General features: G+C 43.9%; 1 protein-coding gene across 12 annotated transcripts; it reads right to left on the bottom strand.

Annotated features, from left to right (window-relative positions):
• Window positions 1-65,994: 65,994 nt before the first annotated feature.
• On the bottom strand, window positions 65,995-165,402 carry prdm1a (PR domain containing 1a, with ZNF domain). Of its 12 annotated transcripts, none has more exons than XM_068026986.1 (12): window positions 165,128-165,402; window positions 163,428-163,517; window positions 162,274-162,327; window positions 127,540-127,681; window positions 126,571-126,659; window positions 98,322-98,583; window positions 91,851-91,970; window positions 81,143-81,395; window positions 79,422-79,493; window positions 70,061-71,169; window positions 69,164-69,292; window positions 65,995-68,011 (listed from the first exon to the last, which is right to left on the bottom strand). In XM_068026986.1, the coding sequence occupies exons 4-12, from the start codon at window positions 127,546-127,548 to the stop codon at window positions 67,430-67,432; spliced, it is 2,625 nt and encodes an 874-aa protein (XP_067883087.1). In that variant the 5' UTR covers window positions 127,549-127,681; window positions 162,274-162,327; window positions 163,428-163,517; window positions 165,128-165,402; the 3' UTR covers window positions 65,995-67,429. The 12 variants fall into 12 exon arrangements, with proteins under 12 accessions (XP_067883087.1, XP_067883097.1, XP_067883088.1 ...); XM_068026996.1 differs by having other exon boundaries at window positions 81,167-81,395; XM_068026987.1 differs by having other exon boundaries at window positions 165,310-165,385.
• Window positions 165,403-258,660: the final 93,258 nt, after the last annotated feature.

Raw genomic sequence — 258,660 nt, 5'->3', positions numbered from 1 at the left:
ACTGTGTAGTAAGCAACCGCATCAGATGAAGCAATCACTGTACAGGCATGTGACTGACAGTGTGAATGAATGTGGCTCGACTTGCATTGCTTTCTAACCACATGATTTGCATATTATTACCTTTTTGGCTTTCAAACAATTGATTTCCTACCAGTCCCAGAGATGAACATCTTAAAGGAAGTATTAAAAATTGAGAATTACTTTTCATTTCTTCTATCAGACTTTTACTCAATTTTCCCCTTTCCAATTCTGAGAGACAAAACCCTGCCTTTTGACCATTCTGTTGCCAGATCCCACAGTCGAACTTTCCTTATAGATCATCTTCAACGTTAGGCCGATGATGGTGTTCATTACACTCGGATTTGACACACCTATAAAATAAGAATGGCTTGTAAGATTTGATAAGATAGGGGTGTTTTATACCCCCTTCTAAGGTGGGAACAGACTTGACAGCACAACAGCTTGTTGTGAATTGACTTTATTGAGATAAAGGTAAGGACAAGTTTGTTAAGTTTGCAGATAAACCAGTCACAAACTCAGGCAGTAATTAACAGTCTAACACAGATACTACCCATATTAGAGACTGGATGGCAGAGCGCATGACTCTTTCTTTTGCAGCTTTTGGGCTTCAAGTTTCCCTGGTCGGTCTTTCTCTCTTGTCTCTTGTTAGTTGTTGTTCTCTGCCGTACAGTGTCAAAGGACTCCAAAACAGGACTCCTTTTATCCTGGCAGTTTTCCAGTTAACCCTCCCCTCTCCCAATCAATGATTAGTCTTGTATTAAAGGATGCCTTTCTTAACCAAGGATCATTTTGTGATGGTTGCTGTGGAATCAGTTCTCATGTGGCCCTGGAAATTATTGTCACCTGTTTTAAAAAAAACACAAATAATCCATTGTGGCTTTGCCCCAAAGCCCAATGGGTTAATTTGTCCAATTTTATCTGTCATATTAGAAATTTAATAATGTACAATATATAAATTTTACTCTTAGCATTGCAAAAATTGTGTGGTGGATTAAATGAAAAAACAACAGCTGCAGCGGGGTTAATTTCTTTGCTTGTCTCCAAGGGGGCGGAGCAAAACATTCTCAGATGCATCACTTTAGGTAACTTTTTTTTTAAATTCCCGATCGAAAAAGAACTAAACTCCACTTTAAACTGGTTTTTTTCCCAATTCTTTTTGGTATCCTTAGGGTTTGAAAATAACAAAATCATTAGTAACTTTATCAATTTCAAAGGAAATCATCTCCATCAGGGAAGACAGCATTTTAGATTAAACTCCAATTGTTTCCAAACTTTTAACATCTTTTGTAAGAGGTTTCTAACTCAAGGATTTTTAATACAACAAAGATGATTCCAAAATCCAATTCACAGCAATAAACATTTAAAATTCAAAATTTCAATGTTATCCTAAATAATTTAAACTTAATTCAGACTTATTAACTTATAATACTTATTAACTACACATAGAACAGAATAGCACGTGCTTTTTTTAAAGAAAAGGTAAATTATGTCATTTTTCTTGTTCTTTCTTCAGGTGCCTTTTCAAATGACTGTAATAAAACCAAAAACTAAAGGAAAAAGTTATTTAACATTCTTACAACAAAAGAGTTAACACCAACTTCTTAAACAAATTATAGAATCTTTCCCATATCTCCTTTGTTTATCCATTCTCTCCCTTAAACCAATATCCAATTCCTGACGTTTGCTGTTTAAAAACAGTCAATAAGACATGTCTTTAATTTAAGCTGCAAAAAATAGCAAGAGCAGATTTTAAACTTTGGTCCAATTAAAACAGTGTTTTAAACTTCAAATTAGATTTCTGCCAGACATCTTCAGGCATTCAAGGCTGAAACTTATCTCTTACAAAATTGTTCATTGCCTTTTCACAGTTGCACAATGAACTTTTCAAATAAAAAATAAAATGTAATTCAGTTTTTATATCCTATTTCTGGGTGCACAATCTTAAATTGAAATGAACACACTCAACAATCACTTTCACACTTACTCAATTTCAAACAACTTAGAAAAATTGATTCCTGTAATGGGTTATGAATTCAAAGTATCAAAAATTGTTAAATTACCTGTCCCAATCCCAAGGAACACACAGGTTCAACTAGTTCACAACCAAAACATGACTCAAGGTTCCCACAAAATATACATGTGTAAAAATAGAATAAGTAACAGACTCATGCTTTCAACATTAAAGGGTTAATGACTGTTAGCTGTACAGAACACAAGCTACACAGATAAGGATATTCATTTGTGGAAGCTTCCAACATTCACACATTCGAACAAAAGACACAGTAACTTTCTTTTACTCACTTTAAATTTCACTAAAAACATCTTAAGTTGTCCCTCTTTCCTCAATCTGATAACTCTCACATTCCCACTCCAGCTCTCCCCAATCTACGTTCTAAACACTGTCCGCGTGGAAGGCCGGGACAGTGCCTCCCACGATAACTGCAGACACATTTGCCCGTTGTCTCCCCAATCTTCCCTGCCGTTCCAAATCTCCTTTGAAACAATCATTCTCTTCCTCCTGTTGTTTCAACGGACTTTTATTTTCCTGAGGGTCAATCATGGCTGCGCCAGTGTTCCAGTTAGTGACATGCTGCTGCTGTAACAAAGCGGTCATACGCTTGTGGTACAGCTCCAAATCCCGAACCTGCTGGTTCAGTCGCTCAACCTCTGTATCTTGCTTAGTTGCGGTCTCTTGGATTTGCTGAGTGCTGTAAGCCAGAAGGTTTTTTGCCTCTCTATCTTTAACTTCTTCTGGCCTATCTTATCTTGAATGAACTCTATAACTTCCTTGTATTTCTGCTCAAAGACCCGTTTAACATCTTTAGACAACATGACTTTATTATTCTCTTTATATATTCTTGTATAAGTGCCATTGGATCACTGGTGGTTCCTTTAAGGTCTCCACACTCCCCAAAAGGATTTTCCTTCCCAAGATGCGTATTGGCCAGTCTCGCGAACTTGAGATCCTTCCTTACTCTCAAAATGCGTTCACAACACGCCGTCCCATCTGGGGTGCCAGATGTAAGATTTGATAAAATGGTGTTTTATACCCCCTTCTAAGGTGGGAACAGACTTGGCAGGACAAGTTTGTTAAGTTTTCAGTTCAACCATAGTCATAAACTCAGGCAGTAATTAACAGTCTAATACAGATACTACCCATATTAGAGACTGGATGGCAGAGTGCACGACTAGTTTCTTTGCAGCTTTTAGTCTTCAAGTTTCCCTGGTCAGTCTCTCTCTCTCTCTCTCTCTCTCTTGTCTCTTCTTGTTGTTGTTCCCTGCCATACAGTGTCAAAGACAGGACTCCTTTTATCCTGCGAGCTTTCCAGTTAACCCTCCCCTCTCCCAATCAGTCTTGTATTAAAGGATGCCTTTCTTAACCAACCAAGGATCGTTTTGTGATGGTTGCTAACCTTTCAGATTTGTGCAAATAGTACCCCGTTGTGTTGACTACTTTGTCTCAATGCTTTTACATTTTGAGGTTCCTTATCTCATTACAAGGCAAATCTATGCAGAAGCTGTTTTCACTGTCTGCTCTCAAGATCTCACACTTTTGCTACAAGTAAGCATTTTAAAACTTGACATAATCTCCCAGAATCCCTCTGCCTTGACATCTTGTCTATACTGTGCCCTATTTCCTAAGTTTTTCCACTTTACCATGTTACAAAGAAGCGTCCAATAAAGCTAAATATTAGTTTATGATAATAAGTTAGTGGTTAGTTCATAATAGCCGGATTTTAACAATTAGTATGCTGGTTAGTAACTTTTAGTCACCTAATAATCTTACAAGCTTATAAGGTGACCTGAATAAATGTAAATTGCTAATGCTTCCCTCGAAGCTGAGATTACTATTACACCAGCTTCCAACATCCAACTTCTTTCCTTATAATCTTACATTAGTTTGTTTCTTTGTACATTTCTGTTTCAATAAACAGCAGTTTGATTGCTTTGAGGTTCCCTTATTCACAATGGTATCATCCCTCCTGCAGAGAATCAAATGGCTGCATCAGCAAGGCCTGACTCTGGCTCTTGGGAGGTGACCATCCACCAGAGTTCCACAGGTGAGGTCATCATTGACAGTTAACTGAGATATAAAAAAAGTATTAAAAATATTTGCCAGTTCTGATGAAGGGTCACTGACCTGAGACATTAACTCTGCTTCTCTCTCCACAGATGCTGCCAGACCTGCTGAGTATTTCCAGCATTTCTTGTTTTTATTTCAGATTTCCAGCATCTCCAGTATTTTGCTTTTGTAAAAAAAAGTGAGGACTAGATCAGACTCACCTGTGGTATGTTATTCACTGCCTAAGGTAGGCAGTGGCGTAGTGGGTTAGTTTAGTTTTTAGTTTTTAGAGATACAGCACTGAAACAGGCCCTTCGGCCCACCGAGTCTGTGCCGACCATCAACCACCCATTTATACTAATCCTACACTAATTCCATATTCCTACCACATCCCCACCTGTCCCTACGTTTCCCTACCACCTACCTATACTAAGGGCAATTGCTAATGGCCAATTTACCTATCAACCTGCAAGTCTTTGGCATGTGGGAGGAAACCGGAGCACCCGGAGGAAACCCACGCAGACACAGGGAGAACTTGCAAACTCCACACAGGCAGTACCCAGAATTGAACCCAGGTCACTGGAGCTGTGAGGCTACGGTGCTAACCACTGCGCCACTGAGCCGTCCAGTGGTATTATCACTGAACTAGTAACCCAGAGACCCAGGATATTTCTCTGGGGGCATGGGTTCGAATCCCACCACAGCAGAAGGTGGAATTTGAATTTAATTAATCTGGAATTAAAATTAAAAGCTAGTCGAATAATGGCCATGAAACCATTGTCGATTGTTGTAAAAACCCATCTGGTTCACTAATGTCCTTTAGGGAAGGAAATCTGCTGTCCTTACCTGGTCTGGCCTACATGTGACTCCAGACCCATAGCAATGTGGTTAACTCTTACATGCCCTCTGAAATGGCCTAGCAAGCCACTCAGTTGCACCTAACTGCTACGAAGTCAATAAAAAGGAATGAAACCGGACGGACCACCCGGCATCGACCTAGGCACCGGAAACGACAACGGCAAACCCAGCCCTGTCGACCTTGCAAAGTCCATCTTACTAACATCTGGGGGCTTGTGCCAAAGTTGGGAGAGCTGTCCCACAGACTAGTCAAGCAACAGCCTGACAGAGTCATACTCATGGAATCATACCTTACAGACAATGTCCCAGACACTGCCATCACTATCCCTGGGTATGTCCTGTGCCACCGGCAGGACAGACCCACCAGAGGTGGTGGCACAGTAGTACACAGTAGGGAGGGAGTTGCCCTGGGAGTCCTCAAAATCAACTCCGGACCCCATGAAATCTCATGGCATCAGGTCAAACATGGGCAAGGTAACCTCCTACTGATTACCACCTACCGCCCTCCCTCAGCTGATGAGTCAGTACTCCTCCATATTGAACACCACTTGGAGGAAGCACTGAGGGTGGCAAGAGCACAAAATGTACTCTGGGTGGGGAACTTCAATGTCCATCACCAAGAGTGGCTCGGTAGCACCACTACTGACCGAGCTGGCCGAGTACTAAAGGACACAGCTGCCAGACTGGGTCTGCGGCAGGAGGTAAGGGAACCAACACAAGGAAAAAACATACTTGACCTCGTCCTCACCAATCTGCCTGCCGCAGATGCTTCTGTCCATGACTGTATTGGTAGGAGTGACCACCGCACAGTCCTTGAGGAGACGAAGTCCCACCTTCACATTGAGGATACCGTCCATCGTGTTGTGTGGCACTACCACCATGCTAAATGGTATAGATTTTGAACAGATCTAGCAATGCAAAACTGGGCATCCATGAGGCGCTGTGGGCCATCAGCAGCAGCAGAATTGTACTCAACCACAATCTGTAACCTCATGGCCTGGCATATCCCCCACTCTACCATTACCAACCAGGAGACCAACCCTGGTTCAATGAAGAGTGCAGGTGGGCATGCCAGGAGCAGCACCAGGCATACGTCAAAATGAGGTGACAACCTGGTGAAGTTAAAACACAAGACTATTTGCGTGCCAAACTGCGTAAGCAGCATGCAATAGACAGAACTAAGCGATCCCAAAACCAACGGATCAGATCTAAGCTCTGCAGTCTTGCCACATCCAGCCGTGAATGGTGGTGGACAATTAAACAACTAACTGGAGGAGGTGGCTCCACAAATATCCCCATCCTCAATGATGGGGGAGCCCAGCACATCAGTGCAAAAGATAAGGCTGAAGCATTTGTAACAATCTTCAGCCAGAAGTGCCGAGTTGATGATCCATCTCGGCCTCCTCCTGAGGTCCCCAGCATCACAGATGCCAGACTTCAGCCAATTTGATTCACTCCGCATGATATCAAGAAACGACTGAAGGCACTGGATACTGCAAAAGCTATGGGCCCTGACAATATTCCGGCAATACTACTGAAGACCTGTGCTCCAGAACTTGCCACGCCCCTAGCCAAGCTGTTCCAGTACAGCTACAACACTGGCATCTGCCCTGCAATGTGGAAAATTGCCCAGGTATGTCCTGTACACAAAAAGCAGGACAAGTCCAACCCGCCCCGTCAGCCTACTGTCAATCATCAGTAAAGTGCTGGAAGGTGTCATCAACAATGCCATCAAGTGGCACTTGCTTAGCAATAACCTGCTCAGTGACACTCAGTTTGGATTCCGCCAGGGTCACTCAGCTCCTGACCTCATTACAGCCTTGGTTCAAACATGGACAAAAGAGCTGAACTCAAGAGGTGAGGTGAGAGTGACTGCCCTTGACCGAGTATGGCATCAAGGAGCCCTAGCAAAACTGAGGTCGATGGGAATCAGGAAGATTGTTGCAACCTCCGCTGGCTGGAGTCATACCTAGCGCAAAGGAAGATGGTTGTGGTTGTTGGAGGTCAATCATCTCAGCACCAGGACATCACTGCAGGAGTTCCTCAGGGTAGTGTCCAGGCCCAACCATCTTAGCTGCTTCTTCAATAACCTTCCTTCAATCATAAGGACAGAAGTGGGGATGTTCGCTGATGTTTGCACAATGTTCAGCACCATTTGTGACTCCTCAGATACTGAAGTAGTCCGTGTAGAAATGCAGCAAGACCTGGACAATATCCAGGCTTAGGCTGATAAGTGGCAAGTAATATTCACGCCGCACAAGTGCCAGGCAATGACCATCTCCAACAAAAGAGAATCTAACCATCTCCCCTTGACATTCAACGGCATTACCATCGCTGAATCCCCCACTATCAACATCCTAGGGGCTACCATTGACCAGAAACTGAACTGGAGTAGCCATATAAATACCATGGCTACAAGAGCAGGTCAGAGGCTAGGAATTCTGAGGCGAGTAACTCACCCCCTGACTCCCCAAAGCCTGTCCACCATCTATAAGGCACAAGTCAGGAGTGTGATGGAATACTCTCCACTTGCCTGGATGGATGCAGCTCCAACAACACTCAAGAAGCTCGACACCATCCAGGACAAAGCAGCCCGCTTGATTGGCACCCCATCTACAAACATTCACTCCCTCCACCACCGACGCACAGTGGCAGCAGTGTGTACCATCTACAAGATGCACTGCAGCAATGCACCAAGGCTCCTTAGACAGCACCTTCCAAGCCCGCGACCTCTACCAACTAGAAGGACAAGGGCAGCAAATGCATGGGAACACCACCACCTGCAAGTTCCCCTCCAAGTCACACACCATCCTGATTTGGAACTATATCGCCGTTCCTTCACTGTCGCTGGGTCAAAATCCTGGAACTCCCTTCCTAACAGCACTGAGGGTATACCTACCCCAAATGGACTGCAGCAGTTCAAGAAGGCAGCTCACCACCACCTTCTCAAGGGCAATTAGGGATGGGCAATAAATGCTGGCCTGGCCAGCAATGCCCACATCCCTGAATAAATATTTAAAAAAAGTCTAAAGCCCAAGTAGCATTTGAACTGAATAGGTTTTGTATTTTATATGCTTCACTTCTTGTGATCAATCTTACAGTCATTTTGTGCTGTAAATACTTTAAATACTTGGAGTTGGTTAATCCTTGATGAAGATCAACCTTCATGAGAGTTGATAATATAATAGGTAGAGTGTTAGAGCAAAGCTGCAAATACATTAATAACATAGCACAATACAGAGTAAATATATATATTTCGATCTTTCTTTTATTTGTACATATGTTTAATAGGATCATAGCACTTTATAGCACTGAAGGAGGCCATTAGACCAACACTTGACTCTTTAAAAGCCCTACCCACTTATTCCCATCCCTCTGTTCTTTTGCCATGCACATTGATTTACAACTTTTTCTGAGTTTCAAAGGCACATATTTAATTGTGCCTTGTCTGTGTTGTTTCTTTCTTTGAAATGTACTTTCCAGCCTGTCTTACTCAAACTGGGAGGACATCTGAATCCATTATAGAGAAATTAGTCAGAGAGAGGAAGATAGACTACAGGCACAGTCAGCAAAATACCACCATGTAAAGGTTAACATGCAGCAACCTTACGTTCGGGCCTACTGTGCATTTCAGTTTAGCACATCAGGCGCAACTGTTCGTTATTTTCCTATCTTCCAAGGAGAGGTAGTTAACCCCATGGCTACTACAATACAGTAAATCTACAGTATCTCACTAGTTAAGCTCTCTTATCCATTTACTGCTTAATAAATATTATTTGGCAGTTTATAGGATGAGCTCCAGTCTATTGGGTTAACTATTCGACTGCTTTTCAAAGCTGAGGAAGATCACATGCTATAAATTGTAACTGAAATACAGAGGTTGTCAGTTCAATCCTCAGCTCACTACAAAATATCCAGACAGTGGACAAGGAAAGATAATAGGGAGTGAGAGCTCCGAGAAACATATTGGGACATTAAATTGTAAATATAGGATGTCTTAGTAACCCTGAAGGTAACCGAACAATAACTCTAAAATTTCTCATAAATTGCAAATTGCATTATTCGATGTTGACTGGTTGCATTCCACTGATGGTGTTCTTGTGGTTCCAAAAGAGCTGGAGGCGTAGGACTTAATTAGTCAGAATTAGAGTGTAAGAAATCATCTTCTTAATTGGAACTGGCATTTTTCTTATGTGCCTCAGATGAACTCAGATGCCACATCTGACCATTTTGGATAAAAATGGTAATTAGGCTACTGGAAACATCACTACAAAGCTGACTTATATGTAAATGGCAGCCAGCCAGATATGTATCTACAGATATGCTACCAGTTCTTCTCCAGTCAGGAGTCCCACAACAGTGTATCTCAATGGGTGGCTTTTAAACTGGTCTCAGAAACAACTTCCAGGAGGAAGAAACTTAATGTATTTGAACATTCATTATTTTTTGAGGGGTGGAGCTCTTAATGATGAAAATACTTGCACTGAGAAAATATTTGACTTTAATCAACCTTAAGCTGGTGATTCAGCCTTATATATCAATAATCACATAGTTCTTAATAAACAAGTTTTCCCACCCCATTCTGTAGCAAGGTTTCTCACTCTGAAATTTGCCTAAAATAAAACCCAGGCTTCCACCAGTCATGAGCCAGCCACAAAGATGTACATGACAACAATTCCAAGAGTGCCTCAACATCACTCAACATCTGCTCAAAATATTAGAAATGTACTGTGCATGGAATCATGGGGGGTGGGGGGAGAATCTCGATCAATGAGAGCCTGGGTGATTGTAAACTAAAATGCACATAAACACTCTATATAACCATAGACCATTCTCATGTTTTCTTCTTCTCTCGTTCCAATGTAATTTTACCTGGACACACCTACAGTCTCATCATGACATACCATGCAAACCTGTACATTTAGTTTTGCAATTGAAAGTGATGTAACTTTCCCAATGATCTGTGATATAACAGCCTGGTGTACTAAAACAATAAAGTATTAAACAAAAGAAATGGAATCTTAAAATTGTCGTGAACTTCACAGAAGCTTGGTTTTGGGCACCAAATACTAATTTTTATCTTCCTGTACCCTCGGTTTTTTATTTACTTCCCTTTTTTTCTGTTTCTCTGGACAATTCTCCAAACCAGAATTCTGAAAGCCACCCTGCTGCCTGTCAGATCCCGGCTGATGCCAGTTATGGGTCAGCTAATTGTAAGTGCAGGAGTATGGTATGGAGGTGACTCTTCCTCCCTCCTTGTAAGGAGAGATACAATATGGGGAATTGCTTTATTATGTGCTCTCTGCTTCCTTGTATGACGTTGTGCCATGCCATACAAGCTACATCAGACTATGCCTCTGTGTGTCAAGAAGATGTTGCATGACAAACTCCTTTTATCTTCAGGATTAATAACACTTGTTTACGTTATAATTTATTTTCTCCTGAATAGTGATGTGGCCAAACAACCATTCAAAAAGCACTCTGGGATTCTAACAATGTCAAGGGTGGAATTCCACAGGACGAGAATACAAATCTTAGACAATAAACTGACTCATTCCACATGCCAAGATAGTGAGTGCAAAGAAACTCGTGATCATTCAATTTGTCACTCTTGGTTTTTCCAACATCTGGTAATATATCCCAATATACCTGTACATGTGCATGTGAGTAAAGATGTGTTCACTGCCTATTGCAATTGTAGTATCGTGCTTGACTCAAAAGAATAATTCTTTGTTATACCAATACTGTGGAATAATATCTGTGAGAGGCAGAAGAGAAGAAAGGAACACAAGTGAGAAAATTGATTACAACCAATGAAGAGATAGGATATTATGCTGTTCAGGAAAATGATAAAAATGAAAATCATCCAATCATAGAATTTTACTGCGCAGAAGGGACTGTATTTTACCAGCCCTCTAGGGATGGGCTGAGAGGCGGTGGGGAGGGGCAGTAACATGGTGAAGGAATAAAAACAGAAAGTTCTGGAAGTACTCAGCAGGTCTGGCAGCATCTGCGGAGAGAGAAATAGAGTTAATGTTTCAGGTCACGTTTCGATGACCTTTCATCAGAACTAGCAAAGGTTAGAAATGTAATAGGTTTTAAGCAAGTGAAACCGGGGGTGAGGGGGAAGAGAACAAAAGGGAAGATTTGTGATAGAGCAGAGGGCAGGAGACTAACTGACAATGAGGTCATGGGGCAAAAGCAAAGTGAGTGTGCAAATGGTGTGGTGAAAGACAAAGCATTAGTGCAGAGAGTGCTTTAATGGCGGAATAATGAACAGCTCAGTCCAAAAGCACAAACATGAAAAACCAAGTTTAAGGCAGGCACATGGTAAAAAAAATTATAAAACAAAATAAAATGAAATAAAATAATAATAGAAAAGGGCCAGTCATGCTCCGAAATAATTGAACTCAATGTTTTGTCCGGAAGGCTAGAGAGTGCCCAATCGGAAAATAAGGTGCCGTTCCTCGAGCTTGCATTGATGTTCACTGGAACATGACAGCAGGCCAAGGACAGAAATATGGGCATGAGAGCAGGGGTGTGTGTTGAAATGACAAGCAACTGGAAGCTTGGGGTCATGCTTGCAGACTGAGCAGAGGTGTTCTGCAAAGTGGTCACCCAATCTGCGTTTGGTCTCCCCAACATAGAGGAGACTGCACTGTGAGCAGCGAATACAGTATACTAAATTGAAAGAAGTAAGTAAATTGCTGCTTCACCTGAAAGGAGTGTTTGGGGCCTTGGATAGTGAGGGGAGAGGAGGTAAAAGGGCAGGTATTACACCTCCTGTGATTGCATGGGAAGGTGCCGTGGGAAGGGGACGAGGTGTTGGCGATAATGGAGGAATGGACCAGGTTGTCGCGAAGGGAACGATCCCTTCGGAATGCTGACGGGAGGGGAGGGGAAGGTGTGTTTGGTGGTGGCATCAAGCTGGAGGTGGCGGAAGTGGCGCAGGATGATTTTTTGGATGTGTATACTGGTGGGGTGAAAAGTGAGGGCAAGGGGAACCCTGTCGTGGTTCTGGGAGGGAGGGGAAGGGGTGAGGGCAGAAGTGCGGGAAATGGGTTGGACACGGTTGCGGATCCTGTCAACAGTGGGGGGGAGTTATCGGTTGAGGAAAAAGGAAGACCTATCAGAAGCGCTGTTGTGGAAAGTTGCATCATCAGAACAGATGCATCTCAAATGGAGAAACTGGGAGAATGGAATGGAGTCCTTACAGGGCGCAAAGTGTGAGGGAGTGTAGTCGAGATAGCTGTGGGTGACAGTGGGCTTATAATGAATATTAGTGGACAGTCTATCCCCAGAACTGGAGACAGAGAAGTCGAGGAAGGGAAGGGAAGTGTCGGAGATGGACCATCTAAAGGTGAGAGAAGGGTGGAAACTGAAAGCAATGTTGATGAGTTTTCTAGTTTTGGGCGGGAGCAGGTCCTAGTTATGTCTGTCTTTTTGTGGGGTACGTCAAACATTTCTTGTTCCAGTCCTACTCAGGCCCCCTCCCCCAATTTCTTATCCGGTACATTGATGACTGTATCGGTGCCGTTTCGTGCTCCCGCCCCGAACTGCTTCCTACTATAGCACATGATGTAGGGTACTAGGATAGATCCACATCACATTTTAGGATCCTAACAAAACTGGTTTACAGAATCAAGGTAGGTGAACACTGGATTTCTAGTGATCTTTCTATAGTTTAACTTAATATCAGAGCAAAAGCAAATAATAAGTTGAATAAGTCTTTGTATGAGCAAACTTTGGAATGGTGATGAGAGTTCTTGGGAGAATTAATTGAAAGACAGATCTAAAAATAACACAGGAGGAAATGGAAAGGTGGAAAGGAAGTCTCTGAGAAGGAGAAACAAAACCAAGACCACACCAGCTGAACTGAGATCAAAGCTAACCTTTAGGTGAAGCAGACATATTATAGAAGATACAAAGAAACTAGTTGTAATTAAGATTATGAGTCATATAAAAGCCAGTCGAGGATAACTAGAATATTGGAAGCAGTAAGATGGGATATAAAATTGGGCTGTAGATTGCAGCAAGAAAGATCCCAAAACATTTTGTGTAGTAGGTGGGGAGAGAAAGGCCAGGTAGATTCTTTAAGCGATAACCTTTAAGCTGGGTAGAGATATTCGCAATTGTCAGAAAACAGCAACAACTGGCATTTATATTTATAATGCCAGAAATGACTCAAATCATTTATCAGGAGGAGAATCATAGAATCATGGAGTCATGTTCAGCACAGAAGGAGGCCATTCAGCCCATTGAGTCCATGCCAGCTCTCTTCGGAGCTATGCTGTCAGTCTCACTCCCTGGCTCGATCCCCGTAGCCCTGCAAGTCTATTTCTCTCAAGCGACCATCCAACTTCCTCTTGAAGTCTCCACTTCCACCAATCTTGTGGGCAGCAAGTTCCAGGTCATTACCACCCACTGCGTAAAAAGTGCTTCCTCATAATCCCCCTGCACCTTTTGCCCAAACTTTCAATCTGTGTCCTCTAGTCCTTGTACCATTTGTTAATGGGAACAATTTTTCCTTGTCTAACTTTCTAAGCCTGCCATAATCTTGTACACCTCTATTAAATATTCCCTCCATCTCCTTTGTTCCAGGAAGAATAAACCCAGCTTTTCCAACCTAACCTTGTAACTAAAATCCTCCATCCCTGGAACCATTCTGGTAAATGTCCTCTACGCCTTCTCAAGGACCTTCACATCCTTCCTGAAGTGTGGTGATCAGAACTGGATGCAATACTCCAGTTGGGGCCTAACCAGAGCTTTATAAAGGTTCAGCATAACTTCCCTGCTTTTGTACTCAATACCTCTATTTATTAAGCCCAAGATCCCATATGCTTTGCTAACTACTCTCTCAATATGTCCTGCTACCTTCAAAGATCGATGCACAAGCATCCCCAGGTCCCTCTATTCCTGCACACTCTTTAGAATTGTGCCAGTAAGTATATACTGCCTCTCCCTATTCCTTCCGCCAAAATGTATCACCTCATACTTGTCAGTATTAAATTCTATCTGTCACCTCTCTGCCCATTCTGCCAGCCTATCCATATCCTGTTGCAGGCAGTTCATATCATCCTCACTGTTTGCCAGAAAGAAGGAGAAAAATGAAACAAAATAATATTGAAGCTGACCTTTCATGGGAGAGTTAGGAGAGGTGACTGAAAGCTTGGTCTATAAGATGGTTTATCAGAAAGTTTTTTAAAAAAAAGAAGTGGAGACAGACAGATTTGTGAATGGAGTTCCATAAATTAGGCCAGCAGCAGCTGAAAGCCCTTCCACCAGTTATGTAACCGAAGGAAGGAAGGAAGGGATGAATTAAAAGGCTGGAACCAGTTGATCATAGTGTGTGAGAAAAATATAAAACTGGAGGAGGTTGCAGAGATAGGGTGGAGAGAGGGAATTAAAGACAAGATTATGAATTTAAATTAAATATAGTTGGATAACAGGGAACCAAAAATCCAGGTCAATGAGGATTTTAAAAAACTTGCATTTTTATAGCACCTTTCATGACCACCAGACGTCTCAAAATGCTTTAGAGTCAATGAAGTACTTCTGAAGTGTAATCACTGTTGTAATGTAGGAAACATGGCAGCCAATTTTGCACACAGCAAGCTCCCACAAACAGTAATGTGATAATGACCATATAATCTGTTTTTGTGATGTTGATTGAAGGATAAATATTGACCAGGACACCAGGGGTAACTCCCCTGCTCTTCTTTGAAATAGTGCAATGGGATCTTTTACATCCTAAGCAGGCAGATGGGGGCCTCAGTTTAATATCTTATTCAAAAGACGGTACCTCCAACAGTGCAACACTCCTGCAATGGAGTGTGAACATAGATTTCTCTGCTCAAGCCCTGGAGTGGGACATAAACCTGGAACCTTGTGAGCAGCAAATACATGTGAGAAAGTTCCACATGTGAGGCTTACTAAGAACACCGAGTATTATGGGATTTGTACCAAATTAATAATTGAATTGGAAACTGGGTTAATAATACCAAACACAATAAAAACACCAACAATTTGCCTTTATATAGCACCTTTAGTGCAGAATCACACCCCAAGTTGCTTCACTCAGCTTGACAGTTTGGGGGCAGTAAACAGTTAGGATTTAAAAGGCAAGGCAAGAGGCGTAGAAAAAGGTGATGTGTGCAAAGGAGGAAAAGATACCATTGAAGTAGGAAGAAAGACAATTGAGTGAAAGTGATCAGGGACAATCTTGTGAAGTAAACAAAATGATGCCAGTTTTGTCAGAGTCAACAATGCTACCTTCAGACATTTTTTAATGTTAGAAAACGTTCTGTAAATGCTAATAGTTGTTGATTTTGGGAGGATTTTTCCTGGTGCCTCTGATTGCCAGCAGCAGCAATCATGAACAGCTACTGGTAGTGGCAGTTAGGCAGGCCCTGCCACTTTAGGTCTAACCATGACCAAGCTGACTTCTCAACCCATCCATACCAGCCAGCAGTTCACTTTCTGTCTGTGTAAAAGATCTGAAGAGGAGCAAGGGAGTTCTTCCAATGTCCTGGCCAACATTCATCCCTAAACCAACAATACTAAAACAGATAGTCAAATCATTTATCTCACTTACTAACACAATTACCTGTGTAAACAACAGTGATTACACGTCGGCACAGGCGGCACAGTGGCGCAGTGGTCGGGGCGGCACAGTGGTGCAGTGGTTAGCACCGCAGCCTCACAGCTCCAGGGACCCGGGTTCAATTCTGGGTACTGCCTGTGTGGAGTTTGCAAGTTCTCCCTGTGTCTGCGTGGGTTCCCTCCGGGTCCTCCGGTTTCCTCCCACATCCAAAGACTTGCAGGTGATAGGTAAATTGGCCATTATAAATTGCCCCTATTGTAGGTAGGGAATATGGGATTACTGTAGGGTTAGTATAAATGGGTGGTTGTTGGTTGGCACAGACTCGGTGGGCCGAAGGGCCTGTTTCAGTGCTGTATCTCTAAATAAAATAATAAAATAAAATAACTGCTTCATTAGCTGTGAAGCACTTTGGGACTTCCTGAGGTTGTAAAAGGCACTGTATAAATATAAATGTTTCACTGGTGGTTTGGAAAATCTACTTCAATTATCTTTAACTCAGATCCACCCATGCTTCGAGGCAGTACGGAAAAGGCCTCAGGGAAACAAATGCATTTATTAAAGTAAAAGCAAAATACTGCAGATGCTGGAAATCTGAAATAAAAACAGAAATACTGGAAATACCCAGCAGGTCTGGCAGCATCTGTGGAGAGAGAAACAGAATTAATGTTTTGGGTCTGTGACCGTTCATCAGACTGCATTTATTTTTTTACATTCATTCATGGGATGCAGGTGTCGCTGGCTAGACCAGTATTTCTTGCCCATCCCTAATTGCCCTTGAGAAGGTGGTGCTGAGCTGCCTTCTTGAACCGCTGCAGTCCATGTGAGGTAGGTACACCCACAGTGCTGTTAGGAAGGGATCCAGGATTTTGACCCAGTGACAGTGAAGGAATGGCGATATAGTTCCAAGTCAGGATGGTGTGTGGCTTGGAGGGGATCTTGCAGGTGGTGGTGTTTCCATGCATTTGCTGCCCTTGTCCTTCTAGTTGGTAGAGGTCACAGGTTTGGAAGGTGCTGTCTAAGGTGACTTGGTGCATTGCTGCAGTGTATCTTGTAGATGGTACACACTGCTGCCACTGTGCGTCGGTGGTGGAGGGAGTGAATGTTTGTGGATGGGGTGCCAATCAAGTAGGTTGCTTTGTCCTGGATGGTGTTGAGCTTCTTGAGTGTTGGAGCTGCACCCATCCAGGCAAGTGGAGAGTATTCCATCACACTCCTGACTTGTGCCTTGTAGATGGTGGGCAAGCTTTGGGGAGTCAGGAGGTGAGTTACTTGCCACAGGATACCTAGCCTTTGACCTGCTATTGTAGCCATGGTGTTTATATGGCAACTCCAGTTCAATTTCTGGTCAATAGTAACCCTCAGGATGTTGATAGTGGGGGATTCAGCGATGGTAATGCCGTTGAATGTCAAGGGGAGATGGTTAGATTCTCTCTTGTTGGAGATGGTTATTGTCTGGCACTTTTGTGGTGCAAATGTTACTTGCCATTTATCAGCTCAAGCCTGGATATTGTCCAGGTCTTATTGCATTTCTGAACAGACTGCTTCAGCATCTGAGGAGTCGCGAATGGTGCTGAACATTGTGCAATCATCAGCGAACATCCCCACTTCTAACCTTATGATTGAAGGAAGATGATCGATGAAGCAGTTGAAGATGGTTGGGCCGAGGACACCACCCTGAGGACCTCCTGCAGTGACGTCCTGGAGCTGAGATGATTGACCTCCAACAACTACAACCATCCTCCTTTGCGCTAGGTATGACTCCAACCAGCAGAGAGTTTTCCCCCTGATTTTCATTGACTCCAGTTTTGCGAGGGCTCCTTGATGCAATACTCGGTCAAATGCTGCCTTGATGTCAAGGGCAGTCTCGCCTCACTCTTGAGTTTAGCACTTTTGTCCATGTTGGAGCCAAGGCTGTAATGAGGTCAGGAGAGGTCAGCCTTGATGGAGCCCAAACTGAGCGTCACTGAGCAGGTTATTGCTGAGCAAGTGGTGCTTGATAACACCGTCGACGACACCTTCCATCACTTTACTGATGATCGAGAGTAGACTGATGGTGCGGAAATTGGCTGGGTTGGACTTGTCCTGCTTTTTTGTGCACAGGACATACCTGGGCAATTTTCCACATTGTCAGGTAGATGCCAGTGTTGTAGCTGTACTGGAACAGCTTGGCTAGGGGCGCGGCAAGTTCTGGAGCACTGGTCTTCAGTACTGAAGTCAGGGACGGCGGCAGCGGACCTGGAAGGAGTCGGGAGTGGAATCAGACCTATAAAAGAAAGAGCGGGGCTCGAGGCCCTTCACTAACCTGAAGTCGGGGACGGTGGCAGCGGACTCTCTGACTGTTTCTGCACGCGCTCTATTTGGATTTAGTGTAAAAAAACTAACAGTGACATCACTGAAACCCTGTACACTGATTGGTCGGTGGACAGCAGCTGTTATTGTCTGGGAATAACTGAGATTGATTGGAGTTTAAAAAAAGGTTCCTTTTAAAAAAAATCCCTAGGACAGCTACCTGTAAATTTTTAGTATTTAACTGGCTATACTAGTGTTGTTTGCATGGAGTGAGGCTGTAAGTTAAATGTGGGTATTTTCTTTGGCTGGGTGGTGGAAGGTGCTCTTTGGGCTTTTTCTTTCTCAGCCTCAAAGGTACAGGGGATAAAAGTTGATTGTAAATAGCTGGTAGGTTATTACACTTGCATGTTTTTTTTTCATTATAAAAGTAAGTAATGGCGGGGCAGCTTGGCCAAGTGGAATGTACCTCCTGTGCATTGTGGGAAGTCGTGGATGTGCCATGTGACCTTGGCGAACATGTCTGCAGAAAATGTCTCCGGTTGCAGAAGCTTGAGCTTCGGGTTTTGGAGCTCGAGCGGTGGCTGGAGTCACTGTGGCGCATCCGTGAGGTGGAGGAATACGTGGATGGCAGGAGGTAGTCAAGCCACTGCCTAGGCGAGCACAGTCGGGGGTGACTGGGTGGCTGCTGGTCGGACAAAGAAGTCAGGGCAGGTAGTGCAGGAGTCCCCAGAGGACATCCCACTTTCTATCCAATATTCAGTTCTGAGTACCGATGAGAGAGAGGGTTCCTCCGGAGAATGCACCGAGTCATGACCGGACTGTCATGGCTGACTCGGCTGTGCTGGGTTGGAGAAAAAGGAACAAGAGGGCAATAGTGGTAGGGGATTCTATGGTTAGAGGAACAGATAGGCATTTCTGTGGTTGCAGACGTGATTCCAGGATGGTATGTTGCCTCCCTGGTGCAAGGGTCTTGGATATCACTGAGCGGCTACAAAGTATTCTGGTGGGTGAGGGTGCACAGCCAGAGGTTGTGGTCCACATTGGTACCAATGACATCGGTGGAAAGAGGGATGAGGTCCTGCAAAAAGAATTTAAGGAGCTAGGCAGCAGATTAAAAAGTAGGACCTCAGAGGTTGAAATCTCTGGGTTTCTTCCGGTGCCACAGGCTAGTGAGTATATGAATAGGAGGTTAGAGCAGATGAATGCTTGGTTGGGGCGATGGTGCAGGAGGGAGGGCTTTAGATTCTTGGATCACTGGGCCTATTTCTGGCAAAGGTGAGATCTGTATAAGATGGACAGGTTGCAACTGAACCAGAACGGGACTAGCATCCTTGCTGGGAGGTTTGCTAGTGCTGTTGGGAGGGTGGGGGGTGGGTTAAAACTAATTTGGCAGGGGGGTGGGATACAGAGGGGAAGCACAGTAGGGGGTGTTGTACAATCAAATATAAATGTGAAGCCAAGTCAGTCCAGAGGACAGAGTAAATATAGACCTGTTAAGGCTCAGGCAAATAATGCAAGGCTGGATTGTATCTATTTTAATGCAAGGAGTCTTACTAGTAAGGCAGATGAATTGAGGGTGTTGATTAGCACATGGGAATATCATATTATTGCTATCACTGAGACATGTTTGAGGGAAGGGCAGGACTGGCAGCTTAATATCCCAGGGTATAGAATCTTCAGACGTGATAGGGGAGGGGGTAAAAGAGGAGATGGCATTGCACTGTTGATTAAGGAGTCAATTACTGCAGTAAGGAGGGATGATATCTCAGAAGGTTCTTCTAATGAGGCCTTATGGGTAGAACTTAAAAACAAAAATGGGGCAATCACTTGGCTGGGGGTGTACTACAGGCCTCCAAACAGTCAGACAGTAGTAGAGGAGCAGATATGTAGGCAAATCTCAGAGATGTGCAAAAATAATAGGGTAATAATAGTAGGGGATTTCAACTTCCCCTATATTGGAGGGGATAGTATTAGTGCAAAAAGCTTAAAGGGGGCAGAATTCTTCAAGTGCGTTCAGGAGAGCTTTTTGAGCCAGCACGTAGAGAGTCCTACAAGAGGAGGGGCGGTACTGGACTTAATCCTAGGGAATGAAGCCGGACAAGTGGTCGAAGTGGCAGTGGGGGAGCGTTTTGGGGAGAGTGACCATAACTCTGTAAGATTTAAAATAAAAGCAAAATACTGCAGTTGCTGGAAAGTATTTCCAGCATTTCTTGTTTTTATTTCTGTAAGATTTAAGGTTGTTATGGAAAAGGATATAGAGGGACCAGAAATAAGAGTACTGAATTGGGGGAAGTCCTATTTCAATATGATAAAACAGGATCTGGCCAAAGTGAACTGGGAGCAGCTTCTTATAAGAAAGATTACATCAGACCAGTGGGAGTCATTTAGAAGGGAAATTGTGAGGGTTCAGGTGCAGCATGTTCCTGTAAAGGTGAAGAGTAGAAACCAACAGGTCAAGGGAACCCTGGATGTGGGGCCCATTAGGGATCATAGAGACAATCTGTGTGTGGAGCCAGAGGACAGAGGGGAGGTTTTGAATGATTACTTTTCATCTGTGTTCACTATGGAGAGGGATGATGTAGGTGTAGAGATCAGGGAGGGGGATTGTGATATACTTGATCAAATTCGCATTGTAAAGGAAGAAGTATTGGCTGTATTAGTGGCCGTAAAGGTGGATAAATCCCCAGGTCCAGATGAGATGTATCCCAGGCTGCTATGTGAGTCAAGGGAAGAGATAGCGGGGGTTCTGACACAAATTTTCAGATCCTCTTTGACCACAGGAGAGGTACCAGAGGATTGGAGGACAGCGAATATGGTACCATTATTCAAGAAGGGCAGCAGGGATAAACCAGGTAATTACAGGCCGGTGAATCTAACATCAGTGGTTGGGAAACTATTGGAAAAAATTCTGAGAGACAGGATTAATCTCCATTTGGAGAGGCAGGGATTAATCAGGGATAGTCAGCATGGGTTTGTCAGGGGGAGATCGTGTCTAACAAATTTGATTGAATTTTTCGAGGCGGTAACTAGATGTGTAGATGAGGGTAAAGCAGTTGATGTAGTCTACATGGACTTCAGTAAGGCTTTTGATAAGGTCCCGCAAGGCAGATTGGTTAAGAAGGTAAGAGCCCATGGGATCCAGGGCAATTTGGCAAATTGGATCCAAAATAGGCTTAGTGGAAGGAGGCAGAGGGTGATGGTCGAGGGTTGTTTTTGTGAATGGAGGCTTGTGACCAGTGGGATTCTGCAGGGATCGGTGCTGGGACCCTTGCTGTTTGTAGTGTACATTAATAATTTGGACGTAAATATAGGAGGTATGATCAGTAAGTTTGCAAACGACACTAAAATTGGTGGTGCCGTAAATAGTGAGGAGGAAAGCTTTAGACTACAGGACGATATAGATGGGCTGGTAAGATGGGCGGAACAGTGGTAAATGAAGTTTAATCCTGAGAAGTGAGAGGTGATGCATTTTGGGAGGTCTAACAAGGCAATGGAATATACAATGAATGGTAGGACTCTAGGGAGTACAGAGAGTCAGGGGGACCTTGGGATGCTTGTCCACAGATCACTGAAGGCAGCAGTACAGGGAGATAAGGTGGTTAGGAAGGGATAAGGGATACTTGCCTTTATTAGCCGACGCATAGAATATAAGAGCAGGGAGGTTATGATGGAGCTGTATAAAACGTTGGTTAGGACACAGCTGGAGTACTGTGTACAGTTCTGGTCACCACACTATAGGAAGGATGTGATTGCACTGGAGAGGGTGCAGAGGAGATTCACCAGGATGTTGCCTGGGCTGGAGCATTTCAGCTATGAAGACAGATTGGATAGGCTGGGGTTGTTTTCCTTACAGCGGAGAAGGCTGAGGGGGGACCTGATTGAGGTATACAAAATTATGAGGGGCATTGGTAGGATAGATAGGAAGAAACTTTTTCCCTTAGCGGAGAGGTCATTAACTAGGGGGCATAGATTTAAGGTAAGGGGCAGGAGGTTTAGAGGGGAGCTGAGGAGAAATTTTTTCACCCAGAGGGTGGTTGGAATCTGGAACACACTGCCTGAAGGGATGGTAGAGGCAGGAACACTCACGATATTCAAGAAGTATTTAGATGAACACTTGAAACGCCATAACATACAAGGCTATGGACCAAGTGCGGGGAAATGGGATTAGTTAGGACGGGTGCTTGATGGTCGGCGCAGGCGCGTTGGGCTGTAAAACTCTATGACTCCATGTCTCTATTGTCGGAATATTGTCAGGGCCCATAGCCTTTGCGGCATCCAGTGCCTTCAGTCGTTTTTTGGTATCTCACGGAGTGAATCGGATTGGCTGAAGTTTGGCATCTGTGATGCTGGGGACTTTAGGAGGAGGCCAAGATGGGTCATCCATTTATTGTTGGTTTTACAATGCTTATCAGACAATCAGAGTGCTTCTGTATCCATATCTGAAGTGTAATGAACTATTCCAGATAATCATATGTTAACATTTATGATATAAATAAACAGATATAAAAGGTTGGCACTTATCCAATTGAATGCAATCACTCAGAAGTTGCCAAACAACACTTGACGTCAAGTGCAAATCTTTTTTCTTTATTCATTCACTGGTTGTGGGTGTCGCATTGCCCATCCCTAATTGCCCTTGAAGGTGATGGTGAGCCACCTTCTTGAACCGCTGCACTCTGTGTGGTGAAGGTACTCCCACAATGGATATCAGAAAGAATGTCAATCCAACACTGAGATGCAAAATACCTATCAGAAAAAAAGTGAAATTGCATATTTTATCTCTCCAAGGTGACATGAATGTGATTGCATTCTTCACAAAAGAAATCTCTTCCAGCGACAAAGTGTAATTGGCTCATAAGTAAATACAACTGAGGAAAATAAATGGGAATTATATCATCGTGTATATTGTATGATATTCTCAAAATGTGAGCCACTTGGAACACAGGTTTAGGCACAAGGTTTTACTTTTTATGTCCCCATCTGGTGTAAATGGGTGGAAGCGGCCTCAAAATGGTATTGGGTAACTTAAGATGGTTAACAATCAATGCCATCTTGAATAGGGTCCTGAGGTGGGTGGCTGGAGCTTGTGCCTGTTTCAGATAGGACACTGCATGTAAGATGTCAATTGAGCGCCTATGACGGACAAATAGGCAGAGCGTGTCCCATGAATGCCCAATGAGCATCCTAACTAGAGACCCTTAAAGGGACCGCTGCAGCCTGCTCAGAAAACAGACAAAATGTCTTTTTTAAACTTTTTTTATGAAGCCTGAAGAAGCGAGGCTTGCAAAATAACTCTGGCCTGCTGCCAGACTGTGTGAAGCCTCCTTGGGATCACCTACCTGTTCCAGGCTCTGCACAATGGCATATGAGTCAGCTGATTTCCTGCCCTCCCTAACTAGAGCTGTAGCTCACCACCTGCATATAAATGAGGCCTGGTTCTGACCCATCATCCACAAATGGACTTGCTGCAGGAGTCACTGGTTAGTGACAGTGTGGGAGCCCCCACTGAGGGCTGAATTTTCACTTTGGGTATGAGAAACAGGAGCCAGAACTGTTTCTGGGTCCCAAACCCACCCCTGAGGGTGAAACAGTCACTGACCTGGGACTCACACAGAAATGCCCCCTTAATAGGCATAGCGACAGGTTCCTGTCCAATTAAGGGCGGCAGGCTGGCTCTCATAGATGGAGGGACAATCAGAGGCCTTCCAGCTTGAGAGGAGCAGCAGGCTGCAGTAAAGGGTAATTAACTGAGAGGGCACATCAATATGAAGGCTCCCTCTCATCAACTTTAAAAAAAATGTTATTTAAAAAACAGAAAAAGCAGCTAGGACTTTACTGTGGTGGGGGAGGGGGGTGGATGATTGGGAATTCCCTCTAGGGAGTGGTCTTTGGCTACACCTGCAGCCAGCAGACAGGGAGGACCTGTAGGCCTGCCTGGAGCACTGGCACGCCAGCCTGCCGCTGGTTGTCTGCCTCCAGACAGTTAAACTGCCCCCCGTCACATCAGGATACTGGAAGCCGACTGCAAAGATGGTCGGTGCTGGTAACGGGGTCAGGAAATTGGCACGCCGGCCGGAACCAGTATTTTCGAGCCCCTTCCATCTCCGTTCCTGATATCGGTGGGGCCAGAACATTCTGCCCTGATTCTTTCCCAATCCACACCCCAGGAATTCTAGGGCAATTGCAGCACCTCATGTACTACCCCAGCTAGGATTAACTAATCCAGCACAGCCAGAATCAAACAAACAAAAACAAAATACTGACGATTCTGGAAATCTGAAATAAAACAGAAAAAAATCTGGGAGCACTCAGCAGGTCAGGCAGTGTCTCTGGAGAGCAAGACAGAAGTTGATGAAAGATCGTCAACCTGAAACATTAACTCTGCTTTTCTCTCCACAGATGCTGCCAGACCTGCTGGGTATTTCCGGCATTTTCTGTTTTTTATTTCAGATTTCCAGCATCTGCAGGATTTTGTTTCTGACATTTCCCTAGTTCTGTTCTTTTTAAATGGTGTTCGTCTGTAATATTTTACCCATGTGTGTTTCTTTTTCTTCTTGCTATTCCTTGTTCTGCTCCATTTTTAAACGATGTTCATTTGTAATATCCTGAGGAAAGGTCCAAGACCTGAAATGCCAACTCCTTTTTCTCCTCAGATACTGCCTGACCAGCCTAGTATTTGCAGCTTTTCTCTTGTTTTGTTTACAGGCAGAATAGAACCCGGAATTTTCCTGTTTGCCCTCATTTACCCTCAGCAAAGCTGAGACGTCTGCCTCAAAATGGAATATCCCCTGACGCCCCCTCCCACCCCCCCCCCCCCCCCCCCCCACCATGAAGTCTTTTGGAGAGATCCCCAAGTGTGCCTTCTCCTTAACTGAAGATTACCTTCCTACAGGTCTGACGGCAGCCTGCCCTGAGGAGAGGCAAGAGCCAGCATTGACATGCTGCTGCTGAAAAGGCATCGACTTGAAACTTTAAATCTTTTTTCTCTCTCCACAGACTCTGTATGACCCACTGAGTGTTTCCAGCATTTTCTGTTTTTATCTCAGATTTCCTGCATCTGCAGTATTTTAGGAACATAGGAACAGGAGTAGGCCATTCTGTCCCTTGAGCCTGTTCTGCCGTTCAATTAGATCAAAGCTGATCTGTATTATAACTCCATCTATCTGTCTTGATTCTGTAACTCTTAATACCCTTACCTTACAAATATCTACCAATCTCAGTTTTGAAATTTGCAATTGACCTAGCCTCTACTAGGGGGAGCGCATTCCAGATTTTCACAACCCTGTGTGTGAAGATGTGCTTCCTGACATCACCCCGGAATGGACTCGCTCTAATTTAAAGATTATGCCCGCTTATACTGGAGTTTCCCACCAGAGGGAAATAGTTTATCTCTGTCTACCCTATCAAATCCTTTAATCATCTTCAATGAGATTGATACTCTTCTGATGAAAGGTCATCGACCTTTAGCTTTTAATATTCGTCCTGATCCTGGTGCTGAAATGTGTGTTCAAAGGTTTTGACACCAATTATGAGACTGTTTCCAGAGCTCTAACAATGTCAGGGGATTGGGGGAAGACACACTCCACAAGCCTTGTGACAAGCTTTACAGGGGGTACATTACACTGAAAGTGCTCCTTGACTCACTCCTCCAAAGTGACATTCCCTTTAAGTATGTTTTCTGGTTCACAGCACTTCCCGGACAGCAGCCAGCCACATGCAAGGATGAGTTAATCCAACCAGAATGGCTTGACAAGAAATATTTTTGTTGTTGAGTGTAGCCATTAAACAGCCCTTATTGTGCTCCCCACCACACCCACCCTCCCCTTGAGAAAAGCACACTCCAATGAAACGTTGTTAGAAGAAATTCATCTGTTTTGAGCAATGAGTAAATCTATTAAAGATTGCGGTAGCATGTAATGTCGTAACAAACCAAAAATGCATAGACTGATTGTAGAAACGTCCTTTTCGAGTTCTTTATGCCATAGGAAGTACATAGTTAAAGTGAAGTTTAATTTTCTTTTATCACCCTCTGCACTATTGCCAAAGTCAATTTGTGAAAATAGCTGGAGTGATAGCTTCCCATTAGCTGCCTGTGGATTAGATCTCACTGCGTGTCTTTTTCTCAAGGTCTGGCCAGTTACTACAAGTTATGGCAGTCTTCAGTCCAACTGATAAATGGAGCAGGACCATAAACCTCACCTGAGGAGGTCAGAGGAAGGCTCGTTGTACATTACAGCAGTGAAAAATAATTCACTGTTAGTGAAAACAGAGTCAGAGAGAAAAAGGAAACACAAAGAAAGAAAAAGACGTGAGGAGGCCACATGGAATGTGAGATATGTAAAAAAAAATCAGAAAGGAGACTAAGAGAGCATGAAAAATTGAAAGGCTTGTGTGAAACCTGTTTCACTCTCTGCCTATGGGAATAGACACAGGCAGGAAGTGAGAGAGGAGACACATAAGACTATGGATAAAAGAGAAATACTGATATATAGAAATGAAAGAAAGGAGAGAGAGAAAAAAGAGGAACATAGTATAGAATAGGAAAAGAAGAAGCAAAAACACAATTTTTTTTTTAAATGCTCCATTGAAAGAGAGTGGCGCAGTGTGCTTGTGTTGGAGAGTGGGGTAGGACATGGGCTCCACACTAAAGACCTGCTTGGATATGGAATTGAAACCCGACCTGGGCCCGGCCCAACCACATCCAACCCAAACCCGACCCGGGCCCGACTCCTTTGATTTTTTTCACGCACCCAACCCGACTACCGTAATAAAGTTAATTATATCAAACATACCTTATCCAAATGTTGTGATCCTCCGTTCTGGCAGCAGGCTATCCCTGCAGAATTGTCCAGGAGTTCCCTCCCTGAGCAAGGCAGCACTGTGGCCGCATCCAGCCCGACCCAACCCGAGCCCGAATGCCAGACCCGGAAGAGAGACCCGACCCGACCCAAACCCGACCCATGTCGTCGGGTCTGGTCGGGTTTGGGTCCGGTAGCCATGCTTTACTCCACACTATAGTTAACAAACAAGTAGATTCCTGTGATAACAGAACATGTTGGAAATACTCAGCAGATCTGGCTGTATCGGTGGAGAATGAAACAGAGTTAACGTTTCAAGTTCTGTGACCTTTCATCAGAACTGGTTCACTGAATAGGTCAGAGACCCAAAACGTTAAATCTGCTTCTCTCTCCATAGATGCTGCCAGACCTGCTGAGTATTTTTTAGCACTTTCTTAAATCTGTTTTTATTTCAGATTTCCAGCATTCGCAGTATTTTGCGTTTAGGATCTTGGCCATTCCAGCACACTGAGACAGTAAACATTTAGACACCCCATGGCAAGGGAGGGTAGATCTGCATGCAATGCTGTCATTGATCTCTCAATATCATTTGTTTAACCCACAGTATATGGAGAATGCATTCCAGCCTTCGAGGTTCTACAAGCTTTACTCCTCTGCTCTAGCCTAAAGCACCTGTGCTTGTCATCACGAACTCTAATTTCACAGAAAGACACACCTTGATTTATTTTATATAATTTTCCGAAACATGAATGTCCCTGTCATTATAAAGCACTCAGCAATTCACACATCAATGCATGAGTGGCCTTGACCTTTAAATTAATTCTTTCACACCCATTTTGCAATATTTCTACGAATTATTTGCCTCAGTGTTCCTCCATCCCAATCCTTTATTTCATTCTTTTTTGATATTACTTAGTTCCATTTTAGTTCATTTTTGTGGTAAATTCCCTCAATACCATTCATTTGACTGGTACTTTCATTACAACAACAATTAGGCTGGACTGTAAATTGCAGGGCGTTTCACAACACATTTAACTTCTGCCTCTGTTAAACTGGGATTTTCCATGCTATAGGTGCAACTGCAATGTAAGTTGCTGCCTTCTCTAAACATACTTCATGTCAAAAATACACAGAGATTTACCCAAGGGTTGGCTAAAGAGTTATTTGCAATTTTAACACCAACCGGATATATAACAGCACACTTTTGACTGTGCACAGTGGTGTACAAGCTTTGGATGAATCACAAGCATCCAACGTACGTGCAGCCAGTGTATTTGGTACATCTCACTCATTCCAGCAAAAGAAGGGCGTGTGACAGTAATTATTTATTGCATATGTCAACACCACCATAGTGTATTCCTAGGCTACTCACTAACTTGTTGGCATTCAGCTATGAAGAGAGACTGAAAAGGCCAGGGTTGTTTTCCTTGGAGCAGAGAATGCTGAGGGGGGGGACATGATTGAGGTGGACAAGATTATGAGGGGCATTGATAGGTTAGATAGGAGGAAACTTTTTCCCTTAGCGGAGGGGTCAAGAATCAGGGGGCATAGATTTAGGGTAAGGGGCAGGAGGTTTAGGGGAGATTTGAGGAAACATTTTTTCACCCAGAGGGTGGTTGGAATCTGGAACCCACTGAACATAGAACTTAGAACATAGAACATAGAACATAGAACAGTACAGCACAGTACAGGCGCTTCGGCCCACGATGTTGTGTCGAACCTTTAACCTACTCTAAGATCAAACTAACTACCTACCCTTCATTCTACTATCATCCATGTACCTATCCAAGAGTCGCTTAAATGCCCCTAATGTATCTGCTTCTACTACCACCGCTGGCAGCGCATTCCACGCACCCACCACTCTCTGTGTAAAGAACCTACCTCTGACATCTCCCCGAAACCTTCCTCCAATCACCTTAAAATTATGTCCCCTGGTGATAGCCCTTTCCACCCTGGGAAAAGGCCTCTGGCTATCCACTCTATCTATGCCTCTCATCATCTTGTACCCCTCTATCAAGTCACCTCTCATCCTTCTTCGCTCCAATGAGAAAAGCCCTAGTTCCCTCAATCTTTCTTCGTAGGACATGCCCTCCAGTCCAGGCAGCATCCTGGTAAATCTCCTCTGCACCCTCTCTAAAGCTTCCACATCCTTCCTATAATGTGGCGACCAGAACTGAACACAATATTCCAAGTGTGGTCGAACCAGGGCCTTATAGAGCTGCAGCATAACCTCGCGGCTCTTAAACTCAATCCCCCTGTTAATGAAAGCCAACACACCATACGCCTTCTTAACAACCCTATCAACTTGGGTGGCAACTTTGAGCGATCTATGGACATGGACCCCAAGATCCCTCTGTTCCTCCACACTACCAAGAATCCTGTCTTTAAGCCTGTATTCCGCATTCAAATTCGACCTTCCAAAATGAATCACTTCACACTTTTCCAGGTTGAACTCCATCTGCCACTTCTCAGCCCAGCTCTGCATCCTGTCAATGTCCCGTTGCAACCTACAACAGCCTTCCACACTATCCACAACTCCAGCAACTTTCGTGTCATCGGCAAACTTGCTAACCCAGCCTTCCACTTCCTCATCCAAGTCATTTATAAAAATCACAAAGAGCAGAGGTCCCAGAACAGATCCTTGTGGAACATCACTGGTCACCGAGCTCCATGCTGAATACTTTCCATCTACTACCACTGCGTGAAGAGGTGGTGGAGACAGGAACCCTCACAACATTTAAGAAGCATTTAGATGAGCACTTGAAACGCCATAGCATACGAGGCTACGGGCCAAGTGCTGGAAAATGGGATTAGAATAGTTAGGTGCTTGATGGCCGGCACAGACACGATGGGCCGAAGGGCCTGTTTCTGTGCTGTAGAACTCTATGACTGTCTATGACTCTAAAGGCCATAACTCTCAGCCCAATTTCTTTTAAAGGTCCCGTAATGCACTTTGGTATCAGGAAGAAGCCAAAAGAAATAACACATATTACTATCCACTTATGAAAGAAATAAGGTGAACAATTGATAGAGTATGTACAGAAAAGTTATCTTAATTTAAGATGAAAAATTGGACTGCCTGAACATAAAAGAGAGATAAAGGGAAAACAGATAAACAAGCAAAGGCAGAGAGGGACTGGGTGGCTGCCAGACAGACTAGAAGGACAAGGCAGGTAGTGCAGGAGCCCCCAAAGGGGCATCCCACTTTCTAACCGGTATTCAGTACTGAAAGGAGAGAGGGTTCCTCTGGAGAGTGCAGCGAGAGTCATGACCAGAGCACTGTACAGCTTTATAGGGAGGAAGGAGAAAAGACAGGAGAGCAATAGTGGTAGGGGATTCTATAGTTAGGAGAACAGACAGGTGTTTCTGTGGTTGCAGATGTGATTCCAGGATGGTATTTTGCCCCCCTGATACAAGGGTCATGGATATCACCGAGCAGCTACAGAGCATTCTGAAGGGTGAGGGTACACAACCAGAGGTCGTGGTCCACATTGGTACCAACAATATAGGTAGAAAAAGGGATGAGGTCCTGCAGGCTGAGTTTAGGGAGTTAGGAACAGAGATTAGCAAGCAGGACTTCAACTGAATCTCTGGATTACTCCTATGGAAATGTGCTAGTGAGTATAGAAATAGGAAAATACACCAAATGAATGCATGGGTGGAGAGATGGTGCAGGAAGGAGGGCTTCAGATTTCAAGGCATTGGAACCAGTTCTGGGGAAGGTGGGACCTGTACAAGCCAGACACCTGGACAGGACCAGGATGAATATCCTTACAGGAAGGTTTGCTACTGCTGTTGGGGCTGGTTTAAACTAGATTGGCAGGGGATGGGAACCTGAGGGCAGTTTCAGAGAGGACAAATTCAGGGCAGGGAACAGGAGGCAGAACATTAGCGAGTGACTCTGAAAGACAAAAGAAGCAAAGGTTAAAAAGTGTGCAGCACAGGAATTTGACAGTGTTAAAGGGTATTTATTTAAATGCCAGGAGTATAGCAAATAAAGCCGATGAGCTGAGGGCACAGACACCTGGCAACATGATATCATTACTATAATGGAAACTAGGCTTAAAGAGGGGCAAAAATGGCAGCTCAACATCCCTGGATATAGAGTTTTCAGGCAGGATAGAGAGGGGGATAAAAAAGGGCTGTAGCATTATTGGTTAAAGAATCAATTACAGCTGTGAGGAGGGATGATATGCTAAATGAATCATCAAATGTGACCATATGGGTTGAGCTCAGAAATAAAAAAGAGGCAGCCACACTACTAGGAGTGTACTATAGACCCCAAATAGTGAGAAGGAAATAGAAGAACAAATATGTAGCCAAATTTCTGAGTGCAAAAACAATAGGACAATAATAGTTGGGGATTTCAACGACCCTAATATCAACTGGGATACAAACAGTGTGAAGGGCACAGAGGGGACAAAATTCTTGAACTGCATTCAAGAGAAATTTTTCAGTCAGCACGTAAGAAGCCCAATGAGAGGGGGCACAATTCTAGATTTAGTCTTCGGTAATGAAGCTGGGCAAGTGGATGAAGTAACAGTGGGTGACTATTTTGGAGATAGTGACCACAATATAGTTAGATTTAGCATTATTATGGAAAAGGACAAAGATATAATAGGAGTAAAAGTTCTAAATTGGGGAAGGCAAATTTTACAAAACTGAGAGGTGATCTAGTGAAAGTGGACCGGATACAGCTACTTGAAGGAAAATCAGTGACAAACCAGTGGGATGCATTCAAAAGCGAGATCCTACGGGCACAGTGTAGACATGGCCCCACAATGATAAAGGGTGGTACAGTCAAATCTGGAGCCCCCTGCCGATCTAGAAGCATACAGGGTAAGATAAAGCAGAAAAAGAAAGCTTATGACAGTCATAATTCTTCAGCAAGCCTTGAGGAGTATAAAAAGTACAGGGGTGAAGTAAAAAGGAAATTAGCAAAGCAAAGCAAAAAGAGGACATGAAAAAATATTGACAGGTAAAATCAAGGAAAACCCAAAGATGTTTTATCAGTACATTAAGAGTAAGAGGATAACTAAGGAAAGGGCCTCTGAGATGAGGCCTATCAGAGATGTACAAGGTAACTTATGCATGGAGGTAAAAGATGTGGGCAGGGTTCTTAATGAGTACTTTGTCTCTGTCTTCACAAAGGAGAAGGGTGATACAGACATTCTAGTTAAAGAGGAGTGTGAAATATTAGATACAATAAGCATAATGAGAGAAGACGTACTAGAGGGTCTGACATCCTTGAAAGTGGATAAATCGCCAGGGCCGGATGGATTGTATCCCAGGCTGTTAAAGGAAGCCGGGAGGAAATAGTGGATGTTCTGAGGATCATTTTGAAATCTTCACTAGATACAGGCATGGTACCAGACGATTGGAGGTCTGCGAAAGTTGTACCATTGTTTTAAAAAGGGTACGAAGGATAGGCCAAATAATTATAAGCTGGTCAGTTTGACCTTGGTGGTGGACAAATTATTAGAATCAATTCTGAGAGATAGGAAAAACTGTCACTTAGAAAGGCGCAGATTAATCAGAGATACTAGCATGGATTTGTTAAGGGAAGGTCATGTCTTACTAACTTGGTTGAATTTTTTGAAGAAGTAACACAGAGGATTGATGAGGGTAGTGTAGTGGATGTTCTCTATATAGATTTTAGCAAGGCATTTGACAAGGTACCACATGGCAGACTGGTCAGAAAAGTAAAAGCCCATGGGATTCAAGGGAATGTGGTAAATTGGATCCAAAATTGGCTCAGTGACAGGAAACAATGGGTAATGGTTGACAGATGTTTTTGTGAATGGAAAGCTGTTTCCAGTGGCATTCCACAGGGCTCAGTGTTGGGCCCCTTGCTGTTTGTGGTATATGTTAATGATTTGGACGTAAATGTGGGAGGCATGATTGGGAAATTTGCAGATGACACAAAAATTGGCCGTGTAGTTGATAGTGAAGAGGATAGCTGTAGACTCCAGAATGATATCAATGGTTTGGTTGAGTGGGTGGAAAAGTGGCAAATGGAATTCAATCCGGAGAAGTGTGAGGTAATGCATTTGGGGAGGGCAAACAAAGCAAGGGAATACACAGTAAACGGGAGGAAATTGAGAGGGGTAAAGGAAGTGAGAGACTTTGGAGTGCATGTCCACAGGTCCCTGAAGGTGGCAGGACAGGTAGATAAAGTGGTGAAGAAGGCATTTGGACTGCTTTCCTTAATGGGCTGAGGTATAGAATACAAAAGCAGGGATGTAATGCTGGAACTGTATAAAATGCTGGTTGGGCCACAGCTGGAGTATTGGCTACAGTTCTGATCACCACATTAGAGGAAGGACATAATTGCTCCAGAGAGAGTACAGAGGAGATTTACAAGAATGTTGCCAGGGCTTGATAATTGCAGCTATGAGGAAAGATTGGATAGGCTAGGGTTATTTTCCTTAGAACAGAGGAGGCTGAGGGGTGACTTAATTGAGGTGTACAAAATTATGAGGAGACGAGATAGACAGGAAGGACCTGTTTCCTGTTTCCGCTAACAGAGATGCCAATTACCGGGGGCACAGATTTAAGGTGATTGGTAGAAGGATTGGAGGGGATGTGAGGAAAAACTTTTTCACCCAGAGGGTGGTGGGTGTCTGGAATTCGCTGCCTGGATGGGTGGTGGAGGCAGAAACCTTCAACTCATTTAAAAGGTACCTAGACCTGCACCTGAAGTGCTGTAACCTGCAAGGCTATGGACCAGGTGCTGGAAGGTGGATTAGAATGGGTGGCTAGTTTATTTTTTAGCCGACGCAGACGTGATGGGCTGAATGGCCTCGTTCGGTGCTGTAACTTTTCTATGGTTCTAAGTGTTTAAATGCCTATGTGTTTCGGAACGTTATTTTTAGGGCTATTATTACGTAATAAAGCTTTGTTTCAATAATTTCATTACTACACTGTCAGTGTTTCTATCTGTGACGCTGTGTCGGAGCTGAAAATGTACAAACCATCAAGCTCAGGGAAACAGTCATTTCCTGGACCTCATATTCTGATGGTTAATGATGGTAATGTCATTATACAATTATATTGACAAATACATGCTTCATAGTCTGGAAACTATTTGTCCTATGTGTATTTCACAAAACAACAAATTTCTATGGGAGTATACCGAAACATGAAATTTGAGTGATTTTTATTTGTCCTCTGAAGTCTTGAACTTATTCCGGCATACCCAATATTTTTACAGTACTGTAGGCCTCACATGATGTTACCCATGGTAAGATGAATAAGTTATATAATGACATGAGTGTTGTACCACATAAAGCAGGCTGTAGTATTCTGCTGATAAGTTGGTATTCTGTTTAAACTAGTTTGTTTCTTTAGGGGTAAGTAGAGAGTTAGCTTTGGCTCTGTGGGTTGCACTCTTATTCCTAGTTTGACGGTTGTGGATTCAAGTCCCAATCCTGAGTGTATAATCCAGCCTGATGTTTCATTGCAGTATTCAGGGGTGGCTGCTTTGTTGTTGCTACCCTGCTTTGGTGTGACCATAAGGTTAAAACTGAACCCATGTCTGCACTCTCAGATGGATGGATGATTTTGCAAAAGAACAAGGACATTCTCCCAATTATATTTATCCCTCAAACAACATCACTAAAAAAATAGATTATCTGGTCATTATCTTATTACTGCTTGTGTGAGCTTGTTGTTTGCAATTTAGCTGCCATGTTCCCTACATTACAACAGTGACTACACTTCAGAAGTACATCATCAGCTTCGGGATATTCTGAAGTTATGAAATATTCTATATAAATACAAATTCTTACTTTCTAAAATCAACTGAGAAAAACAAGATAGAACTTGCAATTATAAAGTGCCTTATCACTTGTAAAAAATCAAAAGTGCTTCACAGTTAGTGGATTCATTCAACAAACTAAGGCTGTCTAAAGATTAGTTCTTGGCAGTGAAGGAAATTGTCAGATTGCAAAGGACTTGCAAATTCCTGGCTTCAGGTCAGAAAAAAAAGTACAAAATGACATTTTTTTAAACACTTTTGACACTTCAAAGTGTGATGTTCAATTGTTTTGTTGTCAATGAAAGAAAGAGAAACTTTTATTTATAAACAGCACCTTATCACGCTCAAAACCTTATCATCTTAAAACATTTCAAATGCATCCCACACCAAGATCCATTAGCCAACACTCCTGTCCTTGCAGACCTATCCTGACTTCCTATTACCCAGTGCCTCAGATTTAACATTCTCATCCCTTCAGCACCTTACCCTTCCCTATTTTGGTAACATCTTGCCAACATACAACACCCCTCTCCCACCAAACTTTCCATTCCTCTGACTGGCCTCTTGAGCACCCCTCCCTTCTTTTGTCCTACTATTGTCTTATGAAAAGGATAGTACACCTTCTGTATTGCATTAGTCATCCTATATTGTGTGCTCAAGTCCTAAAGTAGGGCTTGAACCTACAACCTTTGACTCATTTCAAAGAGTGGCAAGTGTTTTTTTAAAAATTCTTTCATGGGATGTGACTGTCGCTGGCCAGGCCAACATTTATTTCACATCCCTAACTGCCCTTGAGCAGGTGGTGGTGAGCTGCCTTCTTGAACCGCTGCAGTCCATGTGGGGTAGGTACACCTACGGTGCTGTTAAGGAAGAAGTTCCAGGATTTTGATCCAGTGACAGTGAAGGAACGATGATATAGTTCAAAGTCCAGATGGTGTGTGGCTTGGAGGGGAACTTGCAGGTGGAGGTGTTCCCATGCATCTGCTGCACTTGTTGTTCTTGGTGGTGTACTTTGTGAGGTTAATGTTTGGAGACATCTACCGTGAAAGATTAATAAAATAGAAACAGAAAATCCTGGAAAAACACAGCAGGTCCATCAGCTTCTGAAAATAAAAAGACAGTCCGTGCTTTGGACTGAGATCCTTCATCAGAACTGAAAAGGGATTACAGGAAAACCCCCTGTGTAGGGCAGCCAAAACAAAGAGAGGAGAGGCAACAAGTAAAGTTGCTGATCAGATATGCTAGGTATCAATAGTAAATGGTTTAAAAGCCTGAGAACAGATTGCTTTTACAACCATGGAAATATGAAAACTACAGAGCAATATAGAATGAAAATCTCAGCCAGGCTGTAAGAAAGTGAATAAAATAGTTCCAAAATAGAAGGGAGCAGAGTGGAATGTGAGTAGGAGAAACGAGCAGGAAAATGGATGTGTGGATTGAGTTCTGGATGATTAACAATTGTGAAAGTCACCACACAGTTATGAATGATAATCGATATTACATAAGAATAAGATAAATGCACAGAATGAGGAAAGATCATTAAGTCCCTTCAACTCTACTTCCTCTGACCGTATATAACCTATCATGGACTCCAACCCCTTGCCTCCAGTTTATCTCGTAAGGAAATGCTCTTCATAAACATTCACTGATTCCTAAAAATAATCACACAAAACTCCAGCATATTCATCCATCCCTACTTTGAATCAGAAATTACAACACAGAATGAGGCCACTCTGCCATTGTATCTATGCCAATGCATGCTCTTCAACTGGTGCTCACTATTCCAGGCCCTTTCCCCTGCCTTTTCCCTAGATCCTTTTATTTTATTATAGGGACAGGGAATTGGACAAGTATTTGAAATGGAACTGCAAAGTTTAGCGCTCCAGGTGTGTATCTCAGGAATTTGGGTATTTGCCAAATTCACCCGCCAAACTTTTCTGTGTGTTTATTTTAATAAGTCCTCCAAACTTGTTCCAGCACCCAGTTAGATCATGGTTGATCTTTACCTCCGCTTCCATTTACATGCCTTTGCTCTGAGGATTGTCAGAGGATACAGCAGAATATAGATCGGTTGGAGACTTGGGCGGAGAAATGGCAGATGGAGTTTAATCCGGACAAATGTGAGGTAATGCATTTTGGAAGATCTAATGCAGGTGGGAAGTATACAGTAAATGGCAGAACCCTTAGGAGTATTGACAGGCAGAGCGATCTGGGCGTACAGGTCCACAGGTCACTGAAAGTGGCAACGCAGGTGGATAAGGTAGTCAAGAAGGCATACGGCATGCTTGCCTTCATCAGTCGGGGCATAGAGTACAAAAATTGGCAAGTCATGCTGCAGCTGTACAGAACTTTAGTTAGGCCACACTTAGAATATTACAAAGAACAAAGAACAAAGAAAATTACAGCACAGGAACAGGCCCTTCGGCCCTCCAAGCCTGCGCCGATCCAGATCCTCTCTCTAAACATGTCGCCTATTTTCTAAGGTTCTGTATCTCTTTTCTTCCTGCCCATTCATGTATCTGTCTAGATACATCTTAAAAGACTCCATCGTGCCCGCATCTACCACCTCCGCTGGCAATGCGTTCCAGGTGCCCACCACCCTCTGCGTAAAGAACTTTCCACGCATATCCCCCCTAAACTTTTCCCCTTTCACTTTGAACTCGTGTCCTCTAGTAATTGAAACCCCCACTCTGGGAAAAAGCCTCTTGCTATCCACCCTGTCTATACCTCTCATGATTTTGTACACCTCAATCAGGTCCCCCCTCAACCTCCGTCTTTCTAATGAAAATAATCCTAATCTGCTCAACCTCTCTTCATAGCTAGCGCCCTCCATACCAGGCAACATCCTGGTGAACCTCCTCTGCACCCTCTCCAAAGCATCCACATCCTTTTGATAATGTGGCGACCAGAACTGTACGCAGTATTCCAAATGTGGCCGAACCAAAGTCCTATACAACTGTAACATGACCTGCCAACTCTTGTACTCAATGCCCCGTCCGATGAAGGAAAGCATGCCGTATGCCTTCTTGACCACTCTATTTACCTGCGTTGCCACCTTCAGGGAACAGTGGACCTGAACACCCAAATCTCTCTGGACATCAATTTTCCCCAGGACTTTTCCATTTACTGTATAGTTCACTCTTGAATTGGATCTTCCAAAATGCATCACCTCGCATTTGCCCTGATTGAACTCCATCTGCCATTTCTCTGCCCAACTCTCCAATCTATCTATATTCTGCTGTATTCTCTGACAGTCCCCTTCACTATCTGCTACTCCACCAATCTTAGTGTCGTCTGCAAATTTGCTAATCAGTCCACCTATACTTTCCTCCAAATCATTAATGTATATCACAAACAACAGTGGTCCCAGCACGGATCCCTGTGGAACACCACTGGTCACACGTCTCCATTTTGAGAAACTCCCTTCTACTGCTACTCTCTGTCTCCTGTTGCCCAGCCAGTTCTTTATCCATCTAGCTAGTACACCTTGGACCCCAAGCGCCTTCACTTTCTCCATCAGCCATTGCGTGCAATTCTGGTCGCCACGCTACCAGAAGGATGTGGAGGCTTTGGAGAGGGTACAGAAGAGGTTTACCAGGATGTTGCCTGATCTGGAGGGCATTAACTATGAGGAGAGGTTGGATAAACTCGGATTGTTTTCACTGGAACGACGGAGGTGGAGGGGCGACATGAGTTTACAAAGTTATGAGCGGCATGGACAGAGTGGATAGTCAGAAGCTTTTTCCCAGGGTGGAAGAGTCAGTTACTAGGGGACATAGGTTTAAGGTGAGAGGGGCAAAGTTTAGAGGGGATGTGCGAGGCAAGTTCTTTACACAGAGGGTGGTGAGTGCCTGGAACTTGCTGCCGGGGGAGGTGGTGGAAGCAGGTACGATAGCGACGTTTAAGAGGCATCTTGACAAATACATGAATAGGATGGGAATAGAGGGATACGGTCCCCGGAAGTGCAGAAGGTATTAGTTTAGGCAGGCATCCAGGTCGGCGCAGGCTTGGAGGGCCAAATGGCCTGTTCCTGTGCTGTACTGTTCTTTGTTCTTTGTTCCATATCCTTCAATATGCTTGCCCAGCAAAAATCTATCGACATCAGTCTTGAAAATTTCTGTTGAGCCAGCATCCACGGTCATTTTGGTAGTGGAAGTTCCAAATTCGTACTAGATTTTGTGTAAATTTCCACTGGTCTGTAGACAACCCTTCCCCTTCACCCTACATCCCTGCCCAATCCTGTGAAGTCACCATTCCGAGTTGCTTTGGGTCCCCTGAATGTTATTCTGGTGAGATTAAGGAAACCATCTCAAATGCTATTGTGACTGATGTTTGAAACTGACCCTGTGGAGATCCCTTCCACTAATTCTGATTCACATAATTAAACATGCATTATGGTTTAGACTGTTATTTGCAAATATAAATTAGTAGTGATGGAAGCTACTAATTTAATGGGTTTTAAACTATGTTAGGAAAGAACTACATTATATTCCATTTTATTGAAGACTTGCGAAATAAAGTATTTTTAGTTTGGTATTTAATCCTTTATTCTGGATGCTGCGAGTCAATTACCATTTTATATATAACTTAAATAAAAGATACTCAAAAATGGACCCATTGGTCTTGGCTTCCTTTTTGTTTTTATGTTAGGGTTGACTTGACTTGCACCAGTTGCTTGGTTTAAAAATATAGCATGTAGTGAAATCTTAAATTATATTATTATTAGTTCTTTTTAAATCAAGTGTATCCCATAATATAATAATTTTGGTCATTTTCAGCAATCTCACATGGGTTAGACTAACTACATTGCATCAGTTATTAGATCATAGTGGAGAATAATGAAGCCTTTTAGTTGGGTGACTCATCGCAGATTCCTATTTAGTCATAAAATGATGGGGAATTTGCAAATAATTATCAATGGGAGGTGGTAAACCTACTTCAGACATGACTTAGCAGAGTCTTGATAAAACCAGTCCAGCTCATTTGACTAAGATTCGTTCTTATAATAATTGCTTTAATCAGTGTTTAATTCAATTCAGTTGATGTATTTGCTGGAAAAGGGCGAATGTATGGATTTGCCTAAATGTTGGATTAGTGCTGATGGTAACTGAATTCTTTAAACTGTGGTAAGAAACAAAATAACCCCAATATTTGAAGTAATCTGGAAGAGCAGCAGGCCCTTCTTAAAAATACTGTATTTTCTTTTCATCTTTTGCCACTACATTGAAAACATTAATGTCTTGGCCTTTCCTTGCTTATCTATAGGGACAGCAGAGATACGTTGATTACTTTAACCACTTTGAATACCAGGAATACCAGTGACAGCATAGCCTTTAAAACCAAAGCCAGCAAGTATGAAATTCTTGCAACCATAGCTGGCAATGTAAGCTGTGATTTTCCTGCCATTCTCGGCTGCCTTCTTTCAGCAGAAGTGGTTGCCTAGCCTCAATACCAATGTTTTCCAGGATAATTCCTCCGGCATGGGGAACACTGCCAAACAGCTTGGCCTTCAAGGCAGTCTCCAAATAGTCCTACTTGTACAGCTTATTGTGCCATTTTTGAGCGCAACAAAAATTATGCAACTTTGAGGATGGCCAAGGAGCCCACAATATACCCAGAAAAACAGACTCAATCTATTGATGAAGAAGGAACTTAAGCAAACACAGTATAAAGAGGCACTATAAAAAGGGACATATTAAACAAAAAAACTGGGTGAGATGGGGGATTTTGACTGAATGTGGAAAGCTGATATGACCATGGAAGGCACCAGACATCCAACAGAGCCACTGGATGGTAATTAGCTTCATCCCCACTGCCACATCGACTGAGATCATCTCATTCGACTAAATTGGGAATTAGACCTGGGGTTTTATTGCACTTATTACTGATATTCAAAAAAAATTATGCAAATTATTGATCATCAATGTCCTGCCACTTGGATGTGTAATAATATTAAATGTATTTCAACCGCAAAAAAACATGATGACTGGTAAATGTTAAAGTAGACAGACAGTGTTCAGTAACAAGTTAACTTCTACATATCTGTTATTTTGTAAAATGCTATGAATGGTATCTGAACATTTTTGACTGCAAAGTAAACCTCACATTCAAGCTGAGTGATGCATAACTGAACAGAAGACTGATAACATCTGAAATTCTCAGATGATTTATGTCAAGTCAAAAGTGCTCATGCTACATCAATTAAAAGAAGATAGGCAAAATCTAACTTCTTTCAGTTTGCAACTTTTAACTGTCAGAAGGAATGAGTATCAATAATTACATGCGCAACCAGGACAAATGCTTCTATGCAAACTGCAATAATTATATCAAACACAAGATGCAAAGTGTTCATCTGAACCAGGAGAACTTTGATCTCCTGTGATCTGGCTGCAGTCAGTATTATTGTTTCACTCCTGTGTATTCACTCATTCACATCTTATTAGAATTTGGGGTATCAGAATCAATTAACCCTTTAACTCCTTATTCTCAGGTTTTGAAATGATTGGAAGTGATAATCTTTATTGGTGACAATGGTTATATTTTATTCGGTATTAGCAAGGCTTGATACATGGTAATGGCTGAGCAGCAGTATCAAAGCACAACAGCATTACCATTATGCCCTGGGTAGAAGCACAATCTCTATGTAACTGCTCCATGGTCATGCTCCAGGAACTGTCACATCAGTCAATGCAATACATAATACCTCTACCATTTCTGTGCTTAGGGAATCTCTTCTTATGCTTTCTTTACACAGCAAAGCCTATGGAGACTGTTTTAACCCAATCATTACCTTGCTATTATTTGAACGGCATAATTACAAAGGATGTCATTGAATCATCTGTCAGCCCAAGCCAGGTCAAGCACTCAAGATCTCTGGCTTCCCATGCTCACAGTCTTATCAGCACGTTGATGTTTCAATGCTAGTGCCTGGTCAAAGCAAGAAAACGTGGTGCCCTTGACACCCACATATCTTGTCTGGGATTCAAGGCACAATTGTTTTCTCTGCCCTTTATCTGGGCCTCTGGAATTCCACTAAGGTGTTTATATTGTCACGGACTTGTATTTATTTTCTCCTCGGAATAAAAACAGTGTGTGTCTTTAACACTCTGTTTGAAAACTGTGCCTTTAAGACTGAGCACAGGATGCCAGATGCACCTGTCCATAGGCCGCAGCAGGAGAGAGCGGTCACTAGGTGTAATGTTTCAATTTGACTGTGTGTAAATACTAGCAAAACCCAATCTGAACCAATTTTGAGAGACACCAGCGAAGCATGCTACTGAAGCAAAAATTCTACATGGAGCTACAGGCCAAGTTAATTGCCTAAAGAGGAAATAACCTTTTGAAGAGACCATTTGTATTGCTGAAGTAAAGTTTCGACTGAGAGACTGTCGGTTTTAAAATTCAAGTTGATCTAGTGCTGTGCTCATCGTTGAAAGAACTGTTTGATGCCTGCTGCAGCTGAAATGTTTTGAATGCCTATCTACTAAGAGACTATTTCATCAAATCCGCATGGAGACTTGGAGTGGCAATTGATTATTTTCACATTAGAATTCCTCACCCATCAGGAATGTACCCAAAAAGACTTATATGCCAGTTATTTATTTATTATCGAGAAACAGCTAATTTTTAAAACATCATGTTTTTTAAAAAACAGTTAATCATGATTTTTGAGTGTATGTGTGTGAATGGGGGAGTTATGTTAAAATAAGAAGTTATAAGATCTTAGGTTTATCTTAACAGTGTTTAAGATTTAGTGTTTAATAAATAATTTGTTGTTGACTAAAGATACTTTGCTTGGTGTGTTTTATTCTGGGGTTTACTAGAGTGTTTAATTTGGCTGTTTTTTGGTTGGGTGGGATAACTTTATTAATAAAAACCTGTGGAGTGATGGGACTGAATTGACCATGCATTGCTCCAGCCTCGGTCGTAACAATATTTTAGTATTCCTGGAGCAGCCTGTCTTTCTTCATACTCTAAAGTTTACCTGTTTACCATTTGGTTAATGAAGACCCAAACCACAATCCCCAACATATCACCTCTCAGCCACTTTTACCCAGGGCGTATCACAAGCAGGAATAAAATAGTTCAGTACAAGATTAAATGTAACTATGAAATTAAAGAAATGCACAGCCAGTCATAGTATTTGTTAGCTCTCGTTAACTAGCAGGAAAAGTCGATATAGGGATTTCCCAGGATTCTTACACAGGGAGGTGGTGGTGTAGTGGTATTGTCACTGGACTAGTAACCCAGAGACCAAGGGTATTCCCCTGGGGACATGGATTTGAATCCCACCATGGTGGCAGAAGGTGGAATTTGAATTCAATTAATGCAACAAAAAAAATTGGAATTTAAAAGCTAGTCTAATGATGGCCATGAAACCATTGCCGATTGCCCTTTAGGGAAGGAAATCTGCTGTCCTTACCTGGTCTGGCCTACATGTGACTCCAGACCCACAGCAATATGGTTGACTCATAAAATGTCCTCTGCAGTGACCTAACAAACCACTCAGTTGTACCTAACCACTAAAAAGCCGATAAGGAATGAAATTGACCGGGCCACCTGGACACCTAAACAATGGCAAGCCCAGCCCTGTCGACCCTGCAAAATTGCCCAGGTATGTCCTGTACATAAAAAGCAGGACAAATGTAATCTGGCCAATTACCGTCCCATCCGTCTACTCTCGATCATTAGTAAAATGATGGAAGTTGTCATTGACAGTGTTATCAAGTGGCCTTGGTTCAACATGGACAAAAGAGCTGAACTCCAGAGGTGAGGTCAGAGTGACTGTCCTTGACATCAAGGCAGCATTTGACTGAGTACGGCATCAAGGAGCCCTAGCAAAATGGGAATCAGGGGAAAACTCTCTGCTGGTTCAAATCATACTGAGTGCAAAAGAAGATGGTTGTGATTGTTGGAGGTCAATCATCTGAGCCCCAGGACATCACTACAAAAGTTCATCAGGGTCGTGTTCTAGGCCCAACCATCTTCAGCTGCTTCGTGAATGACCTTCCTTCAGTCAGAAGTGGGGATGTTCGCTGATGATTGCACAATGTTCAGCACCATTCGCGACTCCTCAGATACTGAAGCAGTCCATGTAGAAATGCAGCAAGACCTGGACAATATCCAGGCTTGGGCTTATAAGTGACAAGTAGCATTTGTGCCAGACGATGACCATCTCCAACAAGAGAGAATCGAACCATCTCCCCATGGCATTCAACGGCATTACCATCGCTGAATCCCCCATTATCAACATCCTGGAGATGATTGACCAGAACCTGAACTGGAGTAGCCATACAAATACCGTGGCTACACGAGCAGGTCAGAGGCTGGGAATCCTGTGGCGAGTAACCTATCTCCTGATTCCCCAAAGCCTGTCCACCATCTACAAGGAATAAGTCAGGTGTGTGATGGAATGTTCTCCATTTGCCTGGATGGGTGCTGCTCCAACAACACGCAAGAAGCTCAACATGATCCAGGACAAAGCAGCCCACTTGATTGGCACTGCGTTCACAAACATTCACTCCCTCCACCCAACGCACAGTGGCAGCAGTGTGTACCATCTACAAGATGCACTGCAGCAACTTACCAAGGTTCCTTCGACAGCACCTTCCAAACCTGCAACCTCTACCACCTAGAAGGGCAAGGGCAGCAGATGCGTGGGAATACCACCACCTGCAAGTTCCCCTCCAAGTCACACACCATCCTGCTGTTCCTTCGCTGTCACTTGGTCAAAATCCTGGAACTCCCTTCCTAACAGCACTGTGGGTGTACCTACCCCAAATGGACTGCAGTGGTTCGAGAAGGCAGCTCACCACCACCTTCTCAACGGCAATTAGGGATCGGCAATAAATGCTGGCTTAGCCAGTGACACCCACATCCCATGAAACAAAAAGAAACAACTTACTTCTGCTGAAAGCCCTGTGTACCTAATGCCTTGAACTTTCCAACAATGCTTCATTTCATATTCTTTATGCTGGGCCCCATTTCTCTCTCTACTTCAGCTGATATTTTGCATCCAATCCTCTAATCACACATATGCCTCTCTCTCTCCTAACTCTCTTTTCTTCTTTTGTTTTATTCTTTATGAAGTTATACATTTTGGGAGAATAAAACAAGGAATGGGAGTAAACGCTCACTTTTGGAGACACTGAAGGGTGTGGGTGATCATAAAGACACAAAAAAAATGACAACAACAGCAATCTACCTTTACCTGGTGCCTTTAATGTAGAAAAAGCACCTCAAGGTTATTCATTGAAATGTAATCAGACAGCAACCAAAAAATCAAAGGAGGAGATACTAGGAGGGGTGACACAAAGGTTGAGGGATGATTTTTGTCTGTTCTCCCTATTTCCTGGCAAGGACAGGGTGGAAGTGGCACATAAATTGTTGAGGTTCTCATCCTGCTGATATCTCATGAAAGGCCTGCCCGATGAGATCTTCCATCAGGTCTCAAAATAGGCATTCAGTGGACCCGCCCAAAACAGGCAGGAACCTTATTTAAATACTTAAATTACAATCTTTTACCTGTTGTAGAACCCCAACTGGATTTTCATGGATCAATCATTGGATACTCAGCTGAGACACAAAGGGTGTGAACAGTCTGTGAACCAGTGACAATGGCCAGAGAGCGGGGTGGAATCAGTGGGGAGGGTATAGAGTTTTTGGCGGAAGCCGAAGGCTCTGGCTTCCATCTTCCCTATGTTTAACTGGAGGAATTTATTGCTCATCCAGGACTGGATATTGGTCAAGCAGTCTGACAACACCCATTTAATGGTAGGATCAAGAGAAGAAGTGGAGAGGCAGAGCTGGGTATTGGCAGTGCAAATGTGGAACCTGACCCAAGTCTTTGGAAGATGTCACTAATGGCAACATATAGATGAGGAGGAGGTGGACAGGGCCACAAATAGATCCAGGTACTGTAAGCTAGTGGAGGAGCCAGGGGTGGCATTTGCTTTGTGGGGACCCCTTGCAAAGGTTCGATTTGGGGATTGGATCTACTTGGGGGCCCCTGGCTGCGCATTTGCAAGGGTTATACGGCCCTGATTTCACCATTGATGGGGAAGATTCATATGGACCATTTGGGCAGTAATGGGGTACATTAGGCTGAGAGCTCAGCCTGCCTCGATGAAGCAAAGCTGCCAGCAGTGGCCTGTTACAGGGACTGGATCCACTCAGGACCCCTGATTGTGTCGGGGCCCCATGGCCTTAATGCTGCCCCTAAAAGGGGCAATGGGACTGAAACTGAGCAGTGAAGCCCAAGAGTCAGGGGACAGTGAATGGTCAATCCACAGAATCAATGCAAAGGAGGGATATGGTCCAACGAACAGCTGTAGGCAGATACGAAGCACAGATGGAGCTGGAAGAGATGATCCAACCTAGTCTAGCAAAGAGTCATGGAGAGGTCAGCAGCCACTGGAAGCAAAAAAAAGCAGTAAAGCAAAGGTCAGTCAGCAGCAATGGGGCAGAGTCCAGAGCAGGATGGGAACTGGCAGGAAAGATCAAGGATACCTTAATGTAAGTGAAATATTCCCACAGAGGAACAGAAAATCAAGGTTCATGAGGACACCAGGTATGAGGATAGAGACAGCCCAGAAGAGAATACAGTCTCTGTCAAAAGTAGCAACAGTAGTGGAAGGCATTCCAAAGATCAGAGACCGGGCAAAAATGGTCTTCAGTCCAAGAGAAAGTGGATTTCTGTCCAAGATCCAACCACCGAGGTGAAGCCTGTCCTCACCTGATAACCATACAATTACGCACTTCCTACAAGAAGTCACTGAATTACCTCAGTGATTGGGAAAATTATTGGAAAAAATTCTGAGGGACAGAATACTGTTTAAGCAAAAACAGTCAGAATGGATTTGTTGAGGGAAGGTCATGTCTGACTAACATTATTGAATTTTTTGAGAAGGTAACAAGGAGAGCCGATGAGGGTAATGCATTTGATGTAGTCTATATGGATTTTAGCAAGGCTTTTGATAAGGTCCCACATGTCAGACTGGTCATGAAAGTAAAAGCCCAATGAAATCCAAGGCAAAGTGGCAAGTTAGATCCAAAATTGGCTCACAGGCATAAGAACATAAGAACTAGGAGCAGGAGTAGGCAATTCAGCCCCTCGAACCTGCTCCGCCATTCAATACAATCACGGCTGATCTCATCTTGGCCTCAACTCCACTTTCCTGCCCATTCTCCATAACCCTTCAACCCATTTCTAATTAAAAATCTGACTATCTCCTCCTTAAATTTACTCAATGTCCCAGCATCCACCTCACTCTGAGGTAGTGAATTCCACAGACTCACGACCCTTTGAGAGAAGTAATTTCTCCTCATCTCTGTTTTAAATCTGCTACCCCTTATCCTAAAGCTATGACCTCTCGTTCTAGATTGCCCCACAAGAGGAAATATCCTCTCTATGTCTACTTTGTCAATCCCCTTATTCATCTCATATACCTCAATTAGATCTTCTCTCATTCTTCTAAACTCCAGAGAGTAAAGGCCTAAACTGCTCAATCTCTCTTCATAACACAAGCCCCCCATCTCTGGAATCAATCTAGTGAACCTCCTCTGAACTGCCTCGAGTGCAACCACATCCTTTCTCAAGTAAGGGGACCAAAACTGTACGCAATACTCCAGGTGCGGTTTCACCAATGCCTTGTACAGTTGCAGCAACACTTCCCTACTTTTATACTCTATTCCTTTAGCAATAAATGCCAAAATTCTATTTGCTTTCCTTATCACCTGCTGTACCTGCAAACTAGTTTTCTGCAATTCATGCACGAGGACACCCAGATCCCTCTGCACCGAAGCACTCTGAAGTTTCTCTCCATTTAGATAATAATTTGCCTTTCTATTCTTCTGACCAAAATGGATAACCTCACACTTATCCACATTAAAATCCATCTGCCAAATTTTGGCCCATTTATCTAATCTATCCATATCCATTTGTAGCTTTCTTATTTCTTTATTGCAACTTATTGTCCCACCTATTTTAGTGTCATCTGCAAATTTGGCTATAGTACCTTCTATCCCTGCATCTAAGTCATTTATATAGTTTGTAAATAGTTGGGGCCCGAGGACCGAACCCTGTGGCACCCCACTAGTTACATCTTGCCAACCAGAAAAAGACCCATTTATCCCAACTCTCTGTTTTCTGTTGGTTAGTCAATCCTCTATCCAAGCCAATAAATTGCCCCTAACCCCATGTGATCTTACCTTGTGTATTAACCTTTTGTGCAGCACCTTATCAAACGCCTTCTGAAAGTCCAGATAAACTACATCTACAGGATCCCCATTACCCACTTTGCTTGTTACAGCTTTGAAGACCTCTAGCAAATTAGTCAAACACGATTTACCCTTCATAAAGCCATGCTGACTCTGATGGATTGTGTTTTGACTTTCTAAATGTCCTGTTATTACTTCCTTAATAATGGATTCTAACAATTTCCCAATGACAGATGGTAAACTAACTGGTCTTTGGTTTCCTACTTTCTGCCTCCCTCCCTTTTTGAATAAGGGCGTTACATTAGCTTTTTTCCAATCCACTGGAACCTTTCCCGTATCCAGAGAATTTTGGAATATTATAACCAATGGATCCACTATCTCCACTGCCACTTCCTTTAAGACCCGAGGATGTAGGCCATCAGGCCCTGGGGACTTGTCTGCCTTCAATTCCAATAGTTTGCTCAGTACTTTTCCTCTAGTGAGGATGATTGTCAGGCAGAAAGGTAATGTTCGTTGGGTGGTTTTGTGACTGGAAGGTTGTTTCCAGTGGGGTTCTACAGGGCTTAGTACTAGGTCCCTTGCTTATTGTGGTATATATCAATGATTTGGACTTGAATGTAGGGGGTATGATTAAAAAGTTTTCAAATGATACAAAAATTTGCTGTGTGGTTGAAAATGAAGAGTGAAATGAAAATGTAGACTGCAAAAAGATATTTAGTCAGGCAGGCGGAACAGTGGCAAATGGAGTTCAATCTAGAGAAGTGTGGGGCAATGCATTTGGGAAAGGCTAACAAGGCAAAGGAATACAGAATAAATGGTAAGATACCGAGAAGCGTAGAGGAACAGAGGGACTTTAGAGAGCATGTCCACAGATCCCTAAAGGTGGCTTGACAGGTAGATAAGGTGGTCAAGAAGACATATGGAATACTTGCCTTTATTAATTTAGAATTTAGAACATTACAGCGCAGTACAGGCCCTTCGGCCCTCGATGTTGCGCCGCCCTGTGAAACCATCTGACCTACACTATTCCATTTTCATCCATGTGTCTATCCAATGTCCACTTAAATGCCCTTAAAGTTGGCGAATCTACTACTGCTTCAGGCAGGGCGTTCCACGCCCCTACTACTCTCTGAGTAAAGAAACTACCTCTCACATCTGTCCGATATCTATCACCCCTCAACTTGAAGCTATGTCCCCTCGTGTTTGCCATCACCATCCGAGGAAAAAGACGCTCACTATCCACCCTATCTAACCCTCTGATTATCTTATATGTCTCTATTAAGTCACCTCTCCTCCTCCTTCTCTCCAACGAAAACAACCTCAAGTCCCTCAGCCTTTCTTCGTAAGACCTTCCCTCCATACCAGGCAACATCCTAGCAAATCTCCTCTGCACCCTTTCCATAGCTTCCACATCCTTCCTATAATGCGGTGACCAGAACTGCACGCAATACTCCAGGTGCGGTCTCACCAGAGTTTTGTACAGCTGCAGCATGACCTCGTGGCTCCGAAACTCGACCCCCCTACTAATAAAAGCTAACACACCATATGCCTTCTTAACAGCCCTATTAACCTGGTTAGCAACCTTCAGGGATTTATGCACCTGGACACCAAGATCTCTCTGTTCATCTACAGTACCAAGAATCCTCCCATTAGCCCAGTACTCTGCATTCCTGTTACTCCTTCCAAAGTGAATCACCTCACACTTTTCCGCATTAAACTCCATTTGCCATCTCTCAGCCCAGCTCTGCAGCCTATCTATGTCTCTCTGTACCCGACAACATCCTTCGGCACTATCCACAACTCCACCGACCTTAGTGTCATCTGCAAATTTACTAACCCACCCTTCTACACCCTCTTCCAGGTCATTTATAAAAATGACAAACAGCAGTGGCCCCAAAACAGATCCTTGCGGTACACCACTAGTAACTAAACTCCAGGATGAACATTTGCCATCAACCACCACCCTCTGTCTTCTTTCAGCTAGCCAATTTCTGATCCAAAGCTCTAAATCACCTTCAACCCCATACTTGCGTATTTTCTGCAATAGCCTACCGTGGGGAACCTTATCAAACGCCTTACTGAAATCCATATACACCACATCCACTGCTTTACCCTCATCCACCTGTTTGGTCACCTTCTCGAAAAACTCAATAAGGTTTGTGAGGCACGACCTACCCGTCACAAAACCGTGCTGACTATCTCTAATGTACTTATTCTTTTCAAGATGATTAATAGAATTAATTGATAGAATATAAAAGTTGGGAGGTTGTGCTGGAACTGTATAAAACACTAGTCAGGCCACAGCTGGAGAACTGTGTGGCATTCTGGTCACTGCACTGTAGGAAAGATGTGATTGCACTAGAGAACACAGAGGAGATTTGCAAGGATGTTCTCTGGACTGGAGAATTTTAGCTTTGAAGAAAGATTGGATAGGCTAGGGTTGTTTTCTTTGGAACAGAGAAGGTTGAGTGGAGACCTAGTTGAAGTGTATAAAATGATGAGGTGGCCAGATAGAATGTATAGGAAGGCCCTATTCCCTTGGGTTGAGGGTCCCAAATCCAGGGGGTACAGATTTAGGATAAGAGGCAGGAACATTTTCAACCAGAGGGTGGTGGGAATCTGGAACTCACTGCCTGAAAGGATGGTAGAGGCAGAAACCCTCATCACATTTTTAAAAACACTTGGATATGCACTTGCAATGCCATCACCTACAAGGCTATGAACCAACAGCTGGAAAGTGGGATTAGGCAGGATGGCTACTTGTCGGCTGATGAGGACATGATGGGCTGAATGACCTTCTTCTGTGCTGTTAATTTTTATGATTCTATGAAAATCTCCAACAATGATTTAAATCTGAAATTTGTCAAATTAAATTTTCAGGGCTAGAGAGGTTGTTTGGCAGCAATTACAACTTATCATGCAGATAAAAAATACAGCAGAATGCACCAGCCCTAAGCTTTTCTGCTATGTTTAGTGGATATCTAGTAGGTAAGTACGCAACTTCACGTCCTTCATGTATTTCAATGCTGAGTCTATCGGCGATGTACTGTTATAGCGAAGCTTGTGGAGGAGCAGGGTAACTTAGACAGAAACTTCCTGATTTCTGCTTTTAACTGCACATGTGTGGTCACCAGAAGTTACTGTCCCAGAATCTTCCCAGCTCCTTAGAGATGGCTTTGGATGCGGGGTGGTGTGGAAATTTAGATCGTAGCGCTTTGGGTCAGTTCCCCATGCATTCCCGCCTCTGTACGCTTTTGCCAGGGCTGGGCTCCCAGCAGCAGTGGCTACTTGCCTGGCAGTGGTGGCTAGCCAATTGATGTGATTAGAAGGGCAATTAGTGCTGATATTTCTGTTGCAATAAGATTTTATGAACAGTACACAGGCCCCACACTGTGCCAGCATCTCGGCAATTCAGCTGCGACATCTGCACAGTGGAAAGTCATTGTCTACAGAAAATGACATCCAGTCAGCAGTATAAAGGGGGAAGGCAGCAGGGATGATTCCTTGCATAGCCAGACACCTGGTATTGAGGAACCATTCTTCTTAGACGAGAGATAAAACAAGTGTTGTGGGTGCTCATTTTAGTTGGCACTGCACCAGCAGAAGCTGCCAGGGCAGCTGGGCTGCAGAGACCAGTTTAATGAAGGGGGAATCTGGACATGGGGTCCATTTATTCAGTGGTTTAGTGGGCCAGGAAGAGGAGCTGCATGGCGTGCAGAACATCCGGCTGCTGACAGGAGTGTGCCGCAGAAGGATTAGCCAAGGGCAGGAGGCAGAAGAAGGAGCCACCCTCACCAGAGCGTGCATCGGCAAAGGGGCAGCTTTCTTGACATCTCAGAGTAGCTGTGCTGCAGAAGGAGCTAAGTTCATGGGACCATGGGTTGCTCCGCTGCACAGGAAGGGAGGAAGAAGAGTGGCAGGGCTATAGTGATAGGGGATTCAATCGTAAGGGGAACAGACAGGTGTTTCTGCAGCCGCAAAAGAGACTCCAGGATGGTATGGTGCCTCCCTGGTGCTAGGGTCAAGGATGTTTCTGAGCAGCTGCAGGGCATTCTGAGGAGGGAGGGCGAGCAGCCAGTTGTTGTGGTACATATCAGTACCAACGACATAGGTTAAAAAAAGGGATAAGGTCCTACAAGCTAAATATAGGGAGTTAGGAGATAAATTTAAAATAAGACCTCAAAGGTAATAATCTCAGGATTATTACTAACGCCACGTGCTAGCGAGAGCAGAAATAGCAGGATAAATCAGATGAATACGTGGCTGGAGAAATGGTGTATCGGGGAGGGATTCAGATTCCTGGGACATTGGGACCCGTTCTGGAGAAGGTGGGACCAGTACAAGCTGGACTGGTTTCATCTGGGCAGGACTGGGACCAATTTCCTCGGGGTGTGGAGGTTTAAACTAGAATGGCAGGGAGATGGGAATCTGAGCAGGGACACAGAGGAGGGGGAAACAAGGATAGAAATGAAAGACAGGAAGGTAAGAAGCAAAAGTGGAAGGCAGAGAAAACAAGAGTGAGAAACAAATGGAGCCATAGTGCAAAATAAAGCTAAGATGATTAACATGTTAAAAAGATAAGTCTAAAGACATTGTGTCTTAATGCACGAAGCATTCACAATAAGGTAGATGAATTAACAGCGCAAATAGATATAAACGATTATGATATAGTTGCGATTACAGAGACATGGCTGCAGGGTGACCAAGGATGGGAACTGAACATCCAGGGGTATTCAATATTTAGGAAGGACAGGCAAAAAGGGAAAGGAGCTGGGGTAGCGTTGTTAGTAAAGGAGGAAATCAATGCAATAGTGAGGAAGGATATTGGCTCGGAAAATCATGATGTGGAATCTGTATGGGTGGAGCTAAGAAACACCAAGGGGCAGAAAAGGTTGGTGGGGGTTGTCTATAAACCCCCAAATAGCAGTGGAGATGTAAGAGATGGCATTAAACAGGAAATTAGAGATGCATGCAATAAGGGTGCAACTGTAATCATGGGTGATTTTAATCTACATATAGATTGATCAAACCAAATTAGCAATAATACTGTGGAGGAGAATTTCCTGGAGTGTGTATGTGATGGTTTTTAGACCAATACGTCGAGGAACCAACTAGAGAACAGGCTATCCTAGACTGGGTATTGTGCAATGAGAAAGGATTAATTAACAATCTTGTTGTGCGGGGTCCTTTGGGGAGGAGCAACCATAACGTGATAGAAATCTTCATTCAGATGGAGAGTGAAGTTGTTGAATCCGAAATAAGGGTCCTGAATCTAAATAAAGGAAACTACGAAGGTATGAGGCACGAGTTAGCTATGGTAGACTGGAATACTTTACTGAAAGGGTTGGCAGTGGATAGGCAATAGATAGTATTTAAAGAACGTGTGCATGAATTACAATAATTATTAATTCCTGTCTGGTGCAAAAATAACACTGGAAAGGTGACTCAACCGTGGCTTACAAAAGAAATTAGAGATAGTATTAGATCCAAAGAGGAGGCATATAAAATTGCCAGAAAAAGCAGCAAGTCTGAGGATTGGAAGCAGTTCAGAATTCAGCAAAGGAGGACAGGGGAAAATAGAGTATGAGAGTAAACTTGCAGGGAACATAAAAACTGACTGTAAAAGCCTCTATAAATATATGAAGAGAAAAAGATTAATGAAGACAAATGTAGGTCCTTTACAGTCAGAAACGGGGCAAATTATAATGGGGAACAAAGAAATGGCAGAACAATTAAACACATACTTTTGTTCTGTCTTCACAAAGGAGGACACAAATAACCTCCCAGAAATGTTAGGGAACCAAGGATCTAATGAGAGGGAGGAACTGAAGGAAATCAGTATTAGTAAAAAAGAATTGTGCTAGGGAAATTAATGGGGTTAAAGGCTAACAAATCCCCAGAGCCTGATAATCTACATCCCAGAGTACTAAAGGAATTGGCCCTGGAAATAGTGGATGCATTGGTGGTCATCTTCCAAAATTCTATAGACCCTGGAGCAGTTCCTACAAATTGGAGGGTGGCAAATGTAACCCCACTATTTAAAAAAGGAGGGAGAGAAAAAACAGGGAATTACAGACCAGTGAGCATTACATCAGCAGTGGGGAAAATGCTAGAGTCTATTATACAGGATGTTATAGCAGAACACCTGGAGAGCATAAATGGGATTGGACAAAGTCAGCATGGGTTTACTAAAGGGAAATCATGCTTAACAAATCTACTGGAGTTTTTTTGAGGATGTAACTAGTAGAATAGATAAAAGGGAGAACCAGTGGATGTGGTGTATTTGGATTTTCAGAAGGCTTTTGATAAGATCCAATAAGGTCTCACACAAGAGGTTAGTGTGCAAAATTAAAGCACATGGGATTGGGGGTAATATACTGGCATGGATTGAGAAGTGATTGACAGACAGGAAACAGAGTGTAGGAATAAACAGATCTTTTTCCAGGTGGCAGGCAGTGACTAGTGGGGTACCGCAGGGATCAGTGCTTGGGCCCCAGCTATTCACCATATATATTAATGACTTGGGTGAGGGAACTAAATGTAACATTTCCAAGTTTGCAGATGATCCAAAGCTTGGGGGGAATGTGAGCTGTGAGGAGGATGCAAAGCGGCTCCAATGTGATTTGGACAAGTTGGGTGAGTGGGTAAATGCGTGGCAGATGCAGTTTAATGTGGATAAATAGAGTTATGCAGCACTGATACAGGCTCATTGGCCCACCGAGTCTGTGCTGACCAACAACCACCCATTTATACTAAACCGGCATTAATCCCATATTCCCTACCACATCCCCATTCATTCTCCTCCCTACACTAGGAGCAATTTACAATGGTCAATTTACCTATCAACCTGCAAGTCTTTGGCTCTGGGAGGAAATTGGAGCACCCGGCATAAACCCACACAGTCACAGGGAGAACTTGCAAATGCTGCACAGGCAGTACCCAGAACCAAACCTGGGTTGCTGGAGCTGTGAGATTGCGGTGCTAACCACTACGCCACTGTGCCAGCCCCTTTTTGAAGTAGCTTGGTTATGTGAGGTTATCCACTTTGGTTGTAAAAACAGAAAGGCAGATTATTATCTGAATGGTGATAGATTAGGAAAGGGGGAGGTGCAACAAGACCTGGGCATCCTTGTACACCGGTCACTGAAAGCAAGCATTCAGGTGCAGCAAGCAGTTAGGAAGGCGAATGGTATGTTGGCCTTCATTGCAAGAGGATTTGAGTACAGGAGCAAGGATGTCTTACTGCAGTTATACAGGGCCTTGGTGAGACCACATCTGCAGTATTATGTGCAGTTTGTTCTCCTTATCTGAGGAAGAATGTCCTTGCCAAGAAGATTTACTAGGCTTATTCCTGGGATGGCAAGATTGACATATGAGGAGAGATAGGGTCGACTAGGCCTATATTCACTAGAGTTTAGAAGAATGAGAGGGGATCTCATAGAAATCTATAAAATTCTAACAGGACGAGACAGGCTAGATGCAGGGAGGATGTTCCTGATGGCTGGGGAGTCCAGAACCAGGGGTCACAGTCTCAGGATACGGGGTATGCCATTTAGAACCGAGATGAGGATAAATTTCTTCACTCAGAGGGTGGTGAACCTGTGGAATTCTCTACCGCAGAAGGCAGTGGAGGTCAAGTCATTAAATATATTCAAGAAGGTGATAGATATATTTCTTAATGCCAAAGGGATCAAGGGATATGGGGAGAAAGCGGGAACAGGGTACTGAAATGAGATGATCAGCCATGATCTTTTTCGAATGGCGGAGCAGCCCAAAGGGCCAAATGGCCTACTTCTGCTCCTATTTTTTTTTCTATATAAGGCTGCACCTCTTGCAACAGGTGGTTGCAAACATATGTACACTTTTGGATGAGGACCTCAGGCCTCAAGGAGTGGGTGGACATCCAGTGTCCGTAGCAGTGAAGATCAACATCATCCTGAATTTCTATGTTTCCAACTTCTTTGCGACCTCGGTTATCGACATATGTCAACTTTCACAATCGGCCGCTCATAATTGCATAATGCAGGTGACAGTTTCCCCATAGGCGACCACATCAGGTTTTCCTTAAATGTGGCCATGCAGGCACAGAGGGCTGTAGGTTTTATCTCTATGGCAGAATTCCCTCAGTTGCAGGGAATGGTAGGCTGCACCCACGTGGCCAAAAAGACAGTCAGAGCAGCCAGGCACATTCGTGAATCGGAAGGGCTTTCACTCCCTGAATGTGCATCTCATTGGCGACAACCGCAACAGATTGATCCAAGTGTGCGCAAGGTTCCTTGGCAGTTGCCACGATACATCCTGATGCAGTCTCATGTGCCTCAACTGTTCACGGAGCATCCATGGGTGGCTCATGGGTGACAAGGGATATCCTCTAAAGGTATGTGTCACGTTCACGCAAGGAGAAATTATGAAGTATACAGTGAACTTATGAAACAAAACCCAAAATTGACACTTTTCCTGCAAAATAAAATGGAGTTGAGAGGTTAGGTGGCCTAACCCTATACTGTTAATACACATGGGAACTGCAAGAACCCTGAGCCAATCTTCATGTCTGGGCAAGCCTTGCAGAAGGCATTAAAATGTAAATGACTCATTCTGTGTTCATGACTACTTCTCCCCAACGAATTGTGTTAACGATGGCATTGTAGACTTGGTGACTCCAAATTCAAACGCAAGAGAATAGTTGTGAAATATTTCACTTTATCAAGATGGAGTGAAGATTAGTGACACCCAGACCCCATTGGCTAACAATGGCATCACCATCAGACACCATTTGTAAGAACTATGCGGGAGAAACCCTGGTCACATGGCAGAAACCAGGTTTCTGATAAGGATTTTTAATAAGAGTCATTCTGTGCAGGCAAAGCAAGAAGAAGAGGGAAAGATATATCAATGCCATCGAAGACACAGGACCCTGCCTAAGATTACCAACTTTGAACTACATGTCAGCAGTGACTGGAGTTTGGCCTTGAACTCCCTACTTGAGAAATCACACCAGGACTTTGCCAGTAACCTTTGGCTGGGTTATGACAAAAGCAGTCTGCAGCTGCGCATCAAGGGTAAAGAATACAGACCTGCATTGTTCCAAGTCTTCACCCCAGGGAAACACAAGTTAAACTGAGGACACTTTTGAACCATCAGACCTAAATGCATGTTTTCTTTTAATCTCTATCTTTTCTTGTGTGTGTGTGTATCTGTATGTGTGTGAGAGTGGGTAAAGTTAAATACATTTTCGGGTGTTGATTAATAAACAGTTATCTTTTTTTAAACTTATCAGAAGACCTATCATTTGTCTGTTTGTTGACCATTAAAACGCTCAAGGGATAAAAAACATTTTTTTAGCAAAACGCTGTCATCAGTCAGTTGAGAGGTGAAAAAGGGGCAACCATCCCTATTATCTCCCACCTACCGTAAGACATGGCTCATGACATCAGTAAGGAACTCCACAACAGAGGCACAAGAATGATACAACCGCTGCCATGTGTCCACCAGGGCAACCATTGAGCAGGCCATTGGTTTCTGGAAGATGCTTTCCAGTGCCTTGATAGGTCTGGTGGAGCCTTCCAATACAGCCCTTCAAGAGTATCGCACATTGTGGTGGTGTGCTGCACATTGCATAATGTGACGATGCAGAGAGGACAGGAACTGAAGCTGCATGATGGGCATGAGCACTCTGCACCCTCAGAGTAGGAGGAAGAGGACGATCAGCCAGAGCAGCCTGCCCATGCTGAGATACTGCTGAGGCATCAGCAGATAGACCTGTATGGCAGGAACACCTGGGATGCCCTTCTCCATGCAAGATTCATCTGAGATTCACTGTCTTCTTAAACCCCTCTCCCCTGCCTCCCCACCCTCACCTTGAACAATAAGTGCAGGAGCTCATGGACTTCTTTGTCACTAAGATCGAGATCATCCAATCAGCTGTCTATGCCACGTCCCTCTCTTCCACTAGCCCACTGGACCAAACTTCCTCTAAAGATTCCCCCTGCCCCCCCACCGCCACTGCCCGGAACTCACATCTTTCTCTAGTTTCTCTTCTATCTCACCTCATGTCCTCTCTGCGCTCATCTTGTTCACAGACCCATCTCCTGCTCCCTCAGTTCTAGTCTGCTGACCACCCAACTTCCCCTCCTGGCCCGTATGTTAGCTGATAGTGTTAAAGGTTCTCTCTCTTCAGGTGTTGTCCTTATCTCTCCTTTAAATCTGCCTTCATCAGCCCTCTCAAAAACCAAGTCTTGGCGCCACCATCCTTACAAACTACCACCCAATCTCCACCTCCCTTTCCTCTCCAAAGTCCTTGAACGTCACCTCCCAAATCTGTGCCCATCTTTTCCCAGACCTCCAATTTTGAATTCCTCAAATAGGTTTCCACACTGCCACAGTACCGAGACAGCTCTTATCAAAGTCACAAATGACAACCTATGTGACTGTGACAAAGGTAAACTTTCCTTCCTCACCCTTCTCAGCCTGTCTGCAGCCTTTGAGATGGTTGACCACACCATCCTCCTCCAACACCTCTCCACTGTCGCCCAGCTGGGTGGGATTGCTGTCATCTGGTTCCATTTTTATTGATCTGACTGCAAGCAGAGAATCATTTGCAATGGCTTCTCTTCCTACACTGTTATCTCTGGTGTCCCCCAAGGATCCATCCTTGCCCTCCTCCTATTCTTCATCGACAAGTTTGCCCTTGGCAATATCATCTAAAAGCATAGCATTTGTTTCCACACATATGCTGACGACACACAGCTCTACCTCACCACCACCTCTCTCGACTCCTGCACTGTTGCTAAATTTTCAGACAGCTTATCTGACACCCAGTACTGGATGAGCAGAAATTTCCTTCAATTAAATATTGGGAAGACTGAAGCCATTATTTTTGGTGCCCACTTCAAACTCTGTTCCCTAGCTACCAACACCAGCCCTCTCCCTGGCAACAGTCGGAGACTAAACCAGGCTGTTTGCAGCCTTAGGGTCATATTTGACCCCAAGATGAGCTTCCAATCATATATTGTACTGTCGCTAAGACAGCCTATGACCACCTTTGTAACAGCACCCAACTTTGCCCCTGTCTCAACCCATCTGCTGCTGAAACCCTCATTCATGCCTTCGTTACCTCTAGACTTAACTATTCCAACAAACTCCTGGCTGCTCTCCTACATTACACCCTCCATAAACTTGAGGTCATCCAAAATTCCGTTGCCTATTTCTTAACCTGTCCCAAGTCCCGTTACCTTATCACCTTTGTGCTCGCTCTCTTACATTGGCCCCCGGTTAAGCAACACCTTGATTTTAAAATTCTCATCCTTGTTTTCAAATTCCTCCATGGCCTCACCCCTCCCTCTCTCTGTAATATTTTCCAGCCCCATTACCCTCCAAGATATCTGTGCTCCTCTATTTCTGGCCTCTTGTGTATCCGTGATTTTAATTGCTCCGCCATTGGTAGCTGTGCCTTCAGCTGCCTAGGCAATAAGCTGTGGAATAGGCTCCCTAAACCTCTCCATCTCTGTACCTCTCTTTCCTCCTTTAAGACATTCCTTAAAAACTACCTCTTTGACCAAGCTTTTGGTCATCTGGCCTAATATTTACTTATGTGTCTCGCTGTCATATTTTGTTTTAAAATGCCTTTGGACATTTTATTACATTAAAGGTGCTATACAAAAATAAGTTGTTGTTGCTGTTATTGTTGAGAAGGGTCCACCCTGTACTGCAGAGGTGTCATCCAGGCCCGTGTGAGACCAGAAGTGGGTGCTTTCATCAATCCTTCAAACATGCATTTCTCCTCAGCATACATTTCACATCATCATCACTCCTCCCACGCCAAGACTTTGTCCCACCACAGTAGCTTCCATGCCATTCAGACCACTCCTAACAATGCGTTTGCAATGGACCACAATGAACCACAGGTTGCCAACATACAGGCCTTCATTCAAATAAAGCTTAGAAATTTTACAGAGCCATAAATAAATTCACCCAAATGCTCCCCATAGAGATGCTAATGCAATTTCTGTGTTCTGTTCCGCAAGCATCTATGCGGTTCTCCCACAGTGGACAAGGCTGCCGTGTCCTGCCTTGGCAAAGGAGACTCCCATGGCTGCCATTCTCTGGGTCGCAGTGCTCTTAGAATCAGAATCATAGAAAGTTTAAGGCACAGAAAGAGGCCACTTGGCCCATCGTGTCTGTGCCGGCCGAAAAACGATCCACCTATTCTAATCCCACTTTCCAGCATGAGGGTGCTGCCACTGACTGCCCCACCTGCATGTGTGCAGAGGCAGCCACGGTCATGGGGCATGAAGCAGCACATGTGTCTCTGTCAGAGGGGCCAGGGGTACCTTGATGATGTGCCCCGTTACCTGCAGGCCTACCTACCTCAGTTCTGTCAGGCTTACCTGCATATGGCTGCTATCCAGGAGCAGGAGAGAATCCAGCTGTGCTTTATGTCTCTCTGCCATAATTGCAACGGGACTGTCAATGTTCATTAGCATTACAGTCACATCATTGAGGCTACTTCACTGCTCCTGCGTCCAATCATTAGGCTAGCGTATATGAATCTCCATGAGGATGGCCTCCTTTCAATGGAAGCGCTCATGCACTCAATCGAGTTGAGAGATGGTGGCACTCCATGGCTTGAATGAACTCCTCTATCTTCTGCCCAAGGGCACGAACTACCTCAGGGAACTCTGCCAGATGAACACACATCTCCCATTGTTGCTCCATAAGATCCCACTTTGTGAATGACCCCTGAGACTGCATCTCCGGCGAGCTGAACATAGCTGCTACAGTCCTCTGCCATCTGAGGACGTTTGCCCACAGCTTCCATTGCCTCCATCACCTGCTCACATGTGATGTGCTCCTTGATCTTGTGCCAAACATTCTACATGCGACCGAAAACCCACCAATGTGCCAGGATCTGCATTGGTGGAGGGTGCGCTGGACTCCAGTGATAGTGCATCCTCAGAATGCTGCTTGATCTCTGAGGCCTGTGCTGCCTCATCCCCTGCATTCTGCTCTTCTTCTGGCATTAGCCCTGCAGTTTGGAGAATACACCAGTTAGTGGAGTGCACATCTCTCCATGGCTGCTTCTGTTCAGTTCTAGCTACTTTTCGAATCAGAGTGTATGGATACAAAATCAAAGATGAGCTAACTGCTCCAAGTCAGTGGCATGGTTCAGACTTGAGACTTTCACCCTGTCTCTGGCACACCCTATCTCAACCTCAGTGACTGCATGCCCTGCTGAGATCCTACCAATCTCCAGGGCCTCTTCTTTTGGCGTTAGGACTGGGATGGTGGCAACTCCACCCCTGGAGAACAGGCTTGTGTGCTGTCTTCCCCTGCAAGGTGAAGAACAGGAGTGTCAATATTAAAAGGGTTGCATTCTGCACATGAGCAGGCATTGTGCCACGTAATACTTTTCAGACCATTAATGCCATGGTGCCATGCTCACATCTTCCATGTGTGGCTGTGGTATGTTTCAATTGGTTACGGAGTGGACCAGGGCACACAAGTTTCAGTATTGGTAGGACTTGTTATCACTGAAGCATTGCAGAAGTCAACTATACCTTCCAAACCTGCAAGTGTGTCATATGTAGATTTCATGCCACTTACCTTCTTGGACCTTAGCAGGCCATTGAATCACTTCTGGCACTGAATCCATGTCCTCCTTACTACACTCTGGCTGGACAGCCCTGCGCCACATCCAGCCGTGCATGCTTTGTCATTGCAGCTGGCCTCCTCCTCCTGCTTTCCAGGAACAATATATACCTACGGGCCCTCACGGCCTCCATCATGATCCCAAGGGTGGTGTCATTAAATCTTTGGGCTGCCCTTCCACACTGGCCCTCCACCCTGTTCCTCTTTCTCACATTCCACAGTCCAGAGAGGCACTCTGCAGCCACAGACTACTAGGCACCCTTTAAATAGGCCACCCGACTTCTAATTTTGCCTCCCAAACCCGCCCATCATCTTTCATTGGACAGCCATCGCGGAGATGGCCTGTTAATTGGCCACCTCCTGTAAGATCACACTGGGGTGGGGGGTTTGTGGGCAGTGGCCGACGTCAGACACCAGCCGAAATGGTGCCAACGCCCAAGAGTTTTATGTCCAGAAGCTTCTGGCCAATGTGAGCATGTCAATTCAGTGCAGCTCCAATACACAGCAGCATGGTGCGGTAGAATGTTAACTTGTGCTTGCTATTTCCTGATTGTGAACATCACCAAGTGATAGCCAGGTGTTTCCGGAACAGGAAAAGTAAACAGGAGGAAAGTCATCCCAAGCTGCTTGCCTGTCTGTCCCAGCTGCAAGTTACAGCCTGGCAGAAATGCGGAACACAGTGTGAAACTGAGTCACACACATTGAGAAGGTTCCAGGTTCCGCCTCTGTTTTACTAGTGTCTCTCTGCCGGTGTCAGGGATGTCAATGTACGAAATCAGTGAGACAGCCCCTCCCCCACTCACTGGGGCCTCCTGGGGGAGGCGGTGCAGGGTGGGGAGTCTGTCAGCAGACTCTTGCTGTGTCCGAGGGACACGCAAGCCTTTCAGAGGCAGATGAATGGCTTCTCTTGTGAGATAATGCTGTTTATTGGGATATACTTCCCAGAACAATTTTTAAAGCAGCAATACTTGGTTGCAATTCTGCATAAAAGTTATGATGTTGCTTTATATGGCTCGCAACTTGTACCTGCTCCTATCCTTACATCATCACTTGCTTTCACCCTCTGTTGATTTATTTTGCTATGAGAAGGCCCTTTGAGGGTTCAAACTTATATACAGTTTATTTGGGTGGGGCCATTATCAGTGTAAAATGGGCCATCAATTCGCTGTCCCCATTTTACACTGTCGCACAAAGTTGAGATCTACCCCATTGTTTGTGATTGTCAGCTCAGACATCGTCAACTGCTATCTAGGATCACGCACAAATTACGTCTTGGCCAAACTAAAGGGAGAGCTATGAAGACTTGTGGACCGATATCCCCATAAGGGCCACCACCTACAGGAGAGGACAGCTATCAAGAGGAGGAGCAATAAAAAAGCAGCAGTTATTTATTACGGTACTTTTGCTTGGAGGTGAGCTGTGACCTTGCACCATAATGTGTGCTCGGCTCCCTTTACATAATATGGCAATGCTCGCTGGCATGCAGTGTGTGAAGAAAAGGGGTAGTGGCATCCAGTACTTAAAGGGGGCTGGCAAACAAAGAACGTATACCCAGATGGCATTAAAAAGGTACAGCACAAATCCCCTGTCATTTCTGGTGTAGAAAGCAAGACTTGCATTTATATAGCACCTTTCATGACCACAAGACATCTCAAAGTGCTTTACAGCCGATGATGTACTTTTGACGTGTAATCACTGTTGTAATGCAGGAAAGACATCAGCCAATTTGCACAAAGCAAGCTCCCACAAACAACAATGAAATGATCATAGAAAGATAAAATTTGTACCGCACAGGAGGAGGCCAATCAGCTCATTGAGTTTGTACTGACTCTTTCCAAGAGCAGTCCAGTTCATCCCATTCCCCTGCTCTTTCCCCACATCCCTGCGATTATTCCTTCTTCAAGTATTTATCCAATTTCCTTTTGAAAACCACTATTAAATCTGTATCCACCACCCTATCAGGCAGTGCATTCCAAACCCTAACCCTTGCGATAAACAGGTTTTCCTCATGTGACCTCTGGGTCTTTTGCCAATCACTTTAAATTTGTGCCCTCTGGTTATCAGCCATTGGAAACAGTTTCTCTTTATTTATTCTATCTAAACACCTTACAATTTTAAACCTCTTTATCAAATCTCCTCTTAGCCTTCACTGCTCTATGAATAACCCCAGCTCCTCCTGTTTACCCAATGTAATCCCTCATCCCTGGAACGATTCGAGTAAATCTCTTCTGTACCCTCTCCAAAGCCTTCAAGTCCTTCCTAAACCATGGTCCCCAGAATTGGACACAGTACTCCAGCTCAGGCCAAATTGGTGTTTTAGACAGGTTTATCTGAAACCCCCACTAACATCCTGGAGGTTACCATTGAACTGGAGTAGCTATGTAAGTACTGTACAAGAGTAAGTACAAGAGCAGGTCAGAGGCTGGGAATCCTGAGGCAAGTAACTCACCTCTTGACTCCCCAAAGCCTGTCCACCATCTACAAGGCACAAGTCAGGAGTGTGATGGAATACTCTCCACTTACCTGGAGGGGAGCAGCTCCAACAACACTCAAGAAGCTTGACACCATCCAGGACAAAGCAGCCTGCTTGATTGGCACCCCATCTACAAACATTCACTCCCTCCACCACAGATGCACAGTGGCAGCAGTGTGTACCATCTACAAGATGCACTGCAGCAACACACCAAAGTTCCGTAAACAGCACCTTCCAAACCTGCAACCTCTACCACCTAGAAGGGCAGCAGATGCATAGGAACACCACCACCTACAAGTTCCCCTCCAAGCCACACACCATCCTGACTTGGAACTCTATCAACATTCCTTCACTGTTGCTGGATCAAAATCCTGGAACTATCTTCCTAACAGCACTGTGGGTCTACCTACCCCACATGGACTGCAGCGGTTCAAGAAGGCAGCTCACCACCACCTTCTCAAGGGCAATTAGGGATGGACAATAAATGCTGGCCAGCCAGCGATGCCCACATCCCATGAGTGAATAAAAAAAATCATTACTTCCTGGCTTTTGTACGCTGTGCCTTTATTTATAAAGCCCAGGATCCCGTACGCTTTAATAACGGCTTTGTTAACCAGTCTGCCACCTTCAGAGATTTCTACACAAACACCCCCGGGTCTCTCTTCTTGTACCCTCCTTTCAAATTGTATCATGTAGTGTATATGATCTCTCCTCACACTTCCTACTAAAATGTATCACTTCACACTTTCTGCATTAAATTTTATCTGCCACATGTCCACCCATTCCACCAGCTTGTCTATGCCCTTGTGAAGTCCATCACTATCCTCCTCACTGTTAACTACACTTCCAAGTTTCAAATCATTTGCAAAGTTCAGAATTATGCCCTGTTTCCTGAGGTCCAGGTCATGACCAAGTGATGTTGGTTGACGGATAAACATTGGCTAGGACGCCAGGGACAGTTCCTCTGCTCTTCTTCAAATAGTGCCATGGGATCTTTTACATCCACCTCAGAGTGGGAAGTTAACAGCAGAATCATATAGCGAGGCCATGTGTTTGAAATGAATGCCTCACCTGCAGAGGCGCTCATAAAATAGGAGATCTTGTGAGAGGGTGATCTGAACTCCAATGGAACAACTGAAGCAGTGAATCAGAATATAAAGGGTGGGATTTCTATAAATCCCAGGAGTAGAGGTGGAAGCCGAACCCCAGGTCACACTGGAATTTATCTCATGCAATATACAGCTGTCAGCAATTACCCACGGATAGCTTCCACCCATTCATTATGGTTTAATGGACACATTATTGCTAAATAAAGAGGATTTAAACTCCCCCAATGGCTTAGTGGGTGAAGGCATCGCCCAATGTGTTACTGAAGCATAAGAACGAGGAAGATTCCAGGCTTAATTGGACAGCTCATTCAAAGAGAGGGTACAGGCATGATGGGCCGAACGGTCTCCTCATTTGCTGTTCGATTCAATGTTTGATTCCTATGCTTGGCTAAGTTAGTTGATCTCAGCCAGTAGAATTCCCAGGAACGGAAAAGTTGTGGGGGTCGGGGGTTGCACAAAAGATCCAGTCAAGGTTCCTACATGCATGTGGCCTTTGGGCTTGGTCAGGGTGCCCAAACCTCGCCCACTCCCCGTGCTTGCATTCATTAACCAGTTCAAGGTATGAAGAATTCATACGGACAAACTACCCGAGGGCAACTCATGAAGAAGGAGCTGTAGAATCAGAATCATACAGCACAAAATGAGGCCATAATGGGAAGGAAATGGAGGCGTGTGATAAAGGTCAGGTTCAAAATACAGTAGAGAATGAAGCAGAATACAGAAAGTGCAGAGGAGGGCCAAGAAAGAAAATGGGAGGCAAAAAGAGTAGTAAAGATTAGCAGGTAACAAAAAAGGGACTGACTAAGGTCTTCTGTGAACATGTAAACAGTAAAAGGATAGTCAAAGGAAGAGTGGGACTGATTTGGGACTGAATAGGAGATCTTCTTGTGGAGACAGAGTGCAGGATTATACCCATGCACAAGCCAGCATCGTCAGGAAAAGAGACCTCAATCTATAGAGCAACTAATTTTTACTCTCAGAGTCTTTTACAGATAATGATTTGCAATGTAGTTCAATGACTTACGATGGGCAGAATGGGCATTATAAATCTGAGGAGTTAACCAGAAACCTCCAACACAAATTACCTCAGAATCTCCCACCCACATCGTAGATATATATACGGAGATTTGTTTTAAAAGCAAGATAGAAACATCACTGAAGTGAGCATTTATATTTTAATTTACACTTTGACATGTTGCACATAAATAACATTGTAAACTAGAATGTAAACATAAGATGAAGTTTTTCTAATAGAAATAAGCAAAAGCCCAAAGGCTCCAAAACACCTGGTTGTTTTGGTCAAAGAGGAAATTTAAATTAATATAAAATAAAGACAAAATTTAAAAAAAATTAATCCCACTGTCAGCAAAGTTTCCCGACAGGTTTCTGCTACATTCACTGGAACTGAGTCCACAGCAGAGTCTAGTCGACACGAGTTACCGTGCAGCTGTTGCACAGTGTCCTCGGTTAAAAAATCAAAACCAAACACAACACAGAAGCATTACAGTTAAAAAGGAATAAAGTGTATCCAGTGATAAGAGTAGTGATGCTTCGGTTTGTATTAAACCAGTCAACAAAAAAATTTCAGCTCAGTCCAGCTCCTTAAACCTTGCTCAAACTGCATTGGTTAGAGCTGCAGGGACTCTCTGACTAGAACCTCCTGTTTAAAAAAAGACAAGTTTGCCTTTGATTTTTACTCGGTGTCCATAATTTAGAGTTTTTTTTGAATTTTTAAAAAAATACACAAATATTGCTGCTACATTACCAGTAAGCAAGAAATAACAAATCTATCCAGTTTACTTTCTTTTTGCTCCCTGCACCACTGGACACACAATGAGGTAGCTGTTGTTCAGCTTTACAATCTCATTCACAATTCAGTGAAAACAGAAATACTGAGGTATGGGACAGAGAAAATGAGAGACAGGGAGAGGTGAGAGAGAGAGGGGAAGGAAGGGGAGGCAGAGAGAGAGAGAGAAAGAAAGAATAGATGATGCGAGTGAAGGGACAGAAAGAAGGTGAGGGCAAGTGAGATAAAAGATTACAATAGGACAAATGACTTAATTTATAAAACTTCCTGCTTTGGCAATACACCATATTGCAACGCTATTTTGCAAAACCATTTTTGAATGTTCCAATTTAAATGACAGGTCTTTTTTCTTTACCCTTTAGGACCTTGTTAACTTTTTAAAAACAAAAATGCAGTTTAAATTATCTACAAAGAATGGCAACAGAGAAGATAAAAATAAAACATTTCAATATTTGATTACAATGATTAAGTTGGTCATTGTAAACATCATTTTTAGATATTGCTTAACAAAAGTAAATTGCGTAATAAATTATTGACTATTCCTGAAAAAATAATTCCACTTAAAATGATTGTCTTTAAGCTTTTTTTTAGGCTTGTCATAGTTCTGCCAAATACTTTTCTTCAAGATGCCCTGAGTTGAATGGAGAGATGCCCTGCCATGGGGGGGTGGGGGGCAGCTCTGATGGGAAATCAGTCAATCCATCCTGCAGCACTGCAGAAACCTATGTACATTCGAATGCTACAGGCACCACGGCTCTCTAAGTCAGAAACATATCGCATCTGTCTAGTCTCGAGGGTCAATGAGTTCCATTGTTTCTTGCTTGACCTTTATGGGAACTAGAGGTAGTGGGCTACCATGAGATATTTTCAGGACTGGAGTCTCCAAATTCTCATACAGGTTGCACCCAGAAGAGAGGAGGTTGTTCGCCAGGTTCCTTTGAAAAGGGTTCTTTAAACTGGCCTCTTCCACCTCCCTCCTCAGCATGCTGAAGATCTGCTTCTCGATGGCCGACTCCACCTCGTCGCTGTGCCCCATGTCATCCAGCTTGTCTGCACTGTCACTGATGTCAAACTTATTGATTTCTTCGTTGAAGCGATTCAGGTCCTCCAGGGACCGCCCAGTGCCAGGGGCAACGGGGCAGTTTCCCTTGAGGTGCGCCTTCAGGCTGCAATGGTGAATGTAGGTCTTGTGGCACTGGAAGCATTTGTGAGGGCGCTCCCTGGTGTGCAGGCGCTTGTGCAGCTTGAGATGGACAAACTGGGTGAACTTTGCCGGGCACAACTTGCACTGGTAAGGTTTCTCACCCGAGTGTAACCGTAGGTGGGTCTTCAGGTTGCTGGTGCTGCTGAATCGTTTGTGGCAAACCTGCGCAGGGAAAAGAGGCAGAAAAAAAAAAGACTACTTAGGAGGCAAGTCAGACTCATTTCCAAATAAAACTCAGATTTATTATTAAACATGATTATCTGCCTTCTTTCAGTCTATGGACTGTCATTTTACAGATTAAAACAATCATCCCGGTGCAGTGAGTTTATCATACACAGACATAAATAATTATGACGCAAGTTGTTCCCCGATTTGCTCAGCTGTGTGTGTGCGCGTGTGCGCCTGTGGTTATCTCCCACGATCAAGCAGCTTGCTGAGTCTCTCTCCTTATAAATGGGCATTGGGTGAGGTAGCAGGGGACTGCTCCCCCTGTGAAGCTGTACCTGCCCCCACTCCAAAACAGTATATGGTTAAAACAAAACAAATTTCATATTCACATAGAAGGCTCATTTCTCCCATGGCTGCTGAATTCTGATAGGTCGCCCCATTATATCAGAATATTGGCTTAATTGAAAAACTACTGCTCTTATTCATCATGATGCTTCCCCAGAGGCATAACATACTGCTACTTACCATGTGTTCATTATTGCTTAATCACATCTTGGTCAGGGGCAAGATGAGACACAAGGTGGATCAGAAATAAAAACCATTGAGTATAATGATTCAATCCTGTACTGTTACAAGCCTTCAGTTTTATTCACTGTTCACCGGTTAGCTGCTGAAGCCTATAGCTATTCTCATGAAATGACCTTCTGTGGGTGACTTCCACTCTAATTATTACTAAGAACAGGAGCGCAATCAACAGAGAGTGGGATGACCCTTTAGTGCCCTTAAAGAGTCACAGACCTTATTGGCAGGAACAATACGAATCGCAACAACCTCAGTGCATTATGAAAGTGACTGAAAGTGCAAGGCAACAGATTAAACATTACAGGATTTCAAAAAGTGTGAATTGCAACTAAGACACCATTGCATCTGGCACGTCAACGATCCACCCGAGGTGTGAACTAAAAGTAAACTTTAGCAACTTCCCAATGTTGCATTTTTACGCTATGTGCACTGCATCAAATTAGTGGAGGTCTAGAAAGATGGGCATCGATTTACTGCGCAATAATCCTAAATATTCCAGCAAAATTAATGTTTTAGACTTTAAGTTTTTTTTTAAAAAGTACATTAATAAAACCCTTTCCTTACCTGACATTCATGTGGCTTTTCCCCAGTATGAACTAGATAGTGCTTCTGTAGGTGCGCCAGCTGTGTGAAGCCTTTATTGCAGGTCTGACACTTAAAGGGTCTTTCCCCACTGTGTACTCTTAAGTGGACCTGGAAATAAAGAACAAGTCCTCTATTTACAACTCCCTTCGCCATTTGATATCACAAAGTACCTTTGGCACTTTAGCATTCCCATATTTAGGAAAAAAGATCATTAGCAAGAGTGTAGTCTGGTAGAATATATTCAAGAAAACATTAAGGGGCTGAAACTGGTCTACGCCAGAGTGTGAAATGGGCTCAAAGCAAATCAGCAGCTGATTTTTCACAGAGCCCCATGTTCTTTCGACTGAAGTTCAAAGAACAATAACTGAAACTAGTTTTGGAGACTTGTTTCGTAGTCTCACTGTCACTTACACTTGGTTTGTAATTAAAAATCTTGGCAATATCTTCCAAGTCAACAGCAAATAAAAACTGGTGTGGTGAAAAATTGGCTGCTGATTCTCTACCAGCCTGTTTTGTGCTGCTAACATAGTCTAATGTCACTGCCTAAAATTATATTTGTAGTACCATTGTTCTATGCCTTAAAATAACTATTACAAAGTGAAAGAAAGTAAAGTGAGAAAAAAGCTGAATTTATAAAGCACTTTTCATAACCTCAGGACATCCTAAAGCACTTCACAGCCAATGGTGTTCTTTTGAAGTCACTGTTGTAATGTAGGAAATGCAGCAACCAATTTGTGCATAGCAAGCTCACACAAACAGCAATCAGGTAGTCTCCAAATAGTTTTTCAAGTGATTGGCCAGGACACTACTATACTATTTTACTTTTGAGATAGAAATTGACTTAATATTCTCTACTCAGGCTTTAAAAAAAAATACCTTAAGATTTGATAACTGTCCAAAGGTCTTGTAGCAGATATTGCACTCATACTTGATCTTCCCATTCTGCTTCTTTAGAGGATACGGGAGCGTTTTGTAACCGGTGAGGTTTCGCTTTGGTTTAATAAGATTCATGGCTTCTTCGCTGCTGCTGCTGCTGACCAGGCCGGCTGAGGTAGGTTTGGGTTGCATTAAATGTTCAGAATAGGAGGCAGCTGTGCCGGCTGTTGGGGAACCATTGCCGGGGCTTGAAGGCCTGTCTTTAAGACTGGCGGCGGAGCCTGCAATTGAAAAGGCACTGTTCCGTGCTGGAATGAGAAAGTCTTTCTGCTGCTCGGGGAGCAAAAGCCTTCGGGTTCCTTCGGGAGGCAATGCATTGGGTAGAACCGTCTGGTTGAACATGTGTTGGGAGAGGCCACTGTTTCCTAAAAGGCTGCTGTAAAACGGGTACATTTTGGGAAGAAGGCTGAAGCTGTTCATGCCGTTTATGCCACTGAGGCCAGTGAAGTTATTCAAGCCATTGCAGCCAACTGAATAATGAGGTAACAAGAATCTGGAATACTGAGTGTTAACTGGATTGTAGGAATGCAAGAAGGCTGGAGGCAGGTGATTAGGAGCAGGGTAGGCTGTGAGGGAGCTCAATCCTTCTCGGTTGTAGGGTCCACTCAAGTAAGGAAAGGCTTGTTTGTGTTCCTGAGTTGAAGGTGTCATAGGGGAAATATGGGATTCCGGGCTGCTGTGTGGCGTTGAACTTTTCAAGCTTTGGTCTGGGCTGCTTCTCGAAGACGGACTGGAGGCGACTGAAGACTGGATCGGAGAGTGTTTGACATAACTGTGCCTCTCGAAAACAGAGCTGGGCTTAAGGTAGTCGTCTGGAATGTGAGGTCTGACTGGGTACACAACACGAGGGTAGAAGGTCCGTTCTGGGCTGTGCTTTTTGCTGATATCCTCCATTTCTTTTCCTGGAGCCATCAATGATTGGATTGTTTGTACTTGGTTCTTTCCCTTCAAAGTATTTACCTCATTGCCGTGATTTGTGTGCGTCAGATTGTCATTTTGCACTTTGCCATCCAGTTCGCTCACATATCTTTTCCCCTTAAGTCTTTGTTCTGTAGAAGGAGGCAGGCAAGGGAAAAAAAAATTAGGAAATGAATCGTTACAAAAACAACATTGCTCAGCAATTCACATTTGTTTCACTGTGCTTACATAAAAGGGAAGATCGTAAAGTATCTATTTAAGGAATTGGGAGTTGAGCAGCACTCTGACTTGGCAAACTGCAATATCAGGAAGTGGTGGTGTTTTTTCCTGATCTTGTGCAATATCATCACCACCACACTTTCACTGTCCTAGATGCCTGGGACAAATGCAAAGTGCTGCCCTCAAGCTTTAAAGGCAGCAAATGATGGGCCAACCATAGGCGTCAGCTCACTTTTTTTTGGAATAAAAACAAAAAATGCTGGAAATACTCAGCAGGTCTGGCAACATCTGTGGAGAGAGAAGCAAAGTTAACGTCTCAGGTCAGTGACCTTTCATCAGAACTGGCAAATGTTACAATTGGAATAGGTTTTAAGCAAGTAAAGCAGGGGTGGGGCAAGAGATAACAAAAGGGAAGGTGTTGATAGGACAAGGTCACAGAGAATAATTGACCAGAAGGTCATGGAGCAAAGGCAAAGAGTACGTTAATAGTGTGGTGAAAGACTACGTTAATAGTGTGGTGAAAGACAAAGCATTAGTGCAGGGAGGGTGTTAAATGACAGAATAATGAACAGGCCTGGCCAAAAGCACAAACATGAAAAAAAAAACAGTAGGCAGGCACATGGTAAAAAAAAATGAATGATGAAACCAAATAAAATAAAAAGAAAAAGAAAAATAAAAAAGGGGGGCCAGTCATGATCTGAAATTATTGAACTCAATGTTCAGTCCGGTAGGCTGTAGCATGCCTAATTGGGAAATGAGGTGCTGTTCCTCGAGCTGGTGTTGATGTTCACTGGAACACTGCATCAAGCAGTGACAGAGATGTGGGCATGAGAGCAGGGGTGGGGGGGTTGATATGGCAACTGGCAGGAAGCTCGGGGTCATGCTTTTGGACTGAGCGGAGGTGTTCTGCAAAGCGGTCACCCACTTTGCGTTTGGTCTCCCCACTGTAGAGGAGACCACATTGTGAGCAGCGAATACAGACCCTTCTGATGAAGGGTCACTGATCTGAAGCATTAACTCTGCTTCTCTCTCCACAGATGCTGCCAGACCTGCTGAGTTTTTCCAGCATTTCTTGTTTTTATTTCAGATTTCCAGCATCTGCAGTATTTTGCTTTTATATTAGAATGGAATGGAGTCCTTACAAGAGGCAGAGTGTGAAGAAGTGTAGTTGAGGTAGCTGTGGGAGTCGGTGGGTTTATAATGAATATTAATAGACAGCCTATCCCCAGAGATGGAGACAGAGATGTCGAGGAAGGGAAGGGAAGTGTCGGAGATGGACCATGTAAAGGTGAGAGAAGGGTGGAAATTGGAAGCAAAGTTGATAAAGTTTTCCAGTTTGGGGCGGGAGCAGGAAACGGCACCGATACAGTCATCAATATACCGGAAAAAAGAGTTGGGGGAGGGGGCCTGAGTAGGACTGGAACAAGGAATGTTCGACATTTCCCACAAAAAGACAGGCATAACTAGGACCCATGCGGGTACCCATAGCAACACCTTTTATTTGAAGGAGATGAGTGGAGTTGAAGGAGAAGTTGTTCCATGTGAGAACAAGTTCAGCCAGGCACAGGAGGGTGGTGGTGGATGGGGACTGGTTGGGCCTCTGTTCAAGGAAGAAGCGGAGAGCCCTCAAACCGTCCTGATGGGGGATGGAGGTGTAGGTAGTTTTGGCCAACTTTTTTTGGAATGAGCCACTTTCTGAAGATTGACGACTGTTCGAGTGGTATAATCTTCCTTGCCGTGAAGTGAAGAGGACAGATCCCTAGCAGTAAACTAAATCAATGGGTTCAGATAACACCAAACTGAAAGGGCAGAGCTCAGTTAGTCTACAACCATCCACTGAGCCCTGCAGCCTTCATATTACCCTAGGGTCTTTTTAATAAAAATACTGTCCAGTTTAAATTTTTTTTTGTATTTCCCAGAACCAGATCAATAGCCAGAATTTTGACCCTGTTGATATGCAATGAGTTGTATACTGAAGACCTCATAATTGCAATGACTTTACTGCAATAAGTTCATTTTAAAGGTCATCAGTGAGGAGAAGTTTAAGGTTTATAACAGAGGCCATTAACAGAATTTAGCATTTTATTCTCTCCCACTCCTCCTCCCTTAACTAAGTGGACTTTTTGCTACATTAGCTAACATGGAAAATTGTCTGCCAAAACATAAAGCCAGATATAACCATACACTGATGAACTGACACTATGTAGATGAGTATAGGAGAAAAAAGAAAAAGACGTGCATTTATATCCCCCAGAGCATTTCTAATACTCTAAATGGTAAGTTTGTTAACAGAGTGGGGGAACAAAGAGATCAAAGGATGCAGATATAAAGATCTTTCAAATGGAAGGGTGGGTTGAAAAGCCTGTAGAATTCTAGGTTTTATACATAGTGGCATTGAATTTAAAAACAGGAAGTAATATTGAAATAAAAACAGAAAATGCTGGAAATACTCAGCAGGTCAGGCAGCATCTGTGGAGAGAGAAACAGAGTTAACGTTTCAGGTAGATGACCTTTCATCAGAATTGGAAAAGGTTAGAAATGTAACAGGTTTTCAAAAACTAGAGGCAGAGAAAAAGGGGAGGGGAAGAAAAGATCAAAAGGTAAGGTTTGTATCGGCTGGAAGGCAGGAGAGATATGATCAAAATGGTGATGGTGCAAGGGAAAAAGTGGATGGTAATGGGACAAGTAAAGAAACAAAAGATTAGTCTAGAGGTGTAAATAGCAATAGCAGAATCATCATCAACAGCTGCTGTCCAAAAAAATGGGAAGGGTGGTTATAATCCGAAACTGTTGAACTCAATATTGAGTCCAAAGGACTGTAAAATGCCTAATCGAAAGACGTGGTGCTGTTCCTCGGGCTTCCATTGAGCTTCATTGGAACCATGTGGGAGGCAGAGGGCAGAGACTTAAAATGACAGGCATCCAGACTTCAGGGTCTTGGTTATGAGTTGATCAAAGCAATCACCCAATCTGCATTTGATCTCCCCGATGTAGGCGAGACCACATTGGGAGGGAGCAGCAAAGATCCACAAAAATGATACCACAAACAACAGCTTATGCATTAAGAAAGTCTTTTAAAAACTGCCTCTTTTCACTGGAACTGAGAAGGCTAAGGGAGACCTATCAGAGACTTGAAAATTCGGAAAGGTTTTGATGGGGTTAACAGTGAAGGGTTGTTTCCACTAGTTGACAAATTGATAATATGAGGATACAGAGTGACGATTATCACCAGAAGGATGAAGGAGGAAACTAAAAGTTTTTTTTTTTGCACAGAGGGTTATTAGAATATACACCATGTGGCTATTGAGTCCGACTATAGGACCAATTTAAAAACAACTTGGATAGGTTGGGCGGCACAGTAGTTAGCACCACAGCCTCACAGCTCCAGCGACCCAGGTTCGGTTCTGGGTATTGCCTGTGGGAGTTTGCAAATTCTCGCTGTGACTGCGTGGGTTTTCTCCGGGTGCTCCAGTTTCCTCCCATAGACAAAGACTTGCAGGTTGATAGGTAAATTGGCCATTATAAATTACCCCTAGTGTAGGTAGGTGGTAGGAGAATTGTGGGGATGTGGTAGGGAATATGGGATTAATGTAGGATCAGTATAAATGGGTGGTTGATGGTCAGCACAGACTCAGTGGACCAAAGGGCCCGTTTCAGTGCTGTATCTCTCTATGACTCTATAAGTATATGAACAGGGGTAATATAAAATGATATGAGGAAATAGGGTGGCACAGTGGCGCAGAGGTTAGCACCGCAGCCTCACAGCTCCAGCGACCCGGGTTCAATTCTGGGTACTGCCTGTGTGGAGTTTGCAAGTTCTCCCTGTGTCTGCGTGGGTTTTCTCCGGGTGCTCCGGTTTCCTCCCACAAGCCAGAAGACTTACAGGTTGGTAGGTAAATTGGCCATTATAAATTGCCCCTAGTATAGGTAGGTGGTAGGGAAATATAGGGACTGGTGGGGATGTGGTAGGAATATGGGATTAGTGTAGGATTAGTATAAATGGGTGGTTGATGGTCGGCACAGACTCGGTGGGCCGAAGGGCCTCTTTCAGTGCTGTATCTCTAAACTAAACAGTATCAGAGCCAGCACTCTAATAAGAGCAGTAAGATGAGCTGAATTTCCATCCTTGTTTTCGTGAACCAAGCAATGTGTGCTTAAATAACAAGGGTGAAAGCAACAGAAGACCGATCATTCAAATAGCACTGAGGCGAATGTTGCATTAATCGGTTTTTAGTGGCCTTGGTAAGGAGAGAATTCCCTGCCTTTCCTTAAATATTGTCATCGGGATTTTTAATGTCAAGCTAACCCACCCGAAGAGACAGGTGGGGCCTTGTCCAAAAGATGGCACTTCTAACAATGCAGCGCTCCCTCAGAACTTCACTGAAGTGATCAACCTAGGTGATGCGCTTAACCCTTGAGTGGGGATTTGTGAAACCACATCCTTCTAGCTCAGAGAGGGAGTGCTACCACTGAGCCAAGCTGAGAGGAAAAGATCATTAGGGCCAAGAAGTCTGTCTCTTTTTATAGGTCAAAAACTGATCAGGGCTGTTCCAGTGTCTGATAAAGCCAGTACCCCTGGTGGAGCATAGGGGAAGAAAAGCTTTCCTGATAACTCAGCGCATTTATGCAATGAGCAGTCCAGTCATCCAGAAAAAGGAAGAAATGATGAAAATATTCATTTACTGCCTCGCTACATCTTCAAGACAGCTCAGTGCTCTACAATCAATAGATATGAGGAAAGTGCAGGGGAGTGGGAGTAGCTGGGTTTCTCTTGCAGAGAGCCAGCACAAACACGACAGGCTGAATGGCCTCCTCCTGTGCTGTAACGATTCTAAGACTCTATAATTCAATGATTCGTGTTTTTAAGTGCAGTCACTGTTATGTAGGCAACTGCAGCAACCAAGACATGCACTCCAAGCAAGAGGCCTTAAATACTGCTGGACAGGTCCCATTACCACAGTTAACATGCCTTCACCAAACATTGTGACCAGATTAGCCTTACACAATCATTTTTTTTTATGTTGGATAAATTCCTACACCGGGATGGAAAACAAGCAGCTCATTCCCTTGGTGTTTTCTTTCTGTATGGTGTTTACAGTCCTGGCAGTCCATTTTCATCAATACCAAACCTGTCACAATCACCTGTTTAAGTAAGGACATATGTCCCAGCTGCCATTTAACTTGACATCCCGGAGCTGTCAGACAAAGTGCTTTTGGAAGCCAGGGATGAATGTGCTTAAATTTCAGGCATAATGATGGACGACTGCTGTGCTATAGCAATCAATGCCTCTCTGCACTGCCAGTGCTAAACAAACAGCAGTGAGTGGACACTATAGGCAAGGTGCTGATAGTAAGCACAGATAGCACGATCTGGCTTCCTTGGGCCACTAGACAAAAATAAACAGAAGGTTATCAGGGAGATACCTATCTCTCAAATAGGGCTTGGCAGGCAGGAAGTTCAAGTAGTCAGTGAACTTTTCTCAGTCACTGCACCGGAAAATAAACTGTCAGTGAACCCCACAGTGGGCCAGCTGAGTACGGCAGGGAAAGAGCATTGATAAAAATGATCCCTCTGTGGCAAGATGGACTAAGAGGGTGACAGGGTCACGGTATGCTTTTCTGTCAGCTCCTTCACCTAAAATACCACACCAGCAAGATGGAGTCGCTCTGCAAATGTCTTTAAAGGTACAACTTTTTTGCGATATCAGGTGTAAAATAAAGCATCACCACAATATTTGGTGCGGAAAGTTAAGCTATGCAGCTGTTCCTTTTCAAACAGCAGCTTCCATTCTTTAAAGAGGCAGAGAACCACACCAAATTGGAGAATAATAATAGTTCCTGGAGTCTCTGGGCCATCAGTTTTGGGAGCAGCCTACAAGTCACCCAGAAGAGGTTGGGAATATTCTTAACAGATCGCCCCCCCCCCCCCCCCACCCCACCCCCCACTCCACATTCCCTGTGAAACAGACATTTCTAATGGTCAATGTAGCCTTTTTGAGTGCTCCTCATTTCAAACGCAGCATCTGTTCCAGATGATTGCTGTGCTTTGATACCAAGATTGGCTCATTTCCCCCAATCCCCCCTACGACCACACTCGCTCTCTCCAGAAATTAGATAATTATCCTTTCGGTGCGCTTCAGGGGAAGTAAAAGGCTGCAGTACGCAAAGGGTTAAAATTACAATTATAGAAAGTATCATTTGGTCTCAAAGACACTGGGTCTGTGGGCGGGGAATGCCTCTGACACGAAAGTATGACTGCTGCACACATTGCACCATGTCTCTTAATTCTGCTGATTCACATTTGATACTAAATTAAGGAATGCTGGGGTAGGCCCCACATTCAGTTCTGAACAGCAAAATAAAAAGGCAAATATTCAGAACTAGAACAGCCACAGGAGATTAGATGCCAGCCTAGCAGTTTGCTCCAGCTTGTTTGACAAATGAGCACTGAATGGAACAGTAATAAAAGTGCAAGTAAATAGTAAATAAGACTGCTGCAATCCTGTTATCTGCAGTTAAACACTGGCTTTCTCAAGGGTTTTACACCCCAGGTAGATGTCCCCCATTCAGCTACTCTTAAAGTTGCAGAGTGCAATTATGATACATTTGGTACTTTTATTCTCCCAAAGAGGCAGCAAATAATGTTTCCAATGTTTTATTTACAGAAGAAACAAAGACATATCACTGTCATTTAGATTCAGGTTAACATATCTTGATCAATCCCTTACATTGTCTGGTGATGGTGGGTGTGTGTGTGGGGGGGGGGGGGGGGTTAAATCAGATGGTGTGGAAAGCAAACATTATTAGTTTCTCAACTGTCATCTGCAAAAATCTGAAATTAATCGCAAAAGGACATCTTAAAACAATGCATCAATAAGCAGACGTTTAGTTGAAAAATCTCCTGATTGTTTTTCAGAACTTTATTGATAAACCCCTGATGGACAAACTGCAATTCAGCCACATACTGCCAGTGCAGTGCATCATTCAATAAAATCCAGCAATGCTCTTAAAACACAGATTCCAACTCCTGTTCAGTGTTATAACTAAATGTACACAAATTATATTACTTAGAGATCTAGAGGAGATAGGAAGGGTGCTGCTGGATTAAAATAATGAAATAAACAATCCCGTTTCATGTATTGGCTACAATAGGATAATTTACACCTCCTTAAAGAGCCCTGCACATGATACATTTGCTGATTAAAGAGGAACCCGCTGGTGCATATTATAATAGCAAAAATTGAGTTATTGAACAGTTAAAGATGATTGAACAGAACAGGTCTCCATACAAACTTATAAAACTAAGGGTTGATTAAAATTACACTCATTCCCCGTTAGAACTCAGATAGCTAGGCAGTGAAGGATAGAACAGTTCTGGTCACCGCATTATAGGAAGGATGTGGAAGCTATGGAAAGGGTGCAGAGGAGATTTACTAGGATGTTGCCTGGTATGGAGGGAAGGTCTTACGAGGAACGGCTGAGGGACTTGAGGTTGTTTTCGTTGGAGAGAAGGAGGAGGAGAGGTGACTTAATAGAGACATACAAGATAATCAGAGGGTTAGATAGGGTGGATAGTGAGAGTCTTTTTCCTCGGATGGCGATGGCAAACACGAGGGGACATAGCTTTAAGTTGAGGGGTGATAGATATAGGACAGATGTGAGAGGTAGTTTCTTTACTCAGAGAGTAGTAGGGGCGTGGAACACCTTGCCTGCAACAGTAGTAGACTCGCCAACTTTAAGGGCATTTAAGTGGTCATTGGATAGACATATGGATGAAAATGGAATAGTGTAGGTCAGATGGTTTCACAGGTCGGCGCAACATCGAGGGCTGAAGGGCCTGTACTGCGCTGTAATGTTCTAACACTGGAGACTAGTCTTTGTATGCCGTAAAGCTTTGATTTACAGAGACACACACAGTGCATATCATACACCCCCAACTAACAATCCCTTTTTTAGTCTGTTCCCATATGTGAGCACAGGTGAGTCCCCTGTTATTACCCACCACCCAAATACAATTAACACACAACTGATATGCAATTAACAGTCCCCTCCAAAATAGTGTACCCATTAATGGGATACCGGAAGAGAAGGTTCTTCACTAAACTTATCCCAACTAATTTAAATATTTTTACCTTCCTCGAAACCATTTATAACTTTTCCTTACCATCAGGTTGGCCTCCTGATCTGTACTGCCATTTTCCCTGCAGTTCCTCACTTCTAGGCAGGCTGACAGACTCTGGAGATTTGCAATACAAAAGATTTGAAATAAATCTTAAGAAAAATAAATATTTTCTGCAACATATTGTAATCCAGTCCTTATAGAAATTAAAGCTTAGTTCCCTTTCATACATTAGTAATCGATAAATTTAGGCTGATACCACTCCACCACCATGTGGGCGGTATGTTGCTGTAGAAACCAGATCGAGTCATAGAGTCGTTAACATCACGAAGGAGGCCATTTGGCCCATCAAGTCTATGCCGGCTCTCCACAGAGCAATCCAGTCAGTCCCACTCCCCAGCTTGGGCCCCGTGGCCCTGCAAGTTTATTTCCTTCAAATGACCATACAGTTTCTAGAGCAACAGATACTGCTTTAAAAGAGAAATGAGAAACCTGGGATTTTTTTTAAACCAAAAAAAAATCCAACCACAACAACATATTCCACCAGCCACAAGCCGTGCCAGCACTTTTAAGGCTCTCTCTCTCTTCAGAGTACACATGCACGCACAGCTATTAACACTTTATAACAAAATGCAATCCTACACTTTCCAAGTATGTGCTGGCAGCCCAACTACCAGTGCAGATTCAACAGTTTGTTTTATGGAAGTTGGTGAAATCAGCAAGACAGCATTTAAGACCCATCCCAGTTGCCCCGAGGACATTAAGGGTCAGCCATGCAATGTGGAACTGGAATCAAACATCGTTTCCCTTCCCTGAGGGACATTAGTAACAATCTGGCTGCTTTCATGATCTTTTTTTCCTGGTGTTAGTCCACCAATTACTAGATTTTAAAAAAGATTCACAGCTTACCCTGGTGGGATGTGAACTCACAACCTTTGGGTTGTTACTGTAGGCTGCTGGGCCTGCATAATTATTGCACATCACTGACATTTTTCAATAAGATGGACAAGGTTCCTCGCATTCAGTTGGACCCTGACAATGTACCTCATAATATCCTTTTAAAAAAGTAATTAATTAAAAGCTTGCTGCGTTAATTTAAAAAAGAAATCTATCCTCCTTATATAAGCTCCCCAGCGTTATGGCAATAAAACCATTAGACCCCTAGTCTAAACTCATCCGTGCATTTGTTACCTCCAAATCGACTACTCCAATACTCTCCGTGCCAGCCTCCCATCTTCTACCCTCTGCAAACCGGAGCTGATCCAAAACTCTGTTGCCTGTTTCCTAACTCGCACCAAGTCCCATTCACCCATCACCCCTGCGCTTGCTGACTTGCTTTGGCTCCCAGTCTGGCAACGTCTCGATTATAAAATCCTCATCCTCGTTTTCACGTCCCTCTATGATCTCAACTCTCACTATCTCTGTAACCTCCTCCAGTCCTACAATCCCCCGAGATATCTGTGTTCCTTTAACTCTGCCTCTTATGCCGCTTCATTTGATGCTTTCTGCAATAAAGCAAACCTTGTGCTACCATTGCTCACTGCCTGGCTTCCGCAGAAACTGCCGTAAGCCTTGCTTGTAATGGCCTGTGCTGCTGGCTTAATAACAACATTTTGAACTCTATCCCATTCGGACAAAAGGAAATTCCATTCAAAGTATTCAGCAAGTGTTTCATGCAAATGTATCCATGATGCTTTTTTTTTTAATAAGTGGGCATGCTAGGGATGAAATGATCATCAATGCAGCATTCAAATTGGTGCACTTACTTAGCTTAATCATCATAAGATCACCTGAGGCCGGGTAGTGGAGGCGTTCTGCAAACTCGCTGCTGTACCACACTAGTAGCTCCTCGTTAGCAGGAATGGGCTTCACGGTGTAGAAGTAGAGATCCATTCCATTCTGACAAGCTGCCAGGCACTGCTCCTGCTTCGAACGGGCTGGGTTCACATATCGCATCCAGTTACTTTTGCTCTCATCGAATCCATCAATAAAGTGATGTAAATCACCATTTGAGTACACCTATGGTGAATATAGAGAAAAGAGAGATATCAGAATTAAATATACAACTTCAAAACATTCCAATCCCGTCCCCTTTGGAAATGTGGACACATTTAACCAGTAAAAATGGAACAAGTGATCGATAATCTTTCAAGCTGTCTATATAAAATTTAAAAATTACAAATGGATTTTAATCCAGCTGTCATAATAGACAGGAATACTTTAACTGTTATCTTCTCCATTTGTTTGCACAATGTTTTTTTTTTAAACAAATAAATTTATTTATATCACGTGCTGGAAGTGTGTCCAGCTGCAGCTCTTGTTAGACCGCATGACGGCTCTGGAGCTGCGGATGGAATCACTTTGGAGCATCCGCGATGCTGAGGAGGTCGTGGATAGCACGTTTAGCGAATTGGTCACACCGCAGATTAGGATTGCTGAGGGAGAAAGGGAATGGGTGACCAAAAGGCAGAGAAAGAGCAGGAAGGCAGCGCAGGTGTCCCCTGCGGTCATCTCCCTCCATAACAGGTATACCGTTTTGGATACTGTTGAGGGAGATGGCTCACCAGGGGAAGGCAGCAGTAGCCAGGTTCATGGCACCGTGGCTGACTCTGCTGTTCGGAAGGGTGGGAAAAAGAGTGGAAGGGCTATAGTCATCGGGGATTCGATTGTAAGGGGAGTAGATAGGCGGTTCTGTGGTTGAAAACGAGACTCCCGAATGGTATGTTGCCTCCCAGGTGCACGGGTCAGGGATGTCTCAGATCGGCTGCAGAACATTCTGAAAGGGGAGGGTGAACAGCCAGTTGTTGTTGTGCACATAGGCACCAATAATATAGGTAAAAAACGGGATGAGGCCCTACAAGCAGAATTTAGGGAGTTAGGAGCCAAGTTAAAAAGTAGGACCTCAGAGGTAGTAATCTCAGGATTGCTACCAGTGCCACGTGATAGTCAGAGTAGAAATGAAAGAATAGTCAGGATGAATGCGTGGCTTGAGAGATGGTGCAGGAGGGAGGGGTTCAGATTTTTGGGACATTGGGACCGGTTCTGGGGGAGGTGGGACTATTACAAATTGGACGGTCTACACCTGGGCCGGACTGGAACCAATGTCCTTGGGGGTGCTTTTGCGAATGCTGCTGGGGAGGGTTTAAACTAATGTGGCAGGGGGATGGGAACCAAATGAGGAGGTCAGTGGACGGTAAGGAGGTAGTAACTAAAGCCTGTAAGGAACTAGATAATGAAGTCAGCGTGACAAAGGGGAAGATTAGGCAGGGAGCAGATGATGAACGCAAAGGGACTGGTGGTCTGAGGTGCATTTGTTTTAATGCAAGAAGTGTAGTAGGTAAGGCAGATGAACTTAGGGCCTGGATTAGTACCTGGGAGTATGATGTTATTGCTATTACTGAGACTTGGTTGAGGGAAGGGCATGATTGGCAACTAAACATCCCAGGATATCGATGCTTCAGGCGGGATAGAGAGGGAGGTAAAAGGGGTGGAGGAGTTGCATTACTGGTAAAAGAGGATATCACAGCTGTGCTGAAGGAGGGCACTATGGAGGACTCGAGCAGTGAGGCAATATGGGCAGAACTCAGAAATAGGAAGGGTGCGGTAACAATGTTGGGGCTGTACTACAGGCCTCCCAACAGCAAGCGTGAGATAGAGGTACAAATATGTAAACAGATTATGGAAAGATGTAGGAGCAACAGGGTGGTGGTGATAGGAGATTTTAATTTTCCCAACATTGACTGGGATTCACTTAGTGTTAGAGGTCTAGATGGAGCAGAATTTGTAAGGAGCATCCAGGAGGGTTTTCTAGAGCAGTATGTAAATAGTCCAACTCGGGAAGGGGGCATACTGGACCTGGTGTTGGGGAATGAGCCCGGCCAGGTGGTTGAAGTTTCAGTAGGGGACTACTTTGGGAATAGTGATCAAAATTCCGTAAGTTTTAGAATACTCATGGACAAAGACGTGAGTGGTCCTAAAGGAAGAGTGCTAAATTGGGGGAAGGCCAACTATACCAAAATTCGGCAGGAGCTGGGGAATGTAGATTGGGAGCAGCTGTTTGAAGGTAAATCCACATTTGATATGTGGGAGGCTTTTAAAGAGAGGTTGATTAGCGTGTAGGAGAGACATGTTCCTGTGAAAATGAGGGATAGAAATGGCAAGATTAGGGAACCGTGGATGACAGGTGAAATTGTGAGACTAGCTAAGAGGAAAAAGGAAGCATACATAAGGTCTAGGAGGCTGAAGAAAGACGAAGCTTTGAAAGAATATCGGGAATGCAGGACCAATCTGAAACGAGGAATTAAGAGGGCTAAAAGGGGTCATGAAATATCTTTAGCAAACAGGGTTAAGGAAAATCCCAAAGCCTTTTATTCATATATAAGGAGCAAGAGGGTAACTAGAAAAAGGATTGGCCCACTCAAGGACAAAGGAGGAAAGTTATGCGTGGAGTCAGAGAAAATGGGTGAGATTCTAAACGAGTACTTTGCATCGGTATTCACCGAGGAGAGGGACATGACGGATGTTGAGGTTAGGAACAGATGTTTGATTACTCTAGGTCAAGTCGGCATAAGGAGGGAGGGAGTGTTGGGTATTCTAAAAGGCATTAAGGTGGACAAGTCCCCAGATCCGGATGGGATCTATCCCAGGTTACTGAGGGAAGCAAGAGGGGAAATAGCTGGGGCCTTAACAGATATCTTTGCAGCATCCTTAAACACGGGTGAGGTCCCGGAGGACTGGAGAATTGCTAATGTTGTCCCCTTGTTTAAGGGTAGCAGGGTAGCAGGGATAATCCAGGTAATTATAGACCGGTGAGCCTGACGTCAGTGGTAGGGAAGCTGCTGGAGAAGATACTGAGGGATAGGATCTATTCCCATTTGGAGGTAAATGGGCTTATCAGTGATAGGCAACATGGTTTTGTGTAGGGAAGGTCATGTCTTACCAACTTAATAGAATTCTTTGAGGAAGTGACAAAGTTGATTGATGAGGGAAGGGCTGTAGATGTCATATACATGGACTTCAGTAAGGCGTTTGATAAGGTTCCCCATGGTAGGCTGATGGAGAAAGTGAAGTCGCATGGGGTCCAGGGTGTACTAGCTAGATGGATAAAGAACTGGCTGGGCAACAGGAGACAGAGAATAGCAGTGGAAGGGAGTTTCTCAAAATGGAGACGTGTGACCAGTGGTGTTCCACAGGGATCCGTGCTGGGACCACCGTTGTTTGTGATATACATAAATGATTTGGAGGAAAGTATAGGTGGTCTGATTAGCAAGTTTGCAGACGACACTAAGATTGGTGGAGTAGCAGATAGTGAAGGGGACTGTCAGAGAATACAGCAGAATATAGATAGATTGGAGAGTTGGGCAGAGAAATGGCAGATGGAGTTCAATCAGGGCAAATGCGAGGTGATGCATTTTGGAAGATCCAATTCAAGAGTGAACTATACAGTAAATGGAAAAGTCCTGGGGAAAATTGATGTACAGAGAGATTTGGGTGTTCAGGTCCATTGTTCCCTGAAGGTGGCAACGCAGGTCAATAGAGTGGTCAAGAAGGCATACGGCATGCTTTCCTTCATCGGTCGGGGTATTGAGTACAAGGGTTGGCAGGTCATGTTACAGTTGTATAAGACTTTGGTTCGGCCACATTTGGAATACTGCGTGCAGTTCTAGTCGCCACATTACCAAAAGGATGTAGATGCTTTGGAGAGGGTGCAGAGGAGGTTCACCAGGATGTTGCCTGGTATGGAGGGCGCTAGCTATGAAGAGAGGTTGAGTAGATTAGGATTATTTTCATTAGAAAGACGGAGGTTGAGGGGGGACCTGATTGAGGTGTACAAAATCATGAGAGGTATAGACAGGGTGGATAGCAAGAAGCTTTTTCCCAGAGTGGGGGATTCAATTACTAGGGGTCACGAGTTCAAAGTGAGAGGGGAAAAGTTTAGGGGGGATATGCGTGGAAAGTTCTTTACGCAGAGGGTGGTGGGTGCCTGGAACGCGTTGCCAGCGGAGGTGGTAGACGCGGGCACGATAGCGTCTTTTAAGATGGATCTAGACAGATACATGAATGGGCAGGAAGCAAAGAGATACAGACCCTTGGAAAATAGGTGACAGGTTTAGTTAGAGGATCTGGATCGGCGCAGGCTTGGAGGGCCGAAGGGCCTGTTCCTGTGCTGTAATTTTCTTTGTTCTTTGTTCTTATTTTAATTTTTTGGAAGATACACTCTGCTGTCAGTCAGACGACAAACCCTGTGCTGCTGCATGATCCAGCGCAGGGTCTCATGCAAACAGCTTGAACAAACAGGTGGACGTTATCACCACTGCTCCCATTCTGACTGGGCTTATATGTACACACACAGTGTTGAGTCACCTGAAGCCCTGACGTCAAAGGCTACTCAAACTGAATCTGTAGCCTCCATTTTCCTGCCGCCCCCTCTCTGAGTGATACGGCTATGCAAATCTCTTTCAGTTTCATTGCAAGACGTTTGCTTCTGATGCTGAGCTCCTGCTGATAATGACTGCAGGGAAAATGGCAGCACAGAGATCACCTGCCACAACAGGATCGGCAGCTGTTTGGAAGCATATCAAAGTCCTGACCTTAAAGGCATGTTCTTTCCCACTTCAATTACCCTGCATTTTGCTGCTGCAGATTTTGCTTTCCATCTTTTGAAATAGCATTTTTTCATATTTATCTTGTTTATATGTAAACATATGGTACTTCCTGTAAAATAGGCAGGTTTCAGGGGTTGGGGGGCGGGGATGCGGTGGGCAGTTGAACCACTCATGGGTTCTTTAAAGTGACCTGCTTTTACATTTTGTGGTGTGTTTGTTGTGAGAAATTGGAACAGCAGAAGGAGTATGGTGTGCTGTGTGAACAAGTAGGTTTTCAGGTTTTTGTTTGGTGTCAAGAACTGTCTCAAACTTCCAGGAATGAATGACTCTGCTGCTTCCATTACGAGGCACTTTATGTGTGTTTGAAATCTTGATCAACTTCCGAATGATTTTCCATCGTATCAGTTACTGTACAGTTTTCAGAAGTAACTGAGACATAGGCTCCGATGTCATCAGTGCAGCCCTATTTTAAATCTTATTTCCATAGAGTGATGACACAGGAAGAAGAAAGAAAAAAATAAAGTAACATTTACATCTTTTGGCTAAACCTATTTCTGGTAATTAGTAATGTATTTTGCAATCTTGGCCAATCTGCAGTTAAGCATATCAGAATTTTGGAATTAAGGCCAAAACCCAAGACCCAAATGACTAAATATAAAAAATATAGCTGAACATGGTCTATAAAAGGCTTGAATGAAGTTCAATTATATTTTGGTGGTTTCATTTAGAGAGTACTACAAACTTCATAAATGACCGCATCTTGTTTCTTCAAAAAGAATAACAGCTAAGCTCTGCGATGTATCTTCTGCTTTCTCGTCCTAAATCTCTTACATTTAACTTGATATTTACAACCCTTGTCCTAGACCCTTCAAACACTGGAAACTGTTTCTATCTACCCTGTTTCACCCCTTCTTAGTTTTAAACACCTCGATCAAATCGCCCATTATCTCCAACGTTCTAATAAAAATAGTCCAACTTTTTCAAGTCTTGATATTTGTATTTTCTCATACTGCATCCCAGTGCTTCTATATTGGATCCTCTCTATTACTTAAATATCCTTCAAATAGCTTGAAGCCCAAAACTGCTCACAGTACTCTGCCTGTGGTCTTATTTAGGTTTTTAGATAGATTCGGCATTATATTTTGACTTTTATATTCAATACCTAGGGCCCTAGCAAATACGCGGCCGTGAAAAATGCATCATGGACAGTAAATTCTCGGGTCCTCCGTGAAATCAGCCATTTTGCAAATTTTGGGCGTTTAATTAATTGACACAAGGCTGACCTCACTGATTGCTGGGCTTGTTGCGAGCATCGCACTTTTCAGTGATTGACACAAGGCTCAACTTGCTGATTGGTAGATGAGGGAGGGCTTCCGGTGCAGCTTTGAGTGAAGCATTCTCAAGTATTAGCAGACTAGTGAGAATGCCAGAATGAGCAAATCAAAAATGGCCACAACCATTTCTTCAGCACATCAAGTGAAAGACTTTGGAAGTCAAATTTTGCCTGTTGATGGTGGAATACTGTTTTGTACAAGCTGCAATGTTTTGTTGGATCATACTTGGCAAGCAATGGTTCTGCGCCACTTAAAGCCCAAATGCCATCGCAGCAGAAAGAGAGCATCTGACACTGCACTGCTGGAAAACAAACACACACACAAAAAAGCAACGACTTCATCTCTTTTTAAGAAGTCGACAAAGAGCTCAGAAAATCATCAATTGGTTACAATGGAACTTGTGGATGTTTTTGCAAGTGCCAATATACCATTGGAAAAGCTTGACCACCCAAGTTATTCATTCAATGTAATGTGCAAAATGGTGGTTGCTTGCCAATTGCAAATAAACTAAAACATGACTACCTACCAAAGGGTTTTGCTACACATTGTGAGGAAATGAAGTCTCAGATGAGTCCACCAATGAGCAAGACAACTATGCGCAGCATATTTTGTTTGATTTCATGTCTGGTAAAGCCGAAGATGTAAAGTCAGGAAAGCTAACAACAGTGCTTGCAGACTGCGTTCACTCAGAAGTTGTTAATTACACCACAGTTTCACAAACAATAATCAAAACCATTACAAAATCTGGTGCAGATTGCTGTAAAGTGTCTGCTTTCATTAGTGACAATGCAATTTATATGACAAAATCTTTCAAATCTGTGCTCCAAGGTGTAATGCCTAATTCTGTCTAATATACATGCAATGCACATATAATTTCACTTATCACTGAGTTGTGGAAAAGTGAGTTTGATAAATTTGACAAACTAATCAGCTTCATTAAAAAGATTGTCAAACACTGTCCTAGCTGCAAGCTTCGGCACAAGCAGGACACTGAAAATGCGGCTGAAATTGGGAATAAAACATCGCCTTTCCTCCACAGCCAGTAAATACACATTGGAATTCTTGGTTTTGGACAGTACAATATCATACAGCGCACTTGAAATACTACTCAAGACTTTGTCTCAGAAGAGTTCACACTGACACCGAAAACACAGATTTTAACAGACATTGTAACCCTTCTAAAAGGTGCTCAGTTTAATGAGTTTTGTGTCAGTTTGTTGCCAAGAATGCTACACGACTGATGGATTTAATCACTTGGTTTGAATCACGACAGGTCACAACCCGCAAAGCCTACAATGAAGTAATGGATGTACTGTTCTGTACAGTCAAACAAACAACATTCTGATGACGCTGAATCAAATGCCTGTTCTCAACAGGTGTTTTCTTGCATGGTAAAGAAGCTCAAACAATATTACTGCTATGGGGAAGAGTCAAGCGGGGAAGTAAAAGCGGTGAGGTTTCAACAACCTTCTGCGGCATTCCTGAAAGCTGTGGGTATCTTTGACCCTGCACAAATGCACCTGTTGATGGTGGATTTAAACTCATTTGTTGCAATTCCTGACTTTGACAGGAACTGTAGACTGGAGATTCCTGCTTATAAAAGCATTGCAAAAGAAGCAGATTGTATTTTGCCAGTGCTACAGTTTTGGAACTCTGTGGAATGCAGTATCCCCCACCTTGCATTGCTAGCATGGCGCTGTCTGACAATTCCAACAAACTCTGTGGATGCAGAGAGAGCTGTGTCTAAACACACACAGGTGTTCACAGCACAGAGACAGAGAATGAAGAAAGAGACAGTTGTAGGTTGCTCCATACTCACATTCAACCACTGACTTCAGTGAGTAAAGAATGTGATCTGTTTATAGTCAGCTTTTTACAATAGCTTTTGAGTATAAAATAAATGCCATTTGAAACCAGAAACCTCCCTTGTCTTTTTTGTTTGTTTTAAATAGATCAATTTCATCATTGAAACTTACAAAATTCTTACAGGGCATGACAGGATGGATGTAGATAAGATGTTTCCTCAGGCTGGTGAGTCTAGAACGAGGGGACACAGTCTCAGAATAAGGGGCGGGCCATTTAAGACTGAGATGAGGAGGAATTTCTTGACTCAGAGTGATGAATCTTTGGAATTCTCTACTCCAGAGGGCTGTGGAAGCTCAAATCATTGAGCATGTTCAAGACAGAAATTGATAGATTTCTGAATACCAACATCATCAAGGGATATGGGGATAGTGGGGAAAAATGGCTTAAAGGTAGATGATCAGCCATGATCTGTTTGAATGATTGAGCAGGTTGGATGGGCTGAATGGCCAAGCCCTGCTCCTATTTCCTATGATCCTACGGTTTGTCGTCAAATTTGAAAATTTACAATTTAAATACGTGAAATTGTGAAATTCACAATTCTTAAAATGCTGGGCTGTGAAATTTGTAAAATTTGAGTGTAAATTTGGTAGGACCCTATCTATACCTCTTGCTGTAGAACCTAGTATTCCATTCTATCTTGTGTCTGGGATATACTGAACATATTAAAAAGGATTGCTATCATTAAGTTGCAGTACTTACTGCTGGCTTAAGATTCTGCTTTATCTTATAGAACATGTGAAGATTTTTATAACAGATTGTGGGTGTTTGGTGGTGACAGAAAGTAAACAAAAACCTGGAAGTTTTTGGGTAGAAACTGCCTTTTCCTTTAGTCAGTAGTGGTTCCCAAAACAATGAGCGATGTGAGTTGTAGCAGGGGTGGTCCCAGTCCTACCATTAAACCATATAAACCGACTTCAACCGTGACAATTTGCAAACACTGAAAAAGGACAGAGGAAGAATTCCGTTTGTTGTCCTGTTGGGTTTACCGATCTTTAAGAACATAAGAAATAGGAGTAGCCATTCGGTCTTTTGATCCTGCTCCACCATTCAATATGATCACGGCTGATCTCCTACCTCAACTTCACCTTCCTGCATGATCTCCATATCCCTTAATATCCAAAATTCTATTAACCTCTGTCTTGAATATACTCGACAACAGAGCATCCTCAGCTCTCTGGGGTAGAGAAGTCCAAAGATCCATAACCCTTTGAGTGAAGACATTTCTCCCCATCTCATTACTGCTGTGGTGCTCACAATATTTCACACCAATAGGAAAAAAAATTTGTAGTACACCAGTTTACAATAACATCACTATATTAATCTTAGGTTTGTAACTGCAATGATGGTTATCCCAGGCAGTGACCTGAGGGCTGAAGTCCAGGCTAACATAAGAGGGGGTGCGGCGGGGTGGGGCAAATGCAACAGAGACCATATATTTATGGGTTTTTTGTTGAGATTTCCACTACATGGTATATATGCAAGAAAATTGTGTTAAACCTTATTTCTAACTACCAACAGGTAGAAAATGGACAATAACAGATGCATTAATCAGGGCATTAATGAAATAACAGGGCCATTCGAGGTAAGGTGAGGAGAGTGGAAGAGGACAGTAACTGAAATCGCCTAGGTTTCTAATGACACCTTTATGTTACAGAAGGACTTTAACAAACAAAATGGTGTTGAAGTAGAAGATCAACCATGATCTCATTGAATGGCAGAGCAGGCCCGAAGGGCCAAATGGCCTACTCCTGCTCCTATTTCTTATGTTCTAATTTTGAAATTCAGGCCTTAGACACTGTAGAGATTACCCCGCATGTAGTGCGGGCCGGCTTCCATGGCAGTTGGATGACAACACTAGCAGTACAGGTTTTTTTTTCTATGTCCGGACTTGTTGCTATATAACTGGTCACCGTACTTTCCCCATTGTTGGCAGGGGTGGTGGTGGGCAGGGCAGGTGGTGGGCAGGGTGGGGGGGGGGGGGGGGGGGGGGGAGGGTGGCAGAGGTCTATACAGGTGCACCTGTGGCCTGTGCAGCTGCCTCTAGAGGCGCCCATGGCACCTCAACCCAGAGGAGCTGCGTAGACCACCGCCAGCAGGATGGTAAAATCACTGCGCTAGAAATATTCTCTCCAGTCTCACAGTGAAAATGATGCTTCTATATATAAAGGATCACACACAGAAATGAATGAAGAGGAGCTGAACACACTTCACTTTCTCATTGACCTTTTTAAGTTACCCTGTGCTTACTGATGGTTGAGAGGGAGTGAAGAGTAAGTAGAAGGGGAAAAAAAAGGATTTTTTGCATCAACTGGTTCTAATTAGTTCTCGGTCAAAATGCAAACTTGATTTGCCTCCAAGCAAGAGCTGAATTGTTTCCTTTTCCATAAGAAATGCTGTGTTCCAACGCCAGGACCAAGAATAGTTGAAATCAGTTCATCACTAACAAGATTTCACCCTCAGCATTCCTAACCTCTGAGACACAGACATTTACTCAGCTAATTTACTGTGTTAACTCCTACTGAGTACATATATGGTGTTTCACAGGAACTTCATGGCTGCATTCACACACATACAGGCACCGATGTAAAACAGGAAGTGACAAACTTTTTCAGCAGTATTCATTTAGTGAACTTACAATTGCATCAGCAAAATTTTTTTTTCCAACTTACCCTCCAAAAGTATTTTCTGTTTGCATTTTTTGGGACGGTGTCATTGGTGTAGATTTCACCCACAAGTGGTCCGAAACGTGTTCCTTTGGGGATATACTCTGCGCTCATAACTCCAAGCACCTGTGGACACCGTGCCAGAAATCAATGAGTGAGAAGAGTCTGGCTCAAACATTTCATCTCTTGGTTAAAATATACAAAGCTTTGGTTTATTTGATGCTGATTTTTTTCTTAAAGACTATATCTGAAGTACTCCCAGTAACACCACATCTTCAACAAGTTCAGAATCAGCTTACTGGCAAAAATGATACAAAACCACAGTAACTCGAGCAAATTGGCAAGGTCCACTCCAGTCCATCTGGAGTTTGCAGCATTACTGGAGGGGGAACAAACACAGAGAAGTAGAAAACATTTAACAGACAGAATTTGATCAAAAAAATTGGTTTCTTCTTTTACTCATTGCATATTTTATCGTAATTCATACATCAGGAAGCCAGCTATTTATCTAAACTTTTAAAGGGATGCTATTATGACCTCAAGCACTGCTTGCTTACACTGTGCAATGTTAGTAAGAGTAAGATACTGGGATAAATTTTCCTGTCCCTGCATCTGGTTGTATTGGTTCATCTGGGGCCAGGGCATGGGAGGAAAGCTGGATACATAGCAGTGCACACTCATGAGGATCCCACCCAATTTTTCATCTATTAATTTAAATGCATGCAAAGATTGGAATGGTTCCCTTAATCATGAGGTCCTCTGCAACCTGTTTTCATAAGTGATCGGATATGCCCAGAGTCATGAAAAAAACACACACACACAGATGTAGGTAGCGTTTTTCATTGTGTTCAAGAATAAGGCTCAATACCACCTTCTCTGGGCTCAATACCACTTTTGCTGGGCAACTAGGGAAGGGCAATAAATGGTATCCTTGTCAGAGGTGCCCACATCCCAAGAAGGAATTTCAAGAAGTGTCTTTGACTGCAATGTGAGTTTTTGCTGTACCAATCCTGCTACAGTATTTCTAGACCAGTATGAAAAACACTGCAGTCAGATCAGCAAACTGGATGTGTGTTGTTCTGTGGAGCTTTGAGCCCAATGTGGAACTGAGCGTTAGCACACCCATTTTCATAAGATCCAAATTCCCCGCTGGCGATCGCTGCCTTAAGTTCCCGCAAGAGAAATGGCCACTTGAGTGGGCACCAGGGGACCGTACTCCAGCATTAGTTAGATCTTTCAGGAGAAGTAGGAAGGAAAACTGCACACTCTCATGCTGAATACACGTGCACCTGTTTTTAGAGTGTGCGCATTTTACCACAAGTAACTGGCCCCGACCTTTGCGCTCTCCTGGCGGCTACTCAGTAAAAGCCACAAAATTGTGCTACCTGCAAAAAGTGTGACACTTACTTGAAGGGCTGGAGGAGCTGGAAGAGGAGGTGGGGGGAGGCGGGTTTATTCATTCATGGGATGTGGGCGTCACTGGCCAGGCCAGAATTTATTGCCCATCCCTAATGGGGTGAGGGGGGTGAGGGGGGGGTGGGGGGGGGGGTGGAGAGTGATCTGCTCCAGGCACAGATTTTGTTGCATTTTACATTTACCGATTAGATTTAAGCAGACACTGGGCCACTGTGATCTCCAGTTGCCAGTATAAACAAGGGCACTTGCTCAGGGTCATGATGCCAGGAGGACTGCGTGCAGAGGACACACACCTGCAATACTGCTACTTGCCTCTACTCACCGAGAGTTTTTACATTATTGTTGTACACTTTCGTTTCAAACATAAAAAGCTTGTGACACATTCCAGCCCATTTCTTAGTGTTAAGTGTTACTGAAATTAGCCAACCAGCTGAAGTTTTACTTCCACATTGTGGGTTCTCGCCTCTACATCTGTGCATCATCATCACAACTCATCCTGACACAAATTCTTGCCTAAATTCTGGCCAAAATGCTTAGTCAACCTTCCTTCTTTGTAAAAACACACAGATTGGTAATGTCATGAAAACAGATGAAACAACAACTTATATTTTTTCACCTTTAGAAAGGTCATGTGAAAAGTAATAATTAAAAAAAAATGTTTTAGAAATCATCCCATTTTACTTCTTGCCACGTTATTTATGGGTCTTTTTTGGTAGTTGACACCTGTACATGCATGCAATAGTTGTGAGAAAGACAGATTCTAAAAATCACTTCAGAAACAGAGCCTGAAACCAACTGCTTGGAGCGAGTCACGTAGAGATAAACTCAAATTAGACTGACCATGGTCATTATTTTGCACAGCACACTTATGTCATCTTGGTTACTAAGGAAAAGAAAAAGAAGCTTTCTTGTCACATCAGTACCAAACATTGCCAGACTCTGTCTGCCGCACTGGCAACCTGTTTTACAATAAGTCTCTCTCTCTCTCTCTCTCTCTCTCTGTGTAACAGTACCTGGGCAGGAAAAAGAAATTGAAAAGCTCTTGCTTCTACTCGTTTCCTAACTTCCTCCCACCGTCCCTCCTCATGGAGGAATGTACTACCTCATGTTGAGCCACTCTGACACATCACCCAGATTTTTGCTTTTCATGAATGAATCTAGATGGTGAAGAGTCAGCTGGCTATTTGAGCATGAGGGCATGACAGCTGAAGTTGACCATCTCCTTTCCAACACGAAACAGCAATCATGAGAAGTGGGGAGTCTCATTTACTTCTTCCCTGTTCTAGCTGGGGATGGGATACGGGTGAGGATCACTAAGGGCTAATTGTAGCAACCTGTTGCCCCCTAGCTGAAATCAACCATAAAACAGCATCATACCGGGGACCTTGCTGACTCTTATGATTCGGCGACATACCAGGCTGCCCATTTAAATGGTGAGGCAGCAGGGCTGCTCAAATTCCTTTACCAATATAAAATTGTCTAAACTCATCCCCATTAACCACTGAAGCTGGTCAATCAATAGATACGCCAATTGAACCCAGGACATGTTACCCAGCCGCACCCCACCCCCAACTCGGACTGCAGATTTTCTATGCCTCTTTTTCGAATCATCAGTACTGAAGAACGGTTTGACGGCCAACACTAAAAGGTAGCTGTTTAAAATCAACTGAACAAAGCTTTCAGCTCCACATTAGACCTGTCCTAACAGCGGTCCCAGAAAAATCCAGTACCACTGACCATGGTCTCAATGAATCAACGCGGGACAGGACTGGTGTCTGCCAAGTATAAACATGCCATGGATAACAGGTAGAAAGCTTCGACACTTTCATGCTTCATATCTCCCCCTGCAGAAGCCATTCCTCTCAGTGGTTTATGGTAACCCTGACCCCTCTACCAGTGTGGAGTATCTATCTATGTCAGCAGGGTAGGTCAGTGAAGACATCCTGCCTATGTCTGCCTCCCAGACAAGAAACAGCTCCGCCAAGTCTTCATTAAATCAATTTACTTTAATTATTTACATAGGGAACAACTTCCAAGTTATTAATTAAATGTCTGCAAAGTAAATGGTGATTACAGTGTACAAGTTAGTGATATGTAGGTATATTTTCTTAAAAATTGCAGGCTGTTTAAAAGGGCTCTTTTGAATTACACTGGTGTTATTTGGAGATCAGAAACCTCAATGCTTTTTTATTCTTTTTTTTTTAAAAAGAGCAAAAACTCCACCCACGCTTTTGAGAGCTGAGGGGTGGGAGGAAAGAGAAAGGAAGGAGTAGAAATTCTCCCTATGACTTGCTAGAAAATGTCAGTTATAATGCCCATTTGTGTAACTGTAACATCATATGAAAGGATAGGCCTGGCATAAACAGCCCTTTGCTGGTTTTCCTTCCCCATTAAATCAACAGGGGAACCACCTTCACCCTACCTTCCCCTAGCCCTGTAAAACAGCTTCTTCTCTCCATCCCCTCTCCCCATCCTAGATAACGCCACACCTCACATCTCTTTTAAAAAGACCAGACCATGCCAGTTAAAAGAGTAGAGCGTATTTTACTGATTGGCTCCATAAAGTGTTAGATGAAAGCCTTGCAGCGGCAAGTCTACCTCACGCCACTTACTTTACTTCAGGTGTGCTAGTTAGAGGCAGCAGGTATTCTACGTGGAACTCACTATTCACTACACAGGACGACTTCATTATGCCCTTGGGTGGAGGGTCAAAGAAAAGAAAAGGCATTTCCTTTACAAAAATTGCACCTGAAAGTTTGCAGAAACTGCTTGATTCATGTCAACTTTCACCCAGGTGTCCCTTTTGCTTTCTCTCAAATTTTCAGTGTGGATTGAGGGACGGAGAGACACACAAGGGTGTAAAATCCTCACATTGCGGGCGATGGATTCTCCTCTCCAGTTGCACATATCTTACTGGTAAGATGCCAAAATGTTTGCAGTGTATAAACATGGGCACAGAATAAAGCTGGAGCTTGCACTAAATCCACAAGGTCTATCTGAAGAGGGTAGCTTCATCGTTCTCATTTTGCCAATTCTCAAACTGATGATGTGGCAGTGTGCTAAAGTTCGGTCAGTCCTGTTACAAACAGCAATGTCCTTTAAAGCACAGTAACTGCTTAAGTTATTCCGTTAAAAAAGGACCAACACTAAGGTCTCCTTAATCAAACCAGAAACAATGCCAAAAGGTAAATCTGTAACTCTAAGCAACAGTCAAATATAAAATAGATGGTAAGTTAAATCAACTAAATCCCATTTCAAATGAACCGGGTTGCATGTAGTATCAAAAAAATAGCAAAAATAGTCAAATGAGTTTGAGTCATACCCGCAACACCCACTTCAACAGTGATCCCTGGCTGTTTTGAGTGTAAACTTATGAACCTGATAAAAAGCTGGTCAGAGAGCACACTGCAGCTCTGACCTGTTGCTTTCTCTGATAAATCACTACAGTTAAATGTCTTGGCTGTCTTTAAGCTTCCTGCAAGTGCTGAAAGAGCTGAACAGCACTTCAAGTAAACTGTGGGAATCCAGGATGTTGTTCAGCCTTCTATGACCAACTGGGAAACATGCCATTAATAGTAGGGATGATTTCTCCCTGTCCTCTTGATACACACAGAATGTTACCTACTGTTACACACACGCTTTACTTACTGCTCAGACCATAGAAGCTTATCAGAACAGAAGCTGGCAATTCAGCCCATTGTGCCTGCGCCAGCCCTTTACTAGAGCAATCTTAACTAATCTCACTGCCCTGTTCTCTTCCCATAACCCTGCATTTTCCTCCACTTCAAACATCATCTACTTTTTCTTTAAAGGTCTTTGTCTCAAAGAAAGCAGAGTATTCAATGCTCCAATAACTCTCTGCCTTTCTCCTAACCGTGCCCCCTCACTCTCCGTTACTATTTTAAACTGATGGTCCCTGGCCACCCTTACACCCCAACCAGAGGAAATAACCTTTTCCTTTCACCCCATCAAAGCTCTTTGCAATTTTAAAAAACTCTATTAAATCCCCTCAGCCTTCCCTGTTTCAACAGATATTGACTGTATCTCTGATTTCTCCTCATAACTATAGTGTCTCATCCCCTCATCCCTGCTTTTATCAGAGTTTTATGTTCCGTTATGGATGGAAACAGATACATTATCTGTTACTCATACTTTGCTCACTGTTAAACATACATACAGCTTTATCTCCTATTTCACACACACACATACTGTTCTACATATAAATATATACACAGCTTTATTTACTGTTTTAACCCACAGACAATACATACACAGCGTTATCCAATGCTACAACTGCTGAGCATAATCCATTGTTACACATACAAGCATACACAAACACACACATACAGAACTACCCACTGTTTGATAGCATTATGTGCTGTTTTACACACATACGCACACAGACTTTATCGGCTGGAAAATGCTACACTCTATACATCGAGGTTTATAACAAAATCTACAATAATCTACCTACAGCCATCGGACCAGTTTCCTTCTATGTAGTGGAATACAAACATTTCTAATCTTGCTCAATTAATTATATATATAAAAAATGTATATATGTATATAAAAACACATTAGCTGCTTGTCATAGATTAATGAGACAAAGCACTTACTGACCACCCACAACTACTGGAGACCACTGTTTAAAAAATGCACTGTGTTAACATATCAATGAATTAACACAGTGACGCTTAAAATTAATGAGATACTCTAGTCGAAGGGAGCTGGTACATTTTAAAAATAATTTAGGAACCTCTCGAGTATATTTTGGTATTTCACTGTAAGCTGAGGAAACAAGTATTTTGCTACATGTACTCATGAATATATGTGAATTTCCTGCAATTTCGAACAATGCTTTCCACTAGAATACTGAGGACTATTTTCTTCATCTTTGATTCCAGGCTAATAACTTTAAAGGTGGAAGATTATGCAGGCAATTGAGTATGAAAATCAACAAATGCTTTACATAGGGATTAGAAACACGGCAGCATTTAACAATTGCCTGCAGCCGCTGTTAGGGAATGGTTTGAAACATTTGAAGAGAAACATCACTCTTACCTCATTTGAGTCATGTGTATACTTGAACTTCAGGTTTCGGGGCAGGGATGCTTGAGCGTGTGTTAGGTCACTGTCGCTATTAGGTTCCCATGACTGGTCATTTACAATGTATGTACAATTCTCTTCAAACTCAGCCTCTGTCCACTGGGTCATGTCCACATCCTCCACGTCCATTTTCATCCCCCCAACACACACGTGCACTGTCTCTCTCTTCTTTTCTGAGGCTTCAGAGGTGACGACCCAAACTACTTTTTGTGGAAGCCTAGATTGGGGGTGGGGGGGGGAAGGTGGGGAAGAGAAAAAAAAACTCTCTTATAATTTCAATTGTCCACATTCTGTGGTTTCCTCTGAGACAGTGTGTGACTAATAGACCAGACTGGGGCACTTTTGCCATCGGTCTAGTTGTTGGAAGTACTTGAGTAATCATCAAAGCAGTCTATAACTAACATGTTTGGTAGTCTCACATACTGCAATCTAGTCTGGAACAAAGCGACTAAAGCAATATTGATGGTAAAGTAGGGAGGGTGGGAAAACTTCAAATATAAAATATCTCCCTGCCTCATCACCTCAACTCCTCTCTCCCCCTATACCACCCCCACCCCCAACCCCAACACATACACTTTAAAAAAAAAAATTGTAGCCTGTATCACTGTATCACAGGAAATCTTTCTCAGTGATTCCAAGTGGACTTTAGGTCATGGCCAAGCGGCTGTGGAGGGGGAGGGGGGGGGGGGGGGGGGGTGGTAGGGGGGGTTGCAGTGTGCTATGGAAAAGCTGCTTCAGACAGTGTCACAAACAAGCAGAGGAAGAGGAAAGAGCTGTTGTCTGCGTTGGAGAGTTAAATATGGAACAGTGTGCAGCAGGAACGGAACCTGCTACTCTTTCCAAATGGGGAAGCTCGAACTTTCCCAGCACAATCAAGAGGAGCAAACAATACCCCTAAAACAACCCGCCATGACGTCTCCTCATCCTCTAGGTAGACAGGAGTGCTGGGTCTTGGCAGCATCAGCACAGCAGCTAAACTTGCCTCGATAGCCATAACAACCAAACGTTGGGAAATGCTGACATCCCGGATTTTAAACAAAAGTTTACTAAAAAGTTAACAAAAATCAACACGTTATGATCTTTAAGAAAGGTGAATAAGGCTACTGCTTCGAAATGTCAAGGAGTAACCGATGAACTCAAATGATCAGATTTAAAAAACCTTTCCATTTACTAAGTTAAGTTTTAAATATTTTAGCGAGTGCTACAATATCCTGAGGTAAAATTCTACAATGTTATTAATGTACCACCAAGGGGAAATCAAATTATGAACTTTGGAGAAAAGCAGCAAAATAAATATTTCAAATAAACAAGGGGCAGAGAGTGAAACAAAGGACAGAAAGAGATACAGGTGTATATTCACACAGAGAGATAGACTGATGCAGAAATAGAGAGAGAGAGAGAGAGAGAGATACAAATAATAGAGAAAAGGGAAAAAGAAAGGATAAAAAAAGAACACAAAGAACATACTGCAGTTAAAGACACAATGTTGTCAGCAGTTGTTTACCATTAGTACTCACTGGTACTGTCAGCTTTGTGCTGGAAGACAAACACACTTGCAGATAACAGACTGCACTGCTCCTCTAACAGGTGCCGGGCTCATGCCTCTTGCGAATACTGAAGGGTTGATTGTTGCAGTGAAACTTTCAGTAAGTACAAACCAAAGAGACTCTTCCTTTCTCCTCCCTCTTTCAAGTTTCCTATTAATAACTTAATCTGATGATTCACTCGCCAAAATCTCACTGTCGAGACCTGCCGGCTGTGGGGCGGGATCTATACCTGGACATCAACAGCACAGCAGCCAATAGCAAGTTAACCTAAAAAGCAACACTTGAGGTGTGTTTGAAAAGACAAATTGAGCAATTCAAACTGAACAGGCTGCTTTTCCAGATGCAATACTCTGTTGACATAAACAAATCGGCACGCCAACCAGGTACGTGATAAGTTCCTTCAATTGGATAATTTCTTTCCTGATCAAGCAGCATACAAAACAGCCAAAGTAAACTCCCGCAACTCCTTTTCCTACTAATCCATTTCCTGGTCTTAACTCTGTCAGTGCCAGCACATACTGAACAGATGTGTCTTGTAAGAATTACCAGAAATGATTTGGAAATAGGAAGAAAGCTACAAGCTTTTGAAATCGGTCCACACACAAATTAGCCTTGTAAACAGCCCTGGGTCACCTATAAATTAAACACACACACACACATAGCCCCAGCTTAGGCTGGCCTCCTGACTAAAAAGGGTTAACTGTAACAAGAAGCTATTGCAACACAAGAAACAGAATGCACACTATTTAAGGAAATGTAATTATAAAGTACTTGTTCCCAGGAAGGGAAAACAAAAAAAGAAAGCTCTGGGGGTGGGAGGGGGTGCTGTGGATAAGAAATGGTAAGAGTGCTAACCTGATCAGATAAACAGTTCACTGCAGAGATGCCCCTGTGGGACTTGAAGAGTTCGAAGTGATTTTACTCACTGTGGTTAAGCCCCATGTCAGCCTCTTTCGCCTATCTGCCTCTATCATTGGGCTGTAGGAAGGACATCCTGTGATGAAGGGACACAATGCCCCATTTGTTTACTATTGGGAATGTGGACCTGCATTCCTGCTTCTCCTTACAAAACAAACCAGACACTTCACTTCCTTCACCATCCCTGTCCTCCCAACAGCAGCACTGATAACACACTCCCATATGTGACCATAAAGATCCAGTCTGTCAGCCAGTGTTAAAACAGACTCTCTCTCTCTCCACCCAAGCCTCTCCACATTTTGAATGAAAACCTCAATTAGCTTCAACAATCCGCAGTTCTCAAGGCATTACTATCATTTGAGTTATACCGAGTCTGCAGTACTTTATGAATCGCTGCATGGCCACAGTTATCTGGAGAGATCCCCCAGTAGGTCCTTTGATGGCTATCAGTGCCGTTCACCAACTGACAGATTTCACACAGGCTTCAGCTGCCGAAGCGCACGCTAGCTTTCAGCTCTCTCTAAGAGAGATCATGTGTGCAGGAAAGAGTATTTAAAAGGACAGGGAGGTGAGGGGGGCAATGGGCAGGGACTCCCTTTCTCTGCTTGCATTTCTCACACATGTACACACACAGCTCTGCGACATCATTCACAACATCTCCACTAGTCACTTCCTGGAAATCGGGCCGGCTCTACAGTAAATGATGACTGAACATTGCCAACGTTTGCTGGTATGTTCTTTTTTGTTGTTGCTGGCAGCCTGGCTGTGATAGAGCAAGATTCTGCTTAAAAACCACATGTGGTTTCAACACGGCTCAGATGTGTTTTTTTGAACCCATCAAACAGTGAGAGAAATTCTTTCTCAAATACAACCAAGTTTAATGAGAAAACTTTTTTTTTAAAAAGCACAAAACACACACAAACTGTGACGACAACAGGTTTGGTTATTTTTATATATTATATATTTATAAAAAGAAAGGGATGGGTAAAGATTAGTTCTGCCTTAGCCTCAATTCTCAAAAGCCAACTCTTTCAAAACACTTAGAGAGGTTAACACTTGTGATGAAACTTTATTAGAAATCTTTCATATGCGTCAAGGATTTGAAAAAAACTAAAAGTAGTTCAGCTCGGCACCTCTGAAAATTAAAGTACTCAAGTTGTTCCTTTAGTACCTAGGGAACTTCTGACAGGCTCATCCTTTATATTCCACAACAACTGAAAAGGCTAAGCTGGTGCTTCATACTAAGGTTCAGTTTCACAGGTGCCAACCATTATTTGGGTACCTCGCCCAACTGGCTATTCTTTATCTATGAGCCTGAACCGTGAGAACAGGCAATGTGTTTCACCACTGGGCATGGTAAAGGTGGTGAATGGCTGCCCAGCCCAATCCTGTCCTCAACTGATATCTGCACTCATGAACTTTCCAGCAGAGGTCATAACATTAGGCAACAAGAGGCAGGAACCCAGGCTGATTTTCATCTATCCCTTGTATCTGCATCCAAAAAACTCAGCAAAGACTGAGGATCAAATCCAGGGAGCTGCCAGTGGATTTACTCCCTGAGCCACTGGGGGAGCCAGAGGTCACATTTTTAAAAACAGGTTAAAAAAACAATTTCAAACTTTTGGGTGGGGGAGCATTCTGAGGCAATGAGAAAGAGGTGGAACAAAAAGCGTCCGAAGGCAGAGGAGGAGGTTAAAGATTTTATGATTTTATTTGTGTCAACAGAAGGATAATGTAAGGAAATTTTGGCTGTTGATGCTCCTGTGAAATATCTCGGGACGTTTTACCATGCTAAAGGCATTATATGTCAAAAGAAAGAACTTACATTACTATAGCACCTTTCACATCAGGACATCCCAAAGTGCTTCATTGTCAATGAAATCCTTTGGAAGTGTAATATAGCTGTTGTAATATAGCTGAATAAGGTCCTCCACAAATCCAATAGCTGGAAGCTATGAAAGTAATCAGGGTTACAGGAGCAGTTCTGGCTTAATTACCTGACATACATCTGCAATGGACATTGTGTTGAATTTACCATGCAACTTACTGAATGGCTCAATTGGTCAATGTACTGCCGATTGTACAGCAAAACCATACAGACCAGGTTGACCAGATGAGACCAGCTAGTCTCAATAAGGGCAACAGCAAACCCTGCTCTCCTCCCTCACCACCAACCCCTCCTCCCCCGCACTCCCCCCCCCCCCACCCCCCCTCCACCCAGCTTGGAGGAAGAAGGGTTGGGAAAGACGAGGAACGTACCCTTAAACACAATTGAGCGACTTCTGCTTGCACTGCATCCCAGTGCCACTCAGCATCTTCATTTGATGAGAAGGAAAGTGTTGTCATGCAGAGAAGAACGTAACAACATTCCAGCAGATACAATTGGAGCAAGTGCCTCTGTTTCTGATTCTGAATGATTGCATGCCGGAGACATGCTCCTTGAAAGCATCATTCCTGCAGAACAGGGATGAGTCTTGCCACTAATCTCCCACTTTTCATGACCTACTTCCTAGTAAATCTTTGGCTGAGTTTTAATGCCATCTGTACAATTACAAGAGACAGGAATGATTCAGATCAATATACTCCGCAGACAGGACCCTAATCTGCAATAAGGGCTAATCGTGCCTAGTTTAGCTTACTGGTGATTAAACTGCGTTTTTCACTAAGAAACAAGTATAACAGGCCAAGGCCACTAAATCAATCGCCTACGAATAGCAGCTCACAGCTCCTGGGGAAGGAAAGGTGCTGGGAGATGGGACTTGTGTTAAAGAGAAGAAACTTGAGCAGCCATTATCTACTTGAATCGTGGAACCGGCATGAGGGATTGAATGGCTTAATCCTATATTACTAACAATTTTCCCCCTCATAGAGGGGAACAGTAGATATCATATCGGAGTGAGGAGAAGCACAATTAGCATAACAGAGCACTGCATGGGACTGATTGTCAGGCTTTAATCATAGAGTCAACCTGCTCAGGAATTTGAAAATATCTTCATATCTTTAATTTACAGACATGAAATTTAAATTTATATTCTTCATTGCCCTTCGTCCTGATTTTGACTTACATTTTTTTCTCCTGCATATTTCAGTGCCAAACACAAGACATAGGATAGAGTTTGCAAGTGCGAGTGTGGAGCCTCGCACAATGCGAGTGCATATTGGAAACTAAAATTTATTTTAAAATTTTAAGATGGTCCTTTTTAAGTATTAGTGATTAGCAAGACTGTTCCGTGTATATTGGAAGCTTTGTTTGTGAGTGGATCCATGTCACAAGCCCCTAACTCCTTTCCCAAAAACCTTCATTAGGCAAACCTTTGACATTGTAAGTGTGTTATAAACTGTATCATTCCTTGTCAATCAACATTTCTTTTCTGTTAAATACTCACATCCTTCATAAAATGTTCAAAAGGAATTTGAAGTGAACTACTCAAAATTAAAACCAAAGAATATCTCTGTGTGGTTGATCATTTTAACTCACAGCCCAAAAGGAAGGAAATCGACACGATCCACTTTAATCTTCGCTTAATCCCTACCGCATCAAAATAAATCAATGTTAAATGTCCATTTTCTTGATCATTTGTGATGTATTATTATCGAGAGAAGGAGCTGGAGGCAGCTCCAGAGCAGATGCTAAAGATGCTAAACTTACTGACACCTTCTTTCCTCTTTCCATCTCATCAACATTAGTGCTTAATTCCAACTGGAAGAAACTAACAAATGAAACACTTCTGAGCCCTTTCTTAAATCTAACAGCTGACTTAGTCATAACTCTTTTCCATGGTTAGTCCTTGCAGCCCGATAAATGATAACTTTGCAATTACAGGAGACATCTTTTTCTCACAGGAGTTGTGAGTATTGCAGCTACTGCAAAAAATGTAGGACCACAGGCCCACTGATGGCTCAGTCTTCAAATACCCTCCTGAGTGTGTAATGGAGCCATACAGACCAGAAAGGCCTCCAGTTTGATCCATCAATCTGTGCTTAGTTAGCTCTCAGTACGGGCAGTATTAGTTACTACAATTAGCCTCAGTGCTCTTGCTTTGAAGGGGTTGGGGAGTGAGCACAAAACAAAAATCATGCAGACTTGATTGCTATCCAGTGAAAATTGTGCATGGATGGCTGTTGAAAAGATTTACATATAATGTAGAGCGTGTAATAGTTAAATAAACTGCCAACACTCAGTGCCTGGGAGTCTAGATTCTCACAAAGAACACCCATTTGGTTGAAGTACTGGAGTACTTGCTGTCAGTGGAACTGTATTCCAGCATGAGACAGTAAATTCAGGAGATGAGAGAGGAAAACGTAAAACATGTGAAATTGTGCATCTTTAGAAGTGAGCAGAAATTCAAACCTCATGGTTTATCCTGCTCCCCAGCACCCCACCCCCTCAATCCGAATTGGACCAGCTCAATGGAAAACATCTCTACTGATCAAAGGATGAGGTTGGGTTTCAGCTGACAAAATGCAACCAATTATCCTCACTGGCACTCGGGGAGAAGAGAGCAGTAACTCAGATGATCAAAGTAGAAAATAGCATTTCTCCACCCTGTTTTCAATCTGCAAGATTATAATGTGTCCATCTTCTCCCCTCCCCACCACCAACCTACCCCCATCTGACCCAATTCAGAATTCAGGGAATGATAGCTCAAAGAGCTCTCCAAAACTAACTGTTACAATGACTAGACACTTCCTGAATCATGCCCCCGCCCCCCAAACCAAACGCACTATCAGGAGTTCCATGAACCGGTGAAATTTGACGAACAAGGCGTGTGGGGTTTTGCTGCAGTAGACGCCCTGCAGTATAACTGGAGGGAGAAGGGAACAACAGCTGGACAATAGTGCAAGAATGATAAGGCCACTCTGTAAGACTGCACTTGATGAGAGGTTGTTCTCTCACCCTCAATTCAGATTTTTCACGATAAACAAACAAACACACACACACACACATATGTACGCTATTCTTTTGTGACTCTGTCAAAAGATTTGGCACCCAACGATCCTTTCACCGTTACTTAATTAAATGGGTAAATACATTGTGGCATGGTCGGGTTCAAAACCTCACAGGTTTGATCTTTGGTCTATGCTGGCTCAGATGTTCTCAGCCCAGGTAGAATGTGGGGAAAACAATTAGCCTCGGCTGTATCCAAAGGGAATCAGCTGGGGTTCCTGCTCCGTATTATTCAGTCACCTTTGCTGGGAGGACCATATGTGAGAGTATCATCCTATTCAGATACCCGCAGCACACACTGTCTGCACTCCTATGTAAAGAATGCCACTCAATGGAACACCTGTTGAACTGTATCCCTGTGAGTCACAGGCTTATTGAGATTGGAAGAAAATTGGAGGGGATAAAATTATTTTATATCTGTAATTTCTGACTCATTTGATACAGTGTATTTACAGGGCAGCAGCATTCTGCTGTATTAAGCTCCTCCTGCTGGCTGCATTCACACCAGAAGATGTGCAAAGATCATCGCTAGACTGTCACTGGAAACCTCCACTTCCTACCGGGTCAAAATTGCAATGAAATCACCAATATTCTCTGGGGTCAGGATTGTCTTAGACCTGCAAAGTTCCCTTTCTTTTATTTCTGGGTCACTAAATTGCTGTACTTGAGGTCAGTAAAAGTTTGACTTCCTTTTTTTCTGAAAATGACATCCTTACATTTCTCAGCAATGGGAAGGAAAGGTGGAAAGACGAAAGAGAGGAAGAAGGCAGGCAGAAAACTTGCTGGGGTTAGATCTTGACTTTGTGTGATAGCATAAAATGGGCCATAGCAGGCTGAAGGTTGGCAATAAGAATCAGGAGAAGTTTAAGACGGGTATAAAACAAGCCAAGATCTACGCTGCTCTCTCTAGCGATGGAGCACAGTGACTGGCCACTAGATGGTGCATGTGAGTGGCACCAAATGAGTTGACCTCCATTTAGGTCTCAACACAATGGCATGACAGGGGGCACAAACTCACCTTGCTGGTTATGCTAGCTGTGAGCCCGGCCCTCACCAGTTCAAGTTGCATTGCACTGCAATCCTGTTCTTTTTAAAACAGTTCATTTTAATGTTGAGAACCAGTGTCCTTGGAGGCAAATAAACTGCGTCAATGGAAAACACTTCCTCCTGATTTCACCTAGGTTCACATTTAGGATGTTATAGTGGTTAGCCAGTTTAAGAAGGGAACTAAATAAATCACCAGGACGTTTGTTCCTGGCTGTTATCCAGTAACCCCTCCTGGAAGTGCACATGTAGACATTGAGCGACAAGAGGATCAAGCTCCACTGTGATGCCCCCAACAGTTGAATAACCTTGCCAAAGCTCACTGTCTGGGCTCATCCATGAAGAATGGTCACTCTGGTGAGGCACAGAAGGGCACCTGGACAGACCCCTGTGGAACTGTATTCCAGCAAGATATTAGTCAACGCTTTCATGATAACGAGGAGACCAAACCGGAATGAGAGCAGTTTTAAAAAGCAAAAATTTTAAAAACCTTTTTGTACCTACTGTCAGCATCAGGTGCTCCTGGATCAGGTATAGTATAGGCCAGATGCAGAACAAAGCTCTCTCTGCTCCCAATAATATATCACACCCCAACCTCAACAGAGCACAAGCTTCCTCCACCCACTGTGAATCTTTCATTTCTCATGTCGGTCAGTCATTCTTGAGGCTGTCAGAGGGAGGCTTGTCAATTTGCTGTAAATTAGCACCAAAACTAGGGGCTTTCCTGCACTGCTACTGACTAGGAACTGGCTTGAAACTACTCTAAAGTGATCGCATGTAGAACCCTTCCAGTTTATAGAATGGAGACTTTTTTTTACCAGTCTGAGCTGGATTTGATGTCATGTTCCAGAAGTGAAAGGATTCAGTACTAATTCACCACAGAGAGTGAGAACTGAAAACAGCATCTTCTCTCTGCCTCCCCCCAACCACCACACCCACTCCATCCAGCACCTCCCCCACCCTGACCTCCACTCACAAATAGAGTGATGACCACTTAAAAGTACTTGGAAGTTTTCAGTCTGCGCAGAGATATTTGGATAAGGGGGACTGGGTCAGTACAACGAAAGGCAAAGTCTATTGCACTCGATGTCTGCTTGAGATGTGTTTCTGGTTAAAATCATAGAATGGTTACAGCACAGAAGGAGGCCATTCGGCCCATCGTGTCCATGCCAGTTATAACTTCCCAGCAGAAAAACCAATCCACGAGCATCTTGCACCAGTGCCTGCAGCCCCTTAATCTACACAAGCAATTTTGTTCTGCTGTGACTGCCAAAGGTTCAACCTCAGAATGAAGCTTACAACTTAAAATGACTTGGTGAAAATTAGTGAAAGGAGGCCCAAGCTTTTTTGCGCATTAAAGGTCAATTCAAAGAAACCAGTGCAGAGTTACACAGGGGAAGGAGATACAAGAATGAAGAGGAAGTTCTGATCTGTCACTCAGAAACTGATCTTAGTTAAATAAGTATTTCAAAATCTTAAATGCATATTCTGCATATTTCAAATGCAGAAGCAAACAGCACAGAGGAGCTTTGGCCTCGTAGTGTAGGTGCAGTTCAGCGTCTATTGTTGGGTAACAGGAATAAGAAGAGTGGGGGAGAATTACATGAGGTGGGCTGGGAGCACAAGCAGTGGATCTACTGCAACAGATTCAACTTTAGGGCATGCAGCCATTAGTGTGCCTCGCAATTCTTTTCTTTTTTTTCTTAAAAAAAAGAAAAGAATTGCGAGGCACACTAATGGCTGCATGCCCTAAAGTTGAATCTGTTGCAGTAGATCCACTGCTTGTGCTCCCAGCCCACCTCATGTAACAGATTCAACTTTAGGGCATGCAGCCATTAGTGTGCCTCGCAATAATGCTATAGCATACCAAACTGCAAAGGCCATTGAGTAGAGAAGGTTAAGAGATTTGATAGAGGTGTTCAAAAACATGAATGATTTTGCTAAGAGTAACTAAGGAGAAACTTTTTCCAGTGGCAGAGGGGTTGGCAACCAGAGGACACAGATTTAAGCTGATAGGCAAAGGAACCAGAGGTGAGATGTTGTGATCTGGAATGCATTGCTTGAAAGGGCAGTGGAAGAAGATCCAATAGTAACTTCAAAAGGGAATTGGATAAATACTTGAAGGCTAGGGAGAAAGAGCTGAAGAGTGGGACGAATTGGATAGCTCTTTCAGAAATCAGCCGAATGGACTCCATCTGTGCTACATCATTCTATGATAATTCGACAAACTCTATGGGACTCGAACCAGAAAATAGTCCATGTCCCATGTATGCTCCCAGAAGAAGATGCAGAATGCGTCTATTCTTAGACAAACATCACACAGCAATAGGAAGGAAGGGAGGGAGGGAGAGAGGAAAGAGGGAAAGAAGGGTTGGCTTCTTGGAGAGAAGAACTCCTTAATGCGACTGTGGCTGATAACACATTACACTCCCCAAAGGCACAACAGGGAAATTGAGCTGCGCCTGAACAGATATTCAGGGTGCTAAAATGGTTTATTTTTACTCCACCCAAATGATGGTCAAGAATGTGGCGGAGGTGGGGGTGGGGATTGGGGGTGGTGGAGCAGAGTTGTTACTTACCTGTTCGTTATATGATCCTTTCCAAACTTTGCTATGTTAATACGTTAATGAGAGCCTGAGTGCATTTTAATGGTGAACTGAGGGGAAACTACAACTGCTCTGCAGATAGAAGGGGAGTGCAAAACTTTTCTGTGTGTTCCCAGACATGCCCTCTACCGCCCCTCCCCCTCTGGCGGGACACTCCCAAAGCCCTCTTCTGCAACTTAGCCGAGTGCTGGCGAGCTGTTGCTTAGTGCCAAATAGAGGGCAGCATGTAGATGAGGCCTGGGCTGGGCCTTAAATTTAGGCCAGGGAGTGCATTTTTGTACTTGTCCTGCCTCACATCTCCTTGAGGTTAAAATCAGCCACAGTGTTTCAGATGCTTGGACCAAGGCAGTAGGAGGAGCTCCGTACAATATACTGCCATAGAAGGTGAGCAATATTGAAACAGTAACTTGCATGTTACACAGTATGACCAGGGCTAGAAGCCTCATTGTGCACTTTAATGAGCAGCTGCACATCATGGAAGATGATAATGTGCAGTGAGCAGCCACTGTGGCTAGATAAATCGGTGTCAGACCGTTTCTTTCTCTAGTTATAGTCAACTGTGCAATTGGCCACTATAATTTTCTTTTGCACAAATTGGGCTGAATTTTACTAGCCCTCTGGGGATGGGTTGGGAGGCAGGGGAGGCTGTAGAATGGCAAGGGAAGGGGGGTTTGTGGGGGGATGGAGTGAATGTCGCCTTCCCAATGCATTGGAATTTTATCAGCGGCGGGAAAGGTTTTTGATAACCTGCCTGCCCAGAGGCCAATTGAGGCCCTAAGTGGCGAATTATGGCCTCTTCCTGCTGCCGCTGGCATTTTACCAGCGGCTGGAGGGACCTCCACCACATAGGGAGGCTGCCCAGTAAAACCTGTGAACTTGGGGGTGGGGTTGGGAGGGCCCTCCTGATTGGGCCCTCTATGGCCTATAGAGAGGCCCCCCAGTGACAAGGGCCACCCCGCAGTAACAACCCCTCTTTACCCTTACCACCACACCACCACCCCCCCACCCCCAACCCCCTGCCTGAACTGCCTGATTGGTCTTGATGACCCTTGACTCCACTTACCTTGTGGGGAGGCCGGCGTCCATTTTTGATAGCTGCAGTCCCAGCAGTGGCCACCAGTCCTGGTGGCGCTGCTGAGACTGAAGAGCTGCTGGCTGTCCGATTGGCTAGTAGCTGTTCGAGGCCGGTTCTTGTCTTTTAAAGAACCAGATTGTTAATTGCCTGAGCACTGAAAAATGCAGTCAGGGGTTCCCCAGATGGCTGAAGAGGGGTTGCCCCCAGCTTTTCGGCCGGTGTCGGGACTGCCACCGCATCAACAAAATTCAGCCCATCTACATACAAGGAATGGATAGTTGCTTTGCCCGTTTAATTTTTGCTTTACTTTAGACAAGTGACACACTCCTTTCTGCACTATATACAAATGACAGATTGTGATGCATAGTAAACATGGAATCATTTTATTGCATTTCAGTGACCTGAAATGTGAACTCTACTTGGCTCTCAACACAAATGCTGCCTGACTTCCTGAGTGGTCCCAGCTTTTTTTTGTTTTTATCCTCAGTATTCCATTGGTGCATTTCTAAAAACCCTGAACCCAATCATGTACACACCTGCCATCCACATACATGCATTTTACAGCATGGGTGACTAGATAGTAATTGGGAGCAGAAACTCCTTTTCAGTCATTAAATACTGAGCTTCAACTCTTAGTAAGGTGTCAGCCTGGGCTCAATGATAGCACACTCACCTACTCAGCCAGAAGATTGTGGGTTCAAGTCCCACTCCAGAGACGTGAGCAAAAAATCTATGCTGACACTTGAGTACACTACCAAGGGAGTGCTGCACTATTGGAGGTACTGTCTTGTGAATAAAATGTTAATCTGAGCCCAGGTCTGGCTTCTCAGGTAGATACAAAAGATCCCATGGCACTATTTTGCTGAGAAGTTATCCGTGGTGTCCTGGCCAACAGTCACCCCTTAACCAACATCGAAAAAACAAATGATCTGGTCTTTGCTGTTTGTGGGACCTTGCTGTGCACTAATTAGCTGCTGCATTTTCTAGGTTACACGACTACACTTTAAAAGTTAAAAAAACGTAATTGCCTATAAAGTGATTGGGATATACTGAGGTTGTGAAAGGTGCAATATAAATACAAGTCCTTTCTTTTATTATTAAACTGCTTTATACCAAACACATCAACTAACTCAGTGAATTGATTCGAACTTCATAGGCTGTGCTTGTTTCTTGGGGACCAGAGTACACACATGCCGACTCCCCATTCTCACCCTACAAATCTGTCTCCTTTATGCTGGCAATAGAATCACAGACCCAAGTTTCCATGGGTTTATAATTCTGCTGCTAGTTTAAAAGGAGTCAGTTTTGTAGGGCAAACACAAGGAGTGGGCACATGGGTACTGTCTCCCAAAATCCAATCACCAGCGTAAAAGCAGCTCAAAAGTATTAACTGGTGCATTTTGTAAACAGGTGCTTTGAACTTTACATAATAAAGCAATAGCAAATGGAACAAAGGATTATTATTATCCAACAATTTCTTTTGTTTTTAAACCCATATTTTTAGTCGCCAGTGTTGTACATTCTAGCATCTGCAGTATTTTGCTTATATTTTATTGTACATTCTAGTTAGTGGCAGGATGGGGGAGGGGGAGGAGAGAGAAATACAGTGGGGCAGGGGAGCAAGGAAGTGAGGACAAGCAGAAGAGACACAGAAAAGGGGTGAAAGGGAACAGACAGGCAGGTGACAGAGGCAGTGAGAGAGATGAGTGCGTGAGAGACAAACTGCAAGAGAAGGTAGATAGATAAATGAGAAGTTCACACAAATGGCAATAAAACAGCAATATTTTCCAGTATTCCTTGTCCATTCTTATTTCAACACATAAATAAACACACTCAAGCACATCAATTTACATACTTTACTAGCCCTACAGTAGAAATCTAGTTTATATGTGTCAATGTGAGGTTAGCTTTTGCTCTCGGAGCACTTATAGCTTCTCGATATCAAACAGCGACAGAGACATGAGATTGAATTGGACATGGCATTGTTCTGATCAAGCTTCAACACCCTTATGTTCAGCCTTCCACTGCTGGGTCTCTGCTCCAGTTACCAAAATATTAAAACCTTTATAATTGGTTTATCCGAGAGCAGCCAATAGACAGAACCTGGCAAGCAGCCAAGAATTCCAAGAAAGGGATTTCCAAAAGTGACATGAGCGACTTTCTTCCTCCAAGGTTCACTGAACCGTTTGAATCACAATAAAGTATAACTTTGAATGTTCTGCTGCCAGGACTGCAAGGGCAGTTTCAGCTCGCTGCTGAGGAAGAGCCTGTGTACGAAGAGGTTTCCAAATGGCCGACAGGTGAAGTGGAGTGAAGCACTTGTTGGTTTTATCCAGTAGAAATATTTAGTTTGGCTGCTGGCCAGGGAATGCTGGAAGAATAGATTGAATTAGGGGTTTTACCTGACACGTGCTTGGCATGCTTCACTGCTAACTCTAAGAAGCCAGCTCCCTCCCTCGTCAGGCTGGGCAGAACAAGCACAAAACAGCGAGAAATACACCCTTAACTATTGTGCCCCTGCGACCACCCCCCACAAACCACCCCCCCTCCCCCAACCCTACACCCGCAACCCACCCTTGCGTATGATATAAAGAAAATCCTGGCTCTCTTTCAACTTTGAGGGCTGTATCAATGCAATCTGCCAGATGGATATCCCCTTTTGGTGTAAGGATAGAATCAAACTCACATAGATCCTGCTTTCAGAGTGCCTTGGTTTTAGCCCAATTTAAAATGCAACAAGTGTAAAAATAATCACATTGAAACAATGTAAACACGTATGAATCAGTTGTGCCCAGGTTTGGTGGCAATAGTTTGGATATGAGAAACTTGCTACTTATGTACTTATGCTGCGTGTGAATTCCCCCCGTTCTCTCTGTGCAGTGACTGGCTACCTGTGTTGGTGCAGATTTCTTCTCTGGGCTGTTCCAAGAGAAATCAAACACATTCTGAAAGGTCAAGTTCATAATTTTTCTAGCAATGCCAAAGAATGGAAACCTTAATGGCCACAGTTTGCAACGTTGCTACATAGACTTTCGTGACCAGGGAGAATTCTTGCTGAAGTGTTGCGGGGTTGGGTGGGGGGGGAGGTGTGGTGGTGCTGGCGAATGACACCACTCTTTACAGTCAGATGAACTGTGGCACCGTGTTCTGTCAGCATAAGCGATTCAAATGAAGTCCCACGTTCTGCTTTCTCTTCCTACTCCAGTCAGGGGCAGAGTTAGGATCTTGACAAGAGCTAGGCAGAGGCCCAAGCTGATCCAGAAAAAGGCCATCTCACCAATGCATCAACTATATATTACCTAATCGGAGTATGCTTTTTCGCCATTGTATGTTGGTGGATTTGACATCAGATTAAGAGGGTATTATTCAGTATAACTGCTGTAGGACCCCAAACCGAACCTTCGTACAGAGCTCCTGAATGGTAAACACCGCTCCAATGTTCTGCTCCCAAAGGTAGTAATTCACAATAGTATGGTTCCACAACAGGTGAAGTTGATGCTCCCTTGTTCAAATGGTTATTTTTTGATGTGGGAACCTGCAGGGTGAGTGTCAGTTGACTATTCAGTCATGGGAGGCATCAGAACTAAGCACGGACCCATTCTCGCCCAACCCCACATAAAGGCACTTTCTTGCTGGAATGATTGGCTATAGATCAGGATTCCAACCCAGGCTGATTTCTCCCCCTTCCCATTCTGGAGAAACGGAGGCTAATAGTGGTGCCCTGCCCCTCCCCCGAGGTGAGCTGAGTCACACTCAGTGATTGAATGATTATCCTTCAGGCCTGTCTGGCTTAGTACCACAATGGACAGTGCATGTACCTTAACTGAGGCAGCTAGTCTACTTTTTATCACCACAAATTCTCCAAGTAAAAGCCTCCTGTTCAGTACCCTAGATATTATAGATTTAAAATCATTGGTAAAAGAACTAGAGGGGAAGTGAGGAGAATTTCCTTCATACAGAGGGCTGTTAAGATTTGGAACGCTCTACCTGAAAGGATGATGGAATCATCGTCAGCTGTCCCTAGATTCGAGGATAACATCTATTCAAGGTTGTGAGTTTCTGCCATGGGTCTTCAGATGACTGAACAGGACGATTCTCAACCCGCAGATCTTTGGGCACATGGGGCAGGACGTCCCACGAGGTAGGGGTATCCAGAGTGCAGGATTTGCTTCCTTTTCTCTCCTTTTCTGCCACCGCTCTGCCTCATCATTAAGCTTGATGGACAAGTTGTTACTATTTTGAACGATTGGTAGCAAGTTCCTCTAAGTCATCAATGTCAATGCTGCTGCACTTCAAAGAGAGCTTCAGAGTGTCTTTAAAGCATTTTCTTTGTCCTCCCCTGGAATGCTGGCCATTTGTGAGTTGAGAAAATAGGACCAGGCGGAGGAGACAGTTTTTCGCCATCCAGACACAGTTGGTTTTGCAGGAGTTTTGCATGAATGCTTGTGGAGCTGGCTTCAAGAAGGACACTAGCGTTTGTTCAACAGTCCTCCCATTGCATTCATCAACCTCACCAAAGCATCTGACTCAGTAGATTGCAAGCCTCTGTGGATTGTGCTCCAAAGATCTGGATGTCCCAGAAACTTCATCACAATCCTCCATGATGATCTGACTACAACTGTCTTGAGTGGGAGATCTGAAACAGACACCTTCAAAATCCAGACCTGGGTCAAGCAAGGCTGTGTGATAGCCCCCATACTATTTACAATCTATCTGACAGTGACTATTCACCTCGTGAAAGATCAACTGCCCTCTGGTCTGAGTATTAAATACCACCTGGATGGAAAACTCTAACCTCAGTCGCCACCATACCAAAACTAAACTACCATAGACATACATGATCTACAGTTTGTGGATGACTACAGTGTCATTGTCCACTCTGCACCAGATTTGCAAGCTGCTCTCTATCGCTTCAATTCTGCATACAAGAGACTTGGCCTGTCCTTGAATGTTGCCAAAACAAAACTTGTATCAACCCACACTGGTCAGCCAAATATTTCACTTCCCATACATGTTGAAGGACAGACTTTGGAATATGCTGAGTACTTCCCATACCTTGGCAGCCATTTCTCTCAAAAGGCCACCATTGATGGGGAGATCCAACACTGGATCAGCTGCGCCAGCTCAGCCTTCTACAAACTACGGCAGCGAGTGTTTGACAACAAAATCTTTTGCAAGTCAACAAAAGTCCTAGTGTACAGAGCAGTTGTTGTCACGGTACTCCTGTACTGCAGTGAGACCTGGACTGTGTATCAGGGTTGTGGGCGGCACAGTGGCGCAGTGGTTAGCACCGCAACCTTACAGCTCCAGCGACCCGGGTTCAATTCTGGGTACTGCCTGTGTGGAGTTTACAAGTTCTCCCTGTGTCTGCGTGGGTTTCCTCCTGGTGCTCCGGATTCCTCCCACAAGCCAAAAGACTTGCAGGTTGGTAGGTAAATTGGCCATTATAAATTGTCACTAGTATAGGTAGGTGGTAGGGAAATATAGGGACAGGTGGGGATGTGGTAGGAATATGGGATTAGTGTAGGATTAGTATAAATGGGTGGTTGATGGTCGGCACAGACTCAGTGGGCCGAAGGGCCTGTTTCAGTGCTGTATCTCTAAAAAAAAATAAGAGCACTAGAGAAAATCCATCAGCAATGCCTCTGCCATATTCTCCGGATTCAATGATGGAATCACATTCCATAGGAACTTACAAAAGGAAACTGGATATCTATTCGAAGAGGACTAATTTGGAGGGTTATGGTGAATAAGTTGTGGCGTGGAACTAAATTGGACAGCTCCCTTAACAAGAAACACAACAGGCTAAACAGCCTCCTTCTGTGCTGTAAGATTTTTTGGGCTGAATTTTCACTTTGGGGGCAGGAAACAGAAGTGGGACTGTTTCTGGGTCCCAAACCCATCCACGGGGTGGGGGAAGAACAGTCATTTGTTGGAATATTGTTCGGTGCGCCCCCTTTATTGGCATCGAGACAGGGTTCCAATTAAAGGTGACAGGTGCGTCCTCAAAGTTGAAAGGCCAATCAGAGACCCTGCAGCTTCAGAGCAGCACCCGGCTGCAGTAAAGGATAAGTAACTTAGAGAGTGCTTCAACAGGAAGGTGCCCTCTCAGTTACTTTTTTAGAAACTCAGTTAAAAAAAAGGAAAGCAGCCAGACTACCGCTGTCAGGAGGAAATCCCTCTACACGGCTGCCTTTGGTTTTGGCTGCACCCGCACCCAGGCAGGCAGGGAGGGCCTGTAGGCTTGTCTGGAGCATTGGTACCCCAAGCCTACTGCTGGGTACCTGCCTCCAGGCAGTTGACCTGCTCCCCGTCACGTCAAGAAACTGGAGGCTGACTGGAAAATCCCAGTTGGCCTCCATTAAGTGCCATTAACAAGGCTCTTATTGAGCCTAATTACAAGGCAGGCGGCCTTGTTGAGCCCTGACCCTGTCTCTCCCAAAATGGCCAGCGCTGGAAACAGGCATGCCAGCCAATGCTGATATTTTCAGGTCCTGTTCACCTCCCAGCCTGACCTTGGTGGGGCGTGAAAATTCCGCTCTATGATGTTTTTTTCATTCGTTCATGGGATGTGGGCATCACTGGCTAGGACAGCATTTATTGCCCATCCCTAATTGCTCGAGAAGGTAGTGGTGAGCCCTATACCCCTAAAAAGTGTTTTTTATCATTGTATTATAGAAGTGGGCTCCTTCCATTAGCTGCACTCTGTCATAAACACTCAAACACTCAGGGAACAAACAGCATTGCAGACCCTCAAATGTGTGTGGTCTAGAAATGTGCTGCTGCATGAATGTTTCAATGAAGTTCATGCAGGGAGAGCAGGTCCTCTATATTTTTACTACATTGGTCCCTGGGATGAGGGGGCTGAGTAAATTTGGTCAATACTGTCTGGAGTTTAGAAGAATGAGAGGTGATCTAATTAAGACATACAAGTTTCTGAAAGGGCTTGATAGGACAGAAGCTGAGAGATTGTTCCCACTGGTAAAGGAATCTAGAACGCAGAGGCACACTCTCAAGATAAGGGGCCGATCATTCAAGAGTGAGATGAGGAGAAATTACTACACTCAAAGGGTTGTGAATCTTTGGAATTCTCTACCCCAGAAGATTGTGGATGCTCCATCATTGAATACATTTAAGGCTGGGATAGATAGATTTTTGGTCTCGCAGGGAATCAAGGGATATAGGGAGCAGGCAGGAAAGTGGAATTGAAGCCCAAGATCAGCCGTGATCACATTGAAAGGCGGAGCAGGCTCGATGGGCCGTATGGTCTAGGTGTGCACCCATTTCTTGTGTTCTTGTGTATTTCCACTGATATTGTAAACAGGTGTCTGGCATTCCGCAGTGGAGTCCAAACAACCAGCACCCACATCAACAACTTGCATTTATACAAGCACTTTAGCGTCCTTTTAAAAGTAAAAAGGGCACTCTGCAATACACACTGCCTGGACAGAATGGAAAAAACAAAAACACCTAAAGGAGTTGCTCAACGAATAGCAAACTTTAGATTTGAACCCATGGGCAACCAGTCAGCAATTGGGAGCAAAAATGAGGCTGCTGATCATTTCCTATCTTCTTTCTTTTACTTAATTTAACCCACAAGCTCCTTTGATCACTAATCTTATAAGAGGGATTCCCCGATACCATCAACATAGCTTTTGAGCAGCAGCCATGATGAATTAAACCTATGACAGATATGACAGGTGAGCGCTACTTGAAGACGGCTTACGCAGCATGGCTGAAACAAAGCTTCTATTTAAGATTAGAGAATGGACAGGCTCCTTAACCACCAGTTACAAAACTGAGCTTTATTCAGGCTGCCCTAGGAACTGCAAGACGATACCACAGACCTGGCTTTGTTAGGCCTTGATTTCCTATGCGGTTATTGGTGTGTAACAGCACAAATTAGCCAGTGCCTCTCCTGCTTGGAACTGCATTTTACATTTAGCACTGAGGCTTACAGAGGCTAACAACAGAGTTCACAATTTTGCTTTCAACTCTTGTCCACCATAATTTATTACACTAGCTTTCTTCGAAGTACAAATCTTTTTACCACTGCAAACTTATCCTCCGCCACCATGTACAGATCTCTCCCCTCATTGTCCTCTATCTCAGTGTACATATCTATCTCCTCATTCTCCTCCTCCTCCCTGTACAGATCTATCTCTCACACACACACACATGAGCTCCATTCCACACACCAATTTAGGCTCATCCTTTCCCCCACCCCCAAAGGCAATCTGCAGTTAAAACTCAACATCAGGCTCTCCAAAGCACTATAAACGCAAAGATCACACCACAAACTACCTACAGGACTGTCAATCATCCAGTAGAGTCATGATGGCACAGAAAAAGACCATTTGGCCCATCCAGTCCATGCTGGCTCTCTGTAGACCAATCCAATCAGTTCCATTCCACTACTCTATCCTCATAGCCCTATGAGTTTATTTCCCTCAAATGTCCATCCAGTTTCTTTTTGATATCATTGATGGTCTCTGCTTCCACCATCCACATCGGCAGCAAGTTCCAGGTTATTACCACTTGCTGCGTATAATGTTCTTCATCACATCATCCCTGCATCTCTTGTGCAAAACCTTAAATCTGTGTCTCCTCGTCCTTGTACCATCAGCTAATGGGAACAGCTTTTCGCTATTTAAACCTGTCATAATCCTGTACACCTCTATCAAATCTCCCCTCAATCTCCAAAGAGAACAACCCCAGCTTTTCCAACCTTTTAGCTAAAAATCCCTCATCCCTGGAACAATTCTGTTTAATCTCCTCTGCACCCTCTTAAGGATCCTCACATCCTTCCTGCTGATTCTTTCCGTGCAGTAGGATTCTTCACTCACCATTAATTGGCACAGGAAGAGTTAAGGGATGCATTTTATTAATGTACAAGGCTGCTTAACTGGGAACAGTCTGGCTCCAGGCCGCCTGTTCATGTTCAGGATATTTTAGAAACCCACTTCCTTCAGTGGCTTGAATTCAAAGCAGTTTCTGCTGGAGTGCACAGCTGGGCATTTTACTGATTCCGAACACTGGGGCATCTTCCAGTTCTCTGCCACATTCCCAATCAACTCGCTGTGTTGCAGAGTTCAGCCACAAGGTCTAGCGGCTAGTTTACTTTGAGTAATAAGAGACACTGAATAGACATAGCTGTTATCTCGCATGGTTAGTATGGTGTGAAGCCTGCACAGTGTCTATCCGCAGCTTTGTAACAGAAAGAAGAGTGTAGAAAGACAGGATGGAAGTCTAAGCAAAATTGTTTACAGGACATTATCTGAATGACACGACACTTAACTTTCACCACCTGGGCCTGACACTTGAGGGGAAGCAGCTACATTTAATTACATAGTCTTCCTATTACGATGGCAATTGCTAGTTAATCAGAATTTCAGTTAATATAAGTGAATGTAGCTTGCAAGCACAAATGTTATGAAGGGGCAAACTACATAAATAGTTTAGTTTATTTTTAAAAAAGGCACCTGGATCAGGTGATAAACATAAAATCAGAGAATCTTAGAACATAGAAGGCGGCCATTCTGCCTATCATGTCTATGCCAGCTCATTGAAAGTGTTATCCAATTAATCCCATTTTTTTCCATAGCCCTGCTTTCCTTTTCATCTATATATTAAATTCCCTTTTGAAATAATTCAAAAAGATCGCTTATGGTTGATAACACACATTTATAAAAAAAAAAGGTAATTCAACCTCAACTTGTGAAACAAATCAGTAATCTTTCAGAAAACTACTTCAACCAATTAAATTTGCCTGATTGCTTGTGCCACCTTGAATATGAACCTGCAATTTTGTGTAGGTGCACAATCAGCAGGCTATTTGACTGTATGAGGCATCACTGCTAATTTGCTCCTCACCCAGAGGGCACCATATAAGTTTGTGGCACTCAGTAGTGGGGACCACAGCTGATGTTCTGCTCTGTCCTCTCTGCTTCCCTGCCCCTGTTCATTAGTTTGGATGTTGAGATCAATTTCCATTACCAATGAGTTCAACATGATATCCAGCCACTGGGCCTGTCATTCCTTTCTGTTCAGTTCCTTTGGTGTTGTGCCATGTTTCCAGAGAGAGCAGACACAGGCTTTCAGGAATATACTCTGCAACTGAGTGCTAGAAAACTGTGTGACAGCAATCTGAAGTTAACCTGCTTTGTGTTGTTGCCACCTGTAATGGTGCCCCAGCTCCTGACTGCTCAGATGAGAATCTAACCATCGCCCCTTGACATTCAACGGCATTACCGTCACTGAATCCCCCATCATGAGCACCCGGGGGTTACCATTGACCAGAAACTGATCTGCAGCAGCCACATAAATACTGTGGCTACAAGAGCAGGTCAGAGGCTGGGAATTCTGCACTGAATAAATTACCACCTGTCTCCCCAAAGCCTGTCCACCATCTACAAGGCACAAGTCAGGAGTGTGATGGAATACTCTCCACTTGCCTGAATGAGTGCAGTTCCAACAACATGTTCAGCAGCCTATTCACCAGCTTAAACATTCACTCCCTCCACCACCAGCAGTGTGTACCGTCTCCAAGATGCACTGCAGTAACTCACCAAGCCTGTTTTGACAGCACCTTCCAAACCCGCGACCTCTACCACCTAGAAGGACGCTTGAGAATACCACCACCTGCAAGTACCCCTCCAAGCCACACACCATCCTGACTTAAGGAACTCCCTTCCGAACAGCACTGTGGGTGTACCTACCCAACATGGACTGCAGCGGTTCAAGAAGGCAGCTCATCACCACCTTCTCAAGGGCAATTAGGGATGGGCAATAAGTGCTGGCATAGCCAGTGACGCACACATCCCATGAATGAATAAAAAATAATTTCTTGACCATCTGGGACATAAATCAAATTGCACCATAGAGAGAAAAAATATCAAATTACTTCAGTAGAATTACCAGAAAGGTGTTGCTCGCCTACAAACTGGGAAAACCCACAAATTTCATACTAACATTTCCAGGTTTCTTTTTCCAGATCGCCAACTTTCATCTGTTCCCAACCCCCAAAGCCCTCATTCCCCTTTCTGAAACTGATGACTCCTCCACAGCTGCACTTGTGCCCTCCAGTATTTCATCCACAGCTGATGTGCCAGCCTTGACAAGACAGTGTGAGCAAGTTATTTGACGGTGGGGAGTACAACAGCCGAGCCCAATGTCTGTTATGGCTCAGCAGCAACCAGCAGGATCACCAGATAGTGATCAGGAGCAGGAACGGAGACTCACTGAGGTAGACCTTAACTTTGTGTGACAGTGTGAAATGGATGATAGCGATTTGGTAGTTTGTCTTACATCTCTTTCAATTAACGTTTACAAATGGATAGTTATGGAAATAAAAACCAGGAGGAATGTAAAACCTGCTGCCAACTCGATGTAGCCAGTATTACACTATCATACAAAGTCAAGACCTACCCAATGAAACACACTTTGGCTAAATTCAGCTGACGTAGCACAGACTGAGAATTGAACCGTGGACTTTTCCGATCTGTGGAAGCTCAGCCACTCACTAGAAAAGCTCTCTAAACTTATCAGGTGAGCTTCCACAAGGCCTTCCATTGAATCCAGTTTCCTTCCATCCTGAGCGATTTTTTTTTCAACGCAAGTTGCTTTGAATAAAGTGTTGACTTAGCTACCAATGGCCTCACACTGACCTGAAGCTGTACGACAGCCATAATCAGGAAGTCCTCTCATGTAACCGGTCTTTGAAACACTGCAGTCCTTTAAGAAAGCGACAGCTTGAGGGTTGCCAGGAGTCTGCCCATCCCATCCTCACTGCTCCTTCCTGCATCCCTCCTTCCTTTAGGGGACTATCAATCTTCATTTGCTCTCAGCAGCTGCTACTTCCTTCCCCACAGTTTTACTGACCTAACAGTGATCTCCACTTTTCCACTGCCCATCGATGGCACAGTCCACACTGCCCAGGTTTGGAGACAAGATTATACCAATAAATCTTCTCTGCCAGCTTGCTGTCCACAAGCTTCTTGTGTATTGTTTCGCTCCCCCACAGCCCAAATAAATCGTCCAATGTTTATGCCATTTCTTGCTGAAATGAAAGGTGTTGCTCAACTGAAGATCAGTTTTATTACTCCTGTGAAGAGTTCACCCCTTCCCCCCATAAACCCATCAGAGTGCAGAGTTCACCTCTTCGCACCCCCCCCCATACCCATCAGAGTGCAGAGTCCACCCTTTCTCTCCCCATACCATCAGAGTGCAGAGTTCACCCCTTCCCCCCCCCATACTCATCAGAGTGCAGAGTTCACCCCTTCTCCCGCCTTACCCAACAGATTTCAGAGTTCACCCCTTCCCCCCCATACCCGAGTGCAGAGTTCACCCCTTCGCCCCCCCCGCATACCCATCAGAGTGCAGAGTTCACCTCTTCGCACCCCCCCCCCACACCCATCAGAGTGCAGAGTCCACCCTTTCTCTCCCCATACCATCATAGTGCAGAGTTCACCCCTTCCCCCGCCTTACCCAACAGATTTCAGAGTTCACCCCTTCCCCCCCCCCATACCCGAGTGCAGAGTTCACCCCTTCCCCCGCCTTACCCAACAGATTTCAGAGTTCACCCCTTCCCCCCCATACCCATCAGAGTGCAGAGTTCACCCCTTCCCCCCCATACCCATCAGAGTGCAGAGTTCACCCCTTCCCCCCCATACCCATCAGAGTGCAGAGTTCACCCCTTCCCCCCCATGCCCATCAGAGTGCAGAGTTCACCCCTTCCCCCCCATACCCATCAGAGTGCAGAGTTCACCCCTTCCCCCCCATACCTATCAGAGTGCAGAGTCCACTACTTCCCCACCTCAGTGGCGCCAGCTATCCCTGGACAGGAAAGTGAAAGCGCATGAGTGCTGCACGTTGCGCTGAGGAGCGGGAACTGAAGGTAAGATCACTGTGGTTTACATTTTAATTCATGCATATATGGAATTTAAATATGCTAACTCGGGTCCTGTCGCAGAGCAGCAGAAGGGCCGCCACAGAGCTTCCCTGCCATCGGTAGGTTCAGGCTTGACAAACCCAGCATCGGGTTCGGCGGTGGCCGCTGCCACTTCGATTCTCCGGCCACAGAACCCAATGTCAGGCTGGGAAGAAAATCCAGCCTGCTATTTCTGTGTGAGCTTGGATAGTGGTGGTGTGTGCTTGTTCACATGTACTCGAGGGTTGGGAGTGGGGGGTGGTGGGGGAGCAGTGGACAAGACATCACTGCTCAGTTTGATCTGGTCTTCATTTACAAATGTGCAGCTGCCACCTGACAGTCATCAGGGACAGGAATATTGCCAATATTTTCATTTTCCTTTCTTAACTTGGGCCACCCTAGCTGAAAGCAGAACATACCAGGGATCAAACCAGTGATCTTCAGCTCTTATTGCTACACTAGCCACTGCCTCTATTCGTTCATCATCACAATATTAATAACCCACACATATGGGCGGATGCCTAAAACAGGCATTAGGCCCCATGAACATGCCAGATGGGGCTAATGCCTGTAGAAGGATCTCTCTTCAAAATAAGTGGATCAGACATTGGGTCTGCTCATGTGTCTTCAGCAGCTAAGTCTTTAAAACATGTTTTTTCAGAATCCTTTTCTGTAGAGCCAACCCACACAGCCCGACTCCATAGCGCTGGCGATTGCAACTCCTCCCCCATCGCACCTCTCCCCATTGCCTAAGCCAACCCTTCTCTCGGAACAATCCTAAGGGCTGCTGCTGACGGCCCAGCAAGCTGCCGCTAGAACCAGTACTGGAAGCTCGCCCCATGGATATAGCTAAGAATATAACCCCAAGGAGGTCTGAGGCTGCCCTGAAATTGGGCCTCAGGCCTTATTCTTGGGGGCTTGTGCAGCACCAAGTCCGGGCCCAAGAACAGTGCAAGGTGTTTTGTATGTGCAGACTTCCTGCTGCAGTTGGCGGCATGGTATTTATATGGTCAGAAATATGGCAGCTGTCTACATTGAGGATTAATTTGGGGCTAATTGGAATGTTTCAAAGTCGTTGGTAGAGATCTTGATAGCAAAAGAGATAGAACAGGAAATCTAGAACTATTCCGTCTTACACCTCACCAATCGCGGTCTTGTGCAATTTGGGTTTCATAACCTCTCTCATTGAGCAACAGAAACCAATAATTTCAAAGCCCAAGATTCATGTCATCATTTAGAGGAATGTGGGGTGAGTCCATCGTCACTTTAGGTCAGCAGGTATTCTTTACCAAAATTGAAAGTGATAATGTATCTAGAATTGTTCCGCACCCAAGGGTGCTTATTAAAATTCAACTGAATCATCTGATGGGCAGATGAATCATAGAGCCAGAAGCTGATTGCTGATATATATCCAAGACATACAGATAGACTGCACTCTCTTATATCCAATGTATATGGGAGACTTTACTTACATGCTCATACCCACAAAATACAGGCTTCAAATTCACACATTAATTCTCCCTGATCACTTGAAGTTTGCAAACATTTATATTATGTGGACTGAAAACTAAAAAAGATTAATAAAAAAAAACTCCATTCCAATCCTGACCACCGAATACTGTTTTTCCTTTTTTTTTAAGCTTAAGGCATGTCAGCAGGTTCTGTTCACGTGAACACTTTTACAGATAGGAAGATTATTCACCAACTTGAGGTCTCTCAGCTTTACAGCCAGGCTTGCCTATTGAATGGCCTTTGAACTGGAGCTTTATTTTACTGCTCTCCTGCAGAAAGGGAGACAGACTGATTTGCTTTAAATAGCAGCATGACCAGCCTCGTTCTATCAGCCAATGATAAAAGTGTCATATAATGGTCTCTGCCAGCCTGTGTTAAATCAATGCTGGGCCTTTTATCTATGCCATTAAATTCTTGCTTTGGATGCAACCTTTTTCACAATGTTGCAACAACTCAAATATTCTGCCAAACTCCCATTGCTGATTCTCTGACTTTTGTATACTTCAAACTGATTTCTGTTACTGTTCTTTCTCTCCTGTTAAACTGGAAAGAGCAGCTATTTTGCAGAAACGTCTGTGCAATGGGTCAAGCAACCCAGAAACACCCATATACATCATTTCCATAGTGACGCCAGCCTTGTGGCATCATCCACAGTGTGGGCAGACTAATAGAGCAGCCTTGTGGCGAGATAGATTTTTTTTTAAATGCAGGTGCGTTGGCAAAGGAGGGTGATAAACACATAAGACATCATCATACTGGGAGGTTTGAAACGTACATTTCTTGGCTCGCAAGATAGAAAACGGTACAAGAGAGGCATGCCATAGAGTGAAAGGAACACTGTGACCTTTTGTTCACATTTTTACAAATAAGACCCCCTCCTTCATTCACACACCCACCCCCCCCCCTCCCACCCCATCATATCCCCGGCTCACAAAATCTATTTTTGCTATCTTTTTTTCCAACGGCGAGAAAGGAACGTCATGCTAAATATTTGAGCAGTTCCTGGTATTTCAAGCACCTGTTAGGACAACGGGCAGGAAAATAAAAGAAACAACAGCTGACTGGGTCAGGTCACCTCCCTGAAAGCCAGGGAGCCACCACCTACCACTATTTAGGTAACACAAGTCCTTACTTTCTTGCTCCAGCAGCCAGTGAAAGCCTTTTTATTTTCGCTGTGCATCTGCATTGTTTATTTCCACTCTCCAGTTAAGAGTAGTCGTGGCTTCACAGCCTGGCTCAGTGGTGGCCAAGGCTGATTCTGAGTCAATATCTAGCATGTTGGGGCACAGGTACCTCTTAAGTGATGTTAACCATTAACTGACACCATGGTGATCGGATTACATTTATCTTGTACACATCTGATGCATTCCCAATTTTTCATAGACTTGCCTTGCACAATTTGTTTTCCAGGGATAGGCAACTGGGGAGGGGTTGGGGTGGGTGGAGGGAGCAAGAAGAGGAGAGTTAAAAAGCCTTGTCAGGTACATAAGCTCATTTTCGAAATACTGAAACACTATGAAGCAAAATCAGATTTCCGCAGGACAAGTGAATTCCTACATTGCCTGCACAGACAGCATTAAATCAGGCACAAAGCCCTACAATCTATCACCAAGCAGATCAACTTACATTGGTCTCTGCTCCGAACTATCACAAGTCCAACAAACAGCTCCGATTTTCACAAGGTATTTGCCAAAGGTGAGGCTTTGAAGATCTTGCTGCGGAGGACAGAGAGTTGGAATAATGCCTACTTTATTGCTGCTGCTATCAGCTGAACCAATATTGGTTATTTAAATGATTTACAAATTGACAACAGCTATGAAAGCCAAATAAAAGCTAACTTCAGAAAGTGCCAAAGTTTAATCGGCAGTTTTGCAACTTTCAAAATTGTAAGTAAAGTCTACTGCTTCGGAATGGTAAACAGTCCAAAAATACTGAAAACATAGGTCAGCACCACAATAGATGTAGATTACTGATGTCAATGATTCACTTTTTGGAAAAAACCTTTTATCTCAATTTTAAAATTGCCACTCTCTCTAAAAATGAAGTTAATTCCACACAGAATACTCAACATTTCAAAAAACCTTCAAAGAATTTTTAGCACAAGAGGAGGACCTTCAACCCATTGTATCCATGCCACAATGCAGTCACCTGTATATCTAGCATTTTACAGAATTTCTGAACAGGTACAGCCGTTTGCTGCTGGTCACTAGGAAACATGGGAGTGGGGGGGGGGGGGGGGCGGGTGGGGGCGGTGGGTGGCAATTGTAACATAACACACCCTTGGGAAAACTGATGAGATTGTGTGCAATGCTGGTTTGATACCTCACCCAATTTTACGCCCCACTGAGATCAATGGAGATTAGTATTGGGCAGGGTTCCACCCGATCCTGTGGGTTGCTAACATTACCCACCCCCAACGCTTTATTTTTACCGTACATTTAGGCACACATATCACTCTGGCATGTGGAATTTTCAAAAGCTTCCTGTTGGCTATCGAATAGTTAATTCAGCCTTACTTATTCTTATATGGAGAATTTGATGGCTTTAAGCCTGAATTTCTCCAGATTATACAATAGCCTTTGCACTTTTACTGACCTTCAGCATCCAATCTTCACTGATGTACTTGGCTACTTCGTACTTGCCCAATTTAGTCTGCAGCTGCACTTGAAAGCTTCGGGGTGCCTTTTTTTCTCCTCAAAAGGATAGCCAGCACAGTGGTCACTCACAGTTTTGCTACCTAGATGTTGACACAAAGATCTTTGCAGTCAACAGCATCATCCGGCAGGTCACATGGTTAAGCCCCTTTGTCTCATTCTCTCTCTGGCCCCCTCCCCACCGCAGCCCCTCCCACCCCAAACAAAAAGAATCTGATTGTGGTCATTGCTGAGGGGACTATGGCTCATCATGGAGATGAGAAATATTTAATCTGTATCCCACTTGTCAAACCTGTCAAAGGGCCATAGGGTCAGTATGCTCCCTCCTCCCTGACTAATCACACTCCACCACTGGCTCCCACCTAAGTTGCAAGGTAGATTGGGACCAGAGGATACATCCATTGCAAAGAGGGAAAAAACAATACTGTGTTAGGAAATAGATCCCCTTTTTTTCCAAAACAAAAGGAAAACTATGTCCCGTCAGTAATGAAAGACAGATAAGAAAATGCTTTGATCACCTTGGTGACCATCCTACTTTCAGCTGAAAGCGAATGCACAGTCCTCAGTAGCTCCCAGTCCCAGGCCTGCATGTCAAAGCTAATCCGTTTGATCTGACAGATTCTAATTAATTTAATAAGCCTGTCTCTGAATTGGTTTGATTAGCATCCGAGAGGTCTAGCTGATAAACAAAACTGACCACGGAGGAGAAGCTCGGCACAGTGACGGTTTGATAGCAGCTGACCTTCAGGCTCACGTTAGACCCTTCATTATCCGCCCACTGAGGAGTCCCCAGTGCACGAGCGGGCAGTACAAGGCCTGTCAAAGAATTACAAGACGAATTACGTATAGTGCCACAAATGTGTTCTGTACAAGGACTTTCTTGATTAAATTCTCTGGACATGGAAGTCATTTTGACAGCAATTTTGAGTTTTCAGATTAGTTGGGGTGGGTGAGGGGAGAGAAAGAGAAATGGCAAGTGCATCTCTTCCAAATACAGACGTTTTAAGATAACCATGTGATCCACTGCTGCTACCTCATCAGGAGTGGGAAAAGTGTTTAAATTGTACATTCCACCCTCAGAGAATACCGATTGCTGCCAATGCAGTGAAACACATACGGAATGCATTGTACAAGATTTATTAATTCCTCAATGCTTTTTTTTAATTAAAAGAAAGAGGCACTAGGTTGGATTCTGGTTGACTACTATCTTGGATCCGGCTCCCCATGTTTGCATGACTAAATCCAGCTCCCTTATCCTGGTGGCAGAATCGTAGATCCAGTTTTAACAACAACAGGAACAAAACTAAATATGATTTGACACCAAGCCAGAAAATGAGATACTACCACAGGTGATCAAAAGCTTGGTCAAAGAGTTAGGTTTTAAGGAACATCTTAAAAGGAGGAGTGATAGAGAGGCAGAGAGGTTGAGGGAGGGAATTCCACAGCTTAGGGCCGAGGCAGTTGAAGGCACAGCTGCCAATGGCGGAGCAATGAAAATCAGGGATGCACAAGAGGCCAGAATTGGAGGAGCATAGCGATCCCAGAGGTTTGTGTTGTCGGGTGACCTTAAGAAGAGACCACCTTAAGAGCTGTAAGTGAAGATCCCCAGAGGAAATGATGTTGCGTCACACATGACCAGTTAGTTGTGGCGTAGTTGACAGAGCGAGCTGTGTTGAGATGTGCTCGTGCAGTAACTGTATATATATGTTCTAGTTAAGTTATAATAAAACCCACGTTTTCTTTGGATATGACTTGCAGTCCTGTGAATCTTACAATTGTTCACATACCAAAGGGAGAAGTAATATTAGGGCTGGAGAAAGTTACAGAGATAGGGAAGAGCGAGACCATAGAGGGATTTGAAAATAAGGATGTAAATTTTAAAATTGAGACTGTTTCTGAATTGGAAGTCAGTGTAGTTCAGCGAGTACAGTGATCACGGGTGTACGGGACTTGGTGCGAGCTAGGATGCAGGCAGCAGAGATTCGATGAGCTAAAATTTATGAATATAGAGGTTGAATTTAGTGTAAACACTGGAAGCAGGCCAATAGACACCAGTTTCCCCGACCCCCACCTAAGCAAACTCCAATATGAAAACAGTTCCTGTATGGCCACAGAAATGTATTTGAAAGTTCATGCCCTAAATGTCAATACTTGGTCCCGATGTTCTTTCTCCAATAGGAGGATTAAAAGATTAAAACTAAAAATAATTTCCCCACTCTCCTGGAAATGTGACCTCAAACAGTTTTATGGGATCTTGCCATGCTGTGCCACCTCAGTAAAGCGACCACCCTTCATGTGAACGTAGACGACAAGTGTCAGCAGGCATTTGAATTTTAGAGGCATGTTCTGTCCTCACTACCTCAAAGCAGCAGCAAATGGCAATAAATGACTTATGATCACTATCTTTTGTTCTCCCTCTTTTACATTTTAGATGTAGTGAGCCACAAATATCCACCCAAGTGTTGAATTTTTAAGCCATTTTAGAGAAATTTCATCATTACTGCTATCTCTCCTGCTGCCATTCGCAGCAAAGCAAATGCATTAATTAACAAGCCAGCTGAACCAAGAGTTAGTGATGTGCACTCAATGAAAAGACAATTTGCATACCACTGTTTCTAGTAGATCTGTTGATGCCGTCACAACCCTTTCATAGAATCATGCAGCAGAGAAGGAGGCCATTCGGCCCATTATGCCTTTGCAAGCTCATTGGGAGAGCTATCCAATTAGTCTCATTTCCCTGTTCTTTCTGCATGGTCCTTCAATTTTTTTCTTTTCAAGTATATATCCAATTACCTTTTGAAAGCTACTATTGAATCTGGTTCCACCGCGCATTTGAGGCAGTGCATTCCAGATCACAAACAACTCACTGCATAAAAAAAATTTCTCCTCAATTCCCCTCTGGTTCTTTTGCCAATTACCTTAAATCTGCATCCTCTGGTTACTGAACCACGTGCCAGGGGGAACAGTTTCTTTCTATTTACACTATCAGTCTAACTGGACATTTCAGTCAAGTCATCCTCATGTGCAAGTCATATAATGCGAGCCAAACAAGCATGGATTCCACTTGGCTTCCTAACTGTGCAGTGGCTTCTTTATAAAGTTTGCTCCTTTCCCCTTTATCTGTTATTGGTGATGTTAAGTATTCAGAATCTAGGAAGAGGTTGGTTTCACAGCTACCTAGGTAAAAACAATTAAAGTACTAAGAAGATTTCTCTTTACCGCTGGCTGAAAGACAAGGAACATCAACACAGAACAGAAAAACTTTTTGAAAAGTGCAGTCGGCTTCAGTGCTCCCGAACACATTCAACTTCTATGGTTGCCCAAAAAAAGCACACACTTTGTTATTTGAATAATTGCTAATTAAGGTGCTAACAGACATCGAGCAATTCTGCTTTGACCTACCTGTCAGCACCTTCTGTCCTCTTTATCAAGCAAAATTAGAAGGCAATCTACCAGGCCATCTTTAAGCAGGATACTTTCAAGCTTCTACAATGCTTTTCATTAGACATTTAAATAGCAGCCTCACTCCAGCACCTTCCATTTTTAAATTCTATGCCTACTTTGTGAATAGCTGCCAAAGAGTTGAGGAGAGGTGGGAATAGTGTGGGGTCACTTTCTGCCCATCAGACCCAATAGCCTGATTCACTTCAAATTAATACCTCCAGGCTGAATACAATGGGTTGCCTTTAAGCCTAACGGTCAGAGATAAGGAAGCTTTGCTAGATAATAATCTGCGTATTTAGCTGGATTTTAAACATTTAGCTTCTTATTCGTTTCTTCCTCACCACTCTTGAACCAATCAATTATTCATTTCTGAAAGACTCAGGTAATGCCTTCAGCATACAGACCATTCAGGGAGAGGATTTCATCACCAATCCTCTCTTTGGAAATGAAAATGTTTGCTAATGACCATTAGAGAGAAATAGGTTAAACACAGACTCAGTTAAGTAGCTAAACAGCAACAGTCATGAGTCACAGCTATAGCATGAAAGTATTCTATTTGCAGGACAGGTAAACATGAATCAAGCACAATCACCCTCACGCACATTTTCGGATGACACACGGGCAGCCACACGGATAGGGTTTTGCCAGCACAGAGTTTGACCAAGGTACCCACTCCAATACTCTGTAAAGGCAGGATGCAACTGAAGAGGGCATATACACATCTACTTAAATCACTTCTATGTAGAATTACATAGAATTTACAGTACATTTGGCCCAACTAGTCCATGCTCCACACTAGCCTTCTCCCTCCCTGCTTCATTTAACCCTGTCAGCATATCAGCTGGACTGAAATTTGAGAGTGGGGTGGTGGGGGTGGAGGGGGGGAAAGACACTTAAAACAAGCTCCCTTCCCTTCCCTCCCTCCCATGGGGCAGACAGGGGTTTCTGCTCCTGAGCTATTCAGTGACCCCAGCTGGAAAGTGCATGAGGTCTCAATGTTGAGTTAAGACATGCTTGACTGTGGTGCCCAGTGGTTGAATAGTCACCTATACTCACTCTCTCAGTTCATCTGTGAAGGACGCTCATTTGGGTGTGATTGTAGAGGGCTGTCAGCACCCATGAAAATATATCTCACCAATCTACCTGTCGCAGATGCCTCTGTCCATGATAGTATTGGTAGGAATGACCACCCCACAGTCATTGAGGATACCCACCATCGTTTCGTGAGGCACGACCACCGTGCTAAATGGGATACAAAGCGAACAGATCCAGCAACTCAAAACTGGGAATCCATGAGGTGCTGCAGGGCATCAGTAGCAGCAGAATTGTATTCAAACACAATTTATAACCTCATGGCCCAGCATATCCCCCACTCTACCATTACCATAATGCCAGGGGACCAACCCTGGTTCAAGTAAGAGTGCAGGAGGGCATGCCAGGAACAGCACCAGGCATAACTAAAAATGAGGTGTCAGCCTGGTGAAGCTACAACGCAGGACTATTTGCATGCCAAACAGCAGAAACAGCATGCAATAGACAGAGCTAAGCGATCCCACAACCAACGGATCAGCTCGAAGCTCTGTTGTCCTGCCACATCCAGTCGTGAATGATGGTGTACAATTAAACAATTGACAGGATGAGGAGGCTCCACTAACATCCCCATCCTCAATGATGGGGGAGCCCAGCACATCAGTGCGAAAGAAAAGGCTGAAGCATTTGCATCCATCTTCAGCCAGAAGTGCCGAGTGGATGATCCATCGCAGCCTCCTCCTGAGGTCCCCAGCATCAAAGATGCCAGTCTTCAGCCAATCCGATTCACTCCAAGCGATATCAAGAAATGGCAGAATGCACTGGATACTGCAAAGGCTATAGACCCTGAAAACATTCCGGCAATAGTACTGAAGACCTGTGGTCCAGAAATGGCTGCGCCCCTAGCCAAGCTGTACAGTTACAACACTGGCATCTACCCAGCAATGTGGAAAATTGCTCAGGTATGCCCTGTGCACAAAAAGCAGGACAAATCCAACCCAGCCAATTACCGCCCTATCAGTCCACTCTAGATCATCAGCAAAGTGATGGAAGGTGTCGTTGACAGTGTTATCAAGCGGCACTTGTTCAGCAATAACCAGCTCACTGATGCTCAGTTTGGGTTCTGCCAGGGCCACTCAGCTCTTTACCCCATTACAGCCTTGATGCAAACATGGACAAAAGAGCTGAACGCTAAAGGTGAGGTGAGAGTGACTGCCCTTGACATCAAGGCAGCATTTGACCGAGTATGGCATCAAGGAGCCCTAGCAAAACTGGAGTCAGTGGGAATCAGGGGGACAGCTCTCCGCTGGTTGGAGCCATACCTAGCACAAAGGAGGTTGGTTGTAGTTGTTGGAGGTCAATCATCTCATTCCCATGACATCGCTGCAGGAGTTCCTCAGGGTAGTGTCCTAGGCCCAACCATCTTCAGCTTCTTCATCAATGACTTTCCCTCCATCATAAGGTCAGAAGTGGAGATGTTTGCTGATGATTGTACGATGTTCAGCACCATTTGCGACTCCTCAGATACTGAAGCAGCCTGTGTTCATATGCAGTAAGAACTGGACAACATCCAGGCTTGGCTTGATAAGTGGCAAGTAACATTCGCACCATACAAGTGCCAGGCAATGACCATCTCAAAAAAGAGAGAATCTAACCATCTCTCCTTGACATTCAATGGCATTACCATCACTGATTCCCCACTATCAACATCCTGGTGGTCACCATTGACCAGAAACTGAACTGGAGCAGCCACATAAATGCTGTCGCTACAAGAGCAGGTCAGAGGCTGGGAATTTTGCAACTCACCCCCTGTCTCCCCAATGCTTTCCAACATCTACAAGGCACAAGTCAGGAGTGTGATGGAATACTTTCCACTTCCCTGGATGGGTGCAGCTACAAAAACCCTCAAGAAGCTTGACACCATTGGCACCCCATCCACCACCTTCAGCATTCACTCCCTCCAGCACCGACACATAGCAGCAGCGGTGTGTACCATCTACAAGATGCACTGCAGCAAGTCACCAAGGCTCCTTCGACAGCACCTTCCAAACCCGCGACCGCTACCACCTAGAAGGACAAGAGCAGCAGTTCTATGGAAACACCACTAACTGTAAGTTCCACTCCAAGCCACACACCATCCGGACGTGGAACTATATTGCCTTTCCTTCACTGTCGCTGGGTCAAAATCCTGGAACTCCCTTCCTAACAGAACTGTGGGTGTACCTACACCCCAAGAACTGCAGTGGTTCAAAGCGGCTGCTCACCACCACCTTCTCAAGGGCAATTATGGATGGGCAATAAATGCTGGCCTTGCCAGTGATGACCACATCCCCCAAATGAATAAATTTTTTAAAATCCAAGCATGAGTCAGTGCCTTCAGGACAGGCGCGGTGGTTAGCACCGCAGCCTCACAGCTCCAGGGACCCAGGTTCAATTCTGGGTACTGCCTGTGTGGAGTTTGCAAGTTTTCCCTGTGACTGCGTGGGTTTTCCCCGGGTGCTCCGGTTTCCTCCCACCACCAAAGACTTGCAGGTGATAGGTAAATTGGCCATTGTAAATTGCTCCTAGTGTAGGTAGGGAATATGGGATTACTGTAGGGTTAGTATAAATGGGTGGTTCTTGGTCGGCACAGACTTGGTGGGCCGAAGGGCCTGTTTCAGTGCTGTATCTCTAAATAAAAGTATTTTTAAAAAAAATCACGGCTAATATATTGTGCTTGTCAGCTTGACATATGAAAAGAAAAAATTCTATTTTTTTAGGAATTTTGGGGTGTAGGTTCATGCTGCAGATAGCTACAAACTGAACACAATACATTAGAAGACTGTTGTTATATCTTATAATATTAAATGAAATTCCCTCTCCCAAAAAGGAGCAGAAACATTGTGTGGATTCATGCTTCAACTGCAATATAACATTCAGCACCTGCGAGCAAACTGCAGGACTCCTGTAATTCAAATTGAGCTGAAGTGCGGGTAAAATTACTGTTAAACATTGGACAGATGGTAGCCATCGTCCTTGGGGTCCACCACAAACCCTGTACCCTTGCCACTGATTCCATCACCCCCTCCCTGCCTACTGTCTCAAGCCAAACCTGGTGTCCTATCCAAACCTGAGCTAGTTTCTGATCTCATAGCCACTCCACCACTGAGATTGCCTACACAACAATGCCCCTCTCCATCTCTGCTGTAGCCTGTTTGCTGACTGAAACCCTCATCTGGGACTTTGTCACCTCAAGACTCACCTATTCCAATGCTCTCCTGACCTCCCAGCGTTCAGTCTGTAAACTTCAGTTCATCCAAAACTCTGCTGCTTGTATCCTATCCTCTACCACGTCCTGCTCACCCATCACTCCTCTTCTTACTTTTCTACATTGGCTCCTGGTCCCCCAACCCTTCCAATTTAAAGTTCCAATCCTTGTGTTTAAATCCCATAATGGCCTTGTTCCTCCCTATTTCTGTAGCTTAGTTTTAGTTTTAGAGATACAGCACTGAAACAGGCCCTTCGGTCCACCGAGTCTGTGCCGACCATCAGCCACCCATTTATACTAATCCTACACTAACCCCATATACCTACCACATCCCCACCTATCCCTATATTTCCCTACCACCTACCTATACTAGGGGCAATTTATAATGGCCAATTTACCTATCAATCTGCAAGTCTTTTTGGCTTGTGGGAGGAAACCGGAGCACCCGGAGAAAACCCACGCAGACACAGGGAGAACTTGCAAACTCCACACAGGCAGTACCCAGAATTGAACCCGGGTCCCTGGAGCTGTGAGGCTGCGGTGCTAACCACTGTGCCGCCCCCTCCTCCAATCCTACAACTCCCTCATAACTTTCCATTCCTCCAACTTTGACCTCTTTGCAACCTCTCACCCCACTATTGGCAGCCTTGCCTTCAGCCTCTGAAATTCCCTCCCTAAACCCCTCCACCTCTCCATCCTTTAAGACTGTCTCCTCCAAATCCATCTCTGGCTTGGTCTTCATTGCTGTCTGATTTCACATCTGTGTGGCGCCTAGGAACATTTTTCACCTTAAAAGTGCAAAATGTTATTGGTGATGTTAAGCAGTTTGAATCTATTTTAGCTGTTCTCATTCCAGAATCTTACTCTTTTTATATTATTCCTGATTTCCTAGTTCTTACAGTTGGAAGGCATGCTCAAGTTTTACTTTGATTCTTTTATTTGTCATCTTCAATCAGTTTCTACAGTATTCCTTTCTAAAATTTGTCCAATCACTTCATTTATTCAGATTGTGTTTGCACTCATCTCTTTTTGGCAAGTCATTAGAGATTACAATACTGCCATAATGCCCCCTATCTGAGAGGTCCATTATTGCAGCAATGTAAATTGGGACCATGCTTTTGATTTTGCAGACTATGCTATTTAAATTTATTTTATTTTTGGTTTTTCAGAGGAAAAAAGAGTGGAGAAACTGAGCAGAGGACACTGATCTCATAAACAGCATTTTAAAAATTAGTTGAACTGTCCTAGTTATGCTGGCTATGGAAGTTCAGAGAGAACAAATGCAAGTTTCAACAAAGCTGCTTAAATTATAGTGGGTGAATGACATAAGCCCATAAAACTCAAAGTAAACAGGTTATTAGAGAAAAAGCAAAAGACACATGATGACATTTTAGTAGGATGCAATAAGCTAGTAGTATCATGGCAGCATCAATTAATGAGTTTTTATATACAACATTGGGCAGTGTGAAATTAAATTCATTTAACTGTTTCATATTTATCAGACTTATCTTTGAAACCTTTTGAAAATGGAAGGGAAATGTAAAGATGCTGAGAGGTATAGATGTGCACCTATGTTTATCAATCATGCAGCCTGGCTGGAAAGTTAGCAATGTGGTAAAACTTCTGGAAGGAATTATCTATGCTTTACAACTTGTTAATAGTTCTCTATCCAGAATAGCCAAACTCTCAACCCTGAGAGTGCAGTTTTAATTTGGGTTTGAAATTATTAAAACTACCCATGGACTTTTCCCGACGTACAATCAGAATGAAACAAACCTAAGAACCACCTGAAGTAAACCAGTTTAAACTGGTACATAAATGAATCAATTCCCCATTTCCTTTTGTTAATGTCTATTTTATTTGTATAATCCCAATCATTTCTATGTTATTTTTCCTTTCTGTAAACAAAGACGTGGTGTGTTACAGGGAAACCCAGGACTGGTGCTTCATGGCATTTCAGTGACAAATAGCAATCGTTTTAATGTGGGCTTAGTTCCTATAAAGAACCACAGCAGGAAGGAATTTTGCTGATGTTAAATCTGACGCACATTTGGTAATTGGTACATTGATAGACTTCACATTCGCTGGAAGCCAGCCACTGTATTGACTACTTGTTTAGGCTGGGCCAGTGCATTTCCTGTTTGAGGTTCTTCTGAATGTTTTCCCACACTCCAATATGTTTATTGTGTTTATCAGCTCATCTCTTCACCACTTCGCTTTTGTTTCCTTGAACCTTGATACCTCTCCTCCCCTCCCCCCACAACCACCCCTTCTTCTTCGGCCTCCCTGACCCAACCCAAAGAAAAAGCTGTGAGTAATCTTACTTTGGAGTTGTACAAAGCTTCTACTAAATGTATCATTAATTGGTTCTGATGAAAGGCTATTGACCTGAAGCGTTAACTCTGTTTGTCTCACCACAGATGCTGTCTGACCTGCTGAGTATTTCCAGTACTTTGTTTTTATTCCAGAATTCCAGTGTCTGCAGTATTTTGTTTTTATATAATTGATTGGTCTCATTTTCTGAACAGTTGTATGTGTATATGGATCTTTGGGGGTTCCAAGAGGAGTGACCACAGCTATTGGTGAGGAGAACCAACTGAAAACCATTTTTGCATAGCCTAGGTGGGTTTCCAACTTCAAAGTAGAGTGGCACACCAACAGAGACCCATTTCCTCTGATGTCATTCCATTTACATTACCATTGATAAGAAATAGGGAATCCATTCCTCCGACTATACCTACAAGCAAAGACCTGGGCAATGATCTTTATATTGTACAGGTCCATGCACGTCTCATCCAGCCAGCATCAACCTGAAAGGAAACTTGTCAGCATTGCCGCTGGTAAGACATGATTTTAAATAGAATAGCCTTTGTAGCTGCTAGCTTTAATGAGTGGAGTAGATTTACTTTAGGGTTGCTGTGAGACCCATGTTGGGAGCTGTCGGCATTAACTCAGCACCCAATGCAATATGAAAGCACCATCTCAGCAGAGTTCCCTGGCTTTATATTAAGGGTACGGTCAACTGTGCCTGCACCGTGGGTTTGCAGTAGAATGCACTCCTCCAACACAAGAGTGCTGTAAAATTAGTAAAGTCACAGTTTCAAAAGTGAGTGATGAGGTATAGGCCTCTGAAGCCCGTTTTCCTTGAGTAATTAAAACCATCACTTGACAGAACACTCACACGGTAGAAAAATCAGACACAAGCCTGTAACAAAACAAAATCACACGAGGTGACCACCCCACCCCACAAAAAAAACCTGTGATATTTTTTTAAAGTCCTTGGAGAAAATAACTCTCACTCTTTTTGTTAGGACAAGATCCAATTTTAGACCAAACTGCAAACATTCAGTAATAGCATTTACTGAGGGCAGCGAGCCAAACAAAACAAGCTGGATAACTGGATCAAAGAGGAAATGCTGCATTGCTATCAACGACTCAACAAAAAGGATGGTACCCGTGGCTTGCTCCCTGAAGAAGATACAGAAGAAGTTGTTAAATTAAAGACAAGTCAGGTACATGCTGAGAGGGAGCATGGGGTATGGTGCTACACATGTTGCGAGCCCTACTCCAGTCCCATGCTTCCTTCAAGCGTGGCTCACCCTCTGGGAGTGCAGGAGTGTGTGAATTTTCCCGATGGAGTTCTTCCCAGGAATAAAAAATGTGGAAGATGAATAGCATAATTACAAGCTAGTATAAGTGAGCAGCAAGGAGAAGATGCAGGTTGAAATAATTTACACCCCTGCGCCCCTGCCCACCTTTTGTTTGTAATATCTGGGGCTGCGGGGGTGGGGGAAAGAAACCACACATTAACTTTCCCAATATGAAATTTCGCACCCCTTTTCACGTAAAAAAATGTTTTACTATCGTTTACTACCTGGGCACCAAATTGAGCAGAACGAAGTGTTTGACCTTTACAAATTATGCAGGACTTCTGTTCATCTGATTTCAATAGCATGTAGATCAGACAAGCTATACAATGAGAATTCAAAAAGGATAAGAACTCCGTGTTCTTCCAATTCTAGCCTCTTACACATTCCCATTCCCTTTCCCTCACAATTTGCACCGTGCCTTCAGCCGTCTCAGCCTTAAGCTAAGGAATTCCTTCCACGAATCTCCACCTTCCTCGCCTCCTTTAAGGCACTCTTTGAGACCTACATCTTTGACCAAGCTTTAGTGGTGGAGTTTAGCAGGAGTTGGTTAATCTTCCCTCCTTCCCATGGCTTTTATATTTGTACTCTAATGCCATTCATTTCTCAATCTCTCCCCGTATTGGATGGCTCCAAACTATCCCACCAAGTTCAGGAGCCTTCAGCCACCGTAGCATATGTGTGTTGACTCATGATGCTTTATCGGGCAACCTCCAAGTAACACAGGTAGTTTAAGTCCCATACTAGGTTTTCAACAGATTTTTTGGAAATAATTTTCACTGTTACCACCTGGGAGCTAATAACGGTGTCAGCTGTGTCTCAGTTAGTTGCCCTCTTACCTCTGAGTCACAAGGCTGTGGATTCAAGTCCCAGTCGAGGGGAATGAGGCTTGAGCATTAAAATCCAGGCTGGCACTCGAGTGCTGCACTGTGAGAGGTGATTTCTTTGGATGAGACATTGAACAGTGCCTGTGTGCTTTCTAAGGTGAAGTGAAAAGTATTCCATCACACTCCTGACTTGTGCCTTGCAGATGGTGGAAAGGCTTTGGGGATTTAGTTTGGTGGGGGAGGTTAGAATATTATAGGCAAATCTGACACCCACACATGCACACTTTACAGTAGGGTCACGATAGGTGACCAGTCACAGAGAAAACAAAAGTTTACAACACATGGGACTTCATGAGATTGCAGTGTGATTAACTCATTCAGAGACTACTCCAGCGCCAGAGCTGCATAGCTGACCTGACCCCCATTTGCTAACTTGTTTGTTCCATTAATGATCCAGAATTATATTTACCATTGATAAATGGAAGCCGTGCTACACTGTGTCATTCCTACGTGTTTCAGAGAGAAGATCTGCATTATTTGATCAAAAACAAAGAACAAAGAACAGTACAGCACAGGAACAGGCCATTCGGCCCTCCAAGCCTGCGCCGATCTTGATGCCTGCCTAAACTAACACCTTCTGCACTTCCGGGGCCCATATCCATCTATTCCCTTCCTATTCATGTATTTGTCAAGATGTCTCTTAAACATCGCTATCGTATCTGCTTCCACCACCTCCCCTGGCAGCAAGTTCCAAGCACTCACCACCCTCTGTGTAAAGAACTTGCCTCGCACATCCCCTCTAAACTTTGCCCCTCTCACCTTAAACCTATGTCCCCCTAGTAACTGACTCTTCCACCCTGTGAAAAAGCTTCTGACTATCCACTCTGTCCATACCGCTCATAACTTTGTAAACCTCTATCATGTCACCCCTCCACCTCCGTCGTTCCAGTGAAAACAATCCGAGTTTTTCCAACCTCTCCTCATAGCTAATGCCCTCCAGACCAGGCAACAACCTGGTAAACCTCCTCTGCACCCTCTCCAAAGCCTCCACGTCCTTCTGGTAGTGTGGCGACCAGAATTGCATGCAATATTCTAAGTGTGGCCTAACTAAGGTTCTGTACAGCTGCAACATGACTTGCCAATTTTTATACTCTATGCCCTGAACGATGAAGGCAAGCATGCCGTATGCCTTCTTGACTACCTTATCCACCTGTGTTGCCACTTTCAGTGACCTGTGGACCTGTACACCCAGATCTCTCTGCCTGTCAATACTCCTAAGGGTTCTGCCATTTACTGTATACTTCCCACCTGCATTAGACCTTCCAAAATGCATTACCTCACATTTGTCCGGATTAAACTCCATCTGCCATTTCTCCGCCCAAGTCTCCAACCGATCTATATCCTGCTGTATCCTCTGACAATCCTCATCATTATCCGCAACTCCACCAACCTTTGTGTTGTCCGCAAACTTACTAATCAGACCAGCTACATTTTCCTCCAAATCATTTATATATACTACAAACAGCAAAGGTCCCAGCACTGATCCCTGCGGAACACCACTAGTCACATCCCTCCATTCAGAAAAACACCCATCCACTGATACCCTCTGTCTTCTATGACTGAGCCAGTTCTGTATCCATCTTGCCAGCTCACCTCTGATCCCATGTGACTTCACCTTTTGTACCAGTCTGCCATGCGGGACCTTGTCAAAGGCTTTACTAAAGTCCATATAGATAACATCCACTGCCCTTCCTTCATCAATCATCTTCGTCACTTCCTCAAAAAACTCAATCAAATTAGTAAGACACGACCTCCCCTTCACAAAACCATGCTGTCTCTCGCCAATAAGTTCGTTTGTTTCCAAATGGGAGTAAATCCTGTCCCGAAGAATCCTCTCTAATAGTTTCCCTACCACTGACGTAAGGCTCACCGGCCTATAATTTCCTGGATTATCCTTGCCACCTTTCTTAAACAATGGAACAACATTGGCTATTCTCCAGTCCTCTGGGACCTCACCTGTAGCCAATGAGGATAAATAAATTACTTTCAAAAATCAGTTCAGAATAGTTATATTGGCAAACTTCAGGCTCACATAAACTAACCAATTTATCAAACTGAACCTTTGTATCACTCTGTACCTTTGTAGTTTATTTTTCAATCTGCGGCTGTTCAAAATTCAAACTTTGCATTGTGAAGTGGATTTAAGACATCAGAAAGAGTTCAAAGGTCACACAGGTAAATTTATTCTGCAGCTCAGCTTCTCCCCAAAACTATATACTGTTCCTAAATCACTGAAAAGACAGAATAGATTGAGTTATAAGTTTGAAATGACCAAATCTCATCACATTTATCTCTTTTTTTAGGTAAAGAAAAGGGAAACACTGTGCTCGGACCGGAGCAAAACCTGGAAAATTTGATGTACCACTCTCAGAATGCACGCAGATTGAATCACACCACAATTCTGCAAAAGATACCTCTTAGCTTGCTGCTCATGCTTGCTCAGTGCGTTTTATCCTGCATGTAGCTGTACAAGCTAAGAGCAGCTGAGATTTGACAATGCTTTATGCACAGTTAGATGATCTCAGCAGTAGTAAGGGCAGTACAATTGGCTTGAGCGCCCCTTAAGGAAGCGAGAAAAGAAAATCAGCTGCTGCCACTTCTGATCCCTGCCCAACGATCGCTGCTGGATTTGTAAACTGTGTGGACGTCAGGATTGGGCTCAACTCTGCTCCTCCCCATGGCCAAATATCCTGATCCACACTCCAGGCTTGCACATATCCAACAACCACCCAGATAAGATAACAGCGAGAGTGACACTCGTCAAACCATATGACGGCAAGGGGACAAAGTACTCAGGAGGGGTGGGTAATTGGGAGGGGAGAATAATGACAAAGAACTTTTTCTAGAAAAGAATGCTGTTTTGGGGAAGAGAAGAAAGAGTGCCGGGATATTGGTGCAAATTTCTGTCATGACATTGCTCATTTATAAAGCTATTTAAAATGAAATCTCCTATTAAGGCCTTAATTCAGTGGACATGTTTAAGGGGGCAAAACAACTGAGGATATTGGGGCCATCTAGTATTCTCTGAATGTTATAATCTGAGGGGCTTCTATAGGAACTGCTAATGCTACTGGATCTTCATATGTCGGGTTATTGAAATATTAACGGTTTCTATTCAAAATCCTGAACGTACCAAGAAGTGGCAGTCCTTGTTCCAGACCCCAGCTTGCTTTAAGGGGTTCTCAGCGGTCAATCCTCTGCAGATGACCTGAGAATTAACTTCCCTGAAGGGTTTCCCAAAAAAAAAGGCTTCCGCAGCTGACCTTCAGTCCTCAGAGACGAACAACACTCTGCCACATAATCCATCATGGCCAAGAGGGGACAGTTGTGTGGGTCATGATAGCAGGGCAGGCAGGAGCTCCTGCAGCAATGCTAAAAATAAAAGCCCATTACAAACAGTTCCCAAAAAAAGGGCCACACGAATATGTAATGCTAGGTTCAGTTGGGGTACCAGCAGGTCAAACAGACACACAGCTTTAAATATACCATTTATGCACTAGGAATGCTACTTCCATTAAATTGAAACATGCCTCGGACGGTCGTGTGCTCACTTGCATTCAATTAAGTCCTAAGGTCATTAAAAACAGAATGAAACTAAACTCACAAAATAGAGATGAAGAAAGCTATTTTAGTCCCATTTTAGTTCATCGTACATGTTGCCCCCATCATGCTATTTGGCTATTTCAGGGTTTTTGCCTCCATTACTCTACCCAAAAATCCATTCTTGCCTTCATTTCTAAACTTACCTTGCATTAATTTGAATGAAGCCTCCCTAGCCCTGTCAGTTTCATGTGCAGTAATGTTCCAGACTTAGTTTTACTATACCACTTACTACCTTAAATATCTTCTCAATCACCTTTCAAGTTAAGCTCCTTTCACCGATTGGAAGCCCAAGTTTCTCCAGTGATACTTCTGGACCGAGGTCTCTGACGCTAGCAATCAGTCTCCTCAATTCTGAATAGCAAGAATGCACCAACTTCTATAGTGTTTCACTAGGGAACTGTTTTGGGCTATAATATTACCAACACTGGCTAAGGTGCATGCAACACATTCACTTCCTTCCAATGCTTTCCAACCAGGTTCTAATAGGTAATGCAGTCCTGCCAAAACTAAAATTAACCTGAATAATTCAGTCAGCATTCTTTTATCTTTATGCCACAAGTGAGTTGCCAAAGGTGCAGAATTCCAGTTTACCAGTTCCAGTTCCCTCACTAAATATTCAGTTCATGGAAACAAATGATCAGGATAGTGAAAGTGAAACCATTCTTTTTTGAACAAAAATGGATAATGTAAGGCTCCTCCTCATTTGGCCATTTGTGCCACTTCTTTCTAGAAATGGACAAACATCTTCTTTAACAGGAGTTAAGAACTGAATTTGCATGGCCAAGCATGGAGTTAAGAAGCAGATCAACCATGTTTTATCTGAATGGTGGAACACACTCGAAGGGCTGAATGGCCTACTCCTGTTCCTATGATTTTGTTATAGCAGTCGGCCAAAAGCAAGATCGCTTTGAAAACAAACAGAAAGGGAAAACTTGAAGTTATATAGCATCTTTTACATCTCAGGATATCCCACAGCCAATGTCGTACTTTCGAATAGAAGCCACTGTTGTAATGTAGGGAAATGTAGCAGCAAATTTGCTCACAGCAAGCTCCCACAAACAGCAATGAAATAATTGACCAGATACTGTATTTCAGCCTAATGCAGGCTGTTGGTTGAGTCATTCCATGAATTTTAATTTTGGTTGATCATGGCTCCTATGAGAACCTGGATAGCACTGGAAGGAAGTGAATGTGTTGCATGCACCTTGACCAGCTTTACTAATACTATATCCTGAAACAGTTCCCTAGTGAATAACTACTGAGGTTAGTGCACTCTTGCTAGTCAGTGCAGGTGATGCAGAGAGGACTCTAGACTGATCAAAAGCATCAGAGACCTCGGTCAAAAACATAACACTGGAGCAACTTGGGATTCCAAACCTTGAAAGAAGGTAACCTGAGAGGGCTAAATGTTGTGTGTTCCACCATTCAGTTAAAACATGGTTGATCTGCATCTTAAGCAAGGTGTTAACCAGTTGCTAAGTGCAACAGCCAGATGGAATTAATGAAATAGCCACACATGCAAATTTGTGTTTCATATATAAAGAAACATGCCAAAATTCAGATTAAAAATCCTACTCTACATTTTCCTGAAACTCTGGACATAGATAGGCCTCTCCTTGGAAAACATCAGGCTTTATTGGAAAGGGCGATTTTAAGCGAGAATATATGCATGGGTCAGCGCAGTGGCAAAGGAGATAACCATCCCAGCCCACTGTCACAGGATATTAATAGCAGCAGGAAAGCCAAGAGAGAAATAACATGCAGGTGAGTTTAGAGTTACAGCTCATTGAGTGAGACTCACTCATTTTGATTTAAATGGATTTTGCAAGTGATGTCACCATGATTATAAATCTTACTCCCAATATGTCGCTTTCATTCAATGCACAGAAGTAGTCCTGGTTACAAATTTCTTACAACTGCAGGTAGCCACTTGAGTTTCTAGGTTATGTAACACATGTGGACCCATTACTGCATTGCTTTACAGAAATGCTGTTAACATAATCACTTATCACATTCTTTCACATAGGTGTTTATAGGACAGGAGAGGCATTCGGCCCATTATATATGTGCTGGCTCTTTACTAAAATAAAATAATTCACCTCACCTCGCTCCTCATTTCGTTATTGACAGTTTTAAATTCATGAGGCAGCAGCCACCGTCACTGCTGGTATTGTATTTAGATGTGCAGGATTCAGGAGTGGAGCAAGAGCCTGTTTACTTTCCAGGAATCTGATCTGGTCGAGGTCTCTGAGGTCGATGCCGATTGGCCAAGAGTTCTTGAAATATACAGTGTTATAAAATGGACATTGGATTTAGCAGCAGTTTTCATGCAAATCTGACATCCCTCCCGAATACTAAATGAGGTAACGAGGTAATGATGGAAGCCAACAACCTGTCATCCATCCAAAAGAGAAAGAGAACACCAGAGATTGAGCTTGCACCAAACAGCAGGTTTGATAGTTCTGTTAATTACAGGACAGAGGGTGCTCCTGCTGGGTGGCTGAAGCCGGAAACCTGCTGGCTGAGACAGATTAACTGCTACTACCATTCAGACCACCACTTGAGTGTAGACAGAACCATGCAGGGACAGACAAGGCACAAAAAGTCACCGCATAATCAAACAGTCATCAAGAGTGAAAAGAACCTCCTCAATTCAAATTCATTAACACATGAAAATAGAATAATTGAGCCCCATTCTCCACCCTAGCCTCAAGAGAAAGCTATTTCAGCAGATGACTGCCATTATACCACACTTTTGGAATGAATGCGATGTATTTGTTTCAACCAGAACTGGGTGCTGCCCTGACCCCTGAGTGGGCACTAACAAGGCCACCTCCAATTGTTGGTCTTAAGGTACTTTTGCATTGCAGTTTGGTACAATCGTGGCCCCAGAAAACCAATGACAGTCAGATTTCAATGCATCATTCTCTGCTTTTTTATATGTAAGGTCTGCCATTTGTCTCTCACAGATGAATATATTCAGAAGGAGGCAGCTCTGATGGTAAATCAGGGAGCCATGCAAAAGTTCACACATTTGTGGAGATAATTCAAGGCACAATTCAAGGCTGATTGGGCTCAGCTGAATTGGCCCTTCATGGTTTAAGCTCTCATATGAAGGGGGAACACTCAGGCAAGGCAATGGATGAGAGGCATCTCCTGCCTGAATAATTGTACCTCAGCATAAATCTACATTAGACAAATGAGTGATGATCAAAACACTTCAATAGAAATAGAATCATGGAGACAATTTTTGTTCTTTCTAAATACTATACTTCGCAGCAGCTATTCAATAGTTAGCTGTAGAACGTCAAATATTTCAGGTACTGTTTCAGACCATGACCAAGGGGAAGGAGGAGAAAGAGAGGAATCCTCTTTTGGGCCTCCTTATCTCTAGAGACAATGGATACGCGCTTGGAGGTGGTCAGTGGTTTGTGAAGCAGCGCCTGGAGTGGCTATAAAGGCCAATTCTAGAGTGACAGGCTCTTCCATAGGTGCTGCAGAGAAATTTGTTTGTCGGGGCTGTTGCACAGTTGGCACTCCCCTTACGCCTCTGCCTTTTTTCCTGCCAACTACTAAGTCTCTTCGACTCGCCACATTTTAGCCCTGTCTTTGTGGCTGCCCGCCAGCTCTGGCGAACGCTGGCAACTGACTCCCACGACTTGTGATCAATGTCACAGGATTTCATGTCGCGTTTGCAGACGTCTTTAAAGCGGAGACATGGACGGCCGGTGGGTCTGATACCAGTGGCGAGCTCGCTGTACAATGTGTCTTTGGGGATCCTGCCATCTTCCACGCGGCTCACATGGCCAAGCCATCTCAAGCGCCGCTGACTCAGTAGTGTGTACAAGCTGGGGATGTTGGCCGCCTCGAGGACTTCTGTGTTGGAGATACGGTCCTGCCACCTGATGCCAAGTATTCTCCGGAGGCAGCGAAGATGGAATGAATTGAGACGTCGCTCTTGGCTGACATAGGTTGTCCAGGCCTCGCTGCCATAGAGCAAGGTACTGAGGACAACGTCAAATATTTCAGGTACTGTTTCAGACCATGACCAAGGGGAAGGAGGAGAAAGAGACGAATCCTAGGCAGTACAATATCCAAACTCAAGAAATTACAGTTAATCGTCTTATAGCTTCAAATAGATATGAAGCAAAGGATGCGGAAATTTGCTGCTAAAGTAAAAACTGAAAAAGGGTTAACAGGTGTCACATTCTCTCATCATCTGCTACCACCGCTGTCACCAAACAAAAGCTAAACAAAGCTGTTTTAAGGAAAAGGAGAGGGTGTTTGATTAATGAAGTAATTTATACAACTTTGTCCTGTTTTTCTCCATTTTTATTGTACACGCTGACTGCTCAAAAAGAAATTGATACTATTTTGTGTTCACACAAACTGTTCAAAAGCAGTTAAAAGTTGTGAATTAAAAGATATGTTGACTGTTTTCTCACATTCTATTCTCCCTCCCTCACCGCAACACCCACCCCCCCCCCCCCAAAAAAAAACCTACAAAAGCCAAATAAATATTTGTCAACCTTTAAAGGAGGGTTACTCTGGTTACAGTCCCTGCCAGTCACCTCTGCATTGGTGAACCTCATCTTTTAACAACTCCAATCTGCTAGAAACAAATGTCACCTCTGAACAATGGGCCTGTAAGCCCTAAACAATAAATCAGAGCTGGCATGATGAAAGATTAGCAGCCAGTATCAATATTTACCAGTTATTGTGTTTGTTACTTGTTTAGAGTTAATCTACCAGTACATAAAACTAGCAAGTTCTGAGCATGTGCATGCATGCTTTCTGCAGGCTTAAGCAGTATCTTGGGATGCTCAACTACAGTGAACTATTGAGACAGTGTTTCCAGTGAAAACCTGCTGACATTAAAAGAGTGGAAAGGTCAGTGTGGGTAAACTACTCAGGCTCCTTTCCCTTTTTCACTGCTTGGCAATTCACTTTAGAAACACCCAGTAAACCTTTGATCTGAAATTCAGACGAATGCACAGAAGAGGAGTACGCCACCAATACTTTCAATTGCAAGGAACAGCAATTCACACCGATAACTGTATAAATACACAATTAGTTTTGGAATGGTATAATATGAGATACCTGGTCGGTACCCATCTCCAATTTCCAATCTCACCCATGGCACCAAGGAGCAGATACTGTTCTGAGTTGAGGTTCTTTTACAAAAGGGAGGAAAACTAACAGGAATGAATTATCTTTGGCCACTATTGCTACTACCTGGCTTTGGGAAGGCCTAGAGTGTAATTGTGTGTCAGCTCAGTAAGATTCTTACCCAGGAGTCAGAAGATTGTGGGTTCAGGACTTGAGCATGTAATCTAGGCTGACACTTCAGTGCAATGAAGAGGGAGTACTGCATTATTGGCCTTTTGAATTAGACTCTAAACAGAATCCACCTACTTTTTCAGGTGGATGTAAAAGATCTCATAGCAGTCTTAAAACAAGACCAGGGAGTTCTCCTCGTCTCCTAGCTAACATTCCTCCCTCAACCAACACGACTGAAAGCAAATCTTTTTATTCATTCGAGATGTAGGCATCGTTCGGAGGGCCAGCATTTATTGCCCATCCTTAATTGCCCTTGAGAAGGTGGTGGTGAGCCATTGTCTTGAATACAACTGAATGGCTTGCTAAGCTGTTTCAGAGGGCAGTTATGAGTCAACCGCATTGCTCATTCATTTACTCTCAGTTACTCTGGCATTCTCTGTATTCCCGTTCCCTCCAGTCCATCTTCAGTGATGGAGCCTTAAACTGCCTCTGCCCAGCTCTTTGCAATTCCTTCTGCAAACTCCTCTGCCTGTCTATGTCCCTCACCCACTTCTATCCCCACACACCTTTAAAAGCCTTCTCAGAACAGATCTTTGACCAAGCCTTTGGTTATCTCTGCTAATCCTGCTGCAAAAGCTTAGGACCTGCTCCTTCTCTACTCTGCGGAGCATCTTTAGGCCAAATTTCAAAGATTAAAGGTGTTGTATAAAAGTTGCTGTGCCAATGTAAGTTGTATTTGCCATATGTGGGATCTTGCTGTGCACAAATTGACTGCTGAGTTTATCTACATAACAAACAGTGACTACATTTCTAAAGTAATCTATTGAATGTGAAGCACTTTGGGAAATTCTGAGGATGTGATAAAGTACCAGCTAAATGCAAATTCATTCCTTACTGCCCAATCAAGGGAGAAAGATACCGTCAAAATTGATGCACCAGGTGATTTGACGTTGTAGGAATGTAACTTACTGCAGATATATAGATTATTGCACTCCATAGTTTAAACAACCCTTGGCTCTAGGGACTGATAGCATTGTAGGCCCATGAAAAAATGGCTGTAATATTGTCTTGTGCAGACAAGGTAGCCAGATTCAGTGATCGAAAGACAGTGAACCAGGTATCTATGCTCTGTGAGTCTCTGGATGGAAGTGGAGGCCTTAACATCTATGGAAATCATTTTGCTGTCTGAGTGTATGAGAATGGAGGGCAGTGGCAATGCTTAGTCTCCTGAAACAGGATGAGGGCAGCTATGAAACCATCCATTCTTAGGACTATCTCTCTTTTTAAAAAGGATTGCATTGTTGCAAGTCAATGATTAAGTATTCCAAAGATATTTCTAATGGATTTTAATAAAGTTATAATAATCCAACTATATTGAGGTATCATTGCAGAGATGTGCAGGATAGGTGCTGTGTCTGGTAGACTCTTGGATACACTGATTAATCATTTCAAGCACTTCAAAAATAAACCACCTTATTTAAGGAAAAAAGTTTCAGGAATATTAGCATATGCATTCTAACTCAGCAAAGCTAAATAAGGCACTTAAAAATATTCCTTTACATGCCCATGCCTATGAAAATTTTTTTTCACTTTCAAGTGGTCAACACAAAAGATTTCAGCCTCTTTTCAAACAAAAATGGTCATTATTTTACAGAAGCCAAGTTAGGGCGACTGATCTAGGAGGGTGATTTTGAAAATTAATTGTAGGTGGTGCGTGTTACTCCAGTGCATAGACTCCTTCCCACTCCTTTAGTGATGTGTGCTCTCTCAGCGCACATGTTTCTTCCCACTCCCTTGGTGGTGAGTTCTTACCCCACCGCTCTCTTACTCTCCCAAGAAACAAAATGCCACTTTTAACATTTACTGGCCTGCAGGCATGTTGGAATCAGCAAAGGTTAGAAGGTCACCTATGTAAACCAAACAGCACCTATTGTTCCATTTTGCTTTGCATAAGAAAAGATGCTACCTGTACTTACCTCAGGAGATTCTGAATTTAAATGCTATTTACAGCAGCTCATTCGGCTGCTAGTGCTTTTTCTAAGCAAAGTGAAACTAGCTAAAAATAATTGAAAACTGATAATGACATCTATTGGCCTAACTCCTAAAGGCATTTACTCCTTCCTAGAGTACAGTTCCACAAGCACCAAGAAACTTCTAGTACCTTGTTAAGTGACTTTTATTTTCTGAGACTTGGCAGTGAGTGACAGCAAACTAGATGACCACAGAACATCACAACCAAGCCCAATCGGGCCCTCACCTACCGTTCACACAAGTACACTTATAACAGAAGTCAAAGGGATAATGATCATAGAATTTTACAGCACAGAAACAGCCCCTTCGGCCCAACATGCCTATGCCAGTTTTAATGCTCCACGTGAGCCTCCTTCCACCTTACTTCTTCTCACTCTATCAACACACCCAGACAAGGAACTCTGACCAATGCTCCCCTACTTAAGCCAGGGGCAAAGCCAAATGTAACACTCCTATTGCCACCCCCACAGAGATCATCCACCTCAGTAAAGGACCTTTATTACTTTACAAGTCAGATACATACTGAATAAACACACAGGGCCTGAAGGAGGCCCTGTGTTTATGTTTTTAAAAAGCCATCTATGCAGCAGTAGAATTAAGTCTGCAATCCAATTGTGAACTATGTTGTCAGCCTATATTAGGAGCCACCCACCGGTATCCAAATCAGGAACCATCAGAAGAGCTGTCTCTGAGGTGGATCTCATTTACATTCATGCTGATTTGGAACCAGTTTATACAGTGTGAAGAGGTGGCCATGTTTCGTTCCTGTATCTGACCTCTATTTCGCATTATAAATGAGGTAACCAAGGTGCTGAGACAACGTAGTGCTTTTTAAACATAAATAAACACATCTCCCTTTCTATCTCCCTAGCCAGATAAGTAAAGCGACATTTTTCTTCACTGATCATTTACTGTTTCCTTGAAAAGATCAGTGAGCAGCAGAGACATACAGTCGAAAGGTACAGGGTTAATCCCAGGTGAACTGACTTGTCTCATTTGTGATGGTGGTAGAACCACTGGGTTAGGGAGGGGGTGTTAAATCAGAATTTCTGCTCTTGATCGCAGCCCAGTAATCATGACAAAGGCCAGGATAGGATTGAATTTAGGTGTGATGCTTCCTAAGGTAGAATAGCCTCCTGATGCTCATTGACAAGCCTCGCATGTAAATATTGGCAAAGATCAGGAGGGAAATTTGCAAATAGTCAATTGAGTAGGAACAAAAGAGAGAAATTGAGTAGGAACAAAATAACCAACTCAAGATTTACCCTCACATACCTGAAAGGAGCCAATGGGTATTGAGGCAGGAAAATGGGGTACAGATCAGCCATGATCGGATTGAATAGCGGAGTAGGCCTTGGGGGTGCTAAGTGGCCTACTCCTGTTCCTAATGTTACTACGACCCATGAGTTTGCAATGTTCACCAAAGACCCTTTATTTTCTTGCAAAAGAAATGAAAAAGAGCACAGACTAAATTCTCATTTCCTCTATTTGAACAAGACAATAAATTTCTGGGAAACAATTTACTAAAATCTGGAGCAACAATTTAAAAAGTCATCAGATTTCAATGATTACTGCAGTTCCAGTAAAACTGAAGCTACTACATAGCAACTACTTTGATTAAATTAATAAAAAAACACACAAAACACTGGCAAACCCAGTCAACATGTTGTCAGTTTACTCAGGGGGAGGACATTGACTGGAATGCTTTGCATTATGTTATTTGCAGTGACCTAAAGCTCTTATGATTTTTCTCACCTTTCCATCCCCACCCAACAAAGAACTATGAAGTACTTCTCCCAGCGAAGCAAGGGCAATCACATATTATACAAAAAAAAGGCTGTTGACTACAGTTTGAATGAAGGGGGAAGGAACTGCAACAATCTGTGGGTCACAGGTAGCTCACTCTTTCCTATCTCATTGGGAGACATTATTCTGGATGCAAACACTTAGTATTGGAGCAACTCCAGCTGCATATAGTTTCTGCAATGATCCTTAAGCAAACCAAAACATTAACAGTTCATTACAGCTGGTGCTGGAGTTCAGCTCATGTTTGGTTAACCACACTTGAAAAGTAAGAGGGCATACTGTGTAGTCAAACAAGTTGAAAAAAATAAATGAAGCACCTACCGTTCTTGTCTCGCGGAACCTCTCATTCATCGACTCCCAGAAATTGCTACAATAAGTGACTTGAATATGGATGTCAGACTAAGAATGGAAACCCCTCAGAATGAAGCAAAATGTCTTGAGATCTTATCAATAGAATCATGCAGGACAGAATGAGGCCATTCCGCCCATTGTGCCTGTGCTGGCTCTTTGGAAAGAGCTCTCCAATTAGTCCCACTCCCCTCCCTTTCCACATAACCCTGCAAATGTTTCCTTTTCAAGTACAACAGTTATCCAAATCCTTTACACCGCTCAGCTGATGACTCAATTGAGAAAGCACTGCCCAGCATGTAACTGAGCCATAGGGTTGAGGAAAGCTCTAGGTTTAATTTCTAATCTTTGATGAGTTAGTTGATCTCAGCCATGGCAGATCCATGAGTGGCCTTTTAAGTGTCTTGTGACCAGAGGGTGGAAAGAAGAAAAGGCAGCAGGGGTTCCTTCTCCCAATCGCTATCCAGTGACTTCTGCTGGAGAATGCAGGTGTCAGGCAAGGACGAGCCAGGATTTCCACAGATACCATAGAAAAATTACGGCACAGAAAGAGGCAATTCAGCCCATCGTGTCTGCGCTGGCTGAAAAAACTAGCCGCCCATTCTAATCCCACTTCCAGCACCGGGTCCATAGCCTTGCGGGTTACAGCATTTCAGGTGCATGTCCAGGTACCTTTGAAATGAGTTGAGGGTTTTTGCCTCCACCACCGATCTGGGCAGTGAATTCCAGACACCCACCACCCTTTGGGTGAAAAGGTTCATCCTCATGTCCCCTCTAAACCTTCTACCAATCACCTTAAATCTATGCTCCCTGTTAATTGACCTCTCCGCTAGGGGAAACAGGTCATTCCTGTCTACTCTATCTAGGCCCTTCATAATTCTGTACACCTCAATTAAGTCACCCCTCTATTCTAAGAAAAACAACCCTAGTCAATCCAATCTTTCCTCATAGCTGCAATTTTAAAGCCCTGGCAACATTCTCGTAAATCTCCTCTGCACTCTCTCCAGAGCAATTATGTCATTCCTGTAATGTGGTGACCAGAACTGTACGCAATACTCCAGCTGTGGCCTAACCAGCGTTTTATACAGTTCCAGCATTACATCCCTGCTTTTGTATTCTATACCTCGGCCAATAAAGGAACGCATTCCATATGCCTTCTTCATCACTTTATCTACCTGTCCTGCCACCTTCAAGGACCTGTGGACATGCACTCCAAGGTCTCTCACTTCCTCTACCCCTCTCAATATCCTCCCATTTTATTGTGTATTCCTTTGCTTTGTTTGCCGTCCCCAAATGCATTACTTCATACTTTTCCGGATTGAACTCCATTTGGCACTTTTCCACCCACTCAACCAAACCACTGAATCATTCTGGAGTCTACAGCTATCCTCTTCGCTATCAACTACACGGCCAATTTTTGTGTCATCTGCAAATTTCCCAATCATGCCTCCCACATTGAAGTCCAAATCATTAATATATATCACAAACAGCAAGGGACCCAACACTGAACCCTGTGGAATGCTACTGGAAACCGCTTTCAAGTCGCAAAAACATCTGTCAACCATTACCCTTTGTTTCCTGTCACTGAGCCAATTTTGGATCCAACTCGCCACATTCCCCTGTATCCCATTCTGACCATTTTTCCATGTGTCAAATGCCTAACTAAAATTCATGTAGACAACATCCACTGCACTATCCTCATCAATCCTCCTTGTTACTTCCTCAAAAAATTCAATTAAGTTAGTAAGACACGACCTTCCTTTAACAAATCCATGCTGACTATCCCTGATTAATCTGTGCTTTTCTAAGTGACAGTTTATCCTGTCTCTCAGAATTGATTCTAATAATTTGCCCAACACCAAGGTCAGCTTGACCGGCCTATAATTATTTGGCCTATCCTTCGTACCCTTTTTAAACAGTGATACAATGTTCACAGACCTCCAATCCTCTGGTGCCTCGCCTGTATCTAGTGAGGATTTGAAGATGATCCTCAAAACATCCGTTATTTCCTCCCTGGCTTCCTTTAACAGCCTGGGATACAATCCATCTGGCCCTGGTGATTTATCCACTTTCAAGGATGTCAGACCCTCTAGTACTTCCTCTCACTATGCTTATCTTACCTAATATTTCACACTCCTCCTCTTGAACTACAGTATCTGCATCATCCTTCTCCTTTGTGAAGACAGAAACAAAGTACACATTAAGAACCCTGCCCACATCTTCTACATCCATGCATAAGTTACCTTGTACATCTCTGAAAGGCCCTACCCTTTCCTTAGTTATCCTCTTGCTCTTAAATGTACTAATAAAACATCTTTGGGCTTTCCTTGATCTTACCTGCCAATAATTTTTCATGTCCTCTCTTTGCTTTCCTGATTTCCTTTTTTATTTCACCCCTGCACTTTCTATACTCCTCCAGGCTTTCTAAAGTATTAAGGTTTTTTGTGACTGTCATAAGCTTTCTTTTTCTGCTTTATCTTACCCTGTATGCTTCTAGGTAACCAGGATGCTCTAGATTTGGCAGTGCCACCCTTTTTCTTTGTGGGGTCATGTCTACACTGTGCCCATAGAATCTCGCTTTTGAATGCAACCACTTTGCCACTGATTTTCTGTCAAGTAGCTGTATCCAGTCCACTTTCACCAGATTACATTTCAGCTTCATAAAATTTGCTTTCCCCAATTTAGAACTTATACTCCTGTTCTATCTTTGTCCTTTTCCATAATAATGCTAAATCTAACTATATTATGGTCACTATCTCCAAAATGGTCACCCACTGCTTCTTCATCCACTTGCCCAGCTTCATTTCCCAAGATTAAATCTAGAATTGCGCCCCTTCTCATTAGGCTTATTATGTGCTGGCTATAAATGTTCTCTTGAATGCAGTTCAAGAATTTTGTGCACTCTGTGCCCTTCGCATTGTTTGTATCCCAGTTGATACTCGGGTAGTTGAAATCCCCAACTATTACTGCCCTATTGTTTTTGCACTTGGAAATTTGCCTACATATTTGTTCTTCTATCTCCCTCCCAGTAATTGGGGTTCTATAGTACAGTCCTAGTAGTGTGACTGCGCCTTTTTTTATTTCTGAGCTCAACCCATATGGCCTCATTTGATGATTCATTTAGCAGATCATCCCTCCTCACAGCTGTAATTGATTCTTTAACCAATAATGCTACAGCCCTCCTTTTTTACCCCCCTCTCTATCCTGCTCGAAAACTCTATATCCAGGGATGTTGAGCTGCCATTTTTGCCACTCTTTAAACCAAGTTTCCATTATGGCAATAATATCATGCTATCATGTGTCTATCTGTGCCCTCAGCTCATCAGCTTCATTTGCTATACTCCTTGAATTTAAATAAATACTTTTTAACAAGGCCAAATTCCTGTGCTGTACACTTTATAACATTTGCTTCAGTTAAATCATAGGAAGGTAGTTTACTGTCTCAACAAAAGCCCTATTTACTTGCCACTCACTCCCCCTACTCCTGGTTGCTCACTCAGACTATACGAACTCTAAGCTTTCTGTTCTTCAAGTGGAATTACAAATCCAATGCCAAAAGCTGCTTACTTTCCCCATTTACAATGCAGCCCACTTTCAGGCTAGCTCAAACCTACTACCTCCAAAACCCTTATCCAGATTCAGGTTCTTCAATATCCTTCTGTCAATGGCCTCAGAAATACACAAATTCCAGCTAATCTAAAATACACATCAATGAACATCCTGTTCCCGCATGAATTGAATTTAAAATCCTCATTTTCAATCTGTCCAGGCCTTGCCCCTATTGTATATCAGTGATCTTCTCCAGCCTTCTGTACCCTGCTGCATCCTTCAATCCTCTGGAGGCATCCCACCATCTTTTCCCCACTGTTAATGGCAAAACTTTTATTTGTCTTAGCACGCTGAAGAAAATCCTATACCTCCACATGTCTTTTTACTTTAAGATGAGCTAGCAACACTTCAGTCAATCCCACCTCATCTTCCTGTCATTTCTCATTCACCCACAAAGCCTTATGGTCCATTCCTCATTTCCTCCACTTGGGAATATTTTCCATGTTAAAAATGCTATATGAATGCACTGAGAAATCGCCACTGACATTCACCAGCTCAGGTCACGCACACATAATTAGACTTCTTTGAGAAAATAATATTTAGAGATGCAGTATATGCGTAATTTGAGACATGGTCAGTGTAGCATGCCTGGGAGGAACAGGTGACTTTGGACCTGTGGTTACAAAGGTTTTCCACCACTGGAAGTTTTCCTCACCTGGTCTTTTGAGTCTGTTGTGGACTTAATTGATATAGATTGCTTGCTATGATTAGTCAACAGTTCCATTACTGTGGTGTTATGCAGCTACCAAGATGGTAGAAGGTGAACTAAATGGACCTTGGTCTTCTATTAACCTAGCAATTCCTATATTCGTTCCTACATTGAGTGAGGACCTATAATCACAGAGCCTGATATCATGTAGCAACCCACCTATTATATAAAGAAATGTTGAAATCTAACACTTAGTTACTCACATATCAATTACTTTAGGAGAGGCAGTAACAACATAACAACACATTTCTAAGATTATGATTAGATGGAAAACCCGAACAGGACAAGAAAGACTCCTGCAGCCCCCGCATCAAATTTCTCTATTCATCTTCGAAGATGCAGACTCACACTGGATTGCAATTCAGCCCTTCGTACTTCACCTGAAATGATTATTCTACGTATATGACCCTTGATGATGAGTTACTGGCAGGCTATTAGATCAAGGAGGTCTTCAGAACTGAATCCAATGCTCACCTCACACAAGCACCTTCCCTCCGGGGTCACTGGATAGTATCAGGAATGGAAACTGTAGCTGACTTATCCCCTCACTAACCCAGATATATATTGAGAAGAATTATAACACCCCAATCTAAAACCAGATTAGGCAGTACAGACAGGAACTCAAAACTGACACCTTCTGGTCTGTATAACAGTGCCTTTACCCACAGGTCATTGAGGGACTTGGAGGAGAAGAATGCTTAGCTTAAATTTTATATCAAAGAAAAGCTTCAAATAGGAAGAAAGTACTATCTTTACCAGTCAGTGAAACTAGAGCCTCTTATGTCATTCATAAGCCGCCAGGTTACAATTCACTCTCTATTGCTCCATACACCTAAAAAGTCCTAGAAGTAATTAATTCGATGTGAAACACCTTGGGACATCCTGAGAGCTGTGATAAGTGCATTGAGCAGCTTATACTGTAATACTGTGCGAGTGATGTTTGACTGAGAAACAATCGCAAAGGAAAATTCAGAGCCTTATAAAATATTACATTCACTCAAGATTACAACACAAGAGCCTTTGAAACAATGAGAGGAAAGCCCTAAAAACTCACAGAACCAATAGGTCAGAGCTTTCTACAGATCACCACCAGTTAAATTCCTCGCATATTTGAAGCACGGCCACAGCAGCTCTGTAAAAAGTTGAGTCTCTCTGATCCCCTTACAACCACCTGGATGACTAGGGAAGAGGCTGTTTTTTTTTGTTCGCCGTATACAGACATGTAAATGGATTCACCCAAAATAACCCTGGGTGACCCTGCCCGCTGCATCTGAGCGCTCCCCTTGCCCTCCAGTCAGCAGAAGAAGCTGCAGGCTTTCCCCACTGTGCGCGGCAAACAGGCAGGCACAGCATGTATGGTAATCCATGGACGGCTGCACAGAGAATGGCAAGGAGGGGTTGCCTTAGCCGTAATTACTGAGAAGCAAATGTTTATCTAACTTAACACAGCAGAAAGGGCAACCGGCAGGGGTGAGAGAGAGAGAGGTGAACATGCCAGTTCAGGAACAGTTGCCAGCAACTGTATCTGTTTCTTTACAATGGGGAAAGGTATCAGTAACTCAAAAGGTCATAAATATTTAACATTGTGTTTGGCTTGGCAAGCCTAGAGAGCTGAAAATAAAACGATCTATATAATTCATGCACTTTCGTACCCCCCACCCCACACACACCGCCCGCATTAAAAAAAAACCATAGCACTAATGAATGAAGAAAAATATCTTCCACTGAGAAAAAAATTCCAACAGTTGTCAAGGGCCTGTCAAAACATGTCGCACACAACCTCCAACAAAGCCCAATAGGATTATGACTTCATTAGCTAGAAGCAATTAGCACGATGAACGGTACCTTAATTAATTTATTGCGTACAACTGGAATGTGATAAGGGTGGACCGATGCCAAACCGCACTGCTCAATACAACCTTGCAGCAATTATGTTGATCCTGTGATGAAAAACTACCTCTGCTGTTTAATAAGTGAAAAAGTGTCAGAATTTCACTGTTTCCTCTCCAACTTGCTCGAGGACGGATGCTTTGGCGCAAGTGATTTTCTGCGTTCTATCAATTTAATAAATTAGATAACCCAGGTCTCCAACTCAAAGAAACTAATGGCAACGACTTTTGACGTGTCTAAAATTACAGCAAAATGTTTTTATGGTCACTGACAGTTTCATGGTGCTTCAACGTAAATGGTCAGCATAGCAATGGAAATAAATGTGTAAATTTGCCAATAATTTCCCTGCATCAGACAGATGAGAATGAAGCTGCCAAACCTGAATTGCCTGTGGAATAAATGGATCAGAATGATGGAGTGGCATTTTGGGTGAGGCAATTGTCTCTTCCTGTAAGACCTGAGTTCAAATCCAGTCTTAACTGGATTAAAGCTCTGCCTCCATGAGAGTAGCAGTTATGATTCTCAAGTGTCAGGGATGATGTTCAGTGTTACATCAAGCCCCCAAGTGACAGGAGATCACAAAAAAAAGAAACTGCTCAGAACTTGTGACTAGCTGTTGCTCACTGATCACTCTCACTCCAAGAGGCCATAAGCATGGGATTGGAAGTGTTATACTGGCAGCAAGGAGCACTCCAGTGACTGAGGTAAAGATGTGATCACAGCAGCAATGAGGTGGTTCTGGATTAAATCAAGCAGCACTCCTGTTGACTTAGTTGTTAGGGCAGGTGGTTGGGGGTTGGGGGATGAAAATCAGCCAGGGTTACTCTTCCTGATGGCAAATTCTGTGAACCTGCTGGAAGTACATGTATTGGCATGTGAAGCCAGGAGAAAGAGAGAGTCTGTTGGTGCTGAGAGGAGAACAGCCAAGATGAATGGATACAGGTGGATCACAAATGCTGTGGAATAAATTCATCTTTAGTAATATCAGGTTTTCCTACAACAAGTAAAGCTCCTACATGAAAATCAGAGCTACATCCAACCCAAGAATGCTTGACGCCTGCATCGGGTGTTGGTAAGAATCCTTTTATTTCCTACCACTCAATAATGTAAACTTTCTCCCCCATTATTTCATTGGTGAGAAAGGGACTGCCATTTCTGAAAGCTATTGTTCTGCACATTGCTGGGATAAAGGTTAAGTTACTTGAGAGGGCAGAGTACATAAATAAACCTGAAGTGATAATTTGAGTTGCAGCACGGTAGGCAGGACAAGGCAATAGAGGTTCTGGGTGGTGAAAGGAAAGTTTAGGAAATGTAAGGGAGTATTACTCTACCTAAAGGGTGATCGCTAATTTGAATGGGTTGCTAGGAAGAATGCTTGAGGCCAGGGACCTACATTCATTTAAGAAAATGGAATATTCAGTAATGGGTGGCGCAGTGGTTAGCCTCACAGCTCCAGTGACCCGGGTTCAGTTCTGGGTACTGCCTGTGTGGAGTTTGCAAGTTCTCCCTGTGACCACGTGGGTTTCCGCCGGGTGCTCCGGTTTCCTCCCACAGCCAAAGACTTACAGGTTGATAGGTAAATTGGCCATTGTAAATTGCCCCTAGTGTAAGTAAGTTGGTGGGGATGTGGTAGGGAATATGGGGTCAATGTAGGATTAGTATAAATGGGTGGTTGTTGGTCAGCACAGACTCAGTGGGCCGAAGGGCCTGTTTCAGTGCTGTATCTCTAAATAAATTGAAATAAATAAATAGGGTTGTTGGTCGGGAAAGGCCTGCTTCATCTGAACCAGTCATGTAATGTATTGGCCTGTAAGCCTCTTGCTATAATTCAATGCAGACCAGAACTCTGCACAAAACTTGGTGGAGAGTAATGTCAGAACTATTAAAAAGTGAGTAGGAGATGAAACTAAAGCAGAAAGCTACTAGGCCATCTTTAGGAGGCATACAAAAAAGTATACGAGATGTGCACATCTAGTCGTAACGTTTCTCTGCGATTAACAATTAACAATGCAATCTTGAAGTGACGTCATAGTATATCAGTATTATAAATGATTGTATCTGCCTGTAGAAATAAATCCTCAATGTGAAAATAAAATATTTTCTTTCATAATCTGTAAATAATTCTCCAAATAAAGAAATTCATATCGATTTAGTCTTTCTGCCAATCCCATTTTTATCAATGTTTAGTGTTAAACAATGTTTAATTATCTGCACTTAGGACTCATACGGTGACATGCAGAGGGCACCTCCATACTGCCATAGGTTCTTTAAACAGACATTTCTGTCAAATGCAAAATAGTGCATTGTAGTAGGAACAGGGGAATGGTGAAATAACAGGATTTGTCACGGTGAAATATCAGAAGGCACTGTTTTCATTCTGCACAAAAAAGGAAGCCATCTCTCCCCTTACTGCTGCACGATATCGCAAGCTCTACCAAGAAAAAAACAAATCAACTCAAATTTTATCTACAAATTAGCAAACGGGGGGAGGGGGGGGGGGGGGGGGAGGTGAATCATCGGGTTTAAATGCTCAATGCATTTAACCAACAGGTACTAAGCCATGCAGACCAGGGATCGCTGGTATGTACTAAGTGGCCACGTCACTAGGGCTCTTACAGTTGGCCTCAGCACCCAGCTTCAGAAGGAGTAAAATCGATCAGGTTTCCTTCCTCCTGACCCTTGCTGGAAGTGCCTGCCTGCGGGCAATGGCCGAAGGTGAGATTGGGTTCAGCAATATTGGTCTCGGTAGAGGAATTATTTGCTGGTACAATCGAGGCTCAGATGCAAGCAAAGTCACTCAGATCAGGTAGTGCAGGGCCCTTTGTGCTGGTGGAGAACCCGAGCTCAGTGGAGAGTCATCGCCTTGGAGAAAACGAGCTGGAAAGCGGGAGAAAACCACACATGAAAAGTTGGGTCGCCTGGACAGGCTTTGTCACACAGGTGGAGAGGGACATTGGAACCTAAGGGCCAGTCTCTCTCTCTCGACTGACTGACCGCCTGACCTCCATAAAGAGCAAAAAAACAAACCTAGATTCGTCCCCAACCTCCAAAAGGTTAACCGAATGATTCAACGTTGAAGCGATGCAGCTCAGAGAGGCAAACACAACCAAAAAGAAACGTTGTCCCGGACAGCCTCTTCACTTACCAGTGCCTGGCCGACGTCTCCCACCTCGGTCTTGACAAGGATCCGCGTGTGCCTCTGAAAATTTAAAAGAAATAACTGTTCAAGTACTTCACGTCAAAGAAACTTGGGCTGGCTGGGTTATACTTCCCAAGACGTGTGCTGCTCCGAATGATTATTGCTCGGCCCCCGCGTTGGCCTTTATCAAAAGGGACCGGGTCATTTTTCCTGTCTGTTGTTAGCTGAAGTTTTCTCAAGTTAACAGATCTCCAAATAAGAGGTTCAACACTCCCTCCCCACCCGCTCTACCAATTCAAACCACACTCCGATAAATAAATGTCTTTATATTCCTTATTTTGATGTTACAAAGCCTATTGGAAAATTGTAGATTTCAAATAGAACGCAAATGAGAAATAAAAACAGGGAATGTTGGAATTGCACTGAGTTAATGGAAGAGAAGGGACAGATAACCTGAAAACGTAAATGCAGACCCTCCGTTAAACAGAGCATATCCCCATCTGAAAGCTGTCCCGTACAATGGCAGCCTTTTGAGTTAATGAAGTTATAAAACGGGGCTTTCAATTTCTGAAACCAATCTGTAAACATGTGTCGACAAATTTAGAGAAAAAAAAGTTTTTTTTCTGAAACACACATACACAGCAGGAAGTGTAGGTGTTCCTCCTTTGTAAACTTTTTCCAACGTCCACTAGAAAAGAACAAGGTGCACAACGTGATGTCTGGTCCCGGAATTAATCTTGGTCAGCTAGATAGCTGAACCTCTGTACCACTATCAAACTGTGGGGCCAAGTCGTGACTTTCTCCTGTAATAATCAATCGAATCGGCACAGCCATTCGGCCCATCACGCCTGTGTCGGCACTTTGAAAGAGCTACCGAGTCTCACTATTGGGAATAAATACGCGAAGGAGAAAATATTGCAGGGCTGTGGGGAAAGGCAGTGGGACTAATGGTCTGTACCTGTTCTGGATCATTCTAGGATTATAAAATTACATCGGCTAGACTTATTTTTTACCAGGTAATCTTTTCCGCTTTACTCATTACAATGTAACTTTCACTGGGGACACGCGCGACATATTTTCAAACAGCCTGCAAAAAATAACAACGGTTTAACCAATTTGATTCTTTTGGGGGTGGGGGAGCGCTGCGTGCAGATTCCTACCTGAGCTCTCAGGGGGTCGGAGTTAAAGCGGTCTGTGAACCCGGCCGAGTGAGATTGCTGTAAAGAGACTCGGACCCATATAACTCAAACCTGCGAAGTACAAGATTTGCATGAAATAGGAATCTCATTACCTAGGAAAATAAACAAAGAAGCCTCAAGTTTTTTTTTCTTACATAGAAACCTACATTTCAGACTCGGTTGGATATGGTGTTGTATGGAGCCAGAGTGGGTCGATGTGCTAGCATGAACTAATCAGTGGGGTTAAATCCTTTACCTGTCGCAGGTTTAACAGAAACCTTGTATCACCTCCCCTGACCACTCCCACTCTGAAAGATGGGGTGAAAGGCACCGGTCAGTTCACTCGGGATCAAAGCCAGGGCTGCTATTCGGTATTTGTGTGTGTGTGTGTGTGTGTTGCTGTGGTCTCTGGTCTCTGAACGTTCATGTCATTTTATTTTATCACTGGTAAGTTCTGCCTGCCAAATTTTTAACCTCCCACACGTGACATTCAGCCGAGTTCCGCCAACATCTCCGGACACATCACCAGAAGAAGAAAAGAGAATTAAAACTTTCACTTCCACCTTCTCGTCCCGTCCCCCCATCTTTTCCTCGGGACACTCGCCCCGAGAGTCTCACTGCCTGGGAACTAAGCTCTCTCTCTCTCTCTCCTATCCCAGTCCAGTGATCGTCAGAGCCCTAGACTAAAGCGCATGGACGCTGCTGAAAGTTCTTTGCTCCAGGATCACCCCTGGGTCTATGTCACAGCGGTTTAGAAAAGGAATCATTGTCACTTTCTAAAGTGGGAACGTTTTCATGTTCACTCGGCGCAGGTGTCGCCGTGCGGATGCTTTGAAACGTTTATTGAATTTTCATTTCCTCGGGAGCGATGAATGGAAAGTATTGCAATTTGTGCTTGAACCTCGACATTATATCCACTTGGGATAAGCATACTTCCACTCTGATCAGTTTACGCCTTTCAACCATTGATTTCCCTTAAAATAATGTCCCGGGCGGCTTAAACTGCAGAAGAAAGAATCCGAGCAAAACCTGCACTGTAAGATCGGACAGAAACAGAGAAGATTCGAGTTCTGCAAAGTGGGATAAAGTTTTTTCTGTCGCTGGGCTGACGGTGCCAGGACAGCTCTGTCGGGGCACAGAGAATTCAGGAGACACCAGGTCTAGGGAATTTCTGTCAAGCGTCTCAAGGCTTTATTCTGAGGGCTTTTTAATTCATTTGAAAAGGAGATTTATATATGGAAAAAAAAAACCGGGGGAGATGATGCGATTTTTAAATTTCAGTCAATGGGACATCTGCAAAACCTCGTCTAAAGGGGTGATATTAGGAATATTTATAATCTGAGATACCGGCTCGATTTGAAATATATCCAAATTTAGACATCCTGAACAAGTGTGCCCTGAGAAAATTGTCCCGTCCTTTCTCTCCCTCTCTCTCACGCACACAAACACAATTACAAAATGTGACAATATAATGAACATCACGCACTCACTGAATTTCCACGCTATCGATTCTCAGGTAGGGCGTCATTGAGAGGTGATTTTTTTTTTAATGCCAATCAGTTCAGCCGGAGTCTGAGATATTTTAGTCCCATGTCGGGTGGTTAAAGGCAACTCCTGAACAAAACCACTTCACATTTAGACAACACTAGTACAAGTCAGAAAGTGTGATAACTTAATCTTACAGTTCGGGGGAGCACGGGAACCCTGCTCTCGGGGGGAGGGGGTGGGGGGTAGGAAACAGCGCACCGACTCCACTTTTACTGCTTTCCCTTCAGAGCTGAATGCTTTGCAAACGATCCCAGTTCCCGGAAAGGTTGTGTCCTCTTTACACTGAATGAACCCAGCGTCTCAGAAATCCACCTACTGGACTTTTGGTCTCGATGGCATCGTTGGGGAATCCAGGCTCCTCTCAGTTCCCAAGCATTCCCATATTATAAAACCACCCGGCACTCACAGATCGCTGTTTGGTCAAAAGTGATGGCATTTTATACTCGATAACTGGTCATCCGACTGATTGCATTTCGGTTTCGAAATGTTCTTAGAAAGGCGACGTTGGGCTGTTTTTTCCCTTTTAACATTGTGCAAGATAATTTCCTACACCTACGCGCCCTGCTAAATCTTGAGTAATGAGCAGGAAATTATGTATGTTTCAAAGTTAAAAAAAATCACACTTACAAATATTTCCCCCGCTCCCAATATTACAGAGGCCGCTTGCACGTCCCCAGCGACAACTGAAACAACAGAGACCATTTCACTCTTTAATGGCTTTTGTAAAACAAAAATCAAATAATTCCGTCTCTCTTTGAGGGGTATCTGGATTCAATTAGCCAGAGTAGTTTGTAGCCAGATAGAAGTGATATTAAATAAGAAGTATAGACCCACCTGGAAAGTGTAGAGTATTTGCAGGGTAGGAGATGAGCTGGGCTCAGCTTTTCTTTCTAAATGTGTGATTGATTAGTCTAAGGGGCCAGTGTTACGAGAGGTGAATTACAGGTTGTTTGTGCTGCTTTCAGTGCACCTTCTTCATTCGGGAAGGGGAGAGAGTCTTGAATATTTCATGAGCTGGCTCCACATCTACATTCGCCAAGTGTTGGGAGGTTTGTCTGCTCTTGGGTTTCACTCTCTGCCCAGTGAGCTGAGGCTCCGAATCAGGTGCTAAAAGACAGCTCAGGGAGTTGTGGGGGGGGGGGGGGGGGTTCGGCACCTGTCAGCTAAAGCTGGGACTAATAGCGAAATTCCCAGCGAAAAGAAACAGCCCAAATTTAGCAACTGAAAGTTCTTCTGTTGACTCCCCAGCCCCCATCTTCTGAAATACTCACCTTTCCAAGATCAAGCTGCTGAGCTCTCAACACCCTCCGAGCGCCGTGTTTTTCAATCAAATCGATTACTGCAGTTGTGTTCACAGAGAAAGCTGTCGGTCGCGCTTATCCAGATAACTCTGTACGGTGAATGACAAGAACAATCACAAGTGAAAGTTCACTCATTTTTAGGAAAACTTCTAAATCTGCCCTAGCGGCTGAATGAATTCGGCATCACTTTGCCAGCCTAATACTGTCGCTATTTATATACAGATATGTTCGCCTTGTAATAACTGTTTGACTTGAGTCTGTTGCCGATCCGACCAAAAACGTGCGAGGGTGTGAGTTTCTTTCTATATTTTTGGTACAATTTGGAGTAAACCGGGGCGGAAATCTGGGTTAGATCTGAATAGTCTACCTGTTCGCTAACAGCCAGAAACCTGCTGTTTTTACTCAGCCCGCTTTCACTTTATACTGCTTATTTCACAGTCACTCGTGTGATACAACATGCTTCCACAAACCTGCATTGGTCCGCTTCAGTCGAAAGATGGAGAGAACATAAAATATTTCACATGCAAATTCGTTCGCACACCTTTACATTAAATGATTACACCATTGTGTGTATGTGTGCAGAACCCGTGAGGTTTAAATGGCTGGAAATGTGCCTTCGCTTCTCGCCACTGGCACAAGGTAAATTGTCCGTCAGTTTAGCAGCTTGTTATATTTTAAATGCCAGTGCAAATAGCCCGATTGAAACCATTTTCACTTGATCGAAAGAATAACAATAAAAGTAGCCGTGAAATAACACCCCTTTGCAATCGAGAGGCTTACAATCGGCCAGCTATTCTCATGCAAGAATGTTTTTCTTGGCCTCTTTCATCTGATTAGGTAGAGAAAACAAAATCGGGGATGATAGCGGTGGAAGGTAGCACAAAGCCTGGGTGTGGTATAGATTGGATCTGATCTCCGAGATAGAGTGAAAAGTGACTATAAGGGCTGATGAATAGTTCTCAACAGATGGCTCACAATACCTGTTTCAGTCCAAGAAAGTTTATTGTGGCTTTCTAGAGACAATGCGTTCACACACACTTTACTGATCCCACAACATAAGCAACGAGACAGATTATGGGTTGGGGGGAGGGATAGTAGTGTGACACTTTGCATCTTCCAAAGTACCTTCTGAATGAGTCAGCTACTAATAGCTACTTATCCTTCGTTTGGATGTGAGCACGTTTCTGCAGATAAGTGAAGGATTGGAGATAAAATCAGAAAGTGCTGGAAATACTCAAGATACTCAGCAGGTCAGGCAGCATCTGTGGAGAGAGAAACAAAGTTAACGTTTAAAGTCTTCTGGTGAAAGGTCGCAGACCTGAAACGTTAACTTTGTTTCTCTCTCCACAGATGCTGCCTGACCTGCTGAGTATTTCCAGCACTTGCTGTTTTCGTTCAGATTTGCAGCATCTGCAGTATTTTGCTTTTATTTTAACGTTCCAGGTCTATGACCTTTCATCAGAAGGATTGGAGAAACTGGGATTACTCTCCTTTAGAGCAGAGATTTCATAGCCGATGTTCAAAAATCATGAGGACAGTAGATAGTGAGAGACCGTTCCCATTGGTGGAAGGGTCAAGAACCAGAGGGCACCAATTTAAAGCGAATTGTAAAATAACCAAAGGCGACATGAGGAAAAACTTTATGATGCAGTAAGTGGTTAGGATCTGGAATGCAGTGCCTGAGAGTGTGGTGGAGGCAGATTCAAATGTGGCTTTCAAAAGGGAATTGGATAATTATCTGAAAAGAAAAAAATTGCAGGGCCACAGGGAAAAGGCAAGGGAGTGGGACTCGGTGAGTTGCTCTTGCAGAAAGCCAACATGGACACGACGGACCGAATGGCCTCCTTCTGGGCTGCAACCATTCTATGATTGAATGATCCTAAGCTGAGCTGGTCATTCTATTCAAGGGCTTCTATTCGCCCCAGATGTTTATCATATACAGAACCCCCATGTAAATAACTGCAACAAGCTCCCCCCGAGACATTTTAAAGACCCGGAATTGTCAGATCAATATTAATTTAAATCCAACGCTTGGAAAGCAAAGTAACGGCTGAGTGATGTGGAATTACACTTATAAAATCGGATTCAGTAGTGGGGTCTGGAAGAAACTTTTTAATTACCCGTGTGTATGCTTTGCAGAAAAACTCACTGCATGGCCACCAGATAAAAACAAGAGTATTTTCCCCTTTAACAAAAGCCCTCCGGCGGGCTGAGGGTCACACACGGCAATCCGTTTGTTTGTTTACATTTTTGGAGCCGTTTTGCCGAACTATTAAGCCTTTTGTGTTCCTTCTCTAACAATTGCTGAGCAGCTTCTGTGTTGATCGCTCACTTCATTCATTCAATAGATCTACTCCCACCCCGTCAACATGCAAAGACCAATTCTTCAAACCCGTTAACAAATACCACAATTGACTGTCTGCAGTGATAGGAACACGATTCCCCAATTCATGATTTTGATAAAGTATTGGGCAAAAAAACCACCTCACCAGTTTTCTCTCCTCCCCTCCTGAAGGTATTGTCACCCAACAGTATTATTCATGGTTGAACAGAATGGTACAAGTGGTATCGCCATTTTCTGTTCTTGGGCCAGTCCATTTGGTGGAACTGGGCTGACCAATCCTTTGTCCCCTTCACCGTCAGGTCAGACTACCTGAAGGTGCTGGGGATATGGTTCGGAAGGGTTGGGGCGTGCACCAAAACCTGGCAGGAGCGAGTAGCCAAGGTACAACAAAAGTTGAGCATGTGGGGGCAGCGATCTCTCTCCATTGTGGGTAAGAACCTGGTCATCAGGTGCGAGGCGCTCATGTTGTTGCTGTATGTGGCGCAGGTCTGGCCCATACCCCACTCCTGCGCTGTGGTGGTCACCCGAGACATTTTCCGCTTCATCGGGGGATCTAAAATGGACTGGGTCCGGAGGGACACAATGTTCAAACCTCTGGATAAGGGCGGAAAAAATGTACCCAATGTGGCCCTCATCCTGATGACCACCTTCGTGTGCGGCTGCATCAAGCTGTGTGTAGACCTCCAGTACGAAAACTCCAAGTGTCACTACGTGCGGAGGTTCTATCTGTCCCCGGTGTTGTGAAGGATGGGCCTGGTCACATTGCCGCGGAACGCTCCATGCAGTTGGACCGTGCCGTACCACCTATCCTTCGTGGAGCAGTTTCTGCGGGAAAACACCTTTGACCACCGATCCATCAGGCGGTGGTCTGCACGGAATGTCCTCAAGGCCCTACGGGAAAAGGAGATGGTGGATCCTGTCGGATGGTTCCCCAAGCAGACTGCCGAAGTCATTTGGCGGAATGCCTCATTGCCAGAACTTTCAAACAAGCACCAAGATGTAGCTTGGCTGGTGGTGAGAAGGGCCCTCCCCGTCAGATCCTTCCTGCACGCCAGAAGTCTCGCCCCCTCCGCGCAATTCCCCTGCGGTGGCTGTGGTGGGGAAGAGACGGTTGCCCACCTCCTCCTGGAATGTGCCTTTGCAAAGCAGGTGTGGAAAGAGATGCAGTGGTTTTTGTCAAGGTTCATCCCAAGCAGCTCTGTAACACAGGAGTCTGTGCTCTATGGGCTGTTCCCAGGGATGCACACCAATATAAACATCAACTGCTGCTGGAGGACTATCAATTCGGTGAAAGATGCCCTTTGGTCTGCCCAAAACTTGCTGGTCTTCCAGCGCAAAGAGTTGTCCACGACCGAATGTTGCAGGCTGGCACATTCCAAGGTCCAGGACTACGTGCTGAGGGACGCACTATAGCTTGGGGCAGCCGCGGTAAAGGCTCAATGGGGAAAGACCACAGTGTAAGGTTCCCCCACCAAGCTGAACAGAGGGGCTGGATCCATGGAAAACCCCTCGAACTGTATCGGGAAAATTTTCGTTTGCTGTAAAATGTATATGGCATGAGAAATGAAATGGAAGGGTTGTAAGGCAACTCACTCCTGTATTGAAGATAACTGACCTCCTTTGCACTGTTTGTAATTTTTGACTTGGTGCTGTTTGGAACTATTTGGTCATGTATTTTTTACAGATTTTTATGAATAAAGTATATTTTGGAAATAAAAAAAAAGTTCCTTCTGGAATGTGTCTTTGCAAAGCATGTGTGGAAAGAGATGCAATGGTTTTTGTCGTTCTTCCCAAGCAGCTCTATAACACAGGAGTCTGTGCTCTACTGGCTTTTCCCATGACCTACACCGAGATAAACATCACCTGCTGCTGGAGGACCATCAATTTGGTGAAAGACGCTATTTGGTCTGCCTGAAATTTGCTGGTCTTCCAGCGCAAAGAGTTTTCCACGACCGAGTATCGCAGACTGGCACATTCCAAGGTCCAGGTCGATGTACTGAGGGACGTACTAAAGCTTGGGGCAGCTGCTGCAAAGTCTCAATGGGGAAAGACCACTGTGTAAGGTCCTCCCGCCAAAGTGAACTGAGTGGCTGGACCCATGGGAAACCCCTCAGGCTGTATACACCAAATATGTGTTTGCTTTAAAATGTACATTGCATGTAAAATGGAATGGAAGGGTTGTGAGGCAACTCACTCCTGTATTGAAGAAACCTGATTCCCTTTGCACTTTTTGTAATGTCAACTTGGTGCTGTTTTGAACTGTTTAGTAAAGTTTTTTTTTACAGATTTTTATGAATAAAGTATATTTTTTGGGGGAAAAAAAAGTGTTAGCTGAGATCAACAAACTTAGCATAGCTTGTGGGATAGATCCAGGACTTTATTGAACTCTATCGTTCAAATAGGGTGTTTCTACTTGTAAGTAACGAGGAAGTTACAAAATCTATTCTAAGGAATTTTGATAAGAGTAAATATAGAATCATCGAATGGTTACAGCACAGAAGGCCATTCAGCCCATCGTGTCTGTGCCGCCTCTCTGGAAGAACAACTCACCTAGTCCCATTCCCCTGCCTTTTCCCCATAGCCCTGCAATTTTTTTTTTCACGTCCAATAATTATCCAATTCTCTTTTGAAGGCCTCAGTTGAACCTACTTCCACCACACTCTCAGACAGGGAATTCTAGGTCCTAACCATAAAAAAAGCCTTTCCTCATGTCACCATTGCTTCCTTTGTCAATCACCTTAAATATCTACCCTCTGGTTCTCAACTCTTCCGCCAATGGGGATATCTTCTCTGTTCAGACCCCTCTGGACACCTCTATCAAATCTCCTCTTAATCTTCTCCAAGGAGAACAGCCCCAGCTTCTCTAATCTATTCGCGTAACTGAAGCTCCTTATCCCTAGAACCATTCTCATGAATCTTTTCTACACGCTCTCTAATGCCTTCACACCCCTCCCAAAGTCTGGTGCCCAGAATTGGACTCAATATTCCAGTTGATAACCAGAAGACACAGTTAGGGTAATTGGCAAAAGAACCGGAGGGAAGATAAAGGGGTTGTTTTTTAAACCTGTGAGTTGTAATGATCACCTGAAAGGGTGGATTCAATAGTAACTTTCAAACAGGGAATTGGATAAATCCTTGAAGTGAAGAGAGCAGAGGAATGGGACTAATTAGCTAGAACTTTCAAAGAGCCAGCACAGGCACGATGAGCTGAACTGCCTCATTCTGTGCTGTATAATTCAATAAACAAATGTGATTAGAAACCTTAATACATCAGGCGCTGTTATATTTGGTAAAAGGCTTTGCAGCAGCAGGACTTGAACCGAGATCTGCCTCTCAACTCTCCCTTGTTTATGTTAACTGCCCTTGTTGGGAGCCTGAGACTCATGATTCCTATTGCTAAAAGTGAAGGAATCCAAATTTATATGGTCATTTTCAAACAGAGAAAAAATCTTACGAAACAGGGACAGCTGGCATTCAGAGGAAGCACGTGTTTGCCATAGCCTGCACTTTTCTAATGTCGAAGTTGCACAGCACCAATAATATGGAACTACATGTGCAACATTTTAACCCATTAGCAAATGTGGTGATCTGATGGTTTTTAAATTAACAGTATAAATCAGAAGTATCGCGTTTATGAGGTTGTAAATTCCCCGTCGTAATTTCCCCTAAACCCTGAATAACATTTCTACAGGCGTGTGGGTTGTATTTTTCTCAGTTTTCTTCCTTTTTTCTCTCTCCTGAGGGCATTGGGGTGGAGTTACCGTTACTTATATCAACGCACTCTGGGTGGAATTGTCCGAACCAGGGTAAAACAACAGGAAATTTTAAAGATAAGTGAGCTACGTCCAAAGTCAATAACGTTCGTGTTTTCTGTGATCTTTTACGTTGGTTTAAGATTCAAGTCACCCAGATAAGACCCTGCCCACAAAACTGGCCACAGCCCCCGGTCAAAATTACAAGATTCCACCGATTGTACTGGTTCAGGAAAGTTCGCCAAATTGTGCTCATTTTCTTAGGCGCACATTTTAAAAGTTATTCATTCCATAAAATATAGAACACACTAAGAAACTGACTAACGTACAGGTATGAAAGTATTAAGTGGTTCAGCATAGTTTTAAAAAAATCATTTTCAGTGTTTTTTAAATCAGATTACTCACAGGTGGAGAATCGGATGCTTATTAAAAATGAAATTAAAACAGAAAATTCTGGAAATACTCAACAGGTCAGGCAGAATCTATGGGGAGAGAAACAGAGGTAACGTCGCAGATCTTTAACTCTGCCTCTCTCGCCACAGATGCTGCCAGACTTGCTGAGTATTTCCAGAATTTCGGTTTTTATTTCAGATTTCCAGCATTTTGCTTTAGACTTATGAAAACTTATTTTTGGTGATAAACCCATTTTCAGATGTATTAATAAAACTGCACTAGGTTAACACTCTTAAATACATCAAAGAGGATAAACAATTACATTCCATTAAGTTGCCTGATTGTATTGGTTCAGGGAAGATTTTACCTTTGTGATTATGCAAATAACTTTTAACAGAAATTTGAACTGTAATCTAACCAATGAAATTTCAAGCACATTTTGAGCATAATTTCCTGACTTTGCCCAAAGCAGAGAAACTTTATCCCATTGACTCTTGTTGGCTATTCTCTGGTACTCTTTCTAAGTGCCATTCATCACATATGAACCTGAACAGCGAGTGCTAGGAGGCTGTTCAATTCTGTTGTCATCTAACACACACCAACTATATACAATTACACAAACACACACACTTTCCAGCAAATATCACTGGGTAGTGACCAGGTGCACAACCTCTGTCAGATTTTTCTTCATTTCACAAGCTGCCCCAGCAGAAATCTACTTACAGCACTGAATAGTATCGGCAACCCTCCTGGAGTTAGAACCATAGAACCATAGAAAAGTTACAGCACAGAAAGAGACCATTCAGCCTACCATGTTTCTGCTGGCTGAAAAAACTAGCCGCCCATTCTAATCCCACCTTCCAGCACCTGGTCCATAGCCTTGCAGGTTACAGCACTTCAGGTGCATGTCCAGGTACCTTTTAAACGAGTTCAGGGTTTTTGCCTCCACCACTGATCGGGCAGTGAATTCCAGACACCCACCACCCTCTGGGTGAAAAAGTTTTTCCTCATGTCCCCTCTAATCACCTTAAATCTGTGCCCCCCTGGTAATTGACCTCTCTGCCTGGGGAACTCTATCTATCTAGGCCCCCCATAATTTTGCACACCTCAATTATGTCATGCCTCAGCCTCCTCTTCTAAGGAAAACAACCCTAGCCTATCCAATATTTTTTTTTTTCTTTGGCCTCCGTGTCTCAAGAGACAATGGGTAAGCGCCTGGAGGTGGTCAGTGGTTTGTGAAGCAGCGCCTGGAGTGGCTATAAAGGCCAATTCTAGAGTGACAGACTCTTCCACAGGTGCTACAGATAAAATTGGTTGCCGGGGCTGTTACACAGTTGGCTCTCTCCTTGCGCTTCTGTTTTTTTTCCTGTCAACTGCTAAGTCTCTTCGACTCGCCACGTTTTAGCCCCGCCTTTATGGTTGCCCGCCAATATATCCAATATAATAAAAGCAAAACACCGTGGATGCTGGAAATCTAGCCTATTCAATCTTTCCTCATAGCTGCAATTTTCAAGCCCTCGTCTGTACTCTCTCTGGAGCAACTATGCCCTTCCTGTAATGTGGTGACCAGAACTGTACGCAATACTCCAGCTGTGGCCTAACCAGCATTTTATACAGTTCTAACATTACATCCCTGCTTTTGTATTCTATACCTCAGCCAATTCAGGAAAGCATTCCATATGCCTTCTTCACCACATTACCTACCTGTCCTGCCACCTTCAGGGAGCTGTGGACATGCACTCCAAGGTCTCTCACTTCTACCCCTCTCAATATCCTCCCGTTTATTGTTTATTCCCTCGCTTTGTATGCCCTCCCCAAATTCATTACCTCACACTTCTCTGGATTGAATTCCATTTGCCACTTTTCCGCCCACTCAACCAAACCATTGATATCATTCTGGAGTCTACAGCTATCCACTTCACCATCAACTATACGGCCAATGTTTGTGTCATTTGTAAATTTCCCAATCATGCCTCCCATATTTAAGCCCAAATCATTAATATATACCACAAACAACAAGGGACCGAACATTGAGCCCTGTGGAACGCTACTGGAAGCCACTTTCCAGTCGCAAGAACATCCGTCGACCGTTACTCTTTTGTGCATGCCATGGGCTTTTACTTTTCTGACCAGTCTGCCATGTGGGACCTTGTCAAATGCCTTACTAAAATCCATGTAGATAACATCCCTCATCAATCATCTTTGTGACTTCCTCAAAAAATTAAATTAAGTTAGTAAGACACGAGTTTCCTGAATTAAAGATTAATCTCTGTAAGCAATCCATAAAAATCATAGGAGCAATAAAAATAGTGTATTTTTGTTTATTAGTTATAAAAAGTATTGCTGAAAGATAAAAGCGGCCGTTTAACTGGGTGGGTTGGAGGTGCGAGGTCATTTAATGAAACCTCCAGGAATGTGGTCAACCAGAGTTGGAAGCCCTAAAACAGAATCAAATTCCTGTCCTGTTTGGCTTTAACCATGAGGAACCCCTATAATTTTTATTTGGTCCATTATGCTCACTAACTTTGTGGCGTAATTTTATTTTAGTTTTCTGATATAGTTTTGAAGTTCATACTTGTTGGCAGTGTTCCGAATGAGGTATTCACACAATCACAAAATAAGGAAGCAAGGCCATTTAGCCCATCTAGATTCATCTATCCAGAGAGTGCATAACGTCCCTGAAGTAGCATCCATTTATTTCTTAAATGATTCTAGAGATTTTGCCTGCACTACCCTATCTGGAAGTTTATTTCACATGTTGATCACTTTTTATCAGCCTTGGTTCAGTTGGTATCACCCTTTCCTCTGAGTCAAAGGTTGTGAGTTCAGGACTTGAGCACAACAGTCTCGGCTATTGCTCCTGTGCAGCACTGTCAGAGGTGCTGTCGTTCTGATGAGACATTAAACCGAAGCCCTGTCTACCATCTCAGGTGACTGTAAAAGATCCCATGACAATATTTTGAGGGGAGTTATCCCCAATGTGATGGCCAATATTTATCCCTCTATCAACATCATTTGTGATTTTGTCCTGCCAGGATATACCCATAATTTTTAAATTTTTCAAAGGCAGAGCTCCCAAGTGTGTTGGCTCTAATCAGAGGCGGCTTCAGTGGAGCAGGCACGCCCACAGGTTTCAAGACGGTCGCATGGGACATTCTGTATGGTGAGGTAACCGGGGCAAGACGAAGAGTGAGGTGCCCAAAGCTCCCCTTCAAAGATGCTTGCAAGCGTGACATGAAGGCCTTAAATGTCGATTATCGTACCTACTAGCTGGCGAAAGAGGGAAATGGCGAAACATCCTGTGGACTGGTGTACACTAACACAACGACAAGTTGCTACAGCAGCTTGGCACCAGATGCCAACATCAAAAACAACAACTCACAGTGTCACTTGGCAGCTTCACGTGCAGCATTTGTGGAAGAACCTGCCTCTCAAGGATTGGCCTTCACAGCCATTAGCAAAGGTGCACCTAGAGAAGACACCCATCTAAATGAATTGTTTGCTGTGCATCCATCGTGTTTCATAGATGGAAGGATGCCAACCATTACCAAAAAAACCTGGTCATTATCACATTGCTGTTTGTGGGAATTTGCTGTACGCATTTTAGCTGTCACATTTCCTACATTACAACAGTGATTATCCTTCAAAATTACTTCATTGGCTGTAAAGTGCTTTGTGACATCCAGTGGTCATGAAAGACGCTGTATGAATGCAAGCCTTTCTTTCTTTGTGTGAAGAAGACATTTTTGATATCAGTCTTTTCCTTCACTGATAGAAAAATATGCCCTCTTGGTCTTCTCCTGCAGTTTAATTTTATGTAATGTTCCAAGTTAATTTTTTTTCCAGGCCCTTAATAATCTTGTATAGTTCCATAAAATCATCTCTCAGTTACCTCCTTTCCAAGATGAAACCCCAAGTTTCTCCAATCTTTCCTCATAGTTTTCTTTGCAATGTCTCCAACACTTAAGTGTCTCTCTTGTTTCTTAGTGACCAGAACTGGATGTAGTATTCAAGGTGCAGTCTGACCAGAAGTATGATTGCTACCTCTTATATTCCAGTATTTTGGCCATGTAGGTCAACAACTTCTTGCCATTGTTGATTGCTGCTCTGCATTGGTTAGACATATTTAGCGTTGCGTTTACTAAGACTCCTAGATCTCTTTCAACAACAACAACAGCTTATATTTATATAGTGGCTGAATTTTACAGATCCCCGACAATGGGGGTTGCGGTGGGGTGGGCCAGAAAATGCCTCCGGGAAAGGCCTGCCACAGACCTTGATGCCGGGAAGGTTGGGCCCCATATTGCCAGTGGTGGTGAGGCCTTGTGACGGCCCCCCAGCCACTTGGCGATGAGAGCCCTATTTACATATGTAAAATAATTTACATACCTGAATTAATGACTGTTGCGCTCCTGGCATCCGTCCTGGAACAATATTGGTGCCGGTGGCCGGCAGTCCCATGCCTTATTGATGACAATGCTTGGTGGTCTATATTCTTCTTGGGGTGCAGGCTGATGCAGGACTTCAGTTTTCTTTAAACTGATTTTTAGTTAGTGTTGTGCTGCCTCGGAAAATTGTGCTGTTATATTTTGCAGGTCTGACTGACTATGGGCCAGGAGAGCACAGTCATCAGCGAAAAGAAGTTCACGGATGAATTTTTCTTTGGTCTTTGTATGAGCCTGAAGACGCCTGAGCTTGAAAAGGCCTCCTTCAGTCCGCAAGCGTACATAAACTCCCTCCTTAAGGTCTTCCGTTGCCTGCTGCAGCATCATGCTGAAAAGGATGGTGAATAGGGTAAGGGCCAGCACACATCCCTGCTTCATGCCATTGGAGATCCGGAAGGGACTGAGAGGTCGCTGTTTTGCTTGACTTGGCCGTACTGATTTTCATGAAACTGCTTCACAATGGTCTGGGTGGGCATCCAAGTTTTTCAAGGATTTTCCAAAGTCCATCTCTGCTCACAGTGTCGAATGCCTTGGTGAGGCCTGCGAAAGTGACGTACAGGCCTTTGTTTTGTTCACAACACTTTCTTGTAATTGTCTGAGTGCAAATACCATGTCTCTGGTGCCTTTGTTTTTGCTCTGAAAACACACTGGCTCTCTGGGAGGGTTCAGAAGTATTTTAGCCAGGATCTTCCCAGCAATAGAAAGGAGGGTGAGCCCACGGTAGTTGGAGCATTCCGATTTTTCTCCTTTTTTTTGTACAAGGTGATGATAACGGCATCACAAAGATCCCGTGGAATCCTGTTCTTTTCCCAGCAGACCATGAAAAACTCATGGAGCTTGATGTATAGAGCAGGGCCACCATTCCTCAAGGCCTTGGGTGAAATTCCATCGGCTCCGGGGCTTTGTTGTTCTTCATCTGGTTGATGGCGGTCACAGTTTCCTCCAGAGTTGGGCTCTCATCCAGTTCTTCTTTGACAGGCTGTCATTGGATGCGATTGATGGCAGTATCATACACTGTGCACTTGGCACTGAAGATCCAGGACTGACTCCTTGTCAGTGTGTAGGATATTGCCATCAGTGGTCCTCAGGGGGTTTTGGGTTTTATATGCTGCCCCTTGGACTGATTTTAGCACTTCACAGAAACTTCTCATGTCACCAGTATCAGCGTACAGTTGAATTTTTTCTGCAAGTGCAATCCACCAGTCATTTTAGATGTTCCTCAGTTTACATTGAAGGGTGCTGTATACTTGACAATAGGCTGTCTTGTTCTCTTGGCTGGCTGGCTGAGCCAGGTGAGCCTGATGAACTGACCTTTTTATTTTTAGCAGATCTTGAATTTCCTAGTCATTTCATCTAACCAGTCTCTATTCTTCTTGGTGATGGGTCCGATGACCTCGTTGGAAGTATCCAGTACTGCAAATTTGATGTGTTTCCAGAGTTCCTCTGGAGTGGAATCAGCAGTGAGACCAGGATGTTCCAGTCTAGTCTGTAAGGTTGCTTGATATCTATCTCTGCAAGATGAGGTTTGCAGGTTGCTGAATTGAAATTTCTTTGATGGGTTGTCTCTAGGCCTGTTCTTGGGCTTAGGCTTGAAGTTTTTTTTCCCAAAAATATACTTTATTGACAAAAAACTGAAAAAAAATACATTACAAAACAGTTCCAAGCTGACATTCCAGAAAGTGCAAAATAAATCAGTTTTCTTCAATACAGAATGTTAAGCTGCCTCAGAAGCCTTCCAGTCCATTTTACATGCAATGTACATTTGCATTACACAGCAAAAACATATTTTGGTGCATACAGCCCAAAGGGTTTACACAGGATCCAGCTCCTCGGTTCACGATGGCGGGAGGACCTTACACTGTGGTCTTTCCCCATTGAGCTTTTGCAGCAGCTGCCCCAAGCTTTAATGCGTCCCTCAGCACATAGTCCTGGACCTTGGGATGTGCCAGTCTGCAACACTTGGTCGTGGACAACTCTTTGCACTGGAAGACCAGCAAGTTTCGGGCAGACCAAAGAGCATTTTTCACTGAATTGATGGTCCTCCAGCAGCAGTTGATGTTTGTCTCAGTTTACATCCCTGGGAACAGACCGTAGAGCACAGGCTCCCGTGTTACAGAGCTGGTCGGGATGAACCGCGACAAAAACTACTGCATCTCTTTCCATACTTGCTTTGCAAAAGCACATTCCAAAAGGAGGTGTACAACAGTCTCTTCCCCACCGCAGCCACCTTGAGGGCAGCATGCTGAGGGGGTGAGATTCTGGGCGTGCAGGAAGGATCGGACGGGGAGGGCCTTTCTCACCAACAGCCAAGCTACGTCTTGGAGCATGTTTGAAAGTTCTGGCGATGAGACATTCTGCCAAATGACTTTGGCAGTCTGCTCAGGGAACCATCTGATAGGATCCACCATCTTCTTTTACTGTAGGGCCTTGAGGACATTCCGTGCAGACCACTGCCTGATGGATTGGTGGTCAAAGGTGTTTTTCTGCACAAACTTTTCCACGAAGGATAGGTGGAACGGCACGGTCCAACTGGATGGAGCGTTCCGCAGCAATGTGACCAGACACGTCCTTCGCAACACCGGGGACAGATAGAACCTCAGCTCGTAGTGACACTTGGAGTTTGCGTACTGGGGTTCTACGCACAGCTTGATGCAGCTGCACATGAAGGTGGCTATCAGGATGAGGGCGACGTGGGTACATTTTCAGCTTTGAACGAATGAACCGATGGTCTGTATGACAGTAGCACTGGGCATGACTCTAGTATTCAGGACGTTCTTTAGGTTGCACTAACACACAAAGATGTAATGTATCAGGCGCCAGTGCTTAGAGCGGGGATGCACTCATGTCGTCTTGAAGCGATCTTTTTGTTGAAAGAAGGTGTTGGTTATGGAGAGCTGCCTTTCTGCACAGAGTTCCAAGAGTAAATGTCCGTTCTCATTACAGTTTCCACCTCCATGGTTTCCGAGCACTCCCTTCCATGCCAGGCTGTCATGGCTCACTTTGGTGTTGGAATCGCCAAGGACGACAATTTTGTCCTTGGGAGGGGTATTCTAGATGAGTTCACTGAGATCTGTGTAGAACTTATCTTTGTCAGCTGGGTTAGCCTTCAGAGTTGGAGCATAAACACTGCTAAGTGTTGCATGCTGCTGGTCATGGAGGGGCAGGTGCAGGGACATGATGTGTTCGGAGTGGCCGATTGGCAGGCTTGAAGGTTTAGTGGCGATAGTCTTCTTCACCATGAAGCCAACACTGAAGAGGCCTACCTGACCAATAGAGGGTGTAGCCAGTGCTGCCTTGCTTTGAGAAGCGGACCTCTCTCAGAGCCGCTATATCAACTTCTAGTCTGGCTAGCTCATGGGCCACCAGGGCTAAACGTCATTGGGGGCGGCTGTTGTCATCAGAGACAAATATTGTTCTCACATTCCAGCAGGCGAGTTTCAGAATTTTTCTTGCCCCACCTTTTGAAACGAGGTTTCCTTCTCTGTCGTGGTTTGACCGCATTAAGAGATGCCCGTTGACCGCGGCAAACCAACTAGGTGGTAGGGAGATGAGCATATGTTTAGGCCACCTTTTCTAGGCCCCTCTCCAATTTCAGAGCAAGCAGTGCTGTCCTTCAAAAAGGCAGCTGAGTCGCTCAGGGTGCTGCTGGGTGTTGATGTCGTCTCTAGGTCATCATCAAAACGAACAATATCCTGAGCCGCCTGCATGCAGGATTGGAACTGCGGCTGCCAGTGCCATCTTGCACCTACCGTTTTCGTCCCTTTCCCGTCGCTACAGGATTTACTTGTTGAGTTATAGTTGGGGTGGATGGATTTCCTTCTAGCCTGCACAATGGTGCTTTAAGGTGGAGTACAGTTTGCGCTGACTGACCCCACCCTTTAAGCCTGGAGCTCATCTGTCGTGGCCCAGTGAACTGGGACTGCCTACTTATATGTGCTGTACAACTCACTTTATCATTTTTGAACTTGCATCTTTCGCTTCCACCACTAGTTTCGTATTATCTGCAAATTTGACCAATTTGCAACAAGTTATGGAACTTAGGTCATTTACATTAATTAGAAATAGCAATGGTCCCAAAAAGAACCCTGAGACACCCCAATCAGTACTTCCCCAACCCCCTCCCCCCATTCTGACATGTCTTCAAACAAGTATTCATTACTTATTACACTTCAACTAGTTTCTTCTCCAGTCCCAGGGTGTGTCCCAAATCCCTGCAATGTTGAGTTTAATTAATAGCCTTTCGTGTGGAGCTTTGCCAAAAGGTTTTTGGAAGTTGAAGTAAACCATGTCATGGGGCTCACCACAGTACATTTGGGTTGTCACTTCCTTAAAGTAATCAAGGAGATTGGTCAAGCAGGATCTTCCCCTTTTAATCCATGCTGTCTGCTGTTAACTAGATTACTAGTGTAAAAATGATCTTCAGGTTAACTCCTGATAATCACTTCCATTATTTTTCATGGAATAGAAGTAACACAAATGGGACATAATTTCTTGTGTCTGCTTTGTCAGCCTTTTTGAATATAGGCACCACATTAGCCCGTTTCCAATCTTCTTGTGCCTTCCCAGTATTCAGTAACTCCCTCAGAATGATTGCCAATTGCTAGGCACTTCTAAGTTTTACATGATATTTAGCCGACTTATCTATTTTCATCTCATAGTAATATTAATAACGAAAGTAGTCCATTCAGCTCTGCAATCAATTAGATCATAGCTGGCCTGCACATGAACTCCATTTTCCCACCTTTGTTCCAGATCTCTTGATACCTTTACCAAGCAAAAAATCTATCTCAGTTTTTTCAGCGTCAATTGTCCTCGTGTCCACAGTCATTTGGGGGAGATAGTTCCAAATTTCTGCGACTCTTTGTGTGAAAAAGGTCTTCCTGATTTCACTTCTGAATGGCTTGGCTCTAAATTTGGATTATGTCTTCTCGTTCTTGATTCCCCCACCGGAGAAAATAGTTTCTACATTCCTACCATAATCAAATCCATTAAACATTTTAAATGCGTCGATTTGATCACTCCTCAGTCTTCTATACTCAAGGGAAGCAAGTTTATGCAAATTGTTATCATAATTTAACCCTGTAAGCCCCACTTTTAATCTGGTGAATCAGCACTGCACCTCCTCCAAGGCTTTTTTGATTGCTTTTTGTACTTGGGACTTCCAGAAGGCATTTGATAAAGTCCCACATAAGAGACTGTTAACTAAGGTAGAAGCCCATGGAGTTGAGGGCAAATTATTGACATGGTTAGAAAGTTGGTTGAGTGATAGGCGACAGAGAGTGGGGATAATGGGTAAGTACTCCGATTGGTAGAATGTAACTAGTGGTGTCCCGCAGGGATCTGTGTTGGGGCCTCAATTATTCACATTATTCATTAACGACTTGGCTGATGGCATAGTAAGTCATATATCCAAATTTGCTGATGATACAAAGTTAGGCGGCATTGTAGACAGTCCAGATGATAGTATAAAATTGCAAAGAGATATTAACAGACTAGGTGAGTGGGCAAAACTGTGGCAGTATAAAGACACAGAGGTTATGCTGCAGCTGTACAAAACCCTGGTTAGACCCCACTTGGAGTACTGTGAGCAGTTCTGGGCACCACACCTTAGGGAGGATATAGTGGCCTTGGAGGGAGTGCAACGTAGGTTTACAAGAATGATACCTGAACTACAGGGGTTAAGTTATGAGGAGAGATTACACAAATTAGGCCTGTTTTCGCTAGAATTTAGAAGGTTAAAGGGTGATCTGATTGAAGTCTTCAAGATATTAACAGGAAAAAACAGGCTAGATAAAGATAAACTATTTCCACTGGTTGGAGATTCTAAAACGAGGGGGCATAGTCTAAAAATTAGGACCAGACCGTTCAGGAGAGATGTTAGGAAGCACTTCTTCACGCAAAGGGTGGTAGAGGTTTGGAACTCTCTCCCACAAACAGCAGTTGAAGCTAGAACAGTTGATAATTTTAAATCTGAGATAGATAAATTTTTAAGCAAAGATATTAAGGGATATGGGCCAAATGCAGGTATGTGGAGTTAGGCCGTGGATCAGCCATGATCTCATTGAATGGTAGGACAGGCTTGAGGGGCTGAATGGCCTACTCCTGTTCCTATCTTCCTATCTCTTTGATCTTCTACTGTTTCTAATTTCTCACCATTTAGAAAATACTCCAATTTACCTTTCTTGGGTCCAAGGACCTCTCATTTGCTCTCAATGAGCTCCATTTGACATTATTTTGACCACTGTACCTTCTCCCACCAGCACTACTTACAGTCCCTCCTAATTTATTGTCATCTGCAATTTAGGATATACAACCCTCTATTCCATCATTCAAGTCATTAATAAATATTCTAATTTATGGTTCTGGTTCTTTGGCCTCCTTATCTCGAGAGACAATGGGTCAGTGCCTGAAGGTGGTCAGTGGTTTGTGGAGCAGCGCCTGGAGTGGCTATAAAGGCCAATTTTAGAGTGACAGACTCTTCCACAGGTGCTGCAGAAAAATTTGTTTGTCGGGGCTGTTACACAGTTGGCTCTCCCCTTGCGCTTTTGTCTTTTTTCCTGACAACTGCTTAGTCTCTTCAACTCCCCACACTTTAGCCCCGCCTTTATGGCTGCATGCCAGCTCTGGCGAACGCTGGCAACTGATTCCCACGACTTGTGATCAATGTCACAGGACTTCATTTTGCGTTTGCAGACGTCTTTAAAGCGGAGACATGGACGGCCGGTGGGTCTGATACCAGTGGCGAGCTCGCTGTACAATGTGTCTTTGGGGATCCTGCCATCGTCCAGGCGGCTCACATGGCCAAGCCATCTCAAGCACCGCTGACTCAGTAGTGTGTATAAGCTGGGGATTTTGGCCACCTCGAGGACTTCTGTGTTGGAGATACGGTCCTGCCACCTGATGCCAAGTATTCTCCCGAGGCAGCGAAGATGAAATGAATTGAGACGTCGCTCTTGGCTGACATACGTTGTCCAGGCCTCGCTGCTATAGAGCAAGGTACTGAGGACACAGGCTTGATACACTCAGACTTTTGTGTTCTGTGTCAGTGTGCCATTTTCCCACACTCTCTTGGCCAGTCTGGATATAGCAGTGGAAGCCTTTCCCATGCGTTTGTTGATTTCTGCATCGAGAGACAGGTTACTGGTGATAGTTGAGCCTAGGTAGGTGAACTCTTGAACCACTTCCAGAGCGTGGTTGCCAATATTGATGGATGGAGCATTTCTGACGTCCTGTCCCATGATGTTCGTTTTCTTGAGGCTGATGGTTAGGCCAAATTCGTTGCAGGCAGCCGCAAACCTGTCGATGAGACTCTGCAGACACTCTTCAGTGTGAGATGTTAATGCAGCATCGTCAGCAAAGAGGAGTTCCCTGATGAGGACTTTCCATACTTTGGACTTCGCTCTTAGACGGGCAAGGTTGAACAACCTGCCATCTGATCTTGTGTGGAGGAAAATTCCTTCTTTATAACACAATCATTAATATTAGTTGGAGCATGCTGCTGTAATCTTTCCCTGTGAATAGCTGCAGCAAGTAATCACTCAGATGGGGTTATTTTGGCCAAAGGGTGAAAAAAGGCATGAAATGGGTGTTGTGCTAATAAGAAATGACTGTTTCAATGCATGGATTTAGCTTGCAATTTTCAGGCTAATTGATGATTATCACGATTTAAACATGCCTGCAGGCGCTGAAACCAACGACTGCAGGTTCAGCACTCAAGCGCTGATTAGACACATTTTCCCTGGAGTTATGTATGTAGCACAAGGCCATAGAGCAGGCCAGAGCACAGAAGGATACCAGGCAAGGACAGAATTCCAGCTGAACTGCTTAAGCACGAGAAGTCTCATCTTTTGCCACACCTTTATGACCTTCTCATTCTCTGCTGGAAAGTAGGCTCTGTTTCACAGGAGGGGCTGGATTTTATGCAGGAGGCAGGGTTCCTGAAGTCGGGCTGAAAAGTCGGGGTGAATCTCGCCTCTGCATTTTTTCTGACCCCCTGAAGTGATCCTCTGGTCTTTTGGGTCAAAGTTTAGGGAAGCAGAATCCCCGTCCCTTTAAAGACTTAATAGGGATGGGGATCCCGCCCCCAAGAGCTGCTGGCAAATCACAGGGCCGGTAGCTCAGCAGTATCGGCAGCGCCGCTGGGAGTGGTGGCCACAGCCAGTCCTGCAGAGACCTCGGCCCCAGGCCAGCGTTGGAGACCCGGACCTCAGGTAAATGAGGTAGGGTCGCTAGGGCCAGTCTGTAAGGTCCTGGCGAGGGGTGGGGGTGGTGAGCATTCGGTTCAGGGGGAGGGGGGACCCAGGGGGTGTACCTTTGTTCCAGGTTGGGGTCGTCTGTGGGCCGCAAATTGCCCACGGAGGGACCCTGCAACAAGCTCGCAGGGAGTGTGCCTTCTTTTCCAAAATGTCCTCCCCACGTGGCGGAGGCCTCCCCCCCTCGGCTGAAAAGATCCCAGCAGCAGTGGGAAGAGGCCCTTAAGTGGCTGTTAATAGGCTACTTAAGGGCCTCAGTTAGCCTCTGGGCGGGAAGGCTGTCTTCGCAATCCCGATATCAGGTTTCCGTGGTGGCTGCTGCTGCTCCAATTCTCCGGACCCTCCCCCCTCCATGGAACCTGCTGTCGGGAGGACAACAAGATCCGGCCCAAAAATGTGTGACGCCAAAATAATCACACTGTACAAAAACAAAGGCGACAGAGGAGACTGAAACTCCTTAGCGTCGTGTGGAAGGCCTTTGCCAGGGTCATACTTAAAAGACTCCATTTACTTGCAGACTGAGAGTACCCAGAAGCACAGTGTAGTTTCCATGCCCTACTGTGGACATGATCTTCTCCATACGCCAGCTACAAGAGAAGTGTAGGGAATAGAGTTTATCCCTTTACCTTACTGTCGTAGATCTCATTAAGACATTCAACACCGTCAGCAGAGCAGGGATTTATAAGATTTTGGGAAAAATTGGCTGTCCACAGAAGCTCCTCAGTCTCATCTGCTCTTTCAGTGACAACATTCACTGCACTGTACAGTTTGATGGCTTCACTTCTGACAGTTTCAGAGTGAAGAATGGAATGAAATAGGGTTGTGTTTTAGCCCCCACTCTGTTTGGTATCTTCTTCTCCATGCTCCTGACCTTCACCTTCCCTGCAGATATGGAAGGAGTCAACTTGCACAATCTATCAAGACTGAAAACAAAGACAAAAAACACAATGCGTCCTGATCAGAGGAGTCTTCTATGTTGATAATGCTGCTAGTCGCTCACATAGAAGCTCAGTTACACAGACTCAAAGTCTCTCCCGTGCCTGTAACTTGTTTCCCTTGACTATAAGCATCAAGAAAACTGTGGTCATGGGACAAGGTGTTGCATCTCCACTCCTGATCACACTTAATAACATCCCACTCGAATTAGTTAGCAACTTCTATTACCATTCTGCTACCAGGTTGACAGACAATCTGCCCCTTGATACAGAGCTCGATTCACACATAGGGAAAGCAGCTACCACCTTTGGCCAACTCACAAAATGCGCATGGAATAACACCAAGCTGATGGTTTATAAGGCCTGTGTTCTCAGCACCTAGCTGCATGTTTGTGAAACATGGGTGATTTACAGCTACCAGGAAAATAAGCTCAATAATATCCATCTTCGCTCTCTGAGGTGTATTATCGGTATATCCTGGCAGGACAAAATCACAAATGCAAAGTTAGAGCTCCCAAGTGTGTTGCCACTAATCAAGCAGAGGCATCTTCAGTGGATCAGACACATCCACAGGATGGAAGAAGGTCACATACCCAAGGACCTTCTGGATGGTGAGGTAGCCGGGGCCAGGCGACCTGTGAGGTGCCCAAAGCTCCGCTTCAAGGATGCTTGCAAGCGTGACATGAAGGCCCTAAACGTCAACTATTGCACCTAAGAATCACTAGTTGGTGAAAGACGGAAATTACAACACATCCTGTGGACTGGCATGCATAACCACGATGAGCAGTAGCTACAGCAGCTTGGCAGCAGACGACAACGCCAAACACAACAACTCACAGCATCACTTGGCAGCTTCACAAGCAGCACTTGTGGCAGAACTTGCCTCCTAAGGATTGGCCTCCAGCCATCAACAAAGGTGCACCAAGAGAAGACACTCCTGCTAAATGGATTGTTTGTTGTGTGTCCATCATCTTTCAAAGAACAAAGAACAAAGAACAGTACAGCACAGGAACAGGCCATTCGGCCCTCCAAGCCTGCGCCGATCTTGATGTCTGCCTAAACTAACACCTTCTGCACTTCCGGGGCCCATATCCCTCTATTCCCTTCCTTTTCATATATTTGTCAAGATGTCTCTTAAACGTCACTATCGTATCTGCTTCCACCACCTCCCCTGGCAGCAAGTTCCAGGCACTCACCACCCTCTGTGTAAAAAATTTGCCTCGCACATCCCCTCTAAACTTTACCCCTCGCACCTTAAACCTATGTCCCCTAGTAACTGACTCTTCCACCTTGGGAAAAAGCTTCTGACTATCCACTCTGTCAATGCCGCTCATAACTTTGTAAACCTCTATCATGTCACCCCTCCACCTCCGTCGTTCTAGTGAAAACAATCCGAGTTTTTCCAACCTCTCCTCATAGCTAATGCCCTCCAGACCAGGCAACATCCTGGTAAACCTCTTCTGTACCCTCTCCAAAGACTCCACATCCTTCTGGTAGTGTGGCGACCAGAATTGCACGCAATATTCTAAGTGTGGCCTAACTAAGGTTCTGTACAGCTGCAACATGACTTGCCAATTTTTATACTCTATGCCCCGACCGATGAAGGCAAGCATGCCGTATGCCTTCTTGACTACCTTATCCACCTGCGTTGCCACTTTCAGTGACCTGTTGTACCAGTCTGCCATGCGGGACCTTGTCAAATGCTTTACTAAAGTCCATATAGATAACATCCACTGCCCTTCCTTCATCAATCACCTTGGTCACTTCCTCAAAAAACTCAATCAAATTAGTGAGACACGACCTCCCCTTCACAAAACCATGCTGCCTCTCACTAATAAGTTTGTTTGTTTCCAAATGGGAGTAAATCCTGTCTCGAAGAATCCTCTCTAATAGTTTCCCTACCACTGACGTAAGGCTCACCGGCCTATAATTTTCTGGATTATCCTTGCTACCCTTCTTAAACAAAGGGACAACATTGACTATTCTCCAGTCCTCTGGGACCTCACCTGTAGCCAATGAGGATGCAAAGATTTCTGTCAAGGCCCGAGCAATTTCTTCCCTTGCCTCCCTCAGTATTCTCGGGTAGATCCCATCAGGCCCTGGGGACTTATCTACCTTAATTCTTTGCAAGACACCCAACACCACCTCCTTTTTTATGATGAGATGACTGAGACTATCTGCACTCCCTTCCCTCAGCTCATCATCCATCAAGTCCTTCTCTTTGGTGAATATTGATGCAAAGTACTCATTTAGCACCTCACCCATTTCCTCTGGATCCACACATAGATTCCCATCTCTGTCCTTGAGTGGGCCAACCCTTTCCCTGGTTATCCTCTTGCTCTTTATATATGTATAAAAAGCCTTGGGATTTTCCTTAATCCTGTTTGCCAATGACTTTTCATGACCTCTTTTAGCCCTCCTAACTCCTTGCCTAAGTTCCTTTCTACTGTCTTTATATTCCTCAAGTGCTTCATCTGTTCCTAGCCTTCCAGCCCTTACAAATGCTTCCTTTTTCTTTTTGACAAGGCTCACAATATCCCGTGTTATCCAAGCTTCCCGAAACTTGCCAAACTTGTCTTTCTTCCTCACAGGAACATGCTGGTCCTGGATTCTAATCAGCTGACGTTTGAAAGACTCCCACATGTCAGATGCTGATTTACCCTCAAACAGCCGCCCCCAATCTAAATTCTTCAGTTACTGCCTAATATTGTTATAATTAGCCTTCCCCCAATTTAACACCTTCACCCAAGGACTACTCTTATCCTTATCCACAAGTACCTTAAAACGTATGGAATTATGGTCACTGCTCCCGAAATGCTCCCCCACTGAAACGTCGACCACCTGGCCGGGCTCATTCCCCAATACCAAGTCCTGAATGGCCCCATCCCTAGTTGGACTATCTACATACTGTTTCAAGAAGCCCTCCTGGATGCGCCTCACAAATTCTGCCCCATCCAAGCCCCGAGCACTAAGTGAGTCCCAGTCAATATAGGGGAAGTTAAAATCACCCACCACTACAACCCTGTTACCTTTACATCTTTCCAAAATCTGTCTACATATCTGCTCCTCTACCTCCCGCTGGCTACAGGGAGGCCTGTAGTAAACCCCCAACATCGTGACTGCACCCTTCCTATTCCTGAGCTCCACCCATATTGCCTCGCTGCATGACCCCTCTGAGGTGTCCTCCCGCAGTACAGCTGTGATATTCTCCTTAACCAGTAATGCAACTCCCCCACCCCTTTTACATCCCCCTCTATCCCGCCTGAAGCTTCTAAATCCTGGAACATTTAGCTGCCAATCCTGCCCTTTCCTCTACCAAGTCTCTGTAATAGCAACAACATCATATTTCCAAGTACTAATCCAAGCTCTAAGTTCATCTGCCTTACCTGTTATACTTCTCGCATTGAAACAAATGCACTTCAGACCACCAGTCCCGCTGTGCTCAGCAACATGTCCCTGCCTGCTCTTCCTCTTAGTCCTACTGGCCTTATTTACTATGTCCTCCTCATTTATTTCACTAGCTGTCCTACTGCAATGGTTCCCACCCCCCTGCCACACTTGTTTAAACCCTCCCGAGTGACGCTAGCAAACCTCGCAGCCAGGATATTTGTGCCCCTCCAGTTTAGATGCAACCCGTCCTTCTTGTACAGGCCCCAGCTGTCCCTGAAGACAGCCCAATGGTCCAGATATCTGAAACCCTCCCTTCTACACCAGCTGCTCAGCCACGTGTTTAGCTGCACTATCTTCCTATTTCTAGCCTCACTGGCACGTGGCACAGGGAATAATCCAGAAATTACAACCCTAGAGGTCCTGTTTTTTAACTTACTACCTAACTCCCTAAACTCCCCCTGCAGGACCTCATCACTCTTCCTGCCTATGTCGTTGGTACCGATGTGTACCACAACCTCTGGCTGTTCAGAGACATCCTTGACCCTGGCACCAGGGAGGCAACATACCATCCTGGAGTCTCTTTCATGTCCACAGAAGCGCCTATCTTTGCCCCTGACTATCGAGTCCCCTATAACTATTGCTCTTCTGCGCTTTGCCCCTCCCTGCTGAACAACAGTGCCAGCCGTGGTGCCACTGCTCTGGCTGCTGCTGTTTTCCCCTGATAGGCCATCCCCCCCAACAGTATCCAAAACGGTATACTTGTTAGAGAGGGGGATAGCCACAGGGGATTCCTGCACTGACTGCCTGCCCCTTCTAGCGGTCACCCATCTATCTGCCTGCACCTTGGGTGTAACCACTTCTCTAAAACTCCTGTCTATGACGCTTTCTGCCACCTGCATGCTCCTAAGTGCATCCAGTTGCCGCTCCAACCGATCCATGCGGTCTGTGAGGAGCTGCAACTGGGTACACTTCCTGCAGATGTAGTCGTCCGGAACGCTGGAAGTGTCACGGACCTCCCACATCTCACAGGTGAAGCACTTCACCCCTCTAACTGTCATTTCTAGCACTAATTAGTTAATTAATATAAAATAAATAAATACTTATTAAATCCTTACTAAATTATGATACACTTAACTATGTGGTCCCTAGTGCTAGATTTCTACAATAAATACTAAATGCTAACTAAATACAGTAATCTCCTCCCTCTGGTTTAGTTACTCTACTTATTAATTAGTTAATTAGTGTTTTAATCAATTTTTATCAGTTTTATTTTCAAATTTGGTACAGATTCCCTGCCTGCCAACCAAGTCATAGCTTTCCTGTGACGTCACTTTTTCAGTTTTTTTCCCCCCACCCGAGGTAACATACCGCTCTGGAACTCCGCCCTCCGAGTCTGCTCCGAGAATCCCCGAGGTAGGTTTTTTATACTTACCGCTCTGGAACTCCGCCCTCCGAGTCTGCTCCGAGAATCCCCGAGGTAGGTTTTTTATACTTACCGCTCTGGAACTCCGCCCTCCGAGTCTGCTCCGAGAATCCCCGAGGTAGGTTTTTTATACTTACCGCTCTGGAACTCCGCCCTCCGAGTCTGCTCCGAGAATCCCCGAGGTAGGATTTTTATACTTACCACTCTGGAACTCCTCCCTCCGAGTCTGTTCCGAGAATCCCCAAGGTAAGTTTTTTATACTTACCACTCTGGAACTCCTCCCTCCGAGTCTGTTCCGAGAATCCCCAAGGTAAGTTTTTTATACTTACCGCTCTGGAACTCCTCCCTCCGAGTCTGCTCCGAGAATGGATGGAAGGATGCCAACCAACCAACCACAACTAACAGTATATGTAGCTTGTACTTATGCACTTCCACTGAAGATAGGCAGCGTGCTGGCTGGGTGAGAAGCTAGCAGGGAAGGATATCTTATGGACCTAGAGAGAGAACGCACAGGTTCTCAATGCAGCACTGGAGGTCCTGGTGGATGAGGTCCAGGAGTGATGTTCCGTACCTGCAAAAAGGTCCACCTCACCCTCCTGTCCCTTCTGTCCCTCTTTCCTGCAGCAGCTGATGCTGATCTGCCTGGCCTCATGTTCTCCCATTGTTCCCCCTACAGACCAAGAGGGACCCCTAGCAAGATGCCAATGACCAAGCACTCCCTTTCTCCTAGTGACTCCTATAAAGTAGCAAAGAACATCCTCCTTTTAGTTGAAGTCCTCATTAATTTCCAGAATAAATGTTTGTGGAGTGTTGCTGAAGTCTTGACAAAGTACCCCAGAAAGTCTCCTAATGTGTTTCAAAAGTCTTCAAAACTCCAACAGCGAGTGAACAGTAAAAGGTGGTACAACTTTAAGTAAGAACTCTGAGGAAGCGTCACCGATCTGAAACGTTAACTCTGCTTCTCTCTCCACAGATGCTGCCAGACCTGCTGAGTATTTCCAGCATTTCTTGTTTTTATTTCAGATTTCCAGCATCTGCAGTATTTTGCTTTTATGTAAGAGAATCGTAGGTTCTGATTCAGCCAAGTGACAGTTTGCATATTACAATAGACCTTATCACCACTGGATTTGGGAGGGAGAAATGGTTAAGGCTTTTAACTTCTAACTACTAGCCAGTGACCTGTGCATTGGAAGAGTGTGTAACTGAATGGTTAAGAATATGACTGGGGTCGGTGGTACTGTCCATCCAGTTGTATAGGTTGGCTACATACTTACTGCCAAGGTTCACATATGAAAAATACTTACCTGGCTGAGGCACTGCAGAAGCAACTGCCTACCAAGAAGTCATTTCCCAGCAAGTATAACATGCCTTCAGGAGGAGAGAAAAGAGGAAAAAAAATGAAATAGAAACTTTTAAACAAAAACATAGAAATTGTTCAAACTCATTTCACATAAAAGCCTTACACTAGCAAAGAAAGGAGTTTCATATCATCACTCTGGGCTGGATACAAACCCAGGTGCCATTCTGATCCACCCAGCCCTCTCCTCTCTTAGGATGACTATTAAAAGAAATGATAAAGACATTTTTCATGGGGATTTGGGTTAAATTTCATGATCTTGGCATGCTCACAACAAATAACATTTAATGGCTTATACACAAACTATCTTATTATTACAGGGAGTGTTTTATAACTACTAATAACTCTAACTGCTGTAACATTGATATGATTTACATAATGTATTTTAAAAAGACCAACTTTTTAAATCTTTTTATCAGAACATTTGAATGACATAAAGGTTTTTCAGACTACCTTCTTCATAGCTTAGTCAGTTCTCACTGTCATATCTATAATGACATGGCACAGTCTTTTTTATTTTTGGCCTCCTTGTCTCGAGAGACAATGGGTAAGGGCCTAGAGGTAGTCAGTGGTTTGTGGAGCAGTGCCTGGATTGGCTATAAAGGCCAATTCTAGAGTGACAGACTCTTCCACAGGTGCTGCAGGTGAAGTTGGTTGTTGGGGCTGTTACACAGTTGGCTCTCCCCTTACACTTCTGTCTCTTTTCCTGCCAACTGCTAAGTCTCTTCGACTCGCCTCTCTTCAGCCCCACATTTATAGCTGTCTGCCAGCTCTGGCGATCACTAGCAACTGGCTCCCATGACTTGTGGTCAATGTTGCAGGACTTCATGTCGCGTTTGCAAACGTCTTTAAAGAGGAGACATGGACGGTCGGTGAGTCTGATACCAGTGACGAGCTCGCTGTACAATACGTCCTTGGAGATCCTGCCATCTTCCATGTGGCTCACATGGCCAAGCCATCTCAAGCACCGCTGGCTCAGTAGGAAGGACATGCTGGGGGTGTTGGCTGCCTCGAGGACTTCTGCGCTGGAGATACGGTCCTTCCACCTGATGCCAAGGGTTTTCCGGAGACAGCGAAGATGGAATGCGTTGAGACATCGCTCTTGGCTGACATACGTTGTCCAGACCTTGCTGTCATAGAGCAAGGTATTGAGAACACAGGCTTGAAACACTCAGACTTTTATGTTCCGTGTCAGTGCGCCATTTTCCCACACCCTCTTGGCCAGTCTAGACACAGCAGCGGACGCCTTTCCCATGCGCTTGTTGATTTCTGCATCGAGAGACAGGTTATTGGTAATGGTTGAGCCTAGGTAGGTGAACTCTTGAACCATTTCCAGAGCGTGGTCGCCGACATTGATGGATGGAGCATTTCTGACGTTCTGTCCCATGATGTTTGTTTTCTTGAAACTGATGATTAGGCCAAATTCGTTGCAGGCAGCCATTACATGACACATTAAATGTTGCATTTTCCCGTTCCTTGTGTTGCAGCCTCTGAGCTAAGAGTTCCTCACAGTTAATGTCTATTTACATTTTATTTTTAAAGAAAAAACAGTTACTATTTATTATATTAAACCATTCAGTATTCAACTCTTAAGTAAACTACTGTTTTCCCTGATCGTGTATATAGAAATCTAAATTTTTCCTAAGAATACTTTAAATTATAACTAAGCCCCACATTCCCATCACTCCCATTTTCTCCATGCTCCACTGGCTCCCTATGATCCAGTGTGTCACTTTCCAAGTTCTCATTCTTGTTTTAAATTCCCTCCATGGCTTGAATTTATAGAGCACCTCTATCATAACAAGGTGCTTCCCAGGAGAGTTATCAAAGAAAATTTAGCATCAAGCCACATGAGATGTTAGGCCAGGTGATCAAAAGCTTGGTCAAAAAGGCAGGTTTTAAATCACATCTTAATGGAGTTTGAGAGATTTAGAGAACGAACTGCAGAACTTAGGGTCTAGGCAGCTGAAGACATGGCTGACAATGGTGGCACAATGAAAAATGGGGATGCACAAGAGGCCAGGATTGGAAGAGTGTGGAGATCACGCAGGGTGATGGGGGTGGAGGAGGTTACAACCCAACTTACTGATCTGTCTTTACTTTATGTCCTTGGATGAAAAGTCCAAGTTTTTCCAGTCTTTCTTCATAACTCAGACCTCTGATGAAGGATCAGTCTTAATAGAATCAAAGAATCATGGAACAATGCCATTCAGCCCATCAAGTCTGCGCTAGCTTTTTTGGAATGCAATCAAGGTTAGTTCCATTCCCCAACTATTTACCCAGATCCCTGCAATTTTTTTCACCTTCACGTATTTATTGAATCAGTTTCTACCACCCTATGAAGCAGTGCATTTCATATACCAACTGCTTTCAGAAAAATGCATTTCCTTGTGTTGCCTCTAGTTCTGCTTTATGTCTGTACCCTCTGGTTATCGATCCTTCAACCATCGGAAACAATTTTCCTTTATTTACTCTATCTAAACCCTTCATGATTTTAAACACATCTATCAAACCTCCTCTTAGCCTTTCTGGTCTAAGGTGAACCACAATTTCTCCAGGTCATCCATGTAACTGAAATCTCTCATTGCTCAGTCTTGTTTTTTTACGCCGACTCCAGGTTTTGAATGTCTCCCTTGTGACATGGTGATTCAAACTGTACACAGCACTTACATCGCAGTCTGACAAGAGCATAGCTTTAGGATAATATCCTGCAATTTAATAAAAGCAAAATACTACAGATGCTGGAAATCTGAAATAAAAATAGAAAGTGCTTGAAATACTCAGCAGGTCTCGCAGCATCTGTGGAGAGAGAAACAGAGTTAATCTTTCAGGTCAGTGACCTTTCATCAGAACTGCTGATATCAGTTCCGATGAAGGGTCACTGACCTGAAACTTTAACTCTGCTTCTATCTCCACAGATGCTGCCAGACCTGCTGAGTATCTCCAGCATTTTCTGTTTTTATCCTCCAATTTAAACTTAGTTTTGTGGTTTAGTGCAGCATTCTGTTTACTGTGTTGATCATTGCCATGTAGCGAATGAACAAGGGGTAGAATTTCCATTGGGTCACTCAATGGCTCAATGTAACCTTGGGGGAAGAATTGGCAGAAACCACAGATAAAAGGTGTAAACTCTCTTTCTCCAAGGTTCTGCTGATGTTCTGCTGTTTTTACAGTGAACAACTGGAAGAATGCCCAGGCACAAATCTATTTGTACAGTGAACCGCTGTCAATTTACCCTTCGTTACATCAAGAGAGTGGATTTACTGGTAATCTACTGCTGAAGAAAGAAAGCTCATAGTACAGTACACAGCTATCAGATGATCAGTATCATACAATGACTAATCTTCAGGTTCTAAAACATGATTATCTTTGCTGCTTTATATTTTCGCTGCTTTAGTTACAGATTACAGGTAAGCACTTCTTGTGAACTGGCTTCTGGCACTTACTCTGCTAAAACCCTTGACCTAGCAGCCGACTTGTAGGCAGAGCCAGGAGAAACTGGTGCTATTTCCCACAATCTGAATGAAAATGACATCAATACAGAAACCACTTTCACTGACCTCACACCACTTCTGCTGTGCTTAGCATATCTACCAAGCAAAGTTACATTATTTAAGCAAATTATTCAATATTATATAACATTATTATGAACAAATGATTGCTGGTGCATTGCAAAACTGTAATTTAACCTCATCTATTTACTGAGGTCACTAGATCACTGAACATTCCCTATTGTGTTTCATGATGTTATCAGAGATACTTAATTAAATTAGTGGTTCTGTAACTCACTGCTGGGCTGGTAATCTATTTTCCTAGTTTATATTATCAGCATGTCCTTATTGTAGGAATGCAGATTATTTTGTAAATTAGTCCTGCTGATGATATGTCCATGATGGTATTATACCTCTGATATCACATTCTCCTTGTTCTCCATTACCTGTTAATATGCAACATGCTAAACACAGCCAACCCATAGACAGATCATACTGGAATCTCATTTCACAAATGTACTCTCTTACATTGAAAATACTTGGTGATTTTTGTTGCTTTTTATAATTGGGACTAAGAACTAATTTGGCTGTGTTCTAAAGGTCTGCAAATTATTTTCTGGAAATTCTAAGACATGAATGATTCTGAATTCAGTGTAGCTTTCTTTGCAAATGAGTTATGTGCTGGGATTGAAATGTATCTATCTGTAATATATTAAAAGAAAATCTTAGTCTATGTGTGTTTTCTGCCATCTTGTTCCATTATAAATTCCCAAGTCTGCACGTAATGGAAACTGCCTATGTAAACTTGTCACATTGTAATGACACTGTTCTGTCAGCAGTGACACTGTAATGCCTCAGTTTTGTGCTATTCACCTTGTGGTCTGAAAGGGGGTTGTGGTCTCGGGTGGTCTGCAAGGTGGGGGGCTTGGTCTCAGGTGGGAGTACCGGCTGAGCAGGGTCTCGGGTGGGAGTACCGGCTGAGCAGGGTCTCAGGTGCTCTGCAAAGATTGGGGGATGGGGTCTTGGGTTCGTGGCTGTTTCAGATGTCCAAACTATTGGGTGAGATGTTTAGTTGCCCATACCACTGGCTGAGAGGGTCGGCTATCAGTAAGGGTGGGCACTGATGGCCATCAGGGATTCTGCCAGGAGAAATAGCAAAGGCACAGCTGCCAAAGCAGGTTTGTCTCTGCATTGACAGCACTCTAGAGGCCCGCTCGTTACCTGGCATGAGGCTCATACACCCTGTCCTTTTAGACCCCCTGTGGCGTGATGCAGAGCCTCCAATGGAGGGAGGGCCAAGCAGCAGCTGCACCTGCCCGTGATGCTCCACGACGACAGCAGCAGCAGTTGGCCATGGCAGGAGAGTATACCGGACTCGAATCAGCTACTCAAAATATCCAAGCGGCATTGTCAGCGAGGTCTATGGCTCTCCAGGGGTGCTGTCACTGACTTATGCACCATGCTGCAGGATGAGTTGCAATCTATGGGATTTGGGGGTTGCCCTCTGTCAGTGGCCATGAGGATCACAGTTGCACTAAACTTTTACACATCTGGATCTTTCCAGGGACATGTGTTGGGTGCAGCTCACCGCTGCATCAAGGAGGTGACCAGTGCCCTGTTCAAGAGGGCTGGTGACAATGTGCACTACCAGACCGACCCTGACAGTCAGGCTGAGAGGGCCATCGGATTCGGGGCCATCACTGGATGTCCCATAGGTGCAAGGTGTGATAGATGGCACACATGTAGCCATCAAGGCTCCAACGGACCAGCCTTCATCAACAGGAAGGGCTTCCATTCCATCAACATTCAACTGTGAACACCGAAAGCGCTTCCTGCAGGTGTATGCCCACTTCCCAGGAAGCAGCCTACATACGTCAACAGTCCTAGGTGCCACAGATTTTCAGGCCCTCTAGCTCACCTCAGCGTTGGATTCTCAGGGACAAGATCTACCCATTGAATACATGGCTACTGATGCCTGTGAGGAACCCACGCACTGCAGCAGAGGAGAGGTACAACACTTGCCATGGTTCTACCTGAGTGACCATTGAGCAGGCCATTCTGTTGCCTTGATCGATCCAGTGGAGTCCTGCAATATGCCCCAGTGAGGGTCTCGTATATTGTGGTGGTCTGCTGTGCTCTGCACAATCTGGCACTGCAGAAGGGGGATGCTTTGCCTGATGAGCACATGTTTGAATGACACTCCTCCATCAACGAGGAAGACGCAGAGGAGGGAGATGAGCAAACAGCACTGGATGTTGAAGCCGGAGGCCAGGCAGATTGAGCGATTGGCCAAGCAGGCATGAGACAGTTTCATACTTATCTGCTTCCAGGCACCATTATGGCCTCTCAGAGGAAAATCAATAAAGACTCACCTCAATGCAGTCTGTCGCCTCCTTTCTATTTGTGTTCCGTGCCTAGTGCCCAATCACATGCTATGGCCCATGGGAGCTCCTATTCAAATGAAGGCTGTGACTACATTGGCATTCCACTAAGGGGGAAGTCAGCAGCTCACACTTAATGCATGATAGACTAATAACTTTTATACAATGAAGGTTAATTTCAAAAACAAAAGAACTTTATATGATGAAGCAAATGTCAAATTCCAAACAACTGTGAAACCCTAATTGTCATAGAGTCATATATCTCTAGGTGGTTTTCTTTATATGTTTAGAATGCTTCTTTGAGGTGTGACCCCAGCGATAGTAGCTGAGTTGAACACAGGCTGCTGATCAGGCTGTCCCTTGGTTGTGATGACATCGGTGGCTATCCTCTCGATGCCTGAGACCTGGAAGGCCCCGACTGCCTGAGGGTTTCCTGCACTGACACAGGAGCCAGTGTCCACACTCAGAGTGGCCTGAGGGGAGCCCCCAGCTCTGGAGGTCAGCCTCTCCTCCTCTCTTTCAAGGCTCACTTGAACCTCCCTGCTGACCAGAGAAGGACGAGGAGCTGGAGAAGTCTCCAGGGGTCTCGTCTTTCTCTCGCCTTGCCACTGCTGCGTTGAGCTCATGGCCAAGGCAATGGTGTGCTGGTCTGCGTGCATTTGTGGGATCTGGTTCTCCATGAAGGTCGTCAACCTCTCAATGGAGGAAGCCATGTGCTCACATGCCTGATACATGGCAGCACTCACAGCATTTCTGGACTCCTTCATCGTCCACTCATAACTTTGCATAGCCTCTGATGGCTCCACCTCTCTCTGCAACTCCAGCATGCCCTGTGCTGTCAACACCAGAGGCTTGTCACCAGCCTGGGGTTCAGCATGGGCCTGTCCACCCACAGTCCTCTGACTGTCAGAGGCCTTGGCTTTCTCAGCCTCAGCCAGCTGCTCGGACGTGTGTGCAGTGCTCTCACCAGTTTGTGACCCTGATTCTACAGCCGAGCGGAAACCCACTTGAGGTAAAAGTAACTGCGCTGGTGGAGGGTGCAGAAGAGTCATTCTCTGACTGCCTTTCCTCCTCAGAGGTTGACAGGTGTCACCCTTCTGCTGGAGACACCGACCTTCATGAGAAAACACAAACATGTGTGGATTAGGCTGTGCAATCTCTTCATGCCAACCATACATGATGTCGGTCTCCAGGAGTGAAATGCATGTCGATGGAAGGCAATCTTCATTCTCTTGAGCAGAGATTCCATTCTCTCCATCAGATATGGAGCAGCCGCCCTGGGTCCTCACTAATTCTAGTGCTTCCTCCTCAGCTGTGGAGAGAGGCTGAAGATCTGGGATGCCTCCGTCAATCTGGGCTGTCTCCCTGCTGTTATGGACCTTCTTGTTCTGCAAATGGAAAGAGGGAGATAGTCATACTTCACAGAGAGATTAACATGACAGTTCTGCTAGTGTCAGCCCCTCGTCCCCTACTGGGATATCCAATATAGCTCATGCTGCCGCCTGCTCTCAGGGGAGTTAATGGGGGTGAGCAGTGAAAGAGGGTGGCCTGTGGCTGAGATGCAGCCATGCATCTGTCAGGATAAGGTAATGCTTAACCCCCTTTGTCAGCACCTTTATAGTGCCTCCCTCCCCACGTCCCACTTCCTCCTGAGTGGCCATTTGCAATTCCTAAAAGGGAGAGAGGTTTGGAGCAGTCAACTTGGCAGAACAAAGGTGGTGTTTGATTCTCTTGTGGCACTGGACCCACGACTGCTGACCTCCTCTGTGATCCCCATCCAGGCTTGCTTGGTCAGGCAGGGGGACCTCTTCTTGCCATTGCTGGGGAAGAGGATCTCCCATTGTCCCCATCCAGCCTGGAGGAGAATCTCCAGGGAGGCATCACTGAACAGTGCCTGACATGGTCCCTCTTGGCCTCCGGAGATCTCCTGGCCTTTTGAGGCCTTGATCAGCAGTACAGCAGCAGAGGGTCTCCAGCCAGGGGGAGTCAGCAGCATAGCAGCACAGGGATTCAAGACGGTTGGGGAGGGTAGGAGTGGGGGATGGGTGTGGGGGTCAGTAGCACAGCAGCACAGCTGCTGATGAGTGGTGACGGCGCCCACTTTGGGGTCCGCCGCTGGGACCCGCGACAGATTGATTAATTCAGCTCCCAGTGTTAATATCAAGTGAGAATGAGTAGTGATATATGTAAAATCTTACATCTGTACGCACCTCCTGTGTAGAAAATCTTGCTTCCTGCTGTTACGTTTTTACCATACTTGTGTCAACCACCTCTTTACAAATTCTCATGTCCACATTTATAATGGCAACTGCCTATGCAAACCTGTAAATTTGTCACTCTGCAATTACATCTTTCCACCAGTGGAAGCTCGGTAGTATTGGAGTTTTGCATTTCCCAGCTCTTTAACGCCTGTACGGCAGAGAAGCACTAATGCAGCAATTAAACATACTGCTTTGCTTCTGAAATTCTTGTTTCTCTACGTTGCGACAGTGACTACTCTTCAAAACCATTTAAGTGGTTCTGAAATGCTTTTGAGATGTCCTGAGGCTATGACTAGAGCTATAATTATAAATAGCAATCTAAACGCTAAGTATTTTTTATATATATATAATCATTTTAAATGAAGATGACAGCCCTAATTTTAACTCTGGGCAAGTATGTGGCAAGGTGAGCTAGACATTCACCTGTTGCTGCAGAAATCTAGCCTGGGGTATTTTAACTCTAGCCTTCATTACGTGCTACGGTTCATTTCATGCCCAGAATGGGTGGGAAGCGGCTTCTGGCCTTCAGAAAATTAGGTGGTCCATGGTTGCCCACTGGCATGCAGATAGGTAGAGGTTTTCAGAAGGGTCTTTGCAGAAGGGAAGGGAGGAACTGACATCCCCTTGCTGTTATATAACCTGCTGACAGTAATTGACAAGGCTCACTCTTGAAGAATAATGGGGCAAAATACCGGAAGGTGATCCGTACCTATAGAACCAGACTGCAGCAAAGAGTCAATCCTTCAGGAGTGGAAGGGAGAAAATTGACAAATAAAACTAGTGGAAGACAAAATATTTTAAAAGAAAAATAACATATAATTGCATTTTATACTGAGTACACATATTATATGAAATGACTAATGTAAGGGATAGATGACTAATGTGTACACTTTGCTTTAATTGCCTTGGGCCTATTTATGGATGAGTGATGCACAGCTTCAAACAAATTCAACCAAACTAAGTTCATTATCAATATTCCAAACTGCTGCTTTCTTTTTGTCAATATTAAGGCCATGGATGTGAACTTTGGGATTGAAACACTTTTTCCATTTTGGGAACCCACTGTCAGTATCAAGCACTTCATGGTAATGAATTTTCATGTTTATTTTCAGGATCTGGACATCACTGGCAAGGCTAGAATTTATTGCCCATCCTTTATTGTTTTGACATAACTAAGTGGCCTCCGACATTGTTTCAGAGGACAGTTAAGAATCAACCACATTCATGTGGCAATGTATTCACATTTTTTTTTTTAATTTCCAAAATATACTTTATTCATAAAAATCTGTAAAAATTACATTGCCAAACAGTTTCCAAACAGCACCAAAAAATACAAACATTGCAAGGGAGATCAGTTTCCTTCAATACTGTCATGAGTTTCTTCCCAACCCTTCCGTTTCACAATTGTCATGTCAATTACAGTTTTACATTTACAGCAATTGAGAATATTAACGATACAGTTTGAGGGGTTTCCCATGGATCCAGCCCCTCAGTCCAGCTTGGTGGGGGAACCTTACACTGTGGTCTTTCCCCATTGAGCCTTTGCTGCGGCTGCCCCAAGCTTTAGTGCGTCCCTCAGCACGTAGTCCTGGACCTTGGAATGTGCCAGTCTGCAACATTCGGTGGTGGACCACTCTTTGCGCTGGAAGACCAGCAAGTTTCGGGCAGACCAAAGGGCGTCTTTCACCGAATTGATAGTCCTCCAGCAGCAGTTGATGTTTGTCTCGGTGTGCGTCCCTGGGAACAGCCCGTAGAGCACAGACTGCTGTGTTACAGAGCTGCTTGGGATGAGCCTTGACAAAAACCACTGCATCTCTTTCCACACCTGCTTTGCAAAGGCACATTCCAGGAGGAGGTGGGCGACCGTCTCTTCCCCACCACAGCCAACGCGGGGGCACTGTGCGGAGGGGGCGAGACTTCGGTTGTGCATGAAGGATCTGACGGGGAGGGCCCTTCTCACCACCAGCCAAGCTACGTCTTGGTGCTTGTTTGAAAGTTCTGGTGATGAGGTATTCCGCCAAATGACTTTGACGCAATGTATTCACATATAAGCCAGTAAGTTTTCTTCACTAAAGGACATTAGAGAATCAATCATTTGTTTTTACAGCATTCCAATAGCTTCATTATCACTTTTTACTGATACCAGCTTTTTATTTCCTGATTTTCTGAAGTGAATTAAATTCTCAATCTGCTATGGTGGGATTTGAACTCACATTTGCTGGATTATTGCTCCGGGCCTCTGGGTAACAATCCAGTAACATAACCCACTGTACCCCACTTGTAGAGCCATTTGTGGAGAAGTATGGCAATTCTGTGCCTCTGGCCCATTGTTGACAAGGTACTCTGTGAAGCTACTCAAATCCATTTGACAGAAGACACTTAAAATCAGCTGAGAATATAGCCCTCTTTAGCAGGCCCCTAGTTTTAGGCAACATACCGGTGAAGGAAGAATGGTGCTGATAGATCAAGGGTCTCTACTTCAGCGCCATTCCCCTGAGCAGCTGGAATAAACATAAAAGCATCTAAAGATTTCCAGCAGATATAGTAAATATTTTCTTGCAATGCTATCAATGTTCGGGTAGTTCGGGTTACATTAAAGCATTTCTGAGAAATGGAATTAAAACTACATGATTAACACACAGCCCCCATACAGGTTGACAAAGCCTAGACCTTTTAGGGAAGTATATTTTATTCCATAAAACATCAAAGACTAGATGTGTTACTAGATTCACAGCAGCCAAGTTTCACATGTTGACCAAACAGATGTGCTGGCTTAGTTTGTAAGCTATAATTATCTGTACTTTTGAGCAGAAGTAATTTGTGAGGGAAGAGAACACAACAGGAAATGCTACTGCACTGTCACCAACTCTTGCTATCCTTCACTTTTGATTTAAAAACATATGCGGCAGAAACAAGCCCGACAATCTGGAAAGTAGTATGATAAGGAGGATTTATGCTTGAGTAGCTGGCAGTGCAGGACATGTGACAGAAAATAGTTAAGTTTGTTCAGTTTGCATCTGTGGTGGCTGCGGGAAATAGCCTCAGGACAGTGGGATCTAAACATTTTGGAATGTTTGCAATGCAAGTTGTTTGTTATCGCGGGCCACATGCTTAGCACCTTGAAGCATCAGATTTAAAATCCATCTTCCCATTCATTTTTATATATCTCAAGCTGCTGATACCAATAGATCTTGGTTGCTCTGATTAAGGAATTGTCCACTAATGAGGCATCAGCTCTAAAAAAAAATCTCTTTTCAAAGTTCAAAACTCATGACAGGACAGATCAGCAAATAGGAAATCTAAGCGCAAATAAGATTAAGTTGCCTGGACTTTGACAGCCAGATTGAAATGTTTCGAAGATTGCAAGTGGCCTGAGGACCACAGATTGGGCTTCCCTATCTTAGGACACCACTGTTTATGGAGATTGTTTGTTCATAAATACTTCTTTATGCACAGTCTCAAAGCATGTGTTCTTTGTTTGATCAATGGTATTACAAGAACAACAACTTATATTTATATAGTACCTTTAACGTAACAAAATCTCCCAAGACACATCACAGGAGTGTCATAAGACAAAATATAACACTGAGCCACATAAGGAGATATGAGGTCAGATAAGCAAAAGCTTGGTCAAAGAGTTATGTTTTAAGGAGTCTCTTAAAGGAAAAAAGTGAGGTAGAGAGGTGAAGAGATGTAGGGAGGGTTTTCCAGAGCTTATGGCCTAGGCAACAGAAGGCAAAGCCACCAATGGTGGAGCGATTAAAATCAGGGATGCACAAGAGGCTAGAATTAGAGAAGCACAAATATCTTGGAGGGCTGTGGGGCTGGAGGAGATTACAGAGATAGGGAGGGGTGAGGTCATAAAGGGATTTGAAAACAATGATGAGAATTTTAAAATCAAGACTTTGCTTGACTGGGAGCCAGTGTTAGTCAGCGAGCATAGGGGTAATAGGGGAATGGGACTTGGTGCGAATTAAGATACTGGCAGAGGAGTTTTGGATGATCTCAAGTTTACGAAGGGTAGAATGTGGGAGACCAGCCAGGAGTGCGTTGGAGTAGTCAAGTATAGAGGTAACAAAGGCATCAATGTGTTTCAGCAACCGATGAGCTGAGATGGGGCAAACTCGGGCAATGTTGCAGAGGTGGATATAGTTAGTCTTAGTGATGGCATGAAGATGAGGTCGGAAGCTCATCTTGGGGTCACATGTGACAACAAGGTACAAACAGATGGACTTAATCTCAGACTGTTGCCAGCGAGAGGGGTGGTGTTGGTAGCGAGGGAACGGACACAGTAAAAGACACAGTAGGTCAGAGTTCATTAAAAGCTCTTATTAGCTTTGCTGTAACAGGAGATGAAAAAGATGGGTGGGGAGAAATAAATAAAGCAAGGAATGGGCAGAAAGAAAGACAGACACGGTTAAAACAGTAGCATTATTAAGGACAGAAAATAAGTTTTAAGGTTTAGATAGTGAGTGGGTAAGCAAAGTGGGTGCTCGATGCTGGGCCATAAGAATGAGGAAGATTGACTTTGTGGTCTATGCTGAGTTACCTGGGGCTGATTTCTTCACTACATTTTTGGTTTAACACCCACTGCTGGTGAAGCTAACCTGGTGGAGAAATTTAATAATTAAGGTAGCAGTATGGCAATTACCTTAGGAGGGAGAGCAATTGCAGTGACACAATAAAGTCTTGTGTGAGCTCTTGCCAGGGGTGCAGGAGTTTCTCAGAACCATTACTTTCTCCCTGTGCTGTTGTGTTCTGTGAGTGTTTGGTCTGCAATGAGTAGAATGATGTCAAGAACACTATGATGCATATTATGGCACATAGACTGCACTTCTTATATATGTAGTAACATTTATGCTCTTCAATGCCAACTATCCTGAAATTGCTCACATGGTTTCTTTCGGCAATTTAGAATTGTGCACATGACTCACAGGAATAAAAGGATTAGCCATGCTTCCCTGATTGTATCACTACATTGTCTTCCCATATATGCACAAGCACTTAGGTGTTTCATGCTGTGGGGTTCCATAACTTATTAGCTCTTTTATTCAGAAATGTTGAATCCATAACTTAGTCAGGTGTGCCTTTAACATAACAGCCCCCCTCATTTTCCCCCCAAGGCTTGCCATATTAGCCTTGGCTTGAGCTGCAGGATCCTTCTAACCCTATGGGCAGAATAAAATATGATGCTGGCAGTGCAGAGTACAGTTTCCATTGTAATCACTTACCTTGGTGGCTTTCTCGATGCCACCAAAATTCTTCTGCACCTTCTATGTTCTTCTTGTTTCAGACACAACATTCATACACTGTCTGGGTTTCACCAGTGACCATTTACCGCTCATTGATTTTAACAGACTAAGGGAGAACAGAAGTGGAAAATCCCAGCCATTGTGTCATCGTTGCAGAGTAAGCAAGCCTTAGCTGTTGCAAAACCCACAATGTGAATGTTTGGTGCGAGTAAGCCAGCACTTCATTGACAAATGAGGTACAGTGCAGTAAGTGAAACACACTTTCCTTGTACCTAAAACTAACATAATCTCTGCTGTTCCTCCACTCTCCATAATTGTTTTAATGGCTATTGCTGCTTCAACTACAATTATTAGGGCTGTTGAGGTGCTTAATCGGTATTGAACAGATCTCATGCTTGCTGTTGCGTCGTAAAGATAACCTCTGCAAGACTCAACACCTTCAGGAGTAGTGAGAAGGAAGGGAAGAAAACAGAAAAAAAGACTTTCACTCCTTTCCTTTCTTTTCCTTGGGTCGGTCTCTAATGTCATGAGTCAAGAGCAAAGGAGGCAACAATGATGACTGCTGATGTCACTGTACTACCAGCTGTTAGAAGGTGTCCACAGAGTATTGTGCCTATGAACCTGTGTCACAATGTTTGGCCACCAACTGCAAGTTTGGCTGGTGAATATCATTTGAAGTCTTTGATTTGGTTTATGGACCTTATCCTGATCATTTTTTCCTCCTATTTTTCTTCCCTCCTCTCCCGAAAGTGATGATTGTTGTAGCGGTATAGTCCCCAGGTAATAGCAGGGCACCGGCACCTCACTGATGGAACTACTCTACACGTTTGAGTCTTGACAGTGCCTGCCAGTAGCCTATTCACCCATGGGGGATATCACAGACAAACCGTATCTCCACACATGCAATTTCCAGTAGGGAACACTGGATAGTGATAAGGAGCAGAAACCCTTTGATTTCCCGCTCCCAGCAACCCCCTCCACCCCCGAGCAGAGGCACTGAGTCCAATTATAACATCTCAACTGTGATGGTAATTGATTTTTACAATACAGTAAAACCCTGTCACTCATACAAACATCTGACACCCAAGCTAATGGTTATCAGAGCGAGAAGCTCTTGGACTGCATGTGGATGGGGTGATGGTGCTGGGTGATGGGTGTGGGAAGCCAGGGCGGGGAGTCTAGTGAGAACAGCTGCAATCTATTTCTGCTGTCACAAACAGAATTCCATGATTCGAATCAGCATGTTCTAATCCAAGAAGTATTTGTACACAATCTGCAGTTATATAAAAAGAAACAATTTCCGTTTTTTTTCCCTCCAACATTTACAGTTATATTTGATGATTTTTTTTAAATTTTATTTTTGGGACAGCCAAGTGCAGATGGGGCAGCACAGAATGCATGGAGGAGCCTTCATAGTTGACGCTCGGAGTATTACTAGTAGGCACCCCCCACCTCCCGCCAAAAGTTTCCTTGCCTCTGGTCATCAGCTGCCTTTGTACGACTGATGTTAAAACTGATAAAAGTAACAGTGAGTCCTCTACATTGGCAGGCATTGTGAGATCGTTAAACATTTTGCAGTTATGATTCATACAGTGATGCTTCTGGCTACTTCCTGCATGCACCCTGTGCTGCCCCATCGAAACACCTGGCCACCATTGAAGGGAAAAGGGATCTCCCTCTTGTGGTGCACTTACTCCAGCAGGATCTTCATTAGCTCATCGATAAATTGGGCTGCCTCCTGATCACTTGACCCTGGTCTTTGCAACCGAAAGCAAAGACTTTTAAAGGCTGCTGCAACAGACAATTTCTTACCCACTAATAGGCAAGGTCCCAATGAGAGGACAACAGCCAGTATCATTCATGTTTCCTATGTTTTTAGCTACTGAAATGTAGAGTCAGGGTTATTCATTCACCTGTGATACATTTTAGATAGCCAGTTTAGACCCCTTAAAATAGCTATTCCCGTGTGTATGGATTTAATCAATAATGATGGAAACATAGTAGGCGTGTGCAGGAAAAGGGTTAAATGGATTTTTAAAAAGTGCAACAAGAAGGGAACACAGAATCTCATGTCTTTACTCTCCTTTCTGGAATGGAAGTTGGACCACAACTAAAGGTTTCATGCTTATCTTGCCATCTTGCTCAGTATGAAAGAATGCATACCCGGTGCTATATGGTACTGTATGTAACTTAATGAAGTGATCACAAATGAGGAAGATAGGGTGGAATGAGAAAATGAAGAGAAAGCATTATGAGATGAAGATGTCTCACACATGCCAATCATTAGTACAACTTTACCTACTGGCCATTTATATATAATATATACTAACATATACATCTTGCAGCATAGAGAGGGAGCTGCATGCCTTCTGAAGACATTTCAATTAGTGATTTGCAGCTCAGAAAGGTAGAGCAGGTGGCAGGACTTTGGGTTCAGCCTGTGAAGTTTTGCATGCAATAGATCTCACCCCCCCCACTTCCCCAAATGGGCGGCACAGTGATTAGCACCGCAACCTCACAGCTCCAGTGACCTGGGTTCAGTTCTAGGTACTGCTTGTGCGGTTTTAGAACTGCCTTAGGCGATCAGAAGCAGTCCAGGTAATCATTCCAACACAGATAATGCTAAGAATAACTCCTTGTCATTTCATATACTAGCTTTCCTGATCACTCAATGAATTTTTTAATTGAGTGGCCTTGCTGAAGCTGGTGTTCTGGCACTAAATGGTGAATTTAATAAAAAGTTTTTTGTATTTTTCACATTAACTAAAGCATCAACTAAAGTCGGCGCAACATCGAGGGCTGAAGGGCCTGTACTGCGCTGTAATGTTCTAATTTGATCACTCTGTGATCAATTACATTAGGTAAAGAAGCCATTTATATTTTAAACTCCTTTCTGCATTCCATAGAGCACTGGATTCCAGGAATTCCAAGGTGCAAATGACAGAAAATGTCTCCAAGTTTTATTCCATTATTTGCGCCTTATTATAACACACCCACCCATATTTGGGCAGATATATCATACACGCAACATCAATTTCTGTGGAAAATCCCAGAAGCGGCATTAGGTGGTAGGGCAGCAGTTGCCTGCTAGATTTTCCTTCTCCGCCTACTATCTGACTTTGGAAGAAAGCACAGCTGATGTTGAGCCTGTACTGTTTCTCCATATCTATCACCCACACAGATCCACATACACCTCTGCAGCAGGAATGTAAGAAGCAACATTATTGGTCAATGCATTTTTCCCCTCCCTATCCTAAGGACTTAGAAACCAATGTTAATACTGTCACAACATTTGATACTGTGACTAAGATCAGCTAACTCAGGTACCAAACGTTATGATCCACTAACCAATGAATCATCAATGGAGATAACATTGGAATTTTACTGGAATATACCACATAGGGTAATTGCTTGATGAATCATTGTTACTTCATATTTGAGGGATTGTGGTGTACAGTTGACCATGTGTCACATAGCTACGTAGAGTTACATAGAATCTATAGCACGGAAACAGGCATTCAGTCAAACTGGTCTTTGCTAACATTTATACACCACACAAGGCTCGTCTCCCCTCCCTTCTTCTAACTGTATCAGCAAATCCTTCTGTTCCTTTCTCCCTCATGTGCTTATCTAACCTACTCTTAAATGCATCTATGCTGTTCACCACAACTACTCCCTGTGGTAGCAAGTTCCACTCTTTGGGTAAAGAAATTTCTCCTTCCTTATTGGATTTATTGGTGACTGTCCTATATTTGCAAACCCTAGCCAAGGAGGCCCAAAAGAAGTTTGGATCACCCCTACAAGTGGAAACATTTCTCTACGTCTACCTTATCAAACCCCTTCATAATTTTATAGACCTCTACTAAGGTCATCCCGCAGCCTTCCCTTTAATGAAAACAAGAGCCCCAGCCTGTTTCAGCCTTTCCTGATCGGTATATCGTTTTAGTTCTGGCATCATCCTTGAGAATATTTTTTTCACCAGACTTCATTCCGTGCTGTTGTCTTGAGGGAGCATGGTAGTGCAGCGAGCTGAAACTAGAATGCTTAATGTGACATAATGCATAAAGTGGTTAACTTTGTGATTTCTCACGTGATGAGTTTCTGATCGCAGTCAAGAAGACAAGGAATAGAGCTCTTCCTTTTGTCAATGACCTTTTTTAGGTTTGCATAGAATTACACAGATTTACAATACAGAAACAGGCCCAATTCGTCTGTACCCCACACAAGGCTCCTCCCCTTCTAAAAGCCTCTTCTCCTTCAGCTAAGCATCAAGCTTCCATTATATGTCTACTTCAACCACTCTAGTCTGGATTTTATAGGGCCCCCCAGAGGTTGGGTCAGAGGTTGGGTCAGAGCCCATAGAATCGCGACAAGTGGTGGGGGCAGACGGCCCTTCGCCGCCCCGCATTCAAGTGATTTTGCCAGGTGTGGGATAGGCCAATGATGGTCTTCCTGCCCAGAGGACAATTGAGGCCCTTGATTTCCCTATTAACAGCCACTAAAGCTCTTCCCGCCACCGCTGGGAGCTTACCAGCAGTGGAGGGGGAAGGGGGAGGGGGTTGCCTCTACTATGTGGGGAGGGTGCCTTGTAAAACGAGCTCTGTGGGCAATCTGTGGCCCTCATGGACCTCATGGACACCCTCCATCCACCTTGCTGGGGCTTTCTGGAGTGGCCCCAGTGACCCCGATTCACTTCCCTGAGGTCCGGGCTTCCAGCACTGGGCTTGGATGCAAGGCCTCTGCAGTACCAGCAATAGCCACTGCTCCCTGTGGCGCTGCCAATACTGCTGAGCTGCTGGCTCTCTGATTGGCCGGCAGCTCTTGGAGGCAGGATCCCAGTCTTTAAAGACGCAGGGAACCGGCACAAGAAACTCTGCCACTGGAAAAAAGGAGGATCCGCCGGGGGTTGCGGGGGTGTGAGAAGGCTGAGGTGGGGTACCCTCCACATTTTCAGCCTGATGCCAGGAGCAGGGAACCCTCATCATCCTGATGCCAGGAGATCCACCGCCTTCAACGATCCAGCCATGTGGTAGCATGTTCCATATTCACATCACTCTCTATGAAAAGGAATTTTTCTAAAATTCTTTATTAATATGTTTGTGGCTTTTTAATATTTATGCCTCTCCCTTCCCCTCCATCCCAGAAACAGAATAGGGCTCCCTTGTCCTTACCTTCCACCCCACCAGCGTCAACAACAGATCATCTTCTGCCATTTCCATCACTTTCAATGCAATGCCACCAGAAACGTATACATACATATAAACATATGATCATACGAACTAGGAGCAGGAGTAGGCTATTCGGCCCCTCTCGCATGCTCCACCATTCTATAAGATCATGGCTGATCTGTTTGTGGACTCAACTCCACTTTCCTGCCGATACCTTTTGACTTCCTTGTTTGTCAAGTATCTGTCTACCTCGGCCTTAAAAACATTCAGTGACCCTGCCTCCACTGCTCGCTGGGGAAGAGAGTTCCACAGACTCACAACCCTCTGAGAGAAAAAATTTCTCCTCATCTCTGTCTTAAGTGGGAGGGCCCTTATTTTTAAACTGTGCCCCATGGTTTTAGTCTCTCCCACAAGGGGAAACATTCTTTCAATACACCTTGTCAGGTCCCCTCAGGATCTTATATGTTTCAATAAGATCATGTCTCCTCCTTCTAAACTCCAATGAATACAGACCCAACCTGTCCAACCTTTCCTCATAAGATAACCCCCTCATGCCAGGAATCAGTTGAGTGAACCTTCTCTGAACTGCTTCTAATGCAGTTATATCCTTTCTTAAGTAAGGAGCCCCAAACTGTAAACAATACTCAAGATGTGGTCTTACCAATGCCCTGTACAACTGTCACAAAACATCTCTACTTTTATCTTCTATTTCCTTAAAAGACAACATTGCATTTGCCTTCTTAAACACTTGCTGTAAATACATATTAACTTTTTGTTTTTTGTATACTCGGACACTCAGATCCCTCTGCATATCAGAGTTCTGCAATCTCTCTCCATTTAAATAATATGTTGCTTTTCTATTGTTCTAGCCAAAAGGGACAAGTTCACACTTTTCCATGTTATATTCCATCTCCCAACTTTTTGCCCACTCACTTAACCTACCTATATCCCTTTGCAGACTTTTTATGCCCTCTTCACAACTTACTTGCCTACCTATCTTTGTGTCATCAGCTAATTTAGCAACTATACATTCTGTCCCTTCATCCAAGTCATTGATATAGATTGTAAGTAGTTGAGGCCCCAGCACTGATCCCTGTGACACTCCACTAGTTACAGTTTGCCAATCTGAAAATGACCCATTTATGCCTACTCTCTGTTTCCTGTTAGCTAACCAATCCTCTATCCATGCGAATATGTTACCTCCTATACCATTAGCTCTTATTTTGAGTAGTAACCTTTGATGTAGCACCTTGTCAAATGCCTTCTGGAAATCCAATTAGACCACATCTGCAGGTTCCCCTTTATCCACGTTGCTTGTTACTTCCTCAAAGAACTCTAATAAATTAGTCAAACATGATTTCCCTTTCACAAAACCATGTTGACTCTGCCTGATTGCATTGATATTTTCTAAATGACCTGCTATAACCTTCTTAGTAATAGATTCTTGCCCTCCCCTTCACTCTCAACATTGCAAAAGGACTGTTCCCTCCACGAGACCTAGTGCACTGTTCCATCACCCGCAGAAAATGCAAAACCTGGCCTTTCATCTCCTCCCTATCCACTGTCCAGCACCCGAAACATTCGCTCCCAGGTGAAACAGTGATTTACTTACAGTTCTTTCAATTTAGTATATTTATTTGCTGCTCACAATGCAGGCTTCTCTGGACTGGGGAGACCAATAGCAGATTGGATGAACACTTTTCTGAACACTGCTGTTCATCCGCAAGTGTGACACCACACTTCTCTGTCCTACTCCCACTCTGACCTCTCAGTGGAAGCTCAAGGAACAGCACCTCATCTTTTGATTAGGCACATTACAACCTTAATTTTAAAGTCCTCTGTCTGGTCTTCTCTTAGTTTTCTCTTTTCCAGAAAAAAAAGTCCCAGTCTGTTCAGTCTTCCCTAATAGTTGCATCCTCACAATTATGCTAATATCTTTCCAAATATTTTCCACACTTTCTCCACTGATTCCATATTCTTTTTGTAGTTTGGAGACCAGAACGGCACACAATATTCCAAATGTGGTCTAAGCATAGTTCCATATGCTCTATAATTCTATTCTGTTTGCCCACAGCACACAGCTCTCCTCAGTCAAGGAGATTTAAAGGTTATCAGGCATCTGTGCTTGCTAATAAACTTGCAGAATGGATGTGTGATTGGCAAATGAATTTCAATAGAGACAAGGGTGAGGTGGGATCTTTTTGGTAGGAAGAATAAGGAGTCCACAGACTCCTTGGAAAATAAGTGTCTAAATGAGGTAGAGGAGCAGAGGGATCCTAAAAGTAGCAACACAGGTTAATAAGGCCAAAAATGACAACAGCTTGTATTTATAAAAAAAAAACAAAGTGCTGGGGTTCATTTCTCGAGGGATGGAATTAAAAACAGATGTGCTTTGTTAAACTTGCTTGGAACCTTGGTTAGACCACACTGGAGAACTGTGCACAATTTTGGTCTCCATATTATAAAAAGGGTATAGAGACACTGGAGAAGGTGCAAAAAACATTTACTGGAATGATACCAGAACTAAAAGGCTATACCTAGCAGGAAAGATTGAACAGACTGGGGCTCTTTTGTCTAAATAAGAGAAGATTGAGGGATGACCTGATGGAGGACGTTAAGATTATGAAACGATATGAGAGGGTAGGCGATGACAGCAACAATTTATATTTATATAGCGCCTTTAACATAATAAAATGTCCCAAGGCACTACAGAGGAGTGTTATCAAACAAAATATCACACCCAGCTACATAAGGGAAGACCAAAAGCTTGCCCAAAGAGGCTTTAAGGAGTGTCTTACATACGAACATATGAATCAGGAGCTGGAGTAGGCCATTCGGACTGTCGAGCCTTCTCCACCATTCAATAAGGTCATGGCTGATCTGATTGTGGCCTCAACTCTACTTTCCTGTCTACCTGTTGTTACGATCAAGTGAGGAGTGGTTGAAGGGCTTCTCTCTTTTCCCTCTCCTTGTTAGACCACAACAGGTTTAATTCTTTCTTAAAGTGGATGTACTGGACAATTCAGGAGGTGTTTGATTATTTACCTGTTATGATCATAACAAAAACCAATCGAACAGGTTTTCTTGAGTTTAACAAAGAAAGGGGTTAACTTTATTATACCTAAATTGAACTAATGAAAATAATAAACTACGCGCCAACTTTCACTCTCACACGCACACGCTCTAGAAGTTTACACACACACAAATAGATTACAGAGTGGGGAAAGGTAGATTGGTTGAGTTAGAGTCCATAGAAAAAAGGGTCTGCAGTGTTTGGTGATTTGGTTGGCTTCTAGCTGAATTCGGTAGTCCTGAGGCTTTTAGTTTGAAGAGGTAGATGACTGGTTCTGTGGATCTCTTACAGACAGCGATGGGGATGCTTTCTTCCAACAGGGTTTCTGATTGTAGCCGGAGAATGCAAAGGTGGTCAGTCTACAGGCAGAATTTGAAGCTTGTAAACTGAAATGGAGAGAGAGAACAAAGAACAAAGAACAGTACAGCACAGGAACAGGCCATTCGGCCCTCCAAGCCTGCGCCGATCTTGATGCCTGCCTAAACTAACACCTTCTGCACTTCCGGGGCCCATATCCCTCTATTCCCTTCCTATTCATATATTTGTCACGATGTCTCTTAAATGTCACTATCATATCTGCTTCCACCACCTCCCCTGGCAGCAAGTTCCAAGCACTCACCACCCTCTGTGTAAAAAACTTGCTTCGCACGTCCCCTCTAAACTTTGCCCCTCGCACCTTAAACCTATGTCCCCTAGTAACTGACTCTTCCACCCTGGGAAAAAGTTTCTGACTATCCACTCTGTCCATGCTGCTCATAACTTTGTAAACCTCTGTCATGTCGCCCCTCCACCTCCATTGTTCCAGTGAAAACAATCCGAGTTTTTCCAACCTCTCCTCATAGCTAATGCCCTCCAGACCAGGCAACATCCTGGTAAACCTCCTCTGTACCCTCTCCAAAGCCTCCACGTCCTTCTGGTAGTGTGGCGACCAGAATTGCACGCAATATTCTAAGTGTGGCCTAACTAAGGTTCTGTACAGCTGCAACATGACTTGCCAATTTTTATACTCTATGCCCCGACCGATGAAGGCAAGCATGCCGTATGCCTTCTTGACTACCTTATCCACCTGCGTTGCCACTTTCAGTGACCTGTGAACCTGTACGCCCAGATCTCTCTGCCTGTCAATACTCCTAAGGGTTCTGCCATTTACTGTAAACTTCCCACCTGCATTAGACCTTCCAAAATGCATTACCTCACATTTGTCCGGATTAAACTCCATCTGCCATTTCTCTGCCCAAGTCTCCAACCGATCTATATCCTGCTGTATCCTCTGACAATCCTCATCATTATCCGCAACTCCACCAACCTTTGTGTTGTCCGCAAACTTACTAATCAGACCAGCTACATTTTCCTCCAAATCATTTATATATACTACAAACAGCAAAGGTCCCAGCACTGATCCCTGCGGAACACCACTAGTCACATCCCTCCATTCATAAAAACACCCATCCGCTGTTACCCTCTGTCTTCTGTGACTGAGCGAGTTCTGTATCCATCTTGCCAGCTCACTTCTGATCCCGTGTGACTTCACCTTTTGCACCAGTCTGCCATGCGGGACCTTGTCAAATGTTTTACTAAAGTCCATATAGACAACATCCACCGCCCTTCCCTCATCAATCATCTTCGTCACTTCCTCAAAAAACTCAATCAAATTAGTGAGACACGACCTCCCCTTCACAAAACCATGCTGTCTCTCGATAATAGGTTTGCTTGTTTCCAAGTGGGAGTAAATCCTGTCTCGAAGAATCCTCTCTAATAGTTTCCCTACCACTGACGTAAGGCTCACCGGCCTATAATTTCCTTGATTATCCTTACCACCCTTCTTAAACAAAGGAACAACATTGGCTATTCTCCAGTCCTCTGGGAGCTCACCTGTAGCCAATGAGGATGCAAAGATTTCTGTCAAGGCCCGAGCAATTTCTTCCCTTGCCTCCCTCAGTATTCTAGGGTAGATCCCATTAGGCTCTGGGGACTTATCTACCTTAATGCTTTGCAAGACACCCAACACCTCCTCCTTTTTGATAATGAGATGACTGAGACTATCTGCACTCCCTTCCCTCGGCTCATCATCCACCAAGTCCTTCCCCTTGGTGAATACTGATGCAAAGTACTCATTTAGCTCCTCACCCATTTCCTCTGGCTCCACGCATAGATTCCCATCTCTGTCCTTGAGTGGGCCAACCCTTTCCCTGGTTACCCTCTTGCTCTTTATATATGTATAAAAAGCCTTGGGATTTTCCTTAACCCTGTTTGCCAATGACTTTTCATGACCCCTTTTAGCCCTCCTAACTCCTTGCTTAAGTTCCTTCTTCCTACTGTCTTTATATTCCTCAAGTGCTTCATCTGTTCCTAGCCTTCCAGCCCTTACAAATGCTTCCTTTTTCTTTTTGACGAGGCTCACAATATCCCGTGTTATCCAAGCTTCCCGAAACTTGCCAAACTTGTCTTTCTTCCTCACAGGAACATGCTGGTCCTGGATTCAAATCAGCTGACGTTTGAAAGACTCCCACATGTCAGATGTTGAGAGAGAGAGAGAGAGAGAGAGAGAAGGGGCGGGTGGTGGGTGGACCCCCACGTAGGTCTGCACCTGTCAGTGTCCAGATGTTTTTCCTAGCTGCTGCAGAAAAACACAAGCTTAAAACCATAGCTGGGAAGGGGCTTGTCACATAACAGTCACTCAGTGAGTCAATCATTGTAGTTAGCAATATTTCTTCTTGCTAAAAGAAAGATAACAAATAGTTCCCTTAAACTTCCTGTGTCTTGGTTCTTGTTGTGATGAGTAGACATTTCATTTCCCTCCTCACAGTCCTTGCAATGTAGGATACTGTGTTGCAAATTTGGTGGCCATCTTAAGCTGCTAGCAAAGTCATCTTTTATCTGTTCTTTTTTAAATTTCTTCATAAGTTTGTAAATTCAGATCTCCAGTCAATGGATTAAAGAAAATTAGCATTCAACAAAGTAAGTTGGCGTGACATTGTCATAACCTTTGACTCCCCTGTCAATGAAGAATCTATCGAACTCGCCTTAAAAACATTTGATGACCCTGCATTCACTCTGGGGAAGAGAACTCCACAGACTAATGAACCTCTGAGACAAAAAATTTCTCCTCATCTCCATCATAAATGGGAGAGCCCTTATTTTTAAACTGTGTCCCCTGGTTCTAATCTCTCCCATAAGGGGAAACATCCTTTCAGCGTCAACCCTGTCAAATCCCCTCAGAATCTCATATGTTTCAATAAGCTCATGCCTCATTCTTCTAAACTCCAGTGGATACAGGCCCAACCTGTCCAAACGTTCCTCATAAGATAAACCCTTCATCCCAGGAATCAGTCGAGTGAACCTTCTCTGAACTGCTTCTAATGCAATTATAGAACATAGAACAGTACAGCACAGTCCAGGCCCTTCGGCCCACAATGTTGTGCCGAACCTTTAACCTACTCTAAGATCAAACTAACTACCTACCCTTCATTCTACTATCATCCATGTACCTATCCAAGAGTCGCTTAAATGCCCCTAATGTATCTGCTTCGACTACCACCGCTGGCAGCGCATTCCACCCACCCACCACTCTCTGTGTAAAGAACCTACCTCTGACAACTCCCCGAAACCTTCCTCCAATCACCTTAAAATTATGTCCCCTGGTGATAGCCCTTTCCACCCTGGGAAAAAGTCTCTGGCTATCCACTCTATCTATGCCTCTCATCATCTTATGCCCCTCTATCAAGTCACCTCTCGTCCTTCTTCGCTCTAATGAGAAAAGCCCTAGCTCCCTCAATCTTTCTTTGTAGGACATGCCCTCCAGTCCAGGCAGCATCCTGGTAAATCTCCTCTGCACCCTCCCTGAAGCTTCCACATCCTTCCTATAATGAGGCGACCAGAACTGAACACAATATTCCAAGTGTGGTCGAACCAGGGCCTTATAGAGCTGCAGCATAACCTCGTGGCTCTTAAACTCAATCCCCCTTTAATGAAAGCCAACACACCATACGCCTTCTTAACAACCCTATCAACTTGGGTGACAACTTTGAGCGATCTATGGACATGGACCCCAAGATCCCTCTGTTCCTCCACACTACCAAGAATCCTGTCTTTAAGCCTGTATTCCGCATTCAAATTCGACTTTCCAAAATGAATCACTTCACACTTTTCCAGGTTGAACTCCATCTGCCACTTCTCAGCCCAGCTCTGCATCCTGTCAATGTCCCGTTGCAACCTACAACAGCCTTCCACACTATCCACAACTCCAGCAACCTTCGTGTCATCGGCAAACTTGCTAACCCAGCCTTCCACTTTCTCATCCAAGTTATTTATAAAAATCACAAAGAGCAGAGGTCCCAGAACAGATCCCTGCGGAACACCACTGGTCACCGAGCTCCAGGCTGAATACTTTTCATCTACTACCACCCTCTGTCTTCTATGGGCCAGCCAATTCTGTATCCAGACAGCCAACTTTCCCTGTATCCCATGCCTCCTTACTTTCTGAATGAGCCTACCATGGAGAACCTTATCAAACGCCTTGCTAAAATCCATATACACCACATCCACTGCTCTTCCTTCATCAATGTGTTTTGTCACATCTTCAAAGAATTCAATAAGGCTTGTGAGGCATGACCTGCCCCTCACAAAGCCATGCTGACTGTCTCTAATCAAACTATGCTTTTCCAAATAATCATAAATCCTGTCTCTCAGAATCCTCTCCAATAATTTGCCCACTACCGACGTAAGACTGACTGGTCTATAATTCCCAGGGTTATCCCTATTCCCTTTCTTGAACAAGGGAACAACATTTGCCACCCTCCAATCATCCGGCACTACTCCAGTGGACAGTGAAGACGCAAAGATCATCGCCAAAGGCGCAGCAATCTCTTCCCTCGCTTCCCATAATATCCTTGGGTATATCCCGTCTGGCCCCGGTGACTTATCTGTCCTCATGTCATTCAAAATTTCCAGCACATCCTCCCTCTTAACCTCAACCTGTTCGAGCATATTAGCCTGTTCCATGCTGTCCTCACAAACAACCAGGTCCCTCTCACTAGTGAATACTGAAGCAAAGTATTCATTAAGGACCTCCCCTACCTCCTCTGACTCCAGGCACAAGTTCCCTCCACTATCCCTGATCGGCCTTACCCTCACTCTGGCCATCCTCTTGTTCCTCACATAAGTGTAGAACGCCTTGGGATTTTCCTTAATCCTACCCGCCAAGACTTTTTCATGTCCCCTTCTAGCTCTCCTAAGTCCATTCTTCAGTTCCTTTCTAAAGTAAGGAGACCAAAACTGTACACAGTACTCCAGATGTGCTCTCACCAATGCCCTGTACAACTGTAGCAGAACTTCCCTACTTTTATAAAAGCAAAATACTGCGGATGCTGGAAATCTGAAACAAAAACAAGAAATGCTGGATTCACTCAGCAGGTCTGGCAGCATCTGTGGAAAGAGAAGCAGAGTTAACGTTTCGGGTCAGTGACCCTTCTTCGGAACTGACAAATATTAGAAAAGTCACAGATTAATCTGTGACTTTTCTAATATTTGTCAGTTCCGAAGAAGGGTCACTGACCCGAAACGTTAACTCTGCTTCTCTTTCCACAGATGCTGCCAGACCTGCTGAGTGAATCCAGCATTTCTTGTTTTTGTTCCCTACTTTTATATTCCATTCCCCTTGCAATAAATGACAACATTGCATTTGCCTTCTTAATCACTTGCTGTACTTGCGTACTAACTTTTTGTGAATCATTTATCAGGACACCCAGATCCCTCTGCACTACAGAGTTCTGCAGTATCTCTCCATTTAAATAATATTCTGCTTTTCTATTCTTCCTGACAAAGTGGACAACCTCACATTTTCCCACATTAAACTCCATGCCAAATTTTTGCCCACTCACTTATCCTATCTATATCCCTTTGCAGACTTTTCATGTCCTCTTCACAACTTTCCTACCTGTCTGTGTCAGCAGCTAATTTAGCAACCATACATTCGGTCCCTTCATGCAAGTCATTGTTATAGATTGTAAATAGTTGAGACCCCAGCACTGATCCCTGTGGCACTAGCTTGCCAGCCCGAAAATGCCCCATTTACCCCTACTCTCTGCTTCCTGTTAGCTAACTAATCTTCTATCCATGCTAATAGGTTACCCCTTACACCCTGAACTCTTATTTTGTATAGTAACCTTTGATGTGGCACCTTGTCAAATGCCTTTCGGAAAGGCATTAAGGAAGGAAAGGAAGAAAGTGAAGTGGAGAGTTGGAGAGGTGTAGGGAGGGACTTCCAGAGCTTAGGCCTAGGTAACTGAAGGTGCTGCCACCAATGTTGGAGTGATTAAAATCAGGGATTGTCAAGAGGCCAGAATTAGAAAAGCACAGATATCTTGGAGGGTTTTGCGGCTGGAGGAGATTAAAGAGATAGGAAGGGTTGAGGCCATGGAGGGATTTGAAAACAAGGATGAGAATTTCAAAATGAAGATGTTGCTTAACTAGAAGCCAATGTCGATCAATGAACACAGGGATGATGGGGGACTGAAACTTTTTATGGTGGGTAGAATGTGGGAGACCAGCCAGAAGTACTTTGGAATAGAAACAGAAAGTGCTGGAAATACTCAGCAGTTCAGGCTGTGAAGAGAGAAGCAAAATTAACGTTTCAGGTCTGTGACCTTTCATCAGAACTGGAAAAAGGTTAGAAAAGAATTAGGTTTTAAACAAGTGAAGGGAGGGGGGAGGAATTGTTGGGGAAGAGAACAAAAAGGAAGGTGTGTGATCGGGCAGAGGGCAGGAGAAATTAAATAACAAAGCTATCATGGGACAAAGGCAAAGAACGTGTTAATGCTTGTGGTGAAAGACAAAGCATTTGTCCAGAAAGCATGTTAATGGCAGAATAATGAGCATCTGTCCACATGAAAAAAAAGGCACATGGTTAAAAAATAAAACAAAATAAAATTATAAAAAGTATAAAAATATTTTTAAAAAGGCCAGTCATGCTCTGAAATTGTTGAACTCAAATAGTTTGTGTCTGTCTTCATTGTAGGAGACACAAGATTCATACCAGAAATAGATGGTAACCTTGACGCTAAAAAGAATGAGGAAATTAAGGAAGTTACGATCAGCAGAGAAAAAGTATTGGAGAAACTCAAGGGACTAAAATCCAATAAATTCCCGGGACCTGATGGCCTACACTGTTGAGCAGTAAAAGAGATAGCTGCAGAGATAGTGGATGTGCGAGCTATGATTTTCCAAAATTTCTTAGATTTGGGAATGGTCCCATCAGATTGGAAGTTGGCAAATGTTACACGACTTTTCAAGAAAGGAGGGAGAGAGAAAACATGGAAGTACAGAAGAGTTAGCCTAACTTCAGTCATTGGGAAAATGCTTGAATCTATTATTAAGGAAGTCTTGACAATGTCCTTAGAAAAGCACAGTATGATTAGAACAAGTCAACATGGTTTTACTGAACGGAAATTTTGTTTGACAAATTTATTAGAGGTTTTTAAGAATGTAGCTTGTTGGATTGATAAAGGGGAACCAATAGATGTAATATACCTGGATTTTCAAAAGGCATTTGATAAGGTACCACACAAAAGATTAACAGGCAAGATAAGGGCTCATGGAGTTGGGGGTAATATATTGACATGGATTCTTTTGGGCCTCCTTATCTCGAGAGACAATGGATACGCGCCTGGAGGTGGTCAGTGGTTTGTGAAGCAGCGCCTGGAGTGGCTATAAAGGCCAATTCTGGAGTGACAGGCTCTTCCACAGGTGCTGCAGAGAAATTTGTTTGTTGGGGCTGTTGCACAGTTGGCTCTCCCCTTGCGCCTCTGTCTTTTTTCCTGCCAACTACTAAGTCTCTTCGACTCGCCACAATTTAGCCCTGTCTTTATGGCTGCCCGCCAGCTCTAGCGAATGCTGGCAACTGACTCCCACGACTTGTGATCAATGTCACACGATTTCATGTCGCGTTTGCAGACGTCTTTATAACGGAGACATGGACGGCCGGTGGGTCTGATACCAGTGGCGAGCTCGCTGTACAATGTGTCTTTGGGGATCCTGCCATCTTCCATGCGGCTCACATGGCCAAGCCATCTCAAGCGCCGCTGACTCAGTAGTGTGTATAAGCTGGGGGTGTTGGCCGCTTCAAGGACTTCTGTGTTGGAGATATAGTCCTGCCACCTGATGCCAAGTATTCTCCGAAGGCAGCGAAGATGGAATGAATTGAGACGTCGCTCTTGGCTGGCATACGTTGTCCAGGCCTCGCTGCCGTAGAGCAAGGTACTGAGGACACAGGCCTGATACACTCGGACTTTTGTGTTCCGTGTCAGTGCGCCATTTTCCCACACTCTAGTGGCCAGTCTGGACATAGCAGTGGAAGCCTTACCCATGCGCTTGTTGATTTCTGCATCTAGAGACAGGTTACTGGTGATAGTTGAGCCTAGGTAGGTGAACTCTTGACATGGATAGAGAATTGGTTAATGGACAGAAAGTAAAGGTGGGCATAAATGGGGCATTTTCAAGTTGGCAGCCAGCAAATAGTGGAGTGCCACAAGGATCAGTGCTGAAGCCTCAGCTATTTACAATCTATATGAATGACTTAAATGAAGTTTGCTGATGATACAAAGGTAGGTGGAATGGTAAGCTGTAGGGAGGACACAGAGAAGCTGCAAAGAGATATAAACAGGTTAAGTGAGTGGGCAACAAGATGACAGATGGAGTGTAATGTAGGGAAGTGTGACGGTATTCACTTTGGTCATAAGAATAGAAAAGCAGAATATTTTTTAAAAGGTGTGAAACTTGTAAGTGTTGATGTTCAGAGAGACTTGGGTGTGCTTGTACAAGGAATGCAGAAAGTTAGCATGCAGGTACAGCAAGCAATTAAGAAGGCAAATGGCATGTTGGCCTTTATTGCAAGGGGATTGGAGTACAGGAATAAAGAAGTCTTACTACAATTGTACAGGGTTTTGTTTTTTTTATTTGTTCATGGGATACGGGCGTCACTGGCTATGCCAGCATTTATTGCCCATTGTGATGAGACCACATCTGGAATATTGTGTGTAGTTTTGGTCTTCACATTTAAGAAAGGATATACTTGCATTGGAGGCAGTACAGCGAAGGTTCACTAAATTGGTCCCTGGAATGAGGGCGTCGTCCTGTGATGAGAGGCTGAGTAAATTGGTCCTGTATTCTCTGGAGTTTAGAAGAATGAGAGGCAATCTCATTGATACATACAAGATTCTGAAGGAGCTTGATAGGGAATACAATGATAGATTGTTGGGTCCACTGGTTGGGAAATCTAAAACACGGTCGGGGGGGGGGGGGGGGGGTGGGCACAGTCTCAGGATAAGGGGCCAATCATTTAGGACTGAGATGAGGAGAAATTACTTCACTCAAAGGCTTGTGAATCTTTGGAATTCTCTACCCCAGAGGGTTGTGGATGCTCCATCGCTGAATACATTTAAGGCTGGGATAGATAGATTTTTGGTCTCTCAGGGATTCAAAGGTTATGGCAAGCAAGCGGGAAAATGGATTTGAAGGCTAAGATCAGCTACAATTGTATTGAATGATGGATCAGGCTCTATGGGCCATATGGTCTAGACATGCTCCTATTTCCTGCGCACTTGTGTTCTCGTGTAGCTGGTCTCACTTAGCGAAGTGGAGGATGCATTGCAGTCAGCTTTTGGCTCGCTGGGCAAGGGTACAGAAAAATCAAACACACCACAACCTCACCATGACATAGCTGAAAGTGTGTGTCCATACCAAACTGTGGAAACACCATTTGGCCCAGTTCCGGCATCCCCAATGTTGGCGTGCTTATGCATACAAAGTAAGCTCATGCCCAATGGATAGCAATTTGGCTGGGCTGCGAGAGGATTACAGGTGTCCATCAGATCTGTATCTCCATATTCAACATTGCCCGAGGAAAGGGCAGAAAATTGGAAGCAAAAAAATGATGAAAACAAATTCTGGGAAGATGACTGGTAATAACAACTTTACATGCAGCCAGATTGGGTTGATTGGGAAGGCTGCTGTAAGCAATCAGCTTAAGAGCTCATTTCTTTTCAATGACATGATGGGTAATGACTTTGTGAAGTAAGTGCTAGTTTTGGCAGATGTCAAATTAGAAATACAATATTGTGCAGAGAATATCAAAATAGACACAGGGCATGCCCCACAAACAACTCCAGCTGGACGAAAACTTAGAAGTACTTTGATAATGACTGTTTAGAGATGAAGAAGTTGATGCAATGATCACTTAAGAAATTAATTAATAATGCAGAGGGCTGTTAAGATCTGGAACGCACATCTGGAAATCATGGTGAAATCAGATTCCATAGGGACTGTCAAAAAGCAATTGAAAAGGACTAATTTGCAGGATTATGGGGAAAAAGCTGAGGTGTGGGACTAAAGTTTGCATCTGGGAAAACTAGAAGTACAAGTTTCCCAGAGGTCCTGCCTAATTTCATGGCAGAACCTGATTTAAATTATTCGAATTGGCAACCAGATAGATTGAGAGGTTGCTGGCTGTCCAGCAAGTAGGCAGCAGGGGAGTGGAGCAGAGGTGAGTCAGAGATGGTGAGGTGGTGGGGTGGGGAGAGGTGGGGGGTGGGGGTTTGACATTGGAGGTCAGGGAAAGCTGGAGATCAGTGGTTGGAAGGTGAGTTTGATATGGAGGAGGTTGGGCAGTGGGGGCAGAGTTGGATATCAGAGGTAGGGAGGTGGGTTGTACATCAGAATTCAGACATCGGTAGTCAAGTGTTGTGGGGGTGTTGGATATCGGGGGAATCTGATCATGGGGTGGGTTTTAGTCAATCCAGGAGATCAGATTGCAGGTTATTTTGCAGGATAGCTTAAGAGGCCAGGGTGAAGCACTCCTGCTCCTCTTGGCCCACAAGCAGTGCTGGAAAAGGACTTAGCTCTTCCTCCTAGCCATTCTTGCCTCCCTTCTGCTCCAGGGAAACACATGTTGGGGAGGTTAAATTTAAAGGTCAGTGATATTCATTTTAAAAATACCAAGTTAATGTCTCATAAAAACATTAATTTCAGTGATAACTACCCACCCACCTGCATGAATTAAGATTCTGACTGCAGTGAGTAGGTTATTTGCAGGCATTCAAATGTGCCTCTGTTAAACACGGAAGTGTGCGTGTTGCAGTCATGTTGCAGACACAATCCAAAAATCTATTATTTTAACTACCTACCTGCTCCCAACACATCATTCTTGGGTATTAAAATTCCTACCTTATGTGAGCAAAATTGAGCTGTTGACCACTGGGAGCCAACATAGGTCAGTGAGCACAGGAGTGAATGGGACTTAATGCGAGTTAGAATGCAGGCAGCAGAGTTTGGGATGAGCTTAAATGTGTAGGGTGTAGAAGATTGCAGTCCAACCAAGAGGGCTGCAAAGGCCACCCTAAAGTATTCTCTACTCTTTACTCTCCCTCAACCCCCCTCCCCCACCCTAATAACTGGCAGTCATGCCACATTTTGCAGTCTGTGGGATAAGATATTCCCCGAGTAGGAAAGTGTGGAGGGAGAGAGGAAAACACTTTAGGGTGGCCCTTGCAACACACCTATGTAAGGGATGCCTTTTAAATAAATAAAAATTATATACATTCAATCTTCGAACGAACAGGCTATGATTTGACCTCGACCCTACCAGTGTGGCCTACTTTAACTCTTCTAGAGCACCTTTTCTCACTCAGAGTATCGGCCTCTAAAGTTAAACTGGCTACCCACTAGGTGAGGACATCGGAACTGCCTATGTAAGGAGACCCAGCTCTCAGTCCGGTCCATTCTGATGGCCTATACAGAGTTTCCAAGCCGTGCTCAGACTGGCAACATGATACCTGGCCTGTATTCTGGCCAAAACAAAAGCAAAATATTGCAGATGTTGGGAATCTGAAATAACAACTGAAAAAGCTGGAAAAACAGTTAGCACGTCAAGGCAGCATCTGTGTGAACGTTACAGACCAATGACTTTTCAGCAAAAGTGTTATTGGTATTCTGACACTTTCACTACATTATCACCAGATTTAAGGCTAGAAAGTGACAGAGGGGCTGTGGAAATTCAAGCCCAGAGTATTAATTTCAAGAGCACCAACTCCAGCAACTTCTAATAGAAGCAAGGCAACCTACCTCACCTAGCTCAATTTAGCAACCAGTCAGTACATTACACGCTTGAAGTGCAGAGTAACTCAGCTTTCAAAACTTTTGTGTCTTCTTATAATGCAGTCTATACAAACGTTATAATTCACAAATAGGTGCTAATAGGGAAAGCAAAAAGGAGCAGGATAGGCTTACATTACTGGAAACATTGCATTTAAACTCACCCAAAACCTGTAATACTCCTGAGGAGGATTCATTCCCTGGAAGGATAAACAAGGAAAACACGGGCATCAACAGCTGTAGCACATTGCAGAATTTGTGCCTAATTGTCTTTGAACACATATGGGACATGAAAGTACCTCACGGTGTCTTTAACATAATGTGCTAAAATTTATAACAGCTCCAGCTTTGGCTGCAGTGCTCCAAGTAAATGAGGTGGAGGTACCAAGAAGAAGGACCTGCATTTATATAACATATTTTACAATGTTCCAAAACCACTTCACACCCAATAAAGTACTTTTGAAATGTAGTCGATGTTAAAGTGAACAGCTGCACACAGCAAGGTCCCACAAATAACAATGAGATCACCTGAGAAGATAGACATGCCCTTGATTTAACATCTCATTTCAAAGGTACCATCTCTGGCAGCGCAGTATTCCCTCAGTATTGCGGCAAATTATTAGCCAAGATTATTTATCTAGTCTCTGGAGCAGAATCTGGATCAATGGCAACTTGGCTCAGAGGTGAGAATGATACCACTCAGCCAAGGCTGATACCCAAATGAAACTGTAATATGAAGTGGCATTTCTCTGGAGCCACCAATAATCTGTGACCTGAAAATTGTTTTTTCCTGGACTTCAGAGTGCTGGGGTAGCAGTGTAAATGCTGCATGCATGATGTTGGCTGCTATTTCTTCAGATCACTCTGTCGACTTCTCCCAACCATGACAGAACATCATAAATTAGGCTTTTAAACTATCTGTTGGTACTGGAATAAAAGAAGCTGCCTAACAATATAATAAAGCAGGGGCAATATCAGATTATTATCAAGGCCTCTATTTGAATTGTTTCTGTACTATAAAAATCACATTATATACCACTATCTACAATCAATGAGCCTGAAAACCCCCAGCCTTTCCATAGCACTGCACCATAACTCCGACAGGAGAGTGTTGGAAGGAATGGAAATTAGATTGGACCCAGATAGGACCCTCTTACAAGGTCAGTGGTTTAAGAGGGCAGAGCTGGAGGTAATGACATGCTTTTTTAAATTTTAAAATATACTTTATTCATAAAAACCTGTAAAAATACATTACAAAACAGTTTAAAACAGCACCAAGTTGACATTCCAAAAAGTGCAAAGGAAATCAGTTTTCTTAAATACAGGGCGGCGCAGTGGTTAGCACCGCAGCCTCACAGCTCCAGGGACCTGGGTTCGATTCTGGGTACTGTCTGTGCGGAGTTTGCAAGTTCTCCCTGTGTCTGCGTGGGTTTTCTCTGGGTGCTCCAGTTTCCTCCCACATCCAAAGACTTGCAGGTGATAGGTAAATTGGTTGTTATAAATTGCCCCTAGTGTAGGTAGGTGATAGGGAATATGGGATTACTGTAGGGTTAGTATAAATGGGTGGATGTTGGTCGGCACAGACTCGGTGGGCCAAAGGGCCTGTTTCAGTGCTGTATTTCTAAATAAATAAAAATAAAAGGAGTGAGTTGCCACACAAACCTTCCATTCCATTTTACATGCCATTACATTTTACAGCAAACCATATTTGGTTTATACAGCCCGAGGGGTTCCCCATGGGTGCAGCCCCTCAGTTCACTTTGGTGGGAGGACCTTACACTGTGGTCTTTCCCCATTGAGGCTTTGCAGCGACTGCCCCAAGCTTTAGTACGTAGTCCTGGACCTTGGAATGTGCCAGTCTGCAACACTCGGTCGTGGACAACTCTTTTCACTGGAAGACCATGCTTCATTTTTTTTATTTCCAAAATATACTTTATTCATAAAAATCTGTAAAAAATACATTATCAAACAGTTTCAAACAGCACCAAGTCAAAAAATACAAACAGTGCAGAGGTGATCAGTTTCCTTGAATACAATCATGAGTTGCCTCACAACCCTTCCATTTCATTGTCGTGCCAGATACATTTTTACATTTTACAGCAAACGAAAATTTTCCTGATACAGTTTGAGGGGTTTTCCATGGATCCAGCCCCTCCGTTCAGCTTGGTGGGGGGACCTTACACTGTGGTCTTTCCCCATTGAGCCTTTGCTGCGGCTGCCCCAAGCTTTAGTGCGTCCCTCAGCACGTAGTCCTGGACCTTGGAATGTGCCAGTCTGCAACATTTGGTCATGGACAATTCTTTGCGCTGGAAGACCAGCAAGTTTCAAGCAGACCAAAGGGCGTCTTTCACCGAATTGATAGTCCTCCAGCAGCAGTTAATGTTTATCTCGGTGTGCGTCCTTGGGAACAGCCCGTAGAGCACAGACTCGTGTGTTACAGAGCTGCTTGGGATGAACCTCGATAAAAACCACTACATCTCTTTCCACACCTGCTTTGGAAAGACACATTCCAGTAGGAGGTGGGCAACTGTCTCTTCCCCACCACAGCCACCGCGAGGGCAATGTGCGGAGAGGGTGAGACTTCGGGCGTGCAGGAAGGATTGGACGGGGAGGGCTCTTCTCACCACCAGCCAAGCTACATCTTGGTGCTTGTTTGAAAGTTCTGGTGATGAGGCATTCCGCCAAATGATTTTGGCGGTCTGCTCGGGGAACCATCCGACAGGATCCACCGTCTCCTTTTCCCGTAGGGCCTTGAGGACATTCCGTGCAGACCACTGCCTGATGGATCGGTGGTCAAATGTGTTTTTCCGCAGAAACTGCTCCACGAAGGATAGGTGGTACGGCACGGTCCAACTGGATGGAGCGTTCCGCGGCAATGTGACCAGGCCCATCCTTCGCAACACCGAGGACAGATAGAACCTCAGCACGTAGTGATACTTGGAGTTTATGTACACACAGCTTGATGCAGCCGCACATGAAGGTAGTTATCAGGATGAGGGCGACGTTGGGTACATTTTTCCCGCCCTTATCCAGAGGTTTGAACATCGTGTCCCTCCGGACCCAGTCCATTTTGGATCTCCAGATGAAGCGGAAAATGGCTCGGGTGACCGCCACAGCACAGGAGTGGGGTATGGGCCAGACCTGCGCCACGTACAGCAACAACGTGAGCGCCTCGCACCTGATGACCAGGTTCTCAGCCACAATGGAGAGAGATCGCTGCCCCCACATGCTCAGCTTGTGTTGTACCTTGGCTACTTGCTCCTCCCAGGTTTTGGTGCACGCCCCAGCCCTTCCGAACCATATCCCCAGCACCTTCAGGTAGTCTGACCTGACGGTGAAGGGAATAAAGGATCGGTCAGCCCAGTTCCCAAAGAACATGGCCTCGCTCTTGCCGTGGTTAACTTTGGCTCCTGAGGCCAGTTCGAACTGGTCGCAGATGCTCATCAGTCTGCGCACAGACAGCGGATCTGAGCAGAAGATGGCAACGTCATCCATGTACAGGGAGGTTTTAACCTGAGTGCCTCCACTGCCTGGGATTTTCACCCCTGTTATGCTCGCATCCTTCCTAATAGACTCAGCAAAGGGTTCAATACAGAAAACAAACAAGACCGGGGAGAGAGGACAGCCCTGTCTGACTCCAGATTGGATCGGGAATCTTTCCGATTCCCAGCCATTGATTGAGACGGCGCTACTGATGTTTGTGTGGAGTGTTGATCCAATTGCAGATTCCCTCCCCAAACCCCATTTTGGAAAGCACGTCCATCATGTAGGTGTGCGATATTCTGTCAAAAGCCTTCTCTTGGTCCAGGCTGATGAGGCAGGTGTCCACCCTCCTGTCCCGTACATTGGCGATCGTATCCCCGAGTAGCGCAAGACTATCGGAGATCTTCCTGCCGGGTACAGTACAGGTCTGATCAGGGTGGATCACCAACTCCAGAGCAGACTTGATTCGACTGGCTATGACTTTGGACAGAATCTTGTAGTGAACATTAAGCTGTGAGATGGGCCGCCAATTTCTGATTTCCGCCCTCTCCCCCTTCTGCTTGTAGATGAGGGTGATGATGCCTTTCCTCATGGATTCTGACATACTGCCAAGACCATGCTTCATTGGGACTTCCTGTGACCTTGGCCCTCAAAGGAACCTGATACATCCTCATCGATGGTATGGCTAGTGAGTATAGGGTGCCTTCAAGGTGAAAGTGAGGCCCAGCTGGAGGTTTAGATTTGGGTTGCTGCTTGTACTCTGGAAGATTTAAAAGGTGTGATTTTGTTTCACATAATTATTAGGTCTCTTACAAAGGGAAGCAAGAAGGTGCAAAACTTATTGTCCTGTGTATGTAAGGAGTGGTGGAATCAAACCCTTTCCCTTGCTCTGGATCTAGCCACTTCCACTAGAGTTCACACAGGCCTCAAAAACTAGGTGACCTCCCCATGATTCCATAGTATGTCACTGCTGGAAGTCACCATCTGGTGCATCTGGGACATGGCAGAATGGATAATCAACAGGTTTTCAGCCTTAGTGTGTTATAAATCCATTGGCGATGAGGTTACATGCAGTAGACCTAAGATAATTAATACACTTAACTTCTCCTACTCACTCAGTGTTGCTTTGGTACATTGCAGCCAAAGTTAGTGAGTCAGGCCCAGGCCTTGGTCACTACCAACTTGACCAAATGTTGGTCAATAGTAAGAAAAACCTCCCTGGGCAAGCTACACCAACACTTTCAGAAAGAACTATAAATTATGGTGGGAAAGAAACATATAATCATATAAATAATTGAGGAGAAAAAGGAAAGATTTGGGGATGGGAGGAGGAAAGATAAGTTTCTTGTGCAAGACTTAAGCGGAAGGTGGAGCAAGTTTTGTAAGGCAGTTCATAAATAGTATGACAGTATTATATTTATTAGACCTGTATCTGTAGTGTGTGTTATACTTTTACCTTGAGTCAATCATGCGATCTATCATTTCAGTAGGTTTGTTGTATTACAGTGAGGACCAACTGTTGTCAGATTTAGACCACCAGAGCAGCAGTGAACATCAGAAATCGCAATCCAGGTCCCAGACAGCCCTTGAGCAAATCCAGGTCAGATCTACAACTATTTTTATAAAATGGTCAGTACCTATAACAAAAAACTGAGATGTACAGTGTCTGAAGGTTTAAGGACATCCTATGGAGCATATTTATTGCATCATGAGAGAAGATTCTGAACTTTGGTTTCAGTCAGAAATCATGTGTATTGTGGTCAAAAAACATTTGACTGCATGTGGAATAATGGAAAATGAAGAACTAACCACAAGTCCAACTTCCACTCATGCCAAACTGAAACTTGGATCACAAGTAGGCAACTTGCAGTCACAGCAAATTTCAAATGAAAGCAATTGTGTTTTTTAATCTTGTGACCAGATGGCACATAAAACTATCCCATTTCTGAAGGTCATCACAGCTGATCCTAAACCTCTTCTTGCCATGACATCCACAAGCCAACTTTCCATCAGCAATCACCGGATTGCAACCAGCACCCTTTCTGATCTTACTCATTGCTAGCTTACGCCAATTGTAGTTCCTCAGCTGCTTACTGGTCATGGGTCAGGCATTGAACTTCATAACTCACAAAGATGATAAAGATTAGAACAGACAATGGAGGTCACTCACCCATCTAGCTCATCCTTCCATAGAAGCCCATATGCCCTCTGGCTCACACTCCCCCACCATGCCCATCCCCACCCCGTCAGAGCATCTAATTGCCTTCTGAACGGCTCTAAAATTTTTACCTTGACTGGAGTACTATCCCAGTCTGGTGCTTTTCTCCTCAAGAAAAGCACCAGACTATTCTGATCTGAATGGCTTATGGGAGATGGAGCTTTTTCCCCACTAAGCCAGTGGATGAGCTACAAACTGGAACTTGCATCAAGTTGAATGAATGTGATCTGATGCTGCCTGTGGCAGTCAACAGCCTGCCCATTCACTGAAGGTTCTTGAGCTTTCCCAATGTGAGCAATCCATGAAAAATATCACGGATCTATCGGTGAATGTGCAGTTGCTGAAATTCTCCATTTTTGGGTTTTCTTGAATTCTGATATTGTCATGCAGGCTCCCACCTGCCAAGAATGAGGCATATTAATTTCACCACATGGACATTAAATTTCAAATTGTTGCTGGGAAGACGAAAAGGCCTGTTACAAGGGGTTACGAGGCCCCTGGCTGGAAAGACACATTTACATATTAGCAGACGGTGCTTGTAGACAAAGGAGGTATTCCCTGCTCCAATTCAATCCACAAACAGATGTGGTCAGACCAGTTAGTCGCAAGACTAACTGGCTGTTGCAGAGTTTTGAATTGAGAGCCAGCAGAATGCTCCTGGATTGAAAAGACCTCTCCTGGCTGGCTCGCCACAGCCTCTCCTGGCTGTTCCCATCTCTTTCTCACAGAACTCCAAAACCCACTGAAGACACATGAACGCCAAGAAAGAAAAGTCTCCTACAGTGAACAAGGTTTAAGAAGAATACTGGGCCCCAATGAAAGGCAATATCTACCTACAATCAAGGATTCTACAGTGAGCTCAAAGAACCATAACAACAACTCTTTAGATATTTCCTCAAAGCTTTCCACTTTACTTTTCTTCTGCTCTTTTCTGTCTCTATTTGCATGTGCGTATCATCTATGCATGTTAGCGTGGGCTCGTCGTGTATCCATAGGCGTCAAATGAATTAGAGTTTAAGTTTAATAAATTTTAACTTTTCTTCTTTAAATCTAAGAAAACCTGTTTTTTGCTGGTTGCTTTGCCTTGTAATTGGAAAGCGGTGAACAAGGATTCACCAAGGGGGAGCTAAAAACATGGTGTGTTTAAAATTTAAACCCTGCCACGGTAAAACCAGGTGAAGGCCGAAAGGGAACCCTAGACCTCTTTCTCACTTTGTCGTACCAATATCCTATTTTATCTTTTTTTTCGTACTCAACTTAAATCACCTTGCCTTCTGGTACAAACAAGGGTTTATGTTACCAGTACAAATGAAAAATTATATTATTTTAATTGTGCTCTCTCCCTCCTGCAATGACACTTTACATTAAACATTATTTGGAATGGTGAGGCTGCAAATCAAAGCACAAAATGTACCTTTTAGATGTTTCGTAAAACCGTTTTAATTATAGTCATGAATCTGAGCTAGCCATCTGATAATTCTGTTCATATAAAATCCAAGTGTTGGCATTAGGTGGCAACAGGATTAAGTTTGGCTGTAATATTCCATGACCAAATAGCCTATTGATACTTACTGACAAAACTACATACATATGAAGAATGGCCATTTGGACAAAGCACCAGAAGGCATGAATATTTGGTGAATTTATTTTTTAAAATACCGCAAACAGAAGTCATTATTTAATGAGACCTCAGGAAAATTTGAAATTCCTTGTGAAAATATTTTGGAGGTTAAATTGGATAACCTGCAAAAACGGCAGTGCATTTCACTGTATGTAATTAATCCATTCCCATTCATTGCGATGCAGGCAGCACATTAATTTTGTGCTGCCTTGCTGTTTTAAATGATTGTTGTGTGCAGCCAACATTACCCGTGCTGTTTATTGGCTGCACGCATCATATGGGGCCTGATATTGTGGTTGGCTAGGGCTACTTAAAGGCAGTCTGCACCTCTTAAAGTGGAGGCGCAATGTGGCTGCAAGAAGTGGTGGGAGCCATTTGAAAATGAATCTGATACTTTGAGGAATGACTAAACATGTGAGAGAGCGTGCACCAAGGTTTTCTGACAATGGACTGGAGGTCTTGATGCAAGATGTGGAGAGAAAGACATCCTGTATCCACAGAGGGGTAGAGAGGGGCAGGGGGCAGCAGGCCCTTTAGATGTATCCTCAGCAGGCAATGGGAAGAAGTAGCAGTGGAGGTCCATGACAGGAGTGTAGTTCCAAGAACATGTATGATGTGCACAAAGATATTTAATGATCTGACAGAATTTTTCAAGGTGAGTTCAATTTTCAAATGGCATATCTTACCAACTGGACCATTTGCCTCACCTACTGCTCTATTCACTACACCCCCATTACAAAATTACCGACAATCTCTATCAATCAATACTCAACCTTTCAATTCATATGTTTGACCTCACCCTCTCACACTTACTTTTGTTGCAAGCTACACACCCACAACTCACTGACTGCACACACTGACAGTCACAAGCAACACTGTCGTTGTCCTGCTTTCAGGCAGCAGTTGGAGCTGCAGCAGTTGGCAGAGTTCTGTTATGACCTCTTTTGTGAAGCGAAGACATCTCATGCATTGGTCCTCTTTGATGTTGTGGTAAGAGAATTGCTCCCTGAAGACCATTGGTGGATATGGCCTTCTGTTACATGCCCTTCTCCCTCTTCTAGCATCTTGTCCTGCTCAAGGTGTACTCACTGCATTCTCCCAGAGGAAGCCAGGTCACGCATTTCTGGAAGCAATTTGCTACAGCACAAGATTTTAATTGACTACAAAACTACTTCAAGACCAGCCAGATCACTCCCTGTAAAGTACTCAAACTTTAGCCCAGTACAGGAAAGCTCCAAAAATGTATACAATTGCACCAGCAGTCAGAAGAAATAATCCAGTGACTAACCTGTAAATAGTTTATAATCCCATTAAAATGTGCTGTTAGCAGGGAGACCTACATTCCGTTTTACATTGTGTTCAGCTGTGTCAGGTTAAGACAGGGAATTGGCTAAAGTTTTGGCTTTGGAATTGGCAGCATTAGCATCAAATCATCATTGAACACTGATTTTCATCATCACCTCGCTGCTTTGTATGCTGCCAGCGGTTGTGAGGCAATCATGAGGCGCATGTGCAAAATCCTTTGCCAAGATGGTGTCCTGTGCACTTTCTGTCAGAAATGTGCTGAAGTATCTTGGACCCCATTTTTGATCTTTATGTGGTCAAGTGGTGCCTAAAGATGGGTGCAACATGGCTCAATTTAGGCTCTTCCCAGTTGTATAGGGAAAGTGTCTGAATACCTCCAACTTCCTTTTCATTACTCCTTGTCAACTAAATTCACCCATAACAGATGACAAAAGGCCAGCTGACCCATCTTAATTCATCTATCCTCAGAGATCCTAATGTTGCCCCACTTGTAGCATCTACTTGTTTGTTAAATGATTCCAGGGGTTTTACCTCCGTTACTCTATCTGGAAGTTTATTCCACAATTCAATCACTTTTTATGTGAAGAAAATCTTCCTGAAACCAGTCCTAAGCCTACCATTATTAGTTTGAAGTGAAAATGTGTGATAGGGGAGAGGGCAGGAGAGATTAACAATTGAGATGTCACAGAACAAAAGTCTTTTACCACAACTATTAGCACTCCTTTTGGCTTTTTTTTCCCTGTGACATCTTTGTCATTTAATCTCTTCTGCCCTCTGCCCTATCACACACAGTTACAGTCAAGGGAGGAGGGGTTGAAGGGCTTCCCTCTTTTTCCTCTCCTTGTTAGACCACAACAGATTTAATTCTTTCTTAAAGTGGATGTACTGGCCAATTCAGTAGGTGTTGATTGCTTACCTGCTATGATCATAACAAGAACCAATCGAACAGGGGCAGGAATGCATGTTGGATGTTCCGGGGTTTAGATGTTTCAAAAGGAATAGTGAGGGAGGTAAAAGAGGTGGGGGAGTGGCATTGCTAATCAGGGATAGTATCACAGCTGCAGAAAGGGAGGTCATCGAGGAGGGTTTGTCGACTGAGTCAGTATGGGTGGAAATCAGAAACAGGAAAGGAGCAGTCACTTTATTGGGAGTTTTCTATAGACCCCCCAATAGCAACAGAGACACGGAGGAACAGATTGGGAGGAAGATTTTGGAAAGGTGCAGAAGTAACAGGGTTGTTGTCATGGGTGACTTCAACTTCCCTAATATTGGTTGGAACCTCCTGAGTGCAAATACTTTGGATGGAGCAGTTTTTGTCAGGTGTGTCCAGGAAAGTTTCCTGACTCAATATGTAGATAGGCGGAGACTAGAGGGGAGGCTTTGTTGGATTTGGTGCTTGGCAACGAACCAGGCCAGGTGGCAGATCTCTCGGTGGGAGAGCATTTCGGTGATAGTGATCACAACTCCCTGACCTTTACTATAGTCATGGAGAGGGACAGGAGCAGACAGGATGGGAAAATATTTAATTGGGGGAGGGGAAATTACAATGCTATTAGGCAGGAACTGGGGAGCATAAATTGGGAACAGATGTTCTCAGGGAAATGCACAACAGAAATGTGGAGGTTGTTTAGGGAGCACTTGCTGCGACTGCTGGATAGGTTTGTCCCGATGAGGCAAGGAAGGGATGGTAGGGTGAAGGAACCTTGGATGACAAGAGATGTGGAACAGCTAGTCAAGAGGAAGAAGGAAGCTTACTTAAGGTTGAGGAAGCAAGGATCAGACAGGGCTCTAGAGCGTTACAAGGTAGCCAGGAAGGAACTGAAGAATGGACTGAGGAGAGCTAGAAGGGGACATGAAAAAGTCTTGGCGGGTAGGATTAAGGAAAATCCCAAGGCGTTCTACACTTATGTGAGGAACAAGAGGATGGCCAGAGTGAGGGTAGGGCCGATCAGGGATAGTGGAGGGAACTTGTGCCTGGAGTCGGAGGAGGTAGGGGAGGTCCTAAATGAATACTTTGCTTCAGTATTCACTAGTGAGAGGGACCTGGTTGTTTGTGAGGACAGCGTGAAACAGGCTGATATGCTCGAACAGGTTGATGTTAAGAGGGAGGATGTGCTGGAAATTTTGAAAGACATGAGGACAGATAAGTCCCCGGGGCCAGACGGGATATACCCAAGGATATTACGGGAAGCGAAGGAAGAGATTGCCGCGCCTTTGACGATGATCTTTGTGCCCTCACTGTTCACTGGAGTAGTACCAGATGATTGGAGGGTGGCAAATGTTATTCCCTTGTTCAAGAAAGGGAATAGGGATAACCCTGGGAATTATAGACCAGTCAGTCTTACGTCGGTAGTGGGCAAATTATTGGAGAGGATTCTGAGAGACAGGATTTATGATTATTTGGAAAAGCATAGTTTGATTAGAGACAGTCAGCATGGCTTTGTGAGGGGCAGGTCATGCCTCACAAGCCTTATTGAATTCTTTGAAGATGTGACAAAACACGTTGATGAAGGAAGAGCAGTGGATGTGGTGTATATGGATTTTAGCAAGGCATTTGATAAGGTTCTCCATGGTAGGCTCATTCAGAAAGTAAGGAGGCATGGGATACAGGGAAAGTTGGCTGTCTGGATACAGAATTGGCTGGCCCATAGAAGACAGAGGGTGGTAGTAGATGGAAAGTATTCAGCCTGGAGCTCGGTGACCAGTGGTGTTCCGCAGGGATCTGTTCTGGGACCTCTGCTCTTTGTGATTTTTATAAATGACTTGGATGAGAAAGTGGAAGGCTGGGTTAGCAAGTTTGCCGATGACACGAAGGTTGCTGGAGTTGTGGATAGTGTGGAAGGCTGTTGTAGGTTGCAACGGGACATTGACAGGATGCAGAGCTGGGTTGAGAAGTGGCAGATGGAGTTCAACCTGGAAAAGTGTAAAGTGATTCATTTTGGAAGGTCAAATCTGAATGCAGAATACAGGCTTAAAGACAGGATTCTTGGTAGTGTGGAGGAACAGAGGGATCTTGGGGTCCATGTCCATAGATCGCTCAAAGTTGCCACCCAAGTTGATAGGGTTGTAAAGAAAGCGTATGGTGTGTTGGCTTTCATTAACAGGGGGATTGAGTTTAAGAGCCACGAGGTTATGCTGCAGCTCTATAAAGCCCTGGTTAGACCACACTTGGAATATTGTGTTCAGTTCTGGTCGCCTCATTATAGGAAGGATATGGAAGCTTTAGAGAGGGTGCAGAGGAGATTTACCAGGATGCTGCCTGGACTGGAGGGCATGTCTTACGAAGAAAGGTTGAGGGAGCTGGGGCTTTTCTCATTGGAGCGAAGAAGGATGAGAGGTGACTTGATAGAGGGGCACAAGATGATGAGAGGCATAGATAGAGTTGATAGCCAGAGACTTTTTCCCAGGGTGGAAAGGGCTATCACCAGGGGGCATAATTTTAAGGTGATTGGAGGAAGGTTTCGGGGAGATGTCAGAGGTAGGATCTTTACACAGAGAGTGGTGGGTGGGTGGAATGCACTGCCAGCGGTGGTAGTAGAAGCAGATACATTAGGGACATTTAAGCGACTCTTGGATAGGTATATGGATGATAGTAGTATGAAGGGTATGTAGGTAGTTTGATCCTAGTGTAAGTTAAAGGTTCGGCACAACGTTGTGGGCCGAAGGGCCTGTACTGTGCTGTACTGTTCTATGTTCTATGAACAGGTTTTGTTGGGTTAACAAAGAAAGAGGTTAACTTTATTGTACCTAAACCGAACTAATGAAAATAATAAACAACGTGCCAACTTTCACTCTTGCACACACACTAGAGGTTTACATACACACAAATAGGTTACAGAGTGGAAAAATGTAGATTGGTTGCGTTAGAGTCCGCAATAAAAGGTATACAGTTTGTGAAGTTTGGTGCTTTGGCTGGCTTTTAGCTGAATTCAGTGGTCCTGAGGATTTTAGTTTGAAGAGGTAGATGACTGGTTCAGTGAGTCTCTTGGAGGTAGTGATACGGATGATTTCCTCTAATGGGGTTTCTAATTGTAGCCAGAGAATGTAAAGGTGCTCAGTCAACAAGCAGGATTTGAAAGCTTTCAAGCTGGAATGGAAAGAGAGAGAGAGGGACCCCCCGCTTAGGGTCTGCTCATGTCGAAGTCCAGTTGATTCTCCTCTGCTGCAGTGAGAAACGCCAGCTTAAAAACCACAGATGGGGACGGTCTTGTCACATGACAGTCACTCAGTCATTCAAATATAACAGTTAGCAGTATTTCTCAGCTTGCTGAGGGAACAGGTGGTTCCTTTAAACTTCCTGGGTCTTGGTTCTTGCTGGAGACTGAGCAGACATTTTGTCTCTCTCCTTACAGTCCTTTGCAATGTAGGATACAGTGTAGCAAACTAGGTGATCATCTTAAGCTGAAAGGATGACTTTGCTGGCAGCTCGTCTTTTTAAAAATGTCTTAAAAAAAATATAAATTCAGATCTCCAGTCAGTGGACCAAAGAAAATGAACATTCAACAAAACACTTTGGTGTAACACAGACCTTCCCTTTTGTTCTTCTTCCCCTCCTTCCCCCTTTCACTTGCTCAAATCCCATTACATTTCTAACTTCTGAAAGTTCTGATGAAAGGTCACAGACCTGAAACATTAACTCTGCTTCTCTCTCCACAGATGCTGCCTGATCTGCTGAGTATTTACAGCACTTTCTGTTTATATTTGAGACTTCCAGCATCCACAGTACTTTGCTTTTATATTACTATTTTGAAACTGTGTCATAGGAACACAGGAACAGAAGTAGATCATTCAGTTCCTTGAGCCTTTTTCGCCATTCAATTAAATCATGGCTGATCAGTAACCCAACTCTATTTATCTGCCTTTGCTTCATATCCCTTGATACACTTACACAAAAGGTATCTATCCATCTCAGTCTTGAAGACTTCAATTGTCTCGCATCCACAGCCTTACAAGGATGAGAGCTCCAGATTTCCACTGCTCTCGGATTCAGTGATGATAATGCCATTTATGTCAAGGGGGAGGTTAAACTCTCTCTTGTTGGAGGTGGTCATTGCCTGGCACTTATGTGGCATGAATATTAGTTGCCTCTTTTCAGTCTAAGGCTCAATATTGCCCAGCTCTTTGCTCGTGTGGGTAGGGAATGCATCATCTGGCAAATTGCAAATGGAGCTGAACAATTTGCAATCATCAGCAAACATCCTCATTTCTGACCTTACGATATATTGATGAAACAGTTAAAGATGGTAGGGCCTAGGACGCTGCCCTGAAGAACTGCTGCAGTGATGTCCAGTGTCTGAGATGATTGACCTCCAACAACCACAACCATCTTCCTTTGAGCCAGGTATAATTGTAGTTGATAGAGACTTTTCCCCCTGATTTCCATTTGCTTCACTGTTACTAGGGCTCTTTGACGTCATGCTTGGTTGAAAACCGCCTTCATATCATGGGCAGTCACAATCCCTCACTTGGCTAATGATTGAGAGTGGTCTGAAAGGAAGGTAATTGGCTAGGTTAGGTTTGTCTTGCTTTTTGTGGACAGGACATATCTGGGCAATCTTCTGCATTGTCGGGTAGATGCCAATGTTACCAGTAGTTGAACAGATGGGCTAGAGGCACAGTTTGTTCTGGAGCCCAGGTCTTCAGCACTTGAGCCAGGATGTTGTCGGGATCTTTGTTGTGTCCAGTACATCAGTTGTTTTTGGTATCATGTGGAGTGAATTGAATTGGTTGAAGGATGGCATCTGTGATGGTGAGGACTCCAGGAGGAGGCCGAGAAGGATCACCCACTTGGCATTTCTGGCTGAAGATGGTTGCAAATGCTTCATCCTCATCTTTTACAATGATGTGCTGGAATTTGCCATCATTGAGTAGAGAGTTTTTATCACGCCTCCTTGTCCCATCCACCACTATTCATGACTGGATGTGGCAGATTGCAGAACCTTAGTCTTATTTGTTGGTTGTGCAATCACTTAGCTCTGTCTGCAGCATGCAACATGCAATATTCCAGTTTCATTTTTTCCATAACCCTTCAATCTGCTTTTGCCTCTATAAGATGCTTTTATCTAGGCTGAAAAGGCCAAGTTTCTCTCGACTTCATTCATAACTCAAATTCCTGAGAATATAAGAAATAGGAGCAGGAGTAGACCATAAGACCCCTTGAGACTAGGGATCAGCCTCATAATTGTTCTGTCAATGCTCCCAGCACTACAATGTCTCCCTCTTGTTTCTTGGCAACCAGAACTGGATTCATTGTTCAAGGTACCTGCATGATGACTGCCTCCCTTGACTTATATATAATACTGTATTTCAACATTATTATTGCTTTTGTTAATTGTTGCTCAGCATTTGTTGGAACTGTTTAGCATCAAATCGGCTACGGCTGTTGCGTCTCTCCCAGCTTTTTATCCTTATCTATTTCATCACCATTCACATCTCATCTATTTTCCCTTCCTATGTGTCAATGGTATTATATGGCTTCAGGTCATAAGAAGATTTTAATACCATACATCATGACACAGTCAAGTTTAGTTAAACTTATCAGGCAAGAGATCAGTTAGCCAGTCATATACGTATTGAGGTCATTTATACAAACAATCATGTTCTAATCAGGGTAAGTGATACAGACACTAATCTCAATCATAGGCTTTTTCCTTTGGAGGCCAAGATTCATTTCCAGTCCTAGCAGTGGTGGCTGACATCTGTGTGCACTGATGGTTGACAGAAAGGTCATAAGCAACTTGAAATGTGGGAAGTTGGAAACTGCTGAACAAATCCACAGCACTAATCATTCAGCTATACTCTTAGCGGGTTAAGTGTTTACTAAGAAGGATCAGAATTAATTTTTTAATTTCCTCCCCATTCCATGGGAACCTGAGCCCCTCTAGTACCTTTGCCCTATCATCCATTCTGCAAGTTGTAGCCTGTGCAATAGGGAGATTTTTCTTGGTCTTCACCTAGGCACACTGGACCACCTGGGCACAGTGAATATCGGAAAATTCAGCGGGTCAGAGCGTACACCTGTAAAGAATCAACCCATTCTTCTTCCAGTTAAATTAATGGAGAGAATCCTGTGGGTTTCCTGACTGGTGTGTGCTCAGACTGTTACAATTTTTGGATATTTTCTAAATAGTACAATATTAAAGGGGTGCAGGAACAGAAAGACTTTGGGGTGCATGTACACAAATCTTTGAAGGTTGCAGGACAAGTTGAGAAGGCTGTTAAAAAGGCATCCTTGGCTTAATAAATATAGGCATAGAGTACAAGAGCAAAGAAGTTATGCTAAACCTTTATAAAATGTTGGTTAGGCCCCAGTTGGAGTATTGCTGCCAATTCTGGGAACCATACTTAGGTCTGAAGAGTTTTGATGGTGTGAATAAAGAAAAACTGTTTCTACTGGCAGAAGGGTCAGTAACCAATGAACACCGATTTAAGGTATTGGCAAAAGAACCTGAGGCGACAGGAAGAAAAAGTTTTACCCAGCAAGTTGTGATCTGGAATGCACTGCCAGGAAATTATAGCTTAACATCTGTCATTGGGAAAATGCTAGAGTCCATTATTAAGGAAGAAATAGCAGGACATTTAGAAAAACATAATGCAATCAAACAGAGTCAACATGGTTTTATGAAAGGGAAATCATGTTTGACAAATTTGTTAGAATTCTTTGAGGATATAACAAGCAGAATGGGAACTGGTAGATGTAGTGTATTTGGATTTTCAGGAGGCATTCAAAAAGGTGCCGCATAAAAGGTTATTGCACAAAATAAGAGCTCAGGGTATTGGGGGTAATGTGTTGATTGGGGATGCATGGATTGAGGATTGGCTAACACACAGAAGGCACAGAGTTGGGATCAATGGGTCTTTTTCAGGTTGGAAAGCCATAACTAGTGGGGTGGCACAAGGATTTGTCCTAGGGCGTCAACTATTTACTATCTATGTTAATGACTTGGAGGAAGGGACAGAGTGTAGTGTATCCAAATTTGCTGACAATATAAAAATAGGTGGGAAGGCATGTTGTGATGAGGACACAAAGAATCTGCAAAGGGATATAGATAGGTTAAGTAAGTGGGCAAAAACTTGGCAAATGGAGTTCAATGTGGGAAAGTGTGAGGTCATCCACTTTGGTAGGAAGAATAAAAAGGCAGATTATTATTTAGATGGAGAAAGACTACAAAATACTGCAGTACAGAGGGATCTGGGTGTTCTTGTACAGGAAACACAAAAGGTTAGCATGCAGGTGCAACAAGTAATTAGGAAGTGAAATGGAGTTTTGGCCTTTATTGCTAGGGGGTTAGAGTTTAAAAATAGGGAAGGCTTGTTACAACTGTACAGGGTGTTGGTGAGACCACACCTGGAGTACTGCATACAGTTTTGGTCCTCGTATTTAAGGAAGGATGAACTAGCATTGGAGGCAGTTCAGAAAAGGTTCACTAGGCTGATTCCTGGGATGAAGGGGTTGTCTTATCAAGAACAGCTAAACAGATTAGGCCTTTATTCATTGGAGTTTAGAAGAATGAGAGGTGATCTTATTGAAACATATAAGATTTTAAGGGGGCTCGACAAAGTAGATGTTGAGAATATGTTTCCACTGGTGGGGGAATCTCAAACTAGGGGACATATTTACAGAATAAGGGAGCACACATTTAAAACTGAGATGCGAAGGAATTTCTTCTCTCAGAGGGTGGTGAATCTCTGGAATTCTCTACCTCAGTGAGTTGTGGAGGCTAGGCCACTAAATTTATTTAAGGAGGAGGTAGGTAGATTTTTGAAATCTCGGGGAGTTGAGGGGTATGCGGAGCAGGCCCGAAAGAGGAGTTGAGGCCTGGGACAGATCAGCCATGATCTTATTGAATGGCAGGGCAGGCTTGCGGGGCTGAATGGCCTACTCCTGCTCCTATTATGTTCTTATGTTCTTATGCCTGAGACAGTGGTGGAAGCAGACTTTTCCAAAGAGCCAGCACAGGCATGATGGTCCAAATGGCCTCTTTCTGTACTGTATCATTCTCTAAGTCTATGATATTCACCCCACTCAGATGATCCAATGTGACTGAGCACAGACCCCAGAAAATCTTACTTTGTGTAAGTTGGCAGGCAAACTTTCACGAAATGTTCACATGTTTGCACATTCCAGCAGAGGAATGGACAGAAATTAACAGTTAATAGCCTGGTTGATTTAATCCCTTCCTAGTCTGGCAGTGCTGCAGCGAATTCCCGCACTGCAGTTGCTGCTCAGTTAATCAGTTTATATGGAGATTGAAAATAATTTTGATTGCAAAACCAAAAGAAGAAACAGTGATGCATTGACCAAGCTTTTGGCCACTTGGCCTAATGGCCGGGATTTTACCAGCTCATTGGAGATAGGCTAGTAGGTGGGAGGGACAGGAAAATGGTGGTGAAAGGCGTCGGGAGGGAAGCCCGATGAGTTTACATTACCAGGGGATATTCCCAGAGGCGGGAACGGCAGCGGCCAATCGACAGCCATTTTCCCGGGGTTGCATGGAGACAGCCTCCCAGCGGTTTGCTGGTAGGAAGCGGGCTGGGGCCTTGCTTTCCGGAAGCTCCATGCCCTGAAGCGGGTGGGGCCCCTGGCGGCAATGCTACCCCTGCGGCCCCACCACTGCCGCTGGAGGGACTACCCCCTCCAAGTGCCAGGGCCTGCCTGCCTAGCCCCAGCACAGAAATACATTTTTCTCATTGCTGGCGACGGTGCCTCAATATGAAGGCACCCTCTCTTTCCCCTTGTAGCCTCAGCAGCGGCCACCTCAATCGGTGGCACTGCCAAGGCTGCAGAGCTGCCATCAGCTCGGAGAAACAGCCTGCCCTCCTTAATTAGACGCCGGTCCTGGCGGCAGCCTCCTAATTGGCCACCGCTGGGAAGATTGCCTCGTTGGTCGCACTGTTCTCCCGCACAGACTCGGGACCTGCATTTTTTATGTTGATCCGTTTTTAAGAAACTATCAACCATCCCAATTTACTCCAATACTGCGTGTCAGCCCGTGTGAAGAAAGGCCTGGTAATAATGAAACGATGGGACAGAAAGAGCCGACGCAGCTCTTTGTCGAGGTTGACAACAACAACAAAAAATACTCAGACAGGGCAAGCTTTGCATGTGTGCTGATTGAAAACATTAAAACAGAACCGCATTGTAACTTCTTTAAGAGCCTGTCTGACTGAAATTTATAAAGCAGTGTCTGAAGAAACCACTGGAGGTAAACACAGCTGTTTCTGGTGGGTAGTGCAAGGCTTCCTGCCAGCTCCAGCAGTACCTGAAAATGAAGCACAAAAGACCAACCAGCGGAGGTCATCCAGATTCCCACAATCTCGCACCGACTTTCCCCTTTACTCTGGGGAAAGTTCCTTGCTCTTTTCTTTTGGCTTTGGTCCAGATTTTCTAATGTTAATGTTTAAATTATTTTGAAAATTCTTTGGCTTGCAGACAAATCATTTGCATATATTTTTTCTTTGTAAAAATGACTCTATTCCGACAATATGGGCAATTCTGTCAGATGTGTATCGATTTTCTCTGTCACCTCCTGTCACATTGTTTCCTAAACATCGCATACCATCAGCGGTGACCTACGCCCAGTAAGGAAGCAAGGGATTAAATCTGCTATCAAGGGTATAAAGATGAGGGCTTTTCCTGCTTAAACCTGAATACTTTCCTGAAACAACACCCGCCACTCTCGTTGGTAATCCTTCCACAATTGTGAGAGCTAAAGACTCCGTTTGGCTCAAAGAATTTCGTCCTTAAATGAAGCTCTGCTAACCTTTTAGAGGGTCCCTCGAGAATCTAAAAAACATTTGAGCAGCTTGAGTCAGAGCACAGCCTGCCTGAGGCTGTCCCATAAAGCCAGAGCCAAAGGCACAGACTAACATCTCTGTGCTGTAGCCCTTGCTCTTCAAACTTCTACAGATATCTTTTAACCAAGTTTTTGCAAAGTGTAACATACCACAAGAAAGGCAACACAACAGGCATTTAAACTCCGACTTTTGTGTTTAAGGTCTATTTTCAGGAAAGATCATCCTCATGAAAATGCACTTGGCAATTTTCTAGTTTGCAGGAGAAGATCTGAGAACTCTTTTTGTAGCAATGGTATCAGACACAAATGTAAATATTTCAACACAATTTCCTTCACTTCCATTGCGCACACAAAAAAAAAGATTGCTCAACATTTTTGCATGAATGTGGTGGCTGTTTACGTCATGCAAGGTTGCAAATCTGCTTTTTGAACGTGCTGCCCATAATAATAATTCCTATGTTCATCTCAATTGTTGATAGATACTTCCCAGATTTCATTCTGATAGGTCCCACAGTTTGAGAAATATAGGAGCCCCAAAATTTTGTGATTTTTCTGGTATACCTCAGCTCTAACTTGGTGGGTGTCTGCTGGATGGATCAGAATTTAGGCCAGAACCTCGACGTGTCGTGTCCTGGCCTTGAGCTGATGGCCTCCCTCTACCTATTCCAATGAGGCCTTTGGTGAAAGGTAACTGGAGTGGGGTCAGGGATGGGGAGTTCTTGCTTTCCAGGCTTGTGGAGGGATCTGGCTTAGGGTGAGACCAGACATACTTTGCCAATGGTGAAAATGGAGTCCAACAGATGCCCAGGGAATGGTCATGAGCAGGACACTGGGGAACAAAATAATAATTCAAATTAAAGTGTTTCGCCTACAAAGTGGGTTGCTAGGGACAATTATTACTTCTTTCTGATGTGAATTAGGGTCTTTCCATCACATTGGGTGCACCCATCATTGCAATGCCGAGTGGGGAATCTTGCTGCACCCTGCAGATGCTGCAGCAGAGGTTCCTGGAGGGATCATCTCCGCACATATGGGCTGGGATTTTATCTGGGTGACGGGGGTCTCGACCACAGGCAAAAGCTCTGGCAGGATCCACGCATCGCCTCCCCTGGGGAAGGCCCATCAGAGCAAATGCCAATTAGGCACGAAAGTGGACAGCGACAGGCCTTCCCCAGGATCAAGGACCCTGGCGGCCGAAGTCCCTCCTGCTGAGATTTGCTGACCAATCAGAGGCCGGCAGCTCTTTAACTGAGCAGCGCCACTACGGAGGTGGTGGCTGCTGCTGGTACTGGGCTCAACTGAGGCCCTGGACCCAGGTGACAGGTAAGTCGGAGTGGGAAGGGTTTTGCGGGGTCGGCAGCAAGGGAAGAGGGGGTGGCTCTCAGTGGGCCCCCCCCTTCCTAATGCTGGGTCCCTCATTCAGGCACTAAGTGCCTTTGAACAAGGGATCCGCACGGGTTTGCTTGGCATGATCCTCATGCGGTGGCACGCCCGTTTGCCGCTTGGCTAATTCCGGCGGCGGCAGGATGAGGCCCTTAATTGGGCATTAATTTGCCACTTAAGGGCCTCAAATGGTGGCTTAATTTGGGTGGAGGCAGGGAGGTGGCTGGGTCCCCCCTCCCCCACCATCCTGCCAGATTATATGCTCTCCCTGCCTCCAAACCCGATACGGGGACAGGACAAAATTCCTTCCATAGATTTTCAGAACCACAGTATCAGAAATTTAAGCCAAATAGAGATCATGCAGTTCACCAAGCCCCAGTGTTAGATCCGCTGAGTGGGGTTTAGATCCACTGAGTGGAGTTTGGATCCACTGAGTGGGGTTTAGATCCACTGAGTGGAGTTTGGATCCACTGAGTGGGGTTTAGATCCACTGAGTGGGGTTCCTCAGGGCTCTGTTCTCGGACCACTATCGTTTCTAATATACATCAACAATTTGGATTCAGAAACTCAATGCAAATGAATCCATTTTTCAAATAATACCAAACTAGGAAGGGCAGTTGAATTGAAGGAAGCTGCACAGAAATTACAGAATGAGCTAACTGAAATATGTGAGTGGGCCGAATAATGGCAGAAGAAATTTAGTGCAGAGAAATCTAAAGTATTGCACATAGTCAGGAAAAAAGAGTGACACTCATTTTCTGTACTCCATGAATAATGAGTAATAGCTAAGGATGAATTTGAAAGAGACCTCGGAATCTTAGTAGATTCAATGCTCAACATGCCCAACCAACATGGAGCAGCAATTAACAAAACCAACAGCATCTTGAAATTTATAGCCAAAATAATAGAATATGAATCAAAGTAGCCAACTGCACAGTGCTCTGGTCAGATCACTCCTTAAATAAAAGAAAGAAAGAGCTTGCACTTATATAATGCCATTTACATCCTCAGTGTGTTCCAAAGCACTTTACAGCCAAGGAAATACTTTTGATGTGTATTCACTGTTGTAAGGATACTGTGTCCAGTTCTCGAGCTGTGCTAGAAAAGTTGTCCTATTTCAGGATTCCCAAGGAACAAGAGTGCACCTTGTCTTTCAGGCTGAATGGTTTGTAGAGTGCATGGGTGCCTTCTATTCCACTCTGGAGTCATGGAACACTGGTACCCAGGAAATGTTCTGTGTCCTGTTGACCCAATGTTTTCTTCCACTGAGAAAGCAACAAGAGTGTTTCCCCCTTGCAGAAAAGGCCTTTGTTCATTGCTTAGGGCAGCAGTACACAGCCATTCAGTAATCTATTGCCAGTGGTGCTCCATGAGGTGCATAAAATGGCTGAAGCCAAAAGCCTTTATTTATGTATCACAACATCAGAAGTCATGTGTACAGCAAGCCACAGTGTACAAAGGTATTTATTCAAACATCCCCTTTTCATAAAAAAAGTTTGCTCTTTCTTGTCCTTTCAACTATGTCTGTCCTGGCACATGCTTTTCACACATAATCTTTAAAGCGTTCAAGTTGTTTTATGGTATGCATGCGAGTTGTTGTTCGTCTTGGGTAATGTTGCTGGTGTTGCTTCTCTGGGGAATGTTGTTGCTGTGGTGAGTGTTGCTGCTTATCTGCTGCGCTTGTTGGAGTATGGTTGATCTCTGGGACAGATGGTCGTTCAGTTCCTTGTTCAGTTGAACTCAGATCTGTCTCATCAGCTGTTTGCTGTGAAAAAGCAGCTTCTCCAGTTGAGCTGGAGTCTTCGGTTGCGACAATAGATCAGGACGTTCAACTTCACCTGGTACGATACAGGTGACAACTTCTTCATGCAAGTCCCAAGTTGCCAAGTGGGATTATTTTTCTTGAGCAGCTCACCAACTCTCAGTTCTAGCAACAATATCAAAGTGACATTTGACTTTCTCTTTGAGCATCTGCTGTATTTTGCTTGTATTTGACTTTCTGTTGTTTCACTATGATCTTGTCCTTCATACCTATTACTACTTCTGGCTTCAGTCTTTTCTTAGCTGTTGGAAGTGTCATGTGGGTACGCCGTGGCATTAGTCGCTGGACTGAACTAGTTTCCGTGCCTTCAATAGGTTTGTTTCTCGACTCTGAGATTGCCTTGTACACATCTGTGCCGGATCTAGTAGATTTTGTTTGCTGATCCTTTTCATAATTTTCACTGCTGCCTCAGCCTTTCTATTTGACTTGGGATAGTGTGGAGATGAAGTGTAGTGCTGAATTTCCCAATCGTTCATGAAGCGTCTGAATTCTTCACTCGTGAACTGAGGGCCATTGTCGCTCATCACAATGTCAGGAATGCCATGACAACTGAAGTGTGCTTTCAGGCATTCTACAATCTCACTGGTGGTCATTGAGGTCAGCTGGTCTAACTCCCAGTAGTCTGAATAATAGTTGACTGTGATGAGATATCAGTTCCAATGAGAGTGAATGGGTCTACTCCAAGCTTCAGCCATGGTCTGTCTGGGATATAATGAGTCATGGGGGGCTCTTTAGCTTTCTCGGCTTGATGTTCATTGCAAGTACTGCACTGTCTGATGTGGTCCTTAATCTCATTGTCATGTTTGACCAGTAGAGCAGTTCTGTTGCCTTCCTCAGACCAGACTCGATTCCTTGATGGCTTGTGTGGATGTGCTTCAGCATCTCTTTTCTCATCTCTTTAGGGACAATGACCCTAATCTAATTGTACAAGATGCCATCTTGGGTGGTCACTTCATCTCTGTATGCCCAATACTTTTTTACAGCAACAGGTGTGCTCTTGATGGTTCCAAGCCATCCTTTCATCAAACTTCCTGTAGCACTGAAAGAGTTTCATCCCGTCACTTAGTTTGCTTGTTCTGAGCAAGAAGCTTGTCTGTCAGATTCAGTGTCTCTGCTGCATTGATGACTTCCAGATCATGTCGCCCAATTGTGTCTTGTTGAATCTGGAAGATTTTGCACTTAGTACTAGCATCATCAACTTCCTTCAAAGGGAGTGCAGCTGTCGACAGCATGCTGGCAATTTACATCCTCTTGCCTTGCTTGTACTTCACTTCCAAGTGATATCGCTGCAAACAAAGTAACACCCTTTGCAAACGCTTTGAAGCAGATAGAAGTGGTTTAAAAAAGATGCTTTGGAGTGGCTTGTGGTCAGACTCCACCATCACTTTCTCTCTCTCAAACAAGGAACTGGGTGAAATGCTCGCAAGCAAAGACAATAGCCAAGCATTCTTTCTCAGTCTGTGCACAGTTCAGTTTGCATGATTGCTCTGGATGCAAATGCAACTGGTTGTCCTTGCTGCATGAGGGTTGCTCCAAGTCCTGTTTACTGGCATCACACTGCACGGTGACTTCCTTGTTGACATCATATTACCTCACACTGGCGTTGTCGTCACTAGTTGTTTGATGCGAGTAAAAACTGCTTCTTGTTCTTTGCCCCAATACCACTGAACATCCTTTGCAGTGAGCTTGTATAGAGGTTCACACTCTGATGACAGATTGGGCAAGAACTTGGTTAAGTTCACAAACCCAACAAATCGTTGAACTGCCCTCACATCTATTGGTTGCTGCATCTCTGCAATAGCTCACACCTTATCAGGATAAGGGTGAAGTCCTTTAACTGTCAGTACATGCCTGTGCACTTGACTCCAGTCATCTACAGCTGCAACCTTTTCTTGTTCAGTTTCAGATTCATATAGTGAGCTCTCTCTAACAGTCTCAGATGCTGATCATGGTCTGCGATGGTGTCTTCCATCGTATCTCCACATCCAAAGACTAGAAGATCATCCATGATTGCTTCCATTCCTGGTAGACTATTGACTATTTCATACTGTCTGCGTTGGTTTTCTTCCAGAGCAGTAGAAATGCTAAACAGTGTGTACAACTATCTGTACCTCCCAAATGGTGTCCAGAAAGTGGTCAGAAAGCTGCTGCTTTCATCCAACTTCACTTGCCAGTATCCATCCTTAGCATCTAGGGTTTCCACCTTTGCCGTGGAAAATTGAGGCAATATTTCTTCAATGATTGATATGGGTTAGTGAGATCTCCTCAAAACTTTATTCAGGCCCTTTGGATCTAAACACATTCCCAGCTTTCCAGGTTTTTTCACTGCTACCATGCTGCTAATCCAGTCTGTAGGAGTTGTCACTTTCTTTATTTACTCCCATCTTTTCAAGCTCCTCTATTTTGTCTTTCAGGCTGGACTTGAGAGCAGCTGGAACTCTCCTCGGAAGATGTTGAGTTGGCTCCACACCCTCATCTACTTTGAGATGATATTCACCAGGAAGGCATCCAAGACCTGTAAAAACATTTTTGTAATCTGTCAGGATCTGTCTGACAATCAATGGTTTGGTGTCATGCGAAACACTGCAAATTAATCATAATCCATTTCCTACACTGAGACTTGATGGTGTCAACATGTTCTAGGGTGTAGAGTGATTCATTAGAATCATTCTCTGACATCTCTCCACCAACCATCTTTACAGGCTTGCTTTTCTTCTTTCTAGCAAAACACTTGTGTGCAAAGTGGTTCAGCTTCCTGCAGTTACAGCACTACTCTCCCCATGTTGGACATGCTTCCTTGTCCTTTTTGTGGTGTCCCTCATAGTATTTACATCCAGTACTCTGGCCTCTTTCTGCTGGTCCTTCTGAAAGATATCCTTCCTTTTAATCATTGACTCGTGTTTGGAAGACTTTGGACTGCCTCTTTTCCTGAGCTCTAATGTTAAACACAAAAGTCCGAGTGTATCAGGCCTGTGTCCTCAGTACCTTGCTCTACGGCAGCGAGGCCTGGACAACGTATGCCAGCCAAGAGCGACGTCTCAATTCATTCCATCTTCGCTGCCTTCGGAGAATACTTGGCATCAGGTGGCAGGACTATATCTCCAACACAGAAGTCCTTGAAGCGGCCAACATCCCCAGCTTATACACACTACTGAGTCAGCGGCGCTTGAGATGGCTTGGCCATGTGAGCCGCATGGAAGATGGCAGGATCCCCAAAGACACATTGTACAGCGAGCTCGCCACTGGTATCAGACCCACCGGCCGTCCATGTCTCCGTTATAAAGACGTCTGCAAACGCGACATGAAATCGTGTGACATTGATCACAAGTCGTGGGAGTCAGTTGCCAGCATTCGCCAGAGCTGGCGGGCAGCCATAAAGACAGGGCTAAATTGTGGCGAGTCGAAGAGACTTAGTAGTTGGCAGGAAAAAAGACAGAGGCGCAAGGGGAGAGCCAACTGTGCAACAGCCCCAACAAACAAATTTCTCTGCAGCACCTGTGGAAGAGCCTGTCACTCCAGAATTGGCCTTTATAGCCACTCCAGGCGCTGCTTCACAAACCACTGACCACCTCCAGGCGCGTATCCATTGTCTCTCGAGATAAGGAGGCCCAAAAGAATGTTAAACACAAAACTTTCAAATATGACATTAGCAGAGGGTTCAAAGTGGGTCTTCAAAGCCTCCCAAATCTTGCTTTTCTTCTCCTCAGTGAGATCTAGGGTGCAATACAGCTTGTAATGTACCTTCCCCATCAATGATAACAGAGTTGCTACTCTTATCTGTTCAAATTTCTTGCCCAATTCGCAATGATGATAGCATAGTCTCTAAATATGAAATGTTATGAGGAATCATTGCGTTTGTCAAAAATCAGTCTGTTCACCTGCAGTGACATGCAGTGCCACTCATGTGCCATACCGTGTGGCGATACCCAGGTCAAATGGAACCATTTTGTAACGTGCCACTTATCTTTGCCGAGGGCATGAGATCGTTGACCATCTTCCTGCACTGGACCCAGTCTCGTCGGATGACCCCTTGGCAGCTGACCTCCTCTGCAATCTCTCTCCAAGCTTGCTTGGTCAGGCAGGAGGACCTTTTCTTACCATCGCTGGGGAAAAGGACCTCCTGCCTTTCCCTTGCAGCCTGGAGGAGAATGAGCAAGGAGGCATTGCTAAACTATGGGGCCACCCTTGCTCGCACGTCCACCATTCGCACTTTATTTCCGGGGTGGATGCTACTTCAAAGATGGTGCTGTGCTGCAGGCACCCCTGGCTGCACTGCTCCAGCAGCACAAGCAAACAAGTTCAAACAACCTTCATGCAGGGTTGGCTGCTTTTTAAAGTTGACGCCAGCACCTGCTCACAAATCAGCTGGCGTCATTGCCAGTGCGGAGAGCCCGTCCCCTCCACGTGATTGGGGCGGGGGGGGGGGGGTGGGTGGCCAACGTGTGAATTTAAATTACCTGCCAGGCGCACTGTCACGGCGGCATGGCAGCGCGCGGCCCGCATGTGCGGTAGCAGGTGCATAAAATCCAGCGCAGAGTGTGAGCTTGGGAATAGGGTAAGTATGGGAATTCAGTGCGGTGAGGGAAGAGGTGCCGTTCTGACCTTTTACAAAAAAGGAGTGGTCTGAGAAAGGGAGCCAGAGACCAGCAGCGAGACATGAGAGCTGAAATCCAGGAATGTTAATGAGGTGTGCAGGCAGGTGAGTGGTTAGTGAGTTTTTAGTTTTTTTTCTTTAAACAGGGGCAGTAGTTTAAACTGGTACTGTGGAAATATAGGTATTGTATTAAATTTATAGCTTAACTTGTTAAACCAATTGATATAACTACAGATAATTCTTGAGTGATATTTCTATATCTAATTTGTCAAATAAAACACAGTAAAAATTGCAGGAGGTGATGTGTTGCAGCTGTAGCATGTGGGTGCTGGTGGACACCAATGTGATCCTCTACAACCACATCTGCAGTAAGTGTCTGCAACTCGAGGAACATCTGCTCAGAGTTGATGAGCTGGAGTCTGTGATTCGGATACTGCGATGCATCAGGGAGGGGCAAGTTACCTGGATACTTTGTTCCAGGAGGCAGTCACACCCCTTAGACCAAGTACTTCAGATTTGGTCCATGGTCAGGGACAGGACTGTGTGACTGCAAGTGCGGCAGGTATGGGAATCCAGAAGGTAGCAATGGGGGAGCTTCAGCCCTTGCAATGATCCAACAGGTTTGAGATTCTTGCAGCTTGTGTGGATGAGAGCAGGGATTGCAGGGAGGATGAGCAAACTGACCACAGCACTGGTCAGGGGGCCATTCAAGTGGGGCGAGTCAAAATGAATGTAGTCATCTTAGGGGACAGTATAGTTAGGGGGATAGATACTGCTCTCTGCAGCTGAGAGCATAAGTCCCGAATGCTGAGTTGCCTGCCCGGTGCCAAGGTTAAGGATATCTCCTTGTGGCTGGAGAGGAACTCGAAGTCGGAGGGGAAGGATCAAGTTGTCGTGGTCTGCTGGATACCAATGACAAAGGTAGGACTAAGAAAGAGGTTCTGCTGAGGGTGTATGAGCAGTTTGGGGCTAAATTAAAAAACAGAACCACCAAGGTAATAATCTCTGGATTACTACCTGAGCCACCAGCAAATTGGCACAGGGTAAATAAGGTCAGAGAGTTGAATGTGTGGCTCAAAGATTGGTGTGGGAGAAATGGGTTTTGATTCATGGGGCACTGGCACCAGTACTGGGGAAAGAGGGAGCTGTACTATTGGGACGGCCTTCACCTAAACCATGCTGGGACCAGTGTCTTGGTGAATCATATAACTAGGGCGGTAGAGAGGGTATTAAACTAAATAGTGGGTGGAGGGTTCACATGAGGGGAGATTTGGAAAGTTAAAGAGAAACAACAAGGAAATAGTGCAGGGTAGCGATACGAGTAATGAGAACCAGAGTTTGACAGGAAGGGACAGACCGTATAAACAAAAGAGTGCACCAGCAAATAAGATCAGAGTAGGGAAAAATGGTAAGAAAACAGAATTAAAGGCTCTTTATCTGAATGCACGCAGCATTTGTGACAAGATGGATGAATTGATAACACAAATGGAAATAAATGGGAATGATACGAGAGCCATTACAGAGACATAGTTGCAAGGTGACCAAGGGTGTGACCTGAATATTGAAGGGTATTTGAAATTTTGGAAGGACAGGAGGAAAAGAAAATGAGGTGGGGTAGCTCTGTTAATAAAGAATGAGACCAGTACAATAGTGAGAAATGATCTTGGTTCAGAAGATCAAAATGCAGAATTAGTTTGAGTGGAGATAAGAAAAGCAAAGGAGTAGTTTATAGGCCCCCTAACAGTAGCTACAAAGTAGTACAGAGTATACATCAAGAAATATTGGGGCCATGCAAGAAAGATACGGCAATAATCTTGGGTGATTTTAATCTTCACACCGATTGGACAAATCAAATTGCAAAGGTAGCTGGAGGATGAGTTCATAGAATGTATTCAGGACACTTTATTAGAACAATATGTCTAGAAGCTACCAGGGATCAGGCTATTTTGGAACTGATAATGTGTAATCAGACAGAATTAATTAAAGATCTCATAGTAAAGTATCCTCTAGGCAAGAGTGATCATAACATAATAGATTTTCACATTCAGTTCGAAGGTGAGAAATGAAGGTCCAAAACGAGTGTCTTAAACTTAAATAAAGGCAATTACAAGACAGAGTTGACTAAAGTGGACTGGGAAAATAGGATCAAAGATATGATAGGGAAGCAGTGGCAGACATTTCATAACTCTGAACAAAGATATATTCCATTGAGGAAGAAAGACTCTACCAGAAGGATGCACTATCCATGGCTAACTAAGGAAGTTAAGGGTGGTATCAACTTGAAAGAAAAATGCTGCAAAGATTAGTGTTAGGCCAGAAGATTGGGATCATTTTAGAAACCAGCAAAGGATGACTAAAAAAAGGGAGAATTTGGAGTATGAGAGAAAACTAGCAAGAAATATAAAAACAGTCAGTAAAAGCTTCTACAAATATATAAAAAGGAAAAGTGTAGCTAAAGTAAGTAAAGGGCCTTAGAGGGTGAGACTGGGGAATTAATAATGGGAAACAGGGAAATGAAAGAGGCTTTGAACAAGTATTTTGTATCCGTCTTCACAGTAGAAGACACAAAAAGCATCCCAAGAAGAGTAGAAAATCAGGAGGCAAAAGGGAGGGAGGAACTTAAAACAATCACTAAAGAAAAAGTAATGGGAATACTAATGGGACTAAAGGCTGACAAGTCTCCTGGATCTGATGGCCTACATCCTAGGGTCTTAAAGAAAGTGGCTGCAGAGATAGTCGATGCATTGGTTGTAATCTTCCAAAATCCCTTAGATTCTGGAAACATTCCACTGGATTGGAAAACTGCAAATGTCACACCTCTGTTCAAGAAAGGAGGGAGACAGAAAGCAGGAAACTATCGACCGGTTAGTCTAACATCTGTCATTGGGAAAATCCTAGAATCCATTCTTAAAGAGATAATAGCAGGAGATCTAGAAAATCACAATACAGTCAGGCAGAGTCAACATGGTTTTGTGAAAGGGAAATGGAGTTTGACAAATTTATTGGAATTCTTTGAGGATGTATCAAGCAGGATGGATAAAGAGGAACCAGTATATGTAGTGTATTTGGATTTCCAAAAGGCATTTGATAAGGTGCCACATAAAAGGTTACTACACACCATAAAAGCTCATGCTGTTGCATGTGATATATTAGCATGGATAGAGGACTGGCTAACTAACAGGAAACAGAGAACAGGGATAAATGGGTCATTTTCAGGATGACAAACTGTAACTAGTGGAGGACGAATTTCTTTGCTGAGGGTCATTAATCTTTGGAATTCTCTTCTCCAGTGAGCAATGGAGATTGTGTCGTCACATGTATTCAAGGCTGAGTTAGACAGATTTTGATTGACAAAAGAGTCAAGGGTTATGGGGGCAGACAGGAAAATGGAGTTAAGCCCACAATCAGATCAGCCATGATCTTATTGAATGACGGAGCAGGCTGGAGGGGCCAAATGACTTACTCCTGCACCTATTTCGTATGTTCTTATGTTCTACCCTTCAGTGCCTTGCCATGTGGCCAATGTTCATGCATTTGCTTTGACAGTTAATAAGCTATTCAATAGGTAAGGGAAGAGAATCATAACCGAGCCCTTTCCAGTCCTCACCTGAGGCCCAGATATGTGCAGTTCAGAAGTCACTGTCTTTTCTTTGCAGAAGTGACTGCATATGCAGCACAGGTGCAAACCAATAACCTCCAAGCACAACTCTCCTCTTTTGACTTGCATCATCTTGCAGCTGATGATTGTGGACCCTCGGATAACAAAAGGATAAAAGGTATTCGTTTTCCATGCCTCTGATCTCTGCTGTTGGGACCATCCTTTTCATGCTAAGGGCCAGCAGTGGGAGGAGTATCACACGTCTGCTGTTGACAGTGCACTGCAGTTTTTGTCTGTGCAGCCCTGCTGATTGAGGGATTTATGAATGTTTCTCTTGCTGCAGCCTATCCGTCCACTCAGCACCACTAATGCCTTGGCTGAGATCAGAAACTGCTTTAGAAACTGTTGCCTTCTTGGTTAGTATGTCTCAGTATCAAACAGGGTGGTTCATGCATCTGTCAGAGAAACACCCCCCATTAGAGCTTGTGAAGGGATAACAGTAAAGCTGCTTTTTCATTGGTCTTCAGCCACAATTCCATAGTGCAGGTGTCACACAGCTAGTCACCGTGTTGACATTTTGTCCATCGCATTTGGGCCAGTGCTTTATTGGAGAAATCCAAAATGAATCTCACTGCTTCATTGTCTCCCATAACTCTGTGACATCCTCTGCTTCAAATGTTCATCCAATTTTCCTTGGCAACATGCTCTGCCTCAATAAATCCATGTGACAAAGCATTCTAAGCTCCAACAACTACCCAATTAAAAACATTTGTCCTTACCTTTATCCTTACTCTCAGTGACAATTTCAAATTGATAACTCCTTTCCACCATTCCCCAAATGGAGGGAATAGTCATTCTCTATTCACTCAATCAAAACCCTTAACAATTTAAAAAACTTTTATGAAGACTATCTCAATTGCATACAGTGCTCTAATTGAGACCTAATCATCACCTTATAGGAATTTATAATGTTATTTATTCTTATACTCCACTTAAAGAAATCCAAAATGCTATTGACCCTTTTTATGGCTTTATTTACCAACAGTTAGAATTTCAGGGAATTTTATATTTAAACCCTAAGGTCTCTTTGATCATTCACAACCTTCAGCCTGGTAATATGTGGGCAACATGGCATACAGTTAACCTCAGCACCCTGCGTAAGGGGGGAGAAAGTCACCTGGTGCTCTTGTGCCTGATTGTTATCAAATGACTCCGCTGGAAAGATGATGGCTATACGGTCAAGTAGATTGCCAACATTGTCTCGACTCATGCATGACGAATTTGAATGAGGCACTAAAGGCCTGTCAGCACTTGTAAAAATGTTCCTCAGCGTGAGCTGGTGCCTTGAAGAGAGGAAAGAGAGGTCGGGTGGGGGGACCAAACTGAATGGAACCACCCCCACCAAAGCACCCCAGCAAAACCGCACGTGCATAAGGGTTGCACACATTGGAACTTCTTTTCAAGACAGTAACATGTGTGCACAAA

The sequence above is a fragment of the Heterodontus francisci genome, chromosome 3 (assembly GCF_036365525.1).
Source record: "Heterodontus francisci isolate sHetFra1 chromosome 3, sHetFra1.hap1, whole genome shotgun sequence".
NCBI lineage: Eukaryota > Metazoa > Chordata > Chondrichthyes > Heterodontiformes > Heterodontidae > Heterodontus > Heterodontus francisci.
The sequence above is the reverse complement of the archived record's forward strand: the minus strand, read 5'-3'. Positions and strand labels throughout refer to the sequence as shown.

What these genes read in the sequence shown, in the direction of transcription:
- prdm1a (XM_068026986.1), bottom strand. An exon ending in AGTTCGGAGCAGAGACCAAT is followed by an intron (nt 98,584 to 126,570) that starts GTAAGTTGATCT and finishes CCCCCAATCTAG; the next exon opens with GCTTCCACAAAAAGTAGTTT. An exon ending in ATCAGGAGGCCAACCTGATG is followed by an intron (nt 71,170 to 79,421) that starts GTAAGGAAAAGT and finishes CTCCTTCTACAG; the next exon opens with AACAAAGACTTAAGGGGAAA.